General features: G+C 36.7%; 3 protein-coding genes across 3 annotated transcripts; 2 read left to right on the top strand and 1 right to left on the bottom strand.

Moving 5' to 3' along the window:
• Positions 1-111,043: 111,043 nt before the first annotated feature.
• On the top strand, positions 111,044-166,364 carry CTSO (cathepsin O). The gene is made up of 9 exons (XM_001499252.5): positions 111,044-111,127; positions 136,539-136,859; positions 146,646-146,754; positions 147,353-147,492; positions 149,863-150,030; positions 151,257-151,378; positions 156,537-156,700; positions 157,278-157,370; positions 159,723-166,364. Exons 1-9 carry the CDS (start codon positions 111,044-111,046, stop codon positions 159,755-159,757), a joined length of 1,236 nt encoding a protein of 411 aa, XP_001499302.4. The 3' UTR covers positions 159,758-166,364.
• On the bottom strand, positions 164,354-182,012 carry TDO2 (tryptophan 2,3-dioxygenase). Its single transcript, XM_001500725.5, has 12 exons — positions 181,834-182,012; positions 181,516-181,621; positions 179,902-179,992; positions 177,891-177,961; positions 176,657-176,784; positions 175,276-175,462; positions 173,635-173,742; positions 170,104-170,215; positions 168,883-168,940; positions 167,608-167,687; positions 166,823-166,913; positions 164,354-164,944 (listed from the first exon to the last, which is right to left on the bottom strand). Exons 1-12 carry the CDS (start codon positions 181,866-181,868, stop codon positions 164,791-164,793), a joined length of 1,221 nt encoding a protein of 406 aa, XP_001500775.1. The 5' UTR covers positions 181,869-182,012; the 3' UTR covers positions 164,354-164,790.
• A 17,034-nt stretch (positions 182,013-199,046) lies between these two features.
• On the top strand, positions 199,047-237,998 carry ASIC5 (acid sensing ion channel subunit family member 5). The gene is made up of 13 exons (XM_070257505.1): positions 199,047-199,165; positions 199,688-199,799; positions 201,180-201,247; positions 204,124-204,373; positions 207,077-207,383; positions 218,749-218,986; positions 220,672-220,797; positions 222,736-222,885; positions 223,797-223,944; positions 226,378-226,434; positions 228,771-228,939; positions 235,651-235,742; positions 237,242-237,998. The coding sequence occupies exons 4-13, from the start codon at positions 204,328-204,330 to the stop codon at positions 237,430-237,432; spliced, it is 1,524 nt and encodes a 507-aa protein (XP_070113606.1). The 5' UTR covers positions 199,047-199,165; positions 199,688-199,799; positions 201,180-201,247; positions 204,124-204,327; the 3' UTR covers positions 237,433-237,998.
• Positions 237,999-260,582: the final 22,584 nt, after the last annotated feature.

Here is a 260,582-nt window from a genome sequence, read left to right on the forward strand (position 1 = left end):
CCCATTATCCCAAACTGCACCCTTGGTAGCTATGCCCCAGATCAGGAAGCAGGAAGTTTACTGCATAGCCCTGCCCATCTTTGCTCTAGATCACCTACCTGTGTCACTTATCTCACCTGTTCCATAAATATCACAGGGTGTCAATTTGTCCTATGGATCCAAGATTTGTTTCAGTCCTCATCTTCCTTTCAGGGCTCTCTGCTCCATTCCATCTTAGACAAGTAAAGGGCAAGGACTCCATAACAAGAAGAACATGATTTCCAAGCACAGTAGATTCCATCATTCAACAATATTTATTAAGCACATGTTACAAACCAGATCCTCTTCTAGTGAAAAGAATACAAAAGTAAACAATACTTCTCTGCTTTCTAGAATTTCTCTTGTGAGGTGTGGAAATGAGGCAATCAGTAAACAAACAAATACATTAGAAAGGCTTAGGAGTGACATCAGCAAGATGACAGAAGAGGAAGTCTCAGCCATCGTCCTTCCATAGAAACACTGAAGAAACAACAGTATTTGGACTAAAATACCTTTATGGGAACTCTGGATTTCAGTTAAGAATTCACAACATCTCAGAGAAGCATAAAACTGAGAGAAATTTCTTAGAAATGAGTAAGAGGAGCAGTTTCAGTTTATCAGTGCCCCTTCCACGAGCTGCCCCAGCTCAGCCATGAGAGAGACCCGTGTAGTCTACAATTTCTCCTTTGGAAGAAAGAGTGAGTGAAGGGTCCATCCAAAATCCACAGCCCTTTGGGGTACTTCTTGAGAGATCCACTCTGTCTCACCTCACTCAGAGCACTGAGACAACAGGCATAGTTAGAAAGCCTGGGGGCAGCTAAGAACAAAGAAAAGGGGCAGGGGCTCTCAGCAGCCCGCATGGCTCTGCGGGACTGAGAGAAGGTGCACAGTCCTGAGACTTCTTCAGGAAGAAGGAAGGGAAGAGGAGCTTGCACTCAGTCTCCCAGCATTCCAGTGCAGTCCCTTAAGGAAGGGGGCAGGTGGATTATGGCAGCCAGCACAGCTTGGTGAGATAGGGAGAAGGCATGCAAACTTGAAACTTCTCACCAGGAGGGAGAGAGAAGAGTGGGCTGCACATCTACAGAAAACGTTTGAGAGTCTCCCAGAATCTCTAGTGGGTGGATCAAAGGTGTGTTTTCCCCGCTGAAATCAGTCCCTGAAGACGAGAAGAGATTTCTGCTTCCTCAAATGTGCAGAGAGCAACATAAACTACAAGGAATGCAAAGAATCAGGAAAATGTGACACTGTCAAAGGGACAAAATAAATCTCCAGTAACTGATCCTAAAGAAACGGATATCTGTGAATTGTCTGACAAAGAAATCAAAATAACCCTCTTAAAGAAGCTCCATGGGCTACAGGAGAACACAGGTAGACAACCAAACAAAATCAGGAAAATGACACATGGACAAAATGAGAATATCAACAAAGAGGAATCATTAAAAACACCAAGCAGAAATTCCAAAACTGAAGAATACAATAACTGAACTACACAGCAAAAGAAACAATCAATAAAATGAAAAGGTAACCTATGGAATGGAAGAAAATATCTACAAACCACATATCTGAAATGGGGATAATTTCCAAAATATATTAAGAACTACAACTCAATAGCAAAAACACAGATAGCTTGATTAAAAAATGGGCAAATGACTTGAACAGACATGCCTTCAAAGAAGACATGCAAATGACCAACAAGTATTTGAAAACATTTTAACACTGTTATCAGAAAAACACAAATTAGAACCACAGTAAGATATCAACTCACAACTGTTAGAATGGCTATCATTAAAGAGCAAAAGTTACCAAGTGTTAGCAAGGTTGTGGAGAAATTGAAACTCTTGTACACAACTGATGGGAATGTTAAATGGTATAGCAGCTGTGGAAAATAGTATGAAGGCTCCTCAAAAAATTAAAAATAGCACTACCATATGATCCAGCAATCCCACTTTTGGGTATTTATCCAGAAGAATTGAAATCAGGATCTCAAAGAGATATTTGCGCTCTCGTGTTCACTGTAGAACTATTCACAATAAGACAGGGAAACAACCCAGGTGTCCATCGACAGATGAAGGGATAAAGAAAATATGATATATACATACAATGGAATATTATTCAGTTTTAAAAAAGAAAAAATTCCCTTGACATATGCTACAACATGGATGGACCTGGAGGACGTTATGCTAAGCAAAATAAGCCAGTCACAGAAAGACAAATGCTGTGTGATTCTATTTATACGAGGTATCTAAAATAGTCAAACTCATAGAAGTAGAGAGTAGAATAGTGGTGGCCAGGGGCTGGGTGGTGGGGGGCGGGGGTGGTGAGGGAAATGGGGAGTTGTTCAACAGGTATAAAATTTCAGTTGTGCTGGATGAATAAGTTGTAGAGATCTGCTCTATGACATAGTGCCCATAGTTAATAGTATGGTATTGCGTACTTTAAAATGTGTCAAGAGGGTAGATGCCATGCTAAGTGTTCTTACCAAAACCCACACACACATACACACACATACATACACACAAAGGGGCACGAGGAAGTTCTGATTATGGCGATAGTATCACAGGTGTGTGTGTATGTCACAAACCATCAAATTGTTCACACTAAATATTTCCAGTTCTTTGTATATCAATTATATCTCAACTAAGCTGCTCAAATTAAATTTGAATCATCAGAGGTCTTTCTGGAGACATTGATTTAAGTAAAAATCTGAAAGACAAGGAAAAACCAGCCATAAAAATATTATAGAAAAAAGAAACCCATGGGGTAAGAAACCTATTGTTAAGACTCTAAACGGGAAAGGATTTGGTATTTTTGAGGAACAGAAAAAACCCTAGCATGGCTAGAGCAGGGTGGGCAAGAGGGAAATGATGGAACAAGAGGAAATCAAGGATGTGCATTTTTGGTATGAGGTGCTTGTTAGATATCTGAATAGTAGAAATGTCAATTGATATCTGACTTTCAAATATGAATTTTAGGAGATAGTATTTGGAAAGTATAGGGACTTCTGCTGTAATATGACATTTATGGTAGAGAAGAATTCAAATTAGCTTCGAGCCATATTGTAGAAGAGTAAGTGAAACTGGTTGGTATGTTCTTTTCTATTTGGTGATGGCTTATCTCACAAGTTCTGTGTACTAAGTGCACCTTCCATTAGAACTGGTCATCCTGACTTTGTCTAGAATTTACAGACATGAAGAGAAAGACAGAATGATGAATAGCTCAATACCAGACAAGATTTCCGTCAACAGATCTTTGAAATAGGAAGTAAATATGGAAAGGGAATTGCCTGAAATGCTTGTAAAAATATAAGAACTGTTTATTATCATTCAAGTGACATTGATTTATTAGAAGAGAAGAGCTGTAACCAAAGCACTAGAGCTGTATTGAGTCATTCATTCATTCCTTCTGGTTACTTTATGGAGTTCTTAGTATGTGGTGGAAGAGAGCAATGAGGTTTAGGTCCTGCTTTCAATAAATTCACAATCTACAAAGATAGAAGATGATAATCCTTGATTTCAGTACAGAGTAAGAAGTGTTAAGTAGAGATACGCACACGATGCTCTGGCAATTAGGGAGAAAAAACCCAGAGTTGAGGCGGCTAACTGTGCTTGTGGTGGTCAAGAAAGGCTAAGTGGAAAAAGTATTTGTTATACCTGAGCTGGCTCTCTGAGGACAGTGGGTGCGACAAGAAAGACCTTAAATGGTGGAAACTCCGAATGTGCAAAAGCATTGAGGAATAAAATTATATATATACATATACATATATACACATATTATGTTATATCATATCATATTATATTGTGTATATCAAGCTAAATCTTCATTGGTTGAAAATAGGAAAAGTGCATGGTTTATATAAGCTAAGAACTTTGAATATCATCTTGAGAATGACAAAGATTGATAGAATGATTAAAAAGTTTGAGCAAAAATGTAATCTGATTTGGTTGGCATTTTAAAATAATGGAGAGTTGGTGATGGATTTGAGAGTAATTTGAGAGGTGATCTGCAAGGATCTTGGTGCCTTACTGAGTGTTGGAGGAATGAGACTCAGAAAGGTCCAGGAAGACTCCATGCCTACATTCCGGGTTCGGGGCTTGGGAAGGGGTGAGGGCATTAGGAAGGAGGAACAGAAGCAGGTGGGGCAGGAAAAGATGATGGAGTAACTTCTTCTCTATTTCCATTCTTGTTTTTAGAATTAAGTGAAATAATTCCAGAATTTCTCTTCTTCTTGTTAGTATGGGCACACTAGCCTGCATTTTGCCTCTTTTATTTCCAAAGAATAATTAGTAAAAGAAATAAAAGATGTCGAGAAGTGTTGTTTCAAGGGGGTGATGATTTTCCAGGTTGTGCATTGAGAGGTGGATGGGTCTCCACGAAATTGCAGTCAATTACTACCGTAAAACAAGCCTGTCACTACAAGAGTTTCAGGGGAGAACCGAAGTGTCCTAATTCACCCCGTTTGCCACATGTGGAAATTACAAACATATAGTCCTGCTGTAGCTGGATAAGGTGTCAAATGAAATCCTGAGAACAGATTGAAAATTACAGACAGCTTAGAATCAAAAAAGAAATCAGACAGTGAATAGAGTTGCACGTTTAAAAAACGCTGAAACACATCTGCAGCCCTTCCTGAGCCACGCACCAGCCTCTGGGCTACTTCCATAAGGACCTAGAGAACGGGGGCACAGCTTGAACAAGAGGCGAGGGATTGGAACCGTGCACGTTAAAATCTGACGCTGCAGTCTCACAAAACAGAGGCAAAGACACAGGTGAGTATGAACTCTACACATCTGTCTTCTGTTTTCTCTCCATGAGGAGAGAAGAAACAGGAAGTGATGGGAATGGGCTTCATTCAGACCCAGGACCACATATCCTGCCACATCCATTTAAGGCACCTCCCTCTTCCCTCTGTTTCTACCTCAAACTTTCATTCCAGGAAGCTGTTAAGAGGCAGAGATGAACAACATTTTTGCAGGATCTGGGACATGAAGGTTGTGGGGACCTGGAATTGGCCACCCCAAAGATATGTCTCTTTGGCATCAGGATTATTTGAGGCTGATTGCTTTTGATAAACTGGGACAGGGAAGGAGGCTCTGAGGAATGGAACTTGCCCTTTGTTAGGACACATTTACGTTTGTAAGGTAAATCTCTATCTGTAACGGTGCCTCCCTCTCTGTACCAGGAAGAAGAAAGGAGATGACCTTCTCTCTAAAAACTCTTAATCAATACCAAAGGCAAGGACTTAAATCTGCATTTTATTGTGCTTCTCTGGTAACCTCCTGTAACTGACTTCCCTCCCACTCCCAACGTTGGCATCTCCTTAAAGATTAAGCATCTTTCTTTAGGCTGGGAACCGATTGCAGTGCTCATCTGTGACCCCTCCCCCCCCAGCCTGAGGCAACACACCTGCCACCCCATGGCGTTCACTGGGACAGCAGATCTATCTGTCGTTTCCATCAAGCGCTGTGCTGACAGAGCAGCCTCCTGACTATTGTAAAAGGGACTTTTCAATCATATGTGAAACACCCCGTTTGGGGGCTATATAACCACTCTGTGCACCCCACTTCTTTGGTGCCCTTTCTTCCTTCAGGAAGAAAGGCCCCGGGCCATGGTTCCTCATAAAGCTTTGTTTAATTTTCTCTTGCTATTCTGTCTCATGTGAATTTAATTCGTTCTCCAGCCAGACGAACCCCCATTTGGGGAGAGGAAATGTCCTCCTCCCCTACAAGGTTTAATCAAATTTTCTGAAGATAGTGTGACAAGCATTTCTCCCTACTGGTTTAAAGATCGCCCAGCAGATTTCTCACTGGGATGACTCAGCAAAAAGGCTACTGAGCTTAATTTTTGTTACTTCAAACAGTTCAGAATTATAGGCCTCCTCTTGGGGTTTGTGATAAGCCACATTAATAGTATAAAGTTATAATATTTAAATTTAATAGAAAATTTAAACTTAATAGAAAGCCTATTTTATGAGGGCAAAACTCATTTGACGGCACCTAACATCATGGTTAAGGAAGAGGAAATAGACATTTGGGTATCATTTTTAGGTGATGAATTCAATATGTGAAAAAGCAACTGACTGACTTAGTGTCGTTGTCTATGGCAGGGCAGGGGTTAAAACCCAAGACTCTAAATAAGAGCTGAGACGTGTTTTATTCTTAGTCAAATTACGCTAAAAAAGGAAAGTTTTCACTGTTCTGTGAAAAGCTCCTTCTGTCGGCAAAACATATTGCAAGATGTCAGACAGCATGAACACCAGAGGGAAGGACGTGCTCTTGATCCATTCTGTTGTTAGCAAGTGACAAAAATGTCTTTCAGCAGAATAATTATAAGGTTATGATCTACAGACTGTCATTTGTGAATAATGTGCACCTGCTGATTAGAATCTGGCATATTAAAAGCTCATTCACTCCGTGAAAACAGAAACTTTCTTTTTCAAAATGAAAATAGTCAGAGGTGAAGGTACACTTTAACATTTGTTTTAAAATATTAAAGTTTGCTATTAATAACCTAATTAGGGGAAAAGCTGTGTGACCATTCTTCAGTGAATACTGTGAATTTGAATATCTCTAAGGCAAGCTCAAAAATGGAAAGGAAAAAACCATAATTGAATAATACCAATTCAATTAGTAGTTATAGCAAAGTTTAATTTATTTGAAACCCAGAGGTTATAATTTCATGATGCTGTAGAAAAAGCACCCCACACATTAGCATCACATGCTCTCTTCTTTTATTTGTATTCAGATCACAGAGGTGACTATATTTAGATTTTGACATGGAATATTTTAACCAAATGTCTCTGAAAGGGTAACTACAAAGACAATTTCACGTCAAATACTGATATTCAAACTTCAATCAGCATGTATTAAAGAGAGGAGTCCTTTCCAAGTAGGATGATTTTCTTTGTGTAGCTATGGTACATGGGTTCATCGTCTTCTAGGGAAGGATACGCATGAAAAGACTGTGTGATTATGCTGAAATAAATCCTATCATTCAATACAGTCTATGAGGCCACAGTTGCTATGGTAACCACTTTCTTACAATACTGGTTATACATAGTAATTTCCTAGCTTTTTCCATTCCAATCAATGTCGCACCCATGTGTCCTTTTTGAATGTCATGGTTATACCCTGGTGTTCTCGAAAAGGGACAGACCCACTACTTTCAAGTAACTTTGCAGGTCCTCAAATTTCCATTATTTTGTTACTTCACTGATACATTGTTTGAATTTGTATCTATCATGAGACTAATTAAGAAGAAGCAATCGCTTAGAAGTGAGCTTCTCTACCAGGCAGTATAAAGCACCTCAGTGACACTTTATCATTTTCTGTTTTAGATTATATGCACAACATTTCTTGCTTAGCGATTCTTTAAATGTTGTCTCATGTTAAGAAATGGCCCTAGAGCCAAAGATGGGGAAGAATCAACAACTTGTGTCAACAGCTTGTGAAGAAAGCATCTATGCGTACGATGGCTATTATTCTATAAAGTGGAATTTAGAGGTAAATTAGAGTGAAATGTTAAATTCACTGTTGGCACTAATTTTTCAAGCCACATTCAGACTGCCTACCATGTGTCAGGCACTGTCCTAGACACTGGGAATAGAGCGTTAATCAAAACCAAATGCTGTAGTCATTGAATTTACATGCCAAGTGGGGAGATGAGTAGTGGGAATAAGTCTTCCACACTTCCTATAAGTTCTCAGAGTAGTGGGAAAATTAGAGACTTTAGAGATAAACACAACCTACAAATACTCCTTTACCTCTTAACTGTGTGATTTTAAGCAAGTTAATTTACCTCTCTGACTTTACACTCTTCTATATAAACACAAAATGGATTAGGTGTTCACATAAGATTATTGAGAGGATGATGTATGATAAGATATGTAAAGAGTATAGAGTGTAGTTATTTCCCAACAACTATTTCTGGTTCTGTTTCTTCCTATAAAAAGCAAGACTCTGCTGTAAAAATCGTCCTGCCTCTATCCTAGAATTCTGAAGATCAGACAAATAAGAAAAAGGCATCATTCCTGGGTAAGAGATCACTGCAACTTACACTGGAAAGTAAATTAGAAAAGATATTGCCAGTAGCAGCATGGCATAGTCCAGCGAAGTAGCCAGTGGAAGCCATTAGCAGACATTTGGTCCTGTCCAAAACATTCAGGAGCATATTTGGTCCATATCAAATGGGTTGGGACAGGACCAAATATTAAGGACCTTTTGGTGTGGACCAAATGTCTCTTGGACCAAATGTCTTGTGGATGTTTTGGACAGGACCAAATGTTCTGCAAAGGTGGAGATATGAAGTAGCCAGGTATAGACAGAACTACGGCAATGTAGTAGCAGTATGGGAAGCAGTGTTAAGAGTATGTGTTTACGTATAAAGCACTTAGCACAGGGCTGACAAATAATAAACATTCAAAAATGCTTATTATATATATTATGAATTATAAATATATATACAAATATATTATATCATATAATGAGTGATGTGCTAAATGTTCTATATATATAATCTCATTTAATCCTCACAATAATCATGTGATTCATATTCATAAATGAAACTTTTAAGTCCAGAAAGATTAAATAAAATGTTCAAGATTACACTAATAAGTAATAAGAGCTGAAATGTAGATCAAGAATGAGCAATGAGTAATAATAGATGGTGGGAAGAAAGTCTCAGTGAGTAATACAATAGTAAGACTAAGAGAAAGTATCCTTTCTGGTAGAAAATATTTTTTATATGGCTCAGAATGGAGCACAGTGAGGACCAGTGATTGAATGACAAAGGGATGTGGAAGAGTCTCCAGGGGGGACCACGTCAAGGTCAGTTCCCTCAGCCATGAGTAAGACTTGCCAGAAGGATAAGGTTAGAAGTTAACATCTGTGTCCACTATTTGCAATTTGACCACATACCTAATTACTCTTAAATTCATTCTATTCATTCTTAGTGCTATTTAGTATATTATAAAATCTTGGGTTTTTTAAACAACTATTGGGATGAGGTTCATGAATCTGATGGACCCCAAATGATGATAGCAATCAGAGTTCTAGTACCCTCTAATGGGCAGAGTAGGCCAGTAACCCCTATTAGGTACAGAATGATGCTCCAATCAAGCTTATTCTTTGTTTATTTGTGTATTACACTACAAATTATATTTGAGTCTTATAAATACACATAAGTTTTTGAGTTCACTTAAAATGCATTACATCTCCTCAAACTTTCTCAGCTTATGTTTAAAAGTTGCCTAACACAAGAATTGAACAACATGAATCTGTCATCCATGTAAATTTGTTTTAAAGAACCATCTTAATGATTCAAAATCACTGCAATAATGGGTACATAAATTTTATATCCTTATTAAAGTTAGTATTAAGAGGATATCAAATACCATCGTTAAACTTTTTTTGTCAACAGTGAAATTTTACAGATTCAAAACAATAAAATTAACAATTTTATGGTGAAAAATCAGTTTAATTACAAGTGAGCTTCAATAAGGTTAATAACTGACTTCTCAACAGAAATAAGTAGGTGAGAGGCAGTAGTATAAAATATTTAAGGTGAAGCAAAAAGAATGTCATACGAGAATCCTATGTCCAGCAAAACTATCCTTCAAAAGTGGAAGAGAATCTGGTGCATTTCTAGCTAAGCAAAACTGAGAATTCTTTTCTATCTGACCTGCCTTACAAGATAGACTAAAAGGGCTTGATTCAGGTGGAAATGGAAGGACCTTAGACAGAAACTCAAATCCACCTGAATAAATAAATAGCATTGGTAAGGTAACGAAGAAATAGATAGCAGAAGAGGTAACTATATAGAAAATATACTGTAAACAGGACAGTATAAATGTAAATTAATTCAAAATGGGCAAAGGATTTGAATAGACAATTCTCTAAAGGAGTTATGAAAATGACTAATTAGTACATGAGATGATACTCAGCGCTACATCTTTAGGGAAATGCAAATAAAAAGCACAATGAGAAACAGTTTCACACCCAGAAGGAAGGCTGAAATGAAACAGATAGACAATTAGCAAGCGTTGTGAGGACATGAAAAAAGACAGAACCTTCATTCATTACTGATGGGCACATAAAATGGTGCGGTCACTTTGGAAAATAGCTTGGCAGTTCCTCAAAACGGTAAAAATAAAGTTCCCATATGACTCAGCAATTCCAAATTTAGACATATATTCAAGGGAAATAAAAGCATATGGTCAATACAAACTTGTACTTGAATGCCCATAGCAGCTGTATTATTAATAGCCAAAAAGTGGAAACACCCTAAATATCTATTAACTGGTGAATGGATAAACAAACGTACTTGGCAATACAAAGGATGAAGTACTGACTCGTTCTACAAAATGGATGACTGTTCGAAACCTTTTGTTAAATGAGAGAAGCCAGTCACAAAATACCGCATGTTGTGTGATTCCATTTATATGAAATGTCCAGAAACGGCAAATCCGTAGAGGCAGAAACTAGGCTAGTGGTTGCCAAAGGCTGAGAGAAGGGAGGAAAGGGGTGTGACTGGTAATGAGGTGATGGAAATGTTATAGAATTAGGTAGTGGCAATGGTTGTATGACTCTGTGAATATATTTTAAAAATCACTAAATTACCCACTATAAATGAGCTAATTTTATGGTGTGTGAGTTATAGCTCAATAAAGCTTTTATTAAAAAATCAGGTTAAAGGGAGAATCTCTGACCCAGAATATATATAACTGTCATTTGGCTCTCATCTATTTATTCTGTAGATGAGAAAACTGAAGCTAAAACAGGAGAAATTAATTGCTGAGGGCTCAAAGCTCAGATCAGTCAACTCTGAATTCAGTATGTGTCCAACTACATCATGTAGATAGAGCATGTCCATCGGGAGTGAGAGAGCACTTGAAATTTGCTTAGATATGTGTTTAATATCTAAGCAATATGTTTGTGTTCTTTGTTCAGAGACCCTGGGAAGATTACCCTGCTAGATAAAAATTCCAAGCTATAAACAAGTATTAGTCAGAAATGTAATTCAGGTTTACATTGTCAAGATTTAAAAGCAGTTTAGGACAGAAGTTTAACACACAGACTGTTGGATTCAAACAGACTTGCCTCCAAATTCTGGTTCAACAGTGTGACCTCAGGGCGGTAGCTTAGTCAAGCTAAGCCTCAATTTCTTCAAGTGCAAATTGGCTACGCTAACAAATACTTAGATCATGGTGTTTTGAGAATTAAATGAGACAGTGTATGTGATGTGCTTATCTTAGTGCCTAATACATACAAAGTAGCAAATGATTCCAACAATGAGAATGAGAATGATGATGATGATACTGTTTTCAGTAACAGAGTACAGAGCTGATGTAAGTGGTTTCCCCTCTCCTTTCTGAGGCTTCTCTTATCATCATGATCATTTATAATGTAATGCATTATTGGAGCCATAGATTACTTTCTCTCTTCCCATTTCTTCTCATGGGAAAATCTGAGAATCCTGAGAAAAACAAGAAGTCCAGACAGAAAGCAATAGAGATCATGGAGGAGCTTCCTCCCGTAACTTTTGTTTTGCCCCTCTCTCCTGGGGTGTTGAGTTCCTCTGTGTTCCCATTGATTCAGCAGCCACTAGAGGTGAGGAAGTTAAATGATTAGGATAGGATGTTCAAAGATGGGGGGATGTTCACCCGAGTGATCAATATAGAGCTTCAAAGATGTTGCATCTGTACAAAAAAAGTAAAAATATGTTACATATATAGAAAGAAATCTTGGAGAAAAAGACTCAAAATCTATTGTGCATGATCCTCATATATTGATATAATTTTCTTCAACTATTTGTCATTGCTTATTGTTTAGAGCATATGAATAAATAAGCCATGACATTTTCTAGAGGTTGTTCATATCTCTCTGTGACATACATAATATTTCTTAGAAGCATACATATTAGAAATAATCAAGACACAGGGAAAAAGAAACTATCATTTACTGGGGCCAGGAGGTTATCCCATTCAATCCTCTGAAGCCATCTGTGGTAGACTTTAGCATTTTAATTATATAGATGAAAAATCCATGACTCAGAGGGACATAAGGGCACATGGCTAATAAGTAGCAGAACAAGAGTTCATAGATTCTCCCTAACATTTTTGGAACAACTTTATTGAGACCTAATTCACATACCATAAAAATTTTTCCATAAGAGAAAAATATATTGTTTTAAATTTTTCTAAATTACCAAACTGGTACTCTTTCTACTATAAAATGCTGCTTTACTTTGGGTGAAACATGATAGCAAGAAAATAATATCTTTATTATTGTGCCAAGGACAAGTTAAAAAAATTAAGATCATAGCTTAAATGTTAAAGTTTATATCAAAGATGATAAGGAAGTCATGCAAATACGCACCAGATTCTTTAAATTGGAACACCCAGGGGTTAAGTCACTATGGCTGGGGATAAACTAGCTTCCATTCCGAACCATGGGAATCATGCCCCATGTTACCACTGGGACAAGTTTAGTTCAAATTTCAGATTTGTCTCTTATTAGCTGTGTGTCTTTGGGCTTAACATGTCGAAGACTCCATTTCCTCACAGGATTGATGCAAGATTTTGATAAAGTATTTATAAAGCATGCTTCTCAGTGTCAGACACATATTAGGGTCTCAGTAAGGGCGCATTCCTTTCCTCCGTCCTTATTTTCTTTGCCCACTTTAAAATGTAAGTACTTCTGGGAAGTATAGAGCAATAAACAAATTTTAGTAAGACATTGAATTCTCACATATGTTACCTCTCAACAATGAGGACTGCCAAGAGTATAAGGGCATTAGTTCCCCAAGGAAAGAGAGAGAGAGAGAGGAGAAGATGGGGTATTATGCAAAAAGAGCAGTAAGTAGACTAAGAATATCTCAATTTAGACTGTAATGTATCTGGTAATACCTCTTCTGAGGCTAATTTAAAAATGAAGACCATGTTTTCATGAACTCATGAAATCTTTGTTTCCTCTTTTATAAAAAGAGAGACTAATGATTACTCCGGAAAACTAGAGATTAGAGCATATATCCTACCTAAAATATTCAAATCACTATAAATAGGAACTATGCTGGTCAGAAGAAACAGTTTTGTGCCTGGATAAAATGAATGGCAACGTGTCTCCCAGCTCTTACATATGTTATACACTCTAGTTTGTTCAGCCTCCAATGAGACATGCACCTACAGCACTGTGCAGCATTATAAATCCACTCATGTATTCATTCTTTAATTATTAAATAACCATCTATTTAATATAAAGCCCTCAGCTGGACTGGGAGTAGGTGGTGATGGTAGAAAGGTAAAGACAACCATAAGTATTGTTCTTGTCTTTAAGGAGCTGAATGTATAATAGACAAAATGCTTTATCACAATCTCTTTACGGCAATCACTAACTCCAGCAGCACAAAGCTGACTAATTTTAGACTGAGAATTGTAACCATGAAATATAGCCCACATATGTGTAATTCTTCGTACTTATGCATAAATTTTGTGATCAGATACATACTACAGGCTTTTGGAAACTGCTATTTCTATATAGTATGAAGTCATCTGCCTCGTTTGTATTTAGCAAAAATGTTTTCTTAGTTAATAGAGAAAAATAAGACCCAAAACATGATTTGAAGATCTTGACATAGAGTTCATATATCCTACTGGAAGAGGTAAAAGCCTCTTTGCTACAGCTAACAAAAGACCTCTCCCAGAGTCAATAGACAGCAACAGTGTATAAGGCTCACACTTAGCATGTGGGTCAAGAGCTTACAGACCTAAGGAACTTGCTCCAGAAGGAGATCTGAAAAGTTTTAAAGTAAAAACAAACAAACAACAACAACAAGACATTACCAACAAAAAATTCTTCCTGGAAAATTCTAAGAAAGTTAGAAAACAGAAAAATTTGACTTGAATTTCAGCATCCCCATTTTCTTACTCTGATCCTTCTACTGCAATGAAAAAGTTTTCTGAAAGGAAGACTTTTTTCCTCTTTGGACAAAATACAAAATCACAAGCAAAGTTCAGTTAAAGAGAAGAATATCACTAGAGAAATTTTTAAGTAAAATCTGCTTGATTCTTTGAAGTGATTGGAAAATTATTTCAGGCTACTTAATTTCAGATAAACAAGTTTATATTTGAGTTACTAATTTTTTTTTGAGTTAAACTGTCAGTTCTTATCAAGTAAGTTTGCTACTCATTTTAAATCCAGCTGTTTTTTTGTGAAAATATTTGTAATCATGCAGTTCTGGTGAAGGAGAGATGATAAGGTATATTCTTTCTTCTGATACACGCATTGAGGGGAAAAAAGAACTCAGTAAGAGAAATATAATGCAAAGAAATAAAACGGCGTACAATGGCATGATTCACTAGCCCTGAGTCTCAAAGTAGTAAATTCCTTAGGGGAACTGTTTTCAGTATAAGCCTTTCCATGATTAAATATTAAAATTTTATAGAACTTTCCAGGCTACCATGAATTTTCCTTAAAAATCTTTCAAATTGATAAAGTGTATTAAACTATCAATAAAGAAATGCTAATACTTTTTGATTCAGAACAAAACCTAGCAATTATTTCAAAGCATTGCAATAATTAAAGAAAAAAGTAACCATAATAGGCAAGGGCTGCCACATTCCGAGTATTGTGAACTAAAAGCAAAATGGAAATGTAGGTAACTGTAATAAGTTTCCTGCGACTCAACTGGCCTTAGGATATTGCCGAGCTTCCGGATATTGATAATCTATTTATTTCCAATGTAGCTCCATTAATTTATTCGCAGAAACTCTACCCTCAAAACAAGTCCTTCTTCTAGTTCAAGGTACAAGAAGGGGATGACCCCATGGTGTCTCATAAACTTGTTTAACTTGTTTAACACCCGACCCAGTTTCTGACTCACTGAAATAAGGCCCATTGGCTCCCAATAAATTCACATAAGGTGGCTACCTCCTCAGTGCAATTGCCTTGATAACTGAAGATCTATAATGCTCCCGTCTTTAGGGCAAGCAATTTCTGTCTCAAATCTGAAAGGCAGAAGCTTATGCAGAACAGTGGAAAAAGCTTGCAAATAAAGTTTCAAGGGGTCCTATTCTCAGAGTTGCAAAAATAGCTCATTGGCGGTTATCTTTGGTGAAGAAACTAGTTGAATTTGAAAACTTCTTATGTATAGGTAAAATATTAGGGACTAACTCACGAAATTTGCAGTCTTGATTTCAACACTGGAAAGGAAACAGATTGAATGTTTGATTCACTGCAGACAATAGAACACAATTCTAAAATATTTTTAATTTCGTATAAAAATTCAGTTTTCTATAACTATTCTACATTGCTCTTTATTTTTCCCTAGAATTTTGTTATTATGGTAAACCATACATAACATAAAATTTACCAGTTTTACCATTTTTAAGTGTACTAATTTGCGTCATCAAATACATTCACAATGTTGTGCAACCGTCGCTGCTATCCATTTCTAGAACTTTTTCATCACCCCAAACTGAAACTCCATGACTATGAAACACTTATTCCTCATTCTCTCCTCCCTCTAGCCCCTGGTAACCTCTAGTATACTTCTTATCTCTATGAATTTGCTTATTCTAGGTACCCCATATAAGTGGAATCACACAATATTTGCCCTTTTGTGTCTGGCTTATTTTTCCTAGCATAATATTTCCTAGGTTCATCTATGTTGTAGCATATTTCAGAATTTCACTCCTTGGTAAGGCTCAATAACATTCCACTGTATGTGTATACCACATGTTGTTTATTCGCTCATCTATTATTTGGGTTGGATCCACCACATTGCTCGATCTTAAGCAGGAAAAGCTTATCAGCATGGTGCAACCATCTGTGGTTCTATATTGGCCATAGCTTCCCACCTTCTCCCCTCTACCCTTTTGTGGGGGACCCTGGAGGAAGTAAAGTTGCCCTGCACTCCTTAGCACAGGCCAGATGACTGTTCCTTTCATTGCTGGGCCACTTTTATGATACCTTTATTAGCAGAACAGAAGTTTACGCCCCTTGCCTTGCCCCGTTTCTTCTTCCCTGCTACTAACAGTGGTGGACCTGTTCCTGCTTCTAACCTGCTCCTCAGAAACCACCTAAGCTGCTCAGCAGATTCAACTTAAGTCTTGTGTGTTTCTTTTAAATTTTGACTTAGTAAGGGTCAATCTTTCACTTAATTTCCTTTGAATCGTATAAAGGGTCTTAGATAACTTCTGACCTTTAATAAAATTGAAAAATGGAATTTTTCTATGTGCTAGTTAATTACATTTTCACAATCTCCAATCCTGATCCAAAGAAAATGAAGTTCTCTCTTTTGGCTCACTATAAATTAGGAAAATATAATTCTAACAAACGTAGTGAGAGTTATCTCACCCTATTTCAGAATATAAATGAAGGTTAAGAAATTTTCTTTTTAACTTATGCCTTCCACCAGAAAGACCCCTTCTCTAATCCACTTTCCGATGCAAGATTTCTAAACCACAGCAGCTATACCCCTGAATAACTAATGCTCCAAAATGTGTCTTTGCTCATCTCGACATTGGGTCCATACACTTCAACCCTGTACAAAGGTAGGTTTATTCAGGGGTTGGGAAATACACCTCTCACGACCTGAAATCTGTCATAAGAATTACCATTTTGGGCACTGGTCAAGTAATTTTCTAAACTTCTCTTAAGAACTCAAGGGTTTTTTTTCCCATGCTTCATAATTTCCAATAATATTTCAAATTAGTCAACTAAATAGAGCTCTATAAAAGTGTACAGGTTATGCTCACAGTTCTAAAGAGAACTTTCTGAATCCATGATGCCCTGAGTTACTAAGATTTACCGTCTACACAGCCACTTGTCATACAACTGCTCAATCCATTAATTATATTTATTTTTGTATATATTTTAGGAAGTCATTTAATTTGTTAGATACTCAGGCTGTCATATTTAAAATTTATATAATAATATGTGTTTTTTATATTTGTTCTGAGGATTAATTTTCAACCTGTCTTCAAAGCCACTTTGGTAAACAGTTATCATTTTTTTCCTTTGGTTTAGTTATGATTTTTGCTCCCTGCCATCTGAACTCCTTCTATTTTTAAGGACTGAGATTTGGGGAAGGACAAACCCCCTAGAGAAAAAAAAAATCAGATACTTGCTTTTCCTGAGTCATAAGATCGGGCATGGACAATTGACAAAATCCAGATGGTGCTTTTCTAGACGGATGACTTTACCTGAAACAAAAAACAAAACTCAGGAATGGTTTAGAATTCATTGTGGCAGGAACAACGTCCGTTTTTGCATGATGGCGCCCAGCCTCCAACTGTGGTGCCTGCAGCCTTTCACTTAAGCCATCCATTGTCAGCAACCGTGTCAGTGCCAAAGCCAGTGTCCCTGTGGGGTGGTCTTAGTGGTGGTTTTTCACACCTAGTTGACCTTGCCTCTTGCCTATTTTCAAGTCTTCACAGTAAATTGCTTTTCTGTTTAAGTAAATCAGAATCAGTTTCTGCTGTTTTTCAAAAAAACTCTGCTCACAAAGATGAGTATGTCATAGAATTTCAATAAATCTTAATATTATCTCCTCAATCCTACCAGAACCTATCAGCTAAAGCCCAACTATTCCATAAAGCCCTTTCTAACCACCCCCTCTTTAAAATCTGCACTTAGAGCCAGTGAATGCTTACAGTATTAGGTTGTGAAACATTGTTCTATCAATGTGCAGGGGAAGTCTTGTGGCAAATCTAATATCAACCAAGACCTTAAAAGATTGGCAGGATTTTGACAATTGAGGTAAATACACAATTAGGGACAAATGTAAATAAGACCATGTATTAATTAGGATTCTCCAGAGAAACAGAACCAACAGGAGACACACACACACACACACACACACACACGAAGAAATTTATTATAAAGAATTGGCTTACATGATTACAGAGGCTGAGAAATCCCAAGATCTGTAGTCAGCAAGTTGGAGACCCAGAAGAGCTATGTGTAGTTCCAGTCTCAGTCCAAATGCCTGAGAACCAGGAGAACTGATGGAGAAGGCTCAAGTCTGAAACCTAGCAGGCTCAAGAAGTGTCAATGTTTCAGTTTCAGTGTGAAAACTAGAGAAGACTAATGTTCCAGCTCAGCAGTCAGACAGGAGGAGTTCACTGTTATTCACAGAACAGTCAGCCTCTTTGTCATATTCAGGCCTTCAGATGGATTGGCAATCCACTTTACTCAGTCTACTGATTCAAGTGCTAAACTCATCCAAACCCCCCTCACAGAAACACCAAGAATAATGTTGACCAACCGTCTGGGCACTCTGTAGCTCAGTCAAATTGACACGGAAAATTAACCATCACAGACCCTGCAGGTTGCAAGTTCAGGATCTGTTCCAGGAACATCTAGCATGCAGTATGACAGAGAAGCAAGGCAGATAATAGGGAGTGGGGAAACCCCTGCCCAGGCTGAGAGATGGGTACCAGGAGTTAGTGTTGGGAAAGGAGATGTCTGTTGTTTAATTTTTCCCTTGTTCTTAAGGTGGCTAGGGCAAAAAGATGAAGGAGGAGTGAAATGGAATCCTATGAAAAAATACCAAAAGCCAAATTTGTCACGGTTAAGTGACAAATTCCATTTATATGGGCTAAGAGTGGGAGAAAAGAAAAATAAAGGAAGTCATAAACAAGGCAAAACTGAAAGTGTGTGAAATAAAACCATGAGTATATATATATATATATTTTATACTCTGCATGTGTATTTTTTATCATACTTTAGATTCACATGGAATAAAATAGTTTATCTATTCACAATGATGCACCTCCTCCATAACACAATGAATATGGTTCAAAACTATAATCAAGAAAAATTCAAGATTATATTTTTGTGAGATTAATGTAATCACTGCCCTGATCTTGAGTATCTTGCAAAGTAGGGAATCCCGAATCCCGGAGACTCAAATTCTGACCGCCTCCTGCTTTGAAAAAGTGGTCCCCTGCTCTTTCTTGCCCAGGCCTTAATATTCCCTCTAAATCTCTTGTCTCCCCAACTCTCCTCTCCCTAGAGGACAAAAGCTTAAGCTTGCCTATATTTGAGAACAGAGCGGGAAAGGAAGCCAATTGCATTAAGTCCAAATTTGCATTATTCCTGGGTGTATAATGGCAAGATTGTGGTGTCCCTGAGTAAATACTGCGTGCACACACACACATACATACATGTATTAATGTATTTCTCTAAAAACAGGAAAATATTATTTTTGTGATTTATACTTAAAGTTGTTTAAATCTTGAACTGAATTCAGAGATCGCTTCCCATTCTTCCCTTTTTTAAATGTAAGGAAATCAACACAAGTGAAGTTTTTCTTAAATCAGTCATTTGACATCTTCATGGTCCGATCACTTCTGAGGAAAATGTTTTAGCAATTACTTTAGTCAATATGCATGTCAGTGATCAGAGATTTCATTTTATTCAAAATAAGCCGTACTGAATAGAACATTACATATGATTGACATTCAGGAAATAGTCACTGAATTCTTTAAAAGTGAGTACATATCTTCTATTGAATAAAAGCTGCAATATTTTCAAACAGTCCTTATAGCTTCAAAGTGATGACTATAAATGTACGTGCAATCCATGTGGAATATAGTAGTTTAATCAGTTCCAGTTACTGTCAGAGGGTTCCCTCTTTGAGAAGCAGTAGAATATGGTGGCTGGATGCTCTGACTCGGGAACAAGACTGAGTTCCAATCTCATCCTCTTGGCCTCAACTTCCTCATCTGTAGAATGTGGATAGTACCTGCCCTGAGGGAGGTTGCAAGTATCAGATGAGTATACAGATTTACAGGTCTAGATATAGATATATTCATATATATGAGTGTATATAACATATGTATACATACATGTTTGTACTACTGTGATAATTTGTATTGTATAATAACTGTTTAGGTTTCTTTCTCTCTCTCTCTCAACATATACACATGTATATTTCTTCCACTTGCCTGCATTAAACTACGTGAGTTAGTATTAATAAATGTCTAAAGGGTCCGTGGTATTTGATATAAATTACAACCATTTTAAGTCACAACACACTTGCGAACTCCATTTTCTGTAGACCTTCTGATGGTATTTGCCTTATCTCAATAATCAAATTATCACTTAATAAATCCAAAAGGACACCTTGGACAGCACCAGCCATCTGCAGACTTTGTTCCAGATTGCTCCGTGAGAATTCTTTCCTTGCCTCCATCGTTCCATATGCTTCATGTATAACCATAATAATAGCTATTATCTACAAAGTGATGACTATTGGTCAGATTATCCATTAACCATTAAAAACGAATATGTTTTACCCATTACTCTCAGGGATACTGACCCAAAAACAAAACAAAACAAAGATTAAATAAATTTTCCAAAGTCAAACTATTTGTAGACAGAAGAGAAAGATTCAAAGCTTTTGTCCTCTCGCCCTGACAGCCTCCCCTTATGCTACATCATTTTCATATTTATTTTACAAGCTTTTTGTTAATCTCTGCTGTGTCTTTGGCTCTGGTATGTTTCTGTTCCTAGATTTGCAGCTTCCCACCCAGTGTTTTATTTTCCTGACCCCGTTCCTTCCTCTCTCCTGACGTGGGCCATGTGAATTGTGTGCATGTCCTATAATCTCACCTTACCTTTGACCTGAGGCCCTGGCCTGGAGACACTTCCACAGCCTCAGTGGACACAACTTTGTCTTCTCAGGGCCCGCTTTACCCCTCCTTGACCCCACAGTCATTCTAACAACAAAGACATAAGACAGACAGAGAGGAAAATACTCTGACTCTTCAAGAATACAGACAATGACTTTTAGTAAATTTGCAAAGTGCCCAAAATGGTGCTGAGTTCTCCTCTAAGTAACACAATCTACTTGCTGCCTTCACGTTTAACTCTAACAAGGTGGTATTTATTTTGTTACTGCTGTTCTTTTGACATTTATTTTTCCTCAAAGAACAAAAAAGCTTTTGGAAATTTTAAATGTTTGTAGAGAAAGATGGATAATTCTGCCATAAGTCAGCCAAATGGGCTATGATTTTCAAGGATAAGAAAATAAAAGGAATTTACTTTGCTAGGATCTATATAAAGGAGTCCATTGCATGCAAAATAACTTTTGCATGCCAATTCCCCCATATGGCAAATATTGGGCTAAAACAATTAATAAATAGAATACTTTAATTTTTAAATTATACAAGCAATACAAACACATTGATTAACAATAGAAATCACGGATGAACAAAAAGAAGAAAAGGAAATTTGTTAGTCGTTTCAAATGTAACCAGATAACCATTTAGTCATTTGTAAATATTCTTCTAAATATTTTTCAGTGTATATATTTTTCCATTTTTTATTGTGGTAATATATAAATAACATATCATCTTAACCATTTTTAAGTGTACAGTTCACCGGTATTAAATATGGTTTTAATGTCAGGCTACCATCACCTCTATCCATCCTCGGAACCCTTTGCATCTTGTAAAATTGAAACTCTATACCCATTAAACTATAACTCTCCCTTTCCCCCTTCCCCCAGCCCCTGGCAATCACCATTGTACTTTCTGTCCCTATGATTTGGACGACTCTACATACTTTATATAAATGGAATTATACAGTACTTGTCTTTTTGTGAATAACTGATTTTTTTCACTTAGCATAATGTCCTCAAGTTTCATCCGTATTGTAGCTTATGTCAAAATTTCCTGGGGCTGGCCTGGTGGTGCAGCAGTTAAGTGCACACGTTCTGCTCCGGTGGCCCAGGGTTCGCTGGTTCGAATCCCGGGTGCGGACATGCAACCACTTGGCAAGCCATGCTGTGGCAGGTATCCCACATATAAAGTAGAGGAAGATGGACATGGATATTAGCTCAGGGCCAGCCTTCCTCAGCAAAAAGAGGAAGATTGGCAGCAGATGTTAGTTCAGGGTTAATCTTCCTCAAAACAAAAAAATTTCCTTTCTTCTTAAGGCTGAATTTTATATATATACCAAATGTTTGGTCCTTTTCACCTACTTATGAGTTGACTTCCTTCCCTTTGAAGTCTCTGACTCTCCCCACCCTTAACTTCTTGTTTGAAAAACAAGTGTTTCTTTGGCCACCAAAAAACAGAAGAACACAGAGGGAAGCCCAAGAAACAGGCTTTTCTAGGTTCCTCTCTGTCTACCACCTAGTTCATGCTATGCTAAGGTGATGGGTTTTTCATATATATATGTTGTTAATTTCCACAGATTTGTGAATTTTTGAGTTTTCCTTCTTTTATTGATTTCTAGCTTCATCCTATTGTGGTCAGAAAAGATACTTTATATAATATCTATCTTTTTAAATCTATTGAGACAATTTGTAGCCTAACATATGGTCTGTTCTGGAAAATGACCTCTGTGCACTTGAAAAGGATTTGTATTCTGTTGCTGTTTTGTTTAGCTGAGGATGATATTTAAGGTGAGGGCTTCGGCCATTTTGGCGAGTTATTTGGGTTTCCTGGGTTTCTACCATGTATATGTTATTAAACTTTTGTTTGCTTTCCTCCTGTTAATCTGTCTCATGTAAATTTAATTCTTAGAACAGCGAGAAGAATCTAGAAAGGTAGAGGAAAATTTCTTGCTCCCTCAGAGTACTTACACAAAGGTAGATGGCATAGCTTACTACATACATAGACTATGGGGACTATCTTACAGGACCACCATCACATATGTGGTCCATTGTTGACTGAGATGTCATTATGTGGTGCATAACTCTCTCTATTTAAAATATTTCTTTTTTTTTTCAAATTACAAAATATTTTACAACCAAATACTCATTGCTAAACTTCTGTATATATCCTTAATATTTCCTTACAATAGTACACAATTGTTGGGTCTAAGGAAAATGCATTTAATAATCTGTTAATTCCTAATAAAATTATGTTAATATACATGAAAATGTGAAAGAATAATGTTTTAAAGTAACTTATGACTTTGCATATTGTATGAATGTCCGAATCTTATAGAATTAGCAGGACTAAGTAGTGGAAGGATTCAACACAGCATTTTATCTGTTTATTTATCTATTTACTTATTTATGCAGTGTTTCCTTGTGAGAGGCAGAGCCTAGTATTTCTCGGTGTCTGGCTGTCCACAGTGCAGTGTCTGATGGCTGCCTATGTGACAGAAGAACCAAGGTTCATGTAGATTTACAGTTTATGTTCAACTCTAGAAGTGAACTGCATCTAGTTAATGCCCCATAGATGGTTTTCTGATATCTAAAGTATGTAAATAAAATTGGCACAGAAACATAGGCTTGCGTTATTCAGAAGATAGGCTAGGCTTAATATATTTTTGTCCATTGGCTGTCATGATGGGGAGAAAAGAAAAGAAATTAATCCTTTCATTGAAGAAATGAGGAAGAGTATGAGAAAGAAGTCATTACGAAATAGGGAAATAACAAGTAAATGGAGAGAAATAAAAGTAACAGAACAAGGACAGAGTACTTCTTCACATTTAGCTAAGAAAACACTTTATAAAACCATGCAATAGTACACCATTTCCAAGCTCTTCTCGACTACATGCAAAATAACCAAGAAATTCTTTCTTTCTTTTTCTTGCTTTCTTTTATTCTTGTTAAAGGAATAATTATTACCATAGAACACAGTTTAGAAGAAACCATTTCTTCTGCAAAAATGTATACCAATTAGTCAATGTCTCAAAACTAATAAACTCTGGATTAATGTGAAAATAAAGAAAAATAGAGTAAATTGTCTGGATTTGAAAGAGCAATGTTTTACCTAAATTGGAATTAAATGATGCGAGGCAATCACTAAGGAAATTAAAAAGCAGACTTTCTTTTATATCTGTCATTTTCCAGATAAAAAGTGTTATTAAAATAATGCTGCTGATAAAATTATATATTTTCATTTTTAGTTTATCTAGTGGGTGGTTTCCCTAACTGTCACAGTTATATTTCTAATAGGAGAATGTAATGGATGAACTTTTAATAACGTATATCGTCTCTACAGAAGCACTGTCCAACAAAAGTTTCAGTGATAATGGAAATGTTCTGCACTGTGCAGTCTAGTCGCCACTAGCCATGTGTGGCTATTGAGCACTTTAAAATATAGCTAGTATGACTGAGGCATTGCATTTTTAAGCTTATTTCATTTTACTTTTATTTTAAATGCATCCACACGTGGCTAGTGGCTACCATACTGGACAGTAAAGCTTGAGAGAATTATTTAAAAAGGAAAAATATTAAAGGGAAAACATTATGTATGGTAGGTGAATTATTCAGAGATTGATTGAGTTCTTCTCTAGAGAACTTTGTAACGAATGGACAATGTCAACCTTAAAACTGAGATTTGGAACTTTCATTCATTTTTGTGGTATTTAATATATCGAAAGTTTTCTAAAATGCTGTGAGGAAAACAATTAGGAATTAGTACAGATAAGCTATTTTAAAAACCCAAAATGTTAAATATTAGCCTCAAGATATTGACTTTTCCAAATCATATGTGCAAAGGTTTTATTTTTTTGGTGAGGAAGATGGCCCTGAGCTGGCATCTGTGCCAATCTGCCTGTATTTTACGTGGGATGCCACCACAGCATGGCATGATGAGCAATGCCAGGTCCACGCCTGTGATCCAAACCTGCAAACCCCGGGCCACTGCTGAAGCAGAGTACATGAACCTAACCACTATGCAACCAGGCCGGCCCTTCAAAGATATTTTTTTAAGTCAGGTTTACAGATAATGCAGAAACCCCTATTATAAGGAATTATGCATCACTGGAGACTTCCTTCAATCTACATATACAATACTTCCTAACTGCCTTTCTCTATTTTGATATATGAAAGAAAATATGACCTTATTCCTCGCTATTGTAATTAATAAACTGGGCAAAAACTAAGAAAATCTAGTGGATATTAGTTAACTGGAAGGTTAATATAATCCCATCACTAAGTAGTTCTTGATGTGCTATGATACTATTTTTCTTTAATTTATCACCTGATGGAAACTCAAGGATAGCAATATTTGAGACAATTATTTTAAATGAGATATATTGGATATAGAAACAACTGCACATATTTAATGTATGCAGTTTGATGAGTTTGGACGTATGCATTCACCCATGAAGCCATCATCACAGTCAAGGTAATAGACATACCCACCATATTCAAAAGTTTCCTTGTGTCTCTTGTTTTGTTTTATGTGTGATAGGAACACTTAACGTGGATCTACCCTCTTAACATTTTTCTAATGCATAATACATTATTGTTGACTCTAGGCAGCACACTGTATAACAGAACTCTAGAGTGAATTTGTCTTGCAGAACTGAAACTTTATACAGATTGAACAACTCCTCATTTTCCCCTCCCCTCAGCCATTCAAATGGCCAAAAGGTATATTAAAAGATGCTCAACCTCACTAATCATCATGGAAATGCAAATCAAAGCCACAGTGAGATATCACCTTACACTAGTTAGAATGGCTATTATATTTTTTTTTAAAAAAGATAAATGTTGGTGAGGATATGGAGAAATTGGAACCCTTCTACACTGTGTTTGGAATGTAAAATGGTGCAGTTGATATGGAAAACAGTATGGAAGTTTCTCAAAAAATTAAAAATAAAACTACCATGTGATCCAGCAATCCTGCTTCTGAGTATGTACTCACAAGAATTGAAATAAGAATCTTGAAGAGATATATGTACTCCCATGTTTATTGCAGCACTATTCAGAATACCCAAGTTATGGAAACAACCCAAATGTCCATCGATAGATGACTGGATAAAGAAAATACGGTATATACATACAATGGAGCATTTTTAAAAAGAGAGAAATCCTGCCATTAGTGACAACATGGATGGACCTTGAGGACATTATGCCAAGTAAAGTGATGCAACCACAGAAAGAACAATACTGCTTGATTCCGCTTACATGAGGTACCTAAAGTAGGCAAATTCACAGAAGCAGAGAATAGAATGGTATTTCTCCTTCTTGTACACTGAAACCCAGACTTTGCCTGCACCCAGGTAAAGCTATGCCAATTCTTACAACACCTTAAGCAGGAATTTCTTAGCTTGGGATTTATGGGACCAAGGGTTTTTTGTATAGATGCAGGGTCTGTGAGCCTGGATGGGGTAAATTACACTTTTTATTCCTAACTGTTAACTGCAATACAGCATTTCCCTCAATCATGAAAGTAGACTATAAGCTACATAGGTACTAACAGTATTTGTGACTTTGTCATCAGAAATCACAAATATTTTTATTTCCCACCACAGTTGCTACAGCCATCTTAAAACAGAGTTTATGATTTTCATTTCTTCAAAATTATGATAGCTATTGCTCTATGTTATCATTTAATTCACAAACAAAAAATTACAGTGTAAATGGCAAAGTGATTGGAAAATAGGGCAATGAAACAGAAGAGAAGGCCAAGAAACAATAATCTGTGACATGGAACTTTATAGGCAGTGGCACTAAGAGGCAAATAGGTGGACCCATTAAGAAATCATGCTGGAGCTATGGTTACCCATATGGAGAACGAAATTGATTTGATCTCTACCATACATCAAGTATAAAAATAAATCTCAGATTAATTAAATCAAAACTGAAAAGTTTTTGGAATAAAATATGGGAGAATATTCTTACGAATGTTGATAAATGAAGGATTTCCTAAACAAGATTCGTACGTACAAACAATAACAAAATTCTTAATTAATCTTGTTATTTTCATTATAATGAAATTTTCATTATAATTTCAATATAATTTTCGTTATACTGAAAATTCTATGCTTCACAGTAACACTGTATAGAGAGTGAAAAATGGGCCAGAGATTTAAATCAAATTGTATGCATAAAATTTAAAGCTTATGTTTAGTGTCTGTAATCAATAGATCAATCCTATAAACCAATGAGAAAAAATATTTAAAAAGAATTGAAAAATCACAGAAAAAAACTAAATGTTCAATAAACATATAAAAATATGTTTGCTTTCACGAGTAGTCAAGAAAAATACTCATTAAAATATGAACAATGTCACAGTCATTAAAATGGAGAAGTTAATAAGTAGGATAATAAAATGTGTCCATGAGAATGTGGAACAGAATCTTGTGAATAAAAAGAATAAGTAAAAGTAACATTAAGCTAGGTAATGGCAGTCTAGATCCAGATAAATCATTCAATCAACATGTAAAGAGATATGAAGAAGTTGAAGGGGATCAAGAGAATAGAAATAAAGGAGATCCAGAAAATAACAATAAAGGGATAGGAAAATAGATCCGTAAGAGAAATATGAACTTACCTAGACTGGAAAATGAAAAAATTGAAGTGTCAAGTAATGACTATTGTCAAGTTATATCAGATCTGGTGAGGAAATGATGGATCAGATTTCTAAAAGATGAGAGAGAACTAAAATAGAGAAAGTTAATTCAAATTAAAGCAAAAAAATTAAAATTAGAAATAATTATTATTAAAATAATCATTATTATTCATTGACTACCCAGAAAGGTAGAGTCTATTGAAGCAAGCCTTAAGCACAAAAAGAAATATGAAACATTGTCCATGACTTAAAATATGCTTCAATAAACAAGGCCTTATTGCTCGTCTGATAATGTCTTTGTATCAGATGATCCTGCATAAGGTGAGGGGGTAGAAGAAAGAACAGTAAAGTCTCTTTCAATTCTAGCGTATTTGCCTTTTTTCTTCTCTCTTTCACACACATAACCTATAGCTTCAAAACCAAGGTTCTAAAATTTTATTTGTATAGGAGTCAATAGGAAAGTTGTTAAAAATGCTGATTGTTTTAGTCCCATCCTCAGGGATTCTGATTCAAACTTGAGGTTGAAGGGGACATTGAGATTTCTCTTTTTTCCTCTTTTTTTCCTTCTTCTTCTCCCCAAAGATCCCCACTACATAGTTGTATATTCTACTTGTGAGTGCTTCTGGTTGTGGGAGAAGTGAATTTTCAATAAGCAACAAGGAATTAACAAATCCTAGCTTGCAGACTGGAAGGAAATTGTTTATTGTCTCTATCATAGACATCATCATCTAAAAGTGTTTATTAAGGAACCATCTGTCTTTAATTTTAGAGAAAAATGTTGAATTTGATATAGCAAATTTGGCACATCTATATGGATATATAGAGCATTTTTATGAAAAAATTAACTTCTTTCCCAAAGCGTTTCTAGGGAATTGGGAAAGACTACTTTTGGAAATTATTTTCTGATATCTTTAAGCATCACAATAAAGTTTTTCTTCCTAGAAAGAAATTGGAATATTCTGAGCTTGATTCTTCAATAATTTCAAGGGCTTATATGCTTACTTCTGAATTATTTACAGCACTCATATTCCCCAAATAGGATGAATCACCTAGATTTCATAAAACCACAGAACACCACCACTGCCTTAGGCCAGGTCATTATCATTCTCTACTTCTTGCTCACTGACAGACACACTGGCAGTCTTTCAACATCCCATGCCCTTTTCCACCCCAGCACCCTGTTCATGCTGCTTCCACTACCTCAGCCATCTCTCCCAGATTTCCATGCTCTCATTATGATTTACTTATTTTTCAAGACTCAACCTGATTGATCTCATCAAATGTTAGCCTCTTTAATAAAATCTTCCACATTCTATCATAAGGATCGGTGTTTGAGTATTATCCCTCAGTAATTTGAGAGTTCCTCAAAGGTGGGAACTCTATAATATTCATGTTTGTAAGTCTAATATTTAGCTTTGTAGGTAATCAGCACTTACTAAATGAGTGAACTGGAAGGAAACAGTGATGCTATTTAAACACCACAATGTATCCTCCATCCATCCATCTATTCATTCATTCAATACGTATTTACTAAGCAGCAATATGTGCCAGACACTATTGTAACCACTGCTGGTCTAACAATAAATAAAATAAACAAAAATACCTGACTCCCTGGAATTCACTTTCAGATGGAAAGAAACAAGTAACAAATCAATAAGTAAAATATATACCATGTTAGATAGTGATGAGTGCCATGGAGAAATAAAGCAGAGAAGAGGGACAGAACGTTTAAAGATAATATGACCAGAGATAGCTTCACAAAACGAGTTATATTTGAGCAGAAAATTGAAGGAAATAATCAAGGAGTCTCTCTAGATAAAAAGATCTACGCATTTGGAACAGAAAGTACAAAGACTCTAAGTCCAGAGTGACACTAATTATTCCGAGGGTCTGCTCAGAGGCTGGTGAACTTGAGCAGAGTAATCAAGAAAAAAACTTATAGAAGATGACTTCAAAGGTAATATATAGAAATTTGTGAGACTTTATGTTTTGTTCTGAATGAGATGAAAAGCCCTGAAAGGATTTGGAGCAGAAGAGTAACATAAGCTGACTTTTTACCAGGGTTGCTCTGTCTTCTATACTGAGGAAAGATCAAAGGGAGAAAAGTCATGGAACAGAGAGGGAAGAAGAAACTATTGCAAATATCCAAGAAAAAAAAAGATGGTGGCTGAGATAAGAATAACTATGGTAGAACCAGATTCTGAATGTATTTTGATTTTCTTCTGAACTTGATCTGGGGAGAGGGAGAAAGAGAGAAAGAAGGATTCAAATTTTTTTTTTTACCTGAGAAACTGGAAAAACGGTGTTGACATTTACTGAGTTAGAGAAGGCACAAGGGCAATGAACTTTAGGGAGAGTTCAGTTTCAGCCATGTTGAGATTGTATGCCTAAAAAATAGAGTCACCAGTCTTGGCTGGCAATATACATTTGGGAGTCATTGGCATATTAATATAACTTAAAAACATGGGATCAAGAGGTGATGTGAGCATCATGGCAGAGTAAGCTCTTCACTTAGACTCTTCCACTTAATAGACAACAAAAATGACGTTTGTAAACAAAGAGAGGACATTCACATAACACAATAGATGTCTGAGGGACCCACACAACCATACGTCTGAACGTGGAGGTGCTAGACCCCCTGGGATGAAGTGGAAGAAAGTAAATGGATCTCTTCTCCCTCCCTGGCATTGACCTAGGGCATGGGACCATGTGGCTCTGAGAGGAAGGGGGAGGGGCAGCACTCTGTGGGAATGCCTTTGCTCTCTGTGTTGTCTACCAGCTGTAGGAAAGCTCCACACAGAGGAGACAAAACAGTTGCAGGGGTGTCTTCATCAAGCCAGCACCACAGGAGGACAGATAACGTGTGCCAAGCAAGAATGCTCCTGGGATTACACATGTGAGAGAAAGTACCCCTCCCTCCACCTGGCTCAGCCAGTTGGAGAGAGCAAGGGACACCCACCAGAGAGCATGCACGTATGTTTATGAAGCAGCAGCAGCAAACAAGCAATCGTAGATGGTCCCGGTCCATGTAGATTTCAAGGGACAGACACAGATGCCAAGGACCACAGTAGACTCAGCATACACAGCTCCTGATGCCCCCTGAGTGGCAGCAAGTGGAATCTGTGACCAAATATTATCACTGTGCAAAGCTGCAAATCTACCCCATCAAAAAGTATGAAAAAATATATTGATAATCCAGACCAGAAGGAAAATGACAAGCACCCAGAAATCAATGTTGAAGCTAGAGAAATTTACAATCTAAATGATACAGAATTCAAAATAGCTATCACAAAAATTGGGCCAGCCCTCTGGCCAACTGGTTAAGTTTGAGCACTCCACTTTGGTGGCCCAGAGTTCACTGGTTCAGCTCCTGGACATGGACCTATGCACCACTCATCAAACCAGGCTGTGGTGGCTTCTCACAGAGGAGAACTAGAATGACTTACAATTAGGATATACAGTTATGTACTGGGGCTTTGGGGAGGAAAAAAAAGAGGAAGATTGGCAACAGATATTAGCTCTGGGGCAATCTTCCTCACCAAAGTAGTTACCATAAAAGAACTCAATGAGTTACAGGAGAAATCAGAAGGACAGTTCAATGAAATTATGAATAAAATTAATGACGAGAGGGAATTCTTCACAAAAGAGATTGAAACTATAAAGGAATACCAATCAGAAATGTTCGAGATGAAAAACATAATGATTGAGATAAAGAAAAATCTGGAGTCCTTGAATAACAGAATTGATATTATGGAGGATAGAATTAGCATTTTTGAGGAGAGAAATATAGAAATGCTTCAGATGGAGGAGGACAGAGAACTAATACTAAAAAGAAACGAAGAAATTCTCTGAGAAATATCAGACTCAATTAGGAAATGTAACATGAGGATTATAGGTATTCCACAGGAAGGAAAGAGGGAGAAAGGCACAGAAAGCTTGTTCAAAGAAATAACAGCTGTGGGGCCAGCCCTCTGGTGTAGTGGTTAAGTTTGCACGCTCCACTTCCATGGCCTGAGATTTGTGGGTTCGGATCCCAGGTGTAGAATTACACCCTGTTCATCAAGCCATGCTGTGGTTGTGTCCCACATACAGGGTGGAGGATTGGCACAGATGTCAGCTCAGCAACAATCTTCCTCTAGCAAAAAGAGGAAAACTGGCAACAGACATTAGCTCAGGGCCAATCTTTCTCACAAAAAAAAGAAGAAATAATAACTGAGAACTTTCTGAACCTGGGGAAGAAGCTGGAATTACAAGTAAAAGAAGCTAATAGAACTCCTAATTACATCAATGTAAAAAGACCTTCTCTGAGGCATATATTAGTAAAACTAGCAAAAGTCAATGACAAAGAAAAAATATTAAGGGCAGCAGGGCAGAAGAAAATAACTTACAAAGGAACCCCATCAGGCTTTCAATGGATTTCTCAGCAGAAACCTTAAAGGTGAGGAAAGAGTAGAATGATATATTCAAAATTATGAAAGATAAAAACTTTCAGCCAAGAATACTCTATCCAGTAAAGCTATCCTTCAGATATGATGGAGATACAAAAAATTTCCCAGATAAACACAAGTGAGGGAGTTCATCACCACAAAATCCTCCCCCTACAAAAAATGATCATGAAGAAAAAGAAAGGCTTTACAAAGCCTTGAAAGGAGGTAAATAGGCAAGACAGACAAAATCAGGAAATTGCAGCTCTCTATTAGAACAAGCTGGCAAAACACTTAATTATAACATTAAAGATAAAGGGAAGGAAAACAACAAAAATAACTATAATCTCATCATTTTAACCACCAACTCACAACACAAAACTGAATAAATTGTGATGACAGCACACATGGATGTTGATCCTTCCTTCTAAGGAAAGAAGAGGAAAGGGATTTAACCTCCTTAGAATAAGGAAATAAGAGCCTATCAGAAAATGGGCTATCTCACCTATGAGATTTTTTTATCCAAACCTCATGCTACCCACTAAATAAACAATCAGAAAAAAGACACAAATGATAAATAAAGAGAAAATCAACACAGAGAACTACCAAACAGAATTGGCAGTCTGAAATACACTGGATGAGAAACAAGGGAAATACAGCACAACCAGAAAACAAGTGATAAAATGTCAGTATTAAGCTCTCATATATCAATAACCACTGTAAATGTAAATGGATTGAATTCTCCAATCAAATAACACAGAGCAGCTGGATGGATTAAAAAACAAGACTCAACAATATGCTGCCTCCATGAAACACATCTCAACTCTAAAGACAAACACAGGCTCAGAGTGAAGGGATAAAGGACAATACAAGCAAAAGAAAGCAGATGTTGCCATACTCACATCAGACAAAGTAGACTTCAAGATAAAAAAGGCAATGACAGACAAAGAAGGGTAGTATATAATGATAAAAGGGACTCTCCACCAAGGGGACATAACACTTATAAATAACACAGGAGCACCAAAGCACATAAGGCAACTATTAATAAACCCAAAAGGAGATATCAACAGCAACATAATAATAGTAGGTGATCTTAACACTCCACTTATATGAAGGGATAGATCATCCAGACAGAAAGTCAACAAGGAAATAGTGGAATTAAATTAAAAAGTAGACCAGATGAACTACACAGATATATACAGAAAATTCCATTCAAAAACAGCAGAATACAAATTCTTCTCAAGTGTAAATGGTACCTTCTGAAAGATAGACCATATATTGGGAAATGAAGCAAACCTCAGTAAATTTAAGTAGAATGAAATCATATCAAGTATCTTTTCCAACCATAATGCTGTGAAACTAGAAATCAAATAGAGGAAAAAAGCTGGGAAAGTGACAAATATTTGGAGACTAAACAACATGCTGCTGAACAACCAATTGATCATTAAAGAAACTAAAGAGAAAGCAAAAAAAATCTAGAGACAAATGGAAAGGAAAATATGGTGTACTAACTCACATGGGATGTAGGAAAAGCAGTCCTAAGAGGGAAATTCATAGAAATGCAGGCCCACTTTAACAAACAAGAAAAATCTCAAATGAGTAATCTTAAACTACACCTAACAGAACTAGAAAAAGAACAAACAAAGCCTAAAGTGAGCAGGAGAGAAATAATAAAAATTAGAGAAGAAATAAATGATATTGAAACCAAAAAAAAAAAAAAAAAACAGTAGAAAAGACCAATGAAACCCAGAGCTCATTCTTTAAGAAGATAAACAAAATTGACAAACCCTTAGCCAGACTCACTAAGAAGAACAGAGACAAGGCTTAGATAAATAAATGGGAAATGAAAGAGGAGAAATTACAACAGATACTGCAGAAATACGAAGGATCATAAGAGAATACTATGAAAAACTGTATGCCAACAAATTGGAAAATCTGGAAGAAATGGGTAAATTCTTAGACTTATACAACCTCCTGAAACTGAATGAAGAAGAAATAGAGAATATAAATAGACCAATCACAAGTAAAGAGATTGAAACAGTAATCCAAACTGTTTCAATCCCAAAAAATAAAACTCCGGGACCAGACAGTTTCTCTGGAGAATTCTGCCAAACATTCAAAGATGCAGCACCTATCTTTTTCAAACAATTCCAAAAAATGTAAGAAGATGGAACACTTCCTTACACATTTTATGAAGCCAGCGTCATCCCAATCCCAACGCCAGACAAGGACAGCAGAAAGAAGGAATATTACAAGCCAATATCACTGATGAACATAGATGCAAAAATCCTCAGCAAATTATTTGCAAACCGAATACAGCAATACATTAAAAGGACTGTACACCACGATCAAGTGGGATTTATACCAGGGGCACAGGTATGCTTCAACATCCACAAATCAATCAATGTGATGCACCACATTAACAGAATAAGAAATAAAAATCACATGATCATCTCAGGAGATGCAGATAAAGCATTTGACAAGTTCCTGCATCCATTTGTGATAAAAACTCTTAATAAAATGGGCATAGAAGAAAAGTATCTCAATATAATAAAGGCCATATATGACAAACCCATAGCCAACATCATTCTCAACAGGGAAAAACTGAAATCTATCCCTCTGAGAACAGGAACAAGACAAGTGTGCCCACTCTCACCACTCTTATTCAACATATTACTGGAGATTTTGACCACAGCAATTAGGCAAGAAAAAGAAATGAAGTGTATCCAAATTGGCAAGGAAGAAGTGAAACTTTCAGTATTTGAAGGCCACATGATTTTATATATAGAAAACTCTAAAAAATCCATCAAAAAACTATTAGAAATAATCACCAACTACAGCAAAGTTTCAGGGTACAAAGTCAACTTACAAAACTCAGTGGCATTTCTATACTCTAATAATAACGTAACAGAAAGAGAACTCAAGAATATGATTCACTTACAATTACAGCAAAAAGCGTAAAATATCTAGGAGTAAATTGAACCAAGGAAGTGAAAGTCCTAAATGAAAACTATAAGACACTATTGAAAGAAATCAATGACGACATAAAGAAATGGAAAGATATTCCATGCACATGGATTGAAAGAACAAATATAGTTAAAATGTCCATACTGCCTAAAGCAATCTACAGATTCAATGCAATCCCAATAAGAATCCCAATGACATTCTTCACAGAAATAGAACAAAGAATCCTAAAATTCATATGGGACAACAAAAGACTCAAATAGCTAAAGCAATCCTGAGAAGAAAGGACAAATTTGGAGGCATCACAATCACTAACTTAAAAATATGCTATAAAGCTATAGTAATCAAAACAGCATGGTACTGGTACAAAAACAGCCATACAGATCAATGGAACAGAATTGAAAGACTAGAGATAAAACCACACATCTATGTACAGCTAATCTTTGACAAAGGAGCTTAAAACATACAGTGAAGAAAGGAAAGTCTCTTCAGTAAATGGTGTTGGACAAACTGGACAGCCACATGCACAAGAATGAAAGTAGACCATTATCTTTTGCCATACAAAATAATTAACTCAAAATGGATTAAAGACTTGAAGGTAAGACATGAAACCATAAAATTCCTAGAAGAAAATATAGGCAGTGCACTCTTTGACATCGGTCTTAGAAGTATATTTTGGAGTACCATGTCTACTCAGGCAAGGAACACAAAAGAAAAAATAAACAAATGGGACTTCATCAGACTAAATACCTTCTGCAAGGCAAGGAAACCAGAAACAAAACAAAAAGACAACCCAGCAACTAGCAGAAAATATTTGCAAATTACATATCCGACAATGGATTAATCTCCAAAATATATAAAGAACTCATAAAACTCAACAACAACAAAAACAAACAACCTGGTTGAAAAATGGGTAGAGGATCTGAACAGGCATTTTTTCCAAAGAAAATCTACAGATGACCAATAGGCACATGAAAATATGTTCAGCATCACTAATCGTCATGGAAATGCAGATCAAAACTACACTGAGATGTCACCTTCCCTGTTAGAATGGCTATAATCACCAAGACAAAAAATAACAAATGTTAGAGAGGGTATGGAGAAGAGGAAGCCCTCATACACTGCTGGTCGTAATGCAAACTGATGCAGCCGCTATGGAAAACAGTCTGGAGATTTCTTAAAAAATTAAAAATAGAAAAACCACAGACTGAGTATTTATCTGAAGAATTTGAAATCAACAATTCAAAGAGACTTATGCACTCCTATGTTCATTGCAGCATTATTCATAATAGGCAAGATGTGGAAGCAACCCAAGTGTCCATTGACTGATGAACAGATAAAGAAGATGTGGTATATATATACAATGGAATACTACTCAGCCATAAAAAAGAAAAAAAATCATCCCATTTGCAACAACATGGATGGACCTTGAAGGTATTATGTTAAGCAAAATAAGCCAGAGAGAGAATGATAAACACTGTATGCTTTCACTTGTATGTGTAAGATAAACTATAACATGGACACAGAGAACAGACTAGTGGTCATGAGAGGGTAAAGGGGTTGGGGGATGGGCACAAAGGATACAGGGCAACATTTATATGGTGACTGACAAATAATAATGTACAACTGAAATTTCACAATTTTATAAACTATTATGTCCTCAATAACAACAACAAAGAAAACATGGAATCAAGACTTCAGGAAGGAGTTCAAATAGAAAAAGAAGTCTAAGAACAGAGCCCTGTGGTCAAACCAACATTAATAGATTTTGTAGGTGAAGAGACAGCAGCAAATATGACTGGAGAAGTAGAAAGTGGCCAGGAAAGTGTGATGTCCTAAATAAAAAGGAAAGGGACTGACTATGTGCAATGATGCTGATAGATTAAGTATAGTGAGTTTTGAGAATCGGTGTAAGCTGTGAGCAGTCATTGAAGACCTAGACAAGAGCAGTTATCACGGGAAGGCAAGGATGGAAAAAGAAGATTCTAAAGAAAATGGGGGGAGAGAAATGGGAGACAGCAAGTAGACATTTCTTCTGGGAAGAGTCTTGCTGTAAATGGAAGGAAAGGAAGAAAGTAGTAGTTGGAATAGGTAATGAGTGGACAGTTTTGTTTCTGTTTTATTTTGATTTAATAAGGGAGAAAAACAGCATACATGTACAATAAGAAAGGTGAAATAAAGACAGAAAAATGATGATGCATCAGAGAGAAGGTAGAACTGCTGCTGCAGGGTCCTTAAGTAGGCAAATAGGATGGGATGTGATTCACAGACGGAGGTGTTGCCCTCTGCTCCAAGTGCAGACAGTACATTCATCGCGAAAGAGGAAAGGAAGACCAAATGTGCCCAGATGCAGTAAATTGGTAGATGTAATAGAATGAGCTTGTGTATGATCTCTGATTGCATCTTGTTTCTCAATGAAATAGAAATTAAGCTCGTCAACTGAGAGTGAGGATGATGAAAGAGTCGTTGAAGCTTTCAGAAGAAAAGACAAGTATAAAATAGCTAATTAGAAGAGTTGAAGAGTGAATGTAGAGAAATATCACATGGCAGTTGGACAGCATAAGGATTTCACAAAAGATTAGTCATCATAAATTTACAGTGAGGCTAGTTGGCACGGATGTGTGTTTTCCTCCAACTACGGTCACCTGTGCGGATGGAAATGCAGAATAGATGGTGAGTTGAATTGAATAGCAGTGAAGTGATTACAATGAAGTAAAAAAGGGGCAAAGGAATTGTGTGGGCATGCAAATGAATTTACACTTAGTCTCAAACATGTAACATGCTGGCTGGAACCTACAATCTTGTTGAAAAATGCAGATTTAGAAATTGTTTACCTTTAACATGTTCATTTAAAATACACTCTATATAGCTATCATTTACTGTTTACCTGGTCCAAAGGGATTTCTTTGCATACCCCTTTTTACAGAGAAACAAATGCTAGGAAAAGAAAGCTATGCTTTATTGACATGCAAGAACAGAAATACACAATGGAAAACAATGATTGTTAAAATAACCAGAGTTTGAAGGGGAAACCAGGAAAATAAAGATAATGACTAATGCAATGCATAAAATAGTACCCAAAATAGGCTCTTAAGATCATCTGAAGAAAATATAGGACTGATATTTACTGCTTATTTAGTATTGAAAAGGATATCTGCAAGTAAACATATTATAAAGAATTAATGCAATTGCCTTGCTATAATTAGCAACCTGCTATAATTAACATCTGCTTGAAATTCATGGAAGAAGCCACATCTTAAACATTGCCATTTTTCAGAAAGAAATAAACATATGGCATCTAGAAAGGAAATGTTCTATCAGATAAAGATAGCAGCTCTTTACTAGCAACATCAAAATATGTTAATCCTATCTGTTCATTCAGACCACCATGAAAATGTACAGAACACGATGAAATAATGACTAAGTCTACATGTGGATTGCAAGTCTGGCTGTAGCGATGAAAAAAAAGAGCCAACTCAGTATGTGAACATTTACACAGCATTTAATAATAATTAGTTGATATATTTGATATTTGTTTCTATAAATTTTTTTTTTTCTTAAGATTTTATTTTTCTCCCCAAAGCCCCCCGGTACATAGTTGTATATTTCGTTGTGGGTCCTTCTAGTTGTGGCATGTGGGACGCTGCCTCAGCGTGGTCTGATGAGCAGTGCCATGTCCGCACCCAGGATTCGAACCAACGAAACACTGGGCCGCCTGCAGCGGAGCGCGCGATCTTAACCACTCGGCCACGGGGCCAGCCCCTGTTTCTATAAAATTTGATAGTAATACTTAGCAGAATCCATTGGCAAATCGTATTCACCTTCATATTTGTGCATAGTCCTCAATTCCCCTTCATCACCATGCCCATCTCTTCCCCCAGCCTAGCAAAGCAAATGCATACACCCCACCTAATTGTATGTTTCTTGAGCAAACTGTAGAAATAGATCTTTCACATTTTTGTTATCTCTAAAGGCCTAGCACAGTCTCTTTTCTAAAGAAGACAGCAGCCTATACCTAACCAACTGAAGCACAAGGAAAAAGACACAGAGGACCAAATTCAGAGCTAATGGTTTTATTTTCTAGTTTTCAGACTTAGGTAGGTTGTTGCTACAGGCTGAACTGTGTTCCCCCAAAATTCAGATGTTGAAGTCCTACCTCAGAATGTAACAGATTTTGGAGACAGGGTCATTAAAGAAGTAGCTAAGTTAAATGAGGTTTTTAGAATGGGCCCTATAGGACTGACATCTTTCTAAGAAGAGAAAATTGGAACATGCACCAGAACACAGGCAAGACCATGTTAAGACAGGGAGAAGACAGCCATCTGGAAACGAAGGAGAAGGGCCTCAGAAGAAATCCATCCTGTTGACACCTTGATCTTGGACTTCTAGCCTCCACAACTTTGAGATGACACATTTCTGTTAATCCTACCCAGTCTGTGATATTTTGTTATGGCAGCCCTAGCAAACTAATACAATGGTCAATGTAAACTTAGTTATATACAACTAGTAAAGGGTCAAAATTTTCAAAATCAGAAATGGTTTACATTTCTCTCGTCTTCTTCCCCATACCACGTCTCCAATTCATGTACAATCAAGTGCTGCAAAATACTGCCCAGTAGTGATCATCCAGTAATACCTATTCTCAAGTTTATGTCACGCCCGGGGACATAGAAAACACAGAACTTTCTTTCCTTGGTATACAAGATTACACTTTTGAATTATTAGAGAGCAATTTTTAACAGCTTAATTAAGCTGTAATCTGAATGCCATAAAATATACCTTTTGTAAGTCTACAGACCAATGTTTTTCGTGAATTTTTACAATTGTGCCAACGTTACCATAATCCAGTTTTAGACCTCTTCTAGCAAACCAAAAGGTTTCCCCATACTCATTTGCAGCCAATACCATCTCCCATCTCGATCCTTCGCCATACACAAATCTGGTTTGTGTTTCAGTAGATTTACCTTTTCTGGAAATTTCATAGAACTGGAATCACACATGTAGTCTCTTGTGTCTGTTGTTTTTCATTTAACATGTTTTTTGAGTTGATCTTATGTTGATGCATATATCAGTAGTTCATTTTTTATTGCTAAGTAGCAGTCCATTATGTAAGTATTTTACAATTTGTTTGTCCATTCACTAATTAAGACTGCTATAATATCTACGTAAAAGTCTTTCTGTGTACAAATATTTTCAATTGTCTTCAGTAGACCACCTGAGAGAGATTTCTGGATATAAATATATGCTTAACTATTGAGCAAACTGCCAGAGGCTGTACCATTATATTTCCCAGTAGCAATATTCGAGGGTTCCAGTATCTCTACATCTTGTTAACACTTGTTATTGTTCTTTCTTTTTTATAGTCTCTCTTTATACGTGTGAGGTGGTTCCTCACAGTGATTATAATATGCATTACTATAATAACTAATGTGGTGAGCATATTTTCCTGTGCTTTTTAGCTTTTTGTTTATCTTCTTTAGTGAAAGGTCTATTTAAATCTCTTGATTATTTTTTAATTGGTTTTTTTGTCTATTGAGTTTTGAGAATGTATTACAGGTTCTGGATACAAGTCCTTTATCAGATATATGATCTACAAATATTTTCTCCCAGTCTGAGGCTTGTATTTTTATTTTCTAGTTAGGGTCTTTGGAGAAGCAAACTTTAAAAAAAATTTTGATGGAGTTCAATTTATTATATTCACTTTTAAGGATTGTGTTTTGGAGTCATATCTAATAAATCATTGCCTAAGCCAAATTCACGAAGATTTTTATATTGTTTTTTTCTACAAGTTTTATTGCTGCAGGCTTTGCATTTAGGTCTATGATCCATTTATACGAAATTTGTATGTATGGTGTGAAGTAAGTATCTAAGTTCAGTGTGTGTAGGTGTGTGTGCACATGTGCATGTGTGTATAAATATCCTATTGTCCTTGCACCATTTCTTGAAACTCTATCATTCTCACAGTTGAATTCCATTGGCATATTTGATGAAAATCAATTGACCATAAATGTATGAGTTTATTTTTGGATTTTCTGTTCCATTCTGTCTATCTTTATGTCCATAAATCATAAATATAATACCACAATATCTTTACTAGTGTAACTTATAGTAAGTTTTTATTTCAGGTAGTATAAGTCCACTGAATTTGCTCTTTTTCAAAATTGTTTCACTATTCTAGTTCCTTCGTATTTCTGTGTAAATATTAGGATCACCTTGCCAATTTCTCCAAAAACAAAAAATAAAAATTAGAAAAACAAAACCGTGCTGGAATTTTGATAGTGATTGCATTGAGTCTGTAGATCAATTTAGGGGAAAACGTCATTTGCAAAATATTGCATCTTCCAGTCTATGAACTTGGTGTGCTTCTCCCTTCGTTTAGATCTTCTTTCATTTCTCTCAGCATATTTAGTCGTTTCCATGGTACAAGTCCTGCACAACTTTTATTGTACTTATTTATAGACTTTTTGTTTTTATGCTGATTTGAAATATTTTAGTAGTTTTTTCATTGTGTTTTACTACAATATAGAAGCACAATTAATTTTAGTATTTTGATCTTGCACCTTGCAACCTTGTTAAGCTCACTTACTAGTTCTAGCAGATTTTTTGTAGGTTCTTTTGGATTTTGTACATTTAAGATCAAGTCACCCTTGAATAAAGATAGTTGTACTTCTTTCTTTCCAATCTTTGTATTATTGTCTTTTTTTGCTTTATTGTCTCATTAAACTAGCTTGAATGTATAGCACAACGTTGAATAGAAGTGGTGAGAGTGGACATTCACTGCTTGTTACTGATCTTAGGGGAAAGAATTCCAGTCTTTCCCCATTAAGTATGATGTTACCTGTAAGTTTTTGATAATTGTCTTTTAGTGGGTTGAAGAATTTCCCTTCTATTCCTAGTTTTCAAAAAATGTTTATCATGAATGACAAACATTGACAAATGCTTTGTTGCATTTGTTGAGACCATCAGGTTGTTCTTGACCTTTATTAATATAGCATATTCCGTTGATTGATTTCTCAGATGTTAAACAAACCTTATATTCCTGGGATAAATCTCACTTGATCATGATGTATAAGTTATACACTTCGTGGTTCTACTAATATTGTCAATATTTTGCTTCCATGTTCATGTGGCATATTGGGCCCTAGTATTCTTTCCTTGTAATATCTTTGACTGGTTTTGGTGTCAAGATAACACTGACCTCATAGTATGAGTTGGAAAGTATTCCCTCCTCTGTTTTTTTAGAGTTTGCATAGAATGAGTATGATTTCTTCTTTAAATATTTGATAGAATTCACCAGTAAAAATATTTGGACCTTGGCTTTTCTTTGTGGGAAATGTTTGACTATTAATTCAATGTCTTTACTTGTTATAGGTCTAGTTAGAGTTTTGAATTCTTCTTGGATCAGTTTTAGTAATTTGCACCTTTCTAGGAATTTGTCTATTTCATCTGTTCTCTAATTTGAAACATAAACTTCAAACACAAACTTTTTCAACATAAAATTACTTATAATGTTCCCTTAAAATAATTTTCACTACTTTAAGGTCAGTAGTAATGCATTCTACTTCATTCTTGATTTTGGTAACTTGTGTTGTCCTTCTTTTTATATTGGTCAGCTTAACTAGACGTTTGTCTATCTTGCTGATCTTTTAAAAAAACCTACTTTGGGTTCCATTAATTTTCTCAATATTACTGTTTTATATTTCATTGATTTCTGCTCTGGCCTTTATTACTTATTTTTTCTACTTACTTTGGGTTTTGCTTGCTTTTCCTTTTTTAGTTTCTTAAGGTGAAAGATTAGGTATTAATTTGAAATAGTTTTTCTTTGCTAATATAAGCGTTTATAGCTATAACTGGTGCTTTAAACACTGATTTGGCTGTATTCCATAAATTTTAGTATGCTCTATTTTTATTTTAGTTTGTCTCAAAATATTTTCTAATTTCTCTGTGATGTCTTCTTTGGATTATAAATTATGTAGAATTGCTAATGTTTAAATATTTTCAAATATTTGGCCATTTTCCAGTGACTTTGTATTATTGACTTCTGATTTAATTCTGTTGTAGTCAGTGGACAGACTGGGCTTTATTTCAGTTCTTTTAAATTTATTAGGACTTGTTTTATGGCCTGGTATATGGTCCATCCTGGAGAATATTCCATGCACTCTTGAAAATGATATGTGTTCTTTTGTTGTTGAATGGAATGTTCTACAGGTTTCAGATAGATCAAGTGGATAGTCTTGTTCACATCCGTTATATCCTTGCTAATTTTCTGTCTAACTGTCCTACCAATTAAAGAGTATTGAAATTTCTGGATATATTGTTTATTTTTCTATATTTTCCATTTTCATAATAGAATATATTTAATATTTTTAAATTTTTCTTTTTATATATTTTATGTAGATTTAGAATTCTTATATGTTCCTGAGATATTGATATATTTTATGATGCAGTGTCTCTCTTTGTCTCTAGTAACATTGCTTCCTTAATGTCTATTTCATCTGGCATTAATATAACCACACAAGTTCTCTTATGGTAAATATTTGCATGATGTAACTTTTTGCATCTTTTTACTTTGAACTTATTTGTGTTTCTGTATCAAAATTATGTCTCTTGTAGGCAGCGTACAGTCAGATTACTTTTTTATCAAGTCTGACAATCACTACCTTTTTATAGTGTTTATTCCATTTACATTTCATGTAAATTTATGTTTGATATTTGGCTACTTTGTCTATATAATTGTATCCTCATACCTTAGTTATTGTCTTATGTGTTAATCATTTTTTATTGTGTCATTTTAATTCTTCTCTTGTTTTTTAAACTTACTTTTTCCGTTTTTTGTTTAGTGGTTATTCTGGAGATTACAAGGTACATATTAACTTACCACAATCTACTTAAAGTTAATACTGACTTAATTTCAATAAAGTTTACCAAATTTGTTCCAATACAACTCCTTTTCTTTCCTCCTCTTTTGTGCTTTTATTGTCATACATATTACATTTATGTGTATTATAAACCGAACAATAGTATACAATCACCCCTTAGCATCCTCAGGAGATTGGTTCCAGGACCCCCAGAAATACTAAAATCCACAGATGCTCAAGTTGCTTATATAAAAAGGCATAGTATTTGCATATAACCTGTGCACATCCTCGTCTATACTTCAAATCATCTCTAGAATACTTATAATACCTAATACAATGTAAATGCTATGGAAATAGTTGTTATGTTGTATTGTTTAGGGAATAATGACAAGAAAAATGACTAGATATGTTCAGTACAGATGCAACCATTATAGGCCTTTCTAACTGTGGTTGGTTGAATCTATGGATGCTTAACCCATGGAAACTGAGGGCTGGTTGTAATAGATTTTGTTTTATGCTCACTTCTGATTCTTTTTTCAAATCTCCCCAGTACATAGTTGTATATTTTAGTTGTGGGTCCTTCTAGTTGTGGTAGGTGGGACACTGCCTCATCATGGCCTAATGAGGGGTGCCATGTCCATGCCCAGGATCTGAACCAGTGAAACCCTGGGCCACTGAAGTGGAGCATGTGAATTTAACCACTCCCACACACTTCTGATTTTTAAGGGAATTAAGAGTAGTAAAGAAAAAGTACATGTTTCGCAATTAAGTAGCATGTTTAATCATCTCACAACAGGTTGTAGTGCGGTAACATAAACTTAAGTTTCTTTTTAAAAAGTCGCTCCCACAAAGTATCCCAGAGACAAATAGGTAAGTAACTGTCATAGAGATTAGCCCATCAAATAAAGTGCACAGCAAAGTGTTAGAGCTACAGAAAGGCAAGAAGAGAATGGATAAACAAGACAAATAGGGCATGAAATGTGCTCTGAGGCCAGCGATGTATTTCCTGTCCTGGGAAGAATTTGCTAAGTGTAAAGGTCAGTAAATACTGGTAGCAAGAAGCACTCAGTCATTAGTATTGACCAAATGCAATCAGGAAATTCATAAATATTTTTTGTGTTTTTCTCTCAGATAGTCTTATTTGAGCACTACTGATATGATAGAATGAGAATTACTAAAACATACTTTATGTGATTCTATGATGCCTGGGTTGATGTTAAGATACACAAGAGAAGGTTTTTGATCTTAGACAATCCATTATCTGCTTGAGACGTAAGAATCCACAAGGTAGGATAACTCCTGCCTGCCTGTCTTTCTTTGTACTTGTTCACGCATGTGAAGTAAGTGCAGATATGATTAAATTGATTACTTTATAAAACAGCTCCATTAGAAAGGAAAGATTAGCATCACATCAAAGGATACTGATCCTCCTTCATTATTAAGAAAACTGATAAGCTTAACTATAAAATAAAAAATAAACAAGTTAGCTTTCCAGCACACAGATGGTTGGCATAGCGGTAAAAATTATCATTAAGAGAACTATGAAATGATATGAGTTATTAACTAGATGGATTGGCAGCATTAAACATAAATGCAAAACCTCTTTGTCCTGACTCTATCATTATCTCCAGTTCTTGAAAAATAGTGTCTAAATTGTGTTTTAGGTATGTAAAGGCAGTATATAAAAATGACCTTAATTCAGCAATAAAAAGTGCATGCAAATAAAATAAACCATATTAATACTTTTTTATTAAAAAAAATCCTTGTCAGAAAGAATAGGTTGGCATTATGGTAAAGAGTAATGATTTTCTAGAATCTATATCATCCCCAAAGAGACTTGAACAATTTTTTAAACTACTTACATGAATAATAGCTGTTATTGTGTCTCTAATTAATGGAAATGATGATTATTCTATAATGGTACTAAAGGAAGCTCTAAATAATGATCTGTCATGTTAAAATGTTGGTCCAATCTGTTTCTGTTTACTTGCGTAGCAATAGATTGAATATGAAACTGTAAAATTCATAATATGCTTTGACAATTTTCTATAATTCCAACACAATTTTACATTTTAAGAATTAAAGTTAGTATTTTAGCAACCCAACAGTTGCCTTTGAAATACTCATTAAACAAGTCAAGTGGATAAACATAAATTTTTGGATGCTGCTTTCAGACCTGTGACTAAATCAGATCTAACAGAGAGGTTATGATATTCTTACCAAGGATATGAGACCCATAGGGTTTATTTGTTTACATTCTTCTTTTCCCAAGTGAGGTAAATACTGGCACAATTTGTCACTTTACCATCAGACCCTTCTGAAACGGAACATGTGAGTTATTCTCTGGAAATGCACAAAGAAAAATGAAAACAAAAACAGAGGACTTTTCTAAATGTCCTTGCAGGGTTCCTGCTGCTACAGAAACCATTTTCATAATATGTGTAAATTTTGTGTTTCTCCCAGGGATATTCTTTGTTGAAGACAGTGTAAGAAAAATTGCACCAGTGAAAAATAGCAAAATAAAAACTGATCGGACACCCCCAGGAAAAACAGCAAGAGCTTTAAATTCTACCAAAATTAAAGTGTAGGGTGTTTTGGGTTTTTTTTAAAGATTTTAGTATCTGCATCACAAGACCAAAATACGATAGAAGGTAAACCGTTTATAACTATATTTCAAAAGTGCTAAGGAGAAAAAAAAAATAGGCTACCATTTATTATAGATCTGAGCAGGAGTCATATTGCAGTCAAGAAACACCACAATTCATTCAGGTCAAAATGAGAAAAGAAGATGACATCTTATAGTTTAATTGTAAAAGTCAAGTACGTAAAAAATCAAAGGAATAATCAAAGGCTCACTAGAGAGACCTGTCAGTAAAGTATCTATATAAACACACAGGTAAGACTATGACCAGTCACTATTGGTCTTAGAAATGATTGGAAATACACTTGGGGGGCCAGCCTGGTGGCACAGTGGTTGAGTCTGTGCACTCAGCTTTGGCGGCCCAGAGTTCACGGGTTCAGATCCCCAGCACAGACCTGCACACCGCTCATCAAGCCGTGGTGCAGCAGCATCCCAAGTACAAAATAGGGGAAGATTGCCACAGACGTTAGCTCAGCAATCTTCCTCAAGCAAAAAGAGGAGGACTGGCAGCAGATGTTAGCTCAGGGCTAATCTTCCTCACCAACAAAGTAAGAAATTAAAAAAATACATGCCAGTTGAGAATCTAAGCAAGAGATATATAAATGCATAACTAAAAGAAATTTTTTGGAAAGCAAACTGTCCTATGGAATTATACAAGTATGTCAGAGATAATTATCTATTTCCTATCATTTTATGAGTTTCTGTTCCTTAGACATAATTAATGCTACCAATAATTAATTAACTAAATGAATCACAATAAACTAATCAACTAAATTAATTACTTATAAATACTTATGGGAGATCAACTTCTCTCTTAAGATATTCACTTGTAAATTTGTTCAAAATGTAAAGAAAAGTTTTGGAAATAAAAACACTCAAAAGCCATAAGTTCTCTGATAAATTTCAGCTAAATAAATGTCTTCCCCTTTTGAGTTCCCATAACAATTCATCTGTTTCTCCTTATGACCCTTAACATTATCCTATTGAATTACACATTTTTAACATGTCTTATCTTTCAACCACTCCATATGATCTAATTGAAGTCACAGACCATGTATTTTTCATAATTTCTCCCATATTAGCAGATATCTCAAAGAAAGGAAATGTTAAAAAAAATATTAAGTGACTGAATACCCCTTAATTTATTTAATCTGAAGATCTGAATTTTCATATATTGTTATGCTTGTGGACATGTATTAAAAATAAGATATATTACAAAAACATATTACCAAAATTTATCATTTTATAGAAAAGCCACTCCCTACTTGCTGCTACTTCCAGGAAAGATAGCAAAAAAGAAGGAAAATGCATGAAATTTGTTATAAAAAGATAATCCTTCAGAGGAATCCAAAGAAATTTATCTCAGCAGATTGAAGAAGCATAATCCAATTACAAGAAAATTAATATCATAAAAGCCATAAAAGTTAATTTGGTAAATGTATATCTTCTTTGTCTTTAATGGCTTTTAGTATTTATAGAACTAATATTCAAGATTTATATCTTACATAATAATTTTAAATCATTTAAGATACAATTGCTTCTAAATAATAATGACATTTTGGCTTATAAGTACTGAATAAGTATCTTGTTTTGAAGGCTCATAATCCAATCTGAAGGGTTCTATGTTATTAGGCAAACCTCACTGGCCCATGGCATTTCTTGAAACTATAAACTGAATCATGTCATTTAATGGACAGCCCTTCTCCAATTTTGAATATTTCTGAATTTTAGAGGTATACAGGGTAAGAACAAAAATAAATGAAAACATTTATTCCTCAAGTCTGTGTCACATTTTTGTAAAATTAGGTCAGAACGCAGACTCTATGCATTGAAAATTTAGCAGTATTGACTATTTCATTCCACATTTGATTTTCCCTAATTGCTGTGTGTTTCTTGGTGGGAGTTATAGTAGAAAAAGAAAACACACATAGATAAAATGTTCTTCCACGTGCTAGGGACTGTCAAGTAGATTCTGTAATAGATGCTGCTGTGCCTCACCTAGATTCACCCATGAACTAGCCGGGGTGAGTGTTAGCTGCTCTTGGATCTCAGACATCCCCTTTATCTGAGACATCCCCTGTGGCTGACAAGAGCCTCTGCCCACAGAAGGCTCTTTTCCCTTCTATCTAACGGGACAGGCCCACAGCAAAGACTGACAGTGTATAACAAAAAACTGGTCCCCAGTGCTGCAAGGGATGGCACTGTGTGGGGTGATTTCTGTGGATCAGGCCAAGTCTAGACTTTACCTGAGATCACGTTCTTGCATGGATTTCTCCTGTTCCCCACTGTGTTTCCTTGCTCCCTTATAGAGAAAATAAAAACGAAAAACAACTCTATCTAAATAAGTCTGCGTCAGCCTCTGCTTCTGAGGGCTCTGAACTAAGATAGTCTTCATGACCAGAAGTAGTTCTCGGAAGTACATTCTCCACAACTTTCCTCTTCTCAAGCCTTCTGTTCTGTGCCCACCCTCCCGCAGGTTAACACCCTCAGGATCCATTTCTGCACATGCTCCCCAGGTTCTTACTAATACATATTAGTCAAACCCTATGATTCTTTGTAGGTTATTTCTTCCCAGATTTGGGCGTGTAATTACCCATTTGGACAGTGCTGAAACTTGACTCTGTTGGATGGAGAATAGGGTTTATATGCTGAGAAGGGGCTGCTTCCGATGTAGAGTGGAACTCGGGATAATTCAGGAACTCAAGCTTGTCAGATTTGTCTTCCTAAATGTGTTCATGCCAGAGTAGAGCACATCCCAGAGCAGAGGGAAAGGTCCTACTCTTTCCCTCTTGTGGCCCTGATTTGACACAGAAGATCTGCAGAGTCTGCACATTTTAGTCTTCTTTGCAGATTTGTCTCCCTTATAATCAGACTCTTGGACAGACTTTCAGCAAAGTCTACCAGAAGCTGCCAGAAATAAGAAGTCCTTTAAAGCTGCCAAAAGTCTTCTGGCTTTCAGACACTGTCCTAAGAAGGAAATTGACTCTTCCAAGCCTATCATTCTCATCATGTAATTTCTGGACAGGTGCCAAAGGTATTCACCTTATTTCACAATTCTTAATTGTTCCCATGTTAATTGAGTACCACAACCATTTGATCTCCCTACGCTTGCCCTCTATTTGCACTTTCTCTCAATTTAACAGAGGTGAAAGTTTAAGTAATTGTAGTGAACTGCATTCCTAGAGTTATTATCATCCCTATTACCATCCGCAACGGGATGATTTCAGATAGTCCAGCGATCCAACTCCTAAATCTCATCCTGAGAACTTGTCTTCTAGAACACTTCTATGTACTAATTGAATTAACCCGTGATTTCTGAGTTAGAAGTGGAACTTGAGTTAGAGATTAAAATGCTGACACTTTCTTTAGGAGGTGCAAACCTGAGAAGAAAACATAACAGGAAGCAAAGTGAACAAAACCAAGAGTGAAAGAAAATGATGCAATTTATTCCTACACTGGCTACAGTTGAACGATCAGCCATGGAGAGATGCATCGTCACTAAGAAGATGAGTTCGCTCCATGCTTGAGATCTCCCTGGGAAGAGTTCCAGGAGGAACCCACTGTACTGATCCCTAAGTGTAGTTCACCAAAGAGAAAACAGAAGAGGAATTAGCGCCCTCCCATCTTTTGTTTCCCATTGTCCAAGTGTCACCCAAGTGTGCAAATTCCTCTGCATTTGCTGGGTGCATCATCTGGCCTCTCTAGTGGCAACCTAAGAAACTGGAGACATTCATTCAGGGATATCACAGGGAAGAGAGGGGGATGGCTAGGGTCATTTGGCCTAAGACTTCTATTCACAAAGATTCGGAAATGCTAACTTTTGATATTATGTTCAGTTTTAATAAATAACTGTTTCGTACATTTTTATAAAATGTTCATATTGAAAGAGATAATTTATTAAATAAAACATTTAAATATAATATATGTTATGGACGGAATTGTATCCTCCCTAAAAGCATACATTGAAGTCCTTCCCCCAACTGTGACCATATTTGGAAATAGGGCATCTCACGACGTAATTAGGGTTAAATGAGGTCATAAGGATAGTGCTATGATTCAGTGTGACTGAGGTCCTTCTATAAGAAGAGGAAGAGACATCAGGGATGTGGATGCACAGAGAAAAGCCATGTGAGGACATAGTGAAAAGGTGGCCACGGGCAAGCCAAGGACAGAGGCCTCAGGAGAAACCAAATCTGCTGACACCTTAATCTTGGACTTCTAGCTTCCAGTTCAGTGGGAAAATAAATTTGTTTTGGTTAAGCTACCCAGCCTGAGGCATTTTGTTATGGTAGCTCTAGCAAACGAATACACTGTGTAATATTTATTGTCTTCTGTTTGCTTTTTCTCCACTTTCTATTAATATGCAAAGATTTTTCAGAAATGGAAGTCACCCAGCCTCTGAAAAGCTCTACATTTACTTTATTGTCCCTAAATATTCCCCATGGCATTTAGAGACCAAAAGATTAACAGATCATTTTGAAAAAAAAAAAGGCAAATTTGTCAGTTTACTTATGTTTAGTACCTGTGTACTTTTCTTCTCTTACCAACTGGCGCTCTGTGAAGTGTTGAGACCACTAAGAGAAATTAGAAATCAAGTAGAATATTGACATCAAGTAGAATATTGCTTAATGCAGCACAGAGATAAAACAGAGAATTAACTCTTATAGAATGCTGAAGAATTAAAAGCTGATGACAGACCTAGGAATTTCATACCTAAACATTTCTTTTTTTTTTTTTTAAAGATTTTATTTTTTCCTTTTTCTGCCCAAAGCCCCCGGTACATACTTGTATATTCTTCGTTGTGGGTCCTTCTAGTTGTGGCATGTGGGATGCTGCCTCAGCGTGGTTTGATGAGCAGTGCCATGTCCGCACCCAGGATTCGAACCAACGAAACACTGGGTCGCCTGCAGCGGAGCGTGCGAACTTAACCACTCGGCCAAGGGGCCAGCCCCTGTACCTAAACATTTCTTGTTATTATTTTTTAAATTAAGAATAAGATACAATATCAATGTTTAAAGATTTTAAATAATTACATATAACCACATTATAAAGCAACCACTTTTATTTTCGCATTTTATCTCCCAGACCCAGTATGAATACGTATTTAATTATTAGTTGTCTCTGAATAATTACTATTTGGTATTCAGTTTCTTCAAGTTATATCATAAAAGATTTCACTCTTTCTGAGTGTTACGTTAATCATATTTATTGGCTTCATATTGTTTCTTGATGTTGCTATGCCATAACTTAATTTGTATTTTTCATTGCTACTAAAGTTAATGTGTGTTTACCATAACTATTTCTTCTTTTGGGAAATACACTTTGTTCATTTATCTTTTGGGAACTTGAATTTCTTATAAATGTCACTGAAGCATTTAAATAGCCTAGGGCTAATTCATTTTCTCAAATATTTGATATGATATTGTCAAAAGCTATTATTCTTTTAAATGGCAGCCAAATTATTCTGGTAAATGGTGGATTGTTTTAAATGTAACCTTAAAATTTTTTTGTAAAATACTGATTTATATAAAATTTGAATCTGTCCATCTTTCCTTTGTGACAGAGCTATAGCTTCAATATAAGAAATTTATTATTTTTCCATGATTTTATCAATGCACTAATCCTGGACTATTAACATACATTGTTCTCTTTGTTTCTATGATAATTTTTGCTGTAAAATTAAGATCCAATTTAATTTTTTAAAATTGCTTTCAATTCAAAACCCAAAGTTCAATTAATGAGAACCGACATAATAAATTATGATACACATATACAAAACATATAATACAACCACTAAAAAGAATGAAATAAATCTAACTATGCTGCTCTGAAAAGATTTCCATGATACTGAGTGACAAAGCAAGACATGTTAGCAAAAATAATATAATATCATTTGCTTAAAAAAAGATCAATGTTTATGTTTTTACATATAAATTTTCTGAATGGTACACAAGAAATGATTAACATTATTTATCTGTGGAGAGCATAACCAGGAAGAGAGATGGTTAGCAAACTTTTATTTTCCATCTTACAACTTTCTTGTGGGGACATAAGATGACTCATTAGCATTTTGTTAAATCAATAAGTGAACTGAGAATCATGGAGATCTTTACTATAACTAGTAGCCCAATTTAAGATTGAGTTCTATTGTCCATTTATTCTACTCTTTTTATGATTCCATATGAATTTGCAATGTTCTTTACTTAACCCATAGGTACAAGTTTGTAGAGCAAACATAAAATAAAATCTGATTTCTATAATGCTCCAAAATAAAAGGACTTGGAGCATCCAACTCTTTGAACTTGGGTTTCCCTCAAAGTGTCTATTAGTTAATTAAGAGACTCTCATATACGCTCAGAAGGAATCCCCTTTTATATCCAACTCCAGTGCTGCCCTGCTTTTGCCTCTGGGTTGAACCTTCCCTGAGAATCTCAAAGTCCATTCAAAGAGTGTTTTCACATGCATTTCCCAAAGCTGCCGCTCCTACAGTAACAGTAAAGTGCCATACCACAGTGGGAAAAATGGATTCTTCCCCATTACTGTATCAACAGTCACCTAAGATCAGAAGCAACACTACTCATGAAGCTACATTATTTACAAAGGTGCTTACAGGAAAAATACAGGCACTTCTGTTTCGAGCTCACTTCTGACATCTTGTCAGCAAATGCTCACACCAAACCAGCAAGCAATGGTTTGAATCTGAATCAGCAAGCAATGGTTTATGGCTACAGGACAGTCTCAATCTAGACCTGCAGAAAAGCATTGCCCATAACATAGTCCTTATTTCTATTTTACCCTCTGGGGCAGTTTTGCTATCTAGAACCTTTATTTATTATTTGAGTAATTGAAGGCTTCTCTTGGGTGGTTTTCCCAGAACAAGACAATTCGCAAAACAGTGTGTTTGTCTCACATCTAGGGAGGCAGCTTTATCTCTGAGATGACAGATTTTCCAGCTGAGAAGATTATTTTTTTTCCAGCCAAGATTCAACTAGGTTCAGGTCCAGGTACTCAAAGCGTGCCCATTCAACCATCAGGTTCTACAAGAAGAAAAGTGTCTCCCAACTCTCGGCATTGGGATAGAAGCCTGGCCCTGGAATCAAGTTTGCAGACAGTCAGTTGACGCTTCCCACATCTTGCTGAAGCAAACATGGCCTTTTCTTTGTTGAACTTATAGAGGTTTCAAATATTTATTGCTAAGTAATTAACATCTCTTGTATTTAAAGTAAATATGACTTTTCCCCTATTATATTTTCTGGCGCAATTTCATTGGCATGCAGAAATAAATGCACTTGATTTTTTGATATATATACTTTTTAATCTGGCTAGCTGTAGAGCTCTTGTTAAAAGTATCAGTTTTTGACAAATTCCGTTGGTTTTCGAACATTTGTTGAATGGTGACTGTTCTTTCCCCATTTCATGATCTTGGCACCCTTGTCAAAAATCAATTGGCTACAGATAAATGGATTTCTTTCTGGACTCTCAATTGTCTTCCATGGGTCTCTATGTCTATCTTTATACTGGTACTACATTGTTTTGATTACTGTGGCTTTGTAGTAAGTTTTGAAATGGAGAAGTATGAGGCCTTCAAGTTTGTTCTTCTTTTTCAATATTATTTTGAATATTTGAGGCTTCTTGCAAATTCCATATGAATTTGAGGATTGGCTTTTCTCTTTCTGCAATAGAGAGGTCAAAAAGGACTTAAATAGACATTTCTCCAAAGAAAATATGCAAATGTATAACAAGTATGTGAAAAGATATTCAATATCATTATTATGAAAATGCAAATTAAAAAACAATGAGGTACTGCTCACATCCACTAGAAAGTCTAGAATCAAATAAAGGGAAATAGCAAGTCTTGGCAAGGATGTGGATAAATTAGAAAGCTTATTCATTGTTGGTAGGGATGTAAAATGGTTCAGGGGCTATGGAAAAAGTTTGGCAATTCCTCAAAAAATTAAACATAGAATTACTATATGACCCAGTAATTTCACTCCCAGATATATAAGCCAAAAATTTAAAACAAGTACTCAAGAAGATACATGTATACGTACACTCATAGCAGCATTATTCACATTAGCCAAAAGGTGGAAGCAACTGAAATGCCTATCAACGGAATAATGGATAAACAAATTGTAGTAGATACAAACAGTGGAATATTATTCAGTCATAACAAAGAATGAGGTACTAATGCATGCTACAATGTAGCTGAACCTTGAGAGCATTATGCTAAACAAAAGAAGCCTGACACAAAATATCAATATTGTATGATTCCATTTATTTGAAATATCCATAATAGGTAAAACCACAGAGATAGATCACAGGTTGGTGGTTAGCAGAGAACGGGGAGTAACTTAATGGGCGTGGGATCATTTTGGAGTGACAAAAACATTTTGCAGCTACATAGTCGTAGTAGTTGAACAACATTGTAAATGTACTAAATGCCACTGAATTGTTCACTTTAAAGCTGTTAGATATTTTATATAAATTTCACCTCAATAAAAAAAAGTTACAAAAAGTCATAGGGGAAACAAATATATTAGACCAGAAGGACAGAGAGAGGCTTCCAATGGAACTCAAAGACTCATGCTCAGAGGTCTCTCTTATAATTATAGTAAACCAAAGCTTTAAAAAAATTTTTGCCAAAGAGGGCCCTAAAATGTGCTGTTTACTTTATAAGTTCTATTCCTCTACACTTGTGGAATTTTAATGCAATTTCATTTTTCAGGGCTCATTCTGTTAGTCTGAGATTAGCAAGAACCTTGACAAAAAACAAAGCAGTTCTCATGTTTGTGCTTTAAGGAATTCTTATTTTGCCCCATTCTTTCATTAGATCCTAATGAACCAGCTGAAAAAGTAAAAGCAATTATAAGAATGCAAACAAAAAACTGGTTAGCCTCTGGCCACTGGTAAGTCTTTCTAAAGATATTGCTCTTTCCCACACCAATAAGGCATAGTTCAATTTGCTGAGAGAGAAAAGCAGGAAAGTCATTGCCTTTATTCAAAGACCTTTAAATAAACATCTTTAGTAATAATTTTAAAATGACTAAAACAATAAATGATTTGTTTTCTTTGTCAATTTGGTAAAGTAAAAAAGGCATAAAAACACACACTAAGCTGTCAGAACATGTAACTCTTTGTTTCGTAATGGATAAATCTTGATAACCACCAAGAATAATCAACTTTAAACTTGCTTTTCAACAGTTGCAATTATTTTATTTTTACTTTTTTGGCAGATCCAAGAATCTCTCAAAGAATAAGGATAAAGAATAGTTTGCACTTGGCGGTTTTATTATTCTTTTCACTGAGGGATCTCAAATGCACTTGACCTGCATTAATTCAACTTCACGAAAGCAATTTTGATGTTCTGTCAAGGATACTGTTTTTCTCAGCAGGGAAAGAATTCTTGACACATTTATGAATTTTCTCCTTGTTTAATTGTCAAAAGTAGCAGTTGCTTTAGCTATGAGGTTCTGTCCTTTTTACAGACCAGTTTTTGGCAGATTAAGACGAGAGAGCCCAGAGAACTAGATTTCTCCAAACCACTTGCTAGCCAATTTCCTCTGGGCTCTCTTAGCAATGTTTTGTTTTGTGGGGTTTTTCCCCATTTATTGATGTTCCACTGCCAAGTTCAAAATATCGGCTGTTGTAAATCTTTGATTCCGAACACCAAATTGCCATCTCTATTTCTCACCTCCCTAAAACGCACTGATCCGATTCGGAACATCTATTCCATAGCTAGATCTATGACCCTTTAGCCATTCCCACTGCAATATATGCCTCTGATTATACATCTCAACCTTTCTTCAGAGTCCCCAAAGATTTTCATCTCTGAGCACCTCTTACAAATACATTTACTCAGGTCTCATCCTATCTCTCTGACTGGTCCTTATTTAATAAGATTTTATTGCAAATGTTAAACATATTGATTGGGAAAAGTAGAAAACTTAAGTGAATAAAATTAGTATATGAAAAGGCCTATAATCCCATTAGTCAGAGATTACGGCTGAGAATAGAAATAGGTAACCAGGACGAATGTCTTTATCCAAACACCAAATTTGTTCTACCCAAAGACCTCTGAGAGCAATATTTTCATAAGAGGTGAAGAAAGGCTAGGACAAATCTGCTGTAGGACTTAAAGCTGCCCAAACGGCTTGAATAGAGCAAGGCTGGCTGATCTAGTTAGCTCAGCTAGAGTCAGGGTAGGCCTAGATTAATAGCAGCTAAAAAGGCTGCCTTTGCAATTGTATTATTAATGTTTCCCTTACTCTATCATTTAAAAATACCAAGGCTTATGTTCCTCTCTGGTTATACTATCTTTTAGTAAATCCAATTTTAATTTATTATAAAACTAACTTTGTGGTGAACATCACATATACACATATCTGTTAGTCTTAGACTTAGAATAAATTCTTTAGAATTCTTAGTTTAAGGGCACCTACACATATCTGTTTAGACCTTTTCTGTTGCAAATGAAAACAAACAAACTCATTGGAAAATTCATTGGCTTATACAACTCAAAGGTTTAGAGGTAAAAGTGACTTTAGATGTGTCTTCATTCTGGACTAAAACAGTGCCACCAGAATCCAACGCTTAGCTTTGCCAATTCTGAATTGTTGGCGCTATTGTCAATCTCCTGTGGTCAAGCCTCCTCCAGGCACCCCTACTTACTTCAGATTTACATTATTGTGGTGCTAAATCCAGCACAAAGGTCCGTTTCCTTGAGATTGCAAACAGAAGGCCTGGAATTGAATCTCAGCTGGCCTGACACAGGCTATGCCCCTCTCCAAGCCAACAGCTGTCCTTTCGTGGGCTGTTAGTTCACTTATATTTACAGGCTGAGAGTGGGAAAAGGGTGACTCCCCAAAGGAAAATCAGGGCTCAGTCCTTAGAAGGAGGAGTGAACAAATCTGTGTGACTCTAACAACTGTTTTTTACATGTATGTTGTGTGACTTTTTGAAAACTGGGGGGCCGGCCTGGTGGCATAGTGGTTAAGTTCATGATCTCTGCTTTGGTGACCTGGGGTTTGTGGGTTCGGATCCCAGGCTCAGACCCACATACTGCTCATCAAGCCATGCTGTGGCAGCATCCCATGTACAAAATAAAGGAAGATTGGCACAAATGTTAGCTCAGGGACCATCTTCCTCAAGTAAAAAGAGGAAGATTGGCAACAGATGTTAGCTGAGCGCCAATCTTCCTCACAAAAAAAAAAAAAAAGGGAGAAGAAGAAAGAAAAAGAAAACTAGATACTACCATAGATTTACTTATTGTCAATACGGTAGTGAAAACTAGTAACTTTTTACTTTAGTTGGCACTACATGTGAAGCATTGTCCCTATCTGAGAGGTTTAAATTTCTTTCTGTCATATATTTTTTTATGAAGTGCCCATTCCTGTCCTTTATACAGCACTGGATAAGTTTAGGTGTACAGCATAATGACTTGATTTACATATACTGCAAATTGATTGCCATGATAAGTTTAGTTAACATCCATCACTTCATACAGTTACAAAAAGAGAGAGAGAAAAATGTTTTTTTCCTTGTGATGAGAATTCTTAGGATCTACTCTCTTAACAACTTTCCTGCATATCATACGGCAGTGTTAACTACAGTCACCATGTTGTACATTACATCCCCAGTACTTATTTTTCTTGTAACTGGAAGTTTGCACCTTCTGACCACCTTCATCTAATTACCCCTGTCCCCACCTGCCACCTCTGGTAACCACAAATCTCTCTTTCTACAAGTTTGGTGGGTTTTTGGGGGGGTTTTTTACATTCCACAAATCCTGCCATTTGCAGCAACATGGATGCACCTTGAGGGCAGTATGCTCAGTAAAATAAGACAGACAGAGAAACACAACTCCTGTCTTTTACTCAACTATGGTTACAATGTTTGGATTTTTTTTTTTTTTTGGTCCTGCCATTTCATGCTTTCAATGTTTCTTCTGACATGCAGGATGCTGTCTGATAATGGTCTACTTTTATTCATTTGTAGCAATTTTTCCTTTCCTTTTAATTTGTATTTCTACCAAGAATCATATAAGATTTATTGTTTTTGAAGTAAAAATCTTGTATAAAGATATGTCTGTTCTATTTTTTCTTTTTCTTTTTACACATTTTCCTCACCGCAGTAATTTTACCTATTGACCTCTTTAGAGCTGTAAACAGAGGTCAATATTCAGAATTTGCCCTCCCACCCCATCCTTACTCCACTGCTATGTCTCTGAACATTTGTCTTATTCCAAAGTTTTCATTTTTTCTCATGGAGAACCAATTAAACAATTGGGTCTGCAGGTAGTTAACATCTCTGTTGTCTCCCTCCACGTAAAAATGTACTCCTGACTATTTTCATCTCTTTGTCTCCTCCTCTGAATTCTGAGATTTTATCATTCTGGTCATTCATATCACTGGTTCTATTTTTATGGTCATATTCTGATCTTTTCTCGGTCTTGAATGCATTTTAACAATTTGTAATTACTGTTTATAAGACGTTCCTCCCTTATTCCATTTTGGGATTAATTTCTGTTTCTGCTTGCCTCTCTCCTACCTCTTTTTTCATTCTCCCTCATTGTCATATATCAACTTTCTTTTATTTCACTTGTAGAAACCATATTTCTTTGAAGTTCACCAAAGTAAAAAGCAGATCCTACGTAACATCTTCTCCTCTTTTCTGCACCTCCTTCTTGGATGCTATGGAGCCTTCTATTGTTCTTTTCTTAAAATTGTTTGCTTTATTTATTTAGCCTCAAATTATCCAAATCAAAGTTTCCTTAGACTCAGGACAAGTGGATTTTCTCAGATTCTCTTGCTTTCCACTTGGGCAATTTTCGAGAACTCATTTAAGAATGCAGACTGGAAGAACTGTAACAGAACTGAAAAATGCAAATTGAGAGGTCAGGGGACAGAGCCAGAACATCAGGGGAGAATTGGAACTGGGAAACTAGAGTTGTTCAGTTTTGTCTCTGTTGTGAGGCTGGACCACTTGTGTAGAAATGGCCTTGCTGCTTCAGTCCATCTATAAAAACAATTAATCCAAGAGCCTAGTCCACCAAGATGTACCCCACTCCTGTAGGGCCACCATCTGCTTCAGGGAGCCACGCTCTGCCCAATTTAGGTCAACAATTACTTCTCATGTCAAAAATAACTTGATAAACTTGTAGAAAAAGGCGTTTCCAGAGATGCCACCATGGCTATGGTAGGCTGTTGCTTATTACTGACTTGCCTGCTAAGGTTGTCCTGTAATCATTAAAAGAGAGTCAGAAGATTTGCTCGCCTGTCTCCCAGTGTCTTACTCAAACTTTTACCCAAACAATATATTTATCATGTCTGAAACTCTTCACGCATGCCTCTCCAACACTGTTGACAGGGTTAGAGGTTGGAACAGGATAGAAGACAATTGGCAAGATCTATTACATTTTAAAATAGAATTTGCCTTATTTCACCTGTTCCACTTCTTAGAATATATTCACATGGTTGCCTACACACAAGGGCGCATTTGTTTACTCATCCTAATATTGTTTGTATTGACAAAATCTCAGAAACAGCCTAAGTGTTTATCAGTGGGGTACAGGTAAGTAGACTGATTAGGATATATCCATAGAAAGGAACACTAAACATTTGTTAAAAGGCACAAGGTAAAAGACAAGAAAATATAAGTGTTACGTGTTGCTAAACATTTTTAAGAGAGTTAAAAAACATAATTTAATAAAACAATATGTGTATAAACATATGAGACATAGTGTATGTAGGGAAGGAAGACATTTCCTCTACCCACTCTGTGTCCTTCTGGACAGACAATGAATTAAATTCACATGGGACAGAATAACAGGAGAAAAGTAAGCAAAGCTTTATGACGTGTATACATGGGAGAGGCTCAGGCAAACTGAGCAACTCACCAAAATGGCAGAAGCTCTCACCTTAAGTACCATCCTCAGCTAAAGACAAAGGAGGATGTTGCAGGTGGAGGGAATCAGTTATGGGAGACTACCAGAAAAGCACAGTAAACAAGAGTAAGGTTATTATGCAGATTTAAGTCCTTGCCTTCCGCATTGATAAGAGTTTCTAGAGATAAGGTCATCCCACCTTCTTCCTGGTACAGAGAGGGAGACACTTTTACAGATGTAGATTTCCTTTACAAATGTAAATGTATCTTAATAAAGGGTAAGTAAATTCTACTTTCCAGAGTTTGTCTCATATCTACAGTTTTTAAAAGTAACCAGCCCCAAATAATCCTCATGCTAAAGACACATAACTTGGGGTGGCCAATTCCAATCTGCCACATGTATATACTCATTGAAATTATCTGAAAGACAAACTGAAAACTGACCACTAATTGGGAATGAGTCATGGATGGGAAAGTTTGGGAGCATTTTCTCTTAACATCACATAATTTTGTTTTCTATGATTTTTCTCTGCTTGTATAAACCTGCCAAAAAAAGAACACTATCTAAAAGTTAGCACTAATTATTCAAATAGACTACTTTCCTTACAATCTCCTATTGTCGATGATTCTCATGCCCAGCTCCATGAATTCAATTCATGTTTTTCCCTCCCTTAGTTGTCCTTCCTCTGCCCAAATTCTATCCAAACTCTTTCCATCAAATCTCACTTCTCCCAGGAAGTTTTCTCTTATGAATAAGTGCCCTCTGTGAACTATTTAATCTAAGCACTGATCCCACTTAGGATCCATAACATGGGCCTTATCCTAATAATACGATATCTTATCTTGCTCACCACTGTTCCTTAGTTTGTCGATGAATAGTAATTTCTGTAGGGAAGGAAGAAATTTTCCTCTACCCTTCTAGATTCTTCTAGCTGGTCTAAGAATTAAATTGACATGAGCCAGAATAACAGGAGAAAATCAAAGAAAGTTTAACAACATGCACACACGGGAGAAACCCAGGAAAACTGAGTAACTCAGTTATGGCCAAAGATATCACCTTAAATAGCATCTTCAGCCCAAGACAAAAGAGGATATTGGGGTAGAGGTTTAGGACTTCAAAGGGGAGGAAGGCAATTCACATAGAGATGGAAAAGCAAATGTTTGGTAAACAAATGTTTGCCATGCCTGGAAGAAACAATGGGACATGGAGAAGATTTTGACCAGATGGACCTTGCTAGGTTTCTCCCTGTCTACTACACCTCCATCATATTATACTATAGTTATCTATGGTGGTAACTCCTTCCTGGAACAGACTTTCTATCTTAAATCCTTTTAGGCAGTTAAGGGGAAGTTCAATGTTTCTTCCTGAGTCTTTTGTTCTTAAAAATAATCAAGCCAAAGAGACACATTTTGGGGTGGCAAATTCCACTCCCCCACATTTCCTTTAGAAGGATGTGTGGATCACAGCTTCTCAGTTGTTCCACATCCTGTGTAGAGTGGTCCCTAGTAAATGTTGATTAATTTAGAGTTTAGTAAGTAAAATTGCTTTGACCTCCCAAGTATTTTTGTATTTGCAGGGTTTCCTTTGTTTGCCAGTGTTTTTTCTCAGACAAAAGGATGATCAACCATCACTTTTTAACATTATGTTCTTTGTTCAAAATAGATGCTGAAGTATTAATTAACTTCAAGAATTTAGGTAGATTTAATGATAGCATTCATAATATACTAATTCTTTTTCTCCTGGGCATTTCCCCTCATATTTATACATTAAATTTACTATTAATAGAACTCATAGTATGTCTTCTCATACCATTTAAATGTCTTTTATGCCAACCTCAGTATTGAAGTGGTTTCCTCAAGTACTATAAAAGCTTTTCTCCTTTTTTTCTGGTATTCTCATCTTTTTCTTTAAAGCCAGTGTGATGGCCTCCCATTGCACTGCTGTGTTTATTCCAACAGTCATACAAGAGCAATCGGAAGGATAAAAGAAAGCACATCATATGAAAATTTGTTTTGAGTTGAGAGAGCATGCCTGGGCATTCACAAAAAGAAATGCCTTCCCCAATGAAAATACACTCTTATTATCTTCTTTCTAAGGCTTTGCCTCTAATGTAAGGTGGAGTTTGAGTAACAGCAGTTCATTTCTGTTACCATTTTGAGTCATTGAATCTCCACAAATCCTAGTACATAACTAGGCCTATTGAATACAAAAGAACCTATTCATTTGGGCCTAATATTTTCCTATTTTCCTTTGTGTATTCAGCTTTCATCAAAGGTAATTAAAGGCAATGGGAATACATAAATTCGAAGTATAAGGACTTGAAGGCTGAGCCTCTATGCATTGTAATGGCACTCGTAACAACCATTTAAGCACAATGTTTATCAATTCATCATAACTCTGTTTTGCACAATTACTCCTTTGAGTTATCGTGTGAAATATAAATAAGCGTAATAAAATTTATCATATTAAAAATTTTACCAACTACTTACTATTATTTCCAAATCAAAATGTATTAAGCATACAATCTCAGAGTAAAACAGAAATACTTATGCTGAATAAATTTAACTTCAGGAAAAACTATTTTACTTTTTTTGCGTTATGTCACAGACCGGTGAACTCTTTGTAGTGATCAGCAGTAGTTAGCAGACCAACATTTGAAAACCTTGGATCTGGATCAACTCTTTTGGAAATAGGGAAATAAGCTCAGCGCTCGAGAAGAATTTGCTCCTAAAATGTCATGGGATTCGTTAGTGGATTGATGTGGAATTAAGCTCAGGTTTCCTTTGTCAGACGCAAGGTACTGGCCAGGCCTGCTGATGCCCTTCTAATGGTGAGATGCCATTTATCTTCTTCATCAGCAAAAGTGCCCTTTTAGTGGTTAAATGATTTTGGTGGTTAAATGAATTTCCAGAGGTTGATTTTATTTTCAGAAAACCTGTGATTAAAGCTAGCGTTTCAACTAAAGATTTTGCCTTGTCAGCAGTAATAATCCTGTTAGTCTTTGGAATGACCAAGGTTAATTACCCTCCCTATATCCTGTGCAGCTATGAACAACAAGTATTTATAAAAGTCTGGAAAAGAACTTCTTCTGCAAACTATTTAGATGTCACTTTGGAAAATTCTTTTAGTTTAAAATCAAAAGGGTAAGTAGGATGACTATGTAAATTATTACCACAAACCAGGACACTTGAGAGTGAAAGGAGGTGCTATTAATAATTATGCCAGGACAACAGGCAAGCTAGAAGGGTCCCAGACAAACTGGGACTTATTGTCACTTTACTAGCATTTTCCATTCAGTTTTCAAACTAAAATCCCCATTTGAGAAAATAAATGATGCTGGATTTTTTGTGTGTCATTGGATTTGGTAAAAACATGAATTTATCAATAAATCATTTATTAGAGGAAGACTGGCACAGATGTTAGCTCAGGGACAATCTTCCTCAAGCAAAAAGAGGAAGATTAGCAACAGATGTTTGACCAGGACCAAGTTTCCTCACCAAAAAACAAAAAAATCATTTATAATGTGTACAGCAAAGGTTATTGTGACTCCTACAGTGTTAGAAAATAAAACACAAGAAATAATCCTTTCAAAATTATTTTACTTACCTATATTGGGGTTATTGGCTCATGTATTTGTTTCATGAATTCAAAGAAAAGGCTTTATTTTGTTTTCAAAAACATATGACCTAGTTCAAAATTTTGTACATTAACATACTTGATGTGTTTATATATTTACTAAAAAAAAAAAAACTGAGGCAATATGTTATTTTCTACAACAGGATGTGAAATGCTGTAATAATAATAAGAATATCACATGTCTCAGTGCATCGTCCAGGGCATGTGGAAGGAGAGGTGAGAAGAAAGAGACATGACCAAATGCGTTGACGTAAAAACTTGTATTTTCATTCTTAGACCACCAGCCCATTCTGACATGATTACATTTTCACTCTTGAAAACATTTTTTAGGGAGTATAATGTCGATAACGAAAATATTCATTAACTTAGATTTAGTAAAACACTAACTTTTGTCAATATACCTCAAGGCCCTTCCTCTCTGGAGTTAAAAATCTTATTTAGAAGTTTGACACTTCTTGGTTGTAACATAATTTGCTAAAAGGGTAACTAAATAAATATTTCCATTGAGTTATGTGGCCCCAGAGCCTACTGTATTTGGGCCTACACATATGACAGCCAAGGGAGAATTTGGTGAATCATTTTTCCTCTCTCCCTCCCGTCCTTCCTTCCTCCCTTCCTTCCTTCCTTAACCAAAATCATTAACTCGGAAAGTCAGTACGTAAACAATTCTTTGTGTGGAATTGTCATGTCTTCAGTATAAGAGGCAGTTTTTAGACCACTTACTTGAGATGCTAGTCACATATTTTGGGGCCCCAATATTTGATGAAACTTTCTACTGTCAAATTACAACTGAGGTTTAAAATGTGACTCAGAGACTCTGTATAATGAATTTGAAATGTCAATTTTATGAGTCTTTCTGCAGTACACCACATGAATTTTTAAGTTGCCCTTTAGGTCTATCCAAAAAAAAAAAAAACCCCAGTATTTTTCAATCCTAGTACTAAATATCGGAGAGTGACTCACACAGGATTCATCATATTTAAGAAAGGCATTATGATTTCAAGTGACTGTGTCACCATTAAGCATACAGGAATCTCAAAGACCAAAAGCCTTAACAAAAACCAAATACTGACCGCGCCAAATCAGCATCTCACATAATCAGACAAGAGACTGTCATTTTAAAGTAGTGTTGAATTATTTAATATTTAGTAAAAGTGGCATTCACTGTTCATGAGAAAATAGATTACTTGCAAAATCCTGTTAGCACAAGTTGTTAATCATTTGGAGGAGAAAAAAGTTAGAACCATGTTATGATTGCATATGAAAAAAATTTAAAATACTAGAAAAAGTCTACATGAATAGATGATGATAGAACTTCAAGCTGTGAAAAATCTTTCTAATTATGACCGCTAAGTCAGAAAACATAAATTACTTAATGGAAGCTGATTTTTTATGCTAATCATTAAGAAAAATGTATTCCTATATATGGGAGCATATATTTACTTGTATATATATTTCCAGCTGGCCACGAGAGTCAGCAATCCCAATGCCAGTCTGCACAGCAAAGAAAATGAATAGACACCTCGGCGCACACTGTATTTGTGTTAAATAAAATCATAAAACTCTGCCAATATATAGATATCAGGTTATATATGTGTGTAATATGATACATGTGTACACTACACATACATATAGTTTTTTAACCTCATAAATTAAGTTTATAATTTCCTAATGGAAGTTTTTCACCAGGACAGTTTTATTTCCTCCCTTTCTTCCAATGCAATAATTATTATAATCTAGAATTTTAGACCTAAATCATTATCAATTTCTTTAAATCGTGTATTTTTTAAAATAAAACTTTTGATTTCAAGAAATTGCTGAGCTACAGAAAAATCGTCAAGATATTGTAGTGACTTCCCATATAATCTTTGGGGTAGGCAGAATAATGGCCCCCCAAGGATGTCCACATATTAATTCCCAGAACCTGTGACTATGTTACCTTAGATCCCTTGCAAAGTGGACTTGGCAGATGTGGTTAACTTAAGGATCTAGAAATGAGGAGATTATCCTGGATCATCTAGATGGGTCCAATGTAATCGCAAAGGTCCTCATAAGAGGGAGGTAGGGGGTTACCATCAGAGAGAAATTTGAAGATGATATGCTGTTGGCTCTGAAGATGGAGGGAGGGACCATCAGCCAAGGAATGCAAGTGGCTTCTAGAAGCCAGAAACAGCGAAGGAACAGATTTTCTCTTAGAGCTTCTAAAAGGAATGCAGCCTTGCTGACACGATGGTTAGAAAATGATGATTTTCTGATTTTATTGTTTCTTCTACTTTTATTAGCTGATCGTCTCACTATGAAGGAGAGTTGTTTGTTTTACACTTAAAAGGTTTCAGATCCCAAATCCACTTCATGGTGGGAGAGGGCTTTCCCCTACTAACATCAACTGCATAGCCTACAATTCAACTCAATTCTGACATTATCTAGCATCAGATTCCACAGGGTGAAGGCTCAGTCCTACAACACTGCTTCCTGCATCACCCTCCACTTCAGACACCAATCACAAGCCCAGGTTCTGACCAATTGGCTATAGATCAGAGTTCCCATGACCCTCTCTTTGGTTCATTAATTTGCTAGAGCAGCTCAGAGAACTCAGACATATTTAATTTACTAGAGCAGTGCTTTATTATAAAAGGATATAACTCAGGAACAGCCAGATGGAAGAGGTGCATAGGACAGGGTATGAAGAAAGGGTATGGAGCTTCCATGCCCTCTCCAAGCAAACCAGTTTCCCAAATTTCCCTATGTTCACCAACCCAGAAGCTCTCTGAACTTTGTCTTTCTTTGGTTTTTATGGAGGCTTCTTACATAATCATGATTGATTAAATCATTGACCACTGGTGAGATTCAACCTCCAGCCCCTCTCCCCTCCCCAGAAGTGAAGGGGTGGGACTGAAAGTTCCACCCTCCAATCACAGAATTGTTTCCCGTGGCAACCAACCCCCATCTTTGGGCAACCTAGGGGCATTCCAAAAGTTGCCTCATTAACATAACAAAAGACACCTTAATCTCTCTCACCACTCAGGAAATTCTAAGGGTTTTAGAAAGAGTGATAAAAGCAAGAGGAAGACTAAATATATATTTATTATAAATCACAATATAATAATAGTATTACCATAGGCTTTTGCGTTTTTAAATATTCTATAATCTATTACCATCATTAGTTTTTATGCTCAGGTTTCCCAAGGTTTGGCCAATGGAAGCCTGTCAAACTGGTCCCTGTGTCATTTTGAGGTCTTCCCCTGTATTTTAATTTCCTATTTTCTGACGCAATAATATGTTATAGGCTCATTGTTACAATCCCAGAACCAGCATTTTCTGAAAGAATCCTGATACCTTTTAGTGTGGAAGATTATTTAGCAAGAAAGATCCAGACACTGGGTATGCCCATTCTCATTGGGTTGTCATTATTTCTAGGCCTGTATAGAGGTCAGGTTTAGGAAATGCAGGGCTTTTTTACTTAAATTATTATTTCACACTGATACCTCCAATTACAGTCAAATATTACAGTACTTTTTCTTGCCTTCCTTATTTTGCATTCTTTCTGTTATAAGGAGAACTCTGGCACCCTCAAGTTTCAATATATGCATTACTTTTCTCAATTCTACAATACAAAAAGATAGTTTCAAGTTATTACATCTGTACCACTACCAACAACAAACCAATGAAGAGAATTTGAAATTTCCTTGTGGTTATTCTGTCTTTAAACTGAGGAGACAGTGTCGAAATACTGTGCTCAAAAGCCGTTATTTTCTTAGATTCTTTCTTTTTTGTGTCTGTTAATACACTTCTATTGTTTAATTCTGTTTATATTCAAATGTAGGCATTTCTCCTTCTTTTGTTGGTTTGATTTTACTTTTTGGATATATAAAACAATAACAAGTTTCTAAAATTCAAAGCTTTGCAAGAGGTTATATTCAGAGCAGTGTCACTTCCCTCATCCTACTCTGTTTCCTTCTTCTCGCACAGGTAAAAAAGTAAAGGATTCATTTCTCCTTTGTCTTTTTGTTTTTCTTGTGACATGAACAAGCAGATATATGGTTGTGTTCTTATATCCCCTTATTTCTTACACAAAATTAGAACAGAGTATATACTATAGACACTTTACTTTTTTCTGTTAATAGGATATCCTGGAAATCACTCGATGTGAGTTCGTAGATTGTTCTCATCCTTTTTATAGTTACATACATGCCATTATGTAGATGTTCCCTCAACTAATTGCAGGATAGGGAATTTTCAACAACTGAAATGTTATGATTCTCATTTGCTGCTTTCTTCTTACTGTACCTTTTATGGATGTACTCTGCTTTTCTTTCTTTCTTTCTTTTCTCTTCAGTTTCTTGCTGGTGTGAGAATTTGGTATCGTTTACAACATTCCCGCTCCAGGAGTACACACTCTACTAGCCTAGGGAAGTGCCGTTAGGTGCATTTTCGGATGTGGGAGAGGATTTGGTGTGTTTTGAAGTTCTCTGTCTGCAAGATTCTCAATCTCCCAACTTTCTTCTTCTTCCCATCAGGACCCCAACAGTGTCTTTCTGTTTCCATTTACTTACTCTCCCAGAAAAAATCCCTTTCTGAGACTGCCATTTCAGATTTTCCATTTTCCCACACGCTTTCAAGAATTTTCCCTATAGCTGGTACTGTGATCTATCAAGTCTCAGACCAGTTTTCAATCTTTTCATAATTATTGGGGAATTTTCTCTTGTCTTCTCTTGTTTTTTATGCATTTTCCTCAGACTCCACCCACTAGCCTCTCATCTTGTATTTGGAGTTCCCGAGTTAGTTTACTGGAATTTGATGTTTACTTCTGCATTTGCAGGTAATAACATGTAGATTTATTTTGTTTTCCTTACTATTCTGTGGACAGATTCAGAGGTATATAGCTACTATTATCATGGAAAAAAACCTGGAGGTTCTCATTTTAGGGCAACCAGAAAGTGCAGCCCTTCTAAGCAATGTTTTTGAATAGCATAGAAATTGGCAATTTTATTGTACGATAGTGAAAATGTTGGTTAAACTATCACCGGTTTTCTTGGGATTCTGGTCAAGTTCTCTCTGAGGAAGAAGATTTAAAGAATACTTTATATTGACTACTTCTTGTAGTTGCAGGAATTATTATCATGAACGAATGTTGAATCTTTTCAAGGCCTTTTCTTCTGCTGCTGCAATGTTCATATTTTTTCTATTATAATCTATTAAATGTGGTGAATTATATTTTCAGATTTAACTGCTTTTACATCCTGGAACAAGGCAATTTGATAGTTACATATTGCTTTATTTATATATTACTGTTTTTTTGCTAATATTTAGATTAAGAACTTTTGTATCAGTGTTTACAAGCCAGTCTGAACTGTTTTGTTCTTTCCTTTGCAGTCCATGTGTATTTACGTATAAAGCTATGCTAGAATCATTATACGTATTAGGAAGAGTTCCTCATTGTTCTAGTCTTTGAAAGAGTTTGTACTAGAATGCAATTGTCTTTTAACAGAGTATATAATAGAATTTTTTTTAATTTAAAAGAGAGAGCTGTTTTAATTTGAGACAGACACTATTTTTAATTAAACTTTAATGCTTTTCTAATTTTTATTTCTTGGATTCAGTTTTATTATTTAATTATTTTTAAAGAATATATCCCTTTGCTTACATTTTCAAGAAGTTTATCTATTGTACTACACTTTCCAAAGGAAAAGTGTGTATTTTCGAAGCTCTGTCATTTGCGTCTTCTGTTCTATTTTATTAATATTTGCTTTTCTCTTCACTATTGACCTATTTTTAGCTACTCTATTGTTCATTTTCTAACCACTGAATTAGAAGTTTAGTTCTTTAACTTTTAGCATTGCTTCTTTTCTACCTGCTATTATGTCAGAAATTAATTTCAAATACTTCAGCATAGATAATATAATATTATATATATCCCAATTAAAGTTAAACCCTAAGAGAAGTTAAGTGATTTCAATAACTAATACATACAGCAAGGGTGCTTTGCCTATATTTGTGCCTGAAAAAGATAAAAAATATAAAATTTAACATAAAATGTTCATTACAATTGAAAAGTACTAAGACATCATTTTGCTCTTTGATAGTTTTTATGAACTTTTTCTGTGCCTTATTGGTGTTTGGATTTGCAGCATTATTTGGTTTTAGAGTATTATTTGCTACTTCCTGTTATAACAATTACCTGGGAGCAAGATTATAAGGGAGAAGCCTTTTGATACCTTTAACTTTAACAGTTGCTAGCTACCAGTGACTACAACAACAACAAAACCTGGTAGTTGTGGACAGTCACGCTGGCTAATAACAGTTCATAACATTAATACAAACATTTAGACAAGACATATCACTCTAAAAACATTGGAATCTGCCTTAATGTATCTATTTCTGAGAGAGATGTGTTAAATCCCACTACTTCAGTGGATTCATCTATTTCAACTTCTACTTCAGTCAATTTTTTATTTGTATATTTTGAAGCAGGTTATTAGATGTAAAGGTTTAACATTTTAAGGTCTTTCTAGTTCTTTGGTGATTTTTTGTCATTACTGGTTTAGTCAGATTTGTTTCCACTATCTTATTTTGTACTTTCTATTTGTCTCTTTTCCCCTGAATTTATTTTCTTCCCTCTTTCGTACCTTCAGTTAAATTGATTGATTTTGTGTTTGCCTGTTTCATTTTTTTCTGTTATTACTCTGGAAATTATACTCTTTATTTCTTTCTGTATTTCTGGTCTTTCATAGATATCTTGTAGCTCTTATAGATATTTTTATGTATATTTAACTTAGAAAAGTCCAAATTAGTCACTTGCTATAAACTCCTCCTCTCAAACAAAATACAAACTCAAATAAGTTCTGATTCTGCAATTTGTTGCCTGTCTGGCTTTTTTTGTCATGTGTTTGTAATTCTTGATTGTGACTACAGGCTCCATAGTTATTTTGTATGACAATTTCTGAGTCTAGTTTTAAAGTGAGTTTCTCCTGTAAAACGTACAACAGATTCTCCGAAGCAAATACAAGCTTCAAGTTTTCACTTCTCTATGCTTTTATTTATTTATCCTTTCTGGGCTCTTATTTTTGTTACTTTCAAGCACAATCAACTATTTTTAAAATGTTTGAAGTGTCCTATTCAGCATTTTGAGGCATACAGTACATTCGGCTTGCCATAATAAAAGAAAAAGGAATCGATCTATAATTCTTATCTGAAGCAGTCATTAAAGATTTGAGAATACTATGGGATAGAAAAGTCAAAAGGATTTTTAAGCAAATTATTTTATTGTCTAATAGACAATATCATAAAATAGTAAATGTTACCTATGGAGTTTTTTTTATCCACTGCTATTGAGTCTTTCTCTTGTTTCTAATATTTGAGCAGTAAAGAACTCTACCACCTTAGAAGAGGCAGACAAAAGGAGAGCTTATTACCTGGCCTAAGTCTGACAAATAACTCCAAGAGGGACCCTTCTATACAAACCAGACTGTTGGCAGTTTTGAAATCCAGCTGATACTCTGTTCACATTCAAGGCACTGAAAGCCAACTTTTTTTTTTTTCTTTACTCTACTGGAAACACTGAAAAATATCAAGCATGCATAATTTATGTGTGTGTGACTAGAGAGAGAGGAAAAAAAGAGAGTGAGGTTTCCTTCCTTTTATTAAATATATAGAAATTGTCTCCTTAAATAGTATGGCCAGAACCCTCTAGGACCATGCATCAGAATACTGAGAGATATGAATTCCATCACTTTCCAGGTGAAGGAAGAATTATAAAAATGGAAAAAACATCTAGAAGACATTCAATCTACAAGAAGATGACCTGACTGTCTCCAGGAACAATCTCCTCAGGATATTTCCATGAGAAAGAGAAAACAACGCTCTCACTTCCACTGGGACTGTGGGCTGTAACAAGGGTGTAGCTGTAGTTGCTTGTGGCATTATTTTCTGGTCAACCAGAGAAGCTCCCTACACGGGGTGAAGATGAGGATAACAGTGTGGAGAGGCAAAGCTGGGAAATTGAAAACCAAAGACTGGGTGATATCATTCAGTCAACAGTGCCTAAATCTAGCACTGTCTGCAAATATTTGGTTTCCTGAGACAATGTATTTCCTTCTTTCTTATTCTTAAGCTTTCCCCATCTTGTTTCTGCTATTTTAAAACAAAATCAATCTAACACATCTTCCTCTTATAGCCACTAGCCATGAGGTTTATATATATATATATAGCCAATATGCCAGTAAATATGCAAACATAAGTAAAATTGTAAATATCAGTATGTGTATATATATGTGTGTGTATAATACACATAAGTAAAAGCTTTTTCTTGTGAATAAAATTCAAATCATACTTTATACATTACTCATATCTTTTTAGGTTAATTCGTATAAATCGAACTAATTATTTATATAAGTAGAAAAAATACCATAATGTATTCAACCATTTTCTTCTTTATACACACTTAGGTTGCCCCAGGTTTTTTATATATTACAAACAGTGCTGCAAAGAAGCATATCGCCAAATATAATACTGATTTTAACAGGTGGCTTTGTACTGAAGTACAATCAGGAAAGAAATAGGCAATGAAATAGAAGGGGAAGTAGACACCAGTCTGTCATAGCTAGCTGCATGGGTTTAAGTTATGTAGTAAAACTCTTTGAACCTTATTGTTTGAATTTAAAAATTATGGGGCCGGCCCCAAGGCTGAGTGGTTAAGTTCACGCGCTCCGCTTCGGAGGCCCAGGGTTTCGCTGGCTCGGATCCTGGGTGCAGACATGGCACCACTCATCAGGCCACATTGAGGTGGCATCCCACATGCCACAACTAGAAGGACCTACAACTAGAATATACAACTATTTACTGGGGGGACTTGGGGAGAAAAAGTAGGAAAAAAAAGAAGATTGGCAACAGTTGTTAGCTCAGGTGCCAATCTTCAAAAAAAAAATTAGATTTTTAAACTATCAAAGTTGGCAAATCAGTTTCAATTCAGCTACACAATTGGCTGCCTACAATACTATGTTGAGAGAGATTTTAGTCACATTTTGGCAGAGTGGGAAATGTGCTAAAAAATGTGCTAAAAAAAGTAGTGGCAAATGCAGTATGTATTTGTCATCCAGTTCTGGCTTAATGTTTTATGAAAGCAACTTAAAGGATGGTATGAGATCTGAATTGTTTTATGAGGATCATTTAAAGGAACTAGTATTGTTTGGCTTAGAAAAAGAGAAAACCAGGGTAATTGGAAATATATTATTTCAAATATTGGACTTGAGTTTCTCAACATAGGAGAACTAGAATCAGCTGTTGGAAAGGACACAGTCAGATTCTGACTTCATAAAAGGAACAATTTTCAGGGCCGACCCAGTGGCACAGTGGTTAAGTTGGTACGTTCCACTTTGGTGGCCTGGGGTTCACCAGTGCCAACCTACGCACTGCTTGTCAAGCCATGCTGTGGCAGGCATCCCACATATAAAGTAGAGGAAGATGGGCACAGATGTTAGCTCAGGGCCAGTCTTCCTCAGCAAAAAGAGGAGGATTGGCAGTAGATGTTAGCTCAGAGATAATCTTCCTAAAAAAAAAAAAGGGAAGAATTGTCTACCAATGAGAGTGTTTAATAATGAAACAAGATACTTCTTTATTGGATTTACTCATAAGAAGCTAGATAACTGTTACGGATGTATTAGAAACAACTCGTGTGAGAATGATAAAAGAAAGAGCTTTTTCTATGTGTCAGACACCATGATAATCATTTTCACATATATAACATCGTTGTTGATGATTAGAATAAATTCTCACACATAGTAGGCAAAAAATTAATTGTACCAATCAAGGGAGAAGAAAGGGAAGAGTCGATGATCAGTCTGAGGAAACAATAACTCTGAAAGTACTTCAAACTACCCTAATACATCAGCCAACTTCAGTTAATTCACACACATCGTTCAGTTAACGCTCTGTCAGAATTTCCACTGTGAAGCCTCATTTCAAAACCTTGTCTTCCACACCACAAGGGGAGGGGGAGCGACAAGGTAAAACTAAGTCAACCAACTATCAGCTTCAGCACAGTTCTTTTATTCTCAAATTGCGTTAAGTCACTTAACGAAAAACTGCAGCAAAAGAAAATTAGTGTACTAGGGGAAAATGATGTATTGCAAAGCATTAAAGTCTTCACATTTAAAAGTAAATATTATTCATGTCAGGGGCGGGCCCGGTGGCTCAGCGGTTAAGTGCGCTCATTCCACTTTGGTGGTCCGGGGTTCACTGGTTCGGATCCCGGGTGCGGACATGGCACCGCTTGGCAAGCCATGCTGTGGCAGGCATCCCACATATAAAGTAGAGGAAGATGGGCACGGATGTGAGCTCAGGGCTAGTCTTCCTCAGCAAAAAGAGGAGGATTGGCTGCAGTTAGCTCAGGGCTAATTTCCTCAAATAAATAAATAAATAAATAAAAATAATAAAAGTAAATATTATTCATGTTAAATCCAAATACCGGATATAATTTTTATCACAAAGCCAAAGTGATATCATTTTAAGATTATTTTCTTAATGGGAAATCAAGAGACTCAAAATCTCAGAAAAATATAAAAGAAATTACAAATTTGAACATAATCTAAAGAATTTGACAAGCTACAAAAATCTCTGTTAGATAAACTTGAATGGATTTCTCAGGCCAAATTTCAGGACAGTGAAATTTAAGTCCTGTTAATCAGTTTGGAAGTATACTAACTTTAGAGGCAGAAGAGTGATGAAAGAAAATATTATCAAACATTTCTAGCCATTTGGTGAGGTTAAAATCAGGTGAATGACAGCTTAGTACAGTACTTCCTCCAAAACCATTCTTATCCAAGCCCTAATTATCCTGATTATTATAACTACTTTTTTTGAATCTCACCATCACTTCACCCTTGTCTAATTTACACATAGAAAAAAAATTTATTAACTTTTTTTTGTCATATCGCTCCACTATTTAGAAAACCAGAGTACCTCTTTATTATACACTGCAGGGGCCAGTAATCTGTGGACCATGTGTGCAAAATTGCTAACAAAGATTATTTTAATAGTGAAGGTTTTATCTGGACAATATTTTGAAGTCGCCAGAGGTTGTATCTTTCTTTCTTTCTCCTTTGCTCACAACATTCGTTTTCTTGCTGCTCCTGGATTCTTTCCCCTTGCTCCATGCCATTTCAAAGAATCAATAATAAATCCTTCTTTCGGCTCTGCATTTCTCTTGTCTACTCTGCAGTGTGACCAGGGCGCCAAGTACCTTAGGAGTCAAACAGAATAGGATAGAGTCAGCAACAAAAACAGTCATTTGCGTGATCCTTTCAATTCCTTGCTTTCCTAGATGGAAAATTTCAGGCAGCAGTTTGTGTAGAGGTTTGGGGGTAGAGATGGGGAGGATGGTTTTTGACTACCTGAGAGGAGTCCTGAAGAGTATAAATCAACTATTTTTAAAGTGATCCCATTATTTTTTATTCCAAAAGTTAAACAATACTCATTGTAACAAAATTTGTTAGTGCCAGATGACAGGGGTCCTAGGGACCAAAAAAGCCATTAAAGAGTATTAAGCAGGTAAGAGATAAAGTCAGATTTTTCTTTCATTTTCTCTAGGACTATGAACAGTTTTGAAAGGCTAGGTGATATTTAAATAGAGAAGTTTTTAAATATTAGAATAATGTTAATGACTACTGTCAATTAGAAATATTTGTCAAAGAACAATATTCTCCACAAAGCACAGTTTCTTGATAAGGTCAAGTGAGTAGCCCAGTACACAGACAAGTCTAGAAGAAATCTGGATTCAAGAGATAGGGACAATATTTTAAACAAAAGTTTTGGTCTAACTTCCAAAAAGAAAAACAAAAACCTTTTAAATGTCTTTCTGAATGATACTCTAAATTAGTATTCAAATAGTAAAATCAATTTAGTCCCTAATTATTATAACATGCCAATTTTTCAAATATTTATTCTCCACACATACACACACCCCATGGTAAAGTACATTGATTATCTATTATGTTGATTTCAACCATTCTCGATCTTGCTTTCAACAATTCTTTCTTTATCTCTCATTCCTTTGTATGAATTCAGTATTTTTTTTTAATTCTCTTCTTATCCCAAATCCCCTCTAGTGCTTTCCTACCCATCCCACAAGAAAGAGTATCATTTCGTTTACCTTACCTCTTCTCTTCCGTGTTACCGGTTTCTTCCTTTGTTGGCCTAGCTTTGGTTCTCAGCTTAAGGTAAAAGCAGACTTCTGGGTTGGCAGACTTGGGTATCTGAGTGAATTTCCTTGGCCAGGACTCTCCCAAGAACCTAGGCTTTCTGAAAGCTCCTTGTTTCTGTTCAGCAGCCCTCTTTGGGATAAGCAGGAGGGGGCAAACCTGTCTTTCGATAAGTGTCCATCAAAATACCACATTTAGGGGCTGGCATGGTGACACAGTGGTTAGGTTCACACACTTCGCTTCGGTGGCCCAGGATTCACAGGTTCGGATCTTGGGCTGGGACCTACACATCACTCATCAAGCCATGCTCTCAGGGTGTCCTACATACAAAACAGAGGAAGATTGGCACAGATGTTAGCTCAGGGCCAATCTCCCTCACAAAATAAATGAAACAAAACAGAATGCATTTATCACTAAGGTTCTGATATCTACCTAGCAGCAGTGGTTTTCTCCAACCAATTCTTTTAGTTTCTTTCAAAAAATGTCTCATAGAATTTGTCTGCTTGTTGCTGGGGGTAAAATGCTGGACTTCCTGAGCTCTGTGGATTCAGACACCTGGCAGTGCCAGGCAGCTTGTCTCTGGGCTGTCACTTCCTCACCTGTTTATCCATCATCTCTCTACCTTTTAGACATTTATTGAATTACCAAATCTCTCCACTCTCTAAATTTCCTTTCTTTTATGCTTATATGACTTTATTCTTTTAATGTCATTTTACTCAGGGGAGACCAATATCCAAGAATGTTGAATAGTAGCTATCCATATTTATGTTTATTTTATATTTAAAAGTGTTCTTACTTTTGGAAAAATGTATTGAGAGCACAGATTTTCATTTAATCTCTGTAACACCATCTTTTACCAAGAAATATAATAAGAATAAATACACTTTGAGTGTAAAAATGGGTGAATATACTTTCACATCTTGCAGAAATCAGTGTCGAATAGCTCTGAATTCAGAGAGAATAGGAACTGAACTGTGTAGCCCAACCACAAACCTGTGTCTTTAGGGAAGATGCCTAATCTCTCTGAGTAATGCCTGCTTCACGGGGAGGTGCAGGAATAAAAATCCTGAAGTATGTGTGATGCATATCAATGTCTAGAATACAATCGTAAGTGCTCATTCAATATTGATATAAGTATAAGCATAGATCTAGATATGATATAGTTATAGATATTGACTACTAAGTTGTAGGCATTCACGGTACTAGGCCCTGACTATAGAATGGAAAGAAAGATAGACATGTTTCCTGCCCTCAGAAAAGTCTCAGATAATGAAACAAGCAAGTACTTGCAGTAAAATGTAGTCCTAAGAAGTACAAGTTTGTTTTGAAAGATTGTGACTGTATGTGGTGAAAAGCTGTTTTCGGCAAACCTTTCCAGAAAATTCTTCCAATGTTTTTTAGCCATTAGAAAGACCTCAGACTGACTACTTGTGAGCTGTAATACCCCACGGGGCTCATCAATTCAGAAGAGTCAGGCTGAATCATTTATTAAATTAGGGGCCTACAAAGAGAACGCCCAGCGTGAGTCAGAGCTGTTGCTAACTCCAGGATTGCCTGCTGGCTCTTTGAGGCTTTGCTGAACCCATGTCCCAGTGTGGGAGGATCAAGACAAAGGACACAGACACAGGGGATGCTCAAACACTACAATTCAATTCCTTTCATTTAAGGGCATGTATGGATGGTGGTTGTTTTTTTGGTCTTTTTTTCTGGCCTTAGGGCTGATCTGCAGTGATGTTTCCTTTGCCACAGAGAATGTGATGCTAAATCAAGGAATTTAAGCAAAAGAAAACTGAAGCTGCTTCTCCTGCTTTACTCACAGGATCTACCCCAAGGCAAGAACAAGAATCTCTCTCTCTTTCCCTCCCATTTCCTCACCACTCCCTTTTGAGGTCCGCCCCAATGCTGACAACATCTCATCTGTGGGACACTAGGAGTTAGACTCTCCCCCAGAGACTGCTCAGAATTAGAAAAGCACCTGCATATTAAGCCATGATGAAGAGCAGTTAGAGAAGATTCAATATAATCAAAATAAAATTGGGAACTAAGATGATCCAGAAATGATATATTTTTGAGCATCAAGAAAGGCAAATTTCCTGAACTCAAGCTAGGGGGACTCACTCCATTTGACTGAATATTAAAACTAAACAAATATAGACTCTACTTTTGAAAAGAAATATTGCAACATGAAGCAGTATAAGAGGAAACAGGTTGGCAAGATTTTAGTAAAAGAAAATTTAATTTTAAAAAAGTAGCAAATATACCTAGAAATGGCATTCTGCAGATAATAAAAAACATACAAAATGTGGGTTTTGTTCCTAAACATTTATTGTCCTCTTTGAGGTCTGATATCTCAGGCCATTTCTCTATCTGCACATAAAAAGAGCAGCTGAAAATGCTTTTCTACCATATTAATCTAATAACATCCATCAGGATTCGCTTGTTAGAATCAGCGCTTTTAATTTTAAAAAAAAATCTAAATGTAAAAGGATTTGGATTATTGTGGTATTTTAAAATTACTTACCAATGATTTTAATTAAATAATTTATTTCTGTCAAAAAAAACCCCAATTTTATTCTTCAACTAATCAGATGCTTTGTACAATATTTTTTGTGAACAGAATGTACAATAGTATTGCCTATTAATTACCATCAAATTTAGCTTAGTGTAATGTCTTGCTCTTGCCCCTATGCCCTGTACCTCGTTCTCTGCCATTCAGTTCTGTTTCTTTTGAGGTTATCTAGTGTCACAAGGATGGTTTTCAGCTTAGACCCACCCTTCAGAAGGTTTTGCATCTTTGTCCTGTAGGCCTTGTTTACACTCTGTGCAGCCTTGCCAGGGGCCTTAGAATTGTCATAATAGCAATGTCTTCCCAGCAGCTTCCTTCCTTCATCTAATTAGCAAAAACAAAGAGGAGTTGTAAAAAGACTCCGCAGGTCTCTTCAGGACTAGCACTTTTATTGTATGATAACAATGCTTTTGCATGTAATGTGTAATAGTTCTTATCAATAAGAGTAATTAATTTACCATGGAGAAAATTTTAGTGTCCAAAATTCCAGGGCATCTGGCTGAGTGATGAGTGGGAGAAGTGGTCCACATTTCTCAGAAGGTTCTAAGGGGGTCTTCGGATCTTTGGAAAGTGTTGGGGTATGAGCAAATTGAATTATCCAAACTGTGGACGAGCTTTCATGCAGTCTGTGGTGCTTCCTCCCCTCTGCCACCTTAAATCTTCGAAATGCTTGTGGGAGCTGACGTTTGGGAGATAATGGAGAGTAAAGTTTACTATCTCAGCATGATATTGGGTGGAACTGAGCATTCCACAATGTCTCAGAAGTGGAGACAAAGAAAAATCAAGAGGAAGTGAGTCATGGAAAGAATGAAGAGGGCCTTGACCTGCCCAGGGCTGTGGAACTGGAGATAGAGATAGTCTTACCTCAATCACCAAGGGGCAGGGTGACTCCTTATCTGTTACACAGGCTATTTACTGCATGACAGAAATATGCAATAGGTCAGATAGTATTACTGATCAAAAACCAATCAAAAAGTACAGCGAAGTATTAAGATAATATGATGCCCCTACAAGGCAGATGTCAGCTCTCACCAATACCCAGAGTCACAAAGGGGTTTCATGCATACTTTACAATATGACTTAAAATAATACCCATGGGTATTCCCTCCTTCAGACTGAGATAACAGAGATAACAAGGAGTCCTTCTAGGCCAAGAAGAAAGAAAAAATCTTTCTGCCCCTATTCCTTACTGCTGAATAGCAATTTCATTATTCAATGTCCTTTTAAAAGCTTAGCAGTACAAATACATAGCATAGACAATGAAGCAGTGACCCCAAGCACCCCTGAGTTATGGATCTGAAAAGCTACAGTCTAGGTCCTTATAACACCTTTGGCTGAATCTCCTCTTACAGTCAGTCTTGAAATTATTCAGAGGTAGAGCTATGTTAAACAAAATCACTTGGTTCTTGGACTTTAATTAACACGTATGTATACATAATATATTATATATATTTCTATAATACATAAAATATACGTATTTAATATATAATTTATTTTTATGTATGTATAAGTAAAGATAGTTCACTCAGCAGATTTAGCACAACCTATTTCCCATTACAACAGGTGACATGGACAAAGGCAATTAAGATCCATTTTCCTAACGGCATATTTCTCTTAGCAAAAGTTCTTCTTCATTGAGTGGGTTGGGTTTTCCCCTTTTAATTAAAAGTGAAGACTGATCTTCCCATTAGAAGATCTTAGATAACATACTTGGTTGACGTCTTGCTTGACAGGAAGTTGTTGACAGCCGTTCATATCTACCATCCCTGATGTTCTGCCCTGCCATTCAGCTTTATGAACGACTCTGAAGTTACAGGAAGTAAATACAGATGTTCTCACTTACTTTACATCTGTTCCAGCTATCAGCTTGTCTCCTTGCACTACCCTTAAATTATTCCCTTAGGTCAGGAAAACATCAGACACATTTTTATTCAATATAATGAGCGAAATAAGGAAACGTTTAGGGAAAGTAAGGAAATGTTTTGGAGAGTGTGGAGAGGAGACTTACTTTTAGTCACTGATTGGAGCAGTCTATAAACATGAACCATTGAATGATTTGGTGACATTTTTTTTTTTTTAAAGATTTTATTTTTTTCCTTTTTCTCCCCAAAGCCCCCTGGTACATAGTTGTATATTCTTCATTGTGGGTCCTTCTAGTTGTGGCATGTGGGACGCTGACTCAGCATGGTTTGATGAGCTGTGCCATGTCCACGCCCAGGATTCGAACCAACGAAACACTGGGCCACCTGCTGCGGAGTGCGCGAACTTAACCACTCGACCACGGGGCCAGCCCCAACTTGATGACATTTTTTTATAGCTTGGGTATTTATACTTTTACTGGCTACAACATACACCTTGGGTAAAAAGCCTTTGCTTTCATGTACTAAAAAACATATAATAGTTTTCTTGCCATTATTTGAATAATTTATGTGTAAATGACAATCTGATAGCTTGGATGTGGCAAATATATGTTGTTGTTGTTAACGCAGATCCCAGTGACCTTCTGCGCAGCAGAGCGGAACCCTGCCCTGTCTTTTTGCACCATCCTCTCACCTTCCAGCACTGTATCAGACCATCCTCTGCTCTTATTCATGGGGTTTTCATGGCCAAGTTTTTCAGAAGTGGGTGGCCAGGTCCTTCTGTCTTAGTCTGGAAGCTCTACTGAAACCTGTCCACCATGGGTGACCTGCTGGTATTTGAAATAGCAGTGGCATAGCATAGCTTTCAGCATCACAGCACATGCCAGCAGTCACAGTATGACAACCGATAGACAAGTGGTGTGGTTCCCTGAGCGAGAAACGAACCCGGTCGTGGCGGTGAGTGTGTGAACCCCCGGACCACTAGGGCTGGCTAGCAAATAAATGCTCTACCCTTAATTTAATGTTAACCAAATGGATGTGCATCCCAGATATTAATGCACTGTTCCATTGAGAATTAAATCAAAGGCTCATCATAATAAACAGCACCACTGCAAATCAGAAAGGCAGAAAACTTTCTACGTAACAAGCTTTCAAATAGATCATTTCCATCATAGAGAGACTAATTTGACCAAGGCCCAAGGCTTTATTACTCTTTGACATATGAAAATTCTTCTTAATGTCATGTGGGAATTCCCAGGTTAATGAAACAAGTTTAGAAAATGGCCATTGAGAAACTGTAGGTTGTATTAAAGTTTCTAGTGTTCCAGGCAACATAAAGAATACTTTCATATCAGTAAATATTTTATTACCTTTTTTATGAGATGAGGAAGGAATTCAAGTAGTATTTTCAGAAGACTGTAGGTTGCATTCAGAACAAGAGGGATGGCCTCAGCTATCTGAAAGTTATCATGGCTGTTTTTTTCAGTTTCTGTATATGCCAGTTCTTGTCACTGTTTCAAGACTACGTGTCGTGATTAAATCAAATAAATTGCGTACTAAAAAATACTTTCTCTGTTAGAAGTTGTGGATGATGTATCATTATCAACAGTTATCACTACAGTACTTTAAAATACTTCAAAATTAATGGTGGTGAACAAGAAATATCATCTGGATATAAAGGATTTCATTCACATTTGAAATACTACATGCATCCATATAGCCTTACAGATAGAGACAACAAAAGAGCAAACGTCTCCACCGATAGAAGTGGAGGAGACTGGCGAGAGGGAGAGAGAGAGAGAGAGGGAGAAGAAAAGCCCTCATAATACTTTCTATATAAAGAGGAAAGTGCCTTTGTTCCTATTCTCAGAGAACCAAGTACCCAGGTGCAGCTCAGTTGAAAAAAACCTGAAAGTGAGCAGGGTTGGCAGACAGTATTCAAGGTGCCTTCAGGGGAGCCAGGTGAAGTCATAAGACTTTTTTTTTAACTGGCTGAATACATTTTTGTCTTCAGAAGCCAGGGGAATACATTGAATTCAAACTCTGTGTCGAGATTAATTGCCTTGGTTTTCCCGGGACCCTCCCAGCTTTAGCACTGAAAGTTCTGCGTCCTGGGAAACTCCTCCGTCCTGGGCAAAGAGGGGCGATTGGTTGCTTTTCCAGAATATCTGCAAATGGACTTCAAATGGCAAGTGTGCAGTCCCAAGGGCAGCTCAACAATGAGCTCCAGTCAGGCACCTGGGTTTAAATGCCCTCTTCACTATTTACTTGGGGGGTGACCTCTTACACTATTTTCTCTCTCTGAGGTTCAATTTCATCATCTGGAAAAGAGAGATAATATCTAACCTAATACGTTTAGGCAGTAATGCAATCATGTATATGAAGTTGTCGACACATACTAAATTTGAAATAAATGGTCTTTTCATTCTTTACCCAACTACAGCTAAAGAAATAAAAGATATTCTCCTGAGGAAGAATGGCAAAATCAGGCTTAATACTAAAGCTTTTCGAAGCCATATTTTAGCAACATATCCTTGCTCAAGTAAACACGTAGGGAATGAAATTACACGAAATCAGCCTTCTTTTCCAATCACCCAGCATAAATGGAAAGCATGCTACAAACAGGATGGGGGGCTAGATTCAATTTAGTAAGTGGTGCCGATGCTGAGTCTGATACTTCACATCAGTGGAGGGACGGTTCTTCAGGATTTCATGTTTAAAACACAGGAACAAAATAGAGAGACATCACAGCCCTGCCACAAGGCTTCATGCCAGATCCTTTGCTCTTCTGTTTTCTTTTTACTGGGTGAGACAGGAGAGGGAGAGAGCGCAGGATAATATAAAGCAGCCTGTGGGACCTCTTTTCTGGTCTTTTCACTGGCATGAAAAACCCAAATGTACAATGGAGAAATGGGTTCAAGAGGCATAGTGTCATTTATTCTAAGAGACGCATATTCATGATTGCCAGCTGGAAAAGAAGAAAGGAACATTCTTATTCTACCCTGAGGGTCAAAAAGAATAATTTGTAGTATGGCATAAAAATAATCCCACCTTGTTATTAAGCCGCTTGTCCCCTGTGAAGCCCTTCCTAATGACAGCCTGTCTCCACAGGGACTGAATAGTAACTCAGTTTTGTGAGCTCTCTGATCGTTTTTGTCTTCACACAGTCCTGGAATAAAAACAAAATAGCTCTTGTACTAATATAATGTTTGCAAATATATATATATGTTATGCCTTTTTATTCATTTGTATGGAAGGTTTCAGCTGATTCCGGATGCTGCAGGAGTCATTATTGTCACTAAATATGCTGATGAAATGTGGAAAATGATTGGGCATGCTGGAAGTGAAATCACTAGTAAAAGCATAGAAGTGTTTGACTTTTAAAATAGATATAAACTTAAAAATTCTGACAATAATTAGATTTTTTTTACCAGTTTTGAATAATTTTTAACAAATGCTATTTTCTTAATCTACATTCTTTCTTTTATGGAAAATTAGAAGAGGTTCTGCACATCTCATTTTTCAAGAAAAATTTCACTTGAGTCTGAAAATAATAGGTTTTATTCGCTATTTAACATTTTGAGCAGGAATTACACTGTTACAGGACATTTGACGGGGTTTTTTTGTATCTTTATTCAGGTATTTTGTATCGTTAGAAAGCTGTATATGTAATTATAATCTTGTGCCTGCTAACATGAAAAGTGTTTATAACATAGTCTAAAAGGAATACTATAAATTAGCTCTTAGATATTACCAGCATTACCAGAGCTCTTATAGTGTTAGCCCATTATATTACTTTGATTGAGAACCCAGCATTTATTTTATTAAATAAATCTATTTTCATTCAATTTTAATAACATTAGCCACATAGTTGGTTGTGATCATCAGTGGTTACTCTGTTTTCTGTTCTTTTTGTCATTTGAAATTCATAGTTAAATACCTGTGGTGTTTTATTATGAATGAGAGACAGTCCATAGTTCCTTAAATTTTCATATCAGCGCTGCAAGGTTAATACACTTTTCTCTTGAAAATTCACTGTTAAGAAAAATTTATTGCAATACGGACTCAAAAAATAAAAATGAATTGGCTCTTTTCATACTTTCAAAACATTAACAAGCTACTGTAACATAGATTTAATAGAGCATTTCCTTTGAGTTGCCATGGTTAAGTGGCATAAAGCATCTAAGATTGATCTAACAAAAATGTAATGGATCATTTATATTTTTCACAGTAGGAAACATAGTTTGAAAGATACGATTCAGCTATCCTTTCCTAAAAAGCACTGAATCTGAGCAAGAAAGTTTATCTGTGGATGGAAGCGCTTCTGACCTCTTGCAGTGTTTCACAATGGGGGCATACGCAGCTCCAAGAGTGGAGCAATTCTTAGATGTGCAAGGTATTTGAAATGCTGCAGGACACTCGGCATGCTGACTCCATGCACTATATGCAAATGGTGCCTTGCAGACACTATTGCAGAACAATCTGCTTTCTCCCCATCCACACACATATCCAAAAGTCTCAGGGAACCACTGTAACCTTATGCACTATTCCATCTGGGAGCTTGCAAATGTCCTTCTAGACTATACATACTCAGAGTTTGAATTCCAGTTTTAATTATGTCAATGTATTTTGCTCAATGAATTTTTCCATCTGTCTCTTTGTTTCTCAATCTATAAATCTGTACTATCTCTGTAATCTCCTACTTGAAGTTTAAAAAAAATAAATTATATCAAATGTTTTTTATAAATACACCCATGTGTAAACTCTATATCTCATGATTCAAATGGAGTTCTGTTATGGGTAATCAATGTCATAGCAATAATGGGCTACTGATAGAGTAAAATAAGGATTTCTCTGCTTCTGAGCAATACCTCTATTTATGTGTTGTTTTTACTCTCCTTATCGGGTTGGAAATTTCTGACCCACCATTGAAGTCAAATCTACTTCATCACTGTCAACTGTGAGTCATTCTTTTCTTCAGCGACTAGACAGAGTCATAGAATTACAACCCTCTAGGGGCAAGAAGGTATTTAGAGATCACCTGTTTCAAGTTCTTCATAAAAAATTGAAAAAGTAGGTGAGACAAATAAATTAATATGATAAATAATCGACTTGGAAAAAATTGAGATTTGATGATAATCACAGAGGATAATGACCAGAGGAGTAAACTTAGGAAGGAGGACGTGGAAGGGAGTAGGAACTCCAGGAGACCTTGTAGTTATGATGATCCTGAAAGGCCGTATCGCACAGCTTCGAAAATCACCCCTGTTAGAAAGGGGTTTTCAGCTACTATGTAAAAAGATCATGCTCCTCAAAGTTTTGTCAGAGTATTATCCAGAAAAGAACCAACTGGCCATGGTGATTTCAGTGGGGGAGAATCCTAATTTAAAATACACATTTCTAAGTCTCAAACCTGCAGAAGTGGTCAAAGGCTAAACTTTCAACAAGCATTCCAGGTGATCCCTATGTCCACCAGGTCTTGAGAATCCCTGGACTGTGGTTTTGAAGACTCTACTGGCTTTAAAAACTATTCTCAACTTGTCCAGAATTATTTTCATGTTCTTTTTACCCATATCGAGTCTCATAACAATTAAGAGTAAAATATATGTTTATTTTTGTTTGTAAAGACTGTTTTCTACTCTCTTGCTAGTTTTGAGAGAAAACAACCTCATAAAAACAAAGCAGAGGATGAGCATTTTGAAAAAGGAACAGTCTGAATCCCAAAGAACCTATGAGAAGGAAAGGAGAGATGACGTCGTTACTGCCCAAGGCCAAGAAGTAGGCTTGGGGACACACTGGACGGACACAATCAGCAGTTGATATACTCAGAAACTTGTTGTTTGAGCGGTGGAATAGAATGATTTTAACCAGAACAGAACTTTATAAGTCATTCTATTTCCTCGCTTCTCTATAAAGGCTGGAGTTCCACAGATTCTCTTAAGAACTTAAAACGCGATTTTAATGATCTTGACCTTACAGTTTCCTGCAAGAACTGAGCCTCAGTTAGGAAATGAGTAAGAAAACTTGGAAAAATAATACCAGAATGAGAAACATTGTCAATTAAAATTAAAATAGCAGTGTGAACTTGGAAAAATACATAAAACTCTCCAAACCTCAAGCCTCATTTATAAAACCAGAAGGTTGAATGAGATGATCTCTAGTTTCCTTGGTTACATGACTTGCTGTCTATGGGAGTTCAATGTGTTACTCTCTCCCATCCCTCCCAGAAGGCTCTCAAGAGGATATGTTCTGTTATCAAAGAAAATATGAGGTCCACAAGGACACAAATAGGCTACCAAGAGGGAGAAAGTCTGCAGGAGAAGGAAGAATAAAAATAAAACATTGCTTGAGGTCAATTGCTTTCTTCCTTTGGATCTTTTTTTGCTTGTTCTTTTGTGAGTGCTTCCTCACCTTCTTCAATTCTGTGCAGCTGGTTTGGTAGGACAGAGCCAGGAGTAGCTTCTCATTAAGATGGATCTGGGGAAAATCAACGAGGCTCAGTTTAGCTTCACGCCTGGCCTTAAACTAAAATATCCTACCCTTGATGTCTACACATGGCCCAGCTCACTAGCCCACAATGTGAGTTCAGATTAGGATTTGGGGGTAATGCCCTTAGGCAGTGAATAAAATTTTTTCCCTGAATCTCCCCGTACATATACCCTTAGGAACTCATTCAGACGGGAGACCTAACAGTATTTGATTGATCGTGGTGCGATTATCATTTCTCTCCTAATTTACAGTTACTAAGTTCAAAACCCACTTTCAACAAAAATAACACTAATGTTCTCTTTAGATTAGTTTTTAAACAATGATTTTGTTTCTATAGCCTGTTAATATAATTCCCATTGGATCAAACAACTTGGCACAAAAGACAGCCATTATATTAGAATGATATTATCATGGATCATAAAATTTTTCTCCCAATTTTGCAAACAGACAGAAAGAGTGCTACATTCACACCCTAAAGTCAGATGGAACTCTCATGAATAACGTGCTGTGAGCATTTTGTGCAATGGAATCTCACTCAGGTGTTCATTCCATATACTGTTCTTTAGAGATTTTTGAACTTAATTATAGTGATTTCATAGGTTATAATAGAATTTTCAATAGATGAAATAATTTGTCCTTTCAAAAAGTATAAGGTAAGCAATAAATAAATCAAATTTCTTAAAGCATTAAAATGTATTACATTGAAATAAGCTTTTAGTCAGACTTCAGAATTAGAATAAGTTTGCACAACTATATAAAATGTATTTCTGCATATTTAAGAAAAAATTGGAGCTGCACACATGGAAAAGTCTACTTCAATCTAGAGAGTTTTAAAAAAACAAGCAAACAAACCCTTTAATTAAAAAAAAAACCAGAACAATAAAGTCTTCCTTTAAACCTATATGTAACTAATGGATAGTTCTAGAGAAAAAAAGTCTGTCTAAATCAAGTATTTGTTTTAAATAAAAAATTATATTATATGTATAACTTCAAATGAGAAGAAGTTTTGTCAAGGAATCAGAGGGCAGCAGAAAATTAACCACGCAAAGCCCTTTTATGCTTTCTCCTTCCTGGCACTCACAAAGGCCTCAGCGTTGGTATAGTCGCTTGCCCTTTGATAATGAACAGTGTGGAGAAGAAGAAAGAGAAACTTTACTGTAATCCAAAAAAGGCAAAATTTAACTATCTAAAACCATTTTCAGTAATGGATTATGGAAATATAACACCTGGGGTAACCAATTTTCAGAATGGCCAAAAGAATGACACATAGTTAACTCTAACTATGACCCTTGTGAAATAAGCACTTGCTATAGAAATTGATTTGAAGCTGCCAATTGAAGAGTCAATATGCATAATGGAACTAGCATTTGGGTAGCTATGCAATAAAGTTAATAGCTGGAGAAAAATTATTACTCATACAGGCAGAGTTTTCAATTTTGAAAATACAGAGCTATGCTATTACATTAAAAATATGATTTAATTTATGAAAATTCAACTTACAAAAGCCTTTTCCTGTATAATTTCCAGCATTGAGGTGTTACTTCACCATTACATCTGTACAAATGGAAATGACTATTACATATAAGCACCATGCAGCCTGGCAACTGCATGCTTGGGCATTTATCCCAGAGAAACAAAGACATGTTTACACAAAAACCTGTACACAAATGTCAAAGCAGCTTTATTAATAATAATCCCAAACTGAAAAGAGCCCAAATGTCCTTCAATGGACAAATGGTTAAAAAAAACTGTGGTACATCCACACCATGCAATACTACTTAGCAATAAAAAAGGAAAAACTATTGATACACACATCGACTTCAATGACTCTTCAGAGAACAAAGCCAATCACACAAGTTTACATATTGTATGATTGCACTTATACAAGATTCTTGAAACCACTAAATTATAGAAATGGAGAACAGATTGGTAGTTTCCAGGGGTTAAGGATGAGGGTGAGGTGAGCAGGAGGGAAGTGGGTGTGGTTATAAAAGAACAAGTGAAGGAATCCTTGTGGTGATGGAAATGTTTTCTATCTTGATTGCGTCAATGTCAATTTTCCTGGTTGTGATAATGTACTATTGTTACAAATTGTTACCACTGGAGGAAACTGGGTAAAGAGTGCATGGAATCTCTGCATTATTTCTTAGAATTGCATATGAATCTCTAATTATCTCAGAATAAAAGGTTAATTTTAAAAAGCATTGTTGAAAAATTGAACAGAAAAAATACTATTATAAGCGAATTCCCAAGGAATTATATATATGCATATATAACTTTAAATTAAAAGCATGAAAAGTATCATCATTAAATCATATTCATCCAACTTTCAGATGAACAAGTGCATAGAATTATTACACTACCTAATAAGTGTTAATGCTGGTTGAACTTCTGATCCACTTCTCTTTGGCTGGAACAAAAGACAGAATTGGTCTAATTACTAAGTATTACTAAATATTCTTTCAATAGAAGCAAATTCAGGCCAAATAGTAATTTTCTAAATGTCTATCTAGTTTATGGAAACTTTCCAAAAATTGTTATCACATGAAAGGCTACATTAGATGTGTCACTTCATCAATAACTCTGTTCACTGGGGACATTGTAAGCTTGAACCTCAATTGGAAGTCACTTTTATCAACAAAAGTGGAAAAGCCATTCCTCTTTTTCCTACCGTAAGGTAGAGGATGCCAATAAGGCACAATGTAAGTTGACAGATAAGAATGAAATAGAGCAAAATGGAGACCAAGAAATGAAGTTCTTAGTTCCCAAAGACTCATGCAAGTCTCGGCTCCTCGCCAACGGGGAAGAAAGAGAATCCTGAGCTGAGGTGCACAACACAGAAAGGATCAGAGGAAGCACCCTCTGAGGCAGGTCACTGGAGCAGGTGCATAAGCAGAGACTGAACTTCAAGAACCTTGATGTGAAAGAGCCATCTCTCTGCACACATTAGCACAGGGGAAGCTGGATCGTATAGGTGAAGAGCGATCTAGCAGAGCTTATCTTCCAACAACCTTGGCTCACAAGTTTTTATCAGGTCCTTAATGAAAAGAAATGGAAAGCTTATATCAGAATCCTCATGCATATCACTTGTGATTGTGTATAAATTATGCATACATTAATTGTGCAGTTTTACATTAATTGAATAGAATACGTCTTATTTCTAAAATTAAGATTTTTCAGATCTCAACAAGTCCTTTCTTATGTTCACAAGGTACCAAGTTAAAAAGAATTACGCCGTCCAGATATTATTGGTTGGTAGACACCAGGAACACACGATGCCAAATAATGACTGCAGTTAAGATTTGGTGCCCAGAAAGGACAAAACCAATTGAGTAGCATAGGAAGGCTGCTTTTGTAACGCTTATTGACAATTGTTTATCCTGTAGTGTACACCATTAAGGGTAGAAAATATATTGATAAAAAGTTGTTTTACTTTTACGGAAAATCTATTTCACATTTCTCAGAAGGAATATACATTTATAGCCATTATATATAAAACTGTAAAAATATAACAGTATTATTATGTTTTTATTAAGGGTTATTCAATAACTTTTGAAGAATCAAATCAGGTTCCCACACAATTAATGTCTTTACTTCAATGTGTTATCATTTAAAATTCACAATTCCAACATGAAGTACTGTCACATGTACCAAGCCATTCACATTCAGATGAGCCGGGTGCATTTGTTTTCTGACGTTCTTTTTGGACCAGGTTGATAAATAAGTCAAGTTGCAAGTAAGGGAATATACAAGTGTTTCAACAACCACATCCAAAGGATGCTAAGTTATATCCAAGTGTGAACTTGCAAAGAGTCAACAATGCAATTCAGAGACAGCAGAATGATAAACTTTGTATTTTCCAAATCAGTGTTAGGAAAAGAAATTTTAATCCTGCGTTTGATTTCATAACACCAAATTTGCAAGCCCAGGAAAGGAATGGGAATGAAACTAAAAAAAACAAGGTAAGAACAGAATAAAACCTGAAGTGAAATATTTGAAAGTTTTAATAAATGTTCAAGAGTTCATCTGAATGTCTCTCATGTACAGCAAGGACTGGTGGATGGTGATGGAGCTGGTTCAATATAATGTGAAAGCACTGTATTCAGTGCTTCCCAAAGAAGTGGGTTTCTTTGGAAGGCAAGTTCTCAATTACTGTATGTTCAAGAAAAGTCTAAACAATCATTTAGTGAATCTGTTGGATAATGTATTCAGGCATTAGATGAATAGTTGTAATTACATGAGAGTAAGGGATCTAACAGGGTCTAGTGGTTAAGATGCAACGCTCTCATCGCCACAGCCTGGATTCGTCTCCTGGGTTGTCTGTCTGTTGCTGTGATGTTGAAACCTATGCCACTGGTGTTTCATATACCAGCAGGGTCAGCCATGGTGGACAGTGTTCAGTGGAGCTTCCAGACTAGGAAGAAGGACTTGGCCACCTGACTGCCCACTTCCGAAAAAACTGGCCATGAAAGCACTAGGAATAGCAGGGGAGCATTGTCAGATATACAGCAGGAAGGTGAGAGGATGGTACAAAAAGACCAGGCAGGGTTCTGCTCTGCTGTGAACAGTTGTTAGGAGTTGAAATCGACTCAGTAACACCAACAAAAAAAGAATCTAATAGTTTTTAATAAACACTCTGTATGTGTCTGGTAATTACCACTTCAAGGGACTATATGTACATCTATTTATAACTTGCATGTTGTTTGTCTCTTACAAGAACATATGATCCATTAGAACAGGGACTTTGCCATTCTTTCTCCTCACATTACTCTCATGACTGGGAAATCATAGGTACCCCAGGAATGCTATGGAATGAATGACGGCTCTTCATTTAACCATCAAACAGCTGTATTCAGTAGGCACTGCTATCCCCACTTCACAAATGATGACAATTAGATGACACTCAGACTTAATAACTTGCCCAAGTTACTCAACTAGGACTAGCCTTGACTCCAAAACACATGCTTGGTATATTATATTTGAAATTTCCAAGAAGGAGAAAAGCACAGGAAAAATAACAGGTAAATAATTCTGGTGTATTGCTCTGTAGAATGTCCCTCCCTACTTCCCGGAGTCAATGGTTGCCATGGTTTCTTTTATCGGCACACCTACCATGACAGTTTAGCTATCAACCTGCTAACTAAAACTGGGTAACATTTTCAAATACATTAGAGCTAACTGGGTGATCTATTTATACCTTCAATTATATTTCTTTAACTGCTCTCAATTTTGACATGCAAAAAAGGGAATAAGAATAAGATTCTACTTGGAAGTGCATGCGCCATGCTAGTAAATGTCAACATTTTATTAACTCTGGCATGCAGTGCAATACTGAGTAAACAGGAATTCTTTGTCATTAGATTTGGCTTATGCAAAATATGTAATACAGTACCATTCCTCTACAACTTAAAAAAAAAAGAAAAGTGATACCAAGGCATTTATCATTTTTATTATTTTCTCCATTCAATATAGGACTTTAATGCAGTGGGTCAGAACTTTCAAATCAAATAATATAAAACATTCTAAAATAGCAAGGTATATAAGGAAGGAAAATATATTTTGTGCATCTATATTCTTGGTAATTTTCTTTCTTTACCTAAAAAAAGTTGATAGTTCATCATAGAACATTAGATCTAGAAGAAAATATAAAATCATGAGCTTTTACTTGCGTTGTTTTGCAATTGTGGAATGTTCAGGCCCAAAGAGTTTCAGTGATCTGAATTGCCCACCAAGTCAGCGGCAGATAGGAAAAAAATCAGAAGTCTCTTAGCTTCCATTCTATTGCTTTTCCTGCCAAAATATCCTGCTTCTTATCTTCTAGAGATGCTTCAAAAATTTACTAAAAAAGAACTAGAACATGTTAGCTCTCCTCAAAACACAACCTGTGTCTATTGGAACGTTTGGAGATAAACTTTTTTCACTTAAACCAGCAATAAGGCACCAACAAAAATAAAAATAAAATTACAGCAATTGTAACATAATATTCATACCTGACACACATTGTATATTTAGATAGTTGGCTTCTATAGATGACATCTCATATACTTTGAAAGGTGGTTTCTCTTTGGTTGAAAATGTGTCATACACATGTTTGCGGAGAATTTTTCTCTCTCTCACATACATACACATACACACACACAAGCACATGCCACAAAAGAAGTGCAAAGCAGAGCCGTTATTAATTTTTAATGACAAATGGGAGAACAGTAGTCTGATCTTTGTATGCCATCCACGTGACAGACTGGTACTTAATGTAGTTCAGGAAAATAAAGCAAATCAAAGTAAAACATTTTTAATTAGTGGTTTAACTACGTGATTAATGATGCCTTTCTATAGAAAATGCCTGTACCAGTAAATGAAAAAGTCATTATTTCTAAAAGCTGGTTTCTTCTACTTAATGACTTCTTCTAATAGGCAGATAAATTGAACAACAACGTATGAAACCTATTAGCCTGAGCATTTTCACAGGGAACGAAATTGAAAGTTGTGTTGCAGGTTGTTGATCAACTAATCTGAAAGGAATGAAACAGACAACATGATACAAAGGCTTCTCTTCAAATGGTGCGCAACTAGCTCTTCAACAACCACGCACCAGAGCTGAATTTTATTTGCATAACAGACTAATCTGCACGAAAATGAAAAGCACTTACAAAAAGATTAAATTAGCCCTCGAAAACACAACTCTAGTTTTGTTGCTATGCTTTATTTATTTATTTGGGGGAAATTTCAACCACATTTGAGAGGTCCAGAAAATAAAATTTATCCCAGGAAAAGAGGTCAAACAGGTCTTGAAATATCTGGTTAAAAATACTGGTAGTCCGCAGAATTCAAAGGCAACGTTCTCTCAAAAGTCAGTAAAACAGTGACTTTGTCATTAGAATCTAATAACCAGAGACTTGGCCTCTAGGGCCAGAGGGGGCTTTGTATGACTCCAGCTTAGCAATGTCACAGATGAAAGTAGCCTGAACCTCACTGAGCCTCAGTAGACTGATCTGTAAATTGGAGATAATAGTATTCTATTTCAGAGGGTTATAGTGAAGAGTGACATGATGCACGTAAAACTTTTAGCACATATTAGTTATAGACACTGTTTTTATGAACCATGTTATTGCTCGACTATATGCCAATAAAATATGGCTAATATCTTCGACAATTGATTGTTGTCACTGCTATAGACGAGGGTCAGAAAGCTGGGATGCTCAGTCTTCTTCCTTGGAAATGTAACCAATTTCTCCTGTGTTGTTTGTACAAATAAATTCCCAAAATAAAATGTAAACATGACCCTTGTCATCAGAGTTTTTCTAGGGTGGTCATATATCACCCGTGAGTAAATATAGAATTGGGTATGTGCTAATTTAACGATTGAATTCCACTTTTTTGGGGGGAGGGTAATATGTTTATTTAGGGTAGGAGAGTATTTATTTACTTAATGTTGTTTAATACACTATCCAACAGCACACTTTTCATTGGAACTAGTTATTCTCAGCCTAAAAATTGTGGAAAGCACTCATCTCCTTTCTCCCCCTCTATTGAAAGTGTAGTCATTCTTAAGGCATAAATGTTATTTTTTTTTTCCAAAAAAGATTTATGCCGATGCCCAAGTCAGATTAGATTGTTCTTTTCTCTCTGGTGTAACATTCAGTTCCTTGTACCTCCATTTGGCCCTTCTTTTATTCTGTTTCCCATTATAATTGTCTGCTTGCGTAGACCGTAGGCTGTGATCTGAAATGGCTTCCATGTGCATCTCAAACTCCTCAGAGGGTTTACAAGAACAGACATGGTGAACCGTTGTCCCCACTGCTCATACTCCAGTAACTGGTACCCACCGGTACCTGTATCTGTCTGGAAGGCTCTTTTCCTGGCTCCTCATGTGTCTGTTCTCTTCCTTCTGGTTTTAGCTCAAATGCTGACCCTTGAGAGAGGCTTCCTCTGACCATACTTTCAAAGCATCCAAGCCACTGTTATCACTCACCTGGATCACAGCAATAGCTTTTAGGCTGCTGTCCCAGTTGCCATTCTTGACTTGCACCCTCAGCATTATAGCAGCCAGGGTGATGATTTAAAAAATAAGTCAAGGGGGCCAGTCCTGTGACCTAGCGGTTAAGTTCAGCATGTTCCACTTTGGCAGCCCGGGTCCGGTTCCTGGGCGTTGACCTATACCACATGTCAGCATCCATGCGGCGACCCACATGTGAAATAGAGGAAGATTGGAACAGCTGTTAGCTCAGGATGTATCTTGCTCAAGGAAAAAGAGGGAGATTGGCAACAGGTGTTAGTCCAGGGTGAATCTTCCTCAGCAAAATAAAATAAAATAAAATAAAAGTCAAGAGAAGATGGTGGCAGCTTCATAGTTTTTGAAGATCCTTAATTCTCCCAAAAAAAAACAGAGCAGAGCAAAAGGAGAGAAAAATGAATGAATGAATGAATGAATGAATGAAGAAAGACAGAAAACAAGAGACAGAGAGAGAGAGAAGGGAAGGAAGGAAGAAAACCTACAGGCAGATGCTACATCTAGGAAGAAATGAATGTCTAGGTATCTCCCAAGAACTCCAACAGGCAAGTGGATGGGGCCAAGCCACCAAAAGCAAAACTATCGGGTTGGGTATCAGCAACTGTGTGGGAGGAGGACAAATAAACTTCTGACAGTTCCAAGACCCTCAATGAAAAAAAAATCACGAACAGGTAACAATCCTCAAATTGAAGGGTCTCCACTTGGTGTGGAAAGTTCAACGAGCTAATCTGAAAACTGGAGCCAAATCTGCAACTAGGTTCGATCATGGGCAAGTGTGAGGGACACTCACAAAGTTTAGAAGAGTCTGGGCTCTAGCAACTAACGAACCTAAGCAGGATGCCCTGAGGAAAAACACTCAAACAAAAAGGCCAGAAAAGAACTGTCTTAACCAAAAGAAAGGAAAGGAGAGGGGCTGACTGACAAGTTAAAAGCAGTAATCATTGAGTTTGAAAACCAAATGAAGAAACAAAATAGATAAATATATCTAAAATCTGGTGCTTTGGCAAAAATAAGGACAAAACAGACAAATCACTGGCCAACCTAATCAAGCAACGAGGAGCAAAACACAAGCACACGAAACGAAAAATGATGAGAAAAGGAACTATAAAATTAAGGGAATGTATAAAATTATAAGATATTGCTTTTCATTAGATTAAGCAAATAAATTGAAAAAGAAAATGAAATGTATGATTATCTAGAAAAAACATTTATAATATGCAGGGCGTTGTTGTGTACACCATTATGTTCTCTAGTCTCTCAGACATATACACACACCCACACCTGCACACGATATTGCAATCTTCAGGGCAGAAATGTAGATCTGTTGCAACGTTTCCATAAAGTAATCTTCATCTTTGGCAGTAGATCCTTCACTCTTATCCGATGAAGTCATTCTGGATTTGTATAGGAAATTTTTCATCTTACGAAAAAGAAAAAAATCTATTTTCTGTTGGAAACATAAGCATAAAGGGCCCCAAAATCTGTAAGCTCTTCTTCTCATTACCATATAATAAAAAGAACGCTCCTACCTTGCAGAGAAGATGCAGGCACAAAAGGGATGCAGAGAAGGTTGCTGAGGTTACAGGGAGAGACAGCTGTAGTATCTTGTTACTGTTGCGAGTATTTTATAAGAGAGCAAAGCAGATTGTTCCTCAGTAATCAAGAGGTAAAGACTCAGTATTAAAGGCTGTGCGTTGAATAAGTGTGTATTATCACGTATCGAATCCTACGATCTAGTTATGAAAGTCCTGAAACAAAAGATGAGCTGGTTGAAGTCAGGCATGGGACACGTGGAAGAAGATATACTTGGAACCCTTAGAAACAAGCATTAAGTGTTAACACAGGTTCCCTAGAGGAGAGGTTGATGTCAGAGCTGTCTCTACGTATCTATTAATTATAGAACTGTGTAGTAGGAAATATGGGTGATTTTTATGCCAGAGAATACGTTCAGTCATTATTAACAAATTTCATCAATGAGCCCTTATAGATGTTTCTTAAAGAAGCTCATTTCCCTCTAGGTATGCCACATGTTACACTCACACATTAAATACTTACCCAGCCATGAGTAAGAGCTTCCCAGACCTCTGACTATGTGGAATGTAACTGACTGACTGAGAACTTCAGCGGCTGCTCTCTGAAATGTATCACCTTGTTTGTGCCCGGCCCCTGCTTCCAACAGCCAGCTCCCCTCAGTGAGGGAGCCCAGCAGGGATACCAGACAAGCCTGAGAGAAAGATCTTCTTTGATGCCCAGCAGCCTTGCTAACCCTTTCTCATACTGCACGGAAGCAGAGAAAGCTTGCATCTGACCTTCCTTCCCTCTCTCCTTCACTCAGGGTTAGCCTTGCAGGGTGGGCTGACTGCTCTCCCAGCTTGATCCAACGCTCTCCCAATGTTCTCTCGCACAAGACTTACATGTCATAAAATTGTGCGTTTAATCCCATCGTGTTACTTGTTTCTCAGAAGATTTGGACTGACAGAGCACAAAAAAGTTCTTGAATTGTAACAAAAATACTTTAAAACAAATATTGTTTACCTTCTGACTTCTGCCTTATAAAAAAATGAATAGAAGATATTATAAAGATAATATTGAATTATCACGTTAGATTAGGAATCACCTGCCCACGATCTAAAGAAAGAATCATTTGAAGGAACACATCATACCTTATATATGGTATCTGTTGTTTAGCATGTTTCTGGAATATAGTGAGTATACAAATAAATGTTGGTTGAATGAATGAACTGCATTTGAAAATTAAGTATTTTAAGGACAAACGTAATATCCCTATGATATTTTAAAATTGTAAATTACTTAAAAACTATGTAAACTCTGGCAATACTTATGCATCTAGGGTGGAAGCGGACATGATGATATATAAATGCTAACTTTTTTGTGTGTGTGGTAAAATATATACAACATAAAACTTACCATATTAACCACCTTAAGTATACAATTCAGTGGTAATACATTCCCACTCTTGTGCAGCCATCACCACTATGAATCTCCAGATATTTTTCATCAACCCAAACTGAAACTTCACGTGCATTAAACAGTGACTCCCGATTCTCCCCTCCCCCCAGCTCCTGGTAACCAGTATTGTACTTCCTGTCTCTATGAATTTGACTATTCTAGGTACCGCGTGTAAGCGGAATCATACAATATTTATCCTTTTGTGCCTGGCTTATTTCACTTAGCATGTTTTTAACTTTCATACATGTTATAGCATGTATCCAAATTTATCCAAGTCCATTCCTTGTTAAGGCTGAATAATATTCCCTTGTATGTCTTTACCACATTTTGTTTTTCCGTTCATCTGTTGATGGAAGGTTTGAGTTACTTCCACTTTTTGGCTATTGTGAATAATGTTGCTGTGAACATCTGTGTACAAATATCTGTTCAAGTCCCTGCTTTCCATTATTTTTGGTATATATCTAGAAGTGGAATTATTGGATCATGTGGTAATTCTATGTTTAATTTTTTGAGGAACCATCATAATTTTTTTCCACAATGGCTGCACCATTTTACATCCCCACCAGCAATGCAAAAGGGTTGCAATTTCTCCACATCTTCACCAACACATCCATTCTGCTGGATGTGAAGTGGTATCTCATTGTGTTTTTAATTTGCATTTCCCTAATGATTAGTTTGGTGAACATCTTTTCATGTGCTTATTGGCTGTTTATATATCTTTTTTGAGAAATATCTATTCAAGTTTTTTGTCCATTTTTTAATTCGGTTGTTTGTTTTATTGTTGTCAAGTTGTAGGAGTTCTTTATATATTCTGGATATTAACCCCTTATCAGATTTTCCAGTGTTTTTTCCCATTCTGTGGTTTTCCCTTTCACTCTGTTGATAGTATCCTTTGATGCATATAAGTTTTCAATTTTACTGAAATCCAATTTATTTATCTTCTTTCTTTTGTTGTCTGTGTTTTTGATGTCATATACAAGAAATCATCACTAAATCCAATGACATGAGGCTTTTCTTCTAAATGTTTTCTTCTAAAAGTTTTATAGCTTTATTTCTTATGTTTTGGTTTTTGATCCACTTTGAGTTAACTTTTGTGTATGGTGTAAGGTAAGGGTCCAATTTCACGCTTTTGCATGTAGATATCCAGTTTTCCCAGGACTATTTGTTGAAAAGCCAGTCCTTTCCCCATTGAATGATCTTGACACTTCTGTCAAAAATCTTTTGACCATATATGCAAGGTTTTAGTTCTGGGCTTTCTACTTTATCACATTGGTCTATATGTCTTTTTTTATGCCAGTACCACACTGTTTTGATTAGTATAGCTTTATAGTAAGTCTTTAAATCAGGAAATGTGTGACCTCCAAATCTGTTCTTTTTTATCAAGGTTATTTTGGCTACTTGGGGTAACCAAAATATAGACGTCCCTGGAGGTTCTATATGAAGTTTAATATGGATATTTTTATTTCTGCAAAAAACATCATTAGGATTTTGATAGAGACTACATTGAACTTGTAGATCACTTTAGGTAGTATTGTCAATTGAGCAATATTAAGTCTTCCAATCTGTGAGCATGGAACGTCTTCCCATTGATATGTGTCTTCTTTAATTTCTTTCAACAATATTTTGGAGTTTTTAGTTATTAAGTCTTTTCCCTCCTTGGCTAAGTTTCTTCTTAAATTTTTTTTTTTTTTGATGCTATTGTAAATGGAATTGTTTTTTCGCAACGCTGTTTTTGGATTGTTCATTGTTAGGGTATAGAAATGCAACTGAATTTTGCGTTTTGACTTTGTATCCTGTAACTTTGCTGAATTCATTTAATATTTCTAGTGGTGTGTGTGTGTAATATTCAGGGTTTTCTACATACCATGTCAACTGTGAACAGAGATAATTTTATTTCTTCCTTTCCAATTTAGATGCCTTTTATTCCTTCACCTTGACTAATTGCTCTGGCTAGGAGTTCCAGGACTATGTTGAACAGAAGTGGTGAAATCAAGCATCCTTGTCTTCTTCCTGATCTTAAAGGAAAAGCTTTCAGTCTCTCACCATTGACTATGATATTGGTTTTGGATTTTTCATATATGAGCCTTATTAGTGAGTGGTTTTATCATGTATTTTGTCAAATGCTCTTTCAATTATGCATCAATTATGTGGTTTTTCTCCTTCATTTTATTAATGGGCTGTGTTACATTGATTGATTTTTCCTGCTGAAACATCCTTACATTCCAGGCATAAATCTCTCTTGGTCATGGTATAATCCTTTTCGTATGCTGCTGAATTTGGTTTCTGGGATTTTATTGAAGATTTTTGCATCAATATTAGTATGGGATATTGGCCTGCAGTTTTCTTTTCTTGTAGTGTCTTTTTCTGGCTTTGGTATCAGAGTAATGCTGACCTCATAGAATGAGTTAGGAAGTGCTCTCTCCTCTTCAATTTTGTGGAAGAGTTTGAGAAAGGTTGGCATCAATTCTTCTTTAAATGTTTGTTAGAATTCCCCAGTGAAGCCATCTGGTCTGGTAGGACTTTTTGCAGCACAAACACAGACTTGGCAAGCCACTGGTAATCTAACCCAGCAAAGCCCCAGGGGGAAGTGGCAATTTCTTAGAGAGCTTGGATCATACAAAATATGGGTAATTTGGTCACTTCAATTTGATTCTGTATGGCAAAGCCTCTGACTGTACAAAATAAAGTTAAGGTCAAGTTGGTGAATTGAAAAATATTGTTAAGTGAGCTTATTCAGTGACTTATTCTCACTGTTATCTTTGGAAACCTCATTAAGAGCATGGTTACACTCACTACATGCATAGTCTTTCCGAATGCTTAGGAATTGACTGAAGCAAACTGAGAGATAAAGCCATCTTTTCTCTAATAAAAATTAACTGTATTTTTACTTACTTGGCATCTATTTATAAGCAATGGGATAGAATGGTGTGATGTGATTAATTTCCTTTATTATACCTATCAGGGCATCATAACACTAGTTTCCCTACTCTCCTAGCTTTTAGGTAACACAAAAGAAATGACATTAATTTATGGTTCTGAATCTCTGGTTCAGTACCAAAGGACCTAATTTTTCCTCAATGGTTTGGTCAGACTTACATTTTTACAGCCCACTTTGGGCCTGTATATGATCTAACAAAATAGTAAAAGAGTGTTCCACAGTAAGCCCATAAATACATAAGCTCTAAGGATTGAACTAATTGTGAGGAAAATATGGATTCTACTATAAATACAATAAATTTTCTAAATGCATACAGTAAATAGTAAGCATCATATCCATGAATGAAGTTTAATTTGCTAAAGATGGGTTAATAAATTTTTATTAAAGTCTATTTTCAATCATATCAACATTATTCCAGAAAGACTCAAAATTACTATCTCTATTATTTACTATAGTAACAATTAAATATATTTCACTTAATTCTTACAAAATTTAAATATTACAGAAATTGTTTTAAAAACTTCATAAAACTAACCAAATCACCAATACATTTTGGTTTAAAATCTTTATTTGAATCAATCTCTGAGCCTTGATACTTTTCAAGCAATGCACATACTCCTAAAAAACCGTGTTTGTATAGAACTATAATGTTTGCAAAGTGCCTTTACAAATTCTGGAAAGATGGCAGAGTAGATATTAGTATTTGGGATTAGAGAACAAGAGTGAGTTGACCAGTGTTTCTTGTGTATCTTCCTTATGCATTTATAAACTGACAGTTTTCTCCATCTCGGCATGTTATAGCTATTCACATTTCACACAGGTTGATGTGTTATATGAGACTGTTCTTCATTCTTCAGGCTGTTTAGTATTCCTGGACTTGCTAGGTAAGTTCTGCTTGAGTTTTCTTAGACGTTGAAGCAGCAAGAAAAGCATGCACTCATTTATCCAAAAGCCCCTAGGAAGCATCATGCTCCCAGGTGAGAACCTCTGACATGGAGGCATTCTAGTGCTCAACACAAGTTCTGAAACCTGTTTTTGTTGTTGTTGTTCTTGTTGTTTTGAGGAAGATTAGCCCTGAGCTGACATCTGCTGCCAATCCTCCTCTTTTGGCTGAGGAGGACTGGCCCTGAGCTAACATCTGTGCCCATCTTCCTCTACTTTATTTGTGAGATGCCTGCCACAGCATGGCTTGATAAGCAGTGTGTAGGTCCATACCTGGGATCCAAACTGGTGAACCCCAGATCACTGAAGTGGAGCACGTGAACTTAACCACTCTGCCACCAGGCTGCCCCTGAAACCTGTTTTAAATCACTCTATAACAAAGGCTTACTTCATGGTTATTTTGTGATTAAAATTTTCATAATAATTAATTGTTTGTAACTGGGGATAAAATTGATTAATTGACTAAGGGAGGAGTAACTAAATGACCTCTTTAAAACTGTGTTTCAAAGGTGGTGAAATTCACATAGACATGGATAATGATGTAGCTTTTGAAACAAACTTTCCAAATGGTGAAACACTGTTTTAATCATTTGTCAATACTTAATTCATTTTTATTCAGACCAAAATTATCTTTTCAGATTGTAAAAGTAAATGGTGATCATCAATCTCTTGAAAATGGATTTAAGCTTACAATTTACATAATTAAAAATGTTTTTATTTACAAGATAAATGATCAACTGTTAAGTAGCTAAACACTGGACATATGTTTTGGCTATTCATTCCAGGACCTTAACTTGTTAACTTCCCTAAAATTGCTTTTAAAAGAGTAGAAAGGAGTTACTGGGTTTATATAATGTTATTTACATAATGTTATTTCAGAATTGGAAAATGTGAAGATATTTACAGGAATAGTTTTTGTTAATTTTTGTCCGTATTTAGGCAATGGTACCATCACAACTTAGTACTGCAGAAAATGTTAAAGTATTCTGATTGTTTCAAGTTGGGTTTTGTGGGAAGCAGGCTAAGACTAAGACATTTCTTAGGGAGTGCTCTTGAAATTGAGCTCGCGGAAGAGAGGGAAAAGCAGGATTAGGCAGCGCTGAAGCACAGCCAAAACAAGGACCATAGCTGACCTCAGGGAAGCTTCAGGGCTAGAGAGGGTCTTGAGAGAAAGATCCATGTGTTGATCAGTCATTGAATCCAGGATGTCCCTGGAAGGAGGTGTGACCAGGACAAGGCAGTTACCTTTAATTGAAGCTATGCACACTGACACGATTGACACCTGAGGGGCATCTTCTGGCTACACTTCCATCTGTTGGGGGAATAAGCCCCTCATTCCTAAAGGGAGAAATGCTTGAATAGCGGATAACTGTTCATTACTATGGTCTTCTAATGTCTAGTGTGGCTGAATGTTTCAATGCAGTGAATGGCCATATATTTCACCTCTCTTTTCTTTTGCGTTGTGACAGTGATGGCTTGTTGAGTCCAGTATAGTTTGTGTTTCTTACATGTCACTTTTCAAGACAGTGCTATTATGTTTGCTATTATATCTGCCATGGCTACCTGTGCATCCTCACGTCCATTAGGCCTTGCTACTTCAACACCTCCCCATTCCCCCACAGATTTCCAGCTGCTCATATCTGCATGTTCTTGCTGAATAACTTTCTCCAAAATCCTTGAAGACCAATATGTCTATGCACTGTACAGCTGAGAAGTGCCAAGGAATTAATATGCCCCCCTTTTCCCAGCTCTCCATTCTCAACCAGGGACTATCTTGAAGGGTAAATGTCACAGCTATCTCATCCCCAGGTGGCCCATGCTTTATTCCATTACTGGGAGTTTCCCAGAGGGTGTAAGTTCCAGTCACCTACAGCAGGAGCTGACCTAATAATGCTGGCTGCCTGGTCTTTCCTGGATCAATTCTCCATTTACCTGCTGTTGTTTCTTACGCCTTTCAAAACAACTGCTTTTGCTCTTATCCTTGCCTAAGGTCCTCTTGGGGAACCCAAACTAAGATCATGTCTTTTCATTCCATATCTTTATGAAACTGCATAAAGTGAACTGAATGGATCCTGGAACCAGACTATGCTGTCAGGATCCAGATATCAAATTCTCCACACATTTGCTCCAGGATTTTGAGTAAATTAACTAATCTAATGTTTTGTTTCCTAGCCAGGGTTAGCCGAACTCAAGATTAAGGACACTGCCTTCCAGACTGCCAAATCTGCCCAAATCCTGCAGTGAGATTGTCAAACTGCAAAGTCTGAGGGAACAGTCTCCACAAAACTGCCCTCACTTCATACACCAGTTGTTAGGTTGAGGGTCCCCAGGACTGCCCTCATATCAGAGCAGTTGGCTGCAAATTTGAGGGTCCTCACAACTTCCTTCAGGATTAATAATTTGCTAGGACAACTCATAGAACTCAGAAAAGTTATATATACTTACTATTTATATACTTACATTATGTATAATTACTATCACAGTTTTATTATGGCCAAAGGATACAAATTAGAACCAACCAAAGTAAGAGATACAGAGTGGAATCTGGGAAGGTTTCAAATGTGAAGCTTCCTTGTCCTCAAGGATGTGCATAGAATATGGCCAACCCAGGAAGCTCACTGGAGCTGAGGGTTCAGAGTTTTTATTGGGGTTTCATTATGTAGTCACAGTTGATTGAATCAATCCCCATGTGGTTGAAGTCAATCCCCAGCTCCCTTCTCCCAGGAGGTTGAGCTGATATCACCTGGCCCAGAGCTCCAACCCTCTAATCACATAGTCAGTCTTTCTGGAATGGCTTGCTCCCACCAAGCCATCTCATTAGCATAAAGTATCAGGTGTGGTCTCAAAGGCCCACCATGACTAACAAGGACATGCCAATCACTTTGGAAAAGCTAAGAGTTTAGAGGCTACTTTCTAGTAACTAGGTTCAAAACCCAGACTTCTCTTTGGACTGAGATCAGTCAGTTTTTATTATGCATTTCCCAATTTATAAAATGAATTCAAAAACTGCACCTGTGTATGGAGTTTTATAAGGATTAGATGAGATTTCTGTGTAAATTAGTTGTGTATTTCAAGGTAAACACTAAAAGATGTTAAGTTCTCTTTTATTATCATTATGATTATGTTTTCTTTTCCAGCCAGTCTTAATTCATTTACTCCTTTGACGACTATATAAGAACTTTCATAGTTCAATTCTCTGAATAAAGGATTGGCAGTGTACATATTTGCAAAGAGAGCGATAGAGATAATCTAGGCGTCACTTCAAAGACTTGGCAAAATTCAGCTTTAGTGGTTTTTGGCAAAGACAGATTAAGTGTGAAAGTAAAATATGAAACAGTAGTTTATAATACTGAGTGAGTCTGTCACATGCAGATCACCATCCAAAATAAAATGTAGAAAAATGTGGGGTGATATTTCAGAAAATGATTGCGAGGTTCAAATATAGACAAAATAAAATTTTTTTCTACTTCAATTTTTTCAAGTTATGGAGGAAAAATAGTTTTTCTCTTCTTTTTTGTTTTCTTATCTTACACTAAAACATGGAAATGATGAGCAGTTTGTCCAGCTATTATTGATCACAAAGTACATTTAGACTATGGCTGAGATAAATAGTTACTTATCTAATGTGCCAACTCATCAAATGTGCAATACCCATACTGTGGGAAAACAAATCAAGACTAAAAGAAATATACGAAGGCTATCAATTTCACAGATGAAACTAGTCCAACAAATTCTCATTTAATTCTGGACTAAAATGCTCTGTGAAACCAATTTGTGTCTTGCCAGAATTACATGTTTAGTATTCTCTTTATAATTTTAATTTGTTCTCTATCTTTTCTCCACAGCCCTTGATATTAAAATTGGAAACTCTACATCACAATTATAAGTTTAACCTTTACCTCTATCTGATTCATGCTCGCTTTCGCTAAAGTGTGATGTATGGTAGACAAACAGAAAAAGTATTTTTTTAAATTTCCATTTGTTTTGTATGTAATTGGCATATCTAATCATGTTCCCAGTGATTTTAAATAATGAATGTTACATTAATTGTGTCACATAATAGAAAATAAGTTAAAATGCTTTATTTATCTTATGACTGCACATTACCAACGAATACAAGAAAATCGTTCATTTTAGATGTCATCTGTTAACATCAATCCACATAGTAGGCAGGGTCTGACTTAGAAATATTATGAACACATGAATTTGCAAAGTCCTCTTCTTTATATTTCCACATATGTATATTGATTTAACTGACAGTTTTCCATCTAGGTGTTAGTTCAATTTTTGTTCCTGGGTTAAAAGCTTGGATCACGGACTGAAAGGAAGCCTATCTTTGCTTTTCAGTATTTCCAAGACTTGCTTTACAATCTCATTTGAGTAAGTACCTCGGGTGTGGAGGGTGGCATGAGTTCATACGTGGTAGTGAAAATCCACTCTGATCATAGATGTGTCAATTTCCCGTGTATTTCTGCCAAGTTTGGTTTCATATTTTAAGACTCAGAGACCTTAGAAATTTTAATTTTCATACTAAACTTCAAATGATACATTGAGCTTGGAAAATTTAACTCTGATTTTTATGGTATACTTATTGTGTATTTTAGCTTTATCTTCATTTTTTTTTTTTACTCCAGAAGGTAGTATTTTATATACTCAACGTTTATTTAAATATGCCCTTATATTTACTACTTTGCTTGCTCATCATGGCTTCTTGCATATTAGACCTTTCAACTAGGATTGCTTTTGGGATAGAGAGAGGCTGGAATATACTCTTTACTTAAGGTCTGTTTGCAGCAAATGCTTTAGTTTTTGTTTATATGAAAATGCAGTTAGTTTGCTCTCATGTCTAAAGGATGGTTTTGTTAATTATACAATTCTATGTTCATGGTTATTTTCTCTCAGGATTTTAAAGTATTAGCCCATTGTCTTCTGGTTTCTATTGAAAGTCTAGCTGACAGTCCAATTGTTATTTCTTTGATTGTAATCAGTCAGTTCTCTGTGGTTCCTTTTAAGAACTCTGTGTGTTTGGTGTCTGCAGTTTCACTATAATGTGTCTCTGTGCATGTAACTATTAGGATAGGCTACGCAGGGGTTCTCAACCTTGGCACTACTGACACTTTGGACTGGATACTTCTTTGTTGCGGAGGTTGTCCACTATCTTGTAGGATGTTCAGTAACAATTCCTGGCCTCTACTCAATAGGTGCCAGTAGCACCACCACTACCTCCCTCCCCCAATTATGCCAACCAAAAATGTACCCAGACATGGACAAACACCTCCTGGGAGGCAAAATCACTTCCCATGGAGAACTGCTCAACTAGTTTAAACTGCACTAATAGAAAAACTTCAAAATCTATCACTAGATTATAGCAACAAATGTCTATATCTCACCTGGGCTACATGTCCACGGTGGCCTGCCTATGGCTTTGCTCCACGTCTTCATTTGTTTGGGATCCAGCCTCATAGAGATGATTTTATTAGAACATCTTCAGTAATCATGGCAGAAGAGAAGGCAAGCCTGACAAAACATGTGCTATCTCAGAAGGCTTCAGTTTAGAAGACACCCATGTCACATCTACTTCTAGTTCATTAACTAAAGCAAGTTACATTGCCAAACTCAATATTAATTGAGTGGATAAATATTTTCCACCAAAATATTTAGGAATAATAATACAGTCTCACACAATGTGGATTTGCTTTTATTTATTTGACTACTTGAATCTTCAGATTATAATCTTTTATCACTTCTAAAATATACTCAGTATATCTTCAAATGTTTTCTCTTTTTGTCATTCTTCTCTTCCTCTGGAACTTCAATTAGTGGTATGTTAGACTTTCTAAAAACTCTGCAACAAACTCTCTTTCATTTTTAGGTATGCTTATTCTTTCGATCGCATTCTAAATAATAGCATTAAATATATCTTCTACTTCACTCACTTTCCCTCAAGCTTTATGTAAGATCTTTTCTTTGTTGATTACCCTTAAATTTTAAAGTACATATTGGACTTCATAAAGGTGCACATTAATTAATATTTTTGTTTTCCTCTTAAATAACACAAGGGACTTAAAATGCTTTGATCCATCTTCCACTGTATTTTTTCCTGTATAAAATATTAGTTCCCCTTTGTATCTAAAATCTCAAATTTGTTTTTATAATCATTAAATAGTTATTACAGTTTACACACATTTTAAATATTATAATGTATATACATGCACCAGCTTCTTCTTCTCCTTCTGCTTCTTCTTTTTTTTTTTTACCAGAGCTCTTTTCTGGCTCCAGGTTCTTTCTAAATAAGTTTCGTCCCTTAGCGGTTCTTACTGTAAAATTCTATGAGTGATAAAAATTCACCTTTGTGTCAACTGTCTTTATTTTACCCTCACTGTTGAAAGATGCTTAAAACTGATAATTATTTTCTCTCAGTATTTTCAAGAACATATTTTTTTCTGCCCTCAATTTTTGCTAATGTGATATTTGCTGTCAAATTGTAATTCCTGTGATTTACTGTTTATAATTTGTGATTTACCACTGCTCATTTTAATATTTTTATCTTCAGCTTTATTGTTCTGCAGTTTATCAGTAATATATCTTAGTGCCTATTTACTGATCAGGACTGAAGTTGCTTCTACAATCTGAGGGATCATTGATCAGTCTGAAAAAATCATCTATTATTTCTTCTAATTTTGCTTCTTCTCTATTTTCATTTGTCTCTTTTTTTGGAACCCACATTAGATAAATGTTGCCTTTGTCTTAGTCCACCTTTGACGTCTCAAACTCTTTATATTTTCAATCTCTGAATTTTTTTTTTCCCGTGCTCTGGAAAGGGAGATAGATTCTTATACAGTACACAGGACATTTTAAAAGATGCTATAAGCAGGTGCAAATAAATATAGCACAAATGGACCACTAAATATGCAGAGACGAGGAAAACTTTTCTGTATCATATAAATTATGAAAAATCCTTTCAATGGCAAAAAACAAAAAAAGAAGCCAGTTTTTTAGGCAAAAATATAAAAATAAACATTCCCATATGTAAAAGATAAATCACTTTGAAAATGAAAATGAGTGCTCTTTTATTTTAAAATATATATTCTGTGTGGTTTTTCATTATTTTGTTAAGAAAAATCTTAACATTGTAATGGTGAAGCATAACATGGAGGTTTACAAAAAATAGAAAGGAAAGGATCTATGAATATTTCTAAGCTTTGTGATTTTCCACCTAGATTTGTGACGTCTTACCATCCTCTCATTGTACACTTAAATAAAAAGGAAATAACAGTAAGAACAGTTCTGGAAAGTCCATTTCGTTCATCCCTGCAGTAATTCCTGCGATAATCACTACAATTCCAAACTTGGAGGTGCCAGGCAAACTTGACTCCATGCTCACCGAATCTCTTCCTTTACACCTATGCCATTTCACTCTGTGTTCTCTTGGACCAGGAGTTCTCTTACAAGATCACTCTCAGCTACATTGCAGTAGGATTGCTCTTCTACTAGCCAATAGAAAATGTGAACAACTTTAAATCTTTGACCTTTAGACCTGAAAAACAGCAAAACAAGAAAATTTTTCTCTGAACCAAAAGAATTGCGATCATTAGTGGCTAATGCTATGTGCAAGAGATGAAGCTACAATTGAACAGAGGGAAGCCACATTGGAAAATTCAGTTCGGCTAAAAGAAAACAAAGGTCAAGATATTTTATGTGGGTAAATAACTCTGACAGCTGTAGAGGATTTTCTACTTTGTGTGGAATAGTCTCCAAACAAAAATATCCGAATACTCACTATAATAAATACATTACCAAGCTTTGCACATATCCACAATTAATTCTTATCTTTCTCAATTTTACCAAAAAAAGCAGCATTTGCTGAGAAACTATGGTGGTCAAGGTCATAAATTGTTCCTATGCTAAACACACCTAAGTGGATTTAGAGCAGAAACATACTTAAAGAAAAAAGAAGAGAAAACTACACTTCTATAAATGGATCATGTAATTAATGTTTATAGACTTCAGAGAGAAGTAGCCTGAAAGAAAATTTCTTCACCTTTCCATAATGTCAAAACAGACATTTCCAGCTAAACAATCATTTTTCTCTCCTTTCTTTTGATACTGAGAAAAGTGACCTTAAAAGCACATAAATGATGCATTTGTCAGAGTTGAACATTGAGATACTCTGCTAACATTTAGCTTGCCTTTCTTTCTACAGACTTGGGGAATAGACATGCCATTGTAGCACAACAAAGAAAGGATCTAAGTAAGAATCATTTAAAATGACGTTATATAAAAAAGTCGTTATTCCTCACTTGGCGAGTGAAAACTTCAGATCCTTCTGCTCACTAAACTTGCCATAGAAATCACATCTTTATTTCCACCCTCGTACATCTACGAGAGACCTGGCAGCTGGTTTTGGAAGATGAGAATAACCTTAATTAACATGCCGTAAGTACAATAAGAGGTAACTCAAGAACAAGCCTGGAGCCTGCGACTTCATCGTCTCCGCATTTCCCTGACTCAGAGAGAACCAGGTTTTCCTTCTTATGGTTCTTCCTTTGTCTCTTCTGCTCACTCTGACAGCCTTGATAAGACAGAAGGTAGATTGGCCCTTCTTCTTGGGGTCTTCTTAATATATTTACAAATGTGGGAATGGAAGAACCAAGAATCGCATTCCACAGTCTTAGCCATCAAAAGCAGTATTGTATAGGCAGGAGAAAAATAGAACGTCAGCAAATAGTCCTCTACTGGGCAAAAACTAACCTGAGATAACCCCATTCTAAACTGTTCAATTACACTAACACAGACATTTAAGAGAAATAAAAACATTAACACTGATTAGAGTATGTAACAAATTGTTATTTTGAAGCTTCCCTGAAGAATGCCATCTCTCTCATTGATACAGACAGGCCTGCAAAATAGCTTTGGCATTTTAATTCTAGTGCATTCTAAAGTTCCAGATGACAGCTGCATAGCCAACATTTTAAAGCGATCAGAAAATTCATGGTACACAATGGTCACAGCTGGACCCATCGATCAAATTGTTTTTGCTCAAATGAGATTCAGTAGTTGTTGGATAATTAAACAGTGCATGTTCTGGACTTTAGAATTTTAGCCATGGGAGCTAGATTTGGAGGAAAACAAAAATTTAAAGCTCTCCCTGTTGCTTTAGCCTGAGATGAAGGTTATGCAAGCCCTGCATGACTCTAGGACATTTAATAATGTCTGCATTCAGAACTGTACCCTCTAATTGTTATCAGCGATATTTGTCATGAAAGTGGAGAGCATTTAAATGTTGAAGATTGAATTAAAATAATAATGTTCACCCTTGTGAAAGCAGAGTGTTCAGTATGAGTAAGAATTTCTCCTTCCTTCCTAAGCAGGGTCCACACTAAAGTATGGCGGAGAAAGAAGCTCAAGGCTCCGATGACCTCAGCTGTGATGGACGTCAGTTCCACTACGTCTGCACTTCCGGGCAATATGTCAGTTATGACGATTTTCACTGGAAGATAAAAGCCTCATTCTAATGTCTCAAATTATGGCACAATTTTTTAAAAACCTAATATAAAAGCATTTCAAGGCTAAGATAGCTCCAAGTTCAGTACAATCAGGGCTTCAGTTCTGCTTCCGCGAGACGACCTTGGCTCTGCCTTCCTGCCATTTTGTTTTGTTTCTAGTTAACCCTTATTAACACTATTCATGTGCGAGCCTTGGTTTGAGTGCATTGGATATGTTTAAATTCATGTAATGCTCACAATAGTCCTACGAGGTAGACTTCTGGTTGTTCTTATTTACAAGCGAGGGAAGTTTAGATACTAATAGCTCATTTATTCCCAAAATATTCCATGAAATAGGCTCTATTATTACCCATTTTACAGAGAAGGGAAATGAGGCACAGAAAGATTAACCAGTTAGCCCAGGAAGCCATGGCTAGCAAGTGGCAGAGTTGGAAATTGAACCCAGAATTCTAACTCCTAAGCTCCTATTCTTAACCATTAGGCTGTCTAACTTTATTGTTGCAAGATGGAATAGCAGCTGTAGAAATTCCCTTCACATGTGATCCCGTCTAAGGGCAGAGGAGGAGCTCACTCTCTTGTTTTTATTTTTAAGAGCCCTCCCCTTTGCCAGTGGCCCCCCTGCAGACTTTCACTCAGGCCTCTCTTACCAGAATTATCACACTTGCATGACCTGAACGATCATCAGCAAGGGGGACAGGACCACCATGATGGGCTCAAGCTCTCACAGTTCACCCTGTGGGGATGGGGTACAGCCAGGTCCTCCTGAAGTCTCCTTGAGAAGGAAAACTGGGACAACCCAAATAGTCTGCCAGCAAGGACACAAGGGACAATGAATGTGGGTTCAACAGCCAATGGTGTCTGCCATGGGTGCCTACCACAAAAGTTAGGTTTTGGCATTGTTGAATTATGGATTGAGTATGTGAAGGCAAACAGTCCCCAGCCTTAGCCCTCCCTTTGGAATTTAAGATCATGAAGTCATTACACCAGACATAGACCAAAGAAGAAAAATGTCTGGAGCAAATTCATTCCCCCTACAATACCTCTTACACCAAACATTCATTCTTTCCTCTGACAAATATTTGTTGAAAACCTTCTATGTGCCATTTTTCTGGTGCTAGAGATACAGTGGTGAACAAACAGATATATTCAGCCCTCTGGAGTTTACAGGCAGTAGAGGAAAGATTTAACATGTAATATATAAGTGAAGGTCATAATTGCAAGGTAAGGACTAGGGAGTAATTGGAGTGTGGTGGGAGATATTTAGATAGCATGGTCAAGTATTTTCAGAGACGGTGATATTTGGACAAAGTCTTAGACGACATGGAGGAAAAAGAGAAGGGGTTTGACAGTGTTCAGCATCAAGGCTCTGAGGTGTGACTACATCAGTTCAGATCCCAGGGCTGCCACACACATGCCTGTCCATCACAGCTTTGTGCCCCTGGTTCCTCACCTGTAAAACTGGGACACCTCCTAAGTTTGTTGGGAGAATTAAGTGACTTAATACATTTCACAATGGATGTACCGTGGAGTGCCTGGGACATTGTGAGTGCTCAGTAAATGTTAGCTGTTGTTATTATCTCAGAAATAGTAGTTCAGGTACAGGTAACAGCAGGTTACCCTTGGTGAGAATGATGCTACTTGGGAGCATATGCCAAGACGCGGGTAGTGGGGAGTTAAGTGAACATAGGACAACAAAGTAGAGAATGAGGTATGAAAGGGAGGCAGGGCCTGACCCCTCCACCAGTAAATCTCAACTCTGGCTCTACATGAAGATTACCTAGGGATGAATTAAATCCAAAGCTCTGGGAATGAAAGTCAGGCATTAGATACTGAAGTTAAGCCAAAGAGGGAAATGACTGCTGTGGACTTCCTATACTGAATAAAATAGATAGAATTTTATTCTAAGAGCAAAGTCAAGCCATTGGAATGTTTGTGGTTTCAAGCCTACCTCTGCCCTCAATCTCATTTCTGCATATCAAATTCTTATCTTTCAAGGATAGCACATTCTTTTAGATTAGAAGATTCCTATGACAATCTCTCCTTCCTCTGGGCCCTCCAACACTTTTTCTTTACCTCCTGATAACATGAGCTTCATAGATTGTGTTGTGTTGTGTACATGCCTTTCATTCCCCAATAGAAGCTAAATTCTTCAGCAGCAGAAATCATGTATCCTCAAATGGTGTCTTGTACATTAAGACACGAAGAGGTATTTTTAATGAGTGAATTTAAGGAATTATCTCAGAAACAACTGCTTAGATTAAAGGCTGATGTTATACCAAAGGCCCTATTGCTTTAGCAAATCAGCCCATTCAACAAACATCAAAATTTTCAGCACTGAAAAATGAAGAGACCAAAGATGGTTACAGCTGTTTGTTGAAATAGGGAACACAAGATGCAATTAGGGACAGAAGGACAAAATAAGAATGCAAACTACATGATCTAAGTGTAATTTCCTCCAGCAAGTTTAATAAAGTAACATATACGTGATGAAAGTTCTAGGTTTTGTATCATCATGGCACCAAAGAGTGATGAATTCAATATTGGAGTAATTTCAAAAGTGTCAGGAAAAATCATGGAAAAAAATGGGATTCCTCAATTTAGACTGATTTAAGACAGAATTATTTGAAGGCTTAGGTGTGCATTCTACTTCACAGATAAAACTGCACCTAGTTTTACGTGTACAATTTATATTTATTTACCAAACATCATCTGATTTTCATGGCTGTGATGGACATCTGGTTTGTCATAAATTCACAGATGGATGAATATTGAAGGAGAAAGAAGACAAAATTACTTTTTAGAGCTCCTAAATTGTTTTGCGAAGTAATAAAGAAGAAAAAATTAGATTGTCCATCTAACAAATAGAAGTGAACTCCGTGTGGAACAAAGCCAGTCGTTTTACATGGAACTTACCTTGAACAGCAGTCTACAAACAAAATAAGGCTAAAAATGGCCTTGTAAGTTCAGGGCTGGAAGAGCATTTAAATGTCTGGCCAACTCTAGTTCACATTGTGATATACAGTCCTCTTGGGTACAGACTGTCAAACTGAGTTAGTGTCAATGAAAGAAAATAGGAGATGGACTTTCAGATGTTCTCATTCAGCTAAAAAGAAAAATACAGTTCAAAGAGCTTTTACCCACTGAGCCTTTCAAATAACCACTCAGTAGGATGGATATGGTGCTTGGAAGAGAGGAGTCAAAGGGAATACCAAGAGAAATGGATATTCGTCATCATTTTTTAAAGTGAATCCAGCAATTGCTTCTGATCTTCGACCTCAAAACAGTAAATAGATGCTCAAGATAATATAATCACCTGATTCACATGGTCGCTTAACTGGAGAAGTGAATTTAGAATAGATGCTCTTAAGCAGCGTTCAGCCAACTAACTCCCTGCATTGACCAACTGATGCCTTCCAGTCCATCTAAATACCTCCCAGCAGATGTTGGCCACAGCCTGTGACCTTCTGAACTCCACCTTCTACAGACATTAGGTCAGGAAGAGCACCACCAGTGGACCTTAAAGTTGACAGCAGGGGCATTCAAGATACTCCAGGTGGGATCTTTGTAACTTTTTTCCTCTGGGCATACAGCAAAACTTAGACTTACTGTGGTGAGATGCAAATATAAAACTTAAACTGAAATTTTCTTAAGTTGAACTCTTATCCAAACTATACTTGCATATATCGTTGGTTGGGAACCCTAAGCCACTTCTCATTTGCCAAATTTAGACATTTATACAGCATCTTGCAGTTAAATATTTTGAATTATCTCATTTTGGATGGTCCTCTGACCAACCACTTAATCTCCGAACATTGCTGTATTTATCAGTAAAGAATGTGGATGTGATTATTTGAATGTTTTTCTTGTTCATTGGCTTTTATAGGGCATATACTCTTATGCTTTATAAAAGTAGAGTGAAAACAAAAATTAAGTGCTGATGCTTGTTATAAGAAGTATAGTCTCAAAAACTTCACAAGGATGGATAAGATTAAACTGGTCATCTGTCTCAATTAGCCTACTCATCCGGCCTTAAGTTAGCCAACCATGAGTACAATTGTGAAGGTAGAAATCAAAATATAAGACATATATGCTATTCTGGAAATACATTTTCAAAGGTTATATCTTAAAAGTTCCAGGTATACTTAGAGATTTTATTTACTTTTTTCTCCTTTTTATTGTCTTCAGTACAGAAAGTTGATTAAACCTCTCAATTTATGATGTATAATTAATAAAGTCTATATAGGTCTTTTTTTTGTTTTCTTATTTTTTTCCTCTTCAACTCAGAGATATCTTTCTGTGCACTGAGGAGAGACTAATGCTTTGCCTACCGCAATGAGACCAGCTAATTACTGGTTGAAATGAATTCCAGGTCATTTAAATTGCTACAGATATGCGATTGGAAAAAATAAACTCCAAATGGATATAAATGTTAAGACTAAAAGCAGATGTGATCTTAAGGTATGAAGCTACTGAATATCCACAGTATAAGAGGAAATGTCCCTGATCGGCTCCAAAGAGGAAGATCCTACAATATAGGAGCAAAAAGAGACATTCGATGTAATTCACTCTTAGCTCTAATGATAAACTAGTAACTTTAAGTAGACTTAACCAAACATGAAGGTACTAGTAAGATTTAATCAAATACTGAGCACAGAGTCAAATACAAATTCTCAAAACCGGGAAATAATTTAATTCAGGGAAGCTAAGGGAATAGATGAATATCAGAAAAATTAAGCTGTGATTTCAGGATGTTGGAATTCCAAAGATGGGAAAATCTGAGTAAATCACTTGGTCGGTGCTTGCCTTCAGAGTTGTTCTGCTAAGAGCTCCAGCATGAAAAATTCTTAAAAGCACCATGCCATCTTCTCTGCACAGCCCTTCTTCTTGCCTCTCCCTCCCCCAGCATTCTTCAAAATGGAAATTGAAACATGAACCTCAGAAATCTGAACCAGAAGCAAACAAAAAAGAAGCTAGTCATTCAAAGTGAAAATGTGTCAAGAGAGAAGGTGTGAGTCAAATCCAGATGGCGATGTGCCATGGAATGCTAACAGGAGTCTTCATTTTCAGCAGAGAGCAAGAACAGGCAGTGTTTACAATGAGGCGTTAACATCTGTCTGTGAATATCATCTCCATGGTACCAAAGCACACTGCCCAAAGAGAGGAAATTCACAGTGAAGGCCAGATTCCATACTTTTTTATAGGGAATTAGTATTTGAACTGACAAAGAATTATCGTATACATTTGACAAGTCCAATTAAAGTATACCATACCTCAAAGAATGACTTTCTGTTGTTGCTTTTTGTGTTTTTTTTTTTTTTTTTTGAGGAAGATTAGCCCTGAGCTAACATCTGCCAATCCTCCTTTTTTTGCTGAGGAAGACTGGCCCTGAGCTAACATCTGTGCTCACCTTCCTCTGCTTTATATGTGGGACGCCTACCACAGCATGGCTTGCCAAGCAGTGCCATGTCCGAAGCTGGGATCCAAACCGGCAAACCCCGGGCCACTGAGAAGTGGAACGTGTGAACTTAACTGCTGCACCCCCGGGCCAGCCCCAAGAATGACTTTCTTACCAGATTAGACATCAAAAAAAAGCAGGCATGAAGGAAGTTTTCACATGGAGTGTGTGTAACACCACACCTCAGTTGGTAGCAGTGGAGGGCAGTAAAGTTAGTACTGGCTTTGAGATCATATTTACTTAAATTTATTCCCAGATCCATCATTCATTAGCTGTGTGTTCCTGGGTAAGTTGCTTAACTTCTCTCAGTTTCAGTTTCACTGTTTAAATTAGGAGAATTGTGTGCAACTTTTTGTGAGAATAGATAAGATAATGGATACGGACTCTTAGCAAACTACCTACCTGTTAATACGTGACAATAAATGTTAGCTTTCTTACTGCTTTCCTTGTAAAATAGTCTCTGTTACTTTCACTTGGTTCATAATTGTTCTTTCATTGTAAAAGCAGTTCATTGAGGCTATAACCATGAAATGGTTTTGTTTTTATCCAGTCTCTACTTTCAGCAATACTCGCTTAAATTCCCTTTCCCGTCCCTGAATGTCATCTCAGGCAGACTTCGTAAATTTCTGAGTATTTTCCTTATTAGAATTCAGTCCAGTCCAAGTTAAAATTCCACTCTCATATCTAATTTGATGCTTTCCCTTCTGCCGTCTCTGGCTATGCTTCTGAAGTGGTCCGGGGAAGAGAAACGGTCAGCTCTTTCACAGCCTCCCCCACGCCCGTGTAAACTTTAAGCCCTGGATCATGGTGACCAGGAGGATGGACTCGGGGGAGAGGGAGGACGTGACTAACAGAGATCAGCTGCAGTCCTCCTGGGGTGGGTTGTTGCCGCCCCTCCAGCTAATGCTGACAGGCCTTCTGTGGTTTCTATGAGGCACACATCACAGTGCGCCTCCTTGAGCACATGTGTGAGGTCCTTGCAGGGCGCTTGGAGCCTCCTAGTGTACAGTTCCCTGAAATGAGAAATTTGGGTCTAGTTCAGTCTCCAGTCTCCAGTCCCCTCCAGCTCCAGCACCCGATAGTTCACCCTAAGCCCACTGCTACTAGGGTCCCCTTATGTAGTGAGCATGCTAGAAAACCAGCTCAGCTCAACTCCCTCTGGAGGTTTCCACTAGACCCATGAGAAACACACCTTCTTGCCATGCCAAAATGGTGGGCGCAGTCTGCTCTGTTTCTCTTCCCTCTCTCTGTCCCACCTTTTCTCTCCCAAATCACCCCCTCTCCCCTGCTCAGGTGAGCATGACGCAGAGAAGCAGGCGTGTTGCCTAAGCAGGCACCCAATTGTGGATCAGAATGCCAGGCTTCCTTTATTTTCTGTTTTCACAGACAAGTCCTCTATCTTTTATATCCTCCCCAATAAGGGGAGATCAATAAGCATAAGGACTGGGAGCAGAGCGCCTCTTCCTTAGTTGGGAGTAGAGGGACCCAGTTGTCACCACTAACACTGTGAAGGCTGATGACTTCTTCTTCGCCTCCTCAAGCATCCCCTCCCAGAACCTTGGAGGGTCAGAGGTTCTCATTTTCAAGGAACTGATTCTGCAGGTGTCTGCCTGTGACAGTTGGTAGTTCTCTTCAAAATGTAGGGAATGTGCTCTTGTTAGTCTTCAGCTATGGATAGAGGCCACCAATTTTAGGGTCAAAAGGAAAGTGCTAATCAATGTTGGATTTCAATATCATCGCAAATACAAAGAATGGCAAAGAAAAGTGAAAAACAATGAAATTGAATAAATGGAAGAAAGCACAAATATTCTGTGTATACACAGTTTGATTTTCTCTCTGTGGTGAGGTCACAAACTTTCTCCAACTACAGCTTTATAGCTAGTCTAGTCTTCTTCACAAGCTCCCACGCATGATAGTAGGAAAAATTCAGCCTCTTAGTTCTACTCTCCAGCTCCCCTTCCCGTTCCTCTCCAACACAGTGTTTGATGTGTGAGTGCAAGAACACTCCTGGGATCTTGAGGAAGCATGGGGAATGGATTCTCAGATCTGTACAGTGTCCCTGAGGTCCATTCCAGACTTGACTATACAGTGAGTGGTCAGCCTGATATTTCTTGGGGCGCACATATCCTGGTTCCATCTCTGGGTGTTCTGACTAACGTCTGTGCCTGAATCAGCAGCTAAGTGCAGACCTACTGGCAGTTAGCTCACTTGTGGCCAGCTGTGTCTCCGTGCGGTCTCAGCCTTTGCCAATCTTCTGCAGAGCTAGACACCCCACATTCTCTACCAGGTCCCCTGGCCCTACCAGCTTTTGAGGCAAGTTCATCTCACCGCTACCGTGGTGGGTACCATGACAGGCCCGCCAGCCCTCTATGCAGCATCCATCACGTATGGGAACCAAGTAAGATTAGAGGTCCCATTGAGAACCTGTATATCTGGCCATTCCATTCCATTCTCTTAAGGAGGATACTGGCTCCTCTGTCCGCTATGGGATGATTTTAAAACCATGGTGTGCTTTTCCTATTGATTCCCTATAACTGTAAGTTTCCCTCAGAAATTTCCAATAACTTTTGGACTAAGAGACTGAGCCGTCAAACAGTGAGTTCACTGAGATTCTTCAGGATGGTCATCACCTCAAGAGTAGTTTATAGAAGAAAGAAGCCATCATTATTTACTTGGTAATTTCTAGTAGGCATTTTATTACATTATTTGTTGCTTCAATTTAATATAAATAAGAATCTTCCTACAGTATTATAATATGATTTGATTGCCCTCATTAAAAACAGAGAAATAGTGGAAAACAAAGTTTGCAATAACCGTAAAGCTGGGAATTGTGTTACCATTGTTTTGTGTGGGGTCTCTACATAGGTACATATTATAGAAATTTAGGGAACAGAAAATAAAAGTGGCACTTAAAAATAATCCCAATTACTACAGAAAATAAATATTCCTCCATAATTTCTGGAAGTTTGCTCCTTTCTGGAAAAGATACATTAACATCATTGAGATTTTTCAAATGCATGATCTGTAATTTGATAGTTGGAAAAATCTAATTATACTTAACATCTGAGAAATGAGATACTTGAGCTGAAGGTCATTTTTTTCTTCTAAGAAATTCCATTGTATATCATAAAAGAGATTTTATTTTTATTATTTTTTAAAAAAAGAAACTAGCGCCATTATCTTCCCAGCCTCTTCATTGATTTTGCACTGTAAACCCTATGGTATCTAACTTTGAAAAGCCTCAGGACCAATATTTCAAAGCTGCAGCTGGAGTAGATTTAAAAAGTATTTATGTCCCAAGCTATCTTCGAAAATATGCTTCTGTTAATTTAACTGGTTTATTTTTAAAGTTACTAAAATTTTCCAGGTTTGAGTCAGTTTTGCTACGTTTTTAAAATAAAATAGTTACTGGTGTGTGAAATGATGACCTGTGTTCAGCCAATCACATAAAAATGTCTCAGAAACTCTGAATTTTCAGAACAGTAAAATAATTTGGCCTTTAATTGGATCGTGGCTTTTTAATTCATGCCCTAATTAGAGCTTTCCTTCAGTGAGTGATGCGTATTTGCTAGTTTTAAATAGCAATGTTCGCTTCTGCCGAAAGGATGATTATTATCTGAACAAAGGTAGTGGCCATTCAGACAAAGAGTCTTTGGCCAGATCTGTAGTAGCAAAGTGAAGTGGGGAACAGAGGTAATTAGCAACAACTTCTGAGTACTCACTCTTCACAATCATTTCTAGCATGTCCTGTGGATAATTTTAAAGAAAGTGAGAGTTTCTACTTTCACAGTGTTTAAAATTAAATACGAAAATTCTTTTAAAAAGTATCTGTACACATGAATGAATATGTTAATAATTTAAAAACATGAATGCAGCCGACATAGCTTTTGTTTGTAGCACACATACTTTCAGAGATGAGAAAATTGCTGCAACTCTTTACATGTTTGCAACAGACAGTTTAAGAAAGAAGAGTAGGGTGCAAGATAATACAGGAGCATTCTATTATAATAGGGAGGAATAACCATAGGCTCTCCACATTAGAGGAATCAGCAGGGCCATACATTACATGGGGTACATGGTTTAGTCAAACTGGTAATACGGTGCTCCTCTGAAGAGCTCGCTGGGAAACTCCAATTTGGAAAATCCCAATGCGCAGATACCTGTGTCCTGGTCTGAGTTTACTGTCTGTCCTTCCTGAAAATAGAATCTTGCCCCAGGCTTGCTTTCTGGCATGAAGAAAGAGCTATAGCAGCTCAAAGGCCAGAGTTGTCCTCTCCAGCTTGGGTTGCTTTTAGACATTGTCGTAGGTAAATTATTGGAATCATCCTAAAGAGATCTTGTCAACTATATTGGATACGATTTTTCAATTTCTATAAATATTTTTCATTTAGCCATTTTATATTCTCTTCAGTAAATTCACTATTTCGTTATTTTTATCAGTTGATGAATTAGTCAAGTTTCTGCTATAAGCATGCTGTATAACAAACATCTACCAAATTTCTGTGGCTTACAATTTTTTTCTGCATTCATTCTGCACATGTTGGTAAGATATCTGCCATTTGGCTGATGTCAGCTGGGTTTGGCTCACCTTTCCAGAGGTAGGCTGGCTCATGGGTTTCAGATTAGGTTGAGTCTTCCTTTCAGGATACAAGCTGAGGAAGAAATCGCTTGATGAGATTTGCTCTTCTTATGGCAAAGGGCAGGTGTTCCAAGAGTATTGACTGAAACTTTCCACTAAGACACTAGTTTGGAAAAGCACATGATAATTTCTGCCCTATATTTCATTAGCCAAAGCAGGTGCCACTTTGCCAAACCCAAAGTCAATGGGGCAAGAAACTACAGTGGTCCCCTCTTATATGAGGGGGATATACTCTAAGCCCCCCAGTGGATGCCTGAAACTGGAATTTAAAACATATTAATTGTTTATTTATGGAATTTTCTATTAATATTTTTGGACCATGGTTGACCACAAGTAACTGAAAACACAGAAAGCAAAACTGCAGATAAAGGGCTGTCGGGGGGGGACTACCATATAGTCCATCCACAGGAGAGTGATAGCACAGAGGAGGACGGAGGAAGAATTATGGACCCATAATACAATCCACCCCAGTAATGTAAGTGAAGAGATAGATAATAAAACCCAGTGTCTGGTGATAACCTGCAAACACCACTCTAAGAAAATCACAATTGCATAAGAAGTCAGGATGTAGCAATTTAAACTGCTTCATAAGGATGACCCAGGCTCATACCCGGCCTCAGAGCGGCTCCAGGCCTGTTCAGTCATCTCTTTCAGGCGCTGATGTGGATGCTTCCCTGACTCAGTGGGATAGCACGCCCTCTTCACCTTCATTTCGTTTAGTATTTCGGCAATAATTTCCCACACAACAGCTTTTCTTCTCAGTTTAGCTCTAGCCGCTCACATATTCACTCTTATCAAATCCTTCATTTTTACTCAACCTTGATCAGGTTCTCCAAGCACACAAGCTCTCACCATAGGCCTTTGGCACTCAGAACCTGACAACCATGACTCCTGACTGTGTGTGCTCTACCTTTAAATTATTCAACTGCTTATTGAGTGTTTATTCCCAAAATATGAAAGTTATCAATCAGTGGAATTTTAAGTTTAGACTACTTTATCAATAACACTTAAAGCAAAATTGTGACTAGATTTTTTATATTTTTATTTTAAACAAAGAGTAAATGTAAGCTATTGGGCTTCCTAAATACCAGAGAAGTCATGAAATACGGTAGAATAAGGTAGCTTAGATTTTTACCCTTGCCTCTGTCATTAAGACTTATGGGTCCTTTTCACATGATGTATACCCCTGTATTTGATCTCTTGGTAACCTCATTCACATGATGGCAATATGAGCTTCCAAGGTTTCATATAATCCTATTCAACTGATACTATTTGAGACAAGATCACAAGATTATCTTTATTAATTAAAGGCATACATATCTTTTATTCAAAATTAATCCCAATCACACTCACACTGTCCCTTCAAATTGAAAGTTTAGAAATTCCATACAAATTTAACAAATAAATTTAAATAACGCAGTTTCTGATTTAGATGGCACTTAAACATTTGAAGTTTTTCTTTCTTCTTTAGTCTTGAATCATATTTTCAGATGAGCATCTGATGTAGAAGTCACATTGCCAGGAACTGCATTTTCATATTCTTTTTTTCTTTGAATCAGAGTCACTCATTTCAGGGAACGTTCACTGATCATCTAGCATGGAAAGGGCATTGGGCGCTCTACCAAGTATGAGGCAACAGTGTAGACATCTGTCTATCTTGGAGATTATAATTTATAGATATTATGTGACAGGGATACAGATAAGAAAGAGCAAAGTGAATTAAAAAGAAAATATACTTTGGGATAGTTTAATGTTTTATGAAGAAAATAAACAGAGAAATAGGATAAAAAATGACTCCCCGTATGTTGTGCTACTTGAATTATGAAGGTCAGGGAAGACATCTGAGCTGACATCTAATGGAGGAAAGGGATGAGCAATGCGCCTCTCCAGCCGTGATGAGATCTAGGAGAGGAGATCTGAGGCTCAGAGGAAAATAGGGAAAGTTCCTCGTCATGAACGAGCCTGTGGTGTCCAAGGGACGTGGGAGCGAGAAAGCAGGATGCTGATTCTCAGTGAGCAAGGGGCAGCGTGTACCTGGCAGGTAGGGACCAGGTCACTGAGGGAGTTCTGACATAGATGATGGTGGTTTCCAAAGGGTGGCGTATGCAGGCCAATAAAGACAAGCAGTTTGCCTAGGAAGATAAAGCAAGAAATGGGTATTTGGGGACATGATTTCAAGTAATCACTCTCTCCTTCACCACCTATACAAACTTGGCCAAACGAACCACTCTTAATGGGTCTCATCTTTCTGTGGGCGTCTATACTGTCCAAGTGCCATTATAGATTTTAATAAATAAAATTTTTTAAAAGTCCAATGATCGAACATTGACTGACAACTAACCCTGTACATTAAGCCTCTTTATCTTATGTTAATCATACTTGGCAATCTGCTTTGTCCTTCACCCTAAAACTCTAATATGCATAGCTTCGTGGCTGGACAAAGTGGTATCTTAGCAACAAAAATAAGCACTTTCTTTGCACTAAGCTGGCAACCTTAACATGCTCACACATAGATCGAAGGAAAAATGCTGGAGCTCTGATAGAAACAAAAGTCCTTTCACAAGATAACAGATAGAATTTAGGTATTCATTCATTCAATACCTATTTGTTCAATGTCCACCGAAAGCCAAACACCATGACGATCACTGAGCACTGGAGGTCAGTGCCCAGCATAAGGTAGGGGTTCCATATTTAATAGATTATTTATTAAACTAATGAATAATCCTAGTCAATTATTATACAAATAACACTGTGGTTTTCATTGAAAGTGTATTGAAGAGAGCCAAAGTGGCTGCATTAGTGAGGGTTCTCCGGAGAAAAAGAATCAATAGGATTATACGTATGTATGTATATATAAAGAGATTTATTATAAGGAGTTGACTCGAGCAATTATGGAGGCTGGCAAGTCTCAAGATCTGCAGGGTGAGTCAGCAAGCTGGACACCAAGGACAGTCCACAGTCCAAAGTCTGAAGGCCTGAGAGCCAGGAAGGCTGATGCTGTAGTTTCAGGCCTGAGAGCTGCGGGCTCCAGACCCAGGAAGGGCTGATGTTCCAGTTCTAGTCTTAAGGCTGGAAAAAAGCCCCAGTGCCAGTTTGCATGCAGTCAGGCAGGAGGAATTCTCCCTCACCTGGGAGGATTAGCTGTTTTGTTCTAGTCTTTTCCTGCAGCTTTCAACTGATTGGATGAGGCCCACCCACATGATGGAGGATAATATTCTTTACTTATTCTACTGATTTAAATGTTAATCTCATTCAAAAGCACCCTCACAGAAACACCCAGAATAACATTTGACCAAATATCTGGGACCTTCATGTTCCAGGCAAAAAGACACATAAAATTAACTATCAGGTGTCCAATTTTTTGAGGCTGATGGAGTAATCCTGATGAGCAATAATGATGGCAGTAGAGAAGGAAAGAACTGCAAAGATTTAAAAGGTATTAAGGGGGGACTGGCCCTCTGGTGTAGCATTAAGCTCAGCGCACTCCACTGAGTCAGCCTGGGTTCACAGGTTTGGATCCCAGGTGCAGACTTATACCACTTGCCAGCCATACTGTAGCAGTGACCTGCACATAAAGTGGAGGAAGATTGGCAGGGATATTAGTTCAGAGCTAATCTTCCTCAGCAAAAAAAAAAAAAAAAAAAAAAAGATAGGGAAGTAGAGGGAAATCAGGACAGTGGGGTTATACAGCAAACATATTCTATTTACCCATATATCTGATGTTTATTCATAAAGTATGGAAAGGGGTATGTGCAATGAAGACTATGGGTGCAAAGTGAAAGCATTTCTCTGGCCCCCAGATACTTTCACTATGGTACTGTCACTGGTGAGTATGCATTTTTTTTGCATGTTTCTGGCTGTATATGTGTATGTGTTTGTATGACTACCTGACTGGGGAGGGGGATGCTGAGAAAAAAGAGGTTAAAAAAACCCCACAAAAACGGGGAAATTTAGTAGGCAAAACTGGTGTGCCCTCTGCCTTTGCCAGCTCCTGCTTCTTGGAGACAGTGCTGCAGTTTCAAGGCAGCTAGCAAACACGTGGTTGTGAGCAAAATATTAATGACAACCTTGAGAAGTTACAGAGTTCAATCTTTTGCCTTTAGGTATACTGTTAAGTCTTCTAGAAATGAGACTGTATCTTTTTATTTCTCTATTTCTCCAGAAAGGAGCATTCCTGTGGCTATTCATTATGAGAAATATTTGATTTCCTCTAAAATATTGTCATACAAAATATTAGCGTGTAATAAAAAGTCTCTTAGAGTACCTGGGTGCTCCGATGATGCAATTACTGTTGCTCCTATGAATGCTGTGGCCCGGCCCTTTGCTCTCCTTTGTGTTTGCTAGGATTTGTATTTGCATGACGGGACTTACTAATTGGCCTCTTTGGACCTCAGTTCCTTCACTTGTAAAATGAAAGTTTGGATTAGAGAATCATTATGGAGTCTTCTAGTTTTCATTTTCTATGTATGATTTCTATAGCTTTAATACTAGATTTTTCCCCCTCTCCCTCCAGGCTACGTCCCTATCTTCAAAGGTACCATGCTGCCCTCATGTGCTCAGACTTGAAATAACACACAGTTACTGGACCTACCAAATACATTTTTTGGGGTTTTAATTAACGGCAAATGAAATTCTGTACTTTAAAAGTCAAAATTCGTGAATGATCAGTAACAAAATCAACTTGAATCACCTACCCACTGAAAGTGTCAAGTTTTACCCATTCTTGGTGATGCAAAATTTTTATGTAGGAATGATAATAAGAATACTAATATTAGTTAACATTATTGAGCACTATCTAAGTCCTAGGCACTATAAATCTTTTATGTATCTTATCTCACTTGATTCTTCAAAGATAGGTGTTTTTTCAATATGTGATATTTCAGATGTGGAAACTAAAACACAGTGGGGAATGTGCCAGGACGTCACAATAAATAAATGGGAAGGCCAGTATCAATCCACATTGTCTGACTCCGTAGCCCAAACTCGTTCACCACTATACTCTCACTCAATCATTTCATATTTACGAGAGCTCATTTTCTAACATTCCTGTGTTTCAGGAGACATTCATAAGGAAATGGCAAAGAATTCTTGAAAATGTGATGAGATAATAGATCTGAAAACTTCACAAATGCAATACCTGATAAGGAGATAGAAGCTCAAAGAATGTTACTTTACTTTTGAATTATTTATCCTATTGCTAATAGTACAATATGGCTTGTTTAGTAATTAATATTCACTATCAATCGTGGTGTGAATCAATAAAGAGAGTAAATTTCTTTTTATTTTCAAGACTTGTTTTTTGGGTTTTTTTAAAATGCTTTTTTTGGTGAGGAAGATTGGACCTGAGCTAACATCTGTTGCCAATCTTCTCCTTCTTCTTTTTATTTTTCTCCCAAACCCCCAGTACACAGTTATATATGCTAGTTGCAAGTCCTTCTAGTTCTTCTATGTGGGATGCTGCCACAGCATGGCCTGATGAGCTGTGCTAGGTCCATGCCTAGGATCCAAACCAGCAAACAGTGGACCGTCAAAGCAGAGCACACTGAACTTAACCATTTGGCTACAGGGCCAGTCCCAAGAGAGTAAATTTCTTACACTAACCAATGAGTAACCATTTTGTCAACTGTTCAAACTCTATTACTAGTGAGTGAGAAAAGGTTTGTCAGAAATTTTGTAATGAGAGGGGATTTTTTTAATAGCTCTATTCGATGACTTCATCAGGCTGATCAGCAGTCGCTGGGTTTCAAGTTGCAGAAAAGAAAAATAGAGCCATGCCTAGTTTTTAAAGTGGGAGGACATATCCACTCAAAGAGGCAGCGTCAGATATCAGAAGTTTGATAGTAGGGACCAGGGGACCATGTTAATCTCTGGCTCTCCAAGTGCTAGCTATGTAATGTTAGGTGCTCTTTGCTCTTCATCTCATTAGGAAATTTCTCACATGCAAATTAAAGAGACTAGACTCTAGGATTTGTATATGTTCTATTAGCGTCTGCATTTCATTTTCCTAGTGATTCTAAAGAGTCTTGGGTTCAGATATCTACCTGCACTTTGATTAATAATGTCACAGTCATCCTTGACTGTATGGGTTAAGTTACAAAAAGCCCCATGGTGGGAGGATTTGTGTTTGATTAAGCTTTCTTTAACTTACTTAGCTAGTTCTCTACCACCTCCCTAAGACTTGAGCTTAATGGTCTTATCTCTGCCCATAATAACAATGACAGAACATGTGCCATCAGATCCTTTTAATGCATCATATAGTCACAGAGAGCTGGGGATTCACTGTTATGTAAACATTCTCTCTCCCTAAATTCCATTCAGAAATCATGCTTCTGGCTCTGCCATTCATGTTATTCTGCTTTCCATTCCAAACTCCAAGAACCTTATTTCCTTAAATATCTCTAACTGTAAAAATGTAAACAAATAAAAATGCTCTGAATTTGCTGGGTCAATGAGAATGTCTAGGAGGAAATTATGGCTGTATTTATAAAGCTCAAACAAGTTAGAGTCATTAGGAAATTACCTAGTTCCCTCATAATGATGATAGCTAGCTCTTATACTGTATTACTACTAATGTAACATTGACAGTGAAGAAGATCACTTAGATGGAGAAAAGACAGAGAAGGGCTACAATCTTCAAATATGAAATTATTTTTGTCTGAAGATTTAACACGGAAGAGAGTAAAGTCTAAAAATATTGGTTCTGAATCTTGTCCCCAAAGGAAACTTTATAGCCAAACAATTATAGCTACTATTAAGAATCAACTTCTATGACCCAAGCACTCTTTATTTATTATCTCTAATTCTCATAACAACACCACAACTAGAAATTATTTCCAATTTATATACAATAAAATTGAGGTTCAAGAAGGATAAATAATTTCTTCAGGTCACAGAGACAATAAGCGAACAAGTATAATAACCCATGTTTATCCAAATCCAACGCTGGGTTTTATCCTCTATGTTATGTCACATCCACTTTGGCATTACCTAGGGTCTTAGCCCAAGCTTTGCAATGCACAAATAGAGTACTAAAAATGGCTAACATCAGGAAAAAGGCAGAGATGTTCCCTTTCAGCACTGCTTTTCAACATTGTATTTGAAGTCCTAGCTAATGCAACGACAAGAAAATAAAATAAAAGCTATACAGATTAAGAGGGGAGAAATAAACTGCCTTTGTTCACAAATGACAGATTCATCTGTATAGAAAATCTGAAAGAATCCATCAAAAAACTCATGGAACTAAGTGATCATAGCAAGGTTGCAAGATGAAGTTAACATATAAAAGTCAATCTCTTTGTTATATACCAGCAATGAACAAGTAGAATTCGAAACTAAAAATACAATATCATTCACATGAGCACCCCAAAAGTGAAATTGTTGGGAATAAATTTAAGAAAATATGTACAACATCTATATGAGGAAAACTACAAAACTCTGATGAAAGATATCAGAAAAGAACTAGATATATGGCAAGATTCCATGTTCATGGAAAGGAAGATTCAATATTATCAAGATGTCAGTTCTTCCCAATTTGATCTGTAAATTCAACACAATCCCAGTCAAAATCCTAGGAAGTTATTTTGTGGATATTGACAAACTGATTCTAAAGTTTATATAGACAGGCAAAAGACCAGAAGAGCCTACACGATACGGAAGGAGAAGAGCAAAGTCAGAGGACTGACACTATCTGACTTCAAGACTTAGTATAAAGCTCCAGTAATCACGACAGTGGGATGTTGGTGAAAGGACAGACAAATAGCTCAGTGGAACAGAATACAACCCCCAGAAATAGACAAACATAAACGTAATCAATTGATCTTTAACAAAGAAGCAAAGGCAATACAACAGAGGAAGAAAGTATTTTTAACAAATGGTGATGGAACAACTGAACATCCACATGCAAAAAAATGAAGCTAGACGCAGACCTTATCCCTTTCACAAACATTACCTCAAAATAGATCATAGACCTAAGCATACAAAGCAAAACCATAAGACTCCTAGAAGACAACACAGAAGAAAACCTAGATGATCTTGAGTATGGTAATGACCTTTTAGATACAACACCAAAGGTACAATATATGAAAGAAATAAATCATAAGTTGGATTTCTTTAAAATTAAAAAGTTCTGCTCTTTGAAAGAGTGTCAAGAGAATGAGAAGACAAGACACAGACTGGGAGAAAATATTTGCAAAAGACACATCTGATAAAGGACTATTATTCATAATATACAAAAATTCTTAAAACTCGACAATAAGAAAATGAACAACCTGGAGCAGGCCCTGTGGTGCAGTGGTTAAATTTGGCATGCTCTACTTTGGTGGTCTGGGTTCTCGGGTTTGGATCCCAGGCATGGACTTATACCACTCATCAGCTACACTGTGGTGGCAACCCACATACAAAACAGAAGAAGGTTGGCATGGATGTTAGCTCAGGGCCAATCTTCCTCAGTGAAAAAAAAAATAGAAAATGAACAATTTGATTAAAAAATGGGCAAAAGATCTTAACAGATACCTCACCAAAGAAGATACACAGATGGCAAGTAAGCATATGATAAAATGTTCAATATCATATTAATATCATGTTAATCATATAGTGATTAATTCATTAATCATTAATGAATTGAAAATTAAAAGAACAATGAGATACTACTATACACTTATTAGAATGGCTGAAATCCAAAACGCTGACATCGCCAAATGCTGTCAAAGATGTTGAGCAACAGGAACTTTCATCATCAATGGTAGGAATGCAAAATGGTACAGCGACTTTGAAAGGCAGCTTGACAATTTCTTACAAAACTAAATATCCTCTTACCATATGATACAGCAATGTACTCCTTAGTATTTACTCAAATGGAATTCAAAACCTATGTTCCCAGAAAAATTGCACATTCTATAGAATTGCAAATTCTATAAACAGATGTTTATAGCAGCTTTATTCATAATTGCCAAAACTTGGAAGCAACCAAGATGTCCTTTAGTAGGTGAATGGATAAATAAACTGTGGAACATCCAAACAATGAAATATTAATCAACGCTAAAAAAAAATGAGTTATCAAACCATGAAAAGACATGGAGGAAACTTGAATGCATATTACTAAGTGAAATTTAAGCCAATTTGAAAAGACTACATAGTGTATGATTCCAACTATATGACATTCTAGAAAAGACAAAACTGTAGTGACAGTAAAAACATTAGTGGTTGCCAGGGATCAGGAGGAGCTAGGGATGAATAAGAGCACAGAGGATTTTCAGGGCAGGGGAACTATTCTATCATGGTGGCATATTCTGTACATGTCACTACACATTTGTCAAAACCCATAGAATATTCAACACCAAGAGTGAGCCCTAATGTAAGCTACAGAGTTTGGGGAATAATGATGTGCCAATGCAGGTCATCATTCATAACAAATGTACCACTCTGGTGGGGGATGTGGATAGTGGGGAGGGTTGTACATATTGGGGGACAAGAAGTATTTGGGAACTCTCTGTACTTTTGGCTCAACTTTGCTCCAAACCTAAAACTGCTCTAAAAAATAAACTTTATTAATTAAAAAAAATGGTAACCAAAAAACTTCCTCTGTGGTTTGGCCACAAGTGGCTCTCTTTTCACATGCTACCTGAGCATCAGAGTTTTCTGTAATTGCTAAGCGTAAGGCTAGATTTACAGTCAGGATGAGTCACCCTCATTTATACAAATTCCACCTAAAGACTGGTTTTTCTATGCTTGCCCCCTGCTGTGAGCCTTCCTTTCTTCTCACATCTCATCATTGGGAAAATGTGATTTTTGCACAGGCAATAGAAGTCACAGGTTTGTTATTCTTGCAGGCTACATCTAAATGAACAGAAATGGAGAGCTATTAAAACGGAATGTACATTGGTACTAATGACATACTCAGAATAAAAGATACCAGAATTATTTTCTTAGGTGATGAAAATGACAAATTTCTGCTCTTTAAAATTATAACATGAGAGAGAAAGTTTTAGGCTCCTGTAAAACGTTATTTCCATGTAAAATGTATTGTTTTTACCTATTAATCTCTGACTTTTCCAAAGTACTTAAGACTACGGGCTAGCCTACGTCTATGAGCACGGCAGTGACACTATTTTGCTAGAGTCGTTAATAATGGTTCTAAAATAAACCCATTAGCTCTGTCTCCACAGTGCATGTAATGCAGCAGAGCTAAAGCATGCCTCTGTTCACGTTTATTCAAATGTCAGCAGAATAGAAATGGATTGAGGTTTCCATAGAAACCACTCGTGGTTTCAGGTGTTTCTCAGGCCATTCTGTTCCATTAACTGTTTGGAGAAAGAAGGTATCCATTATGGCTTTTCATTAACGGTATTTTCCCTCCTCGTTAGAAGCTGGCCCGTGAAGTTACCACATTCGCCTTTGTTTTACCACATTCTTGGCAGCCTCTGCTGCAGCCTTTCCCCTCCAGCTGAGAAACTGGAGTGATCTACTTCTAAGGTCTGATAAATCCTTCCCATTAGCGGTGGCTGTTCGGACAGCATTTCTTCTGTTTTGGTCAGAAAGGAAATTTAAACTCCTACCTAGAAATTCATGTAACACATTTTCTCCTTCAGGATTTATACAGTCCCTGTGAAGTGTTGCCAGTACAAGAGGTGAAAGACAGCAGCAATGACTCTGTGAACTCAATCAACAGCAAGAATAACAAACGGCGGTGAGGGAGAAGATTTCATGGCGTTAGGAAAATTTTCAGTGTAAAATCCTAGGCCAGAGCTAATCAGATCTCTCAATGCAGACACTAGCTAATTAATTGCCTGGAAGAATAAGATCCCTTCTCCTAGTTTATGGAGAAAAATTAAAAAGGAATAAACAATTCCTCAACTCAAAGGGAATACAATGACTCAACTGCATTACCCAGTGTCAAGCTTTCTTATAAGTTATATTAGAACATAGCTTATAGTGGACTACAAAAGGTATGATTAATGAAATGCTAATACAAAATAAAAAGAAGAAGAAGAAGCAACCGCAAGATATGCCTTGGAATAACTGAGGGCAGCCTGGCGTAGCTGGAAAAGCATGCGTGGACTCTGAAGCTTGACAGCTCAATGTAACCTCACGGTGACCACCTACTACTTAGGATCGTGAATAAATTCCTTAATCACTATACAAGTCCGTTTCCTCTTCTGAAAGGTGAGGATGATACTTCCTACTTTGCAGGGTTGTTATAAGGATTAGAGGTAACGGACAAGATTCCTTATCGGTGTGTTCATAATCTGAACCCTGCAGTCCTGAGGTTGTGCAGGGAGGTAAAATCCCTCACATCACAAAAACAGTCACTAAAGAACTAATCTCTTATAAAATTAATAGCCATTCAATCATTTTTCCTAGTTTAACACTAACGTCTTTCTCAGCTTGTGTTTCAAATTATTTGACAATCTTTAGTTGATTATTTGAAGCTACAATATCTCATCCAATTATAGTGATCATTGCTAATGAGTTAATGATGCATATCTTGAGAAGATGCAGAATTTCATGAAGTATATAAAAGTGATGACAAAGAACTGGAGAGGCTGCACAGCATATGCCAGTGTAGACTCCATGGATTCAAATACCGGATTCACCAGTTACTAGATTGTATAACCTTGAGCAAGCACCTCAACTTTTCTATGCCTCAGTTTCCCTATCTATAAAATGGAAATGATAATGCTATATACTACAAGGGTGTCTTATGAGGATTAAATAAAGGTAATATTTGCAAAGTGCTTAGCACAATGCGTGGTAAATCATACTAACCACATGAGAGTTTACTAAGTAAAAATAAAAACAAACAAAATAACTCCATAACAAAGCCGTTTTAAAATGAAGTAGAATGCTTAAAAACTGAAGAAAAATCAGACGGTTCTTGACAGGATAGAAACAACAATAAATAAGGTATTGAATATCATAGAGGTTGGGAAGCATTTTTGAAAATGGATGAAGTCCTGGATTTTTATCATACACAAAAAATGACCACATTTGTTACCGGGATACTAAAATCAAAGATGAGCTTCTGGTAGCTGGCTTTCCAGATGACACTCACTGAGCCCCACCTTCCACACTATACCAGGCTTGGTCTGTGTAACCAAGAGTAGAAGAGATGGCATGCTACTTTCAAGACTAGGTTCCATCTTAGTCATTCCCTTGCCAATTCTCTCAGTCTCTCTAAGCACTCACTTTGGAGAAACACAGTTGGCATGCCACAAGCTACCCTCTGGAGAGTTCAGGTGGTAAGAATCTGAGGCTTTTGTCCAAAAGCCTGGGAAGAATTAAGGACTCCTGCCAACCACCATGTGAGCTTGAAATCAAATCCTCCAACCGCGTAAAACCTTCAGATGCCTACAGCCACTTTTGACGGCCTTGTCTGCAACCTCATGAGAGAGCCTGAGCCAGAACTACCAGGCGAAGCCGTTGCCAGGCAGCTCCCCACAGGACCTGTGTGAGATCAGAAATGTTCGTACTGGTAAGCTGCTAAACTGGGGGCTTATTGGTATGCAGCTATAGATAACTAATACAGGAGTGAAGGAAACCCTATCTACCATTTCTCAAATTTAATGAAAACAATTACACCTCCCATATAGATGCAATTTATAGTGTTTATTCTAAAAATTAGCTGATACTTCTAACCTTCATTTTTCAAGATAATAGCCTTTCAAGCCACTTTTTTTTTTTTTTTTTTTACTATTTAATAGATCATTTTGATTCCCTTTTAACTAACCTACAAGGATATAAACAATCTGTGTGCTTCTTATTTCTTCCATCTTCTACTTTCCCCCTCTTTCTCTCTACTCCATCCACACAGACTTCTTTTAAGTTTCTAGCACAGGTCAGGCATTCTTCTACCTCAAGGCCTCTGCACTGACTATTCCTTCTCTCTTAGTTTCTTTTCCCCGAAACATCTGAAGATCTCACTCCTCCCTCCTTCAATCTTTGTTCAAATGCCTCCTCCTCAGGGACATCTCCCTCAAACACCTTACTTAAAATTGCAACTCCCAGCCCTGGCACTCCCGACTCTCCTGAGCCCATTTTATCGTTCCATAGCACTCACTAATTGCCCTGTAGCTCTCCCCACAGGACACGGGCTCTGTGAGGGCAGGGATTTTTGTCTCTTTACTCACTTCTGTGCTAATGTATCCTCATTACCTAGAACAATGCCTGGCACTTAATAGGCGCTCAAAAAGCTTTTGCTGATGTGGGCTTAGGAAGTAAATTTAGTTCAAATGGCTCTTTTACTGCACCAGTTATCCTGGGGTAAGGATGGCTGCGTGTATTTAAATTTTCTGACTCAGTAGGTTGTCAATAAACAGTAGTTAGGATCTAAAAGCAAACCTGCATTTAAAAATAAAATGTGTTGGCTTGAGAGACTTACAAGACGACGCTGGATGAAGAGAAACTGTCCGGGTTGAGGTGAACATTGATCTGTGCACTTATTACCTAAATTAAATCTTTATCCTCACACATTCTAAGAGCAATATATCTCATCACACATGCATTTACAAAGTCTTCCATATCTTTCCTCGTAATATTCAGAATAGAGGTACTTATTTTTATTACCAATTTTGCATCAGAGAATAGTATGACTCACTTTAGGTAAAAACTAAAGATATAAATCGGATGGTGGTTCTAAAAAGGCTAAGAGGGCTATGGCAACAATTTTGAATGCTTATGGAAGCCTTGGTAAGAAAAGATTATAGGAGCTGTCCCTTAGCCAACTAGCTAAGTTCTCATGCTCTGCTTTGTTGGCCTGGGGTTTGCCAAAGTGGATCCTGGGTGCGGACATGGCACCACTCATCAAGCCATGCTGAGGTGGCATCCCTCATGGAAGAACTAGAAAGACTTAACTAGGATATACAACTATGTACTGGGGCTTTGGGGAGAAAAAGAAAAAAAGAGGAAGATTGGCAACAGATGTCAGCTGTTAGCTCAGGCCCAATCTTCCTCACCAAAAAGCTTAAAAAGAAACGGTTACAACAAAAGGCCCAGTAGAGATTCCTTCATGGATGTGTGGCCTGTGCAGTCGAAGAGGAGCCCGTGCTTAGAAGCGCTCATCGCTTGGTTTAATGCTCTGCTGCTGCCGTCTTGAAATTCTGAACAATTTATGAATAAGAGGCCTCCATTTTCATTCCACACTGGATGCAGCAGATTACACAGCTGGTCCTGAGGCCCAGAGAAGACAACATCACTCAGCTACTACTTTCGGTCCAAGGACACAAACAGAGGAGGAATGCCCATAAAAGCATGCAGAATTTTCTGAGGTGGATACCCCAGACCTCTTCTCATTTTCCCCTTGCATGAGGAGAACTGGAGAAACAGTGGCGGTGGCATACTGCTTGCTACTCAAAGCGTGCCCTGTGCCACCAGCAGCAACAGCAACCCCCGGGAGCTTGTTAGAAAAGCAGAATCAGGACCCACTCCAGACCTACTGGACTAGAATTGGCATTTCCTGTGCACTTTAAATTTGAGAAACAAAGCTGAGCTGATTCAAGAGTCATCCAGCACTGCTGTGATGACAGACATCTGAAAGGGTCTTGCTCCCCTTCCCCCAGAAAATCCTTCCCCTGAGATGCTGCCAGGTTGGGATGTTAACTCATGTGAATATGACTTTGTTCCTTCTGCAATCTTCTCTAATATTGGGTTACCATGAAGTGAAATGCTTTGAAAAAATAACAAGGAGAAGAAAGCATGAAGAATGGTTATTATGAACTAGGCTGTGCAGGTGGAAAGCAGTGTAAAAATAATAATATAATGGGAAAAGCTATCTTAAAAATAAAAATTAATAGCTAACATGGAGCACTTAAAATGTGCCAGGCATCTTACAAAATGTTTTACGAGGATGGTTTTATTTAAATTTCATGAAAACTTAAGTAGGTGCTATGCCTATCTTCCTTTGCAAGTGGAAAAACAGGCTTCGAGAGTGTTGAAATGGCCATAATATATCAAGAAATTGTGTATTATTTTCACAACTGTAAATTTTCGTTACGTATTTATAAACTTCTGCTGAATGAATGAATGAAATGTTTGTGTGTCAATTCGCAGCATTATTTCAGAATTAGGTCTTGAACATTAGGAACCACTGCAGGAGGAACAGGGTGAAGGTCAAGCTAAATTCAACTACCGCCTGAATCTTCCAATCTGAGATAAAAAGAAAAATAAAGGACTTCATTCTGGAAGTGCAGATCACACAATTATTTGTGTTTTCAGGCTTTTCTTTAAAAGACCGGAGATGAAACCAGAAAGCACGTGCTCATACGCCTGATGCTTCCACAAAAAAACAGCGAGGAGCCCAACAGTATCCAGCCAACCAGACTTCCAGGGACAGAGTGATGGGGACTAAGGAAGCGTCAGAGTCTCCAGGACGCCGCACCCCGCTCCGCTGCTCCCGCCCCTCAAACCCTGGGAGGGGCGGAGCAGAGGAATCGAAAGAGAAAGTGGCGGAGGCTGGCGCCCCGGCCTTGGGCTCAGGGATGGAGCTGCAGGCGCTGTGGCGGCTCTGGTTGCTCTGCTGCTGCTGCTGCTGCTGCATCTGCTGTGGCTCCAGCGCCACCTTCACCTCCAACCGGCCGCGGAGCGGTGACCGACAGGCAGCCGCCTTCCGGGTACCAAGCGCGCGCCTCCCTGTTTCTGTTTCCTTGTCGCCCCTTCCTGTCCCGGGGCTGGGCTGGGGCAGAGGCCACCGAGAGCTACCACTCCTGGTGGTCACTTGGCCCGCAGTTCTCTGACTTGTCTGGGGTTTCGGAGCCGGCTGTACACAAGCGATCTTCTCCCCGGTTCCCCACGTGCCAAGGTGTCGCCCTCTCCCATGCCTTTACTAACCGCAAGATTTGATTTTCCAGGAAGGGTTTGTCTCTGTAGATTTATATGACGCGCCCGAAGTCATCAATAGATATGTCCAAGGTATTTTTGATTGAGAGAAGCACCTCCTTTTTGCAGTCCCCGCGACGGTTCTCACTGCCTTCCAAAGCTGTTCCATTTCGCCTCCAGAAAGAGGAGGAAGAATCCCGCCGTTTTTCTTCCGGAGGGGGCGCTGGTAACCTCCTTCTGTAATTAGAATTTTATAAAAGAAGTGCCTGCATTTAGCAAGCTCAGAGAATCTTGCCCATTTATGATTTTTTTCAACTGGGGCTCCTTAAATTAGTGCAGTGCTTTCAAAATTCTTCCTGACTTGGTGGAGACTGATTTAAAGAAAGGGGAAGCATTTCATTTCCTTTTCAGATTATTTTGAGAAGCCTCGATAATAATGCTTAGATTTTACCCCAGCCTTAAAACTCTGGAAGGGACTAGTTAGCTGAGTATAAATAAGGTTTTTCCTGAAATCAAGGAAACTGCAAGAGATACTGATTTAGTGTGCTGCACTGTGTTCTGTATATCTAATACTACTTAATTTTTTTAAGTCATGAAAGATGTTGTCGTGACTAAAGAAAATTCATTCATTCTGAATCAAAAATAAGTATGAATTTAGTAATACTACTGATTGGGATTGTATTTATTATTTTTCCTGATATTTTCTTGAGATTTGTCATGGGATTCTATAGCTGTGGGCTTTTCTCCTCCTCCTCTTTCCTGGAAAGCTCCAGTGTTTAGGAAGACCCAGCCTTGCCTGATTCTGTCCATTCTTATTTTTTGCCCAAACCAAGGTGTGTCCTTTTTTTCTCCATTTTATTGCTCTTGAGTTCCATTCTAGCTTTGAAAACCAGAAGCACGGGTACAATCGGTTGAGAACAAAGTTTCTGTCTTGTATTCTATCCCTGTCTTTAGCTTTGTTGCATACAGTGGTGATCCAAACCCCTTAGGGAGAAAATAGTCAATCTTACCCATACTGGTAATATGCTCATTGGCTGAATAAATAAAGGGGCTGCTATGATCCTCAAAAGTATCATATTTGAAGATTGGAGGCACAATGGGGCCAGAGTAATAAATATATGTTTAACATCTGTAATTTATACAATTTATGTATATATTATATGGTTATTCCTGTTGGTCCTGTGAAGAGGCCATACCCAAGAGATGAATGTCTAGAAAATAGAACTCTTCTTGGAAGAAATACCAGGATCCAGGTTGGGAGATGGAAAGTTGTAAGTGGAGGAGGACAGAGTTATGAAGATTCTTGGTACATTTTAAAAAGCTTGAGTTGAGAAAGCCTGGAAGAGTTTTCAAAGCAACTGCTTCTAGTGGAAGTTACTTCATGAGTTGGAAGCCCAGAAGGGACAGCATTTAAGCCTCAAGACGTAGTAGGTGGAAATTGTGAACACCTCTTAGTGTCTGAATCTAGGTGGCTGTTTGCATGTGAAGTCGAGAGCTGGAGACAGGCAAAGATAGAAAGGGCCTTGCTTTCTTGGGACCCAGGAGCATTAAGAAGGATTCTTCTGGCTTGGCAGGATGGACTAAAGTGCGTGGTAACTAAAACTCGGTATAACTCTAGAAAGCTTTCTCTCTCTAAAATTATGTCAGATTGTGAATTGGTTGAGACTGCCCACTGTTTACTTATCAGGTAAATTATGTTCAGAATCTAGAAAAGTTTCTTGCTACATAATGAAGTTAAAATTAAAAAAATAAAGTTTAAAAATTAAAATAGAATTATAAAGCATACTGTGTTGTGCTTGAGAGAATTTATAAACTGTAGCATGAAAAGTAGACAAATACTAAGGACCAACAGCTGCAGTCTTTGGATCTTGGTATCTTAATTAGGGGCAGCAAATAGGTCTCATCATGTTTGCAAACTGATTGATTAATAGTGGCTGCCTGGAACATGGTGTTGAGAAGTATTCAGGGCATTGCACCTGGAGACAGAGTTGGAGAAAGTGCCTGATTGATTAGTAATGTCTTTCATAGTCATGGGTTCAGAGAATGGTGAAAAGTTTTTCTCATCCCTTAGCATGTATTTTCATAAGCTCCCCAGGAATATTCCTTAAATGGAAATTAGGTGACCTGTGACACTTGCCCAGAAACCATCATTACATTATTGTCGGGTGAAGATCTGGCTCCTCGTTGGTTTATTATGGGATGCTGTAATCTAGGATTACCGACAGCAGAAAGAAGGGATGGCAGCCCTTGTCTCTGCTCTTTCACTCCTTTAGAAACTTCCAGTGCTCAGGAAGCTCCTAACTGTTGGAGTCAGGTTACTCCTCCTTGTGCTAAAACCTAGGGGTGCACTGGTATTTACTGATGCTCTTTATTTTACCACAGAGCAGTAGGTATTGAGATCCCTCTGGGGGCCACAGATCCAATAATGGAGCTAATAAAAGTTGTATTTACTCACTTCAGAATAATATTTACATGCCAATACAAACGTGATTTTGCATAAAATTTCAGAAGCTTCACCTTAAAAATTCTTGCCGTAATGACACATACTGCATGCTAATTTTTATAAAATTATGTATACTTTTAGGCATGTTTGTTTGTGTGTAAATAGAAGATCATAGCATTTTACAACGGATGATCCTAACTCATGAACCACAGATTTGTTTGCTGTAATTAGCCCACTGAAATCCGGATTATCTCCTGCAAGTAAACTTTATCCAAGACTGCTTTAAGCCACATTTTCTACCTAACATAAAGATGAAGAGTGAATTAGCTGTAAGATACTGATATTCAGATGGCCATTTCTGATGTTTCTAGCTTAAAGCGTACATTGTCTAAATGGAAATATATCATGAACTTGAATTCTTGGGCCAGAATTTGCTCATTCATTTGTCCATATCTCCATCCGTTTATCCAATACATTAGCATTTACTGTGTACGGGAAGCTGTTCTAGGTTTTCTGAGTGATTCAGTGTATAATAAGACATGTGCTGACCTCTAAGAAATTATACTCTAATAAATGAATATTGTTATGTTTAAACATTGTACTATAATCCATTTTCCAGTGAACAAACAGAAGAGTATAAAGACTGGTACACTAGAAAAATAGATTGCCTCAACCAATTCACAGAGGAATATCTTTTTAATTCAGTATTTACGCTCAGAACCACACACACAAATACTAAATGACTACACGTTTCTTCTTATTTTATTTTGCATAGTAATTATATATAAGTATTATTTGTACATGGACATCAGCACAACATATATAACATGCTTTGTCCAAGAAACTTTTCTAAAGCAGTAATTTATAAAAGTATATCCTATGAAAATTTTTTATTATTCTAATACAGGGCTTTTTAACAGCGGCACTGTTGATGTTTGGAATGGCTAATTATTTGTTGTGGAGAGCTGTCCTGTGCAATGTGGCATGATTAGCAGCATCCTTGGCCTTTGCCCACTAGATGCTTGTAGCCTCCCCCCACAGCAGGGTAATCAAAAATGTCTCTAGACACTTCCGGTGTCCTTGGGAGGGAGTCCGGGGAGGATGGAGATTGCCTTCAGGTGAGAACCACTGATCTCAGGTTCACAAATCCTAAGTCTTGAGAGAAGTTCTCAGCGATGCTCCAACATTGTATGCTAATATTTTACCATTTTTGCTCATCCCTGGGCATACTGCAACTTTCAGAAACTAAAGCACTAGCAAGGAGAACATTTTAAATCTGTGTGTCAAACTTACGATTTATTTTACACCAAACTTCAGAATCTGCAAACAAGGGCTGTTAAGAGAAAAATGTAAATAACAGAAGGGAAAGGCGGTGAGTTCAGAGTGTTCAACAACCTTTGTTTCTCTAGTAATTTCCTTATACAACTTATCCCATTGATGCGTGGGCTTCATGATAAGGAACATACACACCATATTGATAAGTACAAAATAAATCACTATTAATAGATGAAAACCAAGGTACCAGTGAGAGAAGATTTCAGATTCTCACTGCCTTCTCAGCCAATAAAAGAGACCAGAAGTCTCTTAAAGTTTACCTCCCGTCTGAGGATCTCCTAGAACTTAGCCACACCCCTCCACCAAATACTGGCCATGTGACTTTAGGCAAATTAGTTGTCTGCACCTCAGTTTTCTCATCTGCAAAGTGGAATAATATTAGCAATTACCTCATACAGGGCTAATTTAATTCATATAATAAAGCACCTAGAAAAAATACTTATACTTGTGTTCAATTTGATAATCCCTTCAACCCTATGTATTTAGTGTACCCAATAGCTAAGAAATTTATTTCAGAGCCCAACAATTTGGTCTTAAAGGATTTACACTTACTTAGAAGCCATTGAGTATGTGCAAGAAGAAAATGCTTGATTTAATTTACTCTTGCTTAGTGGCAGTCTAGGAAATGATGTTACTGATTTTTCTTCTCCAGAGGGTGGGGTAAATCCTCGCGAAGAGCTCAGAACCCCCTGCCCACCCCCCACTCCTATGGGTTTCTGCTTTCAGATCTTTTTCAGAATGACCATTTCCCTCTCAACTTGCCCTAAAGAGAGTAACTTCTGAGGTCGTTGTTACCTGTGATTGGAAAGTTAGGGGAGTTAAGATGCCTGGGATGGAAGGGGGGGTTTTCTGATCCTATAAGAAAAATGTTGATTTCTGAAGAATTTTAAAACTCCAGACTAATCTCCCCATGAGACTGCCTTAGGTCTCTTATAAATAGAGTTGTCTTTTATTATTATTAGACTGAACAATCCTGTTTCTTGTTTCGAGCAAACAATGCCCTTCCTTTCCTCTATGGGTTGGTAAAAGCTGTAGAAAGTTAATGAGATATCCTGACTAGACCGGCAAAGCAGCAAATTTGAATACAAAAAAGACTGCTTAGGAACGTATGACATGGAAATTGTTAGTTGGAATGTGTGATTACCTAAACATGTGCACACATGCGTGCACACACACACACACACAAACACACACAGAGGCAACTTTAAGCACAAGAGATGCCAGCCTTTAGAAGGATGACTGGCTATTAGAAGTCATAGTAAAGGTACCTTCAGGGACACGCCCTAAGGTATGATGGTGATTAGAGAAATTTAGGACAATATCTATTAATATCTACACAATATCTGTTAATGTCAAAAGAACAGGTTTTCACTAGTTTTATAGTCATAAGATAATTTCCTAAAGTTCTTTGGCCCAGGTAGGAATCTGGTTTGTCTTATTGTAACTCATTCAATTAAACACTTTCGAGTAAACAAACAAAACAAAACAAAAAATATGTAAACATAATTTTTCACCAGATCTGTTTAAAGGCTATTTTGATTTATCAACTCTAATTTCTCTCCTATATGATCCATCTGTTTTCAAACTTCTACACCTTTCAGAGCTACTAATGATGTTTCCTGTATATTGCTCAAAACTTCACATCTTTTCTTTCCTAAATGAAATTAAGGTCTTTCGTTTTACTATTTCATATGGCTGTAGGGACGTTTACTATACAGTGGATTGCAGTTATATCCTGTATTGCTTTATGTTAAGAACACATGCTAGCGGCCAGCCCCGTGGCCGAGTGGTTAAGTTCACGCGCTCTGCTTTGGTGGCCCAGGGTTTTGCCATTTCGGATCCTGGGCACTGACCTAGCACCACTCATCAGGCCATGCTGAGGGGGCGTCCTACATAGCAGAGCCAGAAGGACCTACAACTATAATATGCAACAACTATGTCCTGGGGGGCTTTGGGGAGAAGAAGAAGAAGAAGAAGAAAAAAGATTCGCAACAGATGTTAGCTCAGGTGCCAATCTTTAAAAGAAAATAGAACATATGCTAATGGGTCCTTTACCTACACTTGATTCTATGACAGAGGCTGTTGACGTGATGAGGAGCAGGCTCTCACTACAGACTCACAGTTTGTGATGCTTCTGTGAAATCCGCTCTGACAGCAAGAATCGAAGTAGACCAGAAAAGTCACTTGAAAGAACCAATAATTCCAGAAATGAAATATAAGGCTTTTTACAATTTAAATGATTTTGAACCACTGTTAGGTGGACTTGATATGCATCCTATTAGAAAATAGGAGAACAAATATTCTTAGATACACTAACAATATTATTTTACTATGAAAACAGTCTGTTGCTTTCACTAGATAATTGGTCATTTCTAATTCCATGCAAAAGATTTGCTCCACAGTAACCCAAGAAACCCTGAAAACACGATCTTTCAATAACATTTTCTGTAAGCCAAGTATTCTATGTTTAAAGGGAAAAAAGGTGCAGCATGAGAATATTTAATCAAGTATTTTTCTGTTAGGCACTGTAATATGTGTTTTCCAAACACTATCTTATTTAATCATCGCATTCTGCAAGGTCACTATTACCTTGTTTTGAAGAAAATAAAGCCCAGAGAGGTTGAGTATAAAGCCAAACATTGCATAGCAATGGGGTGTCTGTTGACGTAGTAAGGACATTTCAGTTGTTCAGTTTGTTGCAAAGTTGAGAAGAGATTAGAGAAACCCAGTGTGTGTGTGTGTGTGTGTGTGTGTGTGTGTGTGTGTACCCGTGTGTGTGTATGTGTGTGTGTATAGATGTAGAAGAGAATCACGCTTTGTTCACAATGCTCCAGGGAAGTACTTTTAATCTTTTTAGTGGTCTTGCAGAGTCAAAAGAAGGGGATAGAGAGATTAGTAGTAGGCAGAGGGCAAAGCAGAGCGCGTTGGGGTTCAGAGTATTTTGTTCTTGGCAAGAAGTGAGATTATAAATATCAAGGAGCCTTGGTACGGGCTGTGGACAGCCATGAAATGACAGGAGTGACTGTACTGGAACAACATACAAAATTCACACATGTGGGGTCTTTTAGAAATTGACCTCTGGTTGACACAGGCATTTCATAGATAGTCTCAGACAAGTTGAAGAAGTTTCCCTTCATTCACTGTTTGCTGAGAGTTTTTATCATGAAAGGGTGTTGAGTTATGTCAAGTGCTTTTTCTATGTCTATTGAAAATATTGTATGCTTTTCCTTCCCCTTTTGTTCCATTAATGTGGCATATTACATTGATTGATTTTAAAACATTAAACCAACGTAGCATTTTTTAATAAACTTTGCTTGGGCATGATGTATTATACTTTTTATATGTTGTTGGATTTGATTTGCTAATATTTTGTTAAGGATTTTGCCTCTATATTCATGGGGGCTATCGAGCTATAGTTCTCTCTTTTTTTGAGATGTTTTTGTCTGGTTTTGTAAACAAAATACTGGCCTTATAAAATGAGTTGCAAAGTGTCCCCTTCTCACTTATTTTCTCAAAGAATGTGTGTAAGATTGGTATTATTTCTTTTTTAATTACATAGAATTCACCAATGAAGTCGTCTGGGGCTGGAGTTTTCTTTATGGGATGATTTTCAATTATGAATTTAATGCCTTTCGTTGAAAAAGGGCTGTTCAGATTTTCTGTTTCTTTTACATTCAGCTTTAGTGATTTGTCTCTTCCAAGGAGTTTGTCCATTTCATGTAGGTTGTCAAACTTATTGGCAGAAAATTGTCAAAATATCATTCTTCTAATGCCTGAAGCATCTGTAGTGATGGCCCGTCTTTCATTCTTGATATTGGTAATTTTTGCCTCTCTTTCTTTTTTTCTTCATTTGACACAGGAGCAATGATTGATAGAAAATGGTAAGTGGGTTATGGTGAGCTATCTGATTACAGTGCAGTCTGACTTTGAGTGAAGGAGAGAGGAAGGAGAGGTTGGAGGAAGTGCCCTGGACTGCACTTGGATGCAGCCCAAGGAAGGGTTGGAGAGGACTTTGGGAACTCATTAATCAAGAACCAGCTTTCGGGAGAGTTCCGTAGTTCCCCCAAATAGGACAGCCTTAGTGCTCAGTCATTGGCTAGGTGCAGCATGTGGGAACCATGGCCTCCCTTAGTGTAATCAGGGTAACTCAGCGTGCAGCAATTATACTCTCTGTAGGAGGTCTGTGAGGCCCACTCTCATGACTACCACATGCTCTGTGCATTCTTAACGTCCTACGTTCTCAATGCCTTCCCTGATTACTGCACCTCACAATGATGGTCAATAAATACTTAGAGAACAAATGAATCCTCTGAATTCCTTCGCAGTTAGCACTCTCTGCCTCATGTTTGTCACTTGCCATGTTCACACTTGCTTTGTATTTCAGTTCTATTTTTATATTTATGCATCTATTCTCCAAATTATATTCAAAGCTTTGCTTCATGAGGGATTATTTATTTATTCAGTTGTTTTGAAGAAGGTAAGCCCTGAGCTAACGTCCACTGCCAGTCCTCCTCTTCTCGCTGAGCAAGATTGGCCTTGAGTTAACATGTGTGCCCATCTTCCTCTATTTTATATGTGGGACACCTGCCACAGCATCGCTTGATAAGTGGGGTGTAGGTCCATGCCTGGGATCTAAACCCATGAACCTTGGGCCGCCGAAGCAGAGCGCATAAACTTAACCATTACACCACGGAGCCGGCCCCTCAAGATTATTTTTAAATGCCTAAAACTCAACAACAGTTTATTATTTCATTGATTAACAGTCTTTCCAAGCATGCTTAATAAGGAAAAAATAAGATTATTATAAGTCCCAGTAATAATTTACTTCAAAATAAACAGCTTAAAGCCATTAAGTTTTATATGACATATATGAAATGTCAGTTATGTATTTATTCAACAACAAATATTAATTAAGCATCTTTTGTGTGCCAATCATGTGCTCGGTGTGGGGTATATGGTGATGAATAAGTCAGTGAGGTCTTACCTTCGTTTGCTAATAGGTTTATGAGACAGACACACAATAAACACATAAATGCATAGACACATATAGAAGAGCTAGAGTCTGAAAGTTACTATATGGTAGTCTCCTGACGTTTTTTTTATCCTACACAATTTGTTAGTTTTAAGAAATAGAGGCATGTACACATATAAGGCAAGCCTAAGATAAATGATCATGAAATTCAGAGCTGAGGAATCTGTATATAATCATCATATTTTCCCTCCAGATGGACAAGCCAGTCTATCTTCCTGGTAAATTTCCAGGATTGCATCTCTTTCCCAGTCTTTTACCCTAAATGAGATAGAGTTATCTATTAAGCTCTAATAGAATCAGATTTATTTATTCATTATTTACTCATTTCTTTTTTCATGCTTTGTTACTTTGTGCTGGGAAATACAGAGATAAAGAGGATACATTTTCCAAATTCATTATGGTTTAATCAAGTGAGTGTCTATTGGTGACAATTTCTACTAGTTATCTAGTGTTTATTTGCAATTTATTTTTTCCACCATGTTAGACAAGCACATAATTAGTCCTTTCAACATGGTTAGTGAAGGGGAATTACAAAAGCTAAGACATACCTTTCCCAGCCTCAAAAATATACCTGAAATCAGATAGTAATTCTTATACAAAACGTTTGTAAATCTGATCTGGATGTCCTGTGGGCCCTTTCACTTGTGATCTGTAGGAAATAATCAAGCTTTGACTTTTACACCTCAAAAATATCCCAAGTTAGTTGTATGCAGATTGTTCTGGAAAGTTAACATAGGTGATATAAATTAGCTTTTTGTTTTTCTCTTTTAGGAAAGTCTTAATAGACATCGATACTTGAATTCTTTATTTCCTAGTGAAAACTCCACTGCTGTCTATGGGATAAATCAGTTTTCTTATTTGTTTCCTGAAGAGTTTAAAGGTATGGTGTGATGGGCCTATTAGTTTATTAGTTTCCTGGTTTTAATTTGTTTCCTTAATTTTTGAGGAATTGTTTAATTGTGAATCTTGTAAATTGAGTAATAGTTAGCCTTTATTAAATGCTAAGTGTCAGATACATACCAGGTGCTGATAGAGAAATAAATTCATGGCCATTCTCTTCTAATTATTACTGAAGAACTAAATATTGTAATTGTAGACATTTCCATGTGGCTATAAGGGACAATACCTCCTTCCTTCTGCAGTACTCCAGTGTGATTTTCCATTCAAGACACCCCTGGTTCCATGAGTTATGATAAAACAAATGATGTCAATTATACTCATTTTCATTATTGACCTAATTCTATCAAACAAGTTATTTTCTGTGGCAGTCCCAGGCCTATTGTAGGAATTCTTATCTTTGTAGCTTTCAGCTGAATGCATTTCATGTTAAGGAAAAGAATGAAGGAAAATTACAAGTGGCAGACTCTGCTAGAAAGCTACTGTTTCTGTTTGAAAGTTCCTCCAAAAAGAATCCCAAGGGCCCCTTCCTGTAATATAATATTGATTGTCTTGTCTTTTCATTTCATGTTTCTACTCAGCTATTTATTTAAGAAGCAAACCTTCCAGATTTCCCAGATACCCAGCAGAAGTGCAAACATCTCTCTCCAACGTGTCTTTGCCATTAAGATTTGACTGGAGGGACCGGCATGTTGTAACACAAGTGAGAAACCAGCAGGCGGTAAGTTTTAGGTTTTGGGGGGTTCTTTTTAATCATTTCTCTGAGTAAAATCACACCCTAATCATCCAAAAATGACAATGAAGGGAGAATCTCGGGTGAAATGAGAGGCAGATGTCAAAGCCCAACTTTTATTCTGAAGATAAACCTTCCTTGGTGTGTTCTCTCACTAAATGCCATTGTCACCAGCACAGTAACTCGGAGGTGCTTCCCAGTGGCTGTATCACAGTTACTAAGCCTTCTGTAAAATAGCAGATGAAGGTCAACTTGACTACTAAGTGCTTGAGTAGTTTTCAAGGAGAACAACAATGAAAAAGTAACATGAAACCAGATATACTTACCCAGAGTGTGGCCTGATCTCTTGGGTTGTCCGGCATCATCCCTTGAGCTCCATCAGAAAACCCTACCTCCATCCCCACACCCTACAGGATCATACACTTTTTATCTGTGATCCTTGAAAAGGCAGTCAGTTCTGATCTAATGTGACATATACATTCCTCAAGTCACCTTGTACAAAATTATGCAATGAAAACGAATGGGATTATGGGAGAAATGACCTTAGGGCACAGCACTCAAAAACTTAGTGACACAGTAAAGAAAACAAAGTATTAAAAATGGCAGGACAGGTTTACACTGTTAAATGATTAAGAAATGTGTAAGTGCTGGAATAAATATAGCAATTTACCTTGAAATTGACCTGAAGTGGGCCTATGAAAGTGATCAGTGGAAGGTCTGCAGCTTGTGAGTTATTGTGAAGTGATGGAAGGAGGGTTATCTGAAATCGGAAGGAAAGTGGTAACACCAGATGTGAATGAGTGTGCTCGTAATACATAGTGAGCAATCTAGCTGGTAGATGTTTGAGGAGTGTGTGTACATGCTTTGCTGACATTCTCTACCCCTCTGCACTCCCTTGGTTGACATAGGGAATGTCAGCTGACCAGGGAAAGTCAATCCCCTAAACTCAGGAGTATAGTATCAATGTGTCTGCAGTAGAAACCTCAAGAGGTCACTCAGCCTCCCCTTCTACGGCAAGTGTTTGGGACCAGCAGTTTTTCAGTCACCATCCAGTTGCAATGATCCTTTTTACTTCTCAGATTCTATATCTATTGTTGTGAATGAAATTTTACCACCAAATCATTTGCTTTAGTGGTGAATTCATAAAGAAGTGTGAATTAGTCAGAAACCCAATCCTTCCGGAAAGTATCTACATTGTATAAATGGGAAACATTTAGTTAGGAATCTTTGATTAAAGGAATATACTGGAGAGGTATTTTTGAGCAGGAACTGCCATCCTGGGACAGCTACAGGTAGGCAAACTAAAGCTAGTGGTATGTATGGTGTCAGCAACCTGTATTGACATTTCTCAAGAGGTGGAGATCCTACAGTAGAGTCCATTAGTGAATATTTTACTATGTCATTGGCCCTGGAGATAGAGACATAAATAAGACTATGCTACGCCATAAAATTGCACAAAAGTTTACTCCACAAAGACAGCCAATTGTTTTCCTTCCTTTCTTTGCCCAACTCTGCAACACATGTCCTATGATTAAGTCACTTCTGCCCAGTTTCAAATCTTACTCTCACCTCTGCCTTTTCCATGGATCCTTCTTCTTTGTGCATGATTCTTGATTTCATTCCCTCCATGTCTTCCCTTTTGTCCCAGACCAGCCCTTTTATTTTTCTGTTCTAGTTGGTCCAATAAAAGCCAGTTAATAGATTCAGCATCAAGAAGATTGGGTCAGCCAGTATTTGAATGAGGAATGACTAAAACGGGTTTCTATCCTTAGGACATTTCATGTGCATCCATGATATGCCCTTGCTGGCATCTTGATGGCCTAAAAAGTAACTCCTTCAGCTCCCGTGTCCATCAGATAATGAGTACAACATATACGACATACACCTTCACCTCACCTCACCTCATCACTGCCCCTCACCTTTGCGGTGGAGATGGTGGGTAGAAGCAGAGTGTCATGAGAGAAACAAGAGGGAGTGAAGAATGGGGTGGGAGTTGGTCCACTTCATGGAAACAGAAATCACATGTTCAATGAACGGACTAGCCTTTTAAAAGACCATCAGTTGGTCCAAATGTTTTCCCAATCTCTAAAATTCACTTTTAACTTGCATTGGCTAATTTATGATCATGATACTACCAATTTACCTTAACTGATAATTATATTTTTATGGTTAAAAGAGAATTTTGGTTTTCTTTTCTTTCTTCAATTTGGAAACCTATAGGACGGGCATTTATATTTTGTAGGTCTCCAGATTTTGCTCAGTTTACTTGATTTGGTAATGTGGTATTTAGAAATGTTGCTAGACTTGATTTGCACGTTATTTGATAATAACTACTACTCTGTTTCTATTTTTAAACAGTGTGGAGGATGCTGGGCCTTCAGCGTGGTGGGTGCAGTGGAATCTGTATGTGCAATAAAAGGGGAGCCCTTGGAAGACCTGAGTGTACAGCAGGTCATTGATTGTTCATATAATAATTACGGCTGCAGTGGAGGATCTACTCTCAATGCTTTGAACTGGTTAAACAAGGTGACCAATTTCTCAGCCTTTTAAACTCTTTGTTTCTTCTTTTGCTTGTTTAACGTGTGTTCAGAATTACAACAATTTGCTCTCACATTCTAAGGACTGTTTCTAAGTTTAGAAATTTAGATGACCAAAGCTTGAATTAATCAGAAAATTTACAAATGATTGTTCAGGCAAGTCAACCATCGAGAAATCAATATGTGAATAATATTACCTGGGATTTGTTTTCAGAAAAATATTTATGTTTATTTCTTAACATTTCTTAATAGGTAAATGCTCTTTTTTCGCAAGTATGTGTCACACAATAACCCAGAAAGATGATTATTTATTTCCATAGAATTCTGAATATTTTAGATTAAAAGGGACATTTGAGATCAACTGTTTAGTAATTCTTCATGTAGATGAAGAAATGATATCTGAGAGGTGAGGTCATGTTCCCACATCAGTAACTGAGCCAGGACTGCACTTAAGTCCTCTGTCTCCCACTGGAGGCCCTTATCCAATTTACCAGTGTCCCTCAGTGCTCTTAGGACTCTCTCCGACATTGTCCTAGATCCAGTATCAATTGCATGAAATCATCCAACGAGGTGCTATTACGTTTTGTAGAATGTCAAGCTAGAGTTTCCCAAACGTGAATATCCTCCCCTTGTTCATTTGCTATATTTTGAGCCACTGAGTGCCACACCCCCTCTATCACATCGTGTGCAACCATACGTTGTGTGTCCCCTGGCTTCCGTAAGCTCAGAATTCAGGGAGGGGGGATTCTGTATAGAAAATCATAAAACATGTGCCATATATGCCAGATGAATGGCACAGAGAGAAGTGGATAGAAGAATGCTGGGCCTACCCATTGCTGGTACATAAACCACTGGGCTAAGGGAGTCTCAGAGATTTACTAACAGAACCAGAAGCTCTGGAAGGAAAGTGAGTTGCCCTATTATACTTGCAGGAGAAAGATGACAAAACTTTATTATAAAGTCGATAGAGATTCTAGGGAAGGAAGATATAGGAGAAACAGGAATAAAAGAGAAAGAAAGATTCTGAGTTTAATTCCCTAGGATGTCCATGATGAACACCTAAAGATTTAATTTGAGACCTTCATAACCCAAAGAATATCCACAAGATGAAGGTGTGGCCAAGTAAAATCTTATTTTGACACATTATGGTCCGTTCTACTTGATTTTTAAAACAACTGCTTGACAGACAACTTTTGGGCGATTATTTTCTTTTAGACGCAAGTAAAACTGGTGAGAGACTCAGAATACCCATTTAAAGCACAGAGTGGCCTGTGCCATTACTTTTCTGATTCACATTCTGGATTTTCAATCAAAGGTTTTTCTGCATATGACTTCAGGTAAATGTTTCATTCTATTGTGTTTTTCTCTATATTTCTTAACTTATGATCTATTGACTATTGGGAATTAATAACTTGATTGAAGACATCACAGCATACTCTTAATTGTTTGAAAACCTACTTTTTACAAGAGAGGCTAAGTGGCAGGCACCATGGAGTGCTATGGATGTTGTTTCTCAGATATGATCTATTTATTTTTCCATGTGTCATTCCAATAGAAAGAACAAATTAATGCAGTTAAATCCAGTTTAAGGTTTGATGTATATTACCACCTTCCTCTTACCAAATTTAGGTGTTATAAATACTATTAGCATATTTCAATCTTACTCCTGAGTCAATCAAAAATTGCTTTGTATAGACTCACCAGCTAATATGAAGCAGTCTACTTACCAAGAAGCAGTTTTGGAACACCTGCTATGTTCCTTGCATTTTCAAGGCATCGGCTATAAGAAAAGCATAAACTGCAACTTTCCCATTAGAAACAAGTAGGCAAGAGTGTGTTCCTGGAGATGGATGATGTGGCAGGAGGGGAGAGCAGGGACAGATGAAGATGGGCTGAGGAAGAGCACTTGTGTTGGAACTTGAAGGGCAAGATGACTTTGGACAAGTTCAGGGGAAAACAGTCATTAAAAAATGCCTTAAAATCACATGAAAAACTCAAAGCTGGCTAGAGAACCATCGCGACCACTTGACGTTGTGCAAAATAGGTGTTCAGGGGTGATAAGGACAGAGGAAGATTCAACCAACTCCTGGCTTCATTTTTTTTTTTAAATATGAATAGAGCTTTGCACAGTCTTTGGAAACAGAGAACAGAGAGAAATTAAATTCAAATAATGTGACAGACAGCCCTATAACTTGCTGGTACTGAAAAAAATCTCTTGGTCCAGATGGTGTCTACCCAAGGGATCTGAGGGAAATCATGGGTGAAATTGGATCCTTGAACAAAATGGAACCCCTCTAAATAAGCATAAGTGTGTCAAGGGACTGGCAGATTGTCAACATGGCTCCTGTCTGTAGCAAGGACTCTCAGGGCGACCCTAGGAAGCATACACCAGAGAGCCTTAGGTCCACAGTTGGCAGGATCATAGATTCTATAATAAAATGTGCAGGGTCGCTGAGTACATGGGTCAGCATCTCCTTTGAGGGTAAAGGTACCACACTTTCTAAAATGAGAAAGTGTGCCGCTATAAGCTATCAGTGCCTTGAGAATGTAAGTGAAGCCTGTGTGCACGAAGGAATTAGATTTTCAAAATGTCTTTAAAAAGGATCAGGAATCCTGTGTCATGAGTAGCAAATTGAAAAAGCTAAGAATGAACCAAAGAATAATTGGCATTAGTCTGAATTAGAGAGAAACTGAGCGTGAGAGAGAGAATATGCAAAGATCATTGGCATTGGGCCTCAAACAGGATTTATCCAACTCGGATTAAAAAAGAAGAGATCCCCATAAAAATCTCCACGTTATTAAACTCTCTGAGGATGCAGTGCTAAACTAACTGTGCAGCAAAAAAAAAAAAAACAGACAAAAACCCTACCCTCAGGATTATATTTTAATGATAGAGACAAGCAATGAGCAAGACAAATAAAAATATGCCTGGTATGTTAGATGTAACAGCTTCTAAAGAGAACAGAATAACACAGTGAAAGGAAGAGGCAACATCAGAGGGAGGAGAGGGGAGCATACATCTTAGAAAGGGTGGCTACAGAGGGGCTCCATGAAAAGACATCTGACTAAAGATGTGAAGAAGTGTGGGAACTTAACCATGCAGAGATTTGGGGAACTACTGTTCCAAGCAGAAGGAACTATCAGTGCAAAGGCCTTGAGGCAGAAGTGTGCCTGGCATATTTAAAGAACAGTAAGGAAGCCAATATGACTAGTGGAGAGAAGAAGGACAAGACTAGTAAGAGATGAGGTGATAAAGGTTGATCAGGTAATAACCTTAGAGCAGAGTGTTAGAAGAAAGGTCTTAGAAGTGAGAGATAATAGTTAATACCACTCACAGAGAATAAAGCCCCACAGGGAATATTGAGGGATTTTATATAGAAGATAAGAGAAAAGAGAGTTGAAGATGACTCCAGGCTTTTCAGTCTTATAACTGAAAGAATGGGATTACTGCTAATTGAGACGTGAAATCTAAGACAGGAACAGATTTGGGGGAGAATATCAAGTTCATTTGTGACATGTAGGAAGTGATCCCGGGAAACGCTGGCAGGGGAATGGGGGAATGAGACAGAAAAGAGAAAGCAGGTTTCTTATTAAGCAGTTGAGTACAGAGGGTAACGTGGCACTTAGTCCTACTGGGGAACTCTGGGGCCAAGGTCAACTGAGCATTTCGGAGTGAACCCACCCAAGCTGAGGCTCCCACCTCCCATGATTCATTAGTGGAGGGTGCAGCTGGGGTCTAGGTGGGGCAGGCTTGATTTCTGCCTCTTTAGGAGAGCGGGGCTCAGGCAAAGAGCTGCAGGGTCTCCTTGTTGGAAGCTCCTTTTTGGCCGATTGCACTGCGGTGGGATGTGGGAAGGCCTTTGACAGCATCTGCGATAACCAGGCACTGGACCAGGCCCCTGGCGCTTAAATATCACCACTTCCCTCCAAGGTGCCTGAGACTCAGGGAGGGTCACCCAGCTAGTAAATCATAGGGCCAGATTAGAACTGTCTCTTTCCGACTTGAAGCTCATACTTTTTTCCCTACCTCTATTTTTAAGGTCATGAGCTCTTAGGTTTTTAGTATTCTCAGACAACATCAGCCCAGGGTACAACGACCAGCCAAAAACTCCATAAATCTTGTGCAGAACCTGAAAATATCTTAAAAAACAAAACAAAACAAAAAACCCACTGAATCATAAAAACGTAATATAGTCTTATAGCAAAATGACCATTCATATCCAGGCGTCTTCATGCATTTTTGCTCATTAGACCCAGAAAAGACATTTCAGAACTCAGGATAAAATATGAGAATGACTATTTAAATAAGCAAACTGGGAGGGAACCTACCTCATAGAACAATAGACAGAAAAACTAGGACACAATATAGCACACTGACTTCTAGGGACAGTGAGATGGAAATCTACATGCTTGTCAAGGACCTCTAACAGATAAGACATGCCTTAATCCCCAAATCTTGATGACAGTAAAATTTAAGAGAATTTTTTAAACACTGTAGAATTTGTATCTTGCTGATCTGTGAAATGAGTATTAAGCTCATGGGACAATATTTGATTGACAATATATCCATTATCAAGGTACATTTTGATAGTAGTTCTGTATTGGGTTAATAATGGAAATAAAGATGCTGTTTGGAGTATGTTTTAACTTGCTAAAAGCCAGTACTTTTCTGAAAGACAAGTGAAAACAATGCTTGTCAGTTCTGGGGCTACGTGGAACATTTGCCTGCTGGTCCTGACTATGTCCTATTTCATATTTTCCAATATCTTTGATATCTTTTCTTTAGCCCTGCCTCAAAGCCGGGATTACTACTAAATTTTTTCCTTGATCTTACAATGTGAATTACCCTTTACATTCTAAAAAATATTTCTCTGTCTTGATCTTTCTCTTTCCTTCATGCTGTTCCTGTCACTGGATCTTTGATGTCATGTATTTACAATCTATCTCTTGTTATCTTAAAAAGGTGGCGACAGCTGTGTTCTGGATAATACAGAGATGATCATATTTGTCATATTTGGATTATAAAATATTAAAAAAAATTTGAATACAATAAAATATGCATTGCACACTAAAACCTATGCTGAACAAAATTAGTTTATTAGATAACTTAGAAAAGAGGGAAGGAAACAATTTTTTATTATAAACCTAGAGTATGATTTATGCGTGAGGTATACTACAAAATTTGTACGTATAATTTATCCTTATACTGATTCTGCAAAGTAGATGCAATGACTCTGCTGTACGGCTGAAATTTGAACCCAGGTATGCGGAACTTCAAAGCCTGTTAGCCTACCATGATGCCTTTTAAGAATTTTCTAATTTTGCCTGTCTCAGTGAATACCAATTATTATTAAAGTATCAAAAATTAAAAGTGACTGCTTATAGATCTACACAAAACAGAGCTTCACGTTAACAGGTAACATGAATAAATGTTTAGAATATATGTATAGTTTCTATTTCAATAAATGGCACTGTTATGCACTAAATTTTTTTCCATATCTGTGGACAAAATATCCCCTTGACGGAACCTGCTCTCCAGCCGGGCGTGATGAGGGCTTATTGACTCCTTCGCATTCCTGCTCCACGCATGCCTTGTTGCCGCAATAAACTACCAAAGGCTATTTTAATGGTCTGAAATATCAGTAACTTGGTTTCAGTGTCCTTTATCCACAAATTTGACCTTTAGAAATGTAAATAATGCCTTAATCACATACTTCTAAGATCGATGAAGGCCAAATGTTATGTATCATAAGATTTTATCAGTAGATGTCCGTGTGTGACAACAATAACTGTATCTTTTGCAGTCTTCACAATATAGTACTAGTTCTCCTGGCATCTTAACATTTCTTCCATCATATAATTATATTTGCCACTTTGGGGTAACCCTTCCCAAATGTAAATTCTGTATTCAACATTCACTAACATAAGTTGGCCAGTCTCTTGATTCTCACATGATGTGGCAGAGATACCTCCTAGCATCCAGTCTTCCCACTTTTCTTATTAAAAGAATCCTTATATTATAACTGGATACTTTGCCAGTCAGCTACAAAACTCCATTTCCTCTCTCCTTGAAGCTAGACTCAGCCATATGACTGAGTTCTAGCCAATGAGATCCATGCAGAATGTATGGGTTACTTCCGGGAAGTCTTCTCAACAGGACTATAGCATTTCTCCTTTCTACTTCCTGCTGTCTGAAATATGTGTTAAATGGCTGGAACTCCAGCAGCCATGTTGGACCATTAATTGACCTTGGGAATGGAAACCTCACATGGCAGAACAATAATATAGAAAGATCCTGGGTTCTTGAGATCCTGGATCCCCATAGCAGTCCTGCACTGCCATTCTCTCAGACTTCTGTTAGCCTCCATCAGTTAAGTCTTCTGAACTTGCAACCAAATCTACTCCTAACCATATACAGATTAAATAGATCGTTTTTATAAAATATTTTCACCTTAAAAACTAAACTCCTTAACCAAATATTTCCTCTTTTGGTAGTGACCAAGAAGACCAAATGGCAAAGGCACTTCTTACTTTTGGCCCTTTAGTAGTGGTAGTAGATGCGGTGAGCTGGCAAGATTATCTGGGAGGCGTAATACAGCATCATTGCTCTAGTGGAGAAGCGAATCATGCAGTCCTCATAACTGGGTTTGATAGAACAGGTAAGTGCTAATAAGACTTGATTGATTACTTTCCAGCTTGGACTCTGACTGACAAATGATCGCCATCTTTTAAAATGCTGACATTTGGTCCTGCTCTAAGTCTTCCTAAGACCTTTACAACTTGCTAGTAGACTTCCATGTATAAATGCCCTGTCGTGTTCTCCCTACCAATTTTGGTAGATACCTTGTTAAAATGATAATAATTCTTGATTTAAATAATGTGTATTGTCCCTCTGGACTGTTTAGGATAATTGTTGGGAAAAGTGCTTATTATTTAATCATACATATCTAACAATTATTTTTTTCCTTTTCCTAATTCTGTGAAAATGTGCATGTGTTTTCATTTTATGCAGTCCCCATATTAAGTCAAATGAATTCAACCATATATTTTCCCCGTAATTGGAGTGTGACACTATGTAAAGCTCAAATTTACTTCACTAGTTTAAATTAGCATTATATTGCATTTTTAATCTGTTTCTCTGAGGTACTATACTTACCAGGACCTAAACTCTAAATAAACATGCATTCACAACAAATTGGAGACTTTCAGGGTTGTTTACCATCTCATGTTTTGCAGGAAGTACTCCATATTGGATTGTGCGGAACTCGTGGGGAAGTTCCTGGGGAGTAGATGGCTATGCCCATGTTAAAATGGGAGGTAATATTTGTGGTGAGTCAGAAATTTATGTTTCAAACTCCAGGCTAAAGGTCAAAGCAGATACTTTGAATATATTAAAATTATAAATCTATTCAGTCAGTAATATGCTTCCAATGTACTCAAATCACTTTTACAGCAACAATTTTCATCCTTTAACCAAGCAATAAAAATAAAATAGTGTTTTAAAAGAGACAATATTGTATATATTCACATTTTAAAAAGGAAGAAGGACAAGATAAAAAACTATATAATCGACAAAACATTATAAGATAAAGTAATAATTTACCAAAGTTAATTACTTCAGTAACCAGGTAAGTGCTCAGCTCAGGAGGCTGAAATTCCCCAAAAACATCTCCTAGTTCCAAATTTACTTTTTATGATTGTATGAATTTCCCTTAATTTGTGTCCTATAGTACCTGCTCAAGGATTATCGAGAATCACTTTCTCGTTGTATCAAAATGTATGCAAATCTGAGCATTAGGATTGTTTCTGCTTTAATGTGCTCCAAATCACCTACAAACTTCTAGCAACACATTCTCTGGAATTGAGAAGCTTAAGCAAATACCAACCAGGCTCTTTTATTGAATAACAATTTTTTTTTGTTAATTAACCATAAACCAAATTAAAATAGCTGAGTATTCTAAAACCTAAACTCAAATCTATATTCTGAAACTTTTGATCTAGAATATCAACATATTTTCTGAATCAAATTAGACTCAAACTATGTTGCATATGAGAGCAACCTTTCAATTTCTCATTACAATTATTTCAAATATATATACAACTTTTTAAAAATTGTTGAACCCTCTAGATTGTGAGACTGATATAAGACTTACAGATAAGTTGGAACATTTATGTTTTGATTTATTCAAGACCACTGTCCAGTTGTTCCATCAAGTAGATCCATGAGAGTTCATAAATGGCCTGTTCTGTCATTAAAAAATATTTATAAAATATTTTTCATAAATTTTTTATTGAAGAGAGTGAACATCATGGAAATCTTTCACCCAGAGCATCAGCATCCCGATCAGGCCCCTCCTTTTCACATCTTTGGGATCATTTACATTGTTGGAACCTGTAGATAAATTACTGCTGGCATTCGCTCTGCCTCTGCTACTAAACACAATTCTCTCTGTTGAAGTGGTGGTGCCTGGATCTGGGCTGATGGCTGGCTGTTTTCAAAGCTCTGCCAGGAGAGTGCAAGAACCTATTCAGACATTCACTCAAAACTGCCTCAGTAATGACTCTGTATCCCCACCACCACCTTCCCCCAGCCCCCAACTACCAGGGGTGAGTTGGAATAATTTCTCCTCTCTACCTGTTTCCCAGTTTGATTCTCCAGGAGTCTGCCTGGTTAGTAATTAAATGGAGATCCAAATCCTTCCTAAAGTGAATATTCCTGAAAGTTACATAACCTGATGATGAGAACTTCATTCTTATGAACAATGGTATTAGGCACATAGCATTCCATAGCCCCAAGAGATTTCAAAGACATAGCTAATTACAATGAAATCCAGTCTTCAAATGGACCACTTATTGCTTTCACCATGTATTAGATTTGTGTTTTTGTTTGCGAAGAAAGCATAGCACACTGTGATTTATTGAAATTTTGTTAAAGTTCAAATCTTAGAGTCTGCATTTCTAAATTGCATTTAAAATAATCATAAATTATTTTATTGCCTCTAAGCAATATATGGCAGTCAAGCTGTTAAACTTGGTACCCTCACCACCGTGGTGCAGGTTCATTTCCAAGTCAGGGAACCACACCACACGTCTATCAGTTGTCATACTCTGGCAGCTCTGTGTTGCTATGATGCTGAAAGCTATGCCACCAGTTATTTCAAATACCAGCAGGGTCATCCATGGTGGACTGGTTTCAGCAGGGCTTCCAGACTAAGACAGACTAGAAAAAAGGACCTGGCCACCCACTTCCCAAAAAATTTGGCCATGAAAACCCTATGAATAGCAGTGGAGTATTGTCTGATAGAGCGCCAGAAGGTGAGAGGATGGTGCAAAAAGACCGGGCAGGGTTCCGCTCTTTTGTAGGATTTGGAATTGACTCGAATGCACTAACAGCAACAAAGCAATAGATATGAGTGCAATAAAGATTTCAGATACATTCATCCATTCAGTTAATAAGTGGTTTTGGGATTTTTTGTAGTTTCTTGAAACAAAAATATTAGTCATCTTTTCTAATATCTATGAGGTTGCCATGTTTATACTGATAGATAGCTACAACCATTAAATTCTTTTCTTAATAGACATTAACCCTTTCTGAATCCAAATGAAAATTATTTTAATTTGCTATTTGAAAGGCATATAAAAAGGAAATAGACTAGTATTAATAATTTATTTTTTTCTTAGGTATTGCAGATTCCGTTTCTGCTGTATTTGTGTGATATGTTGGGAAGATCAAGAGACCACTACAAAAATGCAGGTTCATCATGAAATGTAGTGTGGTCCTTCCTTTTTACCATCATTTACCTTTAGGCTTCAGCAACCACCCACAAAAGGTTCTGCTGCCTAGTAGTATTTAAACTACGTTGTAAAATTATCCCTTCTTCTGGAGAGAGAGACAACCAAAGTCAGTAGGAAGAACACCAGCACCTGGCCTGGGAGGAAATCTTTGGAAGTTTCCTACTCTGAGATGAAGGTCAGATTAGGAGATATTTTAGGTTTCTTCAATTTGAAGAGGCTATTATCTGGTTTTGTCTGATTGTTGTTTTTGTTTTTTTCCCCTTTTTTTTAAATTTAATTTTTTTTTCTTTTTTGAGTAAGATTAGCCCTGAGCTAACATCTGCTGCCAATCCTCCTCTTTTTGCTGAGGAAGACTGGCCCCGAGCTAACATCCATGCCCATCTTCCTCTGCTTTGTATGTGGGATGCCTACCACAGCATGGCTTGACAAGCCGTGCCATGTTCACACCTGGGATCCAAACCAGCGAACCCCGAGCCACCAAAGTGGAACGTGTGAACTTAACTGCTGCGCCACCCGGCTGGCCCCCATTTGTTTATTTTTAATGACGTACTTCTGGTAGGGTTAAAGGGGTGATAAGAAATTCTTTTCCTTTCTAGGATATAATCACCAGCCTTAGCTTACTCCTTTATGCAAGAATAGCCAACCTAAAATTATCTGCGCCTCTCACAATTCTATCAGCAACCCTCTGAGATGGCATATCGTAAGGATTTTGAAATACAAACTGCTTTACCTCAACAAACGGTGGTTACTTCTTGAACTGTAGAGTGATCATGTAGAAAGAAACAAAAGGACAGAATCACTTTTTAAGAGAAACAGTTAATGCGATTGAAATTAAATGACCAATATGGCAGCTATGTGATAAGAAAAACTCGCGTAGTGTTGCCTGAGAGACAAATTGTTATTTGGACTTTGTCATTGTCAATAGGACTCCAGTAGATTTTGTTTCTTATTTTGTCTTCCCTCCATTGGAGAACAATGTGTTTTCCCACATTTTCACACTCTTTCTCATACTCTTTTCTGTGAAACTCCGAAGGTTTCCTGGCAGTTGGCTTCTCGGGCTAACGAATTGTCTCATTGTCTATTTTCCTTTTCTATTTTATAACCATTTATTATGGCTCCATTGGTCTCTAAGCCTTTATCGACATCAGGATCTCACCTTTCTCTTCCTCCCATCATTCATAGGCACCGCCCCTTTCAAAGTCCAATCTCATTAATCTGGAGTATCAGCCAAAATGCAAGTTCCCCAGTCTCTCTGTTTTCCCAATCTTCTGCTTATTTTTCCTAGACTCCCATCCTAACTACTTTTTGTGCATCCCTTTGGCTTTCACCTGGTTTCTAGTTCTTAATGCTTGTGTTCTCTCTTGCATAAATCATGATGTGTGGTAATGTGAGAACCTCAGAGCATAAGAGCTGATCTTCTGTTTGAAGACAAATACAGCCATATTAAATGAGTTCATATAAGAAAATCATATCAAATACTACATATATTAATATTTCTTCTCTAAAATTTAGGGTTGCTTTCTAATGTGGAATATCTTAACAAAAACAAAATTTTAAATGTAGCAGCAACCACTAAAAAAAATTGAGGACATCCCATTTTTCCTCTCACTGTTGGCCTTTATTTATCTATCCGTTTTATTAGAAGAAGAAAATAAAAAAAAAACAAAACTGTATTTATTTTTCTCACACCAACCAGAAGCAATCTCAAAAGAATGTGTGTTGACTCAGGTTTAGAAGTCTTCCAGGAAGACAATATTGATGTTTTAGTCGATCAATATTCTAATTATCCAAGTATGTCAAAAAGGAGCTTTGTCCTCGTTGTTGTAGTTTGTGTTCATTTCCTGATTTCTATAAGACATAAATGGTTTTATGGTACTCTTTTTTAAATGCTAAAGAATTCTTGCAAATCAAAGTGATAAATACCTCTCGGCTCTTCTGGATTTTGATGACATTTATAATAAAACAACCTATATTTAACTTTGGATTAAGAAAAATCTGTCCATAAATGTATGGCTTACGTTTTGTCAACAGTGTCAGTGTGCTTTACATTCACACAGAGTTTCCTCATCTCCAAATCCGTATAACTAGTTTTTGGCTTTCTTCTTGGACAGCTTAGCCTCACTGTCTCCAAAACCCCGTTCATCATCCTCCTTTCTCCTCCTTCTAAAGAAACAAAAAAGCTTCTGCACCTCCTAGAGTCTCTATTTGGTTAACAGCATCAACATTATATAATCTGTAAATTGTATAATCAACATTATACAATCAATAGAATTGAGGGAAATGTTAGATATTTAATCAGGTCAGCTATACCCCAGTAATCCATCACTTAATCACCTTCCTCCTCGCCATTTCTACTGTTCCTTCCTAGATGCATGTTCTTTTGCATCTCTTATCCCCACTGTTGAGTAGTCTACCCACTAAACCTATGTCTCTTAATCCAGGAGTTCTCAAAGTATAGTCCCCAAACTAGAAGCCACCTGGCGACTTGTGCAACACTATGATTTAATAAGCACTCCAGGTGATTCAAATGATTATATTATAATCTATCTACTATACATCCCCTGGATTTACATTTCTAGAAGACAACATTATCATGTTATTCTCCCATTTTTTTATCTGTTTGTTTTGGATTTTTCTTGTTTTTTTTTTTTTTTCTAAGATTGGCACCTGAGCTAACAGCTGTTGCCAATCTTCTTTTTCTTCTTCTTCTTCTTCACCCCAAAGCCCCCCTGTATATAGTTGTATATTCTAGTTGTGAGTGCCTCTGGTTATGCTATTCCCCCATTTTAAACCATTTAGGGCCTCCCCAATGCCTAAGAGATAACCTGCCAACTCTTAGAAGAAGCCCCTTTCTCCCGTCTCAGCCTCAATAGCTGCTCTTCTGCACAGGCATATGCTGTGCTCCAGCCATAGCAAACTACTTGAAGCTCACCCAGCGAAGCTAAGAGGAAAGCAGTGAAATCTGCACATAATAATTAGGAGTCATAATGAAAATCATCCAGATGTTCCTGGGCATGATTTCACGAGGCTCTCAAAGTGGATACTAAATTAGACAAACTTACAGTGACTTTGTGACCCACTTAAAAATTATAATTTAAAGTGGATCATCAGCGCTAGAAGCGAGTTTGAAGAGGGGCAAGGGGAGAAGCTAGCGTTGTAAGTTGTTTTGACATTTACATTAAGAATGACTGATATATCCTTTGAAGAAAGCTCTTAAAATTGTATAGCTTGGTCACACCAAGAAATATGGATAAAAAGAACTAAATCCAACCTTTTAGTCTATTAAAAGAATAAACCTTGACAAATAGCATTTACTTCAAGATTCCAAGGCATGTTGGTGACAGAACATCTATTAACATATTTTTTTATTACTTCATGAGAAAAAGCAAAGATTATAAGATAAGTATTTTTATCCCCGTTATGTAGATAGGAAACTGGGTTTAAACTGGTGTTTGTACCAAAGTAAATGGTTAATAAATGGCAAAGCCACGATTTTCTCCCAAGTTTGCTGATTTCAAAGCTAGTCCCCTTAGCCATTATGCTACCTTATCAGAAGAAACTTGCAGTTGAGGGGCCGGCTGAGTGGCCAAGTGGTTGTTTGCGCGTACCGCTTTGGTAGCCCAGGGTTTCACTGGTTTGGATCCTGGGCGCGGACCTAGCACTGCTTATTAAGCTGTGCTGCGGTGGCGTCCCACATAGCACAACTAGAAGAACATACAATTAGAATATACAACTATGTACTGGGGGTCTTTGGGGAGAAGAAAAAAAAAAAGAAGATTGGCAACAGATGTTAGCTCAGGGCCAATCTTTAAAAAAAAATTTTGCAACCAAGACCAAAGTATAGTTCAGTTCCATCAAGAACTTGCTGCTTGCTGTAATCACTCCAGGTCAAGGTTGATGTACATTTTAGATCTTTTGATGATAATTTCTACTCTCCTCATAACAGAAATTTAACTAAGTATTAATATCCAGGATAAGCTAGAAAAAGAAGAATGAAACTCATGTCTGATCTAAGCTCTTAGCTAAATATTTTTTCATTAGAAACTGGGTCATTGCCGAGTTTGTTTACTTCTCCTTTCTTCCGGAAAGAACACTCTTCTTCACTTGAGGGGGCTACTGCTCATTCCTGCCTCAGTCCTGTTGTGTATTAGAGTTGACTCTACCTTCCAGACCACAAGCTGTGGAGCTGGGAAGAGCACCTTTGTCCTTCTGGGAGTCCAGAGGTGCTGGAAGCTGGGACCCAGCCTGAGGAACGAGCTGATCTACAACAGGGAAAAATAAAGCCAACACCCACAGAAAAGAAGAGATGAGACGGAGAGTCCTCAAAGTGTGCAGGAATCTAGTACTCCAGGAACTAGATCTATCCCGTTGGCCTCAGAGCTCCTCAGATGCCCTTCAATTCTTCAAGCTGGTGGGGTAATTGTCTAGTAAATCCCCTGTGGGAAAAGCTTCAGATAGACTTCTGTCATTGGTCATCAAGCATCCTCACAAATACAAGTGATGTTTCCTAAACAATATATGCAAAAAGACTAATTTTTATTATTTTAAAAGAATTTTGATTCATCTAGTTTTTGTATAGAATGATACATTTTATTGCATAAAATATTTGAAATAGCAGAAGTTTACAGCTTATAACGGATTAAACAATGAGATGATCTGTTAAATGGTTACATTAAGGTAAGTATCAGGGAACATTAGGTTCTTAATAGGAAAACATCCTATGTACGATGTTCCAATTTAATGGACTTAATTTCTTATTTTAGTGCTTACTCTTATATCATCACAAAAATGAAGGAATAAAATTGTTTCCAAGCTTGAATCAGACTGCCACAGTGCTTAACTATGTATATACGTATCTTACAATAAGACTTGTTGTGTATTCATGATAATTCATAGAAAATTTTTAAAAACAGACTGATACATCGCTGTTCTTCAAAGATTTTTGCAGATGATTTTAATCTGACTCATCACTGCTGAAGTAAGAGCTGTCACAATATTCAGCCGTGTAAAGGAATTTATGAATAATCGGGTTCATCTTCGGTATCCAGTGTCGAGGAACCAGATATGTTGAAAGATTAAATAAATCTACAAATACCTTGTACCTGTCACTGGAAAAACACATATATACAGATGTTTTAGATTTATTGACATGAAATATTTAAAATTTTCCATCAAAAAATTTCATTTCTCAGAAAATATTTTGCCATAATTAGTATTCAATATTATATTTTATTATATATTACATGTTGTGTGTATCATATATGTTAAATAGTATTAGAATTGATTGCCTAATTTTTATTCCATATCTGAATTCATGCCCGTAAAGCAGTATTATGTGTTTCATTGATCTTGACCAGTCTTGTTCAGATTAAAATCTAGAGTTTTACTATTGTCATGCTATCTTCTTAAAGATAAGGGTATGTTTTTGTTTGTTTTTGAGGAAGATTAGCCCTGAGCTAACATCCATGCCCATATTCCTCTACTTTATATGTGGGACACTGCCACAGCATGGCTTGATAAGTGGTGTGTGGGTCTGCACCCAGGATCCGAAGCAGCGAACCCCAGGTCACTGCAGCAGAGTGCAGGAACTTAACCGCTGCACCACCAGGCTGCCCCAATAAGGGTGTGTTCTTGTTTCTGACTTTTAAAGGACAGTATGCAAAATGATAAATTTAAAGCATACAGAGTTCTTAGTTCATTTAAATATATTTCCCACCTGCAGAGTAGCTGCTAAGTAACTACCGTGAATGGATTAATAAATTGAAATGCCATTTTAGATTCATAATAAATGTCTATAGGAGGGATTTTGACATTTAAAATTCCTTTTTTGTTAGTCAACTATTTTAACTGTTTTCAGTCTTATAACAGAAGAGTGTTTGCCTTTGAAGTCAAATTTTGGTTCAAATTTTGTTTGTCACTTGCACATCATGTGACCTTGGACAAGTTCTCTAAACCTCAACGTCTTGGTTTTTAACTCTGTAAAATAAAAACTACAATCTCTTCCTCTGGCCAGGGCTTTGTGAAGACTTAATGAGACAGTGACACACTAGAAATGCTGTTTGTGTTCATTATTCCCACCACCCACTGATGTGTGTGTTCGTTTTGTACACCCAATCATTTCATGCCTATAGGATTTGCTCCCAGGGAAAGAGGAAATATGTAACAATTGTGAAAATTTGAATCAATAAATTTTATAAATCATTCAGTTTAGAGTTTATTCCCAGGGAAAGTGAAAGTTTGTAAAAATGATGAAAAACAGAACTTGGTGCATTTTATAACTTAGTCTGGTAGTAAGAGTAGTGAGGAAAACAATGTGCTGTAAAGAGTTCTGGAGACTGAATGTGAATGCCTAATTTATTCCTGTGCTTATTCTCCTGCCGCAGGGGCCTTGTAAGTTTCCCAGTTTTCAGGTTTATCTGTTTATATATCCATGTATCTACAATGTTGTGAATATTAAATAAAATAAGGGTACGTGTAGAAATCTATCATTTTAAATGCTCAATAAATGTTGACCTTTTTCCTTGTAAACAATATGAAAATGGCACTTTTTGGAGTAGATGGAAACAGTTTTTATACTATAAAATAGAGTCATATCAGGAAACAAGACACTTTTTTAGGTGTGTCAGTTACATTAGTGGAATTAGTGATAACTGTTTTAGTCTAGTCCAAACTTGAGCCCGATGAGTTGAGAACATTTCTACCTGGATTAACTCCTTCATATCCTCACAGGTCACGCAGCCATTCGTACTCTGCCCCTTTTCATCCCAGGATCAAAATGATGAACTTTCAGAACTAAGGATTTTTTACAGTGTCCTCCAAAGGTTCTAACAGGAATACCTTAATCTATCTACAAATGTGTTGTCAGCAGTTCAGACAGGAGCAAGTATAAATGACTTTTTCTAGATAATACACACATATATATATATAGAGAAACAAAGCATTCGTGACTTCCACCAAGATAAAAAGGTGAATCTCTCCCATCTTACCTCACTGTTGAGCGCAGGTACTGATAGCCAGAGGACCCACCAGTGCCAGCTTTGCTGCCCAGCATTCTGTGCACCATGCACACGTGGTTATCTAGGCAAACACACAAATTAACTCCATGGATATATTTCTCCCATTAGTTACACGATGTTCTAAATATAAGAGATTGGTAATGATAATTGCTTCTGAGAAAAGGCTCACACCTTATCACTTAGCCATATGGAAGTTTCACGTTTGGGAGCCAGATGAGACCAGTAGGTTGCCTGGCACCCCAGTTGGCACCCAACTTCATTCAGGCTACATGCATTTGACTCCAACCATCATTACATTTAGCCTGCCAACACAATATGGGAGAGCAGGGCCGTGTTATGACCTTCATGAGCCCTCACCACTTTTGTCTTTACAGTTTCCTTCCTCTATTTAAAAAAAAAACTATCAAAATTATATTTTAAAGTTGTATTGGCATAAAGATGAGTAATTATTATATATTAAAACATTTTCTTTGCCCTAAAGTTCATTTTTTTCCTTCTGATTATCAAATAGAACGTTTTCATGGGCCCCCAAAGCTACTGCAGGCCCTAGGCATTGTGCCTGCTGCGTATTCTGGGCAAGTTGGCCCAGGGAGAGAATAACTGTCAAGCTGATTTAAAAAAAGAAAAAACAATCTTCTCACATACGAAGGAGAGAAGAAAAGAGAGAGAGGGAAGGAGGGCAGACAGAAGAAGAAATGGTGGGTAAAGGGACGGGATAGGGGAGAAGGAGTCTGAGGGTCAAGGGGAGGCCTTACATCTCCATTTGGTCATGAGTGTGTCTATGTCCATAAGAGACGTCAGTAACTGAAAAGGGACCTGGAATCTAGGCTCTTCCCTAAAGGAAAAATGAGAAGAAGAGATCTATTCAAGTAAATCCAGTGTATTAGGAAGAGCTTGAGTTTATTATAATCTGTTGGCTCTGGAAACAAATGTCAACTTTGCCTCTTAAGAGCTGTGGCTGCTTTGGATTACTCTCTCAGTCTTAGTTTCTTCATTTCAAAAATGAGGATACTACCACTCAGCTTGCAGCATTTGTTTAAAAAGTCTAGAACATTCCATGTAATATACATGAAGTAACCAGTCAGACTCACACCTAACATCAATCCTCATTAAAAGGCAGACATATATATAATCTCAGATTTCCCAGCTAATTATAGTCAATAACTTCTAGGCTGAGATGTTAAAACAAAAAAACAAAGACAGCTTTATATTTCCTCTAATATATTTTACCCCCTTTTTCATCTAATCTTTCAACTGTCTCAGTGCATTTTCTGCTTAGGATTCATAAACTTGAGTGGCATACATTTAGTAAGAGTTTAGGAAAAGAGTCAAAGGATTTTGCTTGTGTTGCCATTCTGAAGAAACAAGTTCGAGAGGATTACAAAATTAAATAAATACAGGTAAGCAAGACCTCCAATAAACATAGATATTTTATGTTTGCTTTTTGCTTGTGTGCTATCCATTGTTCTGACACATTTATTTAATTCTTGGAACATGAAGATGGAACTTTTGTAAGATAGAGTAGGAGTACACGGACATTTAAGGACACTTCAAATGATTTAGACATCAAGACAATTTTCCTTGAAACTGCTGAATAACTAGAACAACGGTTTAGAAGGTGTTTTTACTTTATCCAGTTTTGCTTTTCATTTTATAGAACAAAAATAACTCTACAACATTATTTAATGACAACACATTTCATGACTGAGTTTCTGAGATAGATTAAATTTTGGCACTTTAGGACACTTAATGCCACATAATACTTGCTAGAATTTAATAAAAAGAATATTTGATTAATTTGTGTATATATATATGTGTGTTTTTTAATCTACTACAGAGATGAAGTTATTCTCTTACTATTTAGATTAAAAAAAAACCGTGAAACTTCACAATTAATTATTTTGTAAATTTGCCCCCAAACTAAATTACTTTTTAAAACTGTAATTGCAGTTTATAAGCTTCATACTTGATGTGCTTTCTATATCCACTCCTCGATTTTAACTTCTACTTCTCTTCTGATTTGCTTTTACCTGTAAAAATATATCATCAAGGCCCCCTGAAGCGCTCTATATGATAATCGTCTGTCACCTGCAAGATACACCGTAAGTGTTTATTGAATGGGTGATTTAAGGCAGTCTTGTCTTACTTTGGCATCATTATCTTAAATAATTGTTATATGTTTTTTGAAAATGATGTGTTAGTTTAACTTTCTTATTCTTTAGCTTGAATCTGGAAAACTAGCATTTAAAATATTATTTTAATATTGAATGTTAAAAGGCAAATTAAAAGTATATGTAATCTTTAAAATTTCACTTTTATGTCATGTTAGGAAAACATCATACAGAAAATACTTAACTTCCATGATAGAACATATTTTTCAAGTAAAATAATACGATGACTTACTTTTCAAAAAGTTAAACCAGATTCTTTCCAAGTTTCATTTGAAAGTAGTTTTCTCTAATTCACTTAAAATTACTTAAAATCTCCTGGCTTCAAGGAGCACAACCGTCATACAAAATCTCATATATGTGTTTTAAGGAAAGACTTTGCTCTGTCTGCAGGAAAACAAGGTTTGCTATTCTTTACTGAGGTTTTATAGAAAACTGAGGCTAACAACCTTTAAGATTATAGAATTCAATACTAATTTCATATACTGCTCTGCCTTGTACTTGTATTACCAAAATTAATTTTTACTTCTATTCTGTTGCCAAAAGATTTATAGGTACTTTATAATAAAAGTTCCAAATAAAAATGAGCACAAAATTTTCAAACAGATTAAAGAGTTAAATGATGAAAATATTAATTACACTTATCAATTAGTTTCAGAAAATAATAGCTCAATATTAATTATGCCAGAAGTCTAAATGTGTGCTTTTCCTGATCTGTGGGAAACTTATTTCCTCTGCCAAGCCACCCCAGCCTCATAATAGAGTTAATCCTTTCCTCTTCTACTGCTACTGTAGTATTTACAACTACACTGCTTGTCTTCACTTCTGTTCCTATTAATCTGTGAACTACTTGAAAAACCATATTCGATTTATCTTGGTATCCCTCATGGCTGACACAGATTGGGAAGGTTTCCACTAATGTCTTTAGGCATTTAAACCTGTTAACACAGGGCTATCATTCATAACATTAACCCATTTCTTGTTTCTGAATGGATTATTGATTTTCATTTTATTTCTCCCAAGTTGGGCCTGATATTTTGATCTGCTCAGATTGCAGGGTAACAATCCATAGAATAAAAATACCTTTACTAAGGAGATGTTCATGACGTTTCTCATCAAATAAGGAGAGTAACACCTCTCTTTGCTTTTGAAATTCAGCCATTTGTTCCTCCTTTTCCTCCGACTCTTCCTTAGCCTTTGGGGAAAATACTGCATTAATATTCCCGAGAGAGAATAGATTCTTATTTTAGAAAACACTGTTTGTGAGAAATAGCCTTGCCTATTGCAGAAAGGATGCACTTGGAATATTTACCATATCATCTGATGGTACAACTTGGAAATTATGGCTTATGAGAGGGATATTCTTCACACTTAATGATTCTGTTCTTTTATTTAAGTTTAAATGATTTGTCAATCTTAAATATTTTCTTCATAAATATAGTGAGAAAAGAAGTCAGATTGGTGAAACTGGAGGTAACTGCAAGTGGTCAGTAATGATCTAATTTTAGATAGCAATCATTTAACATAGGAAGTAAAGTAATGCCACTTAGGAAAAGTCAGGAATTCCTAGTCAGAAAAGCTATTAACTCTATTGAAATTCTATATTTACTATTGTATTCTGTAAATATAATTTCTTTAATATTTTTTACTCAATATTTTTACTCTTTTGATATCTATTGATTTGTTTAAGGAAATTATTATTATTATTATTATTATTATTATTATTATTTTGCCTACAACACATGCTCTACTTATAACTCAATTCCTTGAGCTGGAGCAAAAATTAGTTAACCCAATTATCTTCAATTCTGCAGAACAACCACACTGTGTGGTAAGAACTTGTATGCACGTTATTGTCAATTAATTACTCATGTACTCAGTAAATTTCAGGCTAAGGTGATAGAGATAAAATTGCGAGCAAAAATTGAGTTCTCTGATCTCATGCAGTTTATTATCTGGTGAGAATAAGACATTGAACGAACAGTCACCACAGCGTTAAATTGCTACCAGGGACGGTGGTATCCAAGAGCAGGATAGTGCTGTAATCACTGACAGTAGTAGGGAGGTCAGGAAAGACCTTCCTAAAGAAGTTTTCCTTGAGCCAAGACCTGAAGAATGGGAAGGAGTTACCTGGGAAAGAACATTCCAAGCCAGAGAGAACATATAAAAGATTCTATGGTAGGAAATTCAAAGAACTAAATTCAGCATAAAGGAAATCCAGGATGATTGGACCACATGAGATCATGAAACACCTTGCAAACCATGTTGGGAATTTTTGTCTTTGTCCTGAAAATAATGTGGAGACATCAAAGGGTTTTGTGCAAAAGGAAAATGTAATCAGATTTGCATTTTGAAAAAATTGCTCAAATTGCTGTTTGGAGAATAAATTGGAATGGAGCCATATGTGAGAGACACAGAATAATTGAGAGAATATTACTTTAGTCTCAGTTGAAAACAACGGCAGTTTGTACTTGATTGGTGGTGGTAGATTAAAGGCAGATATTTCAGAGCTATTTAGGTGGTAAAATTGGTAGGATTTGGTGATAGCTTAAAGAAGTGGTTGAGGAAGAGGGAGGTGCCAAGTATCAATGGTACATGTCTGACTTGACAAACTAGATGGCCTATAGAAGAAAAACTTCAACTTGGGGGCTGGCCCAGTGGCGCAGCAGTTGAGTGCGCACCTTCCGCTTCAGCGGCCCGGGGTTCACCGGTTCGGATCCCCGGTGCAGACATGGCACTGCTTGGCAGGCCATGCTGTGGTAGGCATCCCACATATAAAGTAGAGGAAGATGGGCACGGATGTTAGCTCAGGGCCAGTCTTCCTCAGCAAAAAGAGGAGGATTGGCAGATGTTAGCTCAGCGCTAATCTTCTTGGCGGGGAGGAGGGGGGAAGAGAGAAATAAAAAAAAAAAACAAAAACAAACTTCAACTTGGAAAGACCAAGTTGAAGAAGAGTAGAAGGAAGGGGAAATTCTTTTAAGTTTGGCTTTATCAGAGTGTTTTTGAAAGGACCAGGAGGAAATGTAAACTAGGGTGTTAAATAAATGATCTAGCTATCTAAGCTAGAGATAACTTTTGAGAATTATTGGTGTGTAAATAGATACTGAAGCAGTGGGTATCAATGAGTTCATCTAGTGAAAGAGCACAGAGAGAGAATACAATGCATCTAAGACAATGCATTGCAAGACCCCACCATTTATTGTTCTGAGAGAGAAAAATGAGCCAATAAAGGAAATAGAGAAATAAGGGCCCGAGAATTAGACGAAGATAGAATGTTGTGTGCCAAATCCAAGGGGGAAAATGGGTTCAAAAAGGAGTAAATAATCATGAGTATTGACTGTCACTGGGAGGTCAAGTAAAATGAAGATAATAAATGGCCATTGGATTTATATATAGGGAGACCATTTGTGAATCATGGGGCAAGAAGACAGATTGGATTGGGTTCAGGATTAGATGGGGGATAAAGAAATAATTACGTTAACTACTCTATATCCCTGGTGGTCTTGTGGTTAGGATTTGTCGTTCTCACCACCACTGCCCAGGTTCGTTTCCCTTCAGGGAACCACACCTGTCTGCTGGTTGTCATACTGTGGCAGCTGTGGATTGCTGTGATGCTGAAAGCTATGCCACCAGTATTTCCAATACCCACAGAACCACCCATGGTGGACAGGTTTCAAGTGAGCTTCCAGACTAGACAGAGTAGGAAGAAGGACCTAGCCATCCACTTCCAAAAAAATTGGCCGTGAAAATCCTGTGAACAACAGTGGAGCATTATCTGATCTAGGGCCAGAAGATGAGAGGATGGTGCACAAAAGCCAGGCAGGGTTCCGCTCTGTTGTACACAGGGTCTCTAAGAGTTGGAATCCACTGGATGACACTAACAACAACAAACTATTCTAAATACTTTACAGATATTAAGCTAACTTAGTGCTCATCATAATTCTTTGAGATAGATCCTCTTATTTTCTATTTTACCAATGATGAAAGTGAGGCAAAGAGAGGATAGCTAACAGAAGAAGTTCGATGTCTCACAGTTGTTAAGAGGTGGAGGGGAGATTTGAATACATGGAGTGTGACTTCCAAGGCCCTGCACACAAGGACTACCTGGCACAGCCTCTCAAGAGAGAGAACTGAAACAACTCTTTCAAGCCATTTAGTCATGAAGCCAGAATGAGGGGCTTGTAACTTGAGGGCAATTGAGGAATCAACAGTATTTTTTTTAAGTGAGAGAAACTTGACATTGTCTGAGAGCCAACGGGAAGGACCCAGCAAATATATATAAAAGTGAAGGGAAAATTAAATGGCTAAATATATTTGGTTAACTGGTCTTTTGTGTGCCTACTTCTGTCAAAAGAAACGAAAGAAAAAAGTCTAGTAATCTCATTTCTTTAGCACAGACAAAATCTTGTCTACAATGAACTCCTTAACTTAATATGATTTTTATTGCACATAAATAAAATGAAATAAATCTTGTAACATATTTCAAGCAAAGGCACTTGGAAGGAAAAATATTGGGCAAATGAAAGGTTAAGAGAAAAGTGGAGAATTGTTAAAATAAAATTCCCAATACTTTTTCTGTAGTAAACTTAAATTTACTTAAAGCATCGTAAATACCTGAAGTTTTGTGAATTCTTCTTGCAGCCCTTGGACAATATTTGTTTCTAACTTTTCCCAGAAGTTAAATCCATGTGGCTCTAAACCTGGTGTTCGTTCCAGCCATGCCTTAAGAAAATATTATTTTTAAGTGAATACATTGTAAAAGTTAATATATGTAAAATAAATTGTAACTAACATTTAGAACTTGAAACAGGAAATCTTCACGGTTTTGAGAAACATACGTCATAAGTTTTCTATTTGTAAATATTTTCTCTTTCCTTTCAATTTCTTCATTTACAAAATAGCAACTATATATTTTATTTTTATTATATTATATTTTATATATTTATTATATTTTATTTTCTTCATCTGTAAGGCAGTCATATTAATAATGTTTACTCTTTATTAAGACGTTACTATAGAAATCTCTATTTTGTTCTGTAAATCTACGCACATATCTAAACATTGTTTCAATGAAGTCTTCTGCTTTATCCTCAAAATACCTTACGTCCTGGGAACAGAAGGAATTATGGCATGTATAAGATAGGATCTCTTCTAAATGCATGGTGAACTTAGTCACTTTGAAATCAACTAACAACTCAACTATTTTAAGATTCCCCAAGACTTTTTAATCCAGAAATAAAACTGAATTCATGCATATCTGTGGGTTCTCATTTAACGTATTTTTGGTTTTGAAATTAGCTTTGTAGTTCTTTCTCTCTCTATCTTTATAAACATTTTTATGGCATTATATGTAATATATTAACCTAAATCTACATTTACAATACCCACGGGATTAGTGAGCAGGGTATAATTCACTAAAAGGAAAGTTTTATTTGCAAAGGAAAGGCTTTCGGAAGGAAATCAAGACTATACAATCCTTATTCAGTAATTTACGTGTGAAGAAACAAATTAATAATTCCTCAAGACTATTTATAGACCGATGGGAAATTAAAATATGAAGGAAAAATTCTGAAGAGTATACTCTTAGTAGCTGAGTTTAATTGAGAAAAATACACAACTTTCAATTATGGAACATTGTAAAGAAATAAACTAGGGGCCGGCCCGGTGGCATAGTGGCAAAGTTCGCATGCTCTGCTTCAGCGATCCAAGGTTCACTGGTTCAGATCCTGGGTGCAGACCCAGCACTGCTTATGAAGCCATGCTGTTGCAGGCGTCCCACATAAAAAGTAGAGGAAGATGCGCACAGATGTTAGCTCAGGGCCAATCTTCCTCAGCAAAAAGAGGAGGATTGGCAGTGGGTGTTAGCTCAGGACTAATCTTCCTCAAAAAAAAAAAAGAAAGAAAGAAAAATAAAAAAGAAATAAAGCTCATTGAATAACCATAGTCCATTTAAAAATCAGCTAATTAAATGTTGCTTAATAAGAATGCTTAAAAAGTTTGTTTTAAGAAGATAGTTATTAAATATTAACATCATTGATTATACAAATATTTCTGAAGTTCTCAAGAATTCTTAATATTTTAAATATATTAATTAGTTGAATTTATGAGTTTAAGTATTTTTACAAATTCTTTCTGTTTTTATTTCCAATGACTGCAACCCAACTTTGAAGATGAGTTTTAAAATTCTGATCTAGTAAAAGCTAAATTAACAAGATGTATTGAATTAGACTTTAGAAATAGTATTTGAGCACGTGCCTCCAACAGTTGCAGAAGTGTTTTTTCCTGCTCGGACTTCAGTAGCAGTTCATTATCTTCTCCTTGGAAGTTATCGCGGTAATGTCTTCTGTTGTAAGGGACTCGCAAACTCTGAAGAACACCGATCTTGTTCTCTAGTAGTCGGAACTGCAGACTCTGGAAGCCTGATGCTGGAGATAAGTACTCTCTTAGAGAATAAACAGGGGAGGGTGAGAGAAGACACAAGAAGAGAAGAGTTGACATCGTGAATTCCTGCAATGATTTCTTCTATTGCAAAAGGTTGTCAGTTTCACTCTCCTAGATATCACCAAGAACACAGACCCACAACTACTTAGAGTTGGACCTCGATTTGGACCTTTCTGAAATAAGGAAAATGAGCTACTTAAACATCATTGTCGCTGTCAGTCAATCAGTTTAAAGTTGGAGTGTATTTTTAGTTTGTGAAATGTCACATTCGGGTGTGCCGTGTACTAAATTTTTTCCTAAGATAAAGACAAGTGGTTATTGAGCAATATTTTCTATTCAATGGTGCTAAAAAACTCTTTATAAATATTATTCAGTCCCTCCTAAAAGTTATGTTCTTGGATATTACTGTTAATTTCACTGCCTAGTATTATTATGAGCACCAGCGAAATACTGCAAGTAAAACAAATGGGATATTGCCTAGCACAAAAACATCCTTTTCATTGCCTAGGCCATCAAAAAATGTTATTACTCCCACCTCACACAACCACTCACATTCTTGTACTCTTGTAAATTTCCTTCACCTAATTTGTACTAAGACTTCAATTTTTTCAACCCACCACAAAGGAATTCTACTACTTTTCCTTTGGTTGTCAAACATGTTGGAGACACTGCCTATTACATCATTGAATGCACCTGATAAGAACATTTGTTCTCAAATTTTGGTATGAAAAATCCTTTTTTTTTTTTTTGATATATATATGGCTTTGGCTGCCTGGAAATGCAGAACTGAAATTTATGTTCAACCTATAACTTGTACTGACACTTTTGGTGACAGGCTTTTCTGTATATTACTCCTATTTCTCTTTTTAGTTTTTAATTATTTTAATTTAGTTATGTGTATTATATTATCCATTTTAGCCATTTTGGATAGTTGTCTGAAATCCTTCTTGGATAAAAACATGGCACACAACAATGAATTGAAACTAATTGACCATATTATGTTTGTATGTAAAAGTGAGCGATGAAATGTTTTCGATAACTTCTCAAAGTCTTTGTGATTAAGACTCTCAAGTGCTTATAGTGATGAAGTGTCAGTAGAAGAGGCTTCTCACGTCACACAACACACATGTTCTCCTTTTCCCCCACCAGAATGAGAAGGTAAATCCCACTGCGTTATTACACCACAAGTGCACACCTGAAGTCATTGAAGTCCAAGGCTGTCATCGTTTCCAGAACGGAAAACTGCTGTACCAGCAGCTTAAGGATCACGACCACTCGGTGCATCCGGGTAACAACCTTAAGCATATTCCTTTCATCCCTGACCTGATGGTTAGGAAATGAAACACTGAGTAATCAATTCTAATTATTAGAAGATACAAAATAGACTATAAATAGCAATGCATTCCTAATCATTTTATCCCTATTTTAAAGAAGAACATTAGAACTAAAATTTGCCATAAGTATATGTTGAATTAATAGCAACTCTGAATTGTGTGCAAGGAATATCTGCAAAATCAGAATCAAATCATTTTTCTTTCTTTTAAAATAGAAAATTATATGGAAACAAGTTAGAAGCAATTCTGGAACACAGGTTCCACTGATTTCAAAACAAATTTCTCTCTAGTTTTGCTTTAAAGAATAAAGCTCAAGGTAACACAGAAGCTTCTGGGTGAGGATTAAGCAACACCTGGACAAATCTGCTCTTCACTGAGGGTCAAAGTTGCCATTGACATCAATGGGAATTGTATGCACTTATGTAAGAAGAGAACTGTCTGTGTTTGGATGTTCTATCTTTTCCAGCCCCTCTTGGAGCAGAGGCCCAGAGGTAGGGGACCCAAGGGCGTGTCGGGAAGGCGTGTGGGAGCAGGAAGCAGGGTGGGAGGTGGGAAGGTGCAGTTTGGATTTCTGCAGTCACCTGAAGCTCTGCTCTGCTCTTGATCCCCCTTGTCCTTTTCTCCCTTAGTCCCCTCCTCTTTGCCTCTTTTCTCTTTTTCTTCCTCCTGCTACTCTTTTCCTACCTTCTCCTTCTCTTCCTGTTTTATTTTCCTCATTATTGTTGCTATCTTCCCACAGCAAATATTCATCAGAAAGACAATTCTGGCACCTATTAATTAAAGGATCTCTCTTAGCTCTCCTGGCAATCTACCATCATTTATAACAACATTTTGTTAGGCCAAAAGAAAACATTGGGGGGGGAGTTCTAAACAAGGGGCCTGAAACTGAAATTTGATGGGAACCTGAAAGCAATGTGTAGTTCCAGTGTAGCAATGGCACTGGAAAATATGACTAAAATCTTGTCCACTCAGAAAGGTATTTTTTTTTCATTAAGTAATAATTCTAACATTTGATGTTAAAATGTTCTCACTAATAATATTTTCTACATTCTCCAAAAAAAAAAATGAAACTAATATTGCGACATCATAACTCACATGGCCATTCTGAAAGATCTCTCGAACAGAGTCTAATTCCCACAGGATTTGCTTAAACCAGAGTTCATAAGCTGCAATCAGAAAACCATTGTCACTCGGAAAGTTATGGGAGCCTCTTTGACCATAATGATATGAAAGACACGGGAAACACATTGAAAGAGGAATAAAAACGTAACTTAAAAATCAATAAAGGCCGACATAACCCTATTTTGTGTTATAAACAAATACTAATAATCAAGTTATCATAACTTCCTTTTATTGAATGTTTTAACATGCCAGGCATGTTGTCTCCATGTTTTATATTTGTTATTATTACATTGATTTCCCTCAACAAATCTCTTCTTTAGATCCTTTAGGGTATAGCACATAACCAATTTCTAACTTCCCGTATGGAAGCTGGAGGGATGTGGAGAAGCAGAAGTAATACTCAACTTCATCCATAAACTGAGGAACTAGTATTTGGTGTCTAGGGTCTTAGAATATTATGAGGAGGACAAGCTTATGAATAGTTTAAAACTTTGTCACATCCATCTATTTCCCTCAGTATCTAGCACAGTGTTTGGCATAAGAGAAACACTGGGTGATTATGTTATGAATAAACGAATTAAATAGCCAGTGTAGTCATTACTTCAGTGTAGAAAATCAATAACCTCAGACTTCTTTCGTGTACTCCATTTGGTGCTGTTGTATGGGTAAAGGCTATATTTCTGTACTAATTAGGGAAATAAATTACAACTTTAACATTTAAGGAGAGTTTCAGGGATTTGATTTTCATATTTGGACAAAGAGCAAATCAAATATTTCTTGATCAGTTTATGTTTCTATTTTTCAGGTTTAACTTTGTGTGGCTAGTCCCATGACCCATTGAAGGATGGGAGAAAAATCTCCTTATCAAATAATGCTGGCTACCATTTGTTGTATGCATATTATGTGCTATACCTTGGGCTAGGATCATAATGCACATCATCTCATTTCATCTTCATGAGAACTCTATGAATGCGAAGATACAGTTATTCTTTCCATTAAACAGATGAGGAAATGGAGAGCATTATTGGTGAAGAAACTTGAGCATGTTCACACAATTTATAATGGTAGACATGGGATTCTAAACAATTTGCTAATTCCGAATTGGTGCCACTCTGCTATGATTTCTCCCCTATTGATTCTGTTTTGAAATGAGCTGCCAATAAAAATGTAAACATAAAAACAGGAGAAGTAACACATTAAGCCAATTGTTGTCCATCTTTAATATTTTACTCAGGGTTGACCCTTTTTGCCAGTCAGTGAAGCAAACAAACATTTGAGGAAATGACACAAAGACTGGTAGGGAAAGGTAACACGTCTAGAAATTGGGCACTGACTAGCACGAGCCATTGTGCTCTCGTCAGCCAGAGGACAGTATCATGACACCAACAGTCTTGGGGTAAATCTTAATGTTTAGGCATCATAGACCTTTTTAAGACATGTATTCCTGAAATTTTGCTCACAATTCCAGAGAGTTCAGAGACTTTCTGAACCCCGAAAGTCATGCACTCCTACACTAAAAATCACTGCCCAGAGGTTAGAAGTCTGGGGAGGATAAACACACATTTCAGATAAAATTTACATTTCTGTTTAGTAACAGATTGATGTACAGTTATGTAAAGTCACAATAAATTTGTGATCTATTTCTTAAAAGTAGTTTTTTTTAAAGTCCCAAGTTGAAAATAGTAACATCTTAGCTTTCAAATTCTTTGTGAATTTCAAAAGATAGAAAGTTTCCTTGGATTTATGACAAAGATTAAGTCCTGCTGGATCCAATTAGCAGAGAAGTAACATAAAGAAGACTGTTAGAAATCCAAGAGGAAGGTGCTAGGAGAATTTGTCTGGCAGCAAAGTATTCTCAAGCATTTCTAACAAAGGTGATTTCTTAATCTTTCACCATCTTATGGTTAAAAGAATTGCAGCTTTCCTCATTCTTGATACGAAATGCCTGTGGGATAGTTATTGGTCAACCTTCTGTGCAACTTACCTTGGTGAGTTATGATAAAAAGATGTTCATCATGGATTTTATTTCCTTTTACTTCACTTTGAAGTTCCTGTGCACTCAAAACTTTTTCCAACTTTAAACAAAAGAAATAGAAAGACTGATTTTGTACAAACTTCCAGTTATAGGATGAATAAATTATGGGGATCTGATGTATAGCATAGTGATTATAGTTAATAACACTATATTATACACTTGAAATGTGCTAAGAGAGCAGATCTTAAGTGTTCTCGTCACAGGAAAGAAATGGTAATTATGTGACGTGATGGAGGCGTCAGCTAATGCTATGTTAGTAATCATTTTGCAGTGTAAGGTGTATCAAGTCAATGTGTTGTATGCCTTAAATTTGCACAATGTTAGATGTTAATTATCTCTTTAAAAAGCTAAAAAAAAGACAAAAGAAAGACTGATTTTTAAGTTGCAGTTTTTTTTTTTTTTTTGAGGAAGATTAGCCCTGAGCGAACTGCTGCCAATCCTCCTCTTTTCACTGAGGAAGCCTGGCCCTGAGCTAACATCCATGCCCATCTTCCTCTACTTTATATGTGGGACGCCTACCACAGCACGGTGTGCCAAGCGGTGCCATGTCTGCACCCGGGATCTGAACCCTTGAACCCCGGATCCCAGGCCACCGAAGCGGAAAGTGTGCATTTAACTGCTGCGCCACCTGGCAGGCCGTGGAATGTTTTTTAAATTAACTTTAATAAGAAGTAGAATACAATACTGAAAAAAAGTCCCCCAAATTCCCAAATTATCAGAAACCAAACTATTTTCTTCTAAACAACTAATGAGTCCTGTCATAAAGAGTGAGTTGAATTTATGATTTTTATTCTTTTCAGAAGTAATTATATTTGGTAAGATTCTACCATAACAAATGCTATTATGACTCATTGAGAAAATCATATCCCTTCTCTCTCTTGAAATGACTATGATAAGAGCTCGATAACTTGCTTAGCTGACTGTGTATCTTCCTCTCTTTTATTCCCCCAAAGAGCCTATTCTGGGAAGATCTTAACATTTTTTTATCCGCTCATCCTTAGAAACCCATCAATGAAGGCATCAACGGCTATAATCACTTCACTTCTTAAAAAATACAGAAGGCAAACAGGCTGAAACTTACCTTGGAATAATCTCCAAATACCTCATTTGTTAATATCCCTCTTTTATTTACTAACGATTTCAAGAAAATATGTACCCTCAACATTTCTACTTTATTATAAGGGATTTAAAAGAACATTTTCTCTGGATGTGTTTGCAATTGTCCAGGCTGGGATTTATTGACCATGTCTTATTTATACAAGTTATGCAATGCCTGTCAGTTATCTGCGCGTTATCTTATCGTTTAGGGTCTTCAGCCAGATTCCACATTCTCTGCTTTTACTGTGTCTCTGCCTGACAGGTGACTTTTCACGTAGAAGACTCTAGAATTGTTCTAACACAAGTTGAAACAGCACATATTTGTATGAATAGCGATAGCTTTCGGTCCAGAAAACTATTTGGTAACTGAGAAAAAACCAAAAAGACGAAAACATGAAAATGTAGCTTGGGAAAATGTAGTGCCGACTAATGGAAGTGGAGCAGTGTGGCGACTCTGCCACTTACGTGGAGGTACCTCCCATAGATCAGTCCTCCTTTGCTGGCTCTATTCACACCCGTTTGTGATTTGTCCTCTTCACTGCCGTCTACAGATAGGTTTTTAAAAGTATACCTGCAGATTAAATAAGTGAGGAGAAAAAAAATAGATCTTGAGAAAGCACAGTAACTAATAATATGAGTGATTGAAATTCTTATTGCTAATTTTTTCAAGTAGATGATTTTAAAGGTGACGGTTTTCAACGCTCTGAAAATTCAGAAATTAAAGCGTTTCTACTTGCCGTTTCTAAGAGCCTAACCGTACTTAGAATAGAGGTAAATACTCACCCAAAGCGGTTTCCTAAAAATGGGCACCCACTCATGGTGAAAATGCACTGGTTGAGAAGCACCAAGGTTTGAGCTACAGCTGCCTTTTATACATCCTGCCCACCCTGCACCAGCCAATCAGCTCTCTCCGTGTACTCTTAGCTAGGCTCCCATTTCAATTGGGACGGAAGCTGAACCTCTGTAAACTTTAGGGTGGATTTATGTTGGGGACAGTTTGTTTGCCAGAAAAGTGAGTATTCAGCCAAACTGAATTATGTGACTTGCCAAGTTTCACTTTTGTATCCAAAGCAGCAAACATTAACTAAATCAATAGAGGACAAGTTTTTAAAAAAGATATTTAACTATTCTATTCCAAAAACACATCTGGCATAGTATTAGGGCATATAAGATGATGATATTGTAAAAGCAAACATTTATCTCTCAGTCTTAAATTTGGGTATTCTTATGATGCTTAAGCCAAAAACAGAACTTGAGTGTCTCTGGGGAAAGAAATTCATTACATAACAGAGGCAAGGTACATATTCAAACCCCATTTCCATGCCATCCTCACAGTTCTTCTGGCTTAAATCTCATCTGATAATTTGCATCAGTTAGGCTGCTGTATCATATTGGAACTTAAATGGACATTAGTAATTCACTGTTGACCTGTGGCATACCAATTACAGGGCAGTGGGAGTCATCTATATTGGGGTACTTCATCTGTGGAGAATTTAAAAATAATAATAATGTGCCCACAATTCCAAACAATGTCAGTGATAAACTATTCTTCCTAGAAAACATGATTCATTGGCCTAAGTTCTAAACAGTTGCTATGAGGACTGTCGATCCAGGGCAGAAACTCCATCACCCTGTCCTTAGGACACAACTGCTACTCACTCAGAACTACACGTAGACAACATGTCCCATTTATTCAACCCTCTAAAATGGTCAATTATGTCTAATTTACCAAAGTAACTAGAAATCAGAAACCGTTTCTAGTCTTGGCTCTACCACTGACTAATTGTGTGACATGGGAAAAATTGCTTTAACTTCTGTTCATATCAACTTCCTCACCAAAAGAAATGAAGGTGCATACCATTGATTGCAATTTCAAACATGCTGATCCACCCTAAAATCCTTATTTTATGACTCTGTAATAAATTATAATGTTTAAAGCAGTTTTACAGAAGGATAAGCAACATGAAAATGCTATGTTATAAAAGAACTGGGAAATCATCAAAACCACATCCTAAACCCCTCATATTCTCCTTATTTTGTTTAGTTTTTCCTGCAGGGGAAGATTCACCCTGAGCTAACATCTGTTGTCAATCTTCCTCTTTTTTCTTCTTTTTTTCTCCAAAGCCCCAGTGCATGGTTGTATATTGTAGTTGTAAGTCCTTCTGGTTCTTCTATGTGAGCTGCCACCACAGCATGGCTACTGACAGATGAGTGGTGTGGTTCCACAACAGGGAACCGAACCTAGGCCACTGAAGCAATGAAAGTGCTGAACTTTAACCACTAGGCCATCAGGGCTGGCTCCTCTTTGGGTTTTGACAGATGACTCTGGCACTTGTCTACACACTGGATGACGATTTCCCTGCAAGAGAGAGGAATCACTGTTTCTAGTGCCCTGGCCCAGAGTGTTTAGAAGCAGAGAATGTTTAATAGCCCCCATTTCTCCATTTGATTGTTCAACCAGGTATGTATTTACAAAGAATATAGCTAAATAATGTATTCTACTCTCTTTAAGCCTTTTGGGTTGAGAAGCGCTCTTCACTTATTGGTCAACACACTAATGAAAGAAATAAGGAAAAGTTTTTTCACTATAAATTAGAAAAATTAGATATTCTAGAGCAAAAATCATTTTCTTTCTTTTTTAAATAGCATTCCGCTTGGGCCTTTTAAGTAATGTTAATTCAGTGGTTTGCCTTAGCAACACGGGAACTGATTATTCAAAGATTTGAATTCAGTGCATCAGACAGATTATAAGCTAATCTAAGGAAAGCTTGTTCTCTCAGCCAGGACAGTATAATGACAACCCCCCCAAACACACATATCCCCATTATTTTTTGCAATAGAAAGTATGAAATTCATGGCGGGTTATATTCTGCTTGGCATCTTGCCAATACTTAATTTTTGCCACTTGGAAACTATTTTTCTTCATGGTCAGATTTAAAACTTCTATAACCAATATTGTATTTACTGCTCCCGATATATTTTATGTACTGGATATTTTGCATAAACCTTCTAGAAATATACTTTAACTCAAAGAATCAAATCTAAAGGTGAGAACCTCAGTCAGTGTATCAGGTAAAAAGAGGAGAATATATGGATATGAGCAATGATTTATGGTAACATTTTAAATTCATTGTATGTCCATATGTACACAACTCTGTGTACATATGAGTTACAGAAGGAAGGAATATGGTAGAGGCAAGACTGACTAATGAGCTTGCTTACAAGACACAAATCATGACAAATTCCGGGTCTAAAAAAAGCCCCTAGAAACCATCTAATCTGTTTTAGAAGTAAAAATACTGAAAATCTGAGTGATAAAAATAACCTTTTTTCCTCAGGTATGTCATAAAAGAATATTAAGAATAAATTAAGACTTTTAAAACCAAAACTCATGTCTCTAATTCTTTCTTTGTGATTTCTAAGGTTAGGATATAGAGAAGAAGTGAGCCTGTGAGATAGAACAAACAGAATAACTAGAAGAACTGGTATTGGGCTAAATTTAGAAAGTGAGTAGGAATTTACTTTATTCTTTCAACCATCACAGCATTAGTTTCTAACAAAAGGCCAAGTGTCATCTAATCTGGAATGTTATATCCTCCTCTTTCCCATAACCCTCAAAGCTTAGAACTGTTGCAGCTCCCCCACTTCTACTTAGCAACCCAATTGTTCACATTTTTCTTACTCAAGAGTTAAAGATTGTATCAGACACAAAAACACTAAACCAAGAGAGGAGTTCTCACGGATAAATGCTCCAGCATCCTATTTTTCAGGAGATAATTCTGAAGGCAATGAATCTTTCTCCAAATAGCCTAGAGGAATCCCCAGTTGTCCACAGTGTTGACCCCAATGATGAATCTTTCTTTTGGCTTTTCCTCCTTCTCTTCTTGTCTCCCGTTCCCTATTCCTTCACTACTTCTTCCCAGGAACACCTCCTAAATAAGTTCTCTCCACTCAATTCCTTGTCTCAGGCTCTGTTTTGTAGAAAGCCAGACTCATATATACATCTCTTAAAGATCTCTTATTCATCATGAGATCTAATACATTTAGTAAACTGAATAGTTATTCTGTTTTTCAAAGTATCTTTCCTTTCTAAGCAAAGAAGTTTCTGGAAACATAGCACCCATTCAATAAGTCATTCATAGTTGATATGGTGAATTACCATTTGTTGTATGAAGTAGCAATTATTGTCGTTTTGTTGTTGTTGTTCTTGATGTTTTGTTTCATTCCCATAGATGGGAGTCTAAAGAGAATTAAAACCCCTTAGCTAAGATTTAAACTATATAAGTAGGAGCTTTTCAAAGCCTCTTTGATAAAACTCAGGAACAGTCATTGAACAGTTGTAATTATTGTGACCGACCCAAGAAAAAGCAGAAAAGAAAATATAAGGACGCCAATTTCAAGGGAAGGACTACTCATGTTGCTAATCATGGATCAATTAAGGGATTATGTCTTTCCTCTGTGTGGCTTCAGGATGACTAGTTTCCAAGGGGAAAAGACAAACAATTCTTAGGAGGTGTGTTTATCTCCTTGTTTATCTCACCAAAACTCTGAGCCACCTTGGAGGTAAAGAAACTGCTGTGCCTTGCACCCAAAGCATCCCAAAGGAGCAGGGAACCAGGAGATCTTTTCTTACCCTGGGCTGTGACATGTGGTATTTGTAGAGAAATGCTTACAGATCAACTCGTTTATTATTTCCTAATTTATTAAAACCGTGAACGTTATAGAAAATAATTCTGCTGAGACTTTAAGTGTAAGTTGTAGCGATTTTAAACCCAAGGTTATAAAAACTGTTTTGGTCCACTATTGATGGTATAATTTGTAGTGAAACACAAATAACATTTTAATATTTGTTCTTCCTGCAGGTCAAACATGATACAATGCCATTTAGAATTTGTCAAAAAATCATGCTTTTCTTTATGCACTTTCACACAGTTTTTCAAATTAATGTACTATTTGTAAATGTGAAGTGGTTGAAAATTTATATAGTGCGACTTGTATAAAAACAAAGTTTATGATACAATCTCCATGCATTACATAATTTTAAAAAGTACTAAGAACACATTTTACATTCAATCACATAAGATCAATAAAATGATGAAAAAGCTTAGGTACTGTAACCATAATATACAGTTTGAACCATATGAAATTGTTAGTTTTGCAGGTCAGAATGGTTGAAATCAACAATTTCATGTGGTTCATCTTATTACTTAAAACTAAACATGAAAATACTATTAAAGGGGAGGCCAGCCTGCTGGCACAGTGGTGAAGTTCACAGGTTCCACTTTAGCAGCCCAGGATTCACCGGTTCAGATCCCAGGTGCAGACCTACACACTGCTGTCAAGCCATGATGGGGCCGGCATCCCACATATAAAGCAGAGGAAGATGGGCATGGATGTTAGCTCATGGCCTCAGCAAATAGGGGAGAATGGGTGGTGGATGTTAGCTCAGGGCTAAGTTCCTTCAAAAAAGGAAGAAAAAATACTATTAAAGGGAGCTTTCAAGTCAGGGAAAATTTGTAAAAATGCTCAAATAGACAAATCTGTTCTTTGAAAAGGAAGAGGACAGCAAATTCTGATGCTACCAAGATGAACTTATATCTTTACATATTCAGCAAAGCCTGCACAATGCTAAACTTATTAGCAGAGAACTCGAGTTCACACCTTTACAATAGACTGTGTAATTTTAAGATTTCACTTCCCATCACTTCCCATGCAAACATCTTGTAATAAATGCAGAGTATAAGGACCAAGTTCTGGAATCTCTTAATTCTCCACGCTGAAAGTTGTCTCCTTGCCCTTGTACCTACTGAACTCTTACTCATTCTCTAAAACACACTTCAATGTGGACAGTGATGGATGGTAATTAGTCTTTGGGTGGTGAACATCACGTAGTCTTCACAGAAATTGAAATATAATCATGTACACCTAAAATTTATATAATATTATAAACTGGTGTTACCTCAATTAAAAAATAATAATTAAAAAAGCACACATTTCAAATAATGATTCCTCTGGCATGCTTTCTATGATGTCCCCAGGTGGAGTAATTTCTTCCTCCTCAGTGGTTCAACAAAACTTTTTTGTATTTAAATTCTTAGTATTTACCATTTAATTACCATTTGGTTTTGTACCCGACTTGCTCACTAGGCTGTATGTCCTCTGGGGAAGTACCTGAGTTCTTCCCCTGGAATCTTCTGTACCTAGCATGGAACCAGGTAAATAAGAACACAACAAACATTTCTCAACAGAGGTGAATCTCATTGTTTGATCACTCTTTGTTAAACAGAGTCAAAGATGAATTTAAAAGTCTAGGTATTTAGCAGAGAAGTAGCCTATTGATAGTATTTATAACCATGAGAAGGAATAAACATGGATAACCTATGAAGAAAGTCAATAAGCTTTGTTTTAAAATTATGAAACTTCTGGTACTATGGATTGTATTTTTACACCTAATCTTTGCATACAGTCAGGTCAGTAAGTCAACACCTTCCTGAGCACCTTCTCAGTAAAAGTTGTTCAGGTGTAGCTACCTATTTTCTGAGAATTTTGAATTCTCATGAGTCCAAGATTAAATCGATCACTCCCAAATAATTGGCCAATATTTGTGAAATTATTTGCACAAATAGATGGAGAAAATTCAATAAAAAGAAGGAGAAAAGAACTATAATTTTGTAATGCCTACAAAATACCAGACATTATGCTGGAGTTGTTCCATAGGTTCATACAATTAGTCCTCTGAGAACTGACGCTACATATGATGGTGATTGACAGATCCAGAATATAAACAGAGGACTCTCTCACTAGTCCTTGCCCTTTCTCCTACATAGGCTGTCTTGTAATTCCCAACTGTTAGACTTCAATAACCTACTGTGAGATAATAGAAAATACATATTGGTCTCTGGCCTTGCTTCCTGGTACAGAGCTCCTGAAACCCTAATTTCCTAAGTGATAAGAACACTAGGAATGTCTTTTGTTCTTACATTTGGTCTTTGATCCCAGTTCCTGACAAAGCTCCTGAAACCCTTGTAATTTCCTGGTTGACAGGAGTGTCTTTTGTCCTAATGAAGTGACTCTGGGTGTGCTCCTGGATGACGATGGTCACCAGAAAGAACAAACCATGATTGGTAGCTTGGAATTTTCAGCACTCCTCCCCATTCTCTTGAGAAGCGGGAAAGAATGAACATGGAGTTAATGATTGGCCATACCTGCATGATGAAGCCTCCATAAAAAGTCCAATAGTGTGAGGTTCAGAGAGGTTCCAGGTTGACAAACCAGTGGAGGTGCGGGGAGAGTGGCACCCTCAGAGGGGGCATGGAAGCTCTGCACCCCTACCCACATACCTTGCCCTATGTACCTCTTCATCTGGCTGTTCATCTATATCCTTTATCACAACCTTTAATAAACTGGTAAACATATGTCAGTGTTTTCCTGAATTCCATGAGCCACTCTAGCAAATTAATTGAATCTGAGGAAGGAGTCGTGGGAAGCTCCAATTTGCAGCCAAATTGGACAGAAGTTGTGGGTAACCACAGCTTGGCTGAAGTGAGGGAGAAGCAGTCTTGTGGGACTGAGTCTTTAACCTGTTGGATTTGACACTAGTTCCAGATAGATAGTGTTAGAGTTGAGTTAAATTGTAGGACAGCCAGCTTGTGTTCAGATTTCCTTTTCTTTCCTTTTGGATGCTTTTTGTTCTTTCCTCCTTTCATGTTTTTGGTTGGGAGCTCTTGGCAGCCTCTGTATCCTGTTGCTCTGAGGAAGAGACCCTGCCTGTGAGGACCACTTCTTACCCTCCCAGTAGGCATTGTCTGGTGGAAACACAAGTGACCATGGATTTATTGGCCTCCTGTCTGCTTAATCCATGGTTAATTTGCTGTCTACCCTTTTTCCGGTTCTGACTCGATGTCCAGGTAGGATTTTAAAGTCCGCATTGGTTGTAATAACTGTTAGTAATTCCTGAAAAAAAAAAAAAAAACAGAGAATAGTTCGGTGTGGGGGAAAAATCACCACACATTTGATGGCCAGAAGTGAAGTGTTCCATGTAAAAGTAAAAGATACCCAACTGGTGGAAAACTTAGTTTTTTGTTCTTAACTTTTTACCTTTACTGATTCTTCTCTTTATCAAGGATTAAGTCTCATGTTTTGTACTGCTGTAAGTGTAGGAATACCCTTAATTATCTTATGCAATAAAAAAATCGGTTTTTACAATAATGATTTGTCGATTTGACTTTGATTTTAGCTTTTATTTTATTGTGTAACAAAATTGCAATATCCAGAATCTGACCCTTATATCTATCCAATAATGAATAATCTTGTAAAATAATGCACCAAAATATAAATGATCTTAAGTGTTGATTTAAATTTTACTTATTATAAGTTTTTAAAAATTTGTACTGAAAACATTCTCACTCAGAATATTGAGCATGATGACTATGTTAAGAGCAGTGTTCTAAGCCCTAGGGTTAAAATGATAAATAGGTTCAAAATACGCATTCTTCTATGTAGCTAATACTCATAATGAGAGGAAAATGACAATAAAAATTAAGACATTAAAAAATAAGATGATGATTTTAGATCACGCTAAGGGCGATGGATGAGTAAAATAAAACAGGGTAATGAGACAGGAAATAGCAGGGAATGGGAAGGCTTGATTGATAAGGAAAGGCTCCTTTAAGAGGGTGACGCTAACTGAATCCAAATGCTAAGAAGGAGTCAGCCAGGTCCAACCTAGGTAAATATAAAATCAAATATAAGGATGTTTATCTCTTGTATAGAATTTTAACTCCAAAGCAAATTTATAAAAACATATGAAAAATTACATATCCAATAAATTTAAATTCACAAATCTAACAATATTTTGTTGAACTTGTGTGATCACCCACAGTGTGACTGTCTACACTAGTTTTAACACAGGTCTTTCTGAATTTTGCCCACCTAAAGCGACAGGGTCATGTGATGCCTTGATTCTGCCAGCACTTCTGTCTACATAGACAATCGTTCCAACGAAACACAGTGATAACACCCTGGCTTTGCTTGGTGTGAACAGTCATATAGTTATATATTCTCACTTGCCTAGGACAGATACTGAAGTATTCGGTGATAGGTGATGACATGAATATAAATGCAAATGCATAGCTCCTTATATCACTGGTGAAATATAATCAGAGATTTCCTCTGCCTACATAGAAAGCATCCCCAAGAGTGGGAGGGTGGCAGGAAGACTCTTCATTAGCCCTGACCCATTGAACATTCTTGCCATGAGTACGTGCACTGCAGTCAGCTAAAATTCTAAAACTAGTGCAAAAATATTGCCATTTAATGGGAATAAACAACTTATTTTAAATATACAATTTCTCAACCCTCTGACATGCTATTTTCAGAATAATTTTGAAAAAAGAAGAAGAAGAAAGATCCATTTTTTGAATTTTTTTCAAACTACCCATTCCACTTCAGATACTGGAAGTAAGTTATTGTGTGAATCTGTTTTTAACAACAATTCTGGTTTAATAAAAATTTGTTCTTCCCTGCTCCCATCTAACAAGCAAATGAGGAAAAACCAAAAACCAAAACAGATCTGAAAAAGACACCCATTGAAATTGCCACCAAATTATCTAATTCTAGTTGCCCACGTATCTTTAGACCAGCCCTGTTTCTACATCTGGCAGAAGCTAACACTATCTCATTCTACTTTTTTCTCCAGCTGGCAGTACAAGTTCAATTATGCCTCCCAGCCAAAACTACCTGGCCTGCAATCTTGAACCTAGGCTATTTATTTCTAATCACCTGACTTCACAGATGAGGAAATGAAAGCTCAGAGAATTTCACATTATTGCCTAAATACAACAGCTAGTTAGAGATAGAATTGGGACAAAGCCATTTAAAAATCTTCTGGTTCCAAGAATGTAAGGATGATTTTCCTATGTGATACTCCTTCCCTAAAAGGAGACTGAGTTGATTAGCCAAAATGCCTGCAGATAGTTTGGTAAAATATAGTTATTTATTATTTGTTTATACCCCTCCTGTTCTACCAAAAAAAAAAAAAAACACACAACTTTTAAGGCAATTTACAATATATACTCAATAAGCATGAAAGAAAATGCAGCTAAAACTAGGCAAATAAAGAGACAGGGCAAAAGGAAAATGAATATAGGAAAGTATGATTAAGCCAGGAATGAGATTATGGCAATGTAAACTGCAACAATCTAGACAGTTTTTAGAGGTGGGCCAAAATTTGGCTCTAAGTTTTCTAGCAGCCAATACAAAGAAGGAAATTAGATAAGTATGTGATTTATAGTACCATTAACATAAAGATAAATCAATTATTCAGGAAATCTACAAAAAGTCCTGGTAACAAGATAAAGAGAAATTTCCTTTGTTCTAATATAGCAAGATTACCTAGAATATGGATGATGATGATGGATGGATGGATGGATGGATGCATGGATGCATGGGTGGATGGATGGATGGATGCATCGATGGATGGATGGTGATAGATGGATGGATGAGTAAGGCACTAATTTCAATCAATAATTATTTTATTGATGATTATGATGTACTGAATAACTTAAGAAGATCTAATAACACACTGTAGGTTTAACTCATCACTTTAGGGAGTGGTCTGGAATAGGATTTCCTTCATTGATTTCATAGAAGTAATAGAAATAAAGGTTTCTGTAATCAAAGATAGCTTTACATAGGCAGGCTTAGATTCTGCAAGGCTTCTTAAAACCTTTAAAATTGCCGAAGTGCATGGTAAATCACCAATTTAGTTGACTCAAGTTTAAAAATCCACAGAAATTTAACAAAGAACTACTATTATGTAGAACAAAATTTTGGAACTCCTATACTGAAAATCCTAAATACTGCTTCCCTCTCATCAGAAACGACCTCTCTTCTGGTGAATTTATGTTTTCTTGTGTCACACATGGTGAAATAAATGAAATACAAAGAAAATCACTGTGATAATACAACAATTATTGACTGGTGTTTGGGTATTGTAATTTCTATGCAGGAGGCAGGAGGAAAAAGCAGAGAAGTAGGAGTCTCTGATGTTAGCAAAAAATGGAATTTAAACTCATTGTGTGCAGTCTCTTTTACTGCAGCAAGTAATAAAACACAACTTAATACGATGTTTTCATGTGGGGCAAAATTACTTGGATAATCTCCCAACGCTTTCCCTAATTCTTCAAGATTTGGTTAAAATCCTTCCTTATCCTGACATCTTCTTCTAGTACCACCAGCCCACAGTGAAATCAAATCCCTATGATTTCAGAGGGTTTATTATTTATAAATCTCATCTGACAAATCTCAGCTTTGTCTGTTCACCTAGAGTGCAACCTTTATATCCTCCAGAGACACAATATCTTGTCTTACTCATGGTAGACTCTGTAAAGTTTTGTGAATTTGACTTTATGATACAATATGGTTGATTTGATTACATAAAAGATTTCATTGAATAATACTAAAAGATAAATGACTATAGACTGCATGTGACTTTAATGATTGAAATAGTTATGATATCTGTCTTTCTAAAAATTAGAAACACATGCTTGTAATTACAATTATTATCAATCTTTTAACCAAAAAAATTGTTCAAATCATTCCTAACTGACAAGAGGGGCTAATCTATAACAACAATTGGCAAGATGTGTTGAACTTACCCTGTAGCAGGCATATGTATTTTAATTCTTGCAGGAACTTTATGAGATGCCATTGTACTGATTATACAGAAGGAGAAACGGTACCTTGGAGAATTTGAATGACCTCACATGGTTACACCATCAGTAAATGGTAGAGTCAGGATTCCAATCCCAAGTCTGATTTCAAATACTGTCCTAGTCCATTCAGGCTGCTATAACAAAAATGTCACAAATTGGGTGGGTTCTAAACAATAAAATTTATTTCTCAGAGTTCTGGAGGCTGGGAAGTTCAAGATCATGGCGCTGGCAGATTCCATGTCTTTTGAGAGCCTGCTTCCTAGCGGATTCTCACATGGTAGAAGGGCTGGGAGCTTTGTTGGGCCTTCATAACAGAGACTAATCCCATTCATGAGAGCTCTGTGCTCATGACCTGATCACTTCCCAAATCCCAACTCCTAATACCATCACCTTGTGGGATAGGATTTCAACCTAAGAATCTGGGGGGGACTCGGTCCATGGCAGATACTATGCTTTCTATGCTGATATGCTGCCTTGCAATAATAAAGTAACTTTGTCTCCTAAATCAGTTTATTATCCTGATATTTGTTCAAACTGGTTGACGAAGTATAACCAACCTGTTAAGCTGTAATAACGGCAAATAGCACAACCAAAAAATATTAGAGAAAGAAATTCTATAAAAACAAAGAGAAAAATAATGGCAACTCTAGACTTTTTTTTAAAGTCAAATTATCATTCTGATTTGAGGGAGTTGTGGCTTATTTTAAGTAAAATCTTTCGGTCACCTCAGGCTAAAAAGGCCGTCATAAAAGAACCATAGGGGGGCTGGTCCCGTGGCCGAGTGGTTGAGTTCGCACGCTACGCTGCAGGCGGCCCAGTGCTTCGTTGGTTCGAATCCTGGGTGCGGACATGGCACTGCTCATCAAGCTACGCTGAGGCAGCGTCCCACATGCCACAACTAGAAGGACCCACAACAAAGAATATACAACTATGTACTGGGGGCTTTGGGGAGAAAAAGGAAAAAAAAAAAAAAAAGAACCATAGGCCCTGCCATCCATACCTGCTGCCACCAACCAAGGGCAGATTGCATTTTACAGAAGGGAAAGAACCACTGCTCTCTCATTGATGGCTAAATCCATTTCAAACATCAGAAGCAATTTCTCAGCAGCTCTGCAAATACGCTTAATACCAATAGATCCCAGCTTCCTTTTAGCCACCTGCCTTAGTGTCTCGTCTGAGAAACATGCCTGTCCTGGTGAAGGCTGGTGCTCACTTTGTGGACATTCAACACTCAGAATTGTTACGGTAGGGGAGGAAGAAATTTTCCTCGACCCTCTTTGGGTCCCTGACTGGGTCTGAAAATTAAACTGACAAAGACAGATTAACAGAAGAATATTATACAAATTTTATTGAATTTGCACATGCACATGGGAGACTTCACAAGAAAATGAAGACCCAAAGTGACCACAGTAGGAAGCTATTATACATTTTAGACAAAGAAACAACATATTTATGAAGAATTGACAAGACAAAGAGGTTTGGGTTAGGAGTAGTAAATGGTGAAGAAGTAACCAGGAAGATAGATAGTTGATTAACAAGAGTTATTTACAGATTTCTCTGCTGCTTTCTCTGGGCTGATAAGAGAATGGGCCAGTAAAAGGAGAATTCATTTCCTGCCTTTAGGAAGAAAAGGGGAAGCTTTTTCTTCATTTACTGCTCTTAATTGCCTTCAACTCGAAATAATTTTTACATCAAAGAAACATATTTTGGGGTGACATATTCTGGTTTCCTTCATTATTGACTGCTTGGTCATTTTGGTTGTCCCTTGTATTTATGACCTAAGTATTTAACACACACACACACACACACAAACGCACGCACGCACGCACAGGCACACACAGAACAATCTCATTCATTTAACAGTTCTTTTGAAAACCCCATGCTTTCTTCAGGAGAGAAGTTATATCAAATTAAAAGTCCTCAAGGAAAGAATAGGCCTTTGAATTTTTCTTTATTTGAACAAAAATATACATATCGTAACAAAATATCAGTACAAAAATGTGCCAAGTCAAAAATGAAAGTTACCAGAGTTCCACTTCCCAGAAATAACCAATCATTAACTTGAATCATATGTTCCTGGAATTTTCCCATGTCCAGAAAAACAATTGTTTTTAATGTAGGTCTAGGCAAAGCTTTCTTTACTTCTGTTGAAAATGTCAATATGCATATATTTGACAATTCCTGTTGTGCAATTCTTCAACTTCAGCAAAGATATCGTAAGAGCTATAAGCAAACAAGTATCTCTTAATGAACCTGTTATTTTTACTCTACTGAAAACCTCCTCTAAAGGTATTGATTTTTTTTCAGTAGAAGGAGACTTTTCCAATGATGGCTGTTTTTCTCCCTCAACCCCTGTGTCACGGAGAAGGACAGAAATTCCACTCAATTGTTGTTGTTTTCATACTATTCTCCTTCCTTTCTCTCTAGAAACTTCATTACTTCTCACATTCGCTATTATTTACTGACTCTTGCATCATCCTCCCATGTTTCTCAATGATTTTACCTACCTGCTTACTGTCATTCTCTTCAAAAGTTCTCCTCTGTTAGTTCTTTGAATTGTCGACAGATGTGTAGACAGTCCTACCAACAGCCTGGCCATTCAGTTCCCTGAACGCTCCTCGTCCTCTGAGGATCTTGAACTCCGCTCTCCTTCAGCCAGTCACTCCTGCAATCACCAAGTAGACCTGCACCACGAGTGCAGTAGCCATTAGCCACATACGACTATCGAGCACCTGAAATGTGCTTGGTCCAAATAGAGATGTGAGTGCAGAATATACATCAGATTTCAAAAACCAAGCACTAAAAGAAGAATGGAAAATATCTCCTTAACAATTCTTATATTGATTATAAGTCAAAATAATACTTTTATTTATTTGTTTAAATAAAATCTGCTACTAAAATTAATTTCGCCTATTTCTACTTTTTTGCATCTGCAAGAAAATTGAAAATTACAAGTGTGCCTTGTACTTGTGCCACACCGTAGATTCACTTTAAAATCTTAACCACGAACCTCTAGGGGGCTTTTCACATTGCCAGGAAGCTGCATGAAACATTCCTAGACCATTCATTTTACCACTTTTCGCACCTTCTCCTTTCTCCTCTACCCCTACACTCAGCTGCTGATTTTGATTTGATTCTCATGGAGAAATTTGAAACCATCAGAAGAGTATTTGCATTTTGACTTCCATCACCTCTCGGCATGGGTACATGTACTCCCATGTGCTCTGTGTTTCTGTTCGTTAGCAAAAATGAACTATCCATACCAAACTCTCCATTTGTACATTGCATCATGATCCATCTTGACTCCTCAAGAGGTTTGCTCCAATGGTTATGCCCTCTTCCTCCTACAGATTCACATTTTCACTCTTAAATGCACTGCATTTATAAGGATACAAACATACTATTATTTCTGAAACTTGTGAAAATTTTTATTACTCACATTTTGTGTGCCAGCACTATTTTATTGTTCCACTTAATAGCAAAAATCCTCAAGAGCTGTTTATATACACTATCTCAAACTTCCTTTCTTGAATTCTTTCTTAAACCACGTGAATATTTTCCCCCACCACTCCTCTAATGCTGCCACACTGCTAAATCCAATGGTCAATTTTCAGGCTTCATCCTGCTTGAACCATCAGCGGCATTTGACACAGTTAATTACTCTTCTTCTCTAATTGACTTTCTTCACTTGTACAAGGATATCTCACTTTCTTGATTTTTCTCCTTTCTCACTCTCACTGGTCATTCCATAGAGTCTTCCCTTTTCCTGTAGCTTTTAAAATTGAAGATTCAGAGGTCAGTCCTTGATCATCTTCTCTTCTCTAGCTATACTCCCTGTCTTGGTGACTCATTCTAATAATCTTAAATCCACTTGCTACTGATTCCAAAATGTCTATCTCCAGCTCACACCTCCTTTCTCAACTCCAGACTTTTATCTCCAAGTGCCTACTCGACATCTCTATTTGGATGGCTAATAAACATTGCAAACTCAAAAAAATCTAGAACTGAGCTAATCTTTTCCCTTCCACAAAATCTACTCTACAGAAAACCTTCCTTATTTCATTTAATAGCAATTCCATCTTTCTGGTTAGTGAGATCAAAATCCTACAGTCATCCTTAACTACAAGCTACATATAATCCACTGGAAAATCCTTTTGGCTTTATCTTTAAAAATGTATGAAGAATCCAACAACTTCTTTCAACCTTTCCACCACCCACTCACCTCCCCCCAACACACTATTCTCAATATTTTAAGCAAGAGTAAACGTAAATTGGATTATATCACTCCTCTTTAAACAAACTTTCAAAAATTCTCAATTTTATTAAAATAAAAGACAAAATCCTTACAGGAGTCTACAAACCCAGTATTATACGTCCTCCATTACCTTCTGATCTCTACTCTCTTTCCCTTACTACAGTCCAGCTATACTGGCTTCTTTGCTCCTCCACAAAAGCAAGTAGCTTCTACCTATGACCTTGTCTCTAGCTATGCAGAGTGCCTAGAATGTTCTTCTCCTTTTAAGTAATTCCTTCACCGCTTTCAAAACTATTCAAATTCCACCTATGAAAATGGTGAAAGTATGCCTACACTGACTACCCCATTTCTTACCATAATCCACCCCATCTCTTCAAACTGAAGACTCTTGATCTTTCTTGTCATGTTTTCCTTCTTTTTCTTCTCTAGCACATTTCATCTTCTAACTCTCGGGTAACTTACTTACTGATTAGCTTTATTGTCATCTCCTTTTAAACTAGAAGCTCCATGAAAATATGGATCTTTGCTTTGTTCATTGATGCATCCTGCACAGCTAGAAGTAGCACCTGGACCACATTCTATCTTTGTTGAATGAAGATAATTATCTCTGGGAATTTAGTGCTAAACCCAAGTAGAGTGTAAAAATATTTCTCATCGTTCTTCATTTACTGAAAACATTCCAAAGATTTTGGCCTTAGATTGTGATGTAGATATTCATGAATTATTTTTTACTATTGGAATAATGTTTATCTAAAATCTTCTACGTCTATCCTGGCATTCATCTAGATTGTTCCATTTGCTTTGCCATAGAGCTGCAAGAGTTCCCTCTTACATATAACCTCAGTGGTCACCTTCGAAAGACACAGCAAAACTAGCCTAAATCATCAGTCTTAAAATTCTTGTAGGTGCAAGAGAATCTCACAACTTTTTATGAATCCTCAGTTAAAATCTGATTGCTCTTCAGTGTGTATATTGGTTTCCTAGGATTGCTATAACAAATTACCAAAAGCTTTGTGGCTTAGAACAACAAAAATTTATTCTCTCACAGTTCTCCAGAAGTCCTAAATCAAGGTGCTTCCAGGACCATACTCCCACCAAAGGCTCTAGGGGAGAATTCTTCCTTGCCTCTTCCACCTTCTGGAGACTCCTGGAGTTCCTTGGTTTATAGCTTCCTAACTCCAATCTCTGCCTCTGTCTTCACACGGCCTTCCTCTCTGTATGTCTCCATCTCCAAATCTCCTTCTCTTCTCTATAAAGACAGCAGTCATTGGATTTGGAGCCCACCCTAAATCCAGGATGATTTTATCTTGAGATCCTTAACTAATCACATCTACAAAGACTTTCTTTCCCAATAAAGTCACATTGAAGTTCTGGGTGGACACGAATTTTGGGCACAATATTTATTCCACTGTAGTGTGTAAAAATTTAAAACTTTTTAAATCATTTATATTAATTATCCCTCATGATTTGTGCCTCTTGAATGTTCAGTTTTTAAATTTTGCCATCTTTGAGTTGTTTGTTTTGCTTTCTTTTTTGTAAGACACACTAAGCACATGACTTATAACCCTCCTTTGGAATAGTTCCCAAAGGTATGGAAATAATGACAAATCAATATTTGTGTTCTAAGTAGTTGGAGGCACGTAAGTTTCTCCCAAATGTCCTATTGCACAAAGAGATAAAAGATCAGAGTTGAGAAAACAGGAACATAGAATCGCAAGTAGAATGTTTGGATAATTTGACCCTGTCCAGGTGACCTTGACCCTCAATGTCATGTACGGTATGGACATGTAATTTTGCAACCTGCTGGGCCCTGCAAGTTAAGCATTAGTGGAGTCCTTCCCCTTGCCTTGAGCAATAACAAGAACACTTTCACTACTATGAGGAAAACCACAGAGGTGTTTAAACAGAGGCTGTTCTGATGACGATGTGGCTGCAGCTGAGTGACAAACAGTAACCTCCCACACACTGAGCCAATAGCAGATCACAGCAGCCAACTGTGTATATTACTCCTATGTGTATTACAAAACAGTTACTTCCTAAATTTAAAGATCTAAGGATGAGCATTTCATTCAATCAGTACATGAGAACACAAATTGGAAGAATTCTATTTGGATCATAAGTTCAACAACTTATTAGATATCGTCAGGTAATGAGAAATAGATTAAAGAAATAGAAAATATGTGACTCACTTTTGTTTTGATACAAGAAGTTTGGTGTCTAGTATAGCTGCTAGAAAAGTATAAAATAAATACAGCACAAGTGAATTTTTGAGTTATTTAAAAGGAACCTGCAGAAGTTAGCAATGCTATGTACTGCCTTAGCATTCTTTTCATAACCACCCGAATAACTGAGAACTAAAGTGATCAAGAGCCCTATCTCCTCTTCTACAACTAAGTATTTTGGTGCTTTAAATTGATTAATCTAAGTCTAAAGCATCACGAGTTTTTATTCTCAAATTAGCAATGTTTTTCTACTAAAATATATTTTGAGTCACTAACTTCTAACAGATAATTATGGAAAATGAGATAGCAGTAAGCACAGTAAACTTATTTTAATTAGTCTTTCCAGAAAAGGTGCCAATTTCAAGAATTCCCTAAATGAGTAACCATGGGAATGTTTTACTGTATTTACTTAAAGTAATTCATTAATTTTTTTTTTTTAAAAACAGGGAGATCAGAAGTTACAGCTCTTCTTTACAGAAGAATGCCAACAAAAAAATGAGAAAAATGATAGAAAGGGAATATCATCATTTTGTAAACACCGTGCAATAATTAACTCAGGTAAGATTAATTGATTTATGCTAAACTCATTGCATGAAAGGTTGAGTATAAGATATTCCGATCACAAAGAATTGTTCCCACAGATTGCTTGTTATAGTCATGTGCTGCCTAACAATGTTGTTGTCAATGAAAGAGTGCATATACAACAGTGGTCCCCTAAGATTAGCACCATATAGCCTATGTGTGTAGTAGGCTATACTATCTAGGTTTGTGTAAGTACACTCTATGATGTTCACACAGCAACAAAATTGCCTAGTGATGCATTTCTCAGAACGTATCCCTGTAGTTAATTACAAAAGGGAAAAGGTCCATTTACAAAGGAGAAATATGACAGACACTGCTTTAACCAAGAGATCAAATTTATTGTCACTAATAATAAGAGAACTAAGATCACAAAAATCTTTTGATGCTTTGTGAAGGACATGCATCACCTATGTGGTACTCCAATAACTTTAAATATTTGACCTGAACCTAATCATGAAGAAGAAACTGCACAACCCTGAATTAAGAGGCATTCTTCAAAGCATGTGATGTGGCTTCTTCAAAAATAGTAATGCAACAAGAAGATAAAAAAACAAGAACTAAATTAATGGCTAGGGAAATGTTCTTGATTAGAGGAGACTAAAAGGACATGACAACTGAACACAGTCTATGATCTTTGATGGGATTCTGGGTTGGGCAAATAAATCATTATAGGGCTCCTTTTAGGAAGAATTTGGAAATTTTGAATTTGGAATGTATAATAAATAATAGCGCTGTATCAAAGTTAAGTTTCTCTTTCGTTTTTAAAGATTGGTACCTGAGCTAACAACTGTTGCCAATCTTCTTTTTTTTTCCCTGTTTTTTTTTTTCTCCCCAAATCCCCCGAATACATAATTGCATATTTTAGTTGTGGGTCCTTCTAGTTGTGGCATGTCGGACACAGCCTCAACATGGCCTAATGAGCAGTGCCATGTCCGTGCCCAGGATCCGAACCCTGGGCCGCAGAAGCGCAGCACGCCAACTTAACCGCTGCGCCAACTGGACCGGCCCCCAAACTTAAGTTTCTAGAGTGAGATTTTTATATTGTATTTATGCAGCAGGATATTCTTTTTTTATAAGCATAAGAGGATGGTGCCTTTAGAGGTGAAGATAAAGCAAATGAAGGAAAACATTGAGTCAGTGAACTACAGAAAAGAGTATATAGGTATTTCATTGCAAAATTTTTGCAACTTTATTGTAAGTTTGCACTTTTCAAAATAAAAAGCTGGAAAAAATGCATTTTCTTTAAATGTCATAAGAGTGTGTATAATGAAAAAGTACAAGGCTAGCACAAACTTTTTATTCATTCAACAAATATTTACTCACTGCCTCCTATCTGCTAAACATTTTCCTACCCAGTCGGATGGATCAGCAAATGAATCAGGCGAAGAGCCCTGCCTCGTGGAATTTACATTCTCTCTCCTCAGGTCTGTGCTTCCTCCTCTGTTAAAGGGGTGAGGGCGGTGGATAGCAATAAGAGTTGGGGTTTGTGATTTTGTAAGGTCTCTTTCTACATGAAATGCTATCATTTTAGATGCGTGAATTTCTTTGCTTTGAATAGATATGGTACAGTGGCTAATTTCTTCCACTTAGTGTTTTATAAAAAGAATATATTGTAATGGATACAAAGACACTAACCAACAATGCTTACACACAGGGCATAACAGAAAATAGCAGTATTGGTTCTGCTTTTGATATTATTACAAACCCAAAGCAAGACACCATTGACGTATTTATTTAAAAAATGCTAAATTGTGTGTTTGCTTTGGCTTTTCTTTCCAAGATTATTAAGGAAAAAAATCTAATTTCAATAAAAGAAAAAGTATTCTTTACATTGTCTTCTTTTACAGACCCTGTAGTCTTTATCAAATCTGTCTAAATCAAAAAGAGAAATTGCGTCACTACTAATGGTTATACATTGCCCCAAACAGAAGGTAAAATACCAAGTTTTAATTCAAAGCTAAATTTAAAAATAGTACCCATAGATGACCTTTTTTCATACCTTTACATATATGCCAATACAATAGAATCAAAATTTTTATTAAAAACACATAAGACTTTTTGAAAAGTACAACAAATAGGAAATACTTAAATAAGACACATTTATGTGCCTGCCTAACTGGTACTGAGCCAGAATATACTTCTCTAGGCACTGCATAAAATTCTTAATGTTGCTTATGCTCTGAATTCAAATGTAAGGTCAGATAACAGGGTGTTTTTTTTTTCCTATCCAATCTTTTATTTCATCTTTTGCATTTATCAGCAGTAATGAGTGATTTTTCTGCCACTGATGCTACGTGTGCAAGGGTTTCAGATAACGATAATTCAGAACGCTCTTGATTCTCCTTGGATTTGGTTTTGTCACTTAATTACCCATTTTTATGTTTGTGTGCATGTTGGGATTGGTGATGGAAGGGATTTGTAAATCTATATTTTGCCAAACGCACTTGCTGTGTGCACCAACTGCAATGAGCTGGGGGAAAGAAGGAAGGAAAGTGAGAGCTTCCGCATTTAGTTTTAAAGAGATACCTTAGAGAGTTAAGAAAGTTGAGGTCACAAAGGGGAAAGAAGAGATGACTGGGACAAGGATGCCAGGCTTTGATTTCAAACAGGGAAGATAAGGGCAAATGGGAGGGAGATTTCCTCACTAGACAGAGAAGATGAAATTCAAATTTACTAAACGTCACTAACAGAATGGACATGAGAGTGAAATATTTGTAAAACTGAAGAGCAAGGAAGAAAAGGAAACACCATTGGAAAGTTCATTTTAAGCAGAAGAGAGCTGAGAAGTTATGAGATCAGTACAACAAGAGTAAACATATTCAGCACTTTAAAATACCGCAGAGGAGAGGAACAAGCTTGGGCAGCTGAAAATAAGAAGATGTCTTCTTTTCTTTTATCCTTTATCTAGTAAAGGATAGATAAGACAGAGCAAGATCTTGCCTGCGTGCCTTTCTATCTGTTTCGCTCTTTTTTTCTCTAAGGCACGCACAAAGGCACTGTGGGGAAGTCACTAAAGGGTGTGGACAAGGGGAAAGAGGAAGTGAAAACGTCAAATGAACTTTAAGAAAATTTCTAGTTATGCCTGAGCCTTGGTTAAATTATGAAGCAGAGAAACAATGGCTTTGGAAGGTTCTTTGCCTGTTTTTTCTCTTGATTTTTCTTCCTGAACTTCCCCCGACAGGAGCCCCCTCTCCTCACTGTCTTTATCTTGTCCTGTTCCCCCAGCCTGGCCTGGATCCTTCTGCACTAGCCCTACCAGTCTGTCCCCAGACAAATCAGCTAACAACTGACTCTGTCCTTAGAAGCTCTCCCAGCGGAGAACTGATAACTAGGCCTACTTAGCCCACTGAAAGGTAAACTTGTTCATCGTCAGGGCTCCACAAAGCTGTGGAAAGATGGTAGGAGGAAAGAAGGAGGACTAGCAAGGGACGGAAGGGTGAATAGGTATGTTGGCTGGTATTTCTCTCAGAAGAATTTTAAACTAACTGAAATTGTGAATTAACTGAAGTTGCAGTTTCACCCGGAAGAAAAGATCTTTGTTGGAGAGATTCACACATCTTGAGATTGACCCTCTTCTTGAAATTTTTAATTTGGTGATTGGGAAATTATTCCCAGGACTTTTGTTTACGTTGCTTGATATTTCTCAGTTTGCCTCCGTATAAGACTAGTTTCAACTTAGAGTACCGAGTTTCCGAGTTTCCAAGAAAATCTATGTAAAATCTACATGACAATGTTAATGGTTAGTGGTTATTTACTTGTAAAATGTTACCATGGCAATTCTAAGAGGCTCTAAGTAGAGATATATGCAATTTCTCAGTTGTGTCAAGAGATGGTGCCATTTATACACAATAATGCATATTCTCCTTTTTATTATTTAATATAATAAATTCTAATAATTTTTCAAAAGTGTTACTATGAACAAATAATTGGATTTTGTGCTTTATTGAATTTGCATGCTTTCAGTAATCATTTCTTCTTGAGGAGATATTTTGTGGTGTTTTGTTTTGTCATTTTCATTGATTACCATTTCTGTTTAAAACAGCTTCATCTGCTACAAAGAAACTTCATTGGGAAAAGACATCTTTACCCTGCAAATTTCTACATTTTGATCAAAACTTTATAAGAATAGGTAGAAATAAAAGCTAAGGAGACTTTACCTGGTAGGTCCCCAGAGTGTCAACTTGCCTGGTCAGGGCTAACTCTAAAACCACAGATATTTGTAGGAATTGTCCCTTTAATTCTGAAAAAATGATTTCCTAATGATATTTTTTGATTTCACTTTACACTTGCTTCTCAACAGTCCATAAATGCCCATCACTGGTTCTATCAGCGTCTTTGGTTTGGAGATTACGTGCTTCATGAGGCAAAACATGGCAACATAAACATTTAAATTGCCCCGTGTTTTACAACCTCAACTGCTGTATTTTATATAAAGGCCACAAAATGAATAAGGTTTTATTGGTGAAAATTGAATTATACCTCAAGGACTCTTTCTTACTGAATAATGCGAATGGAGAAGGTTGAGACATCAAAAGCACATGCTGAGAAAGGTGGGTAAGGAGTAAAAGCCTCAGAATAGTTACAATTTTCATTTCTAAAGGCTAGAAATTAGCAAACAGAAAAGGGGATTTTTTTTTTCATTTGGGAAAGTTGATTTCTAATATTATTTGTATATAATATAAGTAATACAGTTTTTCTTACTTAGGAAAAGACCAATTTGTATGAGAGAATTGAAAATAGTTTTAAAATATTACTATATGCTAGGAACTGGTCTTTGGTTTTATTTTGTTTTGTTTTTTTGATTTCTGTTTATCATATGCCTAACGTTTTACTTCTAAAATACAGCAAAATTGGTTTGCTCTTCCTCAAAATGCTTCTATAAAGATCAGTATTGAAGGGCCACTTGCCGTAAGTCCATAGCACGTACTCCAGTGCCGTTTCCTTATGGCTGGTGGGTCATTTATTAAGCCCATTGTCATCTTCCTGACAGTAATACACCACCTCATTTCTCACTATTCATCTAAAATAGTATTTTAGGAAAAAACTATTTTGAAACTCTAGCAGGTGGATGATTACTCCAGTAAAGCCAAAGCAATTGTCAAGGAGTAAATTTATATTAAATGGGTTTATTTTTGACAGATAAACTTGAAACATATTTTTCAGGGTAATGCTCGCAACCAGCACTACTTGCTAGGTCAGTGACTGACTACCAGATTATTCTTCCCTTCTGAAAGCTTTGGTCCCTGTAGCAAGACAAGGGCCCAGTGCCCAGAGACGAGCTCCTTCTGTCAGAGTTGCTTCTTCATATGTGTTTGTAACTAACGACTAAATAATATGAGATAGAGCATTATTAAATTTATCTTGCTGATAAGAAATAACAGCAATAGCTTGTCTTATACTTCTGATTTTGCCTTATGACTATGCCAGTTACTTTATACATATGTACATATATATAAATAACCTAATTTGATATTAAAAACAACAGTATGTGGTGCATTTTGTCAAATTTATTCAAAAAATGAGCTAACTAGATTAAGACAAACTTTCCTGTTTAGCATACAGTCTCTGTAAAATAATCACAATATAATTTGTAACTGGGTCTTAACATTTTGCAAATGAAATTGACTCCCTTAGAAAACGTTCGTAGGTGCCTTCTATCTATTCTTATATACCCCATGACTTAAGCGTAGCTCAATGATTGAAGATTTATGAAGTATTAAATAATGATTTAATGATAAGTTACACTTGAAACCTTTTAGAGGTAAATTAATACTGTTAGTTGACAAAAATAATACTTTTTTGTAATAGTGAGATAAAAGTACTTTAAGGATCATGAATAAAATATATGTATGTACATATTTTTTCTAACGCAAACATTTTTTCACCATTCCCCATGCAAGTGTGTCTAACCATATGGCCACTTGATCTCCATTGATTTCTCAGCTTTATCACGTTCCCATAGCCTCCCACACATCTGGTTCCCCCCCTCAATCTCCACAGATATCCTTACTTCTTGAATACTTCTTGAATTGAAGCAATAAAAGTGGATTCATCTAATTATGAACATTTATGAGGCCAGTGAGAATTCATTTCTTACATGAGAAGTTTAGACAGTGTTCAAAAGTCCCTGAATATTTTACCATTTACCACATCACTACTAAATTGTAGAAAAGCAACAAAAGTAGCTAATATTAATTGAGTTCTTATCAAGGTCCAGGTAATGTGCCAATCTGTCCCCAGGTATTATCTTATTTAACACTCACAACAAACTGAGGAGGCAGAGACTATTGCTCCCATTTGACAAAAGAGGAACAAAGTATTAGAAAGATTAAGAAACTTGCCTAAAAGTCACACAGGTTACAAGATGCAAGGGCTGAACGAGAAGCAATATCTTTTCATTTCAAAGGCCGTCTCATTCTCTGAACTGTATTGTAGCCTTCGCTTGGCAAAGGAATTCTCCATGTCTTCTTCTACAAAAAAAAGAAAACAAATTAAACCCAAAGAGAATTCTGAATATGTTACAGATTGCCATAAAAATTTTAAGGCCACCCCTACTGGTCCTTATCAATCAATATCAATAAACATGATTTGATTGATTATTGATGATCTTAAAAGGGTAAATTTACTTTTGAAAGAGGCAGACAATAGATTACTTAACTAATAATGCAACTTTAAACATTCTGACTAAACACCAACTGCAGTAAAATAGTTGTTTATCAAAGCATATGAAGCTATGAAAGTTACATTCAGCCATAAAATATCCTACCACAAGACTAAGATTAATTCAAGAACAGAGTTCTTTTTAGCCCCACTTATGACTTTCAGAAGAATCAGCCTGATTTTGCTTATGACAGCTACGGAAATTCATGATTCTTCAGGGAAAAAGAGTATTTTAAACATTAGAGTTAATTTTTAAAAGACTGTGAGTTGTTGTAAGCAACTTATTCAAAGTGGGTTCCTTTCAAAATTGGAAGTAACAACATATTAATGTGATTGCACTAATACATTTGCACTAACAAGAGGCACTCTCTACATAGCATTAGCATATTCTCCTTAGATGCATTTAGTCAACAGTTCTATTTCTTGATTCCTGGATAAACCATGCAACTCAAGGTGAATACTGAGTCCTTACGCATGACACATAGAAAGGGAAACCTGTTTATACTTACGTTAGTTGTGTTGTTTACAGACAGCATGGATTTCCTAACTCATTACCTTTTTTGGTTTAATTATATTATGGGCAAAACCTTAAGGACTTTTGGAAAAGATAAAGCTTTGCCTTTCAAAGAAACCGCTGCCATCTCCCACTGACCAAAAGAAGTTTCACCACGATTTTGCCATCTCTACTTCCTTTCATGGGGTACATAATGTTGTACGGAACCGGAGCAAAATTCGCAAGGCGATCTGGTTGATGGTGGTCCTGGGCTCGGTCTTACTCGTGGTGTGGCAGATCTACAGTCGCTTGGTCAACTACTTCACGTGGCCAACCACGACATCTATAGAAGTTCAGTATGTGGAAAAGATAGAGTTCCCGGCTGTGACATTTTGTAATCTGAACAGGTAAGAATTACCCTTTAATAATAATAAGTCTTCATAACTTTGCTCTTATAACCTTCCTCAGATGACTGAAATAGAGTCCTACTGTGCGATAGTTAACATATGTGACACTATCGAAGTTCTTAAATTGTACTTAAAAACACAAATTTGGGGAAGCAAAGAAGCACATTGATTTCTTCTTTCATTTGTTTTCCTTCTGCTTTTCCTTCCTTCCACAATCATATGCCAGGCAACACGTCAATTCCTGTGGTTAAATGGATGTAAAAGTCCTGATCTCTTTACTTAAAACATTTGTTAATTAGCAAAAAAGAGAGAAACATAAAAAATCACAATGTAATGTGTATGGTGATTCTGCAGTACAACAAAGATATATGCAAAGGCTCTGAAAGCACAAAAGACACAGTGACAGTCTCTGTCAGGGTTGCCATGGAAATCTGAGTATTAAGGATGCCCAGGCAGTTTCTAGGTGGAGATATGCAAGAACTGGAAGAGGAAGCTACTGTGCAAAAGTGTGGAGAGATGAAATGCCCTGGTGTGTACCTGACGAGATATTTAATGTAATAGAGGCAGGGCCAGCTTCGTGGATGCATGATGTGTGCAGTCAAACAGGGCCCTGTGCTTAAAAGAGCCTCACACTTGTTTTAATGCTCTGTTGTCACAGTCTTGAGTCTTTGACTACCAATCCCTCCAGAAAACTGCAATTCACTGGCTGTGCACCAAGTTGACTACAGGAAAGGCACCTTTCTCTCAGGAGGCCTTCCAGGAAAAGCCTTGTAATTGCCTATTGTCGAGTGTGAAAGATTGCACAAAGGATTTTCACCCTGGATGGGAGTATTGGGGATGGTTTCCTTACGATCCACCACTTATCAGCCATTTGACCATAGACAACCCACTTAACATTCGTAGCTTCAATTTTTATATGTATAAGATGATGAGATATCATCTACTTCGCACATTTGCTGTTACATTAGATGAAGTAATATATACACCATTTGTCTCATTCCTGGGGCATTCCTTGGACGGTGCTCACAATACAGCATATATTATAGCATGTTTCTGCAACTGTTAGATATGCATCAAGGTCCCAAAAAATAAAAGCAAATAACCCTCCCAAAAGATTTTCAATACTATTGCCTTGTACTACTTTAAATGGTATATGTTCTAACAAAAGCAAAAATTGGTTAAAGACATTCTTTGTTAAAAGAAAACATATATCTCATTTCCAGAATGGCAGTATAAGGAGATCCAAAGACCCTTTCCCCAGAGAAATAACTATAACTGCTAAAAATTTATTTTAAGAATTCACCGAGTTAGGGGTTAATCTCCAAAATATGTATGGAACTCCTACCACTCAATAGCAAAAAAACCTAATAACTCAATTAAAAAATATACTAAGGACTTGAGTAGACATTTCTTTAAAGAAGACATACAAATGGTCAAGGTATATAAAAAAAAGCTGTGTCACTAAGCATCAGGGAAGTGTAAATCAACACTACAATTAGATATCACCTCACACCTGTCAGGATGGCTATTATCAAAACAACACAAAACAAAACAAAGGCAACAAGTGTTGGTAAGGATGTGAAGAAATTGAAACCCTTGTACACTGTTAATGGGAATGCAAAATGGTGCTTCTGCTGTGGAAAACAGTATGGAGGTTCCTCAAAAAATTAAAAATAGATCTATCATATCATCTAGCAAGCTTACTCCTAATATTTGTCCAAAAGAATTTAAATCAGGATCTTGAAGAGATATTAGCACTCCCATGTTCATTGCAGCACTCTTCACAATAGCTTAGCTGTGGAAACAAGATAAATGCGCATGGGTAGACAAATGAATAAAGAAAATGTGTTATAAATCTACAATGGAATATTACTCAGCCTTAAAAAATAAGCAAATTCTGCAACATAAAAGAACGTGAATGAATCTTGAGGATATTATGCTAAGTGAAATAAATCAGTCACAGAAAGGCAACCATTGCATGTTTCCTCTTATATGAAGTATCTGAAAAGTCAAATTTACAGAATCAAAGAGTGGAATGGTAGTTGCCAGGGGCTCAGGGAGGGAGAAATGGGAATGAGGAGTTACTAATCAACAGGCACAAAGTTTCAGCTTTGCAAGATGAATAAGTTCTACAGATCTGCTGCACAGCATAGTACCTACAGTCAACAATACTGTATTGTACACTTAAATTTGTTAAGAGAATAGATCTCATGTTATATTTTCTTACCATATAAAAAATATTTTTAAAAAATTAGCAGAAAATCATTGTATCTACTATAATAAATAGAATACAGCCATGTGCCACTTAATGATAGAGATATATTCTGAGAAATTATCATTAGGTGATTTTGTCATTGTGTGACCATCACAGAATGTACTTACACAAACCTAGATGGTATAGCCTACTACCCACCTAGGCTATATGGTACTAATCTAATGGGACCACCATCTTATATGCCATCCATCACTGACCAAAATATCATTGCGAAGTGCATGACTGTGTAAGAAAATGTACTTAAATATATTTTAAAAAGCAACAATTTAAAGTATCTGGAAATTGTCCTAGGGAATGTAGTGCTTATTCAAGTATTTATTCAAGAAAATCCACTGTTTTAGTAGAAACAGCAAGAATATGTAGAACTTGAGCCAAAAACTACTCTCTCTGTCTCCCTTTCTGTCTCAGCATGACAGAAACTATACTCTATGTGGGTTTGACCAAGAAGACCAGGCTCCTTCTCCTCGCAGTTTCCAGTCAAGCGCTAGAGCATACTCCAGGAGATGCACGCTGCCAACATTTCTCATCCAATCCAGCTCCATGTTGCAGAGACCAAATTTCAGATGAGAACAGTTAAGAGGTTGGCAGTTCCCTTCCTCCGTGTGACCCCCTCTGGAAGCTCTACCTCAGGCATGGTGAGCTGAGATACTCAATTGCCCTCACGCGAGCCTGCTCAAAGATGGAGGTTTCATATTGAGAGAAGAAAGATCAGAAGAACAGAAACCACTGCCCTTCCCAGAATTCTGCTCGTGAAGATTTTGCCCAATGGGAGAGGCAGGCCATAGGCACAAAGAATTCTGAAGCTCTCCTTAATGTAACTCTGCTTGTAACAGTGTGGTGAACTTCAATTTTGCTCGTATCAGGGTATGGTAAAGTTCAAGCCTAAGGATGCTCTCCAAAACAACATAGATTTTGGTGGTAAGCAATTAAGAGGTTAGTAGGTCCATGAGAACAGCAAGCTAGACTGTAGGTCAGCTAGTTTTCCAGTGAGAAATGAATGAAGAAAAATGAACAGAGCCTTAGAGGAATGAGGGGTACTATTAAACATAAAAACATACGGAAAACGGGAGTACCCAAAGAAGAGAGAAAGAAATAGAAAAAACATTTTAAAAATATAATGGCCCCAAACTCCCTAAATATGCAGAAAAGCGTTAATCTACGCATTCAAAATTTCAATAAACTTTAAATAGGACAAATGCAAAGAAATTAACAGCTGGACATATCATAGTGAAGACATTGAGAGCCAAAGAAAAAGAAAAGAAATCTTGAAAGTAGCAAAAGAAAATCAACTCATCACATATAAAGAAATCCAATAAGACTAAGATCTAACTTCTCATTATAAACAATGGAGGCCACAAAGCTGTGGGATGACATATTCAAAGCAATGAAAGAAAAATAACTGCCAACCAAATATCTTAACTCTACTGACAAAAGCTTTTAAATGTGAAAGCAAAATAAAGACATCCAGAGAGAAACAAAAACTGAGAGAATTCATTGCCAGCAGACCCGTCATACAAGAAATACTAAAAGGAAGTTCTTCAGGCTGAAAGCAAGTGAACTCAGAGAGTAATTCAAATCCACATGAAAAATCAAAGAGTGTGACTAAAGACAATTTTGTAATTATAAAAGACATTATAGATGCATATTTCTTACTTTTCTTCTCTTACCTGATTTAAAAGGCAATTGTATACTACTTAGGCTTAAAATGCATAGAAATGTAATATACTTAAAAACAGCAAAAAAGATGGAAGCAAAGCTGCATTAGAGTAATGAAATGACACCAGATGGTAACTTAAATCCACAGGAACAAATGAAGAGAACCAGATAAATAAAAAGGTTAATATAACATTGTCTATAAATATATACTTGATTTGTTTTCATCTCTCAACTTCTTTAAAAGACATAAAATTATACAAAACATGGGGCTGGCCCGGTGGGGCAGTGGTTAAGTTTCTACATTCCACTTCAGTGGCCCAGGGTTCACCGGTTTGGATCCTGGGTGCAGACATGGCACTGCTTGGCAAGCCATGCTGTGGTAGGTGTCCCACATATAAAGTAGAGGAAGATGGGCACAGATGTTAGCTCAGGGCCAGTCTTCCTCAGCAAAAAGAGGAGGCTTGGCAGCAGATGTTAGTTCAGGGCTAATCTTCCTCAAAAAAAAAAAAAATTATACAAAATAGTGATAAAATATAGTACTTAACACATCTATGTAAATAACACATTTATAACATAAATAGCAAAAAATAGTGAGAAGAAGAAAAAACTGTATAGGAATAATGTCTCTATATCTCACTGGAATCGAATTAGTATAAATCTGAAATTAATTCTGTTAAGTTAATGGTAAGTCCCAGAACAACTACTAAGAAAATAATTTAAAAATGGTATATTGAAAAATTATTAAAGGAATTCAAATTTTACACTAGAAAATAAAGACAATGCAAAAATATCAGTAAATAAAGAATATAGGAACAAAAGACATGAGATATATAGAACAAACAGTAGAAATAGTAGATGTAAATCTAACCATGTTAGTAAGAAAATTAAATTTGAGTAGATTAAACAATAAAATAAAAAGGCAGAGGTTATCAGATTGGATTTAAAAAATACGCATATTACATTGAAAAATGCAGACAGGGTTAAAGGAAAAGGATGGAAAAAGATATATCATGCAATGAACAATTATCATTAAGCTGGAGTAGATATCCTAATATTAGAAAAAAATTAAAACAAAATATATCACTAGAGATAAAGAGGGTTATTTTATAATGATAAAAGGGGTGGTCTATCAGGAAGGTATAATGCAACATCTATAGTTGGATACTCCAGTACTCCACATTTGGAAATCAGTAGAACAACTGGGTAGAGAATAAACAAAGATGTAAACTTGAATTTAGAAAACTTGAACTTCCATATAAACCAATTAGACTTAAAATATATCTATAGGCCACTCTACCCAACAACAGGGGAATGCACACTCTTCTCATGTGCACGTGGAACATTTTCGAGTACAGCTCATATGCAAGACCATAAAATAAGCTTAAATAAATTTAAAAGATTTGAAATCATTCAGGGTATTTTCATCAATCACAATAGAATGAAATTAGAAATTAATAATAGAAAGAAATTCAGGATATTCACAAATATATGGATATTAAACAGCACTCACCTAAATAACCAACAAGTCAAAGAAGAAATCACAAATGATATTAGACAATACTCTGAGCTGAATGAAAATAAAGACACAACATACCAAAACTTATGGGATGCAGCTGAAGCAAGGTTTATAGGAAATTTATAGCTGTAAACACCTGTATTAAAAATGAAAAAAGCTCTCAAAGAAAATATTTAATACTCTATAATTTAAGTACTTTCATAATTTTTAGTATGAAAATTTTGTTCCTTTTACATAGCTCAAATCTCAAATCAATGGCTTTTGTGCTAGCTGGTATCATTGTGAGCAACTGATAGTGTATCCTAGCTCAGTTAGATACAGTGAATACTCAGATGAAAAAGGGGATTCAATATTCTAGAAACTATAATTGTAGGCTAGAGAAATTCTTAATTATAAGAGCATTATTCTTCCTTAGGTGACAAAGAACTAAGGCATCATTAGTACCGTAGGGGTTAGAGACATCTTCAACTACCAATGTTTAATTTTACAGCTGGATTCTTTCCATATCAGGTCATGAGTATCTTACCCAACAATGTTCAGCAAGTTATTGACAGATCCTGAAAGAACTCAAGCTATCTACTGTCTGGTTCTTCAGATCATGTACTCTATCAGTCTATCTTCAAGTTGCTGATTCTTTCTTCAGCCGGTTCAAATCTATTGTTGAACACCTCTACTGGACCTAGTGAAATTTTAATTTCAGTTGCATTTTCAGCACAAGAATTTCCATTTGGTTCTTTTTTATCATTTTTATGTCCTTATTGACGTTCTTTATTTGATGGGACATTGTCATCATAGCTTCCTTTACGTCTTTAAACATGGTTTCTCATAGTTCGTTGAACATATTTATAATAGCTGCTTTGGTGTCTTTGTCTGATAAGTTTGATATCTGTGCTGGGCAGTTTCTGTTGCCTGCTTTATTTTTTTCTGTGTTGGAGTCATAATTTCTTTTTACTTGATGTATCCTAATTTTTTTGTTGAAAATTTTATATTTTATGTAATATACAGTAGCAAGTCTGGATACCAATTGTTTTAGTTTACTAGGGCTACCATAAAAAAATTTCCATAAACTTACTGTCTTAAAACAACAGAAATTTGTTCATTCACAGTTCAGTAGGCCAGATGTCTGAAATCAAGGTGTCAGCAGGCCTATGCTCCATCCAAAGTCTCTGGAGAAGACTTCCTTGCTTTTCCTAGATTCTAGCAACCTCAAATATTCCTCAGTTTGTGGCAGAATAATGCCAAATTCTGCTTTCTCCTTCTGTATCTCTGTGTGTCCTCTCCTCTCCTTATAGGGACACTAGTCATTGGATTTAGGACTCACTCTAATGCAGTATAATCTCATTTTAACTACTTACATCTGCAATGACTTTGTTTTCAAATAAGGTCACTCTGAGTTTCTGAGTAGATATGAAATTTGGCGAGACACTATTCCACCACTATACTAATCCCCTCCTCTGGAATGTTGTTGTTTTTTGATTTTTTAAATTTTCTTAATGACTTGGATGGACTATTCTGGCAAACTCTGTTCGTCTCCTCCACCCACTCCATGTGGTGTGAATTCTCTGATGTCACACCCAGAAGGCACAATCTTGGGCACAAGTACAGTCATCTTTTGATGGTAGTTGTTTTAGCAGGTCTATCTGAATGTCTCTTTCCTAATCTCCCTGTTAGGCCATCTACTTCTGTTGGTATCACATCCAAGTGTTTGGCTCCACTAATTGCTGGTTCAACTATTTTTTATAGGCTTCACTGTTTTTAGAAAAGTTTTAGATTTTACAGCAATTTGAGCAGAAGTTACAAAGATTTCCCATACACTCCCTACTCCCACATGTGCTTAGCATCGCCCATCATCAGCGTCTCCCACCAGAGTGGTACATTCATTATAATTAATGAACCTGAATTGACACATCATCATCCAAAGTCTATAGTTTACATTAGGATTCACTCTTGGTGGTGTACATTCTATGGGTTTCAGCAAATGTGTAATGACTTGTATCCATCATGCTAGTGTCATCAGAGTATTTTCACTGCCTTTAAAAGTCCTCTGTGCACTGCCTATTCATCCCACCGTCTCCCTTAATCCACGGCAACCACTGATCTTTTTACTGTTTTCCTTGTTTTGCCTTTCCCAGAATGTCCTGTAGTTGGAATCATACAGTTAGGAACTGGAACAGAGGTCTGCTGTTAGATCCCAATTCCTATACTCCTTCTGCTAAACTACTTTGTCAGCAGGAGTGGATACCCGAGAAGAGGGAACTTTGTTGAGGGACCTCAGCTTATTAGGAAAGGTTTACTTTGTATTGTGGGTATCAGGACCTACCCATTGTATACGACAGTAGAGTAGATCATTTTTTAACATTCCCCTCTTCCTTAGGCCAAAATTATTTCTGGTTACAAGTATGAAATTAGACAAATTATAATAATGCCCTATAAGTATTTGTTCCACTAAAATGTAAAATAAATATTAATGAAAATAGGAAAGAAGTAATGCATTAATACTTTTTAACATTAATGTATTTTTGAAATGAAAAGGAAAGACTTTAATTTGGATCTGTTATGATGATGAATAATAGCACTGTCATTTCCATTTTTCAGCCTTTTGTAAATTTGTCAATGGTTTTGTCAAAATTAATCTTTATGTATTTGTGTTTCATAGCACAGCTAGACGGCATCGCTCACAGTTGATTGAAGAATACTTATTAATTTTAATTTTGACAAGTTTCTTTCACATGAAGAAATGGCTATTCAAAGGAAGACAAACTCTTAAGGGTACACTTGACAGAGATTTATAAGAATCATGTCTCACAAGAAATTCTGAGAATTGCAGGACTCTTCATAACTTTGTTTCTTTGGGATCAATCCTAGTGACTTTCAAATATCTCTGTCAAAAATTTCCACTAAAATATCTTCACCATAAAATTCATCATAAATTTCCATTATATTTGGTAAAAACTTCTGAAATTTGTTTTCTTCTACTAAAATCAGAGATAATGGCTGGATATAGTGAGTACTGATATTATTTGATCCATTGTTCTATGGCAACTAACTCCAGTTCTGTTTCTTCATCTTTACAGTAATTACTGTGCTTCTTTGTTTTTTCAAAATCTACTGTTTAAATGCAAAAAAGAAATGTTAAAGGATTTTAAATAAAAGATAAAATCATGACTCATAGAAATATAAAACAAACATTTGTCAAGGATTTTATTAATTAATGAATTGTAAGACATTAAAATTGGTTCATAGGAAAATCCAAAGAGCAGACATTCTGTGCCATTTTCCATCTCCATAAAATGGTCTGTAAAATATACCTTTCTTGTAAATACATGGTAGACTTAGATCTGTTTGGATGGGATTCAATGAAGAGCTGAGTCAGGTGTCAACTTCGGCACCAAATGAAACTTGCTCATTTGGGTCATATAATTTGGGAAAGTGTAGTTAGAGCCATTAATCTACTTAAGGAGGACAGATTTAATAACTGGTTATCGGTTATTAAATTTTTTAAACAAATCAATGTATTTTTATTATCTTCTTTTACTTGTCTCTTACCAGTATATGTTAAATAAAAGAGTAGGGCAAGCTTTAATCAAGCAAGTTTCTGAAAAAAAAAAGAAGGGTTATTGGAAGCGTTTTGAAGTTTGAATTAACCCAGAGCAAAACACTTTGGTTTTATACTGAACAATACGTCTCACAAAATTTGTCACTTCCTTTGTTCCAAATATTGTTAGACTCTATTCATTAAATTTAATTTATCTACCTTAATTACCCTCATGGTCTCAACTATTATTCTTAAATAATAAAAGTTTTAAAAGAATATTTTAAAATGCCCTTCCCTTTAACCTTTTTATCTATTGTATTCAGACCTCCTACACATGTGATAATGTTTCCATTTCTCTGCATAATCATTTTGAGAAGAATCGAGCGAGCATGGTGCGAGGCAGCACTGACTCTGAGTCTGTGTGGGGTCCCAAAGCTGCAGAGTGTTGGAGCAGATCCTTGGCACCCTGTCAGTCATTCAGGGAGTTAGGAAGCTGAAGAAAGTTAAAGATCCATCCTTCAATTTAAGGCTAGCATCATTCTTCTCCCCCAAATCTGCTGCTAATGTAGACTATTAACTCCTCTAAAGATCACTTAAAACACTTTTGACGAAGAAAATGAAGGTCGTTAGATATACTGTAGTTAGTAGAACACACCATGATAAAAAGCTTAATAGTTTCTCTAAAGAAAGGAGCAGTTGAAGGAGGATATTTATATGTTTCTAAAACCTGGGCTCATGGTTTGACGACAGGCCTTGCAAGGCTCAGAGCTGGTTAAGTAAGGTATTATATTAGGAGCTGATCGTGAAAACAGTTTCTCACCTCTGAAAGAGGATATGATGCTGGTTTCGGTTTTTTTTTCTCATTTTTTGTTGTGTGTATGCTCTACCTTGACCCAGAATGGGTTTAATGTGGCTTGTATGAGAAAGAAAATGTACATGAATGATAATATAAAGGAAAGTGAAAATAAAATACAAAATCTGGGACATACAGGAAGTCCAGGAGAGAGGTTATGTACAAACCATGTACCACATGGCCCTGGACACTTACCAAGAGTGGATACACATTTCATTCTATGCTTCATAGCATTCCATTTGAAGAGAGAAAGTTTGTTCAGTCTTAAGGTTTGTAATGTCCAAAATATGAAAATACTAATCACATTTTGAAAGAAACGTAAGGTACGCACATAAAAAGCCATACATAATGCAAGGCAGAGATTGCTCAGCAAAATACAAGAATTACAAAGTACTCACAGTAGTTAGGGCAAATAGATTACTCCTGCTTTGATTGCCAGGAAAATATTCTGACAATAAGGAGGCATTTATTTAATGAATATTTACCTAACACTCACTATATTCCAGGCACCCTTCTAAATGTTTTAGAAAAAATAACTTAATCATCAAAATAACATTTTGAGGTAGGTTATATTAACATTACCAGTTTTGCAAGTGAGGAAACTTTAGTCACAGGGAGATGAAGAAATTTGCTAAGTGGCACCATTAAGTGGCCATGACATTCAGGGCTCGACTGGAGAAATGGAACCACTGTGAGCGACAGAGAATAAGGGATTTATTATAAAGATTGAGCCTCACTAAATTACAGGGGCTGCTTAAGTAGTCTTCGTAAGTCTGTTGCCTCTATTTCTGGTTCTGGGCCTGAAATCAGCAATCAGAAAGGAAGGTGGATTTGAAGTGAAGGAAGCAAATACAAGTGGAAATGTGTGTTTCTCTTTTTCACTTCCACCAATCTTGATGGTGCTGGTGACCTGCAGGGTAAGTTGGACCTTCTCCACGTCGCAGTCTTGCTTGACCCAGTGTTTGAAGGAGATGAAGGAAGGCATTAGACAGGAGCTGGAGGAGCTATAGTCCTGGCTATTGCCCCATACAAAGTTGAGTCAAGAAATCAAGCACAGTGTATGTGAGTGACCATAGCTCTTGTCTTACAATGAACTTCGGATTGTAATCAGATACATACAAGGAAGGAGATGTTGGGAATTATAGTTCCAGCATAACCAGGCAGATGCAGTACAAAGCCACAACAATGGCACAGCTGGGATTTGAACCCAGGAAGTCTGGCTCCTAAGTCTATATTCTTAATAACTATGCATTCCCACCTCTATGTTTGGTCTTAAAGATCCATTAAGATGTATCCAGAGCAAGGTCTGGGAGCTATTCTAGATATATGAAACTTATGTACAATTACAAGGTAAATTGCAGGAAGTGACAAAGATCTCTTAGGAATCCAATTTTGCTTTAATGTATTATGAATGAGGGAGAGTATACGAGATGAGCTGGAAAAGCTGAGAGGGTCCAGATGTTTGGTCTCTGACCTCTGGATAATGACAAGTTTTTATTATTCTACAACTACTTTTATTCCTACTAATAGGTTCCAAACAGAGGCTGCAGCCAAATTTGGTGTTATTTTTTTCTTATGGAATGTTGTATCCAAAGTCCTCCATCTTCAGGAAATCAATGCCAATTCCACCGGTTCTAAAGAGGCTATCGATTTTCTTGCAAGTCACCAAAACTTTAGCATTACAGAGTTCGTCAAGAAACATGGTTTTTATCTCAACAACAGCACTTTGTTGGACTGTGACTTTTTTGGAAAGCCATGTGGCCCACAGGTAATGATTTTGATATTTCTTCAAATATCATCAATATAATAAGCTGCTTCATTGTACTGTTTCACACTGAGATAAAATTTACTCTCATGAGGAATCAATCTAAATTTGCTCAAAGATTATATTTCATTAGCTCAGCCTTATAATATCAGAGGTGTGAAATGAGGCATTTTTCCTTTTCAAGTAGTTATATAAGAAAAGACAGAAAATACAAACCTTTGAATATCTTTCTTGCAGGATAATCCTTCCAAAAGAAAAGCTATTTTAACACAACAGGATATTTTGTGTATTTTTTGATGTTTTCCATTCATCAATAAACAGTATATCCCAAGATAGCATTTTTATTATCATTAAGCAGCCAAAATTCTAGTTCTTTGCTTGTGGTATCACATTAGAGGCTACAGAGGATAAGAGGGGCCCAGTATTTGACTATGAAAATTATATATATTTCTCTCATCACTCACAACATCCTGCTTTCATTGTTTATAAAATTAATCCACATTTAAAATAAAGTGTTGGATATATCTGAATCTATTGGTGAAGGAATATGTATTCACCTTGACCTGCTATTTCTTGTCTGAGGAGTTTTTCAGCATATGTGGTTAGGGATTCCAAGTAAACTTCACGAATTCATAGATCTGCGATACAATTCCTTAACATTTTGGTAGCCTCTCTTAGTGCACAGTAAACAGAAAAGAAAAGCCTGAGAGACATGTGACAGAGACGAAGCCCTACTCTAAACTCTTAATTTAGAAAAGATTTTTTATGTCACTTTTTATTGACCTATATATTTAAACTCATCACCAAGAAATTCTGTATTAGATATGAATTTTTCAGTTGCAAATTACAGACACTCAACTTCGGTAAGCTAAAGAGTAAAAGAAATGAATTCGTTCAATTAACGGGGAACTCTAAGAGTAGGACTGGCTCTGAAGCCAGTAGCTCAACCTGAGCCAAAGCTCAACCAAGGAACTCTGAGACCATTATTAATTTTCTGTTTCTCTTTCCATCTCATGACTCAGGTTGGCTTCTTTCTGTATGAGTTCTCCCTACACGGAGCCAACAGGGCTGCTGAGAACCCTAGCCTCTCATTATCACTGGTTAATACTCCAGTATCCACTTAAAAATCCCATGGAAGACTCTGATTAGCTCTACTTGGGACACACATCAATTTCTGAACCAATCACTGAGGAGAGGGAGTAGGGTATTAAGATTGGCCCAGTTTATGTCACATGCACCTCCGTAGTGTGGGTGGTTGGAAGAGAAGGGATAAAGGAGCAAAGTAACGTGACTGGCTGCCCAACGGTGACCATGCAGGGTGGGAAAGGAGTGGCTGCGCAAAGAGAGGATGCTGAGAGAGTTCCCCATACGTAAAAATATATGTTTCCATGAAGCCTTAGTAAGTATAAAATAAATTACTTTTAAAATACTTTAAAAACATGCTTATTTGTACCTTAAAATGTCTCAGTTAGATGATCACATACAAATTGACAAATGCTTATTACAAAAAAATGAAAACTATCATTGAATACAAACCAGAACCACCAGATTTTCTATTCTTTCTGCTATTTATGCATTCTCATTTAGACATCTGTGATTAAAACAAAAAAGTTATAGCAATTTGAACTTCAAAAGTGATTAAAACACCCAACTGATTGTGTTTTATTTGGTTCCTTTTCATACTGGAGGATTTTGCGCATATCTTCACTGAATATGGAAATTGTTTCACTTTTAATCATGGTGAAAATATACAAGCAAAGAACAAAGTGAGTGTCTCTGGAAGAGGCTTAAACTTGCTCTTCAATGTCAATCAGGTATTGAATTTTCTTAAATTTAGACAGGATTCAAGACAAACCAGAATGGGCAGGGTTTTCAAAAGATTTGATTAAAATATTTTGTCCTGTCAAATTGTTCCCTGGCTTTCATGAAGAGAATAAATACAGAAGGCCGTTCATATGTTAGACAGCATCACAGAATGTTAATGTGATTTCCTGTGTTTTGTTTTATTTTTATGATTTAACGTCAATACAGCAACAGAATATAGTGGCAAAGAGGTCAAACTTCAAATTCCACAAATTGGGTATTATTTCGGTTTTTGTCAATTTAGCCTAGAATCTCATGGATGCAACTACTGACTTAGAGATTAAAAAGACAAAATTTAGAGGCATAACCTGGATATTTTTAGCTATCCTACTGACTAACATTATTGTGACTTTGGAAATGTTCATGCCACAAAATGAGGAAACTGGAGGTTTCTAAATCACAATGTATATAGTTAATTTAAGATGACTTTATGTATTTTAAAAATAATTTTTAGATAGATTTTCATGTAAATAAGGCAATATGTTTTAGAAAGAAGCCATACATACACATTTGATAAACCATAGACTCTATAGTCTGAAAAGGTGATTAAAAAAATAAGTGCTGTGTAAAGAACATTGTGTAAAAAGACTTTGCCTAAGACTAGCTTTTGTAAATTTGTAACTAGTCCAAAAAGTCTGTATTTACGTCTGGGAGGAAGATGTTGAGACACCTAAGAAGTGCAAGGGTTGTACCTTCAAGGGTATCTGGTATAGCTCCCACCCGAGGTTAATTCTCATGTCTGTCTTGCACAACTGTTTCTAATATTACACATTTGGAGAGATTCGTCTCAATTATTGTCGTTTTATAAATGAAGATTCTGAAATGCTGATGAATTAAGTATCCAAAACCACACAATCAATGGCAAAATTGAGAAATAAACCTACTCTCCCCAAAGTCTATCAAACTATTCCACCTCCCAATCCAGCTGACTGAGGCCATGGATATTTCGAAGAATTTCTCTTCAGATGTGTTCCAATATAGCACTGCACAGTGCACTGCTTGTCCCCATGCTTGCATATGTATTCTATAAATATTTTCGAATCATTCAAGTATTAGCCATATGGTCAGCTCAAATATTATATTATGAATTTTACAACCTAGAATTTCCCAAATATTTTTAGAATACAATTAACACCTTCAAATTCAATGCAACATTTCATAAGTAAATGGCACTTAAATATTTCTCCAGACTAACCAGTTAAGTATTTCTTAGAGTCATAATAAATCCAGGAGAAACAGGGTCTTGAGTTACAAGTGGAATATTAAGGATGTTTATTAAATGTAATTACATATGCAGTGGACCCATTCACGGAAAAATTCATCATATTCTGAGTCCATTCCTTCTCCTTATAGCCTGAAATGACAACTAATAACGAAATCACCAGAAGTTTAGTCTTAACTGTCTTCATCTGACATAGATTTATGGAAGAAGAGCGCTGGTGTTAAATAAATAGTGCTTAAGTCTTTACTGTTCTGGGAAAATGAATTTGAATTTTAAATAAGGCTGGAGATTTTAATTGCAAAGAGGAGAAAAGGGCCAAACGATTTTCTAAAACAAGTGAAGCAAAGAGAACAGCCAAGGAGGAAGCAACTAGAAGGTAAGGAGAGAGCCAGATGAAATCGACTGATTAACAGTCATAACACGTACTACGGCCTTCGTGTAAGGCGCAGTGATCTCCAGAAAACTGCCAAGGCCTTCAAATGTGATTCAACCGTGGCAAGTATGTCTTAGGTGTTTAATTTTCACAGCATTTATATAAAAAGGGATTGAATACTGATATGAAATATTTGACTTTAAGTAAGTCAAGTGCTGTCATGAGATGAAATGAAATCTTAAACGTGCAGAATTATCTTTTTGTAATTTGGTAAAAATGGGATTTTTGTTACAGGCGAAATTCACTGATGACCCAGCCCTTGGTTTTGTTGATGCTGGGGTCATCTTTGTCATCCATTCACCAAAGAAGGTGCCACAGTTTGATGGTTTAGGCTTGTTGTCCCCTGTGGGAATGCATGCACGGGTAGCAATCCGCCAAGTGAAGGTAAATATTGGCAAAATGTAGAGTGAGGGAATTCGGTGGGGTAGTAAATGGATTTATACGTAAATAATACTTTTCACTAGAAACTTCTTTCTCCCATGCCCTTAGAACATCCCGGGCATTCCGCAGTTTCATTTCAGATTCTTCTCCTTTACTAGGATGCATATATTTAGTAAAAACAGTGAATTCACACATACAATGTAACTGAAAGTTGGCAAGCCTAGCAAATCCAAGGTAACTTTAAGTGCCTTAGAGTTGGGAAGTGTCAACAAGTATGAGGAGACACAATTGTATGTTTTCTCTACGGGATGTTCCAGAGAGGGGAAAAATAAGTGGGGAGAGTAGGAATCTTGGAATTAGACGTGTCTGGCAGACTTCCATTTGCCAGCCACTTGCTCTGCAATTTTCTTAGTTAGCTTGCTAAGTTCCCATCTCCTCTCTGCACTGAGGGAGAGGGATAATATTTCTTTTTCATAGTTATTATGACGTTTAAGTGAAATAATATAAAGAAAGCACTTATCATATTGCCTGGCACATAATCGTTGCTCAATAAAGAGTCTTTTTTGGTGATTTTAGTTGCTGTTTTGTGAGTGGGCTGATTGATATGCTAACACGTTTCCATAAATCATATTATTTTTCCTCAGATCAGTTAATTTTCAGAGCACTTTGTCTGATTTTATTGATTCACTACAGGTACAGAGCATTGGGACATATATTAAAGGACCACTATAACAGAGATTTTCAGAGATTTTCAGGTCAATAGAGTAGGCAAAATAAGCAAGTGTAGTCAACTAAAAAAAAAAAAAAAGAATCCAAGAGCTCTCAGAGAAAAGTAAAATCATCTACCAGCCTCTCTTTTGGGGGTAGATTGACTCAGATAAATCTCCTGAACCCAGCGTTTATTTTATCTTAAGAGAGTTCATCAAGAATACCCTTGGGGAGAATGCAACCCTAACATGAAGCTGCAGAATTTTAGTACCTACAGCACGTCTGGTTGCTTGAAGGAATGCAAAGCACAGCACATAGAAAAGCAATGTGGATGTTTACCTTTTCTTCTTCCTGGTAAATAAAGAATGACAGCTTTCCCCTCATTTAGTTATATTTACTTAATTTGAAACATAGGAAATCAGAATATCATAAAATTGTTTTCCATTCCTATCAAATTCCCCGTAGGAAAGTCAACCACTAGACAAACACAATCTCGACTGATAGATATCAAATCATGGAATCATGTCAGAGATTTCTGGAAAGGAAAATAAAACTGTGTTCTCAGGGCTAGTCCCCAATTCTTATTTTCAAAATGTAAAATTGCGTGCTCTCAAATATCTAAACCTGTTCATCGTGGTTTTCTAATTTGAAACAAAAATTAGACCATCTATACAAATCTGACTATGTAGATTTCATTATTTGGAAATTCTTTGCTTTGTGGCTAGAAATGAGACTCCAGGCTCCCTTTCCACACAACTCGAATCATTTCCAGAGCCGGGGGTAGCTGAGACAAACATGAAAGGAGGCAGCACAGCAGGGTGGGTAAAAGCCGGACGCTGACCCAGGCTGCTCGTCTCAGCTCCACAATTTCTCGTCTATGTGGCCTTGGACTTAACCTCTCTGTACCTCCTGTGGAACGGGGAGAATAGTGTACTACCTTATGGGGTTGTCACCAGGATGAAAGGAGCAAGTGGTTTAAAAAGTGCCTGGGGCCGGCCCATGGCGGAGTGGTTCAAGTTCCCTGTGCTCGCTCTCGGGTGGCCTGGGTTCATGGGCACAGTTCCCTAGAGTGGACCTACTCCACTCATCAGCCGTGCTGCGCAGGCATCCCCCATACAAAATAGACGAAGATTAGCAATAGATGTTAGCTCAGGATGAACCTTCCTCACCACAAAAAAAAAAGTACCTGGGGCAAAATACGTAAAATATTTTCTAAGTGTTGGATATTTTTATTCAGATTTCCTTCATTCCCTCTTCTCCAGCATATTTATAAAGAAATGTAGAGTGTATTAAAGGCAAACCAGTTTGGCTGTGTAAATTTGCCACTATGGTCCCTTGCACACAACACTACACTACCTTTCACACATAGATATACTAATGCTACCTCTGCCTTTATAACAACTCTCTCTACTTGGCAAACTATGTCTCAGGAATTTTGAGAATCATCACTTTTTTCTTTCTAGAATTCTGATTATTGGTCTCTGGCCCCTCCAAAGCTGCCATTCTGTAAAGCTACTATCTCTGGGTCTGATTTGTCCTTCCTCATTATCTTTCCAAAGTTACTGGAAAAAAGTCTGAATTGATAGATGGAAAATAATGTTTATAATTTAAAAATGTATTACTTCTTACAACTGAATAACTAATATGGACCAGAAACCAGGTAAGATGAAATATAAAAGACAAACCATGACATGTGCATGAATTTCAGGCTGGAAGTGCCTTCAGGATCATGTCTTACTTGGTTTGATACTCACATATCCCTCTAAGTCTGCTCAGAGGTGAGGAAAGTGAGATCTGGAGACACTAAGGGAAGGAGCTAAAGTGCCTCCACTAACAATTTTACAGAGGCAATCCCCCAAATCAGCTTTGCAGATAGGAACTCTTTCCAAAATTTTATTGTTCTTTGTAATGGGAAAAATATCATTGCACCAAGTAAGGCACGCTTTAGAAAAGACAGGCTGTTTGTTCATTTAACGTTGGAGGAGGATTTTTTTTTCTTTTTTTGCTTCTTTCAGTCGCTTCACAAAGAGCATTCCCTCCTAGTTAGCCAAACTTTTCCACAAATTGTAAAGGGACATTCTCTTTTGGTTATTTTCAGGACCATTGACTAAACATTGAGGCAAATCCCAGGATCCCATGGGTTATAGCAACAGACCAATACTGTATTAAGGTGCAGAGGCTAATGCTTTCGAATCAGCCTGGGATTAACACCAGCTCTGTTAAATATTGATCCTAAATTTGTCTGAAGGTCCATAGCTAGTGCTTAACGAATCTTGGTGCTTACCTGCCCCATCCTACTGTTAGAAAGGGCAGCCCACCAGGTGTGTGAGGGTGTGAATATATCTATGTGTTTAAAGCAATGGATAGAGAGAGGAGGATAGAAAGTGAACAGAATGAGCCGAGGCCTCCCAAACTGCTCCAGCAAGCCACTTTCTGAGCCTCAATTTCTTCATTTGTAAAATGACGATTCCCACATCACAGGATTAGGGTAGGAACAAATGAGGTGATAAATATGAAAGTAATTTTAAATTTCAAAAGATAACAACATTTTAAAATTGTTATTACCACTTAAAAGATTTTAGAATGATATAGACAGATATAAATAAACAAAAACATTATTATTCTTCCTCCTAACGTATATTTTCATTGGGGAATAGCATGTTTTCATACGGTTTTTGCAAAAGAATAAATGTACAGACAGATGGATGATTGTAATAAAGGTATTTTTGTGAGTGTGTCACATTTCATTCATGTAAAATCTCTATATTTACACTTATTATTTTTAAGGAAATGGGACAGAGTGTAACCTACAAAAGTTTTACAACTGTGTTTCTCCTACACTTGGTAAGTGGCTTAATTTATTTCCTTATTTTCAGGATTTATATGAAAGTTGCTCAAAGTAATACAAGACATTAAACCATATTATGGAGAGTCCAGAAATGAAACAGAATAGAGACTATAAGAGGAAGTTTTTCAATGTTTTTAAAATTAAGAACAGTAGCTTACATAGACATAGACAGTAAAACAAAAACTCCTTTAATTTCAAGATGCATCTGAATTAAACATATGCAGTGACAAAGTAACAGCAAGAAAGGTCTGGGTTTTATTTCTAAATTTTTATGTTTTTTAAAAAAAACTTTTATACATTTTTTACAATCAAAATAGCTTTGTTGTTTTTTCGTATACATAAAGCATGCTTGTGATTAGTTCAAACATCACAGAATAGAAAAGAATCATTGGAAAGTCAGCAGAAGTTTCATCACTTTGAGAGTTACTGTCATGATTTAGGTGGCCATCCTTTCATTCATTCGTTTCATTATACATATACTATATATAAATACAGATATAAAATTTTTACAGAAATAGAATCACAGTCATACATGCTATATTTACTGGGGACACTTCTTAAACAGCATTTTTTTTGCTTACTTATCTCTTGTCTTAACCCCCAACCAACGTTAGCAATCTAGTATATTCTACAATCATTTTCTCCACATATATAGCTTCATAGTCATGACTTTAAGTCACCTATTGTTATTAAAATGGCATCACATTATATACCCTTCTATGAAACTTGCTTTTCTAACCCATTCTGGAACTATCTCCAGGACAGCAGGAGTAGATTTAACAGTTTCTTTATAATGGTTGTAAAATATTTCATGGTCTGGGTATGGGTAGAAGAGATCTTATATTTTTTTAATAGCTTACAAGCTGAATACAGGCATACCTTGTTTTATTGTGCTTCACTTTATTGCATTTCACAGAAATTGCGTCTTTTACAAATTGAAGGTTTGTGGCAACCTTGAGTCAAGCAAGACTATCAGTGCCATCTTTCCAACAACATTTGCATTTTTTAGCAGTAAAGTATTTTTAAATGAAGATATGTACATCGTTTTTTTTCGACATAATGCTATTGCACACTTAATAGACATCCAGTATACTGTAAACAAACGTGTGTGCACTGAGAAACCGAAAAAATTCACGTAAATCGCTTTATTGCGATACTCTCTTTATTGCAGTGGTCTGGAACCAAACCCACAATATCTCTGAGGTATGCCTTGTGCAGAGGTCTCATTACTGACCATTGGAGTTGCAGTTATGTTGCCGAATTTCTTGTGGTTTTCTATCCTTGATGGGGGCTGGGGGGAGCTTGGGGAAGTGAATCATGCATGCAGTTCTTCAAGGACTGTTGTGGGATAAGGGGTCAGAAGTGTGTTTGTTGTGGGTGTGTGTATGGGAATGTGTAAGTGTGTGAGTGTGTGAATATAAAAGAGTGTATGTGTGTGAGTGTACACGTATGTGTGAGTATAAGGCAAGTGTGGTGTTTATTGCCAGTAGTCTTAAAGAACTAAGGGATGTGTGCTGAAGTCACGCCCTGAGAAGTAGCAAAGTTAGTCTGGAAAACAAGCCCAAAGTTAGTCATTATTAGTGGGTCTTGGTGAACAAAGGGTCACAAGAGCAAAGAGTTTCAGGAACAAAATCGTGGGGAAAGCAAGAACCAGAATATCTACCCAGAGTGAGGAGCGCTGAGATCAGACACTGGGAGATGGTCCAAAGGAAAGCTGGAAGCACATGTCACCTCCTGCAGGGACTTCTCCAGGACGCATTTGCATGGAGAGCCCGGTTGCTCTACAGGGGCCAAGAGAGAACAGGGGACAGGACCTAGGAGGCTGATTTAGAAGTCCCTGGGGTCCAGGGAAATAAAACGCTCTAAACTTCCAGCAGCATGTTTCACACCTTTATAAACTGAGATAACCCCAAGGATACGTTTAGTTTAAACTTGAGTCATTGGCTTTCAGGATTACATTTAAAAGTTCCTCTCAAAGTGACACAAGGTCACACGAACAACTTTGCATCTTTCTTCTGCCCAAATGTCTGATAGTTTTTGGAAATAGGCCCAGAGACTCTCTGGAAAGAATTTCTTATTTCCAACAAAGATCTGAATCCAGTGACTCAATGAATGCAGCATAGCAACTATGTTTTATATTCTGTCTCCTTTGCTGTACTTATACTAAAATAGAAATAAAATATAATCACCACTTGTTAAGAAAGTAGTGATAGAACTTGTTAACCACTTTTTTTAGCCCTGAAAGCAAAATGATAAAATTTTAAAGAGCTCTGTCCTTCCCACTGTGAAATAGTCCTCTTGTCTGAGTCTCCTGTCCTGCTTTTCGTTCCAGACCACATTGAAGTTCAGGGACTGTGTACAATGGGGACACATAATTCTAGCTGCCCTGTTCCCTGTGAAGAGACAGGATACCCTGCTACTATTTCTTATTCCACTTTTCCAAGTCTAAAATCTTTGAAATATCTTTCCAAGAAGTTGAATCGAAGCCCGAAATATATCAGGTAATCTTTTTAGTCGTGTAAATTCTTTGTAATTAATGTGAATATTGTCTTTACTCAAAACTTTTGAAGACTCAGGAAATAAAATTCTGATCAAAGGAAGCAAGGGCTTACGTCACTGAATTAACAATGAAAGCCTAGAGTTTAAAAAGTAGATAAAATCACCTCTTTCGATCCCTTAATTGAATTGTGTGAAAAGTAGAATGAGGCCTGCTTGACAATTTGCTCACAATCTTACCTTTATTGGCCTAACTGGGGAGAACAATAATGCTGACTAATATCTGTTAATGCTTTAAAATATGACAATTCCTTACTCGCACAGTATATAGTTTGAGTGTCCTAACAACTGTATAAGGTAGATCGAGCACAAGTTATTATTCTTATTTTACAGATGAGGGAACTGAAGCACACTGTATTTCAAGTAACTGTCCTATGAACATAGTCAGAGGCACAGAGAGAACTCATGCGCAAGACCCATGACTCTGGTCTCCATGTGTTAACCAGGGAGACATACAATTCCAATTCTGATTAACTGAGGGTTAGATTAGGTCTCTTTCTGCTTCACCGTACTGCACAAATCAAACTTCTAAAGAGTTCTCTCTTTTGAAATCAGGGAGCAACCTTAGCATTTCTCTTTGTTTTTGATTCATGTTTTCAAGCGAAGGATCTGAAACAGCAGTACATAATATAAATATCTTGACTAATTAAAAGCTGATTTACTTTGGAACAACCAAGTAGGTAACTTTGAAAGCAGGTTTTGATTCCAGGGTTAGCTTGGTGTTTATTTTAATGAAGCGAAAAAATGCTCTCCGCATATAAATGCCTAGATAATAAAATGATCTTTACAAATCAAGAAGAAAAAGGATTTTCATCCAGAAAGGGTTGCTAGGGTATGATTTCAAACACTTAGCAGATAAAAAAATGGAAAGCTAGAAAATTTGCAATCATAGCTTTGTTAACACTTCTGTCTCCAGTGCAGACATCAATTTGGATTCCATTTTAATATGCGAAGCTGATTGACTTATAATATTATTCCTGTTCTACTTAAATATGACTGAGAAGAACACTCTGTGTGACTTTGACTAAAAGGGAACTCCTGAGTTTTATAATTATTTAATATGCAGAGAATGTAGGCATGATTTTGGAGACATATTGGCAAATGAGAAAAGAAACCCATGTATAAAATAAGATGACTGTGGAGAGCATTGGTTGTTTTGGTAAAGCTTATATTTTTATAAATAGCTCTCCAATTAATCTTCTCACGCAATCGATTTGTAGGGACTTTACATGGTTGTAAATCGTAGAGGCCGTTACCGGAAGGACTAAGGCGAATAGCTGAATGAATGCCGCTGGGCTCAGGGGTGTCCAAATCCTGGCTAGAGCCGGGGGTTAGAAGGCGCACATACAATTAAGCAACTGGTTTGTGCACATGTGCCAGAAATCAAAGAGAAGTCAATCAGAAAACACAAACGCAGTTTGTCAGGAGAGCAGATGTGAAAACCTGCTAGCAGTCAGATTTAAAACAAAGAAACCCCTAACTTAATTATCAAGCTTGTATTTGTTTCTTCCTGGGGTGCAAACCAACCCCAGACTATGACCAATGCAGGGCCTCATGTGGCAGCTGCTGAATCCCCTGATGAAGATGATAAGAAGCTTAGCTTGCTAGAAGCAGGCAGTGTGGAGGTGAAGATAGGGGTCAATTGTGGTTGAATTGAGGTCGATTTCACTAGTAAAACAAGTGGATTTTTTTTTAAGGTATGCTTTTTGGTGAAGAAGATTGGCCCTGAGCTATCATCTGCTGCCAGCCTTCTTTTTTTTCCCTCCCCAAAGTCCCAGTGCATAGTTGTATCTTCTAGTTGTAAGTCCTTCTGGTTTCTCTGTGTGGGACACTGCCACAGCATGGCTTGATGAGCAGTGCGTAGGTCCACACTTAGGATCCGAACTGGCCAACCCTAGGCCACCAAAGTGGAGCGCATGAACTGAACCACTTGGCCATGGGGCCAGCCCCACAAATAAATTTTTTAAATTGTTGTTTTAATTTAATAAATGTTCAAGTAAAAGTTGGATAAATTGTTGGCTTTCGGCAAAACCAGTTCATTCCCCTAATGCAATACTCATACTCAAGCACCTGGAAGCATTTCCTTAGTCTTTTGTACATGTAATAAACACAATTTTTCTTTGATCTCCTTACCCTTATTAAAATCTAGATTTTATTTAATAATCATGCCTCTCCTGATACAAACAAATATTCTTGGCCCTAAATCCTGAACAATGGCCACTATTAGCCTGAGGCACAGATTCAGTGAGACTCAAATTACTGGGCAAGTCACCTGCCTCAGAGAAGTTGAGTAAATATGACAGTATTTTTGTGAAGGATGAATTTATCTTCTCTCAAAAACAGATGGATAATGCTTGGAAATGGTTATGAGTTTTGTGCTTTGGAAGTTAAACAGTATTATCAGCGCTCACGTAAATTAGATGCACAATGGAGGATAAAATGATTGCAATATTATTAAAATTTCTGGACTTCCAAGACAACTTTAGTATTTCCTTCACTTTGGCAACTGTTTTATTATTTGTAAATATTGCTCTATTCCCTGATTATTTACTTAAACACAATACATTCTCCTGTTACCCAGCGTTAAACCAATGAAAATTAAGTAAATATATTAATGATATATTTTGAATTAAGTGTATTTGGGAAGATTGATTTCTAAAACTGTAAACAATAAAGAAAGCAATTTACAGCCATGTTCCTTAGATATATTAAAGAACACCACATAATTCCAGGAAACTTTGCTAATAGAAGCCATTCTTTTTTTTCTAATTGATGTATAATTGACATACGACATTATATTAATTTCAGGTATACAGCATAATGGTTTGATATTTGTATATATTGTGAAACAATCACCACAATAAGTCTAGTTAACATCCATCACCATGCATAGTTACAGAATTTTTTTTCTAGTGATGAGAAATTTTAAGATCTACTATTTTAACAACTTTCAAATCTGTGATACAGTATTATTAACTATAATTGTTATGCTGTACATTACATCTCCATAACTTATTTTATAACCAGAAGTTTGTCCCTTTTGACTCCCTTCACCCATTTTGCCCACCTCTTCACCCATTTCAAACCACCAACCTGTTCTCTGTATTTGTGAGCTTGGTTTTGTTTTGTAGATTCCACATATAAGTGAAATCATGTGGTGTTTATCTTTCTCTGTCTGACTTATTTCACTTAGCATAATGCCCTCAATGTCCATCCATGTTGTTGCAAATGGCAAGAATTTTTTCTTTTTTATGGCTGAGTAGTATTCCATTGTGTATGTGTGTGTGCATCTATAAACTGTATTTTCTTTATCCATTCATCTGTTGATGGACACATAGATTGTTCCCATATCTTCGCTATTGTAAATAATGCTGGAATGGATATGAGGGTACATGTATCTTTTTGAGTCAGTGTTTTCATTTTCTTCAGATAAATACCTAGAAGTGGAATTGCTGGATCATATGGCAGGTCTATTTTTAATTTTTTGAGGAAATGCCATACTATTTTCTATAGTGGCTTCACCAGTTTACCCTCCCACCAACAATGCACAGAGGTTTCCTTTTCTCCACATCCTGGCCAACACTTGTTTTTTCTTCTCTTTTTGAAGAATCCATTCTTAGAGACAATTATTATTGCCATCTGCAAATCATCAGGTGCTTGGTTTGCACCTAGGCTTATAAGACAGAAAGGTTAACATTTATCATTCATTCATTGGTTTCATCTTAATTTGTTCCCTTATTTGTCCATTTTACAGATATACAGTGAGCACCTATTCTGAGTCAAGATTTGGGGCTACTAAGCAGTAGGGAGCCCAGTGTGCAAAGACAAAAACCCTGCCTCCTGCACTTATTTCCCTTGATGTGGAGATGGAGAATAAATACATATCATCATGTCAGATGGTGTGAAGTGCTGTGGAGGGGAAGGAAGCAGAAAAATGGCCTGGGGAAGCCAGAGTCAAGGAAGGTGTTCCCAGGGTTGTGTATAGTGACCAGGTTAGATCTTCCTGAGAAGGTGACAACTGAGTAGAGACCTAAAGCAGAGTTTCTCAAGCTTTTTGGTCTCAAGTTCCCTTTGCACTCTTAAAAATTACTGAGGAGTCCATTGAGCTTTTCTTTTTGTGAGTTGTAAGTATCAATGTTTGCCATATTAGAAATTTAAACTGTGAAAATTTTTATTCGTTAATTCAATTAAAACAGCAATAATAAATTTATTGTATGGTATCATAAATAAGAGCTTTTTACAAACAGTAACTATTTTCCAAAACAAAAAAATTTAGGACCAAGAGTGATATTGTCTTAGAGTTTTGTAAATTTTCTTTTGTGTCTGAGTTAAAAGAAGACAGATTCTCATTTTTACATTTAGTCTGTTGCTTTATGTGTTTTTGGTTGAAAACTGTAAAGAAAATCTTGCATCAAACAGATATGCAGTTGGAAAGGGAGGCATATTTTAATAGGCTTTATAGATAATTGTGGAATTTTTCTTCGATAACATATCAAATCTCAACAAGTGGTAGTTCCTGAAATGTTGATTGTAATATGTGTCTTGTGATTGCCCTGCAGGGAGTGTGGTCAACTCCTCACTCCAAATTTGATTTGGATGTTGAGATATAAGATGCCGCAGATGCATCAAGAGGGCACGATGAAAATTTACTCCTCACATGATGAGACTGTCTGGGGAGAGTAGGGCAGGCTCTTGAGCAGATACCCTCTTGACTTGTGAGTACAAGGAGAGGCAATCAGCTTTGCCTTTCATTGTGGTTATGCGGTGGGACTTGGATGAGAGACCTCAAATATGGGCCAGAGGTTGTGTGGTTTAAACTTCCCCGGTGTAAAGGAGGAAGTGTGTAGGCTTTCTTATCAGTTTACCTCTTTGGGGCAAGAAGACGGAAGGGTGGCATTTGAAAGCTGTCAGCAATGAAATATCAAAAACATGTCAATGAATTTTTTATACTCAATTATATTAATATCCATTGATCTTGCACTTTGAGTGGATAGTTTACCCATGCATGATTTTGAACATCATTTGATGGTCATTAGAAAAATTTGCTGCATTATGCAGATTCGCCAAATACTGATATATTTTGTTATACAATATACATTTCATTTTGGTATCAATTTTTAATTAAATACCATTAATATCACTATCATAGTTTGTCAATCATTCTTTCGAGTAAAAGTCATGTTCCATGTAAAAAGTGGCTGGTGCAGCTTTTCTTGAAATAACAATCGTAGTGAAAATGTCAAATAATATGTTAGTCTATTATGAAAATAATTTAGATCTCATGAACCTCCAAAAAAGATACTGGGGAACCCCTAGGGGTCTATCACCACACTTTGTAAACTGCTTTCCTAAAAGAGATATAAGAACTAGCCTCCATAGTATATGTAGGAAGAACATTCCAGAAGGAGGGAAAATCAAATGCAGAGGAAGATTCTAAGCCAACAGTGTGCCTTGTGTATGGATAGACTAGAATGGAGGCTGGTGTGTCAGGAAGAAGAGTAACCAATGGCCAAGAATGGCAGGGCATGAGTTGAAGAAGGTCGAAATGAAGAGGTGGGTGGCAGAAATCTTATAGGGCCATGGAGGAGTTTTACTTAGAGTATACCGCGGGGTTTTTAGCAGAAGAGTGATATGATTTGCAAGTTGCAGAAGTATTCTTTTAGTGATTGTGTGAAGAACAGAGAGTGTGTATCTGTTGAAGTGAAGTACCTTAGTAGGAAGCAGAAAGACCAGTCAGGAAGCCATTGGGAAAATCCAGGTGAGAGATGGTGGAATCTTAGGCACAGGTGGCAGCAGTGAATGGGGTGAGAGGTTGGATTCTGGATATGTTTTGAAGGTATAACAAATATTTCCTGATAGGTTGGCTGTGCAGTGTTATAAAACTAAAAATGGAGAAATATCAAGAGTTAGAATTAGAATATATCAGTTTGAAATACCTATTGAATATCCAAGTAGAAATACAAAGAGGCGATTGGATGTATTATTGGAGTTCACAGTCTCTACTGGGCTGGAGATAGAGAGTGTGAGGGTGTCCAAGGCTATATAAAGAGCTATCATTTTAAAATACTGTTTGGCCGCTCAGGTCACATATAAAGATTTCTAGAAGACATTAAGAAAACAGAGTCTCTGTTCTAATATATTAATGATGTAAAGTTAATGACTGCCATTTATTGAACACCAATATATGCCAGGTTTTGCGGCAATCCTTTGTATACATTATTTAATTTCTCCTCCTCACAACTTTTAAATCCCAACTCTAACAGAGGAGGAAACCAAGACTCAGGAAAACCGCGTGGTTTCTCCGGGCTCATATACGTAACAAAGGACAGGACTAAGATTTGAATTAAAACTAGACACACACTTAAATGTTTGCATCTACTCTGTAGATATTTACATTTAACATCTTTCTCCAGTTTCTTAGGAATGAGATATAAAAAAATTATTGGGTCAGAGAAAACATTCTTTTCTCTAAATACCAACATGACAACAGTGCCCTCCAAATGAAGCTATTGTGGTTAGTATTGAATCCAATGGTGTATCTAATTCAACATTAAAAAACACCTGAACCAAAAAAGGATATCACTGTACTTTGTCAAATAGGAATTAAAAATAGTGCTGACAATCTTAAGCTAGCTTAACTCTGTTTTTATCCCCAGGGAGAATCTTGTGAACATTGAAATAAACTATAGTGACTTAAACTATAAGATAACCCAGCAGCAAAAAGCAGTGAGTGTGTCTGAATTACTTGGTAAGTGTTCTTTCTCTGTTCCTCAATATTAAAAAAATTGCCTATTAGGTTATTTTTCCTTTCATGTTTAAGATTTAGCTTATCGACGGAGAAAAAAAAATCAACAGGGCCTGCCATTAGCCTGCCATTTAAATCTAACACTTTTTCACTACCAAGGCACATCTCCAGGAAACCTCACATGGGCTTTCACAAAGAAAAGGCTGGTGTTCATCATCCCATACTCACACTCAGCATCTTGCTTTCCCCTCAGACATCCCCCGTCAGCAAGTGATTATTGTGTGGTGTTTCGGCAATGCCACATCTGGGTGGAATGTCAGCCACCTCAGACTTTCACACACAACTGCACCCAGAGTGGGCTGCAGAGAAGATCCTGAGCAAGCAAAATTTGGCATATAAGGTATAACCACTGTATGCTCACACTCTGTCATCCTATAGTCCTTAATAAACTTAATTGCTCATTTTCTGTATCTTACTGCACGTAGAGGAAGACACGTAGGAGACAGAAGAGGGTATCAGTTTCAGGCAAAAAGACAGCAGTCAGACGCTGGCAGCTGAGTTCTTGAATAGGGAGGAAATATACCAATTCCTCAAAGTTCTTGGGAAAGCTATGCTTGATTACCACACTTTACAAAAATAGCGTGATCCGAAGAATGGCCCGGGGCAATGAGAAAAAGATTAATAATGTAATCTATTTCACAAGGCAGTGCTAGAGTAGTCAAATTCGTACAGTCAAAAAGTGGGATGGTGACGCCAGGGGTTAAGGGGAGGGGGCGGTGGGGAATTATTGCTTAATGGGCACAGAGTTTCAGTTGGGGAATATGAGAAAGTTCCCGAGATGGATGGTGGTGATGATTGTACAACAATGCAAATATGTTTAATGCCACAGAATTGTACACTTACAAATGGTTAAGTAAATTTTATGTTGTATACATTTTACCACAATAAAAAAAGCACAAACAATAAAGACATATGTCGATTTTAAAATTTTCTTCAGAAGAAGGCAGTACTGTGTTAATATATTTGAGTTTAGTGAAATGTTACAAGTGTTTAAAAAGAAATAGTTTGGACACTTGAAGGCCCAAACTGCTTGGAAATGTATGTTTCTGGGAAACATCATCGCCCAATAATGCCGTGTGAATCCTGCATTTCTGTTCTTCATTCAACACATGAAAATGAATTTGTAGTTATTAAGGATGTTTAATAAATTTTCCTAGATTTAATAGCCTCCAAAGACTTTGAGTTATACTTTTGAAAACAGATTTTATGTTTGCTTTTTCTCTCTCCTTTTTGAGATGATTTATATGAATATTATTTCAAGCTATTATTAATTGCTATTCCTTTGTTTAAACCCAACTGAAAATAATACAATTAACTGATCTTTATATAATAACATTTATGATTAACTTATTAACTTCAAATAATTTAAATTCTAGTAGTGTTTAATTTGCTTTTGTGAAAAAACGTGATTTATTCAATTTCTTTTATTGGCTTTATTACAGCAGATGTTGGCGGTCAACTGGGCCTCTTTTGTGGGGCCAGTGTGATTACAATTATAGAAATTATTGAATATTTATTCACCAGTTTCTACTGGATATGCATTTTGTTCTTGCTCAAGATACCTGAAATGACTCATGGGGCTCCTCCACCACAGAATCAGCTGAGGGATGAAAATGGTGTTGAGGAATGCTGATGCTCCCCGAGGACAAAAGTCTGCGCTTTCCTCTCCACAATACCTTCAGATTTATTCCTGACTAACTCATTGTTATGTAACATTATGTTATAGTTTTGGGGACTCAACACAATCCATTGTAGATATCTATCTCTTTATACATATCTTTATCTTTGTCTGCATTTATGGATGTATATTCCTTATTTATAAAAAGAAACAGGCATACATGAATTCCCAGCACCTAGAACAGTAGACACTGTGTAGTAGGCATTTCATAAATATCGTTTTAATGAATGAATATTTGAATAATGGAAAAAACATTCCTTATGACTAAATACGTAAATCAGATCTGATAAACAACCTGTATGTGAGGAGATGAGATACTTCATTTAGGAAATGATATAGGCAATCTGTACTTTATAAAATCTCTGAGAATTTTTACTTTCACTAAAATTCAACATAATTTTATATTCTTTTGCCTGGAGTGTTCTATTGTGTAATTGATTTTTGGAGTGAAAAGCTATATATCTATTTCCTATACAAGCAGATGTTTAAATCTATTTGAAAATAAAGTTAAATCTGTAGTATATTGGAAGTACACAGTGTTTTATAATTTTCTCCAAGAACCTATATGTATTTATTTATTCTAGAGAGGAAATTCAAAAGTCGTAGTTTTCTCATTACCCCTCAGGCAGTCAACAACTTTCAGCCTCTCAAAATATTCAATCAATGCTGAATTGTCCAGAAGCCTTATCAAGCACTGTCAACAAATCATCATCAAGTCATAGAATTCTAAACCCAAATTCATTCTGTCTAGTATTGCTGGGTCTCATTTTCTTTCCAGCCACACAGGAACAATTTCTGAAAATCTTAATATGTTGTTTTCAAGTTTAATTGTGTGCTAGTGGTATGGGAACGAGGCCAGTGCAATCTGAGAGTACTTACTCACATTAGGAATATGTATATCTCAGGACCCAGAAATCCCAGTTGCGGATAAATAGTCCAGAGAAATTCTCCCACAGAGATATGACATACTAAGATGTTCATCTTCTATGTATTCATCAATGGGGAAGTCACTGTCAGCGGTGTGAGTGCCTGCTATGGAAGACCAGCAGCAGAGAGACACTATGGATTAACCATGCCCCCAAAATATTGCTAAATCTTAAAAATAAAGTGATAGGTAGAAAAAATGTTTTAAGAAACCCCATACACACAATACAGCTATAACACAATAATTTATGTAAATTGAATATGCATGCACACAGAACAAGTACATCCATCTTAAAAGAACATATATTTAAAAGGTATATAAATATAATATTAAACATTTACGTAACAAACACATTAGAAAGATTGCCTATAGTGGAAATGGAAATGGGAAGTGGGAAAACAGGATAAAATGGAACAAATAAAATGAATAAATGAATAAACTAGAAATATAAGACTATCGATGATAGTGCAATGTGAGAATTCATGTCTCCGAAAAGAAAACTCATTTCTCTGCCCTGTGGCCCCAAAATGAAATAAAATATTTGGCTGCAAAGCCATGTTTCTCTTGACAGTTGAGAAGAATCATTTGTTGTGCTAATATTAGTATGACTGATTCTCAGGCTTAGTACAAAGAAGCTTCTTGTTTCCTATATAGCAATTCTTTTCTCCTCTACTTATCCAAATATGTTAGGCTAAACCAAGGAGATACTATTCTTTCTATTTTATTGCCATATTGAAAATTCTTTCAACAATTTGTATTGTGAGTGATTCATTGACAAGGGACTCTTCTAATTTTGTTGTATGCCCTACATGAAATGGGCAAGTAGCAGAATGTAATTGGGATGACTTTCCTATTTTTTGGACTTGATGAATCCCAAATTACAAGAAATTTAAGATATTTCATATGACTCAATTTATCTTCCTACGCTCTAAAAATTACAAATATATATATTTTCTTCAAAAGAGATTAAATAAGGATTGATGTAATGAAAGAGCTAGCTAATTAAGAACGGAGATTCTTAGAATTTAAGCTTCACGTCCCTTAATCCAGACCCAAGACCCTACACCCTAGATCCTAGACTGGTAATGCCAGTCCAGAGCAATACAAGGAATGACTTTTGGACCCTCAAATCAATGTATCAGAAGCATTTGGGGAAAAAAATGAGTATTGAGGATTTTATGAGATTTTGATGCCAAACAATTGTCATCCTACCCTTGGTTTAAAGTAGCCAAAGCTCTAAAGCAGATTCCCAGGGACCAATCTTAGCCATAGACTTTGGCTGATACAGCTTTGACCCCTAAAACATTGGCGAAGTGGATTGAAATCAAGAAGCTGAATGAGGGGGGAAATGCTAGAAATAGGAGACTCCTGTTTCTGCTAATCAGTCTTATGAAAGTGAAATCACTGACAGGGAAGGGAAAGATAATAAAACACAAAACAAGAAAAAATGAGACTGGTGTATGAAACAAACAAACAAAAGTGCCTCGTTGTTTGCCCAAAGGTCTACCGGGAACTTGGAAAGATAGAATGTTTCCTCCTGAGGCTATTTCCTTACGACTCTTCGTGATTAAATGCACTATCTAAATACCATATGGTAACAGACAGGTCAGGGGTTGGGCCACTTGGCTGAAAAGTACCATCAGTTGCCTATGAATCTTTGCTATCTTCATTTCTTTGCTTAAATGATCAAGCGGCAAATAATCGATGGTAAACACAACGGAATGGAGGAGACTGTTCTAGATGAGTATTAATCTTTGTTTGGTTGCCATGTTCAGTCCAAACAATTCCCCAGAATTTTAAATGCACAAATGTTACCTCTTTTGACATTGATGGAGGTGGGAACACAGAGGGTTTGTGCGTTGAGAGTCAAAGTTGCAACTCTGTCACGTACTGCAAAATGAGACAGTCCTTCTGAAGCATTTGAAATATTGTGGATACAGCAACTTCAGGTTTATGAGATGATAACCTGTAATGAGCCAGCCTCAAGTGATATAACCCTGAAGCAAATAATGGTGGATGTTAGTAAAGGTTTAGTGCCCTTATATAAGGGCACTGTTATGAAAGGACAAAACCATAAAAGAACCTGAAGCTGTGGAGGGCAGTGTCCAAAAGCTGAAAGCACAACTTGGAGGGCCCAGGGCTACTGCAGCGGAAGGCATTAGAGTTACCAAGGAATTGCAGATTGGAGAGAAAGAAAGAAAAAGACATCTTGTGGCATCACTTACACCCGAGCCCATAATCGGAATGCATTTATTATATAAAATAGAGGGCTTTGCCATTACTGAATTCTAGGTTAAATACGTCAGTTTCACCTTTCGCTCAATTTTAATTTGTCATGCTAAATGAAAACCTTCAGAATTGCCAGATTTCCATCCATAGTGAATATATCAACTTTAATTAAAATAAAAATCATTTTGGATGCATCACCAAATGGGTGTATGCAAATTAGAGTTTCTGCTAATATTGCATCTCAGCATAAAATGCTGGAACTTTAGAATTGTAAGTCACTAGATGCAGCAACTACGCATAATTCTTTCAGGAGTCAATTGTCGATCTATTGTTACTGGGCTCTGGTGGGGACAGATCCTGCCACTGAGACATCAAATAATTCTAAGCCCCCAAATAGCTGCAATATCAGAGAGACCTTCCAATAAAGACAGAGCAACTCAGCAGAATTTCCTGATAAAATGGAAATGGTACTTACAGGAGCAGACTTGATGGCAGCTCTGGAGGAGGGGAAGGGAGGGAGAATATCGTATTCAAGAACAGGTTGTAGCTATGCAGTTAGGGCCAATGATGAAATCCCTCAAAAGGCCAGCGCCGATTGCTGAATGCTTAAACATCATGATTCTCTCTTTCCTATAGCAAAGAAAGCTGACTGATGTTCTGATCATTCACTGAAATTGTAAGTCAGTTTGGAAACCAGCCACCGTTTACCCTGAGAATGGTAAAACCTTGGTTGAAGAAGGCAAGGCTAAATCCACACAATGGGCATAATAGAAGGCGCTATATTTGGGAATACCGAAACTTGGTACTCCCACCCTAGAATAGTGTTTGGGTGTTAATAGACTAATGGGATTGCTCAATTGCCTTGCTGTTTGGCCAATCAAATGGGCCTTCAATAACTGGATGATTAAGAATATCTTTCTGGGGGGAATACAATTTTAGAAATCTCTGTAGGAATTCTCAAGAAGAATCAAAATGGGTCATGTAGATGCCCACTTGGAAAACCACCTTGCTGACTCAAAAGCAGTCTGGAACGCAAGGATTGAGGCTTGTTCTGGCCCCTGGAGCTAGTTACTTGGTATATGAAATCAGAGCATAGCGGTGTTAGAAAGATGACACATTTCTTCCTCATTTGGTAAAACACTGCCCAGAAGGCCAAGAGGAAAGGAATTGCTTTAAGAGTCTTTAGGCAAGATTCTCAAGGGCAAGAGCTAGCAGGTAGGTTAGTAGAACCCTAACCGATAACTCCAGGTGGCTTCAAATGGGTTTTGACTAGAATAAGCATGATTTCTACTTCGAGCTTTATTACCCTTTGACTGAAGCCAATACTCTCAAGGGTTTGAAACAACAGATTGTGTTTCTGTTTGATTCTACCAACTACACTTCATAGACCAAGATGACGTGTCACTGCTGTTAATATATCAAAATGGGGTAAAAAGTTTAACATTGTATGGACTTAGTATAAGTCCTACCACTCCCAATCCGGAATCAAAGCTCCTTTACTAAAAATGGGGAGACTGTGTTAGAGGTATGAAGAGGAGATCTGACTCGTGGGCAAATACATACTTTATCTGAATATGAGAGCTCATGCAGGAGGAAGATCTTTGAAAAACTTTCTTTTGGGGGAATGAAAGGATGAGAGTCAAGGAAATGAGAATGAAGGTTGGAGAATGATACAATCACACACTATCTGACTTTCTCACCTCAAAAACATTCCCTCATTTTAGTGGACCTAGTTGTCCCAGGTCAAGGATTGCACTTGTGTGTCCTTGAAGAGGGAAAAATCCCCATGCAAATATTTGACACCATAATGTCAATTTCTCTGAAAGTGTAAATATGCCCGAGGGAACAAATGCCCTGAGTGAAAATTCCACATTATGTGGCTCACCTGCGATTGACTGGAAGTACTGGTCCACAGCCTATGGTAACGATAGTCCCATAACCTTTGCCTTTCCAATGGCACTCCCTCCTGGGAATGGACAAAAGGAACATTCTAGAAAGGCTATTTTTGCTACTTGCCTGTGAGTGGGCAGTGTGGCTGAATCCACAACTCTCACCTGGCAAGGCCAAGTCTGAGTTAAGACATGTAAAAAATGGACAGAAAGAAACTGTGTAAGATGGGAAGGGGGCACATAAATGACAACATAGGAAGAGGATACTATCATCCTTTTCCTGAGAGAGGGCTTCAGAACAAGAGAATCAATACTCTTAATTCTCTCAGGTGTGGTGATAGGTCATGATCCATGCTGAGAAGTCTCCTGGATTTGCTTTTCTTCCGAGATGGAAAAGTGACCTGAAGCCAAACTATAAAGTTAACCCAACAATGTTACTTGAGTTATTTGAAGAAAAGATATTGATTGGCATCCTTTGAGGACCAGCCTGAAAAAAGAGCAGGTGGCACGGTTGGGGGATGCTGCCAGGTGGCGTAGTGGTAAAGTTTGTGTGCTCAGTTTAGGCGGCATGGGGTTTGCAGGTTCACATCCTGGGTGTGGACCTAGCACAGCTTGTCAAGCTACACTGTGGCGGCATCCTACATAAAATAGAGGAAGATTGACACAGATGTTAGCTCAATGACAATCTTCCACAAGCAAAAAGAGGAAGGTTGGCAATAGATGTTAGCTCAGGACCAACCTTTCTCACACACACACAAAAAAAAGAATAGGTGGGAAACATCATATGGGTTTTGTTTTTCAAACTATGTTCATCATATGTTTACTTTTGTATAGACTTATGATTCACTCACAGAACCTTCAGAAAAGACTGTACCTACAAGCTGAATATTTTCAACTCCCAATCTCCCAATCTCTGAGGGACACTACTCATGTGTATGCATAAAATACAACAAGTAAAGGGGCCAGACTGGTGGCATCGTAGTTAAGTTTGCACTCTCTGCTTCCATGGCCAGGGGACGCACCACTTATCAAGGTATGCTGGCAGGCATCCCACATATAAAATAGAGGAACATGGGCACAGATGTCAGTTCAGGGCCAATCTTCCTCAGCAAAAAGAGGAGGATTGGCAGGATTGGTGGTAGATGTTAGCTCAGGGCTAATCTTCCTAAAAACAAAAACAAAAACAATCCAACAACAACCAGTAAAAGTGGCAACAGCACTTATGGGGCTTAGCCAATGATGGTCTACACATTCTAAGAGAGACTAGGTGCCAGGGAGACAAGACCTGGTGTGTTGAGCCAAGTGGTTCAGACATTACCGGAGGCTGCCTGGAAGGATAATGCATAGATATGACAGACTATAGATATTTCTAACCTGATGGTGCCTCATACTTGCCGACCAGTTTGGAAAGAGCTTGTATCCTGAATCAGGAAGGATTTACTGATAGCTTGATTGTAATAACATCTGGTGTATTAAAAGTGCAGTGGCATAGAAAGAAGTAAGCTATCAAGTCATGAAAAGACATGGTGGAACTTTAAATGCATATTATTAAGTGAGAGGAGCCAATCTGAAAAGACAAGATACTGTATGATTCCAACTATATGACATTCTAGAAAAAAAAAACTGTGGAGACAGTAAAAAGAAAAATCAGTGGTTGAGAGGGGCTCAGAGGAGGGAAGGGAGAATGAGTAGATGAAGCACAGGAGATTTTTAGGATCATGAAACTAACTATTCAACATGATGCTATAATGGTGGACACATATTATTAGACATTTGTCAAAATTCATAGAATTGGTGCTATTCCTGGCACTCACGAGACCTCTCCAATGCTGTAGGCATGAACTCTCAGTTGTTGCAGAGTGTGCATTCCTCTTCTAATCACAAAATCCTGTCATTTATCCTTGGACATTTTCTGTCATTTCTCATTTCCTCTCATTTCCCACTGTCACCATCCTAATCTACGCCTTTATGACAGGAATTTGACAACAGTCTCCTGGAACTCGATATCTCCTTTCAACAGTTTGCTATATGATAATATTGCAAGAATAGTTTCTTAAATCTTTCTTTTGTTGTGGCATTCTCTTATCCCAAATAATTTGTAGTTTCCCATTTTTTCTCACCCTTTATAAGCTAACCATGTTATGTATTCAGTATCATTTTTTAACTTCTTCCTCGACATGCTTGTCTAGGGCAGTTCTTTCTATGTCCCACAAGTTTATCATGATGATTTATTCCTCAATAACTCTCCTCACTTTCTCCTCTTTTACAGCAATACTCTTCCCTTTCATGGAAATTCCAAAATCTTTCCCATTCTTTTTTTGCTGGGAAAAATACTGCCTGAGATAACATCTGTTACCAGTTGTTCTCTTTTTTTTTCCTCCCCAAGGCTCCAGTGCACAGTTTCATATCCTAGTCATAAGTGCTTGTAGTTCTTCTATGTGAGCCTCTGCCTCCGCACGTCAACTGATAGATGGGTGGTTTGGTTCTGCTACCAGGAAACAAGCCCAGGCTGCCAAAGGACTGAGAGCACTAAGCTTTAACCACTAGGCCACCAGGGCTGGCTCTCTTACCCGTTCTTGTTGGGTTTTTTGGGTTTTTTTTTTTTGAGGAAGATTAACCCTGAGCTAACTGCTGCCAATTCTCCTCTTTTTGCTGAGGAAGACTGGCCCTGAGCTTACATCCATGCCCGTCTTCCTCTGCTTTATAGGTAGGATGCCTACCACAGCATGGCTTGCCAAGCAGTGCCATGTCAGCACCGGGTATCCAAACCGGCGAACCCCGGGCTGGCGAAGCAGAACGTGGGCACTTAACTGCTGTGCCACCAGGCTGGCCCCCTCTCTTTCCCATTCTTTAAGGTTGTATTTTCTCTGTTTTCCCTCAGCTCCTTCAATCTCTTTTGGCTTCTTTTTGTCTAAATATGGTAAAGCATTTATTCAGTATAGCATTTTTTCTTAATGTTACTTAAATATTATAATAAATAAGTAGTTAAATAAGATAATTGAACACTTTATATCGAAAATACACAAAATTGGATTCATGCAGTTCATACTTTTCTTTTTGATTATTAAGCATCATCAAAGATTGGAAAATTTAAGAAAATAAAATGAAGAGCCAGGTACCTACCAATCAGATTTAACTAATATTATAATTTGCCGTATTTTCTTCAGACTTTAGATGTATTGAATTATGCTATGTATATTAGTCTGAAACCTGCTTTTTCATTTCACATGTTTACTGTGTATTTGGGCTAACACATGAAGATCTAGTTTATTTGATTATTGCACACGTTACATCAATGAACATACCATGATTTATTTATTCATTTTCCCCCAACTAATTCATATTTACATAGTTTAAATATTTTATGTATAGGAAAGATATTGCAATGAAACTCTGTGCACATTTCCTTTTGATTATATTCCTAAAAATGAAATTGCTGGAATTTTTTGATATATGCCTCTTCACCTTGACTATATATTGCCCAATTGTTGTATAACTTAACTGCACCAATTTATACAGCCAACAGTAGCATATGAGAATTCACAGTTCCCATTGTAATTTATTCCCCATTAAATTATAATGGGAGACTTTTAAGAGTTTGAGGCGTTTTTGTTTTGTTTTGTTTTTTCTTGTCCATTTGATGTGTATGCACAGGTATCTTATTTTTGCTGTAAGAATCCAGCGGACCTTAAGGGGCAGGATGAAAGTTGAGATGACCTAGAGGAAAAGAAATTACGGAAAAATAAGGAGAAGCTGTAGCAGAAATATAACCAGGTATCTGTGTAGCTTTGATTGGACTCAGAAAACAGTAAAGCTGCTGGGGAGATTGTGATGCCAAAAGAGTCAGGGGGGGAGTACTACTTATACTCCGTGCCCTGTAACATGGTGGAGCATGTATTAAATGGCCCTTACATAGCCTAAAATCAATACAGGTGTTGGCCAACTTCTCAGGTTCTTTTGCTGCGGTGTGAGAAAAGTAATCAGGGTGAACGTGATGCTTACTGGAGGACAGAGCATTCTAAGTGGGAATTTACTCCAGAAAATTATTGGTCAATGTATTATGTTCTGACTGGCCTTCTGTGAGTAGTCATCCTCCAAAATTTATTACAATTTTTCCTCTCATGAAGAAAGAAGAATGAGAAACCATGTTCAGAAAAAGAAACAGTTATTTAAAATCATTCAGAAACTCAATAAATTTATTTACTCGGTAAGAAATGAAAGATTGGCTTTGAAAATGGTATCTAATGTAGGGACTGTTCCATCTTCTTTGTTACTTATTTTACTAAGTCATCTCATTACTAAAATTCTGAAAGTCTGCCAGAGCGTCGCTCTTCACCTGAAGGCACAGTGAAAGTTGGCATATGAAGAATTACTTTTAGATTTAAGGTGATAGGAAGCTTTCCTCTAAGATTTAGCAAGAATGAAAATGATCTCGTTGGAACGCTTATATACAAAATCAGAATAAAGGATAGAAATGGCGAGAACACAAATCAGATGCGACAGGATTTAAATCTACAAGTCCAATTAGAATCGGTTGAGACAGATTTTCCAAGAGCTAGGGGTTATGAATAAAAAGAAATTAAAATTAATACATAACAAAGAAACATAGTATTTTACAATGTGTAGAAAGTACTGGCTAATTCAATGAGTCACTGAAAAATAATTTTCAGATACAACAATTAAAAAGAAGAAAAAACCCAGTATTACATGTAAAGGTAATAATTGCCCACATAGAAATACCAAAAGAATCAAGCAAAAATTATGAAAACTAAAAATACAGAATACATAGGAACTAACAAGAAATATTCAAGATTTTTACAAAGAAAGCTGTAAAATTTTACTGAAAGATATAAAATAAGCAAATATTGGATGAGACACAAAGGACTCAAAGACTGAATTTTGCTAAATTGTAAGTTTCCCAAACTTTTAAATAAGTTTATTATTCTAACCTAAACTCAATTGGGATGGGGTTTTTTTTAGAAGTTAATAATACTAAGATTTACTATCGTTTAATGATATAAATTTAGTTATATTTCAGAGAAAAAAAGCAATAATTGTTGGGGCAAAGGGTGGGGGTCTTTTTTACCATATATTTACAGGTATTATAAAGAATATATTATAACAACAAATTCTACAGTACTAAGTCAAGAGATGACTAATAGGTACATGGCACAACTATATAACCCTAAAATAAACCCTGGCGTATGTAAAAGCTCAATACTTAATAAAGGAGGCATTACGAAGAGTTAGGTGAAAGAAGGGTAATCGGAATTGAAGGCTGCTGTTTGGATTTAAGTTCCATTTTTATTTCTTTTCATATACCATCATAAATTTAATGTGAATTAAGATGAGTACAAGAGCAGTAGAATGTAAAAGACAATATAGGAAACTATGTATACAGTCTTCAGATGGTTAAAATGCTTTCTACATATAGAGGCAAAGAAAATTCATAGAGGTAAAGATGGTATATTTAGCAACATAAAACTCTGTATAGCAAAAATTTAATAAAGAGTATTCAATAACAACCAAGAACCTGGAAAAAATATTTGCAACAAACATGACAAAGAGGTCAATGATTTATAAGCAAGGATATCACTGTAGCATTATTTACAATAATGGAAAATTGGAATTAATCCAAACATCCAAGAAGAGAAAAATTATGTGTAAATTGTGAATCAGCTGTATAACGAAATAATAATTAATTGTTAAAAACCATGACCAGGAGATAAGAAGCAGACTGTTGCAAAAAGCATACAAAGCTTTCATGCTTGAGGGTGGCAATGCATGCTGGGTACTTTCAATATCTATCTATTACATTGGATCAAAGGATGATTATGAACTAACTCAGATTCCCTGAGACATACATTTTCTTTCTTATAGCTAAAGAAACTAGACAGTGCTGGAAGGCCTGATTGCTCCAGGTACACTATCCTTTTGGTTTCTGGAACACGTCTCTTGAAACTGCCATGGGTCCAAGCACTGTAGGTGCCCTCCCTGGGCTGCTCTTCCTTCAAACATTTGCACTAATTACCTCACACGTTTGGAGTATTTGCTCATTTGCCTCTCATTGTGGGCAACCTCAACTCCCATTTTCAAATTACAAGCAGCCTCACCCCAATACCTGCACTCCTGATCCCCCTTATTATGTTCTTTATCTTTTTCCCCTAGAAAGCATCACCCCCATCATTTAATTTACTTTTATATTAAGTTTATGGTTTATTATCTGTCTCCCTCAGCTAGAATGTAGGCTCCCAGGAGCAAGGAAACTTGCCCATTTTCTGTTGATCCATCCCATGCTCTTAGACGAGAATCTCTGAAGAAACCCAATCCTTTCTTCTCTTGGAGACTGATGTACACCTAAGACTGAATATTTTATATTTCAGTGTCATGGAGAGTCTGGCACATGATGGGAGCTCGATTACGATGTGCTGAATGAATGAGTAGGCCCCACTTCACTGTGGTAGGGCTGCACTAGGTAAGTAACTGACACACACCAGAAAAATGGGCTGGATCTCACTCCTCCCTCTGCCCCCAACTTCTAACTGAGCTGATGCCTGCCTATGCTACTCTGGTTGAAGAAATCATGGTCCAGCCGCAGATGAAATTTTATGAAAACATTACATATTCACTCTACAAAAAAATTTAGACGTGGAACAATGCTTACATGTGATATTGAGTGGAGAAGAGAGGATGCTAAATTGTCTAATTTTTAATACTAAAAATACAAACCAGGAAAAATACTATAAATATATGTATAGTGTTGTTCCCTGAGCACATTTTGAGAAAAAGAAAATTTTCTATTATACTAAATAAAGTGTAACATAGTGAATTACTTTTAAGAACTCAAACTACTTTTTATAGTGAAGAGAGTCTCCTAGCTAAAGGTATGGAATAGTTCATTCCAGGTACCTGTTATTACTTTGACTTCACTTTAAATTTATTACTTAGACTAATCAGATTTTTCCCTTCCCTCCTCAAGTAGATGATCCATTCATAATTATTTCTATTGAAATTATTCTATAAGAAAGAGTTTTCCTTCTATCTTATTTATGTAATTTCTTTTTTTTTTTGAGGAAGATTAGCCCTGAGCTAACATCTGCTGCCAATCCTCCTCTTTTTGCTGAAGAAGACTGGCCCTGAGCTAACATCCATGCCCATCTTCCTCTACTCTATATATGGGATGCCTGCCACAGCATGGCTTGCCAAGCAGTGCCGTGTCTGCACCCGGGATCCAAACTGGCAGAACCCGGGCCGCTGAAGTAGAACGTGGGAACTTAACTGCTGTGCCACCAGGCCAGCCCCTTATTTATTTAATTATTTTAGTCATTTGTTCATATCAATATAGATTCAGGAAGTTTTTGTATACTTTGAGTTATAATCTAATACTGTCACTATTATTATTGTTCTTTTTCCTGAGAAAGATTTGCCCTGAGCTGACATCTGTTGTCAATATTTCCACCCTTTTTTTTCCTCCCCAAAGCCCCACTATGTAGTTGTATGTTCTAATTGTAAGTCCTTCTAGTTCTTCTACATGAGCTGCAGCCGCAGCATGGCTGCTGACAGACGAGTGGTGTGGTTCAGTGCCTGGGAACCAAACCGGGGCTACCGAAGCACTAAGCGTTGAACATTAACCCCGGGGCTACCAGGGCTGGCTGAAATATTACTGTTATTTATTTTGCTGCTCAAGTCAGAGTCACAGTATGAATCACTGAAGAAATCACACCTTTAACTTCTCTTGGAGACCAACGTAACACCGGAAGAGTGAATAAGGATTTTATATTTCAGTTTCATGGATATATTTATATTCAGTCAAGTTTGACAGCATAAATCACGTATGCTTGAAAAAGTGAGGCTTTTCTGTTATGAAAATAATATTATTCAACATTAGTGATGTTAAAATGTTGATACTTCTGTTTTTGTTGTTACCTAGTTTAACTTGTACTTTAATTTAAAAAGGAAAAAAAATTTTAAATGTTTTTTTAATGATTTAATGATTTTTTAATGATTAACCAATACAGGAGATAGTAGTTTAAAAATTGACTTAAATTCAGTCATTAAGATTTGAATAAAGATATACAATCCCAAGTAAATAGTGTGTAATTCCTAAATTACTGAGTGAGAACCAGGAGGGCAATATAGCTTATCTTTTCACTTACAGGGGTTGTTGCTTATGGCAAACATCTGCAAAAATTGCCAAGGAAAGAAGAGTGAATTGGCAAACTCAGTTATTCATGTTTTTAAAATTTTGAGAAAAACAATAGGTAGTTAAATTTCTGAGATAATTTAATATGTGCTTTAGTTTTAGAATGAAAGGTCAGCATAATTTTGTTTGCTTTGGACAAAAAGAAGTTGAATACAATAAAAATATTTTATATACACAAAATGCAAATTAAAGTGCTGATCAGCAAATTGTCTACTGGGATCTCATATTTTTGAAAGTAGTGAAGTGTTAGGAACTAGTTAAGTTTTTTTCTATTGTCCCTTACTATCTAAGTTAAATACAGATTTGTGATATAATGCAAATTTTTCCTAATTTAAAATACCTTTAAAACAAAGAGGGAAAATTTAACAACAAAAATTGAGAAAGGCTTTGAATGAGCACCACAGCAGAAGCTGAGCAGTGAGGGTTTAGGGTTTCCTTCCACGAGGCCTTCATCGGGTGTCACGGGTGAATTCTACCACTAAAAGCCAGCACCTGGACAGCAGTGCGTGTGGGACCTGCCTGGCATTTACTCCCTTACTTGAAGCCCAGAGATGAGGAAATTTTGACATCTCATTTCCAACTTTCCTCTTACAACTATATAAGAAAACAAAGTAAGTGTGTACATTGTTATGGAGTTACAGAGACAAGTACAAAAATAAAGATGTTATTACTTTTAGCTCTATTTAAGGAAATATTAAAAGTAAAGAAAAAATCCAGCTTTTGAGTCTTTTTAAAATTTCAAGACTTTAAAATTCAGATCTCTACATCTAAGTGTGATTCAGGTTTATTTGGTTACATACAATTACCACCTTAAATCTGGTAAATATCTTACAAATTCTCTAAAATGCATACACTTATATATACACACTCTTTCACACACTTGTGCTAGTGGTGAAAATGGAAAGTATTTATGGGGAAATCTAGGTGAATTTAAATGAATAAAAATAGATAATAAAATAATTATGCTCTAAAAATAACATTTTACTGCAGTAGTCAAACTGAGTACATATATTAAAACTATATAAAAAATAAACCCACCATATATATATTTTTTGCTACTCAAGTCCTCTTTCGATGGCATCATTGAGAAGAGAGTGCACACATGCCCTTGAAGGCTGAGATCTGTTCACATAAATCAACAATATTTTATCTGATAGTAAGAATAATTGCCAACAATTTAAAAATTCTTCCCTTAAATTAATGACAAGTTGTAGGTTTTCCAGAAATCATTAATAAAAAGAAATAGACAATTCCTCCAGGTGGACCAAAAGAGATGTGGGGGCATTGGGACTCTGTGAAGAGAAATGGTAGAAGAGACTCTGAGCTGAGGAGTCCTTTGGCTGGCACTGGACGTACTGTGATTGAGTACAACTGGTGAAATGCAGAAACTTGAGAATAATATTAATCATCTTTAATCTTAAATTTTTCATAGTTTTCTTCTGATACCATCTTTCAAATCTTCCGTGAAGTTTGTTAAAACTACAACTTGGTATTAGCCATGAAGGTGCATGTGGAAGACTGTTTCAGTAAATAAATCTACAGTCAGCACAAAGAACAAACCGCTAAGTGGAAAGCACAGATGCTTTACAAATTGTTCAAATATACTCCCTCCCCAACAGATTCTCCGGTATTTGGAAGGACACCTGGCAATCCTAAAGTCCTACAATATGGCAAAGCTCTGGCCTGGCTGTGGGGACTAACGAGCGGATATGCAGTCTCTAAAATGAGTTCTTTCACAGTGAGTTTGACTAGAAGACAAGTCATCAAAATTATAACAGAAGAATGGCAATGGGTTATACCCAGGTAGTACTATGGAAATACACTTCAGTTGGACAATCGGGGAAATTTATTCTATATTTCTGGAGACCTTATTAGAAGCCTTAGAAAGGAAAATCAGAAACAGTTGCCTTGGTCAGAAACCCCTACAAATAAAGTGAAAATGCTAGTCGATGGTGGCAGGGTGCAGGTGAGTGAGGTGGACCACCTTCACAGAGGATTAGCTCCACACCCAGGGAGCCTAAACTCAGCACATGCCGTACTGGAAGGATACAGTGAAATGACATTTTTTCCCTACTTCCAGAGCCCATCAGCACTCTCTATTAGAATTAATCAATTCCACAACCTGAAAGCTCTAGGACCAATCTGGTTTCCAGTCAAAATATGAGCCTTTATACTTAGAGGGGCAATTACTATTACAACATCTCTCCTACTGTGTACCACACAGGTTCTCTCATTATGTCCTTAGGATTGCTGCCTTGTGACCCACGTCGAGTGTTATCATGTTCCCCTTCTGTAGACCTGTTTTGGCCCCAGCCTGTGCCTGAGGCCTCCACATCCTGTTCTTCAGTGTTAGTCATAGGATATAGGGCCAAAACCACCTGTCATATCTTCTTCACACTCCTTGCCCACTTGTCCAACTAGAACTTTGCCGGCTGACACACAATCATCTAATGTTACAACACTCACCGGAATCTCGCTGCTTGCCAACTGCTTTGCTTATCTACAATTGGAGAGACATCAGAACATACTGGTTGGAAGGATAGGTTCTGGCTATAGCTATCAATAACTACTGCCTCTTCCACTTACTCTCTGTTGAACTTTCAGCAAGTTACCCAAACTTTATGTGCTCCAGTTTCCTTTTAAGTAAAATGGAAGTGATAATAGACGTATCCATTCAATGTGTTGTCTCAGGATTAAATACGTGCAAAACGTTTGAAACAGTGTTGGGGATATAAGTGTACGTGGTGACTGTAGTATTGTCCCCCGATTGCCATCTGGTGGTATAGATTTTTTGTGAGCTTGAGAGGGAGCAGGGGTTCTGATCATCCCTCATGTTAACATTTTCATGCCTATTAAGTTCTACTGGCAGTGGTAATACAGACATTTAAAAAAATTGGCTTTTTAAAAAGAAGTTTTGTAACTTTTATTACAGTGTTAACACTACATTTTTTTTTAAAGAAATCCTTTTAAAAGGGCTTTACATGTGGAGCTGGCCTGGTGGTGCAGTAGTTAAGTTCAGTGCATTCCCCTTCAGTGGCCTGGAAGGGGTTCAGATCCTGGGCATGGACACACACTACTCATCAAGCCATGCTGTGGTGGAATCCCACATACAAAACACAGGAAGATGGGCATAAGATGTTAGTTTGGGGGCCACTCTTCCTCAAGCAAAAAGAGGAAGATTGGCAATAGGTGTTAGCTCAGAAGAAAGCCTCTGCACAAAAAAAAAAAAAAAGAAAGAAAGATTTTGCATGTTAAGAAATGCAAAGAGCTGTATTTAAAGAGTTTCGAATATCAAAAGTTCATAAATCAGGACCAGCATTTTGGCAAACTCACAGAGAAGGGCATGTGGTCAATATGGGGGGACATTTTGTTGAGTGCAAGTCAAGTAAAAATTGTTCATGTGTACACAAGTGTACAAAAACTTCTAGTAATCATCTTTTGCATAATTCTCATTTAATACTTTGATAATATTTCTATCAAGTGCAAAAATAGTAAGTTGAGTCAACAGGGAAAGAACAACCTTTAACAGGAATACAAATGCAAAGGAGAAATGGAACATGGGTGGTAACTGACTGATGAACTAGATCTTTATAAAGAGTCTTAGCTTTGTCAAAAGATAACAGGTGCTGCTGAGGGCTTTATAATTGCTTCTTATGCAAAAGTTGTAGAAGAAATGTCAAGTGAAAATGTAAAGTCCTTTATCATCTCAAAATATCAAATTGCTAAGGTTAGCAATTTATAAAAAAGGTCCAATTTCTTTTTCCTTAAATATTTCTCTAAAAACCTCTCAGAACTCATTTTCTTTTATTACTCTTATTACTATTTATATTATGTTTTAGTGCATAGAGTTTAAGTTCAAAAGAGATATTCTGTTCAAAACTACCAATTAAAATCAAAAGGTAAACATGCATATACTTTTTTCTTTATTCAATGACCACTTTCACTTCCAACTAGTCAGCTACTTGTCTTGTTTTGTTTTTGGAAATAACCAGGTACGATTCAATGTGCTGGCAAGGAGGAGACAAAACAATCAAACATCTAAGATGACTATTTGTTTTTCGTGGACGATCTAATCAGTATCCTGTATAGCTGGACTTGAACTGGCCAGCATCAAAGTCACCAGTTTCATCTGACCACGGAGCACTTGATATGTGGCTGATCGGAACTGAGATGTCTTGCCGTGTAAAGTACACTGGATTTCAAAGTCTTAGTATGAAATAAAGAATGTAAAATGTCTCCTCAATAATTTTTTATATGGATTACACATGGAAATGGTAATATTTTGGATATGTCTGGTTAAATAAAATATCTTATTAAAATCAATTTCACCTGTTTCTACTTTTTAAAGTGTGGCTACTAGACATTTTTAAATTTGAAATTTCATGTCATAGGTGACTCGCATTTGTATTTGACATTATGTTTCTATTTGACCATGGTGACAGAGACTCCCCTTGCAGTTTTCTAAATAGCCCTCACAAATATTATGCTTTGGAGAAAAAAAATAATTATACTGATACATGAGGAATTGTAATCACCCCATTATTTAGTATCCTGTTTTATACTTAAAATTGAGGATATAAGATCATTAAACAGATGTATTCCAAAAGCATCATTGCACACACACACCAGCACCCTGCAAAAGGCTTTGGATTCCAGACACACTTAATTCCTGAATTATTCTCGCCTCTCTCTAAGCTACTGGCTTCATTTGACAGGCCACTGGACTTTCTTGTTAGATCCTGAATTAGAATTCTACATACTTCCTGAGACTGGTTTTTCTTCAGGCCCCGCCCTCCCCTTGTTTTAGATTCTAGAATATAAATTCTTCGTGAACCACTCTGCCCACTCCTATTCAGAGTGCCAATTGCCCAGCAGAGGAAGTAGTAGCTGGCTCAACCTGACCCTTACAACGTAATGGTTTTTATACAAAGATAGCTAAAATCCTTTTGGTTTTCTTATTTGTACTAGTACATTCAAAACCATATGTAATCACAATGTCAGGTTTGGGTGCTGTGGTAGACCAGAACTTGACGATTGTATTATATTCATGGGTATATGTAAATTACATTGAAGTTTATTTGTGTGATACAGAAAACCACAAAAGGGAAAGTATTATGGATTTTTTTAAAGCTGGTAACACCATTTTTCCCAGCTTTATTGAGGTATAGTTGATAAATAAAAATGCATATATTTAAGGTACAAAATGTAATGTTTTGAAATATGTATATGCTGTGAAATGATTACCACAATTAAACTGACATATCCATCACTTCACAGATTTACCTTTATTTTGTGGTGAGAACACTTAAGGTTTACTGTCTTAGCAAATTTCAAGTATATAAGATATTAATTATTAACTATGGTCATCATAGTCTACATGAGGTCTCCGGTACTTACCTTATAACTGAAGGTTTGTACCCTCCGATCAACCTCGTCCCATTTCCCCCACTCCTGAGCCCCTGGTAGCCACTTTTTTTCTACTCTCTGCTTCTATGAATTTGACTTCTTTAGATTCCACATATAAGTGAGATCATGCAGTATTTATCTTTCTGTATCTGACTTATTTTATGTAACATAACACCCTCAAGGTCCATCCATGTTGTCGCAAATGGCAGAATTTCTTTATTTTTAAAAGCTGAATAACGTTGCATTGTATATGTATATACCACATCACCTTTATCTATTCATCAATCAATGGACACCTAGGTTATTCCCATGTCTTGGCTATGAAATTTTTTTTGAAGGGAAATATTTTGTAAGTTAATACAAAATGGGCAGTAAATTTCATTAATAATAGTTTTAAAACCCTATATGTAACACTGACACTTCCTCTCTTTAATTTTTAAGAGGTTCTTTTCTATTCAAGAGGATGACTGCTTGAAATAGACATACATTTTCTTTCCTTATTTTTAGATAATCAAAACCACAATTCTTTCTTAAAGAATTTGAACTTAGGTAACATAATTAGGTAAATATTATAGGGCCAATTTTTAATAGAAATACATACATTAATATTCTCATACACTAATCTGGATCTAGTCATTCTGATTTTAACTTAAAGTCAAAAGTCCCCACCAAGTGTTTGCCTCATTTGTTTATGTCTTAGAAGTTATTTTAAAATCTTTCAGTTGATCTACTCAATGTTCTTAACAGTTAAAGCAAGTATACTTAAGCCTTTGGTTGTCTTTCCAAGTGTTTCCAAAAGGCCTAGTCCAAAGTCCTAGCATCAGTGTGCTGGAATTTTTAATAAAGAAATGATGGAATTTTAAAGCAAGAATTAACTTTAGAAATCATCTTGTCTGGCTTCATTTTACAGATTAAGAAACTCAGTCCTAAGAAGTTAAATGATTGTCAAGACCATAGGGGTGGCCCTGCAGGAACTGGAATCAAGCTCTCCACTCTCTGTCCAGTACTTTTGGTTTTGTTTTGGCTTTTTAACGTACCCTATATTATTTCCTCTCTCCAATATGGTAGAAGTTGTCAGGAAGAATCATTTAAATGAATTTTTTTATTAATGCAAAACAATGGGTTTTCCAATTTTCTCCTCATAAATAAAGATTCCTTTATGTGTATTTGATAGCTTTTAACATGAGCTAGAATGCAACTTAGTTTGCCAATAATAAAACTATACAAAATTATAGCTTCTATTACAAATTGCCTGTTTTAACAAACGTACACAGATTCTTACAGAAGTAGCAGGAAATATTTGGGTGAAATTTCTGAACGAGATACACGTGAATAGATTTCATGCTAAACAATTGGTCATAATGTGGTAGAAATAATTATTTTTATGACATTCCTTTGAACCTTGGAGAGGGTGGAAGGGATGAATTCAAGGTTGCACACAGAACGTGACAGTGAGTTGGGAGCCAAGATGGTGAACTGCACTTCTGTGAGAGACCCTGCGTCCTTCCCTGTTCCAAATTGAGACTCTCAACAGCATTCTCTGCTGCCCTCTAGAGGTTCTAAGAGCCATTAGTGAAGGCCGCAAAAGAAGAGACACTTAGGGAGAGGCAATAATTAATTTTTCCCCTCAACAACAAAGAAAATAGAACCTATCATTTAGTGAATCAATCACAGATTTAAACCAAAGGAAATTATAAATTAGTTCTGAAAGACATGTGTACGTGTGTATGTATAAATTGGTGTTCTACTGTAAGAGTTTAAAAACACGTACTTACATCTTCAATACAAACTGATAACCTGATGTTTTCATAACACTGGTTCTCATTTTTCTGGTGGTTTTCACTGAGTTTGTTTCAAGGATCTGCAAAGTTAAAACATGTTCACTGGTTTTCCTTGTTGACCCACTTGTTTTCTCAGGACTTGCACTGTCCTTGAATTAGTTTTAATAATAACTGTTACTAAACGATTCACAAATCTGCATTTCTAAGATTATCATTCTAGTACTCTCGAAGAGAAAACAAGAGTTTGCCAGCAGAGTATGGGTACAGGGCATTCTAGACAGAGCAAAGAAGAAAATTACAAAAGTTACAACTAGCAGATGCGGCTGGTAAAGGTGACAATTTTGTATGCTCTGCTAAGGTGTATAGACAATCAACAGCAACTAAGTGGTGTTAGGCAGGAGAGTAATCTGGATTTGTGAAATATCACGCTGGCAGCAATTTGGGAGTGCAGAATGGAGAAGGGGAAGACAGGAAGTAGAAATACTAACAAAGACAATCTTGCAACTGTTCAGGTTAGAGATGATGAGTGCTTGAAGTAAGATAGTGTAGGCAGAATAAAGTCGACTTTTAAAAATATTTAAGATGTAAAAACTGGAATGCATGCTCTTCAGAGAGAAGGATGGTTTCCTCATTGATGCATCCCAAAGCCTAGAACAGTGCCTACCACAAGGAAATGCTCAATGACTACATATTGGATTCAGGGAACGTGTCACTGTAGTTTTTTAATGTTTTGGAATCACCCTTAAAAACAGGCATAACAACAAAAATCAGAAAGCCAAACCCCATAGACACCTAAGCCAAAATTAAAGTTATTTAATTGCTACACAAATATTCCAAAAGCTTATAGATTGGGAACAAACCCCTGATAGGTAGAATCACCAGGTGGTGGTGTTATCTGTGTGAGAGAAAATAGGGGGAAAGAAATAGTGCTAAGAACAGGAGAATCCAAATATCATAAAAATATGCTTACTAGAAATTTTGCTCAGTGGACCAGTGCAAGAATATAACAACCAAACCTGAGACAGCATTCTACAGACACCAATTCTTTTCTTTTCTTTATATATTTGCTTGTGCTGAGGACAATTTGCCCTGGGTTAACATCTGCACCAATCTTCCCCTATTTTTTTGTATGTGGCACACGGCCACAGCATGGCTGGTGAGTGGAGTAAGTCCATGCCCAGGATCCGAACCCGTGAACCAGGGCCACCTAACCAGAGTGTGTGGAACTCTAACCATTCAGCCACAGGGCCGTTCCAAGACCCCAATTATTGAGTGAGTGTAAGGAGACCAGAGTAAATCTCAAAGTGATGGCATGGGATGGGTTCTAGGATATCGGGAAATAACGAACAAATTCTCCTTTCCAGGAAAAATAATTGTACAGAAAGAAGTTGCTAGGAATAGAATCCACACTGATCAGAACAGAACAATTGGGACAAAGAAAAGAGAAGATACAGAAAAAAGTGGAAGTGAAAAACACATGACTAAACAAGTCTTAGAACAAAAGGAGAATACCAAGTAAAATTGCAGAATTTTTTTGAGAATAGTGACAGCTAAAATATGAGAAATCAGAATATGTCCAAATGCTTTTACCAGAGGAAATTTTACAACATTCAATTCTTAAAGAATTTAAACATATAACTTGAAAAGCTGGACAAAGAAAACTTCACTTAAATAAAGTATAAAGAAGAAATTAATAATTAAGACAAATTAATAAATTGGAAAATAGTAAAACTAATTAATCAATCCAAAAGTTGGTTCTAGGAAAACATAAAGCATAAAAACGTCACTAATTAACAAGATCCAGGAAAAAAATAAAGAAAAAAACAGTATTTGAGGCAAAATCATCTTCAAAAGCAAGAAAAGTTTTAAATATCATAAAGGTGTATTTTGTGTACTTATTAAAATACATTTAAAAGTCTGAATGAAATGAATAATTTTCTTAAAAAATAAAACTTACTAATATTGCCCAGTAAAGTTAAACATTCTAAAGAGATCAATTACCAGAGAAGAAACAGAGAAAACAAAAGAGATCCTCCACACACAAAAATGCACTAACAAACTACAGACTATTCTTCCTTATAAAAATGAGTGCAAAAATCTTAAGCAAAATGTTAGCAAACAAAATACAATAGCATATTAAATAATAAAACGAACTTAGCACTTAGATGTTAGGAAATTGATGAAATAAACCTCATAAAGTGGCAAGAATAAAACCTTGCATAAAGTAAATGTGTACCAATTTGTAGCCATGATTATTAGTAGTCGCAGATTTAACAATTGAGAACATTAAAGGAGATAAGGAAGGAATCTTGAGGAACACCAACGCTTAAGAAGCTGGTAGAGAACAAAGTTGGAGGACTAATATTTCAAAAATTCAAATTCACTACAAAGCTACAGTAAACAAGACTGTGGTACAGACATAAGGACAGACACAAATCAGTGGAAGAGAATTGAGATTCAAAAAATAAACCCTTACATTAGGCTCAGTTGATTTTCAAGAAGGGTGCCAAGATAATTCAATAATTAAAGGATACTCTGTCAACAAATGATGCTAGGACAACCGGGCTTCCACAAGCAGAAAGTTAATTTGGACCCCTAGAAGCACCATATACAAAAACTAACTCAATATGGACCAAACACCTACTTGTAACAGCTAATAGCAGAAGACTCTT

The sequence above is a fragment of the Equus caballus genome, chromosome 2 (genome assembly GCF_041296265.1).
Source record: "Equus caballus isolate H_3958 breed thoroughbred chromosome 2, TB-T2T, whole genome shotgun sequence".
In the NCBI taxonomy this organism is placed as follows: Eukaryota; Metazoa; Chordata; class Mammalia; order Perissodactyla; family Equidae; genus Equus; species Equus caballus.

Excerpts from the sequence above, each read along its gene's own strand:
- TDO2 (XM_001500725.5), bottom strand. The coding sequence starts at position 181,868 with ATGAGTGGGTGCCCATTTTTAGGAAACCGCTTTGG. Across the intron at positions 179,993-181,515 it reads TCTATGGGAGGTACCTCCAC|TTGGAAAAAGTTTTGAGTGC; the intron begins GTAAGTGGCAGA and ends TTTTGTTTAAAG. Across the intron at positions 176,785-177,890 it reads AGATCTTTCAGAATGGCCAT|GTCAGGGATGAAAGGAATAT; the intron begins GTGAGTTATGAT and ends CCTAACCATCAG.
- CTSO (XM_001499252.5), top strand. The coding sequence starts at position 111,044 with ATGGCGGAGAAAGAAGCTCAAGGCTCCGATGACCTCAGCTGTGATGGA. Across the intron at positions 150,031-151,256 it reads CTTTGAACTGGTTAAACAAG|ACGCAAGTAAAACTGGTGAG; the intron begins GTGACCAATTTC and ends ATTTTCTTTTAG. Across the intron at positions 157,371-159,722 it reads AATGGGAGGTAATATTTGTG|GTATTGCAGATTCCGTTTCT; the intron begins GTGAGTCAGAAA and ends TTTTTTTCTTAG.
- ASIC5 (XM_070257505.1), top strand. The coding sequence starts at position 204,328 with ATGCGAATGGAGAAGGTTGAGACATCAAAAGCACATGCTGAGAAAG. Across the intron at positions 222,886-223,796 it reads TAGCAATCCGCCAAGTGAAG|AGAGTTCATCAAGAATACCC; the intron begins GTAAATATTGGC and ends TTTTATCTTAAG. Across the intron at positions 228,940-235,650 it reads CGAAGCCCGAAATATATCAG|GGAGAATCTTGTGAACATTG; the intron begins GTAATCTTTTTA and ends TTTTATCCCCAG.